The 288,358-nt window shown below is 38.4% G+C and overlaps 10 protein-coding genes and 1 non-coding gene across 19 annotated transcripts; 6 read left to right on the top strand and 5 right to left on the bottom strand.

The window, feature by feature from the left end:
- Positions 1-23,113: 23,113 nt before the first annotated feature.
- Positions 23,114-58,224, bottom strand: efnb1 (ephrin-B1). Its single transcript, XM_065293504.2, has 5 exons — positions 57,137-58,224; positions 42,566-42,843; positions 27,694-27,786; positions 27,196-27,333; positions 23,114-25,329 (listed from the first exon to the last, which is right to left on the bottom strand). The coding sequence occupies exons 1-5, from the start codon at positions 57,253-57,255 to the stop codon at positions 24,944-24,946; spliced, it is 1,014 nt and encodes a 337-aa protein (XP_065149576.2). The 5' UTR covers positions 57,256-58,224; the 3' UTR covers positions 23,114-24,943.
- Positions 58,225-103,763: 45,539 nt separating this feature from the next.
- On the top strand, positions 103,764-108,118 carry nalf2 (NALCN channel auxiliary factor 2). The gene is made up of 3 exons (XM_065293505.2): positions 103,764-104,918; positions 105,194-105,365; positions 106,009-108,118. The coding sequence occupies exons 1-3, from the start codon at positions 104,193-104,195 to the stop codon at positions 106,314-106,316; spliced, it is 1,206 nt and encodes a 401-aa protein (XP_065149577.1). The 5' UTR covers positions 103,764-104,192; the 3' UTR covers positions 106,317-108,118.
- Positions 108,119-111,920: 3,802 nt separating this feature from the next.
- Positions 111,921-185,549, top strand: eda (ectodysplasin A). 3 transcript variants are annotated; one of them, XM_065266935.2, is made up of 8 exons: positions 111,921-112,334; positions 172,191-172,251; positions 179,065-179,097; positions 179,376-179,561; positions 179,855-179,889; positions 182,396-182,447; positions 183,019-183,140; positions 183,286-185,549. In XM_065266935.2, exons 1-8 carry the CDS (start codon positions 112,023-112,025, stop codon positions 183,544-183,546), a joined length of 1,062 nt encoding a protein of 353 aa, XP_065123007.1. In that variant the 5' UTR covers positions 111,921-112,022; the 3' UTR covers positions 183,547-185,549. The 3 variants fall into 3 exon arrangements, with proteins under 3 accessions (XP_065123007.1, XP_065123006.1, XP_065123005.1); XM_065266934.2 differs by having other exon boundaries at positions 183,010-183,134; XM_065266933.2 differs by having other exon boundaries at positions 183,010-183,140.
- A 2,090-nt stretch (positions 185,550-187,639) lies between these two features.
- trnap-agg (transfer RNA proline (anticodon AGG)) lies at positions 187,640-187,711 on the bottom strand. Its single transcript has one exon. It is a non-coding gene; the product is annotated as a tRNA-Pro (tRNA).
- Positions 187,712-188,606: 895 nt separating this feature from the next.
- Positions 188,607-206,558, top strand: wnt11f2 (wnt 11, family member 2). Its single transcript, XM_065293611.2, has 5 exons — positions 188,607-188,777; positions 189,066-189,301; positions 204,419-204,696; positions 204,890-205,182; positions 205,791-206,558. Exons 1-5 carry the CDS (start codon positions 188,698-188,700, stop codon positions 205,963-205,965), a joined length of 1,062 nt encoding a protein of 353 aa, XP_065149683.2. The 5' UTR covers positions 188,607-188,697; the 3' UTR covers positions 205,966-206,558.
- Positions 206,559-211,694: 5,136 nt separating this feature from the next.
- igbp1 (immunoglobulin (CD79A) binding protein 1) lies at positions 211,695-216,801 on the top strand. The gene is made up of 6 exons (XM_065293510.2): positions 211,695-211,950; positions 212,762-213,073; positions 213,975-214,170; positions 214,270-214,346; positions 214,483-214,592; positions 216,024-216,801. Exons 1-6 carry the CDS (start codon positions 211,736-211,738, stop codon positions 216,170-216,172), a joined length of 1,059 nt encoding a protein of 352 aa, XP_065149582.2. The 5' UTR covers positions 211,695-211,735; the 3' UTR covers positions 216,173-216,801.
- A 154-nt stretch (positions 216,802-216,955) lies between these two features.
- Positions 216,956-221,226, bottom strand: LOC135748718 (uncharacterized). 2 transcript variants are annotated; one of them, XM_065266990.2, is made up of 10 exons: positions 221,097-221,226; positions 220,866-220,968; positions 220,307-220,474; positions 220,018-220,090; positions 219,697-219,752; positions 219,071-219,124; positions 218,769-218,831; positions 218,260-218,313; positions 217,519-217,666; positions 216,956-217,342 (listed from the first exon to the last, which is right to left on the bottom strand). In XM_065266990.2, the coding sequence occupies exons 1-10, from the start codon at positions 221,164-221,166 to the stop codon at positions 217,268-217,270; spliced, it is 864 nt and encodes a 287-aa protein (XP_065123062.1). In that variant the 5' UTR covers positions 221,167-221,226; the 3' UTR covers positions 216,956-217,267. The 2 variants fall into 2 exon arrangements, with proteins under 2 accessions (XP_065123062.1, XP_065123061.1); XM_065266989.2 differs by having other exon boundaries at positions 216,956-217,666.
- Positions 221,227-223,704: 2,478 nt separating this feature from the next.
- Positions 223,705-246,782, bottom strand: taf1 (TAF1 RNA polymerase II, TATA box binding protein (TBP)-associated factor). 4 transcript variants are annotated; one of them, XM_065267206.2, is made up of 41 exons: positions 246,493-246,782; positions 245,920-246,034; positions 245,709-245,832; positions 245,472-245,588; positions 245,259-245,384; positions 244,568-244,809; positions 244,232-244,453; positions 243,870-244,151; positions 243,489-243,678; positions 243,265-243,372; positions 242,984-243,151; positions 242,450-242,577; positions 242,251-242,358; positions 241,665-241,838; positions 241,401-241,574; positions 241,014-241,118; positions 240,668-240,868; positions 238,837-238,978; positions 237,572-237,702; positions 237,215-237,295; positions 235,707-235,856; positions 235,478-235,597; positions 235,148-235,323; positions 234,835-235,061; positions 234,534-234,741; positions 233,842-234,007; positions 233,524-233,735; positions 230,816-230,924; positions 230,632-230,730; positions 230,379-230,556; positions 230,182-230,249; positions 229,983-230,105; positions 229,807-229,899; positions 229,639-229,723; positions 229,486-229,553; positions 229,285-229,401; positions 228,865-228,969; positions 225,475-225,573; positions 225,007-225,211; positions 224,788-224,935; positions 223,705-224,102 (listed from the first exon to the last, which is right to left on the bottom strand). In XM_065267206.2, the coding sequence occupies exons 2-41, from the start codon at positions 246,031-246,033 to the stop codon at positions 223,865-223,867; spliced, it is 5,931 nt and encodes a 1,976-aa protein (XP_065123278.1). In that variant the 5' UTR covers position 246,034; positions 246,493-246,782; the 3' UTR covers positions 223,705-223,864. The 4 variants fall into 4 exon arrangements, with proteins under 4 accessions (XP_065123278.1, XP_073670752.1, XP_073670753.1 ...); XM_073814651.1 differs by lacking the exon at positions 225,475-225,573; XM_073814652.1 differs by lacking the exon at positions 228,865-228,969.
- Positions 246,783-247,957: 1,175 nt separating this feature from the next.
- rhogc (ras homolog gene family, member Gc) lies at positions 247,958-250,430 on the bottom strand. Its single transcript, XM_065267204.2, has 2 exons — positions 250,104-250,430; positions 247,958-249,784 (listed from the first exon to the last, which is right to left on the bottom strand). The coding sequence occupies exon 2, from the start codon at positions 249,759-249,761 to the stop codon at positions 249,186-249,188; it is 576 nt and encodes a 191-aa protein (XP_065123276.1). The 5' UTR covers positions 249,762-249,784; positions 250,104-250,430; the 3' UTR covers positions 247,958-249,185.
- An 832-nt stretch (positions 250,431-251,262) lies between these two features.
- Positions 251,263-261,810, top strand: micu2 (mitochondrial calcium uptake 2). Of its 2 annotated transcripts, XM_065266949.2 has the most exons (13): positions 251,263-251,561; positions 252,138-252,279; positions 252,682-252,726; positions 252,832-252,863; positions 253,110-253,185; positions 255,084-255,131; positions 255,550-255,632; positions 256,154-256,207; positions 256,289-256,374; positions 257,935-258,106; positions 258,942-259,050; positions 260,017-260,174; positions 260,717-261,810. In XM_065266949.2, exons 1-13 carry the CDS (start codon positions 251,364-251,366, stop codon positions 260,816-260,818), a joined length of 1,305 nt encoding a protein of 434 aa, XP_065123021.1. In that variant the 5' UTR covers positions 251,263-251,363; the 3' UTR covers positions 260,819-261,810. The 2 variants fall into 2 exon arrangements, with proteins under 2 accessions (XP_065123021.1, XP_065123022.1); XM_065266950.2 differs by lacking the exon at positions 252,682-252,726 and having other exon boundaries at positions 251,268-251,561.
- A 230-nt stretch (positions 261,811-262,040) lies between these two features.
- Positions 262,041-283,618, top strand: nova1 (NOVA alternative splicing regulator 1). 2 transcript variants are annotated; one of them, XM_065293519.2, is made up of 4 exons: positions 262,041-262,748; positions 270,314-270,457; positions 276,175-276,341; positions 277,065-283,618. In XM_065293519.2, the coding sequence occupies exons 1-4, from the start codon at positions 262,592-262,594 to the stop codon at positions 278,082-278,084; spliced, it is 1,488 nt and encodes a 495-aa protein (XP_065149591.1). In that variant the 5' UTR covers positions 262,041-262,591; the 3' UTR covers positions 278,085-283,618. The 2 variants fall into 2 exon arrangements, with proteins under 2 accessions (XP_065149591.1, XP_065149592.1); XM_065293520.2 differs by lacking the exon at positions 262,041-262,748 and adding an exon at positions 265,023-265,639.
- The last annotated feature ends 4,740 nt before the right edge of the window (positions 283,619-288,358 follow it).

The raw sequence follows: 288,358 nt of genomic DNA, 5'->3' as shown, positions 1-288,358 counted from the left end.
ATAACATACAGTCAATGCACACATTCAGCATGCTTAGTGTGATTGATTTAATTGGTTATTAGTGGAGCTTGTAAAGCGGAACATCACTACTGCTGTTAATAATAAAAAGTTACTGTGTGTAACTGCACTATTTGTGTCACGGACTTTTAGCATGAATGATACATCAAAACGTCAGTCTTATTGAGGATGAGTCTGCTATTACTTTTCTGACCGATCAGCCTTTTTTTGCCTGTTGGATGAAAAACAGATGAAAAATCCAGCAGACTGAAATTTGAAAATGGTCCCACACATATTTAAGCATTGACTTGGCAGTAAAGAAACTACTTGGTAACTACATAGCAACCATCTAGAACCACCATGCAACTAGTTAGCATCACCCCAACAACTACCCAGAACAGTGTTTGGCCTTGGTCCAAGTGTACAGAAGCAAACTCCAACATCCTGCAGGCAAGTTTTGTAAAGACAAGCGCCACTCCCATTTCTCTCGTTTTTTTTTTTTACATAATTGCTCATGTTGGTTTTGTTCACAATTATTCTCAGTGCCGCTTCTGTCGTGATGTGGCATGACAGTTACAGTTGCATTAGTTCGCACAATAAAGGCAGTCAGCTCGAACGCATTTAAAACAGAAATATTTATGCGCCTGATCGAAAACTTGTTTGTACATTGCGGTCGCAGTGATGATGATTTATCGTCCATGTTGGCAGTTGTTCTACTCAGGTTAAGGGATAGAAAAAAACACTCCTCAGATTACATGTTGAAACAGGAACAACCAGAAAAATATTTCACAGACACAGTTTTATGTTAAAGGTGTTTCTGGTTTTTACTTACTGAGACTAGACTATGCTCCGGGGCTTTGGATATAAACGTGTCTGTGTGTGTTAAGTACAGAAGGAAAAGAAAATGTCCTCTGGGCATTTTTAGAAAAACTGATGGGAACTTTTGTGTGCGCACAGAAAAAAAATTACTTGGTGAAACACTTAGTAACTTTGCTAATGAGCAACTAAGCATTTCAGTTAGCGGTTTTTGAAATATGACTTCTGAATGTCTCCTCAGCTCAGGACTCTCAGCTGCTGGGAGTTCAGAGGTTTTGCATTTGTACAGTGACCTAAAAATGTTCAGTTGAATTAAAATAATATCTCAGCATGCGTGTGTTTGCTGGTGACTTTGTGTCACGCACAATACCACAGTCTATCTGTTCTTACTGAATGTCTTGTGTTCACAATAGTATTGCATATGCACTTTTGTGTATATGTAGCAATCATATGTTTTATATATATATATATATATATATATATATATATATTTAAATACACTGTAAGAAAAATGCTGTTGTGTTGCGTGCAAGTTTAATCAAATTGGTTATGCAAGTCAATTAAACCTACTATTTGAAGTTTTGACTAGTATTTAGTTGCCATAACTTGTAATTATTTAACTTAATTTGTTAAGTACAACACAAACTTATGTTGATATGATTGTTTTTTACAATACAGTGTATGTACAGTAAGTACATGTTGACTTACATATTGTTTAAATTACCTGGAATTCAATCACATGAAATATCTAAATCATAAGGTGGCATAAATATTTGATGTTGTTAGACGTTGGAACACATTTATTAGTGTAATCACCACATCCTCACAGTAAAAAATTCAACCCCTTTTAGGAGACTTAAATTTAAGTGATGCCTTCTATTGTATCAGTGGGGTCCCAAATTTACAACATAAATAAAAAACACTTTTTCAAACCATAAACTTAATTACTGATTTAAAAGAAAATGCATTTTAAACTGTTACAAATTGTTAAAATGACAAAAGTTAAAATGACAAAAAATATTGTAAGAAGTTGCTTGAGTAGAAACAAGGTTACAAATTAATAAAAAAAAAACATTTTTTATTGTGTGGTGTTTAGCTAAGCATTAACATAGTCGAGCATGAATATGTTTGTGCTGATCTTGCTGAATTCTCACAAGATTAATTAAACCTGTGAATGTGTGCATATGGCTTTGTTGTTCCTGTACAGTCAAAATGTCGAAATTATCCCCAGCTAAATTGGGTTTTTCCCTCGAGAGATAAAGGTTGAAGGTCTAAATTACATCTTAATATTTAAAAGTGCTTAAAGTTATTGGTAAAGTTTGTGTGTAACTAGCTTATAGCAATAGACATAAATATCCCAAACAAAGCTTTTAAAAGGCCATGGGCAAATTTTTTATGCACTTTTGCATAAACACTCCCCCATCTCACATGTGACACTGGTTGGACAAATAATATAAGGTGTATTCCAAGGTTTGCCGCTTTCAATCATGGAAGAAGCTGAAGATGGAGCCGTCAAGCCGGACACATGCTGCTTGCCGTAGTGACGTGTGTGCCGCGTTTACTTTTTTTTTTAATCGCGAATGAAGTGAATTAGATGGTGAATTTGATAAAAACAAACATTTTAATAAAAAGTTACAACCAGAAACATTTTATATCAAATATTTTAATTGCTGCTTATACTGTATGCCCGAAAAAACTTGAAACAAGCCTATATTATTAACATACCAATAGAGTTTCTTATTTTAATTTTAATTTTATTACACAACACAATATAATACATGTATGCATATTAACGTGTTTTACCTGTAAGAAAAACATGAATTTATAATGTAATTTAGTGGAACTGAAGGTTGAAACGCATGTGATCGTTGTCAACAGTGAGGCGACCAATCACGAAGAGCACATAACTCCGTGCAGCCGGCTACTCTCGAAATGCTCTCACGTTACTTTAAAACCCTACGTCACAGTCATATGCCTGCAGCGCCAGCTCAAGTCAGACAAAATTACTAACCGGCATGCACTGCTTCAAGTCAGGTGCTGATCGGTCTGCGCGGCGCCACATGAAGTCAAACACACCTATTGTCCCACCCCAAACTCTTGCCATTGGTTAAGCTAGTGTTGTTGTGTGGAGATGGCTGGCACTTCAATACAAATCAAGCAGTGAGATAGGGTTTACATTTTTGAAGAAACAATCTACCTATACAGTACACTGTAAAAAGTTAATTCAACTTAAAAATATTAGTTGGCACAACGTGTTTTTATTTAACTAATATTTTTAAGTTAAACTGACTTTGAATTTTTAAGGCAACCAGGTTTTTTAAGGTAAACTTACTTTTTAATATCTTTTTTTTACAGTAGACGGCAATGGATTAATCATCTCTGCATAATAACATGGGATAGAAGTAATTTGGCAACGTAAAGTTACATACTTCAGCTTTTGCATGCATATGTGTGCAGTCATTAAAACTTGGCTATTTATGTATATTGTCTTAAGCTAATACATGCGCCTTCGCTCACACAATGGCTTTTTCTCTTCCAAGTAATAACAAGCCATTTTTAATTCTGTAGAAAATTTAAAGTGAACCAAATTAAACAAGGGTATGTTTTTTCGACATTGATTTGTTGGGAAAATCCCTTTTCCGTTTTCCAATGTGATGTGTGTGTGATATCAGTAGTGTCATGCCTTCTACTAATGTGAGTTCTGGTAAAGTCATCACAGCTGATACATGATATCACTTAATCTCAGCCACATGTGTGTGTGTGTGTGTGTGTGCGTGTGTGTGTGTGTGTCACCCTCCATAAACTCAAGTCTAACTTGTGTACGTGTATACCATTCATGTGTGTGAATGTACCAAAGAGATTTATTAAATTGTTCTTCCTTCTGTCTAAGCCTTAAATGCTCTTCTGTGGCATTTCTGCTTTAGATTCCCATGCAGAGTGGAAAGATCTAATGAAGATACTGTCCAAGTATAAGACGGACCTGTGGATTAAACTTGACCACTTCAAATATCCTCACTTAAAAAAAAACCTCATAAATCGGAAAAGTCATGTTTTGCTTTTAAATTAGTGATTTCAACAAGCTTGAGGGTTAGGTTTGGAGTAGGGTATCATTATTTTAGTATGAAAACATAATGTCTGTGTGAGAGATCCTGACTAATATAGCTTTAAGAGGCAGCGTATGTGTTTGTACAGCTTCTGCAGCAGCATAAAATTGGTTTTACCCAAGCATACGGTGAGCATAGTGATAAAAAATGAAGATGTGGATGGAAAAGATGAAAAAAGAAATGGGTTAAACTATAAATCAATCTCCACATTTCAAACTCTCTCCCTTTCTGTCTTCCTTTCCATTCAAAAACGTAATCTTTTCTTTCTCTTTTGAAGCCTGTGAAGTCTGGACATCATCCATGCACCCATGCCTTACATGTGTTCCCTTTTGGTTCTGATCTCTCATATGTGTGTGTTTGTGCGTGCATATGTTTGTAATTCATAAGGTCAGAGGGTAGCCCATAAATTCGCAGTGTGACTTTGAAAGTGGATTATGGCAGACTAGTTAAACCACTGTGAACTATAAAACAGAACAACTTATTCGTTTTAAAATTCCACACATTGAACTTTAGCAGATAGCCTACAGAAGATGATGTTTTAATGATCAGCTTTTCACAATGTGAACTATTTCAAGAATCATCATTAGATAGAAATAATCACAGATGTATCTTGACGTGTGTTATTGGCCTTTGTTTCAATCATTATTCATTTTTATTATTATTATTATTATTATTGATTATTATATTAACAAGAGTCTGAAAGGAGCAACATAAAAAAATGCCAATAAAAATCAGCCAGCAGGTCCACAGTCAGGCCATGGTCAGATTCAAGAACACTGAGGTGATTTTAATCATTGCCTGCCTTGAGGAGGCGGGGCTTTGGAAATGAGGCGTGTCTGGTTCAGAAGCTAAGTCTAATAGAAATTGTATATCGCTTGTAGCACATTTAATGAGAAAGTTTGGTGACTTTTGTGAAGGAGAAAAGTAGGGAAGAGCAGGGGCGAAAGTACCATTTTTCAGAAAAACTTAATTTTTAAAGATATTGTTATAGACAGAGATATATTTCTGCTGTGGTCAATAACTCACAAGTGTAGTCTATCAATGCCAGGTGGAATTTTGAAAAAAAAAAAAACATAAGGGGCCCTATCTTGCACCCAGCGCAATTGACTTTGTCAGTGACGCATGTATCATTCGTATTTTGCACCGGCGCACAGCAGGTTTTTCCCTCCACAGACGCACGTCGGCAAACTAGGTAATGAACTTGCGCCCTCTAGGTGGTTCAGTGCAAAAAAGGAGGCGTGTTGCGGCGCAAACCATCCCTGATGCTATTTTGCAGTTTCAAAAAACAATTGCGCCACTGACTTTAGACTAGTTTTTTTTGGTCAGTGGCGCAATCAGTTTGCGCATGGTTCATTATGCTATTTTAAGGGCGCATGCTTGACCATAATGTATAGCGTGCACAACGCGCACACACTTTGCTTATCTAATCTACACAGATGCAACAATTATTTTTCCAAATCATAAATTGTTACAATAAAAAATATTAACACATGAGATAAGGGTTCATGCAAATAACGATTAAAATATTTTCATAAGAAACCTTAATGTATATGAACTTGATTTGTAAGTGTACTTTGGGTTTGGACCTTGCTTGCGTTTCTTGGGTCCGATTTCAAAGCCCCCAAACCCTTTCAGCGGTGAGGGTGGACGCAGCGATGTCCTCTGCTGGCGTCAGGTCCTGAAGCAGATCCACCCGATTTATGCTGGCAAGTTTGCGATTCCCCGGTCTCCTGACATCATTGCAGTGCTTGGCGCAACGATATGCCAGCTGATGAGACTGTGGCTATTTCCTCTCACGCCTGTTTAACCTACGCTGATTTGGGCGGGTTTCTCCTATCCCCATACAAAACAACTTCTCTGTCTTTGACTGCTCTTACAAGAACGTCGGTCATCGGCTGTGAACCGCTCCTGGCGTGCGCCTGGTAAATCCGTCATAATAATAGCAACCCGCCATGGAACTTGCGCACTTGCGTTTAAAGGGAATGTTGGATAGCGTTCTGATTGGTTTATTTGACGTTACGCCCAAACCACACCTATGAATAATGAACCTACTTCAGACCAACCCCTTATTGATTTGCGCCTGGTGCAAGAGTTATTTCTCCCGCCGGGAAAATAGCAACAGCGCCCAAGATCCGCCCACAAAGTCACTTGCGCATTGCGCTTTGCACTTGCGTTTCAGATCATTAAAATAGGGCCCAAGAAGTGTATTGTTACTTTCGACCCCACCTTCAGGGACGTAAGTAACACACAGGTGGGTGTAAAATAAAACAACAAAACAAGATAGATTTTTGTGTTACACATGTTTTTATTAAATATACATGACTATGACCTCGTTAATATATAAAGGCAAACATATTTTGTCATTTATCTTTGTAAAAAAATATAAAATTACATTTTCATTTTAAATTTCAGTTTTATCAAATATTTCAAAAACAACCAACAGTACAAACTTAAATTGTTGAGAATAAAACATGTTCTTACAGCTTGAACACTATGAAAATGAAATTAAATCAAATTAGAATAATATCAATTTTCAACATAATACAACAGTATTAACAGTGTTACTTTTGTCCCGACATGAATCACCTCACATTTAAACATGATTTACTTTTATTTTGAAAAACTCTGAGAAGTCAAACTTCAGGATGTGTTAGGTCACTAAATAACCTGTAGATTGATCAGTACTGTAAAACATTAAACGAAAAACACATCGCGTTATACAAAAAAAAAATGACCGCTTTAGGAATTTACATAGAATGGTTGAAAACGGTGAGTAAATAACGCAATATTTGTCATGTCTATCAAGGGTTTGTGTGCTAAAGATGCTGTCATAGTTTGGGATGCAAATGTTATCAGGGCTTGGTGAAAATCGCTTTGTTACTTTTGTCCCGCGTTACTTTTGCCCTGGTTTTCGCCTACTGAAAAATGAAAAAAAAAAACATATTTTTCTTAATCATGCCTTCAAATGTTTTCTCCATGTGTACTGTATCTCTGTTTGCTTGCTCTTGTCTAAGTGTGTATAGCAGTACTCAACCTTAGCCGGTTCAGGAACCAAGCTGACAAACATATTTTAAAAGGCCCTCTAAACATGCTGTAAATGTTGGGTGTTTGGTTTCATGGTGTTGCTTTGAATTCAGTCCTTTAAATTGTTACATTACACCACCGCAATGCAGACACATAAACTTTCCCACCATTTAACGTGAAAACAAATATCAAGATCTCAATCCTTGCTGACAAGTAGTTAAAAAAAAGAAAATCTGTATGGATTGAGTTTATGTTGTCTACTATCTTTTCCATTACAAATGTATATTTTGTGCTTCTGCACAGAAATAAATCAATTATCGCATATGAATAACATTTACGTTTAGGAACAGTTTGCACAAGCTTTAAATCAATCACAACGATGTGTTTCCTTTCAAAGTTATACTTAGGATGCCATACCTGTATAGCAACTAAAAACACACACACGCATACACTGCTGTAGCAAAAAGGTTTGCTCTCCTGTGGTGTTCAAGGACAGTTTAATTACAGATGTCACTGTGATAAAATGCTCTGATGTCACTTTTTTATGCCTGTTTGTCAACAAAATATTTATTCCTCTCTGCTCTCAGCAGGAATTTTGTTCCTCAAAGACTGTTTATCTTACCAGGGTTCCAGAATCTCCATTCCGCAGTACTCACTGTTCAATGACTCATTTTTTTGTTTGTAAATCATCATTTCCAGATCATTTTTTGGTGGGCAAAAATAAATATAACTGATTTAGACCAGACGAGACAAGAGATTTATTTATATGAGAGGTAGTTTAGGGTCAGTGATTTTATATAAACCTCGACTGTGTCAGCTACACAGAAAATAAACCCTGCTCTTTGGACAACAGCTGCCCATAGGAAAGGACAGATGGAGGGGAAATAGAAGGTGCTTGTGATTGATGCAAAAGGATGAAACACAACTGACATTTCATTCTTACAGCCATTCAGCCTGTATGTGTGTGCGACGCGTGTGTGTATAATACTGTATGTTCATGGTCTAAACGTCAACATTTAAAATATGGGGCTGTGTTGCAGAAACATCCTAACTTATTATCCTGTTCTATCCTAGTTTTATCTTTGGATGTCAGATCTTAGCTTAGAACTTAAGATAACAGAAAATAGCAAAGTTAGTTATTTGAAAATGAATCAAAAACAATGTAACATTTGTGGCATGAAAAATAACTAAATGTAGCAAATTTGTGACCTTGACAATGTTACAATGTTTTTATAGAAAAGAATGCCAAGATAGCACAGATCAGCAGGTTTTCACAAACCTGTGGAGTTTATTCCAGCTTGAGTGCATGTGATCATTAAAATAAAATAAGATAGATACACTCAAAACACACAAAAACCTAAATTTCTTAAATGTATTATCACATTTTTTTAATGTAAACTTTTGATATAATTTGCAATGACAAAAATGGTGAATTGCATTAGAAAATGCTAAATTTAGACATTTTGTGTACTCTTGACCTCTACTGTACATGTAGATGCAAAAACCAAGGAAGTTCTTTTCTATTCGTATGTAAATAAAATGTCACAACTATCAGTATCAGAGCCATCCGATTCATGATTTTACATTTCCTTTGGTGTGTTAAGTGTTTATTAGTACATGTTAACGATATGCAAAAACTACATACCCCGTGGTAAACGGTGACGCAAGCTATCGTCTCCAACATAAATCTCTTTTCTTGGACTACAACAAACACACAGATTGTAGGCAACAGTTTACTGGTGATGTAAACAAGACCGTCATTATTATAATTCCTCCCGCTTGGACTCAGCCTGTAAGTTAACTCCTGTTATGCATTGTGACCGAATATTTTAAACATGGTTAGGAGCACCACATTTCCGGCTGACGTCAGAGGTATTCATGCCAATCATTACGTACAGGTTAGCTGGCCATTTAGCGCTTTTCAAATCGATGAGTTTTGTGCAAAATCAGGAAGTTTGTTTCAGTAAGATAGCGAAATCTGGAGCTACAAAAATGTAGGTATGTGAAAAATATAGTTTTTTTTAAGCATAAACCACGCAAACACATTGTATTATACCAAATACACAAAATAACGTTGTTTTTTTAGCAATGAAATAGATGCCCTTTAAGGTCTCAAACAACACACAATCAATGCATGTCTCTCTCTCTCTCTCTCTCTCTCTCTCTCTCTCTCTCTCTCTCTCTCTCTCTCTCTCTCTCTCTCTCTCTCTCTCTCTCTCTCTCTCTCTCTCTCTCTCTCTTTCTCTCTTCCTTTTTTCTAGCACTTTTCACACGCAGATATGGAAAATACACAAAAAATGTGTCCTGGATTTGTCCGGGGATCATTTGCTCGAGGGGTCATTTGTCCTTTCCCAGAGATATTTGGTCCTTATCAACAGTTTTAGCAGTAGCAGAACTGACAACCCATAACCCAAATGTATATACTGAAAGCCCTAATGCTGTTTGTACTCAAAAAGTCAAACAATCATGACTTAAATTTGACTTTTTGGATCCATAACTTAGCTGTCTGTTTGTTTGTTTGTTTATTTACCTTAAAGGTCCTGTTCTTTCTGTGTTTTTGAAGCTTAGAGTGTGTTTACACTGCGCAATATAACATGTGTTCATGTTTCACGTGTAAAAAAACACAGTATTTTTCACACAAATTACATATCTCTATGTCCCTGTTTTCACTCTCGGAAAAATGGGCTGATGTCTTCCTTGTTCTATTAAGTAGCATCCAGCAAGCTAAAAGGCACAGCATCTTTTCCATTTGCATGTAGTGCAAAGTGAAAAGGCAGTAGCAAGCCGTGTTAAGCCATCTAAGTATAATATCATATTTAAAGCAGTATTATATCTGGCTGAGAATCTTTTCCCATGCATTATAAACATACAATAGACAACACACTCTAAAAGAAAAAAGCACCTCAGTAGTGGCTCCATTAGGGCCATAAAAGAGGCGGTCTGTGGGGAACACAGAAGGGTATCTAATTATGAACCAGCATCTACTCAGCATCTAGGAGCAGCCATAACCTCTCAGGCTGTTAAACTGAGAGAAAGCTGGAGAGAATAAAAATAGAGACAAAAGAAGGATGAGAGAAAGTGCCCTGGAAAATGTAATTTATTATGATATATTCCAGGTGTTTCTTCATTTTTCTGTTCCTTTCTTTGATTAAAATGATTTAAACAAACCGCTTCATTGGGAACATTGTATTTAATTTGTATGTTTTCAATTACGTCCTCAATTTCACTTTACATCCTGTTTGTCTTCTGTTATGTATATTACTTCAGCTGTGGAAAGCAGCCCTTTATTGACAGATGACAGCTTGTCTGGTATGGAAAACAGTAGTGTAAGTTGTTCTGTGCCATAGACATTCTATCCTGTTGGATAAAATAACAGAAATAAACATGTTTTTACAAAATTAATTTTCTTCATGGAAGCTTTCATCCAGTTAATGTTTCACCCTGTTAGGCATCTTGTTAATGTTCTTGCTTCTGGGTGAATAAGCTTGTTATAATTGCAAAAACTAAGCTATAATAACAAAACTTAAGTGCCCAAGCTTGACCACAGTGAATTTCTATTATACCCTTTTATTGACATGCTTCTCCAAATTACAGCCATAATTGTTCTTTTTCTAAATTTGCAAAGCATGAATAGTGCTGTATAAAAGAAATGGCCCACCATTTTCTGTAACAAAACGACTATTATTTTTCTCTTTTGCGCTTGTTCTCTACAGTATCTCTCTCAAAATGGCAGCCCAAACATCTGCCATTTAAAACCCTGCAGTGATAGCACACAAATAAAGCCAAGGGAAAATGTTCACGGAGGACTCAGTTCATGTACTTGTCCGGACTTATTAAAGTAATCAGTTATCGTAAGTCTGTTATGATTATGCAAGCAAAATTATGATTTGTACATAATGAGAATTTGTTGATTGTGTGTTGAATTGAAATGCCATGTGTTTCCTGTAAGGCTTTAGCGGTATGGAGTCACAGCGTGAGTTCTCTGTATTGTTGGAGGACATGTTAAAGATTCAGATCAAAGTGGGAGAGCTGTGGTGAAACATGTACTGAGTCTAAATTACAAGAAACAAAAGGATAAACGGATCAATTCGGGGTTTCTAAACAGACGCTCTTAACATGTGAGCAACATTATGTGGCAGACAGCATCTTTCTCATGAGCATCGCTTTTTTATTGTAGTGATTTAGAGCCCATGCACGGAGCTACCATTTGTCCTTTTAACAATTAAAAATCCTCTTAAAGATCAACTATGGTCCGATTCACAATTTAAAATTTCCTTTGGTGTGTAAGTGTGTATTAGTACATGTTAACGATATGCAAAGGGTACAAACCCCAAAATAAACAATGACGCGAGTTATCATCTCCAACGTAAATCTCTTTTCTTGGACTTCAACAAACAAATGGATTGTAGGCAACAGTTTACTTCCTGGGATTGGTGGTGTAGACAAGACCGACATTATCATAATTCCTCCCGCTTTGACTCATTGCCTGTAAGTTAAGTCATGTTAGCATTGCATTGTGAGCGAATCTTTCAAACATGGTAAGGAGCATCACCGTACCGGCTAACGAGGTATTCAGGCCAATCACAACGTACAAATTAGCTGGCCAATCAGGGACACAGAGCATTTCAAATTGATGAGTTTTGTACAAAATCAGTGCGTTTCAGGAAGACAGGGAAATCTGGAGCTACAAAAATGTGCGGTATGTGGAAAATAATGTGTTTTTTTAACCATAAACCACGCAAACACATTGTATAATACCAAAAACACAAAATAACGTTTTTTTTTTAGCAATGAAATAGGTGCACCTTAAAGGTCTGATGAGCCTGCTGCAATGTGAATATACAATAGTTTTTACCTCAAACAGATTTGTGTCTCAGCCGTGTCTGAAGACAAATAGGGCCTGACACTGGATCTATTGCCAAATTTCCAGTAGTCTCTAAAAATGTTATTCCTTGTGATTAAGGGCAATATATTCCTGTGCTTGATTGCAAAACACAGTTCAAATTGTTAAAATGTAATGGATACGCTATCACAATCTTGGTTTGGAAAATGTAATTTTAAATAATTAAAGTAAATTAAAGTAATTTTGTGATTGCGTAATAAAGGTATATTTTACAGTATAATACACATAATGGTTGTATATTTTTAGAAACAAGACCCAAAAAGATCAACACAGTGGCAATTTGTAACTATTTTACAAGGTGGCTAATTCATATCAGTTTATGTGATCTCATTCATACATTATATTTTGCCCAAGTGACACAAGGTTTAAGGGTGAGACTGGGGTTGGAGCTTCATTCCTACTATTTTCTAATACAAATTATGACCCTTCCCTTCGGGTCCTAATCATGCTGTCGGGGGTTATTAGCATGCTGCCTATACATTATGCCTTACTTATTACGCATAGGGACTGTTTCCCGGACAGGGCTTATCGTACACTAGACTAAAATGCATCTTAACATATATCAGTGCAATTGTTTTGTCCCAAGATGCACATTAGTTTTTTTATTTTTGTAAGGTATGTTTGTAAAAACTACTTAAATGTCCTGATATATCTAAGGCCTAGTCCTGGAATAATCTAAACCCTGTCTGGGAAACGTGTTATTGCAGCTTTATTTTTTTTACTTCTTCTGGTGAGATGTTACAAATAATATTGGTTAATCACACTATACAGTCTATGTGAGATATGTTTAGGCCCTAAAATGTGCCAACTAAATTTGTGTTCAGAACTGAAGCTTTCAATGTATCACATTTAACCGTGGTATCACCGGTGCATCCATAGCATTGTTTTATTGTGCTCCAGCAGCTCCTCTGGTATAGACACATTTCAACAGCGGACCAATATAAGAACCAGAACATGTCCCCTCTAACCCAATATGGTCTATTAGTGATACCTAAAAGTTACAGGCCAAACGGCAGTAGAGTTAATGTCACAGCACCCTGACCTCTTATTAACTTTATTAGCAGTCATTCCAGAGCTACAACTTCTTACGACCTCCCATAACGGTCGTGAGCGTTCAGGATTGTGCTCAAACATCATCTGCAGGACAGATGATGTGTACTTGAGTCAGACACTGAAATAACACACTGGCCAAGTTAGCATTGGCTAAATTGCCTTATCCTAAAACACGAATTTAATATGCTTGGCACATGCTAATGCTATTTGTCTGCACAGATAGGACTAGCACACATGTACCATTCATCATTTTAATTATGATTAATATTCTAATATCCTGGAGTGCTAAATGAGAGCTCCTCGGTGCAGAGTTTCTGCTTTAAATACGTTTCACTAGTTTGCCAATTAAAATAATGCATGGGAAAGAGGAAATAATGGTGGCTTGTTGCCCTCAAGGAACTGAAACCAAAACTTACTTTGATAAAGAAGCATCAGTGGGAATCTATAGATGTTTAGTGCCTTTACTGTACAACATGTCATGTACGACAAACATCAACTGCCACAAATGTTTACTGTAATGCTATTTTAAGTATTTAAATGTTAGTATAACTTGGCATATAAACAGGTTTAAAATAGTTAAAACATGGTAGTATGCATATTCTTTTGCTTGGGCAGTGTATGCAAGAGAAAACCTATTAACAGTGGTTGCTTTGGCAAGGAAAAAATGTTAATTTCATATATCATCATTACATTTATATTTTCCTGGCAGAGGCTTTCTTGCCAGAAACATTGAAGAAAGGCCAAATATTGCGATGATTTCATCAGCCTGTAGGAATGGATGAAAATGAAAGACTAAACCATGACGTGCCGATGGGAACTCATCCAGTATGATCATTGGGCTATCCGTGCGTGGATTAAATGAAAGTGTCGGGTTTAGCTTTGTCAACTTCTTGAATTGTCTGTTGTATACAACTTCCATGAAAAGAAAAGCAGTGTTTTTCCATCACTCATGTGACTTTTGTGTGCTTACAGGTTGTGTGATAATTTCACAAATAAAGAAGAATCACTATACATTTATTGTTACTTGACTGTATTTTTTTTAGATATTGAGTAAAGGATAAAATATTTGACGTTTTGGCTTGTAAGTACTTCTGACTTTGCTATGACATCAGTTTTCTGTTTACTTTTTCTTTTATCTGCACTGATGCAGAGATAGAGAGTTTGTTTAAGTCAGAACAGTTCTCAGTCTTAACCTATTCCAGAAAAACAAGAAATATGAGAATTTTACACACACATACACAAGCACACAAATTATGCAACGGCAAGCAATGCAAATTTTATGAATATACTATCGGGTGTTTATAAACAAGATGAGCCATTTTGCTGAAACATTCACGGTTTGATTCACAGTGATTCAGTTGGGCACGCCCAGCCTGGCAGTCTGTGTCCACAGAGAATATGTGTGTGTGGCGCCCAGACATAACTGTGAGTTAGTTTATACAGTCGTATAAATAATGTTAGCTAACTTTCGACACACACCTCATCAAAACTTTAAACATGCACGGTCTGCTACGATGACCTTATAAGATGAGCTTGGTTGTCAGCACGCTGCCCGAGTCTTGAGAAACTCTGGCCCTGCAAGTGCTTTTAATAACAGCATTAACATAAATTGGCCGGTGACTGGTGACTTTTATTTTTTGTTTTGCTAAGTAGTTCCTCGTTTGTTGCAGATTTGTCAAATAGCTTTCACAGATAATAGCATTTTTCTTGGTTCATGAATTCAACTGTTTAACGCCACTATATCAGAAATGAAAGCTAACTGACATCAGTTCATTGGCCTTTACAAATTTAAAGAAGTTCACTTCATAACATGGCCATCACAATAAAAGCCTGACCCTTAAAGCACCTCTCTGGGAGTGAAGAAAACATTCATTTGGAATGGGGTTTGGTCGCATTTTACAATCCTCAATAAATTAGGGTTTCAGTGACAATTGCGCAGCTCTTTCCAATAAATTACATCTGGTTGATTTATAAGAATGTCCTCATCTTGGTTGTTTTTAAGACTCTTGCACCATACACTACAAACAGTTTTCAAATCACTCGATATTTGCCCTAAACCTAAAAACAGATGAAATCCTAATTTGTACTTTTTTAAAGGATAGTTTACTGAAACACAAAAAATCTGTCTTTAGTTACTGTTGTTGTTTTCTGTGTATGTGTTGTTGTTTTTTTTATCTTGGTGAAACACAAGAATACATTTTAAGGATGTTTGATGCTGTTTTTCCCTCATTAATTGATAGTAAGTGGAACTTCTGTGTGTGTGTGTGTGTGTGTGTGTGTGTGTGTGTGTGTGTGTGTGTGTGTGTGTGTGTGTGTGTGTGTGTGCGAGAGAGAGAGAGAGAGAGAGAGAGAGAATGCATAGATGGGGACAAAGTTCCTTTTGAGGACATTTAAGGAGGTGTTTCATCTCATTTTGTATTCCTTTTGTTTTAAGTGAACTATCAATTGAACATACTGTGACATCGTGTGCCAGGGTTTTTTGGAGGATAAGTCTTGATTTAGTTTCAAGTTTGTTTGCCACCATTATAAAATGCAGTCAGTGTAACGTCAATTCTGCCAAAGCTTCGTCTGCCAGGCTCAGAATAAATTAGAAGTCATGAAATTTTGGCCTTTTATTTTTGGATTAGAAATGTTAATATTTATGGATTCTTGTCAAACCGTCTTATTATCAGACATACTTTTTTCCAGTCCCTCTAAAGCCCCGGATACACTGCAGGGTTTTTGCACTCCTTTAAGATCATTACCTTATCACACTGTGCAACATGGCTTGTTTAAACTTGGGTACGAAAAGCATGTAGACTGTACGATGATGACACCTATTGGCTTCAACGGCTGCGATACGCGTTAGCGCAACGTCCCCACCATGCCCATCTTTTCTCCATTTTTCCCAATCCGATAAACGGCACTCTTCCTTCTCTGCAGAATGCAATAAATCTGCTCAACAAATCACAGTGCACCATTCCACGCATTGTAAACAACAATGGCGGCGCATTGAATACACACTGAATCCTAGTTTTCCTCATCTACTTTGTACTTCGTGATCAACAAACAAACAAAATAATATTTTGATGGCATTGATAAACCTGTGGTGGGTTTTTTTTGTGGCGGGGAAGAAAAGTAAGCCATCAAAATCTAATAATTTACAAGAGAGGCACTCAAGAGATGGAAAAATGCCGGCTGTTGCTTGTTCTTACACGTCATCATCAGCTTCTGTCATGCTAACACATTGAGCTCAGATCTTATGAAACATTTTCCATTATTTTACTCAAAGTCAATGAAAATCGAGCAGGACCAAAACATTTTACAGTTGACTGCTGTCAAAAAAGGTCAGCGATGACATCCCAGGGATGACAGCAGCAATAACAGTGTTCTTAATATGACAAAGTAAGTGTTTTGATAAATGCAATTTTTTTATCAGTGTATACCACTAGTCAACTAAATGAATATAAAATGGCAAAGATGAATGCACATTTAAATATTGATTCAATAGATTTATACCATTTTGAAAAAAAATAACTTTTAAAATTTTATTAAATCTTTGAAAATCTAATTTTGGATTTGAATTTTTAATGCTATTTTAATCTAAAGATGCTATGTGAAAGTTTGTAATAATAGTGGTTTTCATCTTGTCACTTTTTTTGGTACAGAAAACACAATTTTACAGAAATTAGTCAAAATGGATTTATTGTGTTTTGGAACCAAACTCTTTAAATACTGGTATGCAGGTCATAGCAGCAAACACACTGTGCGTTGATCAGGCTGAATGTCAGAAAAGTATCGTAGGATATCTTTGGTCACAAGACCGGGAAAACGGCTATCTTTGAACCTCTGTACAACATCACGATCACAGAAATCAGCACGATTGTTCCATGATGGCAATCTTTCATCTGGGACAGCCAAAAATCGTGCAGTGGGCTTAAAATCCCAGGCTTAAGAGTATGGTAGTCCCAACGGTTGTTAGATCCATTGCAATATTTACACAGTTATTAGCCTGAGGATTCCCTTGACTCAAACACACGTGCACACACTCTAAAGAGAGGTCCATGTGCTCTTTCGTGTTGTTGAAGATCGTTGTTAAAGATTATATGTATGTGTTAGATAGAGAAGAGCAGGCAGTGTGTATGCGCTCTGGGATGTGTGTAAGTCTCTGTGAGCATGTGGTGTGGTATTTAGGTCACATTTCCAGCAGGCTGGTTTTCCAGTGTCAGACGGAATTCTATGAGCTTTGGATGAGCGTTACAGTCTCAGCGTGAGGAACTAAAGCAGGTTCCTCAGTTTCACTATCATGCAACTTTATCATAAATACATTAAGATTTAATGGGCAGAAGAACCGGCTGCTCCAAATTAACCTCTACGTTTAGTCCCTTGTCCTTTATACTACAGACAGCCTATTCTGAAACTGAAAATATGGTGCACATATACACTGAAATAAATAAACAATGGATTTACTTATAAAATAAAAATATAGTGCATAATTTTTGCATCCATTTTTTAAGCAAGTATTACATGAAGTTTTAAGCAATTTATGCAACTGCTTATTTTTTTCTGTTATTATTTTTAAGTAAATCCCGGGTATTGTTTTTTTACATTGTACAAATGTTACCCTGCATACACGTATTGGCCTTTTCTGTGTTCTCCAGACAATTTACTGTGTATGTACAATTCATACTGATTTCAGCATGTTTTTGACTGACATGTTTGTGTGTTCCTTTTACAATAGTTACACCCACACAAGTTAACCACTTTCTTTGAGACGTAAATACAAATTCTTTCAAAAATGGGGCTTACATAATTTATTGCTACCAAAACGGAAAAAGTCACATATCCCATGCATGCACACAATTGGAACAAAATCCCACAACTGGAATCGGTTTTCACTCAAATCATTAAAATCCCATTTTTTAAGAACATTAAACTGTCAAAAAGTGCAACTCAAGTACTGCTTCTGTTTCTTCTGTCTTATGTTACTAACATGTGTATTTAACCAGAATACTGATTTGTTTGCCTGATAAATAAGGTAAAAAATATTTATACCATTTATAACATTATTTATACTTTCCGAAACCTCAAAATACTCAGGTAGATTGTAAAACAGACGAGAGAAACAGAGAGAACTTCTACTCTACTGACATAGACAAATGAGAGGACATGAATGAAACCACCCAGATCCCCCCCCCCCTTGGATCAGTGGGAATTAAAGTGAGTTAAGGGTTCGAAAGAGCAGAGAGACAGAGAGAGAAAGAGACTTCTGCTTCTCCTGCTGGGACCGCTGTTAAAAGTGTCCTACGCTGAGATGTGAGTGAAGGAAACAGTGATTTAGATGAGGAAAGAGTTGTTTCTACAGAGCTCATTAAAAAATAATTAACAATTAAATACAAAGTAAGAAAGCAAATAGAGGAAGAGAGTGAAATAACTGTATAATACGTATGTTTCCATCTGTCTCTCTCTCACTCTCTATGCATTCATCTCTCGCTCGCTTGCTCTTTTACAAGGTGGCAAATGTTCTCGTTTAATATTAATGTTATTCCCTGACTGCAGCTCTTTTAGCTCATACAGTGACACATGGAGCTCTCCTCACAAGTCTACACAAATCCATTTGAACGAGCCAGCCTAAACCAACCCTGTGTTAGAAAAAATCGTCAAAAATGTTCCCAAGCTGTCACTGGGGAAGTACCCTTTAAAATGGTGCATCAGATATGTACACATTTGGTACCAATAATGAGCACTCTTTGTACATTTTTGAAAAGGCAGTGCACCAGTGACAGTTACAGGGATCATTTTTTTATAGTGTATGAAGAGTAAATACGGTATATGCATTTTGGAGAGAGACAGAATGTGTAGCAAGGATTACTTAACTATTGTTGGTGACATAATTGTAGTAAATATGTGGTAAAAAATTACTTTGAATGCACTGCAAGTCGCTTTGGATAAAAAAATGTTTATAAAAAAAAAATATATATATTTTTTTTTTTTTTTCAAAAGTTTTTGAGCACAGTAACAAGTACGAACTTTCTGTTTCTGAAAATGGACACAATTTCTCATAGTAATAATAAGGGTGATCTGCTGGCAACTGCAAGGAGCACAAGCGTTTCAGATTTATAAAACCATGCTTTCACCAGTAACTGTGCAAAATTCCCTTTATAAATCCCAGACAGTGGATGAAAGCGTGTACATGCATCCCCACTTCATCTCCTCACCAAAACAACCACAAATTGAGCGTAAACATCTAGGTTTACTATGCATACTGTCATCTGCATATCATTTCAATATGCATATTTCCATCCACATGATTGTAGAAAACAAGGAAAATATCGAAAACCTAAAATCTCCCAAAACCATACTTTTCGTGAAATTACAGTGTTTTAATTTTTTTATTAAAACACTGGGTTTGTCAAAGTTGATATTCTGCTTTAAAAAATGGCCAAACACTTGCACATTTTTACAAATTTAATACATTTTCAAAGTGAAGCTCAGAGATAAATAAATTATTTTTGGCGGTTTTTTGATGGTGGAGAATTGAGTTATGTATGTCATTAGAACGAGCGCATCTGAGGGTGTTAGTGCATTGAAGCATTATATGTACCTTAGTACGTTAAAACTGCAATATTAAGACCAAATTCAGTACATATTTTATGAAGAATGTGCAACTGTGTGCAGAGAAGTAAAAGAGCCCAGAACATAAACACAAAAGTGTTTGCATTAAGTGTTTTCCCATAATAAAAACAATGCATTACACAGCATAGCCGTAAATCATTAAGAGAGTGATATTACAAGACAAAACTCAGACAAGCAATTGAGATGTAAGTGTTATCCCCATATAAAATCGAATTATAAGAAAATGCTTAACATTGTAAAAAAATCATTGGTTCAACTTAAAAAAGTAAGTTACCTGGTTGCCTTAAAATTTTTATTTAAGTGAACACAACTTTTTTGAGTCAACTAATATTTTCAAGTCAAATCAACCTTAAAATTATAAAGCAACCAGGTAACTTACTTTTTTAAGTTGAACCAACAAATCATTTTTTACCACTATAAAATGTCCTAGTGCATCACATTATGTTTCATCATCTTATGCTGGGAACACACCAAAATATTTTTTACAACTCATAGAATTAAAAAATGTGATAGACCACAAACATGAGGATAAAAAATCCTAGATTTAACCGTTTTGCTCCTATAGTGTGTGGTGAGCAATAATGTGTGAAAGACAGCACACCACACACGAAAGATTTTCAATCAGAGTCTCGACTGTGAACACAGGAAATCTCGCAAAGTCTTGCGAGACTTCAGAATAAGCATGGCGGACGATATGCAGAAAGAAATTTCAATGATAGTGTTTGGAATGATTTTCACAGGATTCTGATCGTAAATATTAAACATGTGCACAATTCGTGATCGGGGCGGCTCCTACGTTCTTCCGATCAGGTTCGGACACGCTTAACACACCTCACACCAAGAGAAAATCTGATAAGATATTCTGTAGAACCATCAAGATAATCAGAACACACCTAGGATTGTCGGAAGGGAGGATATTGGCCCAAAATCAGCCTGATTATCTTTTGGTGTGTACCCAGCAATACAGGTTATAAAGTTCATTGTAGATGTAGACACTATGGTATTTCTGTCATTTAGCTAAAAAAAACTGACACACAAGCCAGTAAAACCAGTAAAAGTATGTATGCATGGTCTAAAGTGCCCATGCGGTGCACACGCCTAGTTTACTTTTATAAATCCCAATATGTGCACACGCACATTTTAATGCCCATTTTGTACATACGCACAATCTTTACATGGGGCCCCAATTCAGTAGTCTTGAGTCTGATTGGATTACTGATGAGACAAGAGATTTTAGGTCCCGGACTTGATTCTTTTTCCATCAACCATTGAATCATCAAACACATGATAATGCAAAATCAATCTTTCACAAATTTGCGTATCATTCTTTCCTTTCGCTGGTTTCAATTATTTCAACTTATCTGTAATGTTACCCGTTTAACTCCCTCCTCCTCTTTCCTCTAAATTCTTTCTGCCTCCCTCTGGGTGCTGTAATAGCGGCAAACAGAAGCTCGCGGAGCCCACGGCATTTACCCAGAATGCACCGAGGGTGAGTGGGCAGTAAATCTAATATCAGTCTTGTGCAGATTGATCACCTGTCACATGACTTGCTTAATGCTCTCTAAGTCTATCGTTCTCTCAAACAAAAGTCTAAGGGTTTTTAAACATTAGTAAATACAGTAAACTGTGTGTCATCCCTAAACACAATTATGTCCCTGCTGTTGACCCGCTATTTAATGATCATCTGTAAGATTTGAGCAGCAGAACCACTCAACCCCATCTGATATGTGGACAATGTTGTATTGCAGTGATTAGCACAGGGCTTTGGATGCATTTCTGTTTTCTGTGGCTATACAGCAATTATAGTTTTGGCAAAGGCCTTTTAATGGCGCCATACTCTTAAAGGGACAGTTCACCAAAAAATGAAAAATGACTTTATTGAAAGCCAAGGTCCACATCTTATCTTACTATTTTGAAAAAAAAAAGAAGATTTCTGGAATGATATTAAGGTTTGACAGAATTTCCATCTTTGAGGTAAACTATCCCTAAAAAACACATGTGAACCATAAAAACATCTAAAACATTAAACTCCATAAATGAGAACTATGATTGAAATGTGTTATGCACCATTCCTCAGACTTTGTGGAAAACATGACACATATCTTCCACATACAGAGATGAGACAGAAACGTGCATTTTCTTTTACAGAGTCCAGCCACATCTGATTCACTAAAACTTTAATGTGCTGAATTCAAAGCGAGTGTTTGTGTGCGAGTGTTGAAGGACAGATACCCTGGAGAATTATGAAATATTTGTGACACTCAAAGCGTCACTCGCAGAGACAGCTTGTTGTGTTTGAAATAACAGCACAGCTTGCGTATTCATTCGTATTCAGGGAGGAAATATTGACATATAACACAAATACATTAGACAGAAACCCACTCAGCATTCAGGAAGAAACGAGAAGAGCAGCTTCCATAGGAAAAACTTTATTTATCCTTTTAAAATGCTTTCTGAGGGTTGAGACTTGGCTTAAGTGTCATATATCGGGGAACTCTGAGGACACTGTGTGAATTCTACACAAATGCTGTTACCGGGGGGCATCAGCACTGCCAACACATACAACAAAACTTAATAATACTGAACAAAATCTGCAACAAAATCTTAGTAAATGAAAATTATAACAATAGTAATGTAATCGACTGAATAACAATAAAAAACAGCGACAGAGGGAGGAAACGTTGTGCTGTAAAAAGCTGAACAGTTTTTTGTGGAAGTTGCGGTTGGCCCACGGCCTCGCCAATGCACTGTATCCTCTGTCGTGAACAAGTCCATATTGTGAAAGAGTGGATGAACTGTGTATGATGGGGATGGATCAAGGCCATGGAAAAGGTTTTCTCATTAGATTTGTCTCTCTCATAATATTGTGATAATCCTTAAAAGGTCAAGAGTCGCCACCAATCCGTCTCTGTGCCTGAGGGGAGGAGTGCGAGACAGTGTGTGCGTGTGCGCATTTGTGTTTAAATACGTTCTCGAATAAGTCAACCTCATTGGGTGAAATGTTATTAACAGATGTCAGAAAGATCCATTGCTAAAAACTTAGCGCACAACACCTCAGGTGTCTGACCACAGAATTAGAGCATAATCAACTTTAATCTAACAAACAAGGTGGTTAAAGATTTTTCAGACTCTATCGTACAAGCAAATCAGTCAAGCTGCCAAACAGTTGTGTGCCGTCAACTAAATGTGGGCTAAGCTACCGAACATTATTCCCTCCAGCCGAACGCAGTCAGTCACTCAAAATGATCACGCTACCACTGTTGTGTAAAACTACAGGCACAGCAATTCACAGAAGATGCTGTCGTAATTAGCTTGGAGGGAAAACCGCTGTTATTGCTAAATCTGGAGTAAACATTTTCAAACAGTTTCAAGGCCAGTCCACCCCTGCGTTTCGAAAGGAAAAACAAAGTCGGGAATTTCTGCTAAGTGCTCTTCCAATGTAAATGATAAAGAGCTGATCTGTCGCTAACATCTGTTCAGGCGCACACACATGCACACTTTACACGAGCTGTTGCTGGTTTAGGTCTGTTCTTGTACCCTGCTGGTGCTTATAATGTGTGTGTGTGTGTGTGTGTGTGTGTGTTTGGAGGCATCTCTCTCCTCTTTTTCTTTTCCATGAACCATGACATGTAATATTTGACCTGGTTCTATCACAGCATTTGTAAAAACCAAACAAAGCAAAAATATCGTCCTTCCCTTGTGTAATAGGGAGGACAAAGTGTGTCTGTATGTGCGGGACTTAAATGTGTGGGATTTTTTGCTGCTGCTTTAGGGATGACCTTTTAAAACCGTCCTACTGGGACATCTAAGTCTCCTTAATGAGAAACCAAGCAAACAAATCAAATGAAAAAAAAAGAAACGAAAAACCACTGAAACATTTTACTTACAAAATATCTTTTTCCAAAAAAGACTGCTATTTACAAAAGTTTTGCAATTTTAAAAAAATCCTAATTATATTTTTAATAACAGGGTATCTAATAAAATTGAACTTTATATTCAACAATTTTTCCCAACATACATTATTTACATAATCTTGGGTCTAAATAATAGAGGGGAGAAAACAACAGCGATAAATCGAAATATTATTACAAAAAAATGAGAAAGCAACAGAGGAACGTTGGCTTTCTCCGATTGGCTGCGCTGGAGGCCAGATGCAAATGCATCTAATTTTAAATTAGCATAGGTGTAAACACACCTGCCGCCACTGTTTACTGTTTATCATTTCACGTGCGGTCTGTATAAAAATAGATCTAGCGCTAGATTCTCCGTGACGGTTCGGTGGGCTTGTTTTCATTCTCGGATTTGTGGTTTTTGATTATTTTTTGAAAATAAGTGTGTTTGTATGCTAATAAGGATCATTTATGTGCATATCTGAGAGAAAGGAGAAATGAAGGCATATTTTTGATGTATCTTGTATGTTTATGAATATTTGGCTTCTGTGTGGGACTCTACACACACGCTGTCATACTGTTAAGAGTCCACGTCTACATCCCGATAGCGTGACATGAATTATACACAAAAAACACATGTTAGTGGACTAAATTATGCAAAGAAAATACGTTAACATGTTTTATGTCTGAAAATAGGTCATAGGCTCACGGTGTAGAGGCAAAAAAAATTTCTGACTTACAAAAAAAAAAAAAAATTATGACAAAATACAAATATTATTCTGCACTTCACGCATCACTGACAATACACAGCAAATGTCTACTTGTATTTTGCTGAGAGAAAGTGAGAATTTCAACTGAAATAATTCTCGAACCAACGCGATCCATCTAGCAAAGCATTCTGGGAGTTCTGTAAAGACTGACACAGATTTTCACCTGCTTACAATTTCCTTATGTCAATCTTTATGCACCAAGAGGCTGTTCGCTGTACTTGACCCGTGAACACCAATGTGTGTTTGGGAGCGTACGTGTTGTTTAATTGCCTCAAATGGATGGGCATCTAGAGAGACAGAAGCAAATGAGTTTAACAGTCTTTAACAGAAACACCGTTTGAACGCTGAGAGAATCGGCTGATACTGAAGAAAACACTGTGTGGGATATGAAAAATAGACAAAAAATAAGCAAGGAGTTAAGGTACAAAACCATGCGAACAGACAAATGAGAGCTTCCTGCATTGTAATGATGATCTAGTGTCCCTCTGTGATTGGTTAAAGGCTCTTCTTCAGCACTGAAGTCTATGCCTGAGTGCCACACATTGTGGGGTTCTCTTCTGTTTCGCATACACACACACACATACACATACACACAGTGTAGTGTTCAGTTAAAGGAAATTCGAGAGGCGTATTATCCACAGTCTTTCCTCAGTCCTCTTTTCCTTTTCTCCGTTCTCTGACATGTAGCAAACAGGGTTGGCTAGTGATAAAAAGATTCAGGATACCTTAGAAAAACATGTTCTTATTGCGGTTACTTCTCTCCCTTTTCCCTCAGACTTTGTAGTAGATATTGGCTGGGCTCTGGGGAGGCATTTCCTGAACAATGTAGACGGGGTGCCCATAGTCTCCGCTCACTTTTTCATAGTGTGGACAGTAGTTATTCTCTGTTGTCCGCAGGGGGATGATGATGTCACTCGGTTCTGAGCCAGACTGGGTGGCTCCTTTGGGCGTGGCCAGAGTGCTGAGTGACAGGGAAGTCCCGCCCCTGGGCTGCGAGTGCTTGCGGGTTCTCTTGCGAAGCTTGAGGAGCAGGACGATGAGGATGATGATGATGAGGAGAAAGATGACACAGCCCGCTCCAATTGCGGCGAAGAGAGCGGGTTTAGAGCCGAAAATGCCCTCCACTGAACCCGAAGTGTTTTCTTGGTTTCTCGTGTCTGCGAGAAAGAACGAAAGACAGACATGTTGTGAACACCGTAATTACTGCTTTTCTTCGCTGCATCCTTCTCTTCTTATCTTTAACCGGTAAGAGCAACACATTAGATAACCTTAAACACGCTCCAATTAACAGTGTTTAGAGTTGCTCTGTGTTGTCTGAGGCAAAGATAACTGACTATAGTACACTAGATAGAAACAAACCTCTTTGTTTGTTAACATTGGCACTGGGCTACTATTAAAGTAAATAAAACTTGCTATCGGCAGAATGAGTTTATTGTTGCACTGCCAGCTCAACCGGCTACCGAATTAAGCCGTTGTAGTTCTAAATGCACATTATGCATCCACAGAAACATTTTTGCCTGACAATAAAATCTGCAATGTCAAAGTATATTTACCAGTGGTATAGGCTAAATTACACAGGCCCAGATTGAAATTATCCTGTCAAACTGCCGTCCAGCAACGTATAACGATTTATGGACAATTTTGTGTGGTAGTATTGGATGATAGTCAAACGCGTAGACGTACTTTGGTGACATAAACACATTATTTAAGCAAGTTCAAATGCTAGCCAGTGGCTGTAACGTAACACATGGTTAGGTTAAATTGTTAGTACGGTAATCTGACCGCCAATGTGTGTTTTCTGTGATTCAAATCAAAGAACGTCAGACTAAAATAAAACATATGGCCTAACTTTGTGGAAAAATATTATCAATAGTTATCTCCATACAAAATTTTTATTCAGAAAGTGATGTGGTGAGACAAAAGCGAAATATTTATCTGATCAAAACTCCTATAAGAGGATGACAATCAATGTGTATTATTAGATTTTTTTTTGACAGACTAGCTGATGTTTAATAATGCACAACTGACCTGCACTGTTTGCCATCATGGCCCAGCGACGTAAGAAATAAACAGCTGCATACTGTAATACCATTGTAATATTTTTGTAAAAACAATTTGCTTCGTAAATTGTTTCTGTGGCATGCCTGACAAAAAGCTTGTATAAAACTTCATAAAGCAGATGGTTCAGACTCGAAATTTTGATTGGATTAGCCACCTTGGAGGCGGTTGTAAAATTACTGTAAACGCTCACCTGTGACCGGATATTATATATTGATGCGGCAAATAGCTATGTCGCTTGGCAACAGCAAACAAGCAACGATATTGCTCGTCTTAAGATCCGTTTATTCCGATAATTATTAATAATAAATGTAACTGTTTATGGAGCATTGTCGTCTTTTATCATAGCGCGGTTGCCGTTTTCTAAAAGCAATAAGCTACTGCAGTTCATGTGCGGTAATTTTATCATGACTGTTCTTAAAGTGCCTTAAACCACCTTACTGTGGTACAATCACTGTAACGAATGACCTCTTATGGCTTATTGCTTTATATTGGATCCTGGAGTGTAATATTTCTTCTCCGAGCAGAACGATGTGACCTCGAGCTGACGCAGTGTGTGTGTGTCTCTCTGTTCTTCTGTTTTTCTTAATGATCGGGAAAAGCATCCCTCTCTCTTCTTCTGTCTTTTTCTCCCTCTCTCTCCTAATGAAGTTTAGACCTCCCGTAGGTTAATGGCTGCTAGGACGTGATAAAGACATGCTACATTAACTTCTGCCTCTCTCGCTGTCTCTCGCTCGCTTGCACAAACTCAGCCGCCTGAGGGAGGCAGTAGCTCTGCATTGCTGTATTTCATCCGCTCAAGTTTCCTGGTGAAACGCTGCTGTTTGATAATCGTGGTAAATCTTTACTGATCCACACAGCTGATCGCAGAGCACTTTGCCCTTTGTCGTAAACATTTAAGGACATTTACAGGAAAACACCACAATGCTGATCCCAGTACACACAGGTGATTTTGTTTTCTGTACCTTTGCCGGGCAAACCATTCTCCTCTATTTCTCGATCTCTGTCTCTCTTGCGGGAGGGGCTCGTTGTGGGGTCCTTGATCTCATTGTCCTGGTTTCGGTCTGGGAGGTCCGTCAAATCTGGATCTGGTGCATTTGGATCTGAGAACATAATAAAACACACATCACAAATTAAGACAAGAAAAAAAAAACATGTCAGCGAGTTCGTAAAAACATGAATAGTAAGTGCATATGTTTAAAGTATTCATATTTTTTCAGATCTGATAACTTCATCTTTCTGAGTAAAATAGCAAGTTAAAGTCCAATGAGTAGTGTGTGTATGTGTGTCTGTGTATACGTGTGTGAATGTTATGAGGTAATGTAACTTGGATAATGTTTAACCTCAATGTAATTGGCTGTTAATGAGTCAGCTGACTCGATCATTAACTAAATTGGGCTTAAATGACTTTACCTTTGGACGTACTGGAGATAAAGAGTGAGTGTATAGGGTGTGTTACTCACCTTGGCCCACTTTCATGATGATCTTCATGGATCTCGTGCTACAAACCCCACCTTCTCTGTTTTCCAAACCTTCCTGTGTTCCATTAGACGTGGCTGGAGAGAGAGAGAAAGAGAGAGAGAGAGCATTGTGATTGTCTGGTTGAATTAGGTTTAGATTTATAGGACTTTTGATTGGACTTCTTGCTGCACAACCAAAGCAGGAAAAGGAAACCCTAATTTACCTCTATAAATCACACGCACACAACACACAAGCACATGCAAACACACATATATACACACACGCACAGAGTCTTTGGCAGGGGAAATGCTGATTTCAGCCCTAAATCACATGTACTTACATTGCAACCCAATATTACCTTAGCAACATCTAAAAGCAAACTTACATTTGTGCATGTGTGTGTCTGTTTGTGTGTGTGTGTCTCTCTCAGGATATGGACAAGATGAAAAAGCTCCAGTGTATTCTCCTGTTACTAGTCCCTGTGATAGTAATCTGATCCCATGGGAATGCACAAACACACACACAGGGCTACGCAGTAAGAGAAGCCATGTGTATGAATTTTCTCTTCTGCTTCTTCTTCTCGTGTAGGCCCTGAAGCCGACCGAATAACTGTACCGAGGGCCATATCGCTTTTCTGCCGTGTGTCTGAGACAGAGGAAAGTGTGAGAAAGTGAACTACCTCTGAATAGGAGACGCATATAACACTAAACGCGCAAACACACACCACCATTATGAGGTTAAATAAACCGATATTGTCACAGCAGGTGATTCACCTTCATTCAATTTAACTCCCAATTACACCCACACAAGTCCTATACACACACAGACACACACATTATTAGCTCCCATCAGTTTGTGCTCATTACGAGGTGCGAGTGAGAAGTGCTGAGAGTGCATACGTGTAAGTGCACAACTAATGAGGTCGTCTTTATAAGTGCAGAAAAAGTTGAGTAAGATAAGAAAATATGCTTATTCCTAGAAAACACAAATACGCACGCTCATTCACATCCATCACAGCATTTTAGGATTTGACACTTCAAACGTTTTTATGAAAATGTTTTCAAGAAATGTTTCAAAAGTTTTGTGTGACTGAGAGTCATAACAAATACAGCAAAAACATAGGACAAAATCATAATCACGATTATTTAACACGGTTATTCTTTGAAAACATGGATTTATTAACCTTTTTATCTAGTAAGTGTTACAACAGGCAGCACGTGTCGAAACAGTGGTGCCTTCGAAGTGCCTTAAAAAATGCAGCACGCATATTTATATTTTAATTGCACAATAATTGTTTTACCTTGATTATTTTGTTTTTGTAATTGTTTGAATTAGAAATTTTTTAAATAAAAACCGATTATTTGCACAGCCCTACAAGAACATTTACATTTCTGAACAACCAACCTCAATTTCGAAATGCAATGAGAAGCTACGGTAGCTGCCACAGGACAAACATGTCATCGACTGAGACAACGTAGGGACAAAACGCGCTCTGTAGTGCAGTTCGTACATTTAGGGCTACTGTAAAAACATGACAGCGACTTCCATATAAGGAGACCTGTGGTGTATGTAAATAAAAACATCTAATTCTAAGGTAATAAAAACAATAAAGTTCATTATGTAAGGTCTTTATACACCACTGATAATATAGTTAGGTATATTATATTGCATTTCTGTCAAGAGATCCTTTAAAAAGTTACATATTGCACCTTTAATGCGCGTTTCTGTTTTGGCATTTACATTAGCAACATAAAAGTCATGAGTTCGTTCCTAACACACATACTGATAAAATGTCTACAATAAATGGACTCTAAATAAAAGTGTCTGCCAAATGCATAAACGTAAATGAAAACATGATGGTTTCCTTCCATATAGTTGTATAACTTACTTTACAAAGTTCCTTATATTTGAAAAAAAAAAAAACTAGAAGTTTTTATACTTAATTTCTATTAACCCATACAAGTATTGGTTTTTTACGAAAGTTTAGTGGCACTATGTATCTGTGCTCAAAAAGAGACTCTAGTGAGAGGTCCAGGACAGGGTGCTTGTGAATGGCCCTTTGTGGGCGTGTATGGGGGAGGGGTGATGTGTGTGGTTGCTAGGAGCCGCTATGATGTCATGCAGATTGAGATGTATGGCAGTAGGCAGAATGCCAGTCTCCTTACGGCAGCACCATGCCAACCTGTCACCGTGCCAACCACAGAATAGCATCACACAGCATGGCCTTAAAGAAACACACACACACACACACACACACACACACACACACACACACACACACACACACACACACACACACACACACACACACACACAGGCATGCACACACCTTTCAGGCTCCTGCACACAGGACACAATCTAAACAACAGCTCACACTCCAGGCTAAACACAACACACATTCCAGACAGGCAGGGTAATCCCGCCTGTGTACTGTTAGCAATGGGATGGATTTGCTTTAAAGCATTTTTGCGGCCACATTCTGTTGTCACTACATCATTGCTGGATTTCAACTGGTCAGAATATTTTAGTCTTAATAGGTTCCTGCCCCTGTGTACTAAAAACATGACAGTCTCAACTTTATGGAAATCCAGCTGCTGTGCGGATGGATTCGAACTCTACATTTAGTATTCTTGTTGAACAAAAAAAAATTACGAGAGTACATCACTGGGAACAAATCGGATTTTTCTAAAAGAATAGCTTTTAAATACACAAACACACACACGACGGCCACGCAAGTTGAGATTTGACAGACTTGGATTAAAAAAAGGTGTTAACACACATGTTATGAAAAAACATGCAGAAGCTTGGGGATTTACCATCTGGAAAGCTTGTGTGTGTGTGTGTGCGTGCGTGTGTGTGTGTGTGTGTGTGTGTGTGTGTGTGTGTGTGTGTGTAAGAGAAAAACAAAGAAATTAAGTGTTGTCACAATAAATACTGTTGTCCCTGTTTGCATGTCCTATTGTCAGTGTTTTTTATTTTAGTTTTAGTTTATGTATCAGTGTCTGTTTGTAGCTGTACACTTATTCTTCAGACACCATGGGTCTATCCATTGCCTGCTTTATTTTTATCAATCATACACAGAGACACACACACAATGAATGTAAATAAAAAAATAGGCAGTACAAATATGTGCAGTTACAAATTTGTGTACATGTCATTTGCTGAAATTTTATTTTGTGTATTTAATGCTTTATATCGGCCACTGTGTTATCTAAATCAGTTATTTTTCATTGTCGCGGAGAATAGAAAAGAAAATGCTGTATAACTATATTATCGTCCAAACCTTTTGCTATTGACTATTATTTAGTAGACATCAGTCAAATTAGGCACATGTCCAACAGAGAAATGTGTGGCATGCCCTCATCCACAAAACTAAACAGGTGTAACAACAATATGTGCATTATGTGGTGGACTGTTAGCTGCTGAAAACATAAACTTTTTTTACTACGCTTTTAAATACACAATCATTTTACAGAATTTGTTGAGCCCATACAGTTCATAAAATGATTTAAAAATGTCTGTTTACTTTTATTACACTGCTCGTCGGAATGCTTGCTTCTGATTGGCCAAATGTCACATCATTAGCAGGTCTGTTAAAGAATGCACACCCAAGGTTGTAATGTGTCATGACACGAAGCGGCTGTGTATTATTACACCGCAGGTCCAATAATTGAAGACGGGCCGTTGAATTATTCAAAAATACTGCACACCCAAGGTGGTAATGTTTATACCACGGGTGTGCATTATTTTCAAATAATTCAAAGGACCGGAGTAAATTATTCCTCTTATACCCAGGTTACCACAAACATTGCTCTGGTGCCTATTTTTAAGACATAAAAAGGTCAGGTGTGCGGTTTACAGAAAAATAAATCAACACACATGGAACATTTCTCAGCCAATCAGAATAAAGCAATTAACAGGCCTGTGGTATAATTTCAAATAATTTAAAGGGCGTATTCAATTATTCCGCTTATACCACGGTTACCACAAACATTGCTCTGGTGCCTATTTTAAGACATTTGACAGATTAGGTGTGCGTTTTACAGAAACATAATCAACATCCGTGGAATATTTATCAACCAATCAGAATAAAGCATTCAACAGGTCCATGGTATAATCCCAGATAACAACCGCTTAAAAACTAATAACACATGGTAACCGGGATGCTGCAAATCATTTTGACAGGTACAATTTAATATTACATAAAAAATTATTTTAATAACATTTATGACATTTTATTTACAAATGATTAAACCAAATTGTGTGCTCGAGTCATGACATTTAAGCGTCTTCTCTTATCTTAAAACTGAAAGTAAATGGGTTTTCCTCGTGGAAGGTCTGCATTCATTAAAAAACAATATCTAATATTCTTCAGGTGAGGTAAATAGCCATGTAAAGCAAGATAATGTACAGGCAGCCAGTTGTTATCATGAAAAAAGCCCCTTCAGTGTGATACAAGACTTTAGGAGCTTATTTCTGCGATAACAACCAGCTGCCTATAAATTATATCTTACTTGTCAAATAAGCAATGTAGTGTATATTAGACTGAACAGCTCTATTTTAAAAAAGCACTGAATATACAGCAATAAAGTACCTGCCTTAAAATATATAGCTGCTGACCAGATTTTGTTCCACATTTTAAAAATGATAAACCCAACCACCACAACGTGTCCCAACTAAGCAAAACGTTCTCACACGACGAGAGAATCCAAACCACAATGAAAAGACTTAAAATGTTCATGACCACAGCATTGGAGTGAAAACGAATATTATTTTAGATGTCAGATTTTACATAACAGTCAGCAGATCCCAGTGCTGTTTCTATTGAATCTCTGACTGATGAATTACTGAAACAAAGAGCAGAGATCTGAACAACAGCTCTGAGGACGTATGATCTGACTCCTATACAGTAGCTACTAAACATTTTCAATCTTTTTGTGTTTGTGTATGAGATTTGGGTCAGTGTTCGTTCTAAATGCAGTCGACATAACACAGAGCCACTGACAGGTCATTCCCGCATACACACAGACATGTACACAACTCATCAGATCAGACACAGCTAGATTAGACCTTCTTTTGCTTTCAAAAGCTCATCCAATCAGAGCGCTACATTGGTTCAGCAGTCACATAATGGCCGACCTTTAAATCCGCAGGACGGGCAGCTCAATGGGATGTGTGTGTGTGTGTGTTGTGGAAGAAAATTAAAATGCAATAACCATCCAACCTCACCAGCTTTGTTTCTCTTCGACATCCACGTACAAACAGAAGAGCTGAACGTGAATGCAGAAGAACAGATCTGGCGCCTCTGCCAGCAGGTTTAGAGCGACTGTGTTTGTTTGAATGAGTACATAATAATGGGGAATGTGTGTGTGCGTTTTAGGGGTCATTATTTCTTATCAAAAAACAAAGCTTATATTGTTCCAGTAGAAAATCCTTCAGAATGAATCAACACACTCGTGAGGTTTCACGAAGGAAGGAATGAAACTAGAGGAGAAACTAGAGATTTCGCTTTCTCTCTTTCTCTGCATGGATCACTGGACCGATGGAATTCAACACTTCTATCATGAAACCATTTCTTTCTTCCTTTCCTTAATTCCATTTTCTTGTCCTTCCCTTATTCTTTATTACCCTTTCTTTCTTATTTGGACCACCTTTAATTCCTTCTTTTTTCTTCCCTTTTTGTTTTGTTTTCTTTTACTTTACTTTTCCACCTTCCTCATTCTCCTGTCTCATTTCATTCTTTCTTTCTTTCTCCATCTGACCTAAACGCTACCACCCATTCACTCAAATTACCTGTAAGTGAACAAAATGACCAGCACATACTGTTAGTGATCGCAGATGCATATCTGTGTTCTTGCAAATTAGACCATTTTAAAACAACAGCACAAGCCATTATGCTTATTATATTCGGACCATATAAAAAGCCTTTCTGGGTAAAGCGTTCCTGCAATTAATGAAGCAGAGGGGAAAGTTCAGATGGATTTGGTGAACGGATGGAGTCAGCAGCACTGTGTGTGTGTGTGTCCCAACGGCAGTAATCCAGATCTCCCATAATTCAACCTGTACAGGAGCACGTTTCATTCGGGTTCAGCGGTTGCTGACCTTCAAGACCCGGTCGCCCTTGTCACATATTTAACCTGTGCGTGTTAGCAAGAGGCCGCGCACAATGGGAATGTAATTAACTGTCAATTAGTCTCTGTTCTCGTGTAGCTCACACCCTCGCCATCTCTAGCCCAGACAAACACTCATTACGTGCATTAGCTCCATGGGAAGTGCGTGGCCCATCATGCATCACTGACCTTCGTCGCCCATTGGGACGATCTCTACAGCAACGGTGACCATTACTACAGCAACAGCATCCATACGCATGTTGATCATCTTAAGACAGAATGGCATCATGCACACACACGCACGCACAGATATCTTGTTCGGTTTGGTGCACCTGGTGCTCCACGTCCCATAAGACAGAGAAAGATGATCTCTGTGGTTTATATTGCTTTCTTTCTCTCGCACACAGGTTTACGCCTCGAAGGGCAGAAAAAGTTGTTTAGCTGACTATGTCTTTTTGTACGAGTACTTTCCAAGGAGGGCAGATGTACCACAAACCCTACACTGAAATTACAGACAAAGTTTGACTGTAAAGCACAACAGATATGGGGTTTTTTCTGTAATTGTGCAGAGAGTTTGCGATAGGTGTGTTCACAGCAATTTATTGTTCGGTTGAGCCCATTCTGTTATCTGTTATAGCCCTGTAAACTTCAAACATTAACCCATACTGTATACAAAGTCATATCATAATAATTTCTGAAAAAATTCCAGTTGGAATTTTAGGATAAGGCAAGTAATTGCTCAACATACATAGTTAACATACCGCAACTTGGTACACTAAAGTTCCTTCCCAGTCCAAAGAGTATTTATCGAAACCAAACATTGTAAACTTTCGCAACTGTATGATATCAGACGGACGAATACGTAACCGTCTACGTTTACACGTCAATGACGCCTATCTGCTGTTGAGAAACTTGGCCCATGCAGTCACAGTGCGTCAAACGGTCATACAGAGGATGTAGCATAGATAGTATTATTTTTAACACCATCTGTATTTTATTTAAACAAGGTCCCTGATCATTTCCGTCTTATATTTCAGCGTAAACTACTTTGTGATCCTGTCACAAGGTTATACGCAATTTGAAGAGTCTGTTATTGAAGGATGAGGCAGTTAAAAACTATATTGCACTCGAGAGCAAAACTGGCGAGCACGAAAGTGCAGCAAAGCCCTGTATCTCATTTCACATGCGAAGAGGATGTTTGCACAGAAGTCTTAACATGTCACTGCGTGTAATTCAGAGAGTGAAATAGAGGGTGGAAATGGTCGTAAAAACTAAGTTTTCCGACAAAAGAGACTTGCATTTAAGTGGACCTTGGGGAAAAACTCCTTTTAGTATACAAAATAGACCTTAAGTATTAATAGGGATTTTGTTGTTTAAGGGTTATTTAAGGATTTTATTTATTAAAATATTTGATATGAATTTAAGTGACTAGCTGCCAATGTAAAAATATATATATAGTAAACACTAAACATTACTGTAACAGACTAAAACTAAATAATTGTTACATTACTTAATTAAGCACTAGTCTAACTTTATACTTACGATATACTTTAATCCTACTTTAAACTTGCAATAGAGGGTTAAAGATGCCAGAAAGCTAGAGATTGCTGAATATTGAATTGGTATTCAATAGGAGTTTACAATGGAAGCCAAATTCCTCTCATGTTACAAAGCAGCTAAAATCAACCATTTGCTTTTCGTTTTTTATGCATGTTAGAGGGTAAAACCCACACACAGCTCGATGTGATATTTGACCTCTCTCGCCCCAGAGCGACCACAGCGAAATGAAGCCCCTCATTTTCATACTTTGGCTGTGGCCTGAGAGACAGTTATGGTGAGAGGTTACACAAAGACGCACACAACACAACACACACACACACACACACACACACACACACACACACACACACACACACACACACACATACACACTCTCTCATAATTTCGGTGCAGCGGTTTGGTCAGAATTACTTCAAAGTTGGTCTGTCTGAAATCAGAATCATATGTTGCTGACACAGCCTTACACAAAAATACACAGGGAACCAAATGCAAACTCGTACACACACACACAACACTCACACGAAAGAAAAGCTGACCCGAAACAACCTTTAATTTATCTCCTTAATCCTCCGAACATCTCAGAAACCATTAGAGCCTTTCAGGCAGCCTCACACATCTACTCATCTGGTCATTAGGTCCATTTCATGCAGCGATAATCACAAAATCTTCTGACTGCTCGCCATTTTTTTGCTTTTCACCCCCCCCCCCATTCTCTTTCCATCATATTTAGCGCTCCCTCAACTGTATGACGGTACTGTTTCCATTGTCATGCTTTTCAAATCAAACCCTCACACACATGCGTACACACACACACACACACACACACACACGTCGTCTTTGACAATTTGGTATCTTTCACCAAAATTATTTTGTGGAGGCAAAACTTTGATGAATGAGAAAATGGACGTCAAACAATGCTAATGCTTTTCATCTGTGGTTTGTAAATTGATAGAAAATGAATAAAATGTGGGGGCAGTCAAAGATGATCTCTGTCAGAATACATTTTGAGGTTAGGTCTTAGTAGCGCTTCTAAAAAGTTAACCCACATTTAAGGGACTATAGCTAACTGGAATCCACAACAAATCTGCAGCTTTTAATAAACACCCACAAAAATAAAGAAGATGATCAGTCATGATCAGACAGCATCTTTCTGAAACACAAACTGGAATTAAATCAGGCCATAAAAAGAGCTGGGAGAATTCTCTGAATATCTTGCCACAGTTAGAAACCAAGACAGAATCTGACCAAGCAGACTTAGTAACCCCACTTCAGCCAGACAGGAATCTCCGACGAACATAAAAGGGCGGTTTCCTGGACAGGGATTGGACTAGTCCTAGACTAAAATAAATGTAAGAGTTGTCCAAACTGAAAACAACTTGCACCGACATATCTTAAAATACATTAGTGCCCTTTGTTTTGCCTCAAAATTCACACAAGCAAGCAAAGTAAGGCATGTTTGTTAAGCCTAGATTATATTTCATACTTAAACTAAGGCCTAGTCCTGGTTAAAGCAAATCCCTGTCCGGGAACCACCACATATAGTTAAACCTGTGGAACAATATAAATGTGAAAATACGTTTTATTTATCCCCATAAGTAATTATAACTTACAATAAATATACATCAAAAGTGAAATTCTTTTACAATAAAAAGCAAAAGTGTATAAGCCTATAAAACATGTTTTCTACACTCTCAAAAATGCTAAACAAAAGTTAAATTTAACCCATGGTTAGGTACAAAAGGGACAAACCCAACCGTTGTGTTATGAATTAACCTATGCTTGGTCAATGTAAAAAATTCTTTCTAAACATATTATAAATCTTAGAAATGTATTGCTGAAACATGCCACAAAGACTGTCAACTATGTAGTACTGAATTAAACAGTTTTCACCATTTCTAAGTTCAAGATTATTAGGCGGGCCTAAAATAGTGGGTCGATGATGCACTTGAGCCACCGCCCATGACACAGTCGCGAGCATCCATTCAGGTTGTAGCTGTATTTAAAAGTCGAATGAGATGATCGCTTTCCCGCGAGACAGGATTTGAAAATCCTTCCTGTTTTTCCAAGATTTTGATCTTTGACTTATTTTGTGTTTTTTATAATTCAAATTGGTCTGGGTGATTGTTAATAGGACATTTTTCTGTGGTGTCACAAACTCAGAACACATTTAGTATTGGAATTTACAGGGACTTTTAAATATGCTTGGGTTAAATATTGACATTTTCTAGGTTAGAGTGAAACAATATTGTCTTCTTCTACAAATTCTTCTTCTTGAAAGATTCATTTTTGATGTGCTTATGGTGACAAGAAACAGAAAAAGTGTGGGGCTCTCATATGTATAAAGAACAGAAATGTGGACAAAGATGGTGGGGATTAGGCATGGGCCGATATGAGATTTTGGCAGTATGATAACCTTAAAGCAACACTATGTAGTTTTTTTACCTTTAAATAATGTCTCTAAAATTATTTCAGTGATAGAACAACTTTTAACTGGACAAATTGTACTGTTGCTGCAACCTGAGCAGCCTCCTAGCTGCTACAAGCACACTCTGAAAGTGGCGGTGGAGGGTAGGAAGCACAGCCCCGCCCCTCCCCCTGCCTGCAGAAGAGTGTCTGATACCAGGCACTGTTGCGCTTTTCAACCACATGGGGGAGCTGTAAGTCATTTTTACATGGAAACTACATAGTGTTGCTTTAAGCGAAAATACCACGGTTTCACAGTAGGGCTGTGTATCGCCAACAATTCCCGATACGATACGTATTCCGATACAAGGGTCCCGATACGATGCGCATCACGATACAAGATTATTTTGAATTACATTTTTGTTCAGAATTTAGTAACATCATTATTATTATTTTTATCATTATGTGTTTATTGTACATTGAATAAGCAGTGTTGTAACAGTTGTGTTTTTGCCATTCATTTATTAGCTATTAGAAATATTTAAAATCCCAGAGTTAGTACTTAACTTATGTTTTTTTAAAAGCAGTTTTACAAAGATGGTGCCTTACTCTTGTCTCTCATTATTTTACATCTATGAATATATCTATAAACATGCAGTCAGACTTAATACTATTTAATAGAAATCAGATTATTAATGTGACAGTTATAGTTTGAAGTAGCTCTGTATCTCTTCTCTAGACATACACTTTTCACATGCAAATCTTTGTCGTGTTTCTTCTCAAATCCGTTAGTACTGTTTTATAAGAGCATGGCTAATAAAGCCCTTTGCAGTAGTATAGGCTAAGATATCTACGCTTTCATACTGAACTCATTGACTTTAATGCGCGCGCGAGAGAGAGAGAGAGCGCGCGAGTACGCGGCTCACAATGCAGACACGTGCGCCATCGAAAGTGAAAGTATACCTCGCCACCTTTAACTCTACGTACTCCACGGGACACATGCGTCCTTTCCATATGGATCACGGATCAACAGCAATTCATCACGTTACTTTCAAAAGTACATCCGAATCGATACGGATCGTCATATCGATATTTTGAACACAGCACTATTTCACAGTATTGCAGTTTTGCCATTGCAACACTAAAATGTGTTATTTTCAAACGTATACAAACAACTTTTTAACTGGAGAGGGGTCACAATAAATTTTATTTTTAAGCAACATTCAACATATGTGCTGGGTGAAAATAAAGCCTTTAAATTATAATTTTTTTTATTAAAAATATATATTTTTGTAATATATATTAAATGTAAATGATTTAATTAATTTTGTGTAAACCCAGCTCATACCTTGCAAACGATACTACAGAAATGTTAGTGGTTTTGAAACCTTGACTCTTTAAAACCTTGGTATACCTTGAAAACGGTAACCAGCCCATGCCTAGTGGGGATTATCAGTAACATCTCTGAGAGAAGTGAGGGACTGGACACACCGCAGGTCAAACCTCACCCACACGAGCACAACAGAAACGTGTGTCAGCAGCATTTCCACCAACCGCCGTGCCATGGCTCAGTGGAAGAAAGTGAACATGTATGGCTCGGAGGCTGGGACAGAGCTGCATGAGCAGACTCGGCCTAGTTCAAAGGACTTCTGCAGACAGACTGGAGACCATTTGACACATAGTTACATGGATAAAGCTGAGGAGATTTCAGTGGTTGGATTGGCCTCTGGAGCCACTGCTCTGAACCTCTGTAGCAACTACAGATTGAATTCAGAATCATGGGACGAACAGATCATTTATTTAAATTAAATGTTGGAGTTGTAACCTACGCTAAAGGTAACCTGTAACCTGACTCACTGTTATTATTGTCTTGCACTATGAACGCCATGATTTAAGACAGGGTGTCAATTAAAAGGCTGTTAAACCCTTCCATTTTGCTGCACTTGTTGGGGACTTTTGTAATATACGTGCATGTCAAGAGGAATTAAAAATTGCATTAAAGTTTCATTATGTTATTTTTTTATAATTAATTGCACTAAATTAAAATGTTAAGTTGACAGCCTTGGTAAATTGACAAGTAATTTGAAAATGCAGATGAAGTGGGGGGTGAAGAGGAATCTGGCGAACGGGACAAAAATCAAACAGCGTTGCACTTTTTAAAATATAATGCATTCAAGAGGTGATTTGGGTGCGACGTGAGTGGCATATATAATGTTTGGTAAGCTTCAAAATATAAATAAATATAGCCAGCAGCGTCACTGAAATCATCACAACCACAACGTTCAGAGGATACAGGAAAGTCAGAAAGAAAACACTCGACACCGCACGGAAGGAGGCAAATATAGTGACAGGAAAAACAGCAGATTCCGGTGGATAGGAAAAATGCACCTAGATTGATGGTGTAGCAACTGAATAAGCGTTTTCCAGTTTGACAGACAGGCTAAAGGTGGGTGGGCGGAGCAACGCATCATGATTTGTCAGTATCAGAGCCTGTGTGACAGCAGCAACAACGCAGCTGCACCAGCAGCATCATCATCACATTGTTTCATGTTTGCTGAACTGCAACTCTATACAAAAAATATCTGGGTTACCACATCTAAAATATTTTTAAGTAACAGCCATTAATTATAATTGTTGTTGGATTTGGCTGTAAAGAATTATTACTAATCTGAATATCGAGACATCTAATTTACATAAGGAGGTCTGTCACATTTACACCCAGATGGTGATTAATCTACATGGAGTGGAACCCAAACCCTAAAATACGGCAATAAACCGCATAAGTCGTCTGGATTCAGTCCGATTTACTGAGTAGAAAGTTTTTGTGCCTGTGACAGTGCCTGTAACTTGCATCAAGCCATACAGACGTCTTTTATCAAACAACGACTGAGTAGTTTACTTCATTCTGGTCCTACATTGCAAAAGACTGTGATTATAAAAGTGTACATTTTATTTTCGATGCCTCTACTGCGAGTCCAGCGAGTGATTTGTGGCAAACATATGCTCAGCATCAAGACCCCTCGCAGTACAATTTCTGGGAAAAAGTAAACAATGTAAAACTTGTTGGTTCGGCCACCAAAACAAAAAGGGCACAGCAGATGCAGTGTGTAAAACGGGCCTACCGAGGTTGGCAGATGTATGTATCTGTTTTGCAATCAGCAGCAATAATCAAAAAGTCTTGTGTTAAACGTACAACAAAAAAGTCATGTTTTATTTTTTAAAACACTTTAAATTAACAAAGAGGTTGTAATGCTAACAAAAATGTCATGTGTTATATAAATAAAACATGTCATAACTTTCCCCGCAAACCACACTCAGAAAAAGCCAGTTAAACTAAGGTAGAAATCTCCGCATGGTGCCTTTTTTGCTTGTATTTTAACTTGGGGAATTTGAGAGGGTAATTAGTTCAATATGCTTTTGTTGAAACGTCTGTGTGTTTGTGTGTGTTTTATAAAGATTCTAGTTAGTGGTCAGTTTAGACGACTGGAAACATCTTGCTTACATTTAACGCACACACACAAGAGGGAGGTTTATATTAAACTGCATCTATACTGATGCCAAACTACAATCAGTTCAGGAACTCTCTGTATGTAAACAATGTAAACTCGCAACGATGCGACATACAAAAAGCGCACAGACGTGAACGGGCCACGTAGGAACACTGTTCAAGGAGGTTTTTGCTAAGGAGTGTATAGATGCGTGTGAAACGGTCACACTCTATAATCTCTCGATGAGTTATTAACTGGGTTGAACAATGAGAACAAGATGACCAGACACCAAAAACCAGTGGACCCAAAACTCACACATCTCAGCAAAATGATTTTTAACCAGATTCATCTTGTGTACCAGAGCGAGATAAATGAACGTGTTGCTAGGGAGTCTGTGTGTGTGTGTGTGTGTGTGTGTGTGTGTGTGTGTTTGTGGTTTTTACTGGATCTAATAGCAGCCCCACTGGTTGCTGGGAGTGTAGTGGTGATGGGTCAGTAGAGGTGAAGTGGATTATGGGACATGTCTGGGCGTCATGGCCAAAAGACCGAAAGCTCAGTGAGGCAAGACAACCAATGACACATGCCTGACTGAAACTGTCCTCTATCTCCTCTATCTCCTCTCTCTCTCTCTCTCCTTTGGGAATGAGTTTAAAATGAAAAATAATAAAGAAATAAAGGAGCTGCTCACAGTGAGAGATCGAGTAAGGCAGACGGGGAGAATGTGTTACATTTACCATGCTGTTCCCTGCTGTCTGTATCTCATTTTTAAATGTTTTGTTGTAGAGCTTCTTTATTTTATCTTTGTATTTGTATTTATCGGTGCATTATTACAATAAACAAGCAAAAATGTTTAGACAAAAAGAAGAAATACTATGTAAGATGAGCTTAGTACATTATAGGCCTTTAAATGCCTTCGAGTTAAATGCTCATAATGTTACCTACCTAGAGTAGCAATAAAACAAGTATTATTTTGAGAAATGTACCAATAATCTAAATAGATTCTGCTTGTTGCTACTTTTTGTTTCAGGGATATCAATCTTTCTCAATAAGAAACTCTTTCACATAAATTTGACACTTTACAGAAATATTACCATTTTATGCACACATTGGTAGATTTCATTAAAAGGTTATTTAGTATGAACGCTAAGCAATTTTCCACAAAGGGAGCGTCGGCTATTCCCTGCAATGTAGCGATTCCAGATTAATTCATCCTTGTGGGGCGTTTGGTCCCAACACATACATACAGAAAGTCTAGCTAATCTAAAAAGAGACATTCATTCACCGATTCACACAAAGAGGCTGGAGTTACTTACAGGTGATGTAATAGTTTTGGAAACGCTTGAACTCAAGTCCCATGTAGTTTGGACTGAACTCCTGGAACTTGATGGTGAATTTGATGTCTTTCTCTGGCTTGTTGCACGTCACCAGGACATTCGGGTCCAGTATAGTGCTGCAGGACTCCGCCTGCTCTTTTCTCACCAAGTAGAGTTTATAAAACTCATACGGCCGCCCCATGTCTCCTTTGGGGCAGATAATGTCCAGTTTATCCCCAATCTCTGGGTAGATCACCAAGCCCTTCCCAGACACAAACCTGCAACACAAAGCATGCAAAGTTAAAATAAATCACACACACACACGCATTTCTGAGTCTGACTGATGGTAAAATCTGCATCTCTCTGGAGCTCACGCTCATGAGCTGAAAAACTTGGGTTCAAACACCCCCCCATGCTGCCAAAACTCTCCGCAAACCACTCCAGGGGGACTATCGCCATTCCATTTTCCTCTTAATAACATATTTCAAAATAAAAAACTATTCCAAATAAAGTAAGAGACTGAAGGAAGAGAAGGCACAGAAATGTGCCGCATGGTGAGATCTGCTGACTTTGATTCATTGGACAGGGAAAGGAAAGCATCTCACTTCGTTTATTAAAGTTTATAATTTATTGCTCATGTGATAATCAACACACACATACAGGAAATGTCTGATTCAGTGTCTGTAGGCGTCAGTAAGGGGATATAATTGCAGCACACATTTCACTGCTAACCGCACACATGACACACACACACAAGAACAAATGCAAACACGCTGACTTCTCCTAAAACTTCAAATACAAATGCATACACACACATTAAAAATGCACACACTGAATTAAACAGTAAACAGACACACAAGCCTGATAAAATTTAAATAAAAATAAAAAACGCATAAATGCGCCGTTTTCCTAATATATCTGGTTCAGATCCAACTCAAATATATGTCATTCTTATGTTGTGATGGTGCTTGCTGTAGCCTGTTTATTGCTTTAATGCATTTAGAACCACACAAAATGTCTTCACAGATGAATAAGCAACAAAAACTTTTACGCCCGTCTGTTGTACAAAACATGATGCTTGTGTAATCATATGTGTGAGGTGTATACAGTATTGAGAAGTATCTGTATTGAGAATTACTATACGGTGATTTAACGCCATTGAAAAGCACAGTTAGCCAAACAATGACAATGGACAGATGTACTTACAGAAACTGAACATACGGAAACTGACAACATACGGTTTACATACTCCTATTTTTACAATTATAAAGTGTTCCTTAAAAAAACAAAGCATGATCCGACCGTAACCTGATGTGACCTAATTTAGTCAGGTTGATTTGGTTCAATTCAAATATTAGTGTTTAAAATAAATGAAAATGGTAAATAATTAAAAGTTATTAAATTAAATTAAAACATAATTTTTTTACTTTCATAAAAATCAGATGTTAAAACATTTTGCGCATTTTTCACCTAATAAAAATTTGTAATGTAAGAGGAGAAGAAATGCATTAAAAAAACTAAAAAACAAATCAAATGACAAACAAACCGAAGCAAACAGTAACCGGCATCTAAAGAATTCAGGAAGGTCACAAAACATCTTCACTTGTCAGTGTCCCAGACAATGAGTAAATATTAGAGCTTAATGACTTCAGGCCGATCTCACAGCGCTTCATGAAAGCCGATGCGGAGCGTTCACACACAGACTCGAGAGCGCCCGTGTTTGCCCGTGAGAGAATGAGACATTTGCATGACTGAAGCGATTCTGCAGGGTTAAACTCTTTGTGTGACATTTGCCATCCACGTCTGCGGCCTCTTCTGTTTCTGTCTGTCCTTCCTTTATCCCTCTGTTTTTAGATCTCTCTTTTCATCCCTCTCTTTTCCTCATCAATGAAGATGTCAAACTCGTGCCCTTCCTCTGATGGCTGCCTACGACCGAACAAATCAGAAACAGAGCCAGAAACCGGGCGAGAAGAAGGAAGAATCTGACCTTCTCAACTCTGAACAAAAGACTTCATCACTTCCTGTCAAATCAGCAGCTGCTGCAAAACTGGGAATCTCAGAAGTGGGACCTGAGAAGAGTTGTTTGTGTGTGCGTGTGTGTGTGTGTGTGTGTGTGTGTGTTTGGTTGGCAGCCCAGAAAGAGGATTAATAATAGGTAGCCCACTCTCTTAAATACACAAACATACACACTGCTGATTTTGAGATCTAACCCACCACATAACATAAAGGAATTTAGTTAACTCTACAGGAACTTAAGAGGTTTATGTCTGTGTGTGAAGGGATTCTGGTAATATGTTGTGTGTGTGTTGTACAGGTCAGACAAACATGGTTGAACTCTCGTAAGCTATTCAAATAATTGCAAATAATTATACACCTTTAGTTGCGTCCTTTGTGTAACAATTTGTATTTTTAAAATAGTTTATTTAAATTTATAGGTGATTAACAACCATTATGTAGGCTTAACAAATAAGTAGTTCAAGTACACTCAAATATAATATATGAAAAATTTGTTAAAAAAAAACATCATTTTTCTTTTTGAATGCACATTTAAGAAAGAAGTATGTTATTTAGGTGCCACTAGTTTTACAAATGAAATAAAAAGTTTTTAAGTTTCTCTAACAGTCAACCATTGGGCGGACAAAATCCTGCCCCGAACTTAAAGACTGAATCAGATGTGTCAGCCTGGTTGGGTTGCATGAACACAGCCACAATGTTTACACTTTTAGGCAAATCTTTTAAATTTCCAGTTATTATGCAAGGTTTCGCTGCATAATAAAGTGTGATTGAAAACATATTTTAAAATAAAAAATGATTAGCTTCGGCTAATGATCTGTTAAACTTTACATGTCATAATGCTCATTAATGTTAATAATGAAAGTTACTAGCAAGTGTTTCGTGACTTCATGTTATCAGACCTAATTAAGGGAACACTGTCTGAATTTGAGTCACTTTGGCATCATTTCCTGCTTAAAACCTGAATTCATTCAGTATCACATGGAGTGGAGGAGATGTCTTAACTCTAATTGTAAATGTAATTATTCACACACACACACACACACACACACACACACACACACACACACACACACACACACACACACACACACGCACACACTTCAGTTTCTGTGCACTGTGTGACACACACACAAACAATAAGAGGCCTCCTCGCTTTTTTTTAAACAAGTGAACACGGGATTAGACCAGGACTGAATGGTACCAATTAAATACTGAATACGGCAGCCATGCAAATCAGCCTCATTCACGAGAGCGAGAGAGAAACGGAGAGTGACACAGACACCTTTTACACATAAGCGTCTACATTCTGAGAGGGTCTGTAATCACATCTTGCCCTTAGTCTAACATCACCCAATATACGGACAATATCATCTTTTATATATAAATATATCTATATAAAAGACAGGAAAGTGTTATTTTGGTAAGAAACAAATCCTTGTGAGACCAAATGGTAAATGCAGTCACCTATCTCTCTCTTACTCGATGGACACACACACACTTAATGTGGAGACGCCGGGTGTATGTATAGAGTGTGTTGGTCATGTGATTGTCCACTCTCAAGGCAGAGCTCCTACAAGTGGCTCTTTGTCTATGAAAGAGAGAGAGAGAGCGAGAGAGCAACAGCTTACACATATCCCACTCACAATAACAACTGCACACAAACTCACACACTCAAAAAACACACAGAGCCTTGGGCATCTTGTTGAGAATCAGAGATGTGAGTGAATAGATTGTAGAGATGAGGAATCTCCATAGCAGAAACCCCCCACCAGCACCCACACAAATTCTCACACACACACTTACACTACCTAAATTAAGACATACTATACATTTTCCTTGTATTTAACTTTTTTTATTGTTTAACTGCCTTGGACTAATCCAAACTAGACTTATTCCCATCAACTTTTTTCTTTGAAGTTTTCTCTTTAAGAATGTCCCAAACAACTGTCATATTTAGCTAACGTCTAATCATAATTTTAGACAAATGACTCCCCTAACTATAGATATACATTACACACAAACCCACTTAGATCCCTACCCTGCTTACATTAACAGAAATGTGCCTTCTATGGTCCATAATAATATATCCTGCATAAAACACTTACTGGAACATGTGGGCTCATTCTTCCATGTCCCATTTGACAGAAAAAAATTTAGTCTACGGGCAAAAGTGCAGCAGATTTTTATCACAGTCAGCCTTGGTGGGATGTGATGGCTCTCCATCACAAAAATACAGGAGGACATTCTTTAATTTGATTTGTTTCCTGTGCTATTCTTTTTCAATGATATTCTTTTCACCAGTTCAAAGAAAAGCTAAAGGTCAGAATATACAGTTCCCCGTTGAATCCAAGATCCGCATATACAGCATGTGAACAGAACGAGTTCATAAAAGTTTTGCATTTCTTTGTTCAACAGTCATAATATTTTCATGTAAGACCGGTGCTGGTGGTTCGAATGGAAATCGCTGGGGATCACGCAAACAGAATATCAGTATTTAGGTTACGATATAATACATTTTACAGTGCATTCCTTTTGGTTGTGTTAGCAATACTCTTGGTGACTGACTGGTTCATTTTTTAATTAAATTTGGTATGAGGCTATTATGACATCTGAGTTTCACATTGTGCTTAACTGTAGTACGGACAGACATCTTACATTTGTTCCGCTCTGACATAATAACTTCAGCCATCAGGATTTTCTTAACTTCAAAGTCACATGAGACAAAAAAATGGCAAAAGCTTTTGTGGTTTTAAATATAAAAGATTTTACAATTTAACAAAATTTAGTTTTCATTTTGTTAGCAAAAAACTAAACACCTTGCAACAATAACACAAACATATTCGTATTGGCAGCAATTTTATAGGGGAGACCCGGGGTGAAATTAACTTGGGGCGAAAGTAACTGCATTTATTTTTTTTGAGCCCTTACTACATTTGCTTTCCAAACTATGACACCATGTTCAGCACGCAACCCTTGACGGAGCTGCCAGATATCAAAGATAACGAAGTTCCTGTCAGGACGATTGTCCCGCTGCTAATACTGTTGGATTATTTTGAGAATTTATAGTATGCTCATTTAATTTAATTTATTTTTCATTCTGTTCATACTCACTGTTGCTTTAGAATGTTTTATTCTCAACCATTCAAGTTGTTACTGTTGGGCTTTTAAAATTTTAATGAATCTGAAATTTTAAATTAAAATTTATTTTTTAGCAAAGATAAAGTCCAAAATATGTTTGCATTTACATACTAACAAGGTCATAGTCATATTTAAAAAAAAACAAGAGTAACACGAAAAATCTATCTTTTACTTTTGTGTTACTTTTGTCCTAGCTGACAGTGCAGAAATTAACAATGTGCAACTTATGTTCAACGTAACATTATACTGAAGTCGTTCTACAATTGACCAAAATACCGCCTGATATTGATAGATCACACTTGTGAGTTATTAATCACATCAAAAATATATCTCTGTCTAAAACATTATGTAACACTTTACTTGAAGGGGTGTTCATAAGACTGACATGACACCTTCATAATCATCACATGACACGTATCATAAACATGAAGGAGATTTTATGCATGTTTATGACAACTGTCATTAAGTGTCATTTGTTCAATATGTGATTTTTAATGAAAAGATGACATTGTTTGAGATGTCTTTGTTATGACATCTTGACATAAACAATACATCCTAACTTGTCATATATCTGTCATAAACATGACATAGCAGAATAATTACCAAACTTAAGAAACTACCTAGCTTAATGGGTTAGCATTACATTAAACTGTCATTTAAATGTCATTAAGTGTTAATACTTTGTCAAATAGTTTTATAACCACATCATAAATTTTTCTTGACCTTACAGTGGTACAAATTGAACTTAAAATGTCAATAGGTTTTAATACTACGTCAAATAATTTGTAAGTCAAATTATATTTGTATCACTGTAGTTGAGGTCAAGAAAAATATTCATGACGCTGTTATAAAACTATTTGACAGAGTATTAAAACTTAATGACATTTTAATGACAAATTTAATTTGTATCACTGGTGGTTATAAAGTTATAATGTATTGGTTAATGTCAAGTTGTCATAACAAAGACATCACAAACGATGTCATCTTTGCATTAAAAATGACATAATTTAATAAATGACATTTAATGAAGTGCATAAAATCTCCTTTATGTTCATGAAATGTGTCTTGTCTTGATTATGAAGGTGTCATGTCAGTCTTATTAACACCCCTTCAAGTAAAGTGTTACCAAACATTATCTGAAAAATATGATTTTCTGAAAAATTGTACTTTTGCCCGCCGCTCTCCCCTAGTATGGCAATACTGTCAATACTTCCCAATACTGCTCAGTGCTGGTCAAAATCTAACTACAAGTGACACTACAACTCTACATTTACATTAAAATTATATGCTATTACATCTTGAAATCCTTGTTTTTTGTGCCAGTAAATAATCTTGCTTAAGTTGCTTATGTAAATTACAGGCAATTGTGTATTTAGTCTTAATGCAAAACGTATAGCCATCTTAAGAAAGCTTAAATGTAGCTACCTGCTATTTGTTACTAACCTACAGATTAGCAAACTACATTTTCAAATGGGTTGTTGGGTGTTGCTTTAGGTTTAATGCCATCAAATGGGTGTATAAAATGTTTGACACTTTTTAGCGTGGGTGAAAAACACCTCAAGCCAATTATTAGATTTCTCTATAGAAATACTAATGCCATAATAATTCATATATAATAGTATTTACTTTAGTTATTAATGACTAACACCGAGACTCGCCCCCTGTGCTCCAAACATAATGATATTGGGCATGGTAACTGTTGGTATGACAGACAGCATGTATTGCTTTTAACTGACACTTACATATAGTCAAATTTACTTCTCTCTCTTTCTCTCTCTCTCTCTCTCTCTCTCTCTCACACACACACACACACAAACACACACACACACACACACACACGTAAACAGACATTAAAACAGTTAAAAATCCCGATATTATGCTGTGTGTCTAATTGTGGTATCATGGAGAAGCTCTGGTGGAATTTATACCTTTCATCTCACTTTGACAAACACAATACTCCTGACATTGAGTGGGAGAGCAAGTGTCTGTGTGTGTGACAGTTAATGTAAATGTAGAAACACTTTCTGTGTGTTTTCTTTTTCTCAGACGCTCACATTACACAGCAATTAAAGCCACTGAACACACACACACATATACATATACGTACACAAACAAGTTATACTTGGCTGACAGCTCAGTCTGAAATGCCTGGAAGAAAATAGCAAAAGAAATCACACACACACACACACACACACACACACACACACACACACACATATATTAAGAAAAGGATGCGATTGTACAAATAGCAACATCAACGTACAGGTAGTTATCTATTACCACATCAATGACATATGATTATACCAATACGAAACATAATACAAGAGACAGAAAGAAGGGGAAATAAAGACAAAGAAACACAAGAAAGAGAGACTCTTGGGAATCTAAACAAATAGGGGAACAATGACAAAAGTGTCATTAGAAACTAGACATCTCTGTCATCACACTTGTGTGTGTGTTTCAGCTTGTCCGTCATGGTAATGTGGACTAGAATGAGTGTACAAACACTATGGCATCATTTTGCACATTAAAGTGCACACACACACACACATTTGTTTTTATAACAAAAACCATTTAAGTTTTTATAAGCCTTTAAAACCGTGTGAATAATCTCAAAAGTAAGTTTTTCTTACATTTCACACTTAGTGAGGCCATTTTATAAACGTTGGCCTTCACAAGTATAGCCAAACTTGAACACACACACTCGGGGTCTCTCGATGTAGACATCTTTTAAAAAACAGCAACTGAAATACACACACACTTTTCTCTTGTTTTGTTAGCTACCCTTGTGTGTGTGGGAGAGAGAGAGTTGAGTGTGTTTTCGGCATTGTTTTATAATTAGATTTTCCATTTGTTCTGTCCAGCTGCAGGCAGAGATCACCGTCTCACCAATAATGGCTCTAAACTCCTTCTCCCCTCCATTTTAAATAATAATGAGACTTTAAAATGGCTGATTCAGACATATTCCTAAAAGCGGCTTTCCACAGTTCCCAGATCGGTAAACAGGCTTTCAGCTTCATCTATCTGTGGGCGTCCCGAGTCTCATATTTGGGTGTTTTCAAGCAAACCAAAGATCAGTGAGGAGAATTTGATCTCCCGGTGTTTGCTGAGGAGCAGGTCTCCTAATGGCAGGTACCCTAAGCAGCTTAAATCCGCTCCGTGATGGATCTGTTCGCAGGTCAGTTAAACTTAATAAAGGTTATTGGGACTTGGTGCTGCATGCGGAGATGGCTGAGCTTAGATCAGCTGGAGATGAAAGCAGGCTGGAGACTTCAGCTTCTCTGATGCTTTATGGCAGCATTTAGCTGACTGAAAGCGTGACCATTTCGCCGGACGCGCGAGCGCGCACACACGGGCAAGGAATGATGGGTTTAGTGAGTGCGATGGTCTGATCTGTCGACTGGAAAGTGGATAAAAAGGATGGGGCAGCTTTGAACTCTAAAAGGCTGTGACTGATGGCCCACTGTATATGTGTGTGTGTGTGTGTATCTGTGTGTATACTGAGCTGAATCCGAGCAGGGTCTCGGTCACTTGACTCGCAATGCTTCCCTTTGTCTCTTTATGGCAGCATAAATGTGTTAAGTATATGTATTTACCCACAACCCCTCCGTGTGTACTGTTGTGCGCAGTCAATGCAGAAGCAAACAAGAGAGTGTGAGTGCGCACACACAGAGGTGCAAGAAACAACGAATCGCAAACCTCTCCTTACAGTGAATGCTAAGGTTTCCACCTCGCACCTGTGTGTTTCTTGTATTTATGACAGGCCCGAATATACAAAGTCACTTTGCAGGGAAGGCTGCAGCTGTTAGCTGCAAAGTAAAGCAAGTGTGTGTGTGTGTGTGTGTGTGTGTGTTGTTATGGAGAGACAGATTATGGTCATGACTATGAGATACATACATTTGAAGATGCAGTGCATCTTTTCTTTAAATAAAGAAAAATGGTAAAACTAATGTTTCACCATCTTGGATTTTTTTCACATTTTCAAGTCTAGCTAGACAACTTAAGGGGGGCTTAAGCAGAATCGGAGTAAGTCGAATGTTATAGGATAACATTGCTATAGGGGCTTTTATCCTACAATGATTTTGAGAAGTTCTTATCTCAGTTTAGAAAATCTTGTCAAAGCGTTACAATCTTCAGGTATTACCACATTTGAATGATAAAGGGGTTCAAATACAAATCCATGCATTGATTTCCATACATTAATATCCATCCGAGGTAGTGAAAAAAGTAGTACTGGTTATATTCATATTACATGCTACAGTGATGTTATCAGTTAATCCCAAGGCGTCATCTTAAGTCACTAAAATCCCCTAAAAAACCTGTCTGTTTACATACACACACACACTTACTATATAAACTAGGACACACACACACCACAGACTTTTGCTGTTATTGTATGAAGTTAATTATATAGACTAAAATGTGCTTTACTGAAATAAAAACATGATTTACTTTATTTATAAATCATTTTGACCTTTAAGGAAATCCACCGGATGTCCCCAAGGGGAGGTTTTGTCAGATCTAACTAACTTCTGGTGACAGTTTTGTTCCCGAAGTCCAGCTAAGTAAACCCACACACCCCGACACAGACATACAACAGCTGCCACTGCTTCTCTTCTGTTGTGTGCTCCAGCAGACCCTACAACTACAAACATTACAGTCCTTAAAACAACACGAGCGGCGGGTTCGGAGCGCGTCTGTGCGTGTGAGAGTGGTTTAAGGAGGCTGTGAGAGCCTAGTGGTCATGCACGGTCAGGGACAGACAATGTACGTTTGTTACTCGAGCGCCGTTGCTAATGAAGTACTCCCAGTGCGCACGCACACGCGGACGTACGATAAAAATTAAGTTTCACGCACAGTTATATTGCCTGTGCTGATGTGTGTGTGTCTCTCAGAAATATGGTTTTAAGTTGCAAACCGAAATCCCCGTTAAAATTCATGTACGTTATTGGAAACTTTGAGGATATAACTTTAACAAAGCTGAACCCGACTCACGCACACACACACACTGACAAACACACACAACACCATGAAATGTTATCAACGACAGAACAAAAGCCACTTCACACACACTTCAGACAGAAACAGGTCTGTTGTGGAAATGCTGGCTGAGACCGAGGGAAATGTATGTGTGTGTGTCTGCATGAGTCCTCTCTTGCTGTTCAACATATTGAAACTCTGACAGAGTTAATCTCCTCACTGTCAACTCCTATTATAACACTACTGATCATGACACATATACACACACACACTAAATCATGCATGCACAAACACACACACACACACACACACACACATTTAGGCGTACACACTTGTAAAAGCACACACAGCAACAAGATTGAGAGAAACAAGACTAAAATAATAATTTACATTGTCATGGATGGCTAAATATGCAAATGCATACGTTTTAAACTGCACCCCAAGTCTCACGTGCATCTGTTAATCGCTATTGAAATTTTGATCGCCAGTTGAGACTGACATGATCCCCTTACAGGTCAAAGGTCATTCACATCTTTTCATGTTATAATCGGAACGGATACATTCTTCAGATCCAAACAACTGCTTGCAGGCCTGGTGCGTACCGACAATTACAATCGCTTTCAGAAATGTCTTTTATTTATGAACCAGGCGGCATGTGCTTGCAACAGGTTGGAGCCATAGTGTTCACAGGAACGAAGGTTTGAGTCAGGCCTGTGTCATGTCCCGATTTCCAACATTGAAACTTTTTTTTACTTTAAAACAAAACTAGAATGCCCTTAATAAAAATAATAAAAGCATTCTACATTAATTAAAATGTCTTTTTAAAAACCTTAAAGTTCCCCCCAATAAAACACTCCCATATTTACAACACTACTGCTAGATTCCTAATCTCGCTCTGTCTCTCTCTCACACACACACATAAATAGCGGTCTAAGCAAACTTTCAGAAAGTAAAAAATAACTGTGTATTTATGAAGGCCCTTAACAGGCAGTTAGCTTTAGATTTTTCCATTCTTAAAGACCACTCATGAGCTACGCAGGAAACTGCTCCTTGCAGGCGAAAATATGCATGTAAAGTTGCTGATTAAGACTAATTGTGTACTACACAGTGTTGAGCAAATGAACGAACGCGTACGCTTGAAAACGCAGTCAATCTCACACACGAAAACATAAGCAAGGTACTTCAGTAGCATTTTTTAGCTAATGAGAGACAGATTTCCAATTAGCTCCTCATCTACTTTCGAACCACTGGAATATGGCCAAAACACACACACGCATGCATACTTATATCACGGTTTCCGTTTGTTCTTAAAAAATCCAAAGAAATTGAAATAATTTGCAGTCATCCATCACAAAATAGTTTTGAACCAACTAGCGTCTATTCTTGATAAGCCAGCGACTGCCAAGAACTTAAATGAATAATAACCAACAAAAAAATTTGATGACACAACTACAGTCTTTTCTCTTTTGTTTGTCTGTGTTTCGGCTCAATTGGGTGTATAGTCTGTGACACATGAAGGTTGTATGATATAACCAGAAATCTCTGTTTAAATGTGATAATTGTCCCAAACATTAGCTGTACTCTATTCGCCTGTCTCTCTATTCCCACTAGACGATACTTCTCATTTCTTCCCTCAAGGCAAAGGAAGGGTGGGGAGGGGTGTCGTTTTTAACATTTTTCTCAGTCCGAATTATAGCTGTGAACCATGCAGATAGGAAAAGAATTGTATATTTGAAACCAGCAATAAGTCTGTGCGCAAATGCGTGTCTGTGTAGTTGCGTCTAAAAGTAATTAAATTTACATAATTGTGTCAACACAGAATAAATCAATAAAGCTCTTGTTCCACCAAATGCTTTTTCCAGAGAAAACGCAGCAGTGGCTTAAGTGTTCGGTAAACTTTATGTTTCTCTGATATAAATATCAGAGTCTAAAGGGGTGGAGAACACAACCAGAGATTTTCTAATTTTACAGTCCTTTAATTATATTTCGCATTCAGTCTGAGAAGTCTCAGACCTAAACACAAATGGCACATTCTTACGGGTACGAGAGCTCTGCGTATGTCTGTGTGTGTGATGGCCTCACTGCCGAGAGTCTGGTAAGAGGTTTAAAGAGTGACTTAGTGGTGGATGCTCCCATATGTCCACTGCAGAGCGTGTGTTTGCCCGAGACCCATATGTCATTGTGAGAGTACTCAGGATAAGCTTTGACTTCAACAATCAATTTAGATGCATCACTGTGATTTCAGTGTAGTGTGGTGTTTTAAAAAGATGATGTGGTATGGCGTGTCCGAGATAAGAGTCTGATCCTTTCTAGAACTCAAAAACACAAATTCAGATACTCTCCTAAATTCTTGGGCATGCGGTGTACTGTGAGGGTAGATAAGAGTGACTGAGCACCACACAAATACACACACACACACACACACACACACACACACACACTCGCGCACAGGTGCATACACACACACACGCACTCTGTGGAAAAGGGTAAATAAACATCAAGTACCTAAAAAAAACATGCACCAACTGTGGTTAAACAACACAGGATGGTTTTAGCATTTGCTCTGCCGTGGAGTTCACATCTCCTTATTTAATGAGAAAAACAATTCGCATGCAACTAAATGGTTCAGAGGGGCTCCACTGAAAATTTTCATTAGTGCAAAAAAGCGAGAGTCCCACACAAACCCCTCTTAATCAGTGCTGTTTTCATTTCATTCTCTGAAATGAATTTAGCTGCAAAACAAAGAAAAAAAAATGAATACGTATAATGTGAACTTCAAAATGTTTCCATTTTAAACCAATAAGATAGTAAAAAGTGATAAAATCTTTTTTTATTCTGTCTGAATTCACTTTTTATAACTTTTTAAAACAAATACTAACATACATAAAAATACTTAAATTAGTATCATTCTACTCTTTTAAATATCTATGCGCTAATGTTTATTACCTGATTGATTATGGTTATTTTATAATGTTGTGTTTGTTTATTCTCTTTACATTATTATACATGTTATTAACATTTTATTAAATTGTTACCAATTTTAATAGCTTACTATGCTATACTTTAAGAGTTGGTTGTAAATTGTAATGGCCTTGTCTACTAAAATGGTGTTTTTCAGTTTACGCCTGATATATAAATGTAAAAAAAAACCGTTCATTTGTAATTTATGATGCAGTTGTATTTTTTAATGTACAATGTTTTCACGTCTCTCCCCGGGTTCTCAAATGCTCAAGTTTTTTGTTCATCTTTTACAAGCCTTTTTGAGACTCTTAATTAAAATATTCCCCCGACTTCAGCCCAGATGAGAAACACATGTGCACTATTCCTGTCCCCCCTGTTCACGCGCATAACTCAGCGGCTGTGTACCTCACTCAGATGCCTACCTAGACTGCGTGTTTGCTCCAAATCCTATCATGTTCAAAATGCTACAGATGCCCAAATCCTGTCAAGGTAGGCAGCTCGATAGGTTTTAATTTAAAGGCAAAATTCTACACACAAGCAAAGCTAAAACAAGTTGTTTGTCAACTAGCATGCTAATTTAATTGCACTTTTAAACTTTATTTGCCATTTACTTTTTTTAGTACAAACCTTAGCCAAAAGGTAGGCTAACATAATAGCCACTTTTGAATGCAAAACCCAAGCGACAAACTTTTCTTATTATTCGGTAGAGTCGCGCTTCGGTGGCGTCTCGAGCCATTATTCAGGTTAAGTAAACATGTTGGACGTTCCCTTGAACGTTTTATGAGCAGCAATCAGGGGAATTTTATGAGCGTCTAGGAAACCCCTGCTTAAAAACCTATTAACTCTCTCTCTCTCCCTGCACTGGCGCGCTATGACACGACTCTGATTTGATCAATATGACACTCGCCACCGGACCGCCGAGATTTAGGCAGAATGGTAGCGGACAACAGTTCACCTCTCCTGGGAGAAGAAGAGAAAATCTGCACGCCGAGAGGAGAGGACAATAGGGCGAGTTGCGTGATAGCGTTTACAAACCCACGAGAAACAACAGCAGATCTTTGGCTTTTTAAATTTGTGTCTGATGTAAAGGGCCCGTATTAAGGCCACTGCGAAACTATTTATCCTAAATTACGATACTTTGCACCAACATTTAATGAAGTTGTACTTGAATGTAACTGTTCTCGATTCACAACTCAACAAGGTATTTTATGAGTTGTTAGTGGACTATGACAGCTGTTTTTTATATCCCCGAGAGCGCGCACTTGCACGGTCACTTCGGGCTCGAACCTAACGGGAGGTTCATGCCATCTTATCAGGGTGCAACAGTAACGGAGCTTTTAACTGCATTGTTGATGTTTTCAAACTATACGGCTGCTGTGGAAAAAAAACTTGGGCTACCAATATTCATAATCTGCCACTACATACTCCACGATATTTCAAATCGATAAGAATATCGAAACGCGCACAAGCACTTACTTAGAATTTTGGGAATTCCACACGACAGACTCCAGTGATTTGGCTGCGGGTAACGCGTATCTGCACATGACTGTCACAATCCACAGATAATATTTCCACGAGCCGTCACTTCCAGCCATCTTACACGGTACACGGAGAGACACAAGCCCGCAAGAAGATAAGATCCTTTCGATCGACTGTACTCCGGGTTTATGAACCACATTCAACAGAATGGCGTGTCGGTCAGGCGTCCTGGCTGTGGAGCTCCATGTAAACTTCCAAATCCAAATTTTCTAGTGCTGCCTGAAGGAAGAAGGTGTCGCACAATGTTGCACGACGGCTTCTGGGCCAACGTGTCTCTGTTACCGAAATCGCTGCTACCTTGCACTCAAGTAGACGGCAACGCGTGTCGGTTTTGTTGTTTTCATCTATTATTTAAGTTTCTAACGCTGACCTTATAAAGGTCAAATCACGCCTGATAGATTGTGAGTGACGTGCAGCCAGGTATACGGATCTTTCCCTGCTTACGACCGTCAATCCCACGTTGGGTTGCACAGATCCGGTCCTGATCATGTGTCAGATTTAAAATTAGACTCCTTACGCGTTCGATCCCAGTTCATAGATATGTACTTAAATCCAAACTATAGTTTCTGATGCCTAACAGTTTTTGTCCGCAATTTATCGACCTATATCCATGTTCAAAGTGTTCAAGAACAAAGCCTAACTTTCAGTCACAGGACTACCAAAATATCTGTCCAATGCCATTTGCGTGTTCGTCGATAAAAGCACATAAAACGAAAATTCCGAATGTTGCAGGTACTTTTATTGTTCGAGTTGGCTGGAGATATTTTCCAAGGCGTTTCAATGCATGCTTCCCTTTGATAGACGGGATATCAGCTACTGTCCGCTCCCGGTAGCAGTGCCAAAAGGAGCAAACGATTCCATTCCGAGAATATAAACAGATGGGAAACTCCAGCAGTTCGGTGCTTTTTCAGGAAGTTAATGGAGCGTCTTCCAGTGTTGGATCTTGTTTGGAGTTATTCAGCGCTCAACCGTGTGTCCGGTGCTTCCACAGTCAGTCCCGTACACCGTACATAGCGCAGTGGCTCGCGATCCATCACCTCCACTCCCACCGAGCTAGAAAACCCCGCCCAGTGCGAAAACGGACCAATCGCCGTGCGTATTAAATGTGACGTCTCAACATGGTGCTCCTTTCCACACAGACGCACGGCCAGTTTCGGAAAAGTTGAGCTGTGAAACTACTGTATTTACACAAAATGTATAGTGTAAAGATAGTTATTCTTTAAAAGATGAGCAGTTTTAGAAAAAAAACACCTGCTTGGATTAACTCCCATCAGCCATTTGTAAATAAACTATGATGTACTTTAAATTTTGTCCAATGAATCGCACCGAGAGTTTATAAATGTTTATTTCATATGTTTATAGTTTATGTTGTGTTTTCGTCACGTCTTGTTTATATATCTGCCCAAAATTTTATTTTAAGTGTCTTGAAAGCATCATTTTAAAACCATGGTCTGTTTTAAATTAGTTTCGATTCATAAAGCCTCACGATTTACAGCTGAAAATACGAGCCTTCACAGTACGTTTAATAACAGATTTAAGATCATTATCCCAAAGACATCCAAGAGAGTGACACTAATGATATTTGATGGTCAAACAAAGATAACGCTTATCCTTTCAGTAGTCAATACTGCCCCCTATCGGTTGATAAAAATCAGCCCACGCCGTCTCAAAATAATTTTCTTTTTTACAATATAGTATAAACTATACAATAAATGATTTTGCAACATACTTACAAACAATTAATTACTAAATTTAATTATTTAAGTTCCACATCTGTTTTGCCAATTTAGTCTGTAAAGTTTATCATTCATTTGTATTTAATTTGTACTCCTTTCTGATTAAGATGTGATTCTGAGTGACATATGGTACTGTGTCACTCTACAATACCACCAGTGTGCGTGCGTGTGTGTGTGTGTGTGGTTCTTCAGAAAGCCATATGTCTTAAGGAGGTTCAGTTCTCCTGCATGTGTTTAGATAACATGAGTGTGTTTTAGCTTTTCTCTTTACTGAGCTCTCGTGTGTGAAATGTTAATTCATTTTTTAAATCGGGTCTGAAAGCCAAGCACACATTTAGAAATGATGTATGTGGAGTCATGTGATCTGTTTAAAGAACTCATCAGCTCGGGCAGGAAGTCAGACAGATTTGAGTTCACTGCGGCCTGAATGCAGAAGTGAATTATTGGACACGTGCTTTTATGTGTTTTTACGCTTGGGGAATGCCAGTCTGGCTCCAGTTTTGTGTGTTATGTGTGCATGTCCTCTTACACAAGCACAAATATCTGACCTTTTCTTATTACAACAGTACTGGGCACTAAATATAGCTCTCCACGTCAACCTGAGTATTACTAAGAAATTTCAGCCATTTTCCTCATTTCTTTCTCCGTCTATGTTTGGTTTATGTATGTCTATGTTTATCTGAGATGATCTTAAGTTCAGTAGCATTTAGCTGAAATAAAAAAAAAAGATTTGTTGCAACAGGCTCAGAAGAGCACACACACACACACACACACACACACACACATCCCCATGCTGCAATTACTGGAGTTCATTTGTCAGCAGCCCCTCACTATTATGTCCACACTTCGAACTTGCATTTGTACCATTGCTACAATACAGTAACATGTGTTTGACTTGTTTATCTTTCATTGCGCTGAATATTTCATGATCATTTAGATTACAATGTGTTATATATGACATCACATGCCACATAAACACAGATGTTTTGTAGTCAAGTCATTTCATGAGGACCTTTTACTGCCATTCATTACTGTTAAGTTCATTTAAGTTCCTAGAAAAAAATACATCTGTATTCCATTTTTCAAGCTAAATATAAATGTTACCCCAGAGAACACAGCCCAGGGTGTGTAGTACATACATACATACATACATACAGTAAATGTTTATGCATTCTGTGTGCCACGTATGTGTCCTTTAATGTCTACGCACATTTTTTACCAGACAAAAAGAATGCAGGTGGTTATAAAGATAGAAAGTAGATTGGATAGTGAGTATGGTTTAACACAACTTGACCCTCATGACCTCATCATTTTGTGTGTTAGTTCACATATATATTATAAATGTTTCCATATATTTATATTTGTATGTACATGAAAGTAGATGTGTTTTTGCATGTGTGTGTGTGTGTGTGTCTGAGGGCTTTATTGCGTAATGTTGAATCTGGGTTTCATCCAAATACAGTAGATTAACTAAACAATGTTTTGAAATACTTTTACTTAGGTAGGTGTGTGTGTGTGATGGGGAGGTGGAGTGGATGTAATGGAGGAACTCAGGAGGGTGTTGATAGAATATTCAGGCAGATAATAGACCAATTTCACACACACACACCACCCCTGCATACACACTTCTCTTTCTCCCACACTCAGTCAGTGGGGAATCATGAATGACAATCCAACGGTGCCCCACCCAAAAGCCCCCGATAGGCCCAGCTCAGCACACACTCGGCAGAACACAGCAATCACAAAAAAACATTTGCACTGAGCAAAAAGAGTCACACTCCTACACTTCCACATACAACAGAGTTTAAAAAAGCACTTGTAAACATTGCACAGGCTAAAATGGAGACACCTACGCACAAATGTACCCCAGCACAGTGTGCCAGTCTTCTATGGGCATGTGTATCCGGGAATGTGGCCATAAGCAGATGATCTGGTTGTCACGGTGAGCAGTGGGCTTGGAAAACTTCAGTGTGTCAGTATGTGTGAATAAGAGAGTGTGTGTGTGTGCGTGCGTGTCTGAACCGGTAAACTTGGCGTGAAATTGTGGTGGCGACTGTGACGGATCTTCATTTCCACCCTGACAGTGGTGCTTACACACACACATTACTTCCTTTGTTCCTATACACCAGGTTGAAGAGAGAGAAAGAGAGAGAGAGAATGAGAGATTGTGTGTGTGTGTGTGTTTGCGTGTGTATGCGTGCGTGTGCGTGTGTGCGCTCGTACCGGTTTGGCTACACTTTTAACCGTAAAAAAACTGATTGTGAGGGCAATCTTGTAATGTGGTTAGATATTAAAAGGCTTGTGTATATTTTTACCAAATCGTGTTCTACTTTAAATTTAATTAAAATGTCAACAGGTTTGTGTGATGATTAAGTTAGTGGTAGAGGATTAAATTTATCAGTGTACGTCTAAAGTAAAATAAGCGTAATAACAAAATTGCATGTGTGCTTATATCAACTACTACATAAAAGGCATGTTAAATGCCTTTAATGATTGTTTAAGCAACCTATTATGTTGGCAAATGGATCCAGTATTGATTTTACGTCATTGTACGGGTGTCCATGTCTCAGGTTTGATCGTCTTTCCTGACTCTTAAATAATGTATTTCTAATGGACTCCACACTGCACTTATATACTCCATTTAACATGACAGGATTACGATCAATCACTGATCAATAACCTTTAACCTCTGTGCAGGTTGCTCTTTAACCACAGTTCTGAATAGTCTCTGAGTTGGTCTGTGAGTTGAGTTTCACATCTCAACAGGAAGATTTTTGCTGAATTGGGTCATGGCTAAACTCACATGCAACCCTTCCAGTCATTGTTTTGCTTGAGTTATAGCATAATTTGCTTTATTTATGGTTTCCTTGTAAATGTTGTTGGTGAAAAAGTGCTTTAAACAGCAGGATTTAATGAATAAGGGGATGAGTGAAAGGTCAAATGTATGTGATGACAAAGATATTTCCTCGGAGAAAGTCAAGAAAATTAACCGAAATATGATGAGAGTGAATGTAAGAGAGTAAATCGAGATTTGAAATGAACACAAACTAGTTAAAGTGAAATGAGGTTATAAAAACATATGAAAATTTAACTGGTTAGATAAAGAAAAGTATACACTCTAAAAAATGCTGGGTTATTTTCCACCCAGCATTGGGTCAAAAAGCCTGTTGGGTTGTAGTTTAACCTATGCTGAGTTTTCTGGGTTAATTTAACCCGAGCGCTTGGCTTGTCCTATTTTGACCCAACACTGGGTTGAAAATAACCAAGTGTTGAGGTAATAAATGAGGAAATAAAAACATATGAAAATTTAATTAATTAAAAAAGAAAAGTACACTCAAAAAATGCTGGGTTATTTTCAACCCATCAAAAAGCCTGTTGGGTTGTAATTTAACCTATGCTGAGTTTTCTGGGTTAATTTAACCCTATTTGACCCAACACTGGGTTGAAAATAACCAAGTATTGAGTGTAAGCATGATATCGTACGTATTTTAAAAAGTTGTCTAATTCGTACAAAGTAAATCATACACAAACATACGACTTTTACAAAAAACACCCCTAACAGCAACATCACAGGGGTGAAAGCAAATCATAGAAAATCATACAAAGTGAATGAACGATTAAATGAACATAAATTAACGATTATTAGAAGAAGAAAAAACACTAATGAAGCCCAAACCCCAACATCAAGGGGTGAAAGCCAATCGTTCAAAATGGTACAAAGTGAATCATACAAAAATGTACGATTATTAGAAGAAATAAACAACAATAAGCCTCTAACCCCAACATCACAGTGTGAAAGCCAATCATAGAAAATCATACAAAGTGAATGAACAATTAAATGAACATAAATAAACGATTTTTAGAAGGAAAAAAAAAACAATAATGAAGCCCAAACCCCAACATCAAGGGGTGAAAGCCAATCGTTCAAAATGGTACAAAGTGAATCATACAAAAATGTACGATTATTAGATGGAAAAAAACCTATAACAAACCCCTAACCCCAAAATCACAGGGGCGAAAGCAAATCGTACAAAGTGAATCATACAAAAACGTATGAGAGAAAAAAAACTATAATGAAGCCCCAACCCTAACCCCAACATCACAGGGATAAAAGCAAACAGTACGAATGTGGTTGTACAAATTAATACTAATTAAAAATACACTCTAAAAAACAAACGGTGCTATATAGCACCAAAACAGTTGCTTTGGATCGTAACGATAGAAGAACCATTTTTAGTGCCATATAGCACCGGTGAAGAACCAGTGAAGCACCAGTGAAGCACCTGTGTAGAACCATATAGTGCTATGTAGAACCATATGTGGTGCTATATGGCCCCTATATGGTTCTACACTGGTGCTTCACTGGTGCTTCACTGGTGCTTCACTGGTTCTTCACCGGTGCTATATGGCACTAAAATGGTTCTTCTATCGTTACGATCCAAAGCAATTGTTTTGGTGCTATATAGCACCGTTTGTTTTTTTAGAGTGTATGTGTGAATTGCCATGAGATTGCATTAGAAATGTACATAAAAATACTCTTGAGCAAGTTATACTTTTTAAACTCATTTTAAATATTCTTCAATTATATTAATATTCAATCTGACCATCATAAAGCTTTCTTTACAGGTCAAATCTTTGTACAAACAGTTGGTAGGCTAATATAAATGTTTCATATACAAATATAATGTGAATAGTCAGCTGTGTCCACAGAGCTATAAAGTAGGAACTATAATATTTAAATGAATTTTACAATGTCGTAAATATTAACCAATCAAGAATGCCGCATCTGATAAAAAGGAGATATAGGGTTACTTTTCAAATGTATGTTATCATTCAGTTGGTCTGATTGGTATGTATAAATGCGTTTCACTGTTTACTTAAGCTGCCTCCGCAGATATCTACTTTCCTGTAGAGAAATAACAGAATGGATGAATGTGTTTCGTGCTTAATGAGAGTAGATGATGAAATGCTCTACATTGATCATTATAAATCTATTAGTTCTGCCTTCTAAAAGCCCACTGAAGCGCAGACTGACTGAACCGAGCATGAATAAACAAATGAATTCATATAAGCACACACACAAGACAGAGTGGAAAACTGCTATCAACACACAATTATCCAGAATTCCTTTGTAATTTCATATATTTCTTTCTCTCTCTCCGTTTCTCTATTTGTTCTCTCTAGTAGATCATAAATCTATTGTATCTGTTCATAAATGTGTCATTTTTAAAGATGGTCACAAGCAACAAACATTAGATTGGATGTCTACGTTGTAAATGTGTGTTTCAACACATCTCGATACTCTGGCAGCGAGATGTCCGGTCACAGATCAGAATCAGTTGAAGTGTCTCCCGTTTTGCCTCTTTTTCTCTATTCTTATGTGTCTGTGGTGTTGCCTGCAGCTATAGCCTGTGATAGGCCTAGATAAGATATTATCATGAAAGAATTTGATGTTATTGCGTGTGTGTATGTGTCTTAGGAGTTCAGAAAGAGCCATCTGACTTACATCATGCTCTCTTTTCACATTATAGACAACTGTGATGTTTTATGCGTGTGCTGTGCAGTGGTTTAACTTCACACTAGAGGGAATTTCACTGTGTGAAAGAATATATTTCAGTGTGTATATGTGTGTTTGTGTGAATGATTTAATGAGCATGTCTGTGTGTGTACAAACGAGTACATGTGTGTGTGTATGTGTCTCTTCTGTAACTTGAGCTGTAACGACTGTCCTGTTTCTTTAGCACCTGTCATTCATTTCTGACCTCACCATACCGGCCGTGAACTCCTCAAATGGTTTTGCGTGTGTGTTACGTGAGTGTGTGCGTGCAAATTTAAGGGAAATGAGACGGTGGCCAAACTCCCACGTACATAAAAACATTAACATCACTCAACTTTATACAGTCGTGTTTTGAAAATCTAGCACTCATCGAAAGATTCGATGTTAGAAATAAACTCAGCATCTCTCTTTCAGCGAAACTTTTTTTTTAAAGTCCGTAATAATATTGAGAATTTAAACATTTAAGTACAAAAATAGTCAATACCATATTTAGGAATGTCTAGGCTTTTCTGACCACACAGACGTTGGCATCACTGAACGTATTTTGATCAACGAATTTCTACTCAATAGAGCTCCCAAGATTTTTTTAAGTGCTCCAAATGGTATTGTGTCTGAGATTTCTGCTCTAACAAGGCTGAAATACAATACAAGCCAATTATGTTCACAAGCTTAAAGGTGCCAAGCAAGTAAAGGACCCTGTCGTTCATTAACCCCACTCCGTTCATAATGTGTGTGTGTGTGTGTGTGTGTGTGTGCCTGTATGTATTCATTAGTGTGTGCAGTTAAGCGTATCTAAGTGGCACAGTGTGTAAGTAAATGGAGCCGAACAACCCCTCAGCTGTGGATTTAGGGGTGTGTTTGTGTGAGCATTTATGTTTTTTGTGACAAAAGGCCGGATAAAGTTGTTAGCCTTTATGTCCTAGTCTCTGTTATTTTGCCAGAGAAATTCATGCCTGTCTGCGAAGATGAGCGGCACCACTAAGAGCAATTTTTATCATTTTTAATACAATGATAAGATTTTTAAGACTGTGTGTATTTCTCTTGTTCTTCAGAAAAGAAGAGACAGATGTCAGTGATTGATCCCGCCCCCTCCTACTGGCCCGCCTCTTCCCCTCCCTATCAAAGGCATGGGAGTGCCACAGTACACATCGATCATTCTGAGTGACAGGTAGGAGTGTGTGTGACATTGTGGGAACATGTATGGTGTGTGTTAGTGTGTGTTCAAACACAAGAATTCCTCTGTCCAGATAAAGACACTTTATCTACTGCTGTCTGCCTGGTCAGACATTATTTACTACTGCCCATCCCCACACACACTCCCTCCTTTTTAAGAGGACAAAATAGCCGTTCTCTCTTTTTTAAGTACTGTCCGTTTTTCTTTCTTTATCACATGTGTATCTATCAATCTTGTCGGTCTCTAAAGCCTGCATTTAAATCAACGCTTATTCGCTCATCCGGCACTTTCTTATCAAAGTACAATGAACAGATGTAGTGCTTTGTTAAGACTTCATCAATACTTAATCAGTAACAAACCCGATTACACGTGAACTCATAATAGTAATGCTCTTAACAATAAAAATATGTTTATACTATGCAGTAGCACTCCAAACACCCATATAGTTTCGTACCACTTGACTGACAGACAAAACGAAACAAAATGGGTGAGTCTCACATATTATGTTAATACAGTGCATTAGAATCTAACAATGGTTTGAAGAGTATTAAGCGGTATATAAATACAATTGAATTTAATTGAAGAGATCTTGAAGCAAACTTATATTGTCGTAGTAAAAGTTAATAATGTATGATGGCATGGATTTGATTAAAAAATTTGGTTTAGGATTTGAAATAGTCGAATTAACCTTGGATTTATTAAGGTAGTCAAATAACTTTATAAGATTGCAAGCATAAATACCTACTTTATTGAATTTATGCAAAATGGCTAATAAAAAAGCTAAGTATAATTTCCCATACACTTATTATATATATCAGGGCTCAACATAAAGGACTTCCCGGTGGCCCGGCCAATGCTTCACCCTCAGTCACTAAACTATATTTTCATCAATTTATATTATTTAACATTTTGTAAGCAGACATTTACTTGGGTAAAACACGACGAAAGAAACGATGCAATTGTTTGCACTGTTTGCTGTCAGTTTACAGGTAAAGCAGATAAGTCCTGAGCCTTTTTTTAGTTGGAAATGTCTGTTGTATATGTATACAATTATATTTGACTTTTAAAAATTATGTTTTTTAAATACGTGACACTGACACTTTTTATTGGGGCCAGTATAAAAAATTGTTATTTGCGTTGAGCCCTGTACATACATAATAATTTTAGGTGGCAAATCTGAGTACGATACAAAAGCAGAAATAAAGATAAGTTAAAAGATAGTAAAATCTATTCTTTAAAATTACAATAATGTTTTTTTTCTTTAAACAGAAAAGTTCCCAAAAGAATCACCCATAAATGAGTGAAAATCACTTTGAAGTCTTGCTAGCTTTGAATAAAGTTCCCAGCAACTGCTGGAAGAGGTTAACTAACTGCTTCAGGCAACCGGCGCTGTTAACACTCAACTTTGAGCCGTGCCAGTTAGCAATATAAAAATGCCATTTCTCATAGATATGCTTAAAATGTTTTGTTGTCAATGTTTCGACTTCATAGCTTTCATCTTCCCACTTGTGATATGCTAAATTCTGTGCTTGGGCGAATCCGAGGTCATAAGGTGGGTATTTATATCCATCCAATCAATGGTAGTCGAAGGTTAAAGGAACGCAGCAATCTGATTGGTTTCCTTCCTGTGAAAAAGCCCTCATGGGTGCCAAATTTCCTTCAGAATGATTCATTATGATGTTTTTAACCCAGAATAGAGTCATAAGTGCGATGCGCAAGTTCAGATGTGATATTTTTAGACTATTGTTTCATTTGTAAAGTACATATTAATGTGTATTGTATTCCGATTTGTAATGTTGCTATGAGTTAAAAAAATGTAGCACTGCAACAGTTCACGTTGAGTTATATTCTTGTTGTAGCTTTATTGGGTAGTGTATAACAACAGCTGTCTTGTTTAAACCTTTGCTGGCTTCATTTCATTCTTATCCTCCCACTTAAGTACAGTGAGTTTATCATCTTTTCCTCTTTGATTTTATAATGCGATTATTAAATCAGAATAATTAATGCGGGGCGGTGCATGTGGGAGGATGGATTGAAGTTTGAGTTATTAAATCCAGAATATACTTCCGATGAGGTCAAATACACAGTGTCATGCCTCACCAGTCACCAAGGACAGAGATGGGGGGAGGAAGGAGGATGTGCAAAGGTGGATCACTGAAATAGAAGGAGGACACCAGAGAAAAGGGAGTGAGAGGGAATGTTACGGACCCGGTCATGACCTGCGATATCTCACTGAACATCACTATATGACACACTTACAGTTTAAGTGGGTACGTTTAATTAATCACAGTCTCCATCCAGTTACAAAAAAGCAATGAAGAATGACAATCGATAATAGATGATGATTCTCTATGAGAGATCATCTATACAGATTTGCATGAGGTGCTTGCCAACCTGTTCACATGCGCAGTAGCTGAAACAACCTTGAGAAAGTGTGTTTTTAGCTCAATTTGAAACTAAAGTTATGGTACAGTTATTGTTAAGTTTTAATTAATGATTTAGTGAAAAAGTGTTTTATTGTAATTTTCGGGATATCTGTCTTTCCCCATTCAAGTAGATATAGGAATTTAGTCATGCATGACTGAAATAACTGCCTGGAGGGATTGCAAACATGGCCGCCTACTTGCGCATCTTCCCTGAAGGGACTTTGATAAATTGACATGCGACAATATCTCTTAAGGAGATCTGTGTTGGTATGAATGTAGGGACCAATCCTTACACACTTGAAAGTATGTACTTTTTTTATCAGCATACACTTTTTAAAATTACTCCTCATGTTGGCTTCTCTAAACTAGTGTGTATGAGAGAGAAGACAGAGTGAATAGAGATAGTAAAGCATAATGATGTGGCAGCACTAAGCTGTTTCTCTCATTACACTGACTGACATTTGAATGCAAATCTGGATTAAGCTGTTAAAATATCTGAGAGTGACTGATGACTTCATCTAAACTTCATCTGTGTGTGCCTGACAGATTAATAACAATTCATTGTTTCTTAATTGAGAATACATCTGGGCTGTAGGGCACTTTATGTATTCATTTATTTATTTAAGGGTGTTTTGTTTAAAAAAATTCAAAGTTTTAAATTTTGTTTTCAATGCATTTGGTAAAATTGTTATTGTTACCCTGTTTTTCAAATCCAGGCTTAAGTCTCATCTTAATAGGATATTAGAAGCTTTAAAGTTTGATTTCATTCATTGATTTCACTTTAGTTTCATAGTTTAATGACCTTATTCAATTAATTTTAAAGGGGACATTTCACGAGACTTTTTAAGATGTAAAATAAATCTTTGGTGTCTCCAGAGTACGTATGTGAAGTTTAAGCTTAAAATGCCATATAGATAATTTATTATAACATGTTAAAATTACCACTTTGTAGGTGTAAGCAAAAATGTGCAGTTTTGGGTGTGTTCTTTTAAATGCAAATGAGCTGATCTCTGCAATAAATGGCAGTGTTGTGGCTGGATATTGTAGATTAAGGGGTGGTATTATCCCCTTCTGACATCACAGGGGGAGATCTATTTTTTTCACATGCTTGCACAAAATGGTTTACCAAAACTACTGGGTTGATCTTTTTCACATTTTTTAGGTTGACAGAAGCACTGGGGACCCAATTATAGCACTTAAGCATGAAAAAAAGTCAGATTTTCATGATATGTTCCCTTTAAAGATATCGGTATCTCTTTACAAAAAGGTTGCGTTTGTTAACATTATTAAATTAACTAATCGAGCAATCAAGTCTTTTTGGTATTTATTAATGTTTTTAATGTATGTTAATGTCAATACAGTTATTGATCTAAGTTCATGGCCCCTTAGGTAAATTTTTATTATTAAAATCTATAAGTAAATGCTGAAAATAACATGAACTAAGATTAATAAATGCTGTACTGCAGATTGTTCATTGTTAGTTTACATTAGCTAATGCATACAAACCGGTATTTCTGAATGGCCTGAGGGCAAGATCAGGCATATTTAAAACGAAAGTATTTGATGAATGTATAATACATGCTGAAAGAATTTGGATTTCATAATCTCAGTTTTGACGGAGGTGCTGTTTAGCGGGTTTTTGCATCTGAGCTCCTCAAATACAACCTTATTGTGAAGTGTACAAGATATCAAGGCTATATTTTTAGAGAGTGTTTTGTGTTGAAAACATTTTTAGAGAGTGTTTTATGTTGAAAACAGTAAATCACAAAAAAATGGGTCTTACTAAGCATGCATACGCACAAATATTCAATAAGCATGCACTGTAAAAAAAAACTTTGCTGCCTTATATTTCTTCGTTAAATCAACTCAGATTTACAAGTCAGGTCAACAGAAATTAGTTGTCACAACTTGTAAAATATAGTTGGGAAAAGTCAACTTAAATTTATAAGTTATAACAACTCACCTGTAGTTATAACAACTCATCTCTAGTCAAGATAAATAGTAAGTTGAAATGACTTGTAAATCCGAGTTTTTACAGTGTGCGTGTGCACAAATTTGTTCGTAAAATGTTACTTCGGGTGTTTTAACATCATTAAACAAAAACTTTCATACTAAAATTTAAACGTAAGAACAACTTAGACCACATGAACGCAATAATCATGAACAAGTAAACAAATATATAAACTATAGATATATATTATAGGTTTCTTTTTCCTTGTTCATGATTATTGCTCACATGTGGTCTAAGTTGTTCTTATGTTTTTGCATACATTTAAAATAAATTTTAGTATTACAATTTTTGTTGATTCATGATTTGTAAGTTAAAACGTATGTATGCACATCTTACGAAAAAATGTGTGCGTACGCAGGCTTAGTGAATGAGACCAAATGACTTTTGGTTTCACGTGCAGGGTGACAAGTTTTATTTACAAGACAAAGGAAAGAATCAGTCATGTAAAATGTTTTAAACAATGTATATTTTTATGTTACTTTAACAAATTAAGTTATGCAATTTCAACTTGTTTTTATAAGTTATGTCAAATCAACACAAGTCAAAACTTAAAATAGTAGGTTGGATTGACTTGGACAAAACCAAGTTGTTTTAACTTCATTCTGCATTTTTGTGACATATGTGTGACACAGCTAATAGCTAGCAACCAACAGAAACAGAGGAAGAAATAAAACATCCTGAGGTCAGAATTCTGCTTTCTTGACTTGGTGTGTGTAATTGTCTCTCTAAAAGTATGTGGGTTTGTGTAAGGGTCATTAGGGGTTTGTGTTATTAAGGTCTCGCAGAGGAAGGACAATGTCCAGACATCCAAATATAGCCTTGAAGGTCATTGAAAAGGTTAGCTAAAATAAAGACACACTAAAAATCTTGTGTGCTTGTAGGTGCGCATATGTGTTTTTTCAGGTGTGTGTATCAGTTTAGAGAAGCCTACAGTTACAGTAGTCAAAATCTCAAATGATATGGTTTAATCATGCTCACTCTTAAGTGTTTACCACTAATTGAGTCCAGCAGGTTCTGGCTCCTCAGATTCTCGGCTGTGCTGAGCTGTCACTTGGCTGCTAAGTGAAAACGTATGACCCTCATTATGCCATTATGTCATTATATCATTATGCACTGATTTAAAATCAGAACACAAATGCACATTGAAAAAACCATACCGAGGTCATCTCGCAGCTGAACTTCAAAAATATCTTGTAACTTCAATCTGCTTATTGCTCCGACCGGGGCAAGTGTGGGTATTTGCATGTGTGGTAGGAGATGTGGGAGTAATTAAGATAATGTCAAGCTTCTGAAAATATATTTAAGTTGAACGTGTCATTTTAGTTTTCCTTGTAATGTCATTTACGCGGTTAACTACAAACATTCCAGATGTGTGTGTGGACAGGCAAGTGACAGGTTTACTCTGTTTACAGCTATCTTTATCAAAACACATTCCACTTTTTCACCCTGCTGTGTCAAAGACAACAGCTCTATACAAACTGCACCTGTCTGACTTATCTTACTCAGAGTAGGGTCTCACCTGTCCATGACCTGACTACTAAATCACACACACAGACACACACACACACACACATAGGGCACTAAATCAACATACCTTCATAAATATGTAACCATTATACACACACACACACATACCATTATGTATACACAGTTGCAAAGTGACCCATAATATGAGTTTAAACGCATCAGACATTTTCGACTCATCTCCAGCTGCGCGTTTCCTCGCAAACGCTGGCATGCACACGTGGTACATTTGAACGTTCTGACAGGTGTCTATAAACATTGACTATTTGTGGCTTTGGAGCATGTCTGAAATGTCTCTTCTCCACTTTTGGAGTGTTTTGCTGTTGCCTGTCACTGGGAATTGATTTCAGACCATTAAAATGGCAAATAAATAAATCATAATTAAACTTAAACAAATATTAAAAGGCAGCATCACTGACTGGCAACCAATTGATTCACAAAGTTTTTCAGTTAAATTTAATCATTGTCTTGACACAAAAGCTAAGATGGCATCAATTCAAATATATAGTAAGTGTTAGAGGTAAAATAAAAAAATAGGGCAAAGATGATTTCTTAAGTTGTTAATATAAATTAAATTCAAATGTATTCCTATATAACGTTTTTCACAATTTTGCATTATTGCAAATCAGCTTAATATAAATTATATTAATTCAAAACCTTGTATCTACTTTGTTGCTTTACGAGAGGACAATTTTGACATATTCTGTGTAAACTCCGCTAACATTCTGTGAAAAATAACCTTGGTATCTTGGTAATACTGACTAAGATTGAAATCAGTTATTGAAATTAAACTTTGATGGTCATAATTTAGTTATAATTAAAGTTACAGTTTATTTACAGTTTATTTCAAGAAGGCCTTTGGTACGGTAAATCATAGAATTCTTAAATCTAAATTATTAGGTTTTAACTTTTCTCTGCATACTTTAAGATGGATTGAATCTTATTTTTTAGGTCGCACACAGTATGTTGGTATACAGTGTTATAAGTCAGCCCCTCTAAGTATATATACTGGTGTTCCACAAGGATCTATTTTGGGTTCTTTATTATTTACGTTGTATATAAATGATCTTCCATCGGTCTGTCCTAACATTAACATTCAAATGTATGCGGACGACACTATACATGGAAGTAGTGTGTCACATGTTGCAAATGAACTTACAGAATACCTGGTTCATGTCATAGCTTGGTTAGAACAATGCTGTTTACAGTTAAACATCTCTAAAACAGTGAGTATGTTCTTTACCAAAACCAATAGTTTAAGTTTGGTGCCAGATGTTTTTGTATCAGGGAAAAAAATGCAAGTTGTATCTGAATATAAGTATCTCATTTTTTGATTGATTCCAAACTTTCTTCCAAACTGGAATCATTGTATAAACAATCACAAATTTTTTTAGATAAGAAATCAGTTCAGTATCATCATTGCTTACAGTTTTTTTCGATTGCTAAACGACAGTGGGCACAACTGAAGTCACATGTGCAAAACTCTAACTACAGTCTGCACAGCAGCAGTTCATGTGGACCAAACTCTAGTTCATTTTTCATTGCTTGAACACAGTTTTCAAAACTCTACACACTTATCCCATGACTTTAACCACAACCTGCACAACACTGTGGATTTACAGCACTTTGTTCAAATGCTAACACACTGCTGTCAAAACTGTGAACCACACATTCAAAACAGAATTCATTTCAGCCTTGTGCCTTTCAAACACTGCTGATTGCAATTTCATATCAATATAATTCCAATTCCAATTTCATATATATATTTCATATATATAAAATATTACCTTTCATATAAATATTATGTATATATGTAGAGCTCAGAAAACTAATTTTGGAAATGGAACAAGGAAGACGGGTTCGTGGAGGGAGAAGGGTGGCATGTAGTGGCCTGATGCTAGAGAGGCAGGATTAGCCCCTCAATTATTTGTTTGAATTACAGTATGTACTTTTAGTTTCTACCTTTTTTCTCATTACTGTAATTCCATAAATTACTCCAGACTACTGAAGCAAACTGCAAATTTTCATTTACCTTAAAGAATTATGATGTTCTAAAAAATAATAATAAATCATGTGATAAATCAATAAATAAATCATTCTTTGAAGAAAACATTACTTGGTGTGACATCACTGAAATTGTTAAAACTGTAAAGATATAAAGTTAGTATTTTGTGTATTGGTGTTTGATGTTAGTGTTTTTCCTCTCAGTGTGTTGTGAGTGACAGTGTGTGTTATCTCAGTGAGGGTTGTGTTTAGTGTTTGGCTGCACTGAGCTGTTTTGAGTCATGTGTTAAGAGTTGCGCTCAGGTGACTTTTGGTAGTGCAGATTGTAGTTAGAGTTTTGCACATGTAGCTCCAGTTGTGCTCACTGTCGTTTAGCAATCGAAAAAAACTGTAATATTGCAAAAATACAATTTACTAAGCTGTGATAATTTGATTAACTATGTACATATTTGGCTATTGTTTAAGACTATACATAGCCTGAACTCGCCATTAAAACAGTTTGTTAACTTCTTACACCCTGAAGCTATTTTGGGGATTTTCGCCTGGATTTGGCCTACCCAATTTCAAAAGCATCCCATACCCACATGCTGAGGTTTACATACAAAAGTTTGGTATCATTTTACAGGTAACCCTTTGAAATTACATAAAACACTGTTGAAAGTGCTAAACATGGTTGTATGTGTTGTCAGTCCTCTAATAAACACAAAAATAAATAGGCGCTTTTTGATGTTTTTTTTCTAAAGTTTTATTTGAAAGTATATAACTCTGGCCCTGGGTATCTCAGGTCCCTGCAGACAGTTTTGTTTGATTCCAGAAATTGTCAGCTTACAGAAGAAAAAGGAATTTTTTCTCTATCATAATCTATGCAAAAGTTATTTTACTCCAACTGATGGAAGGAATAATACGCTTTTTGTATACAATTTCTGCCTAAAAACATTTGAAGTGCTCCCATAACCACATACAGTGGAATAAATGCAATTTCTTTATATCATTTTGCAGAAAACCCTTTGAAGTTACACAAAAAACTGCTGTTTGTGACAAATTTTGTTATTTATGTTGTTTTTCATATGATGAAACACCAAATTTTCTTTTTTTCTGTTGTAAATACTGTATTTGATAGTGTATAACTCTGGTTCTGGGTGCTCTAGCAGACTGCAGACAGTTCTGGTTGTTACCAGCAGCAGACAGTAAACATATAAAAAAAGAATGAACTCTTTAGCATGTCGCATTCAAAAGATATTCTTATTTTACTGAAGGGTGCGAAAATACATTTTTCATATAAATATTAATTTTTTGTTTTGCACATATAATAAATAGCAAGGGATTATATATGCACACAACCAAAGAAAATGCTGTGAATGGACTCATTGTTTAGAGTAGGACCTAAAATAAAAGATGATGTATCATTTGTGGCTATCTGTGCTATCTGAGGCAGTCCACACTCAAGTTTCCCATATGTTTACAAAAGACCATTTTTTACCTTATTATTCATTCGATGATTGTTGGATATGTGTTGATAATAGAACAGAAATAACACTGTAGCCTTATTCCTGAGAGTGAGAGCTTTCATTTGATATAAGACTTGCCCATGTTTGTTATATTTGACAAATATGAAATATGTGAATATTAAATCATATAATAAATTGTCGGGGGGGTGATAGTGTAAATTAAGTGTAAATAACTTTCTTACAGTAAAAGATATGTCAAAGTGATGCATATCTGCAGAAAGTAGAGACTCTAAGCTTTCAAAAAGTATCTCATTTGTGTTACTGGGGTCCATGACGGAGCATCAAAGATTAAAAGAATATTTTATATTAAGTCAAAATACGAAATTCTGGACCCGGGACAGGGTCCTCAGGGTTGAAGAGGTTAATATTAGAACAACTTCTTTACGATCTACAAGGGGTGGGGAAAGAGGGGACTGTATTATCCCTCTAAAAAAATCTAAATTCAGTCAGTCTCTATTTTCAATTAAAGCTGCAAGGGAATGGAATTCCATCCCAACAACAATTGGAAATAAACATACTCTTGGTTCTTTTCAGTTTCATCTTAAAAACTTGTTATTGACAAATCAGCACTGTCGACATTAGTCTTATACTTTTGACAAATTTGACGTCTTGGTACAAAGTGTTTTTAGTCTTGTGTGCCTTTTCCTGTTGCCATTTTATTTAATTTTTTTCTCTCTCTGTTTATCTCTCTTATTCTTGTTAATATTATTATTTTCTTTTTTCTCTTATGTGTATATGTGTAATTATGCTATGTTTTTCGTTTAAGGTGACTTTTTAATATTCTGTCAGGGGGCTACAGATGAAAAATAGCCCTTTGGGCTAATTCTGGCACATTTAAAATAATGTTTATTAATGTGCATTGTCCCTGTTAAACAAATAAACTAAACTAAACTTAACTAAATTTAGTTATAAGATATAATTAAATAAAGACTGTGAGACTTTGTTCTGGATATCACAGACAGGAAAACACATTTTTAGGCCTAATTACAAAGTATGGTAACACTTTACAATAAAGTTCATTAGTTAACATTAGTTAATGTATTAATGTTAATCTTTGTTAATGTTAGTTATTGGAAATAAAGCTTTTAATTGTTTGTTCATGTTAGTTCACAGTGCATTAACTAATGTTAAGATTTTAATAAAGTATTAGTAATTGTTGAAATTAACATTAACAAAGATTAATAAATGCTGTATAATAAGTGCAGTTCATTATTAGTTTATTTTTACTAATGTAGTTTACTAATGTTAACTGATGAACCTTATTGTAAAGTTTAACCGAAAGGATATATTTGTAGGTATATGACATCATTACATAAAATAACAAAACTATAAGACAAAAAAAACATATACTTTACAATGTCTCATATAGACCACAACACTTACTTTAAAGCAGACATATCATGAAAATCTAACTTTTTCCATCTTTAAGTGCTATAATTAGGTCCCCAGTGCTTTTATCAACCTAGATAATGTGAAAAAGATCAACCCAGTAACTTAGTTTTCGTAAACCATTTTCTGCAAGAAATGAAAAATAGGTCATTGAAATTTGGCTCCCGCTGTGATGTCACAAGGGGATAATACCGCCCCTTAAGCCCGATTTATAGTCGTGCGTAAGCTCTACGTCGTAGCTACGCCGTAGGTTATCCGTAGCCTGTGCGTAGCTCTGCGTAGTCTGACGTGCACCTCGCAAAATTTTTAACAGCACGTCAATTCTATGCAGACTGCAATCACTGCTGTGATTGGTTCACCAGAAGCCCTCCCGTCAGGTAAAAAACTGCGTCATTGGTAGTTCCGCTTGGGACTATGAAAACAAATATGGGCCAAGTTGAGGAGTGATTTAACTCAAACTGCAACAAAAGTCGCTGTTTATTTATTTCCATCATTGCCTGTCTTCTCAAATCATACACAACAAGTTGCTGTTTCTTCTTCGTTTGTGGTTTAATTTTCCAATCTTCTTCATTGACGGTGGCGCTGCTACTGTGGTTACACGCGTGGATACCTCCTACCAGCGATCTGCGCGTGTGTTTGCACATCAATGCGGATGACGACGCAAAAGTATAATTGAAAACCGAAGCGGAACCTATGCCGTCGTGGCAATGCCATAAGACCTACGCACAACTTTAACGAGCCCTTTAATCGGCACTATCCGACCACAGCACTGCCATTTAGTGCAGAGATCAGCTCATTTGCATTTTAAAGGACACACCCAAAAATGGCGCATTTTTGCTCACACCTACAAAGTGGCAATTTTAACATGTTATAATAAATTATCTATGTATTGTATTTTGAGTTAAAACTTCACATACATACTCTGGGGACACCAAAGATTTATTTTACATCTTAAAAAAGTCTTGTGAAACGTCCCCTTTAAACACATCATGCTACACAGCTAATTATGACATCAGATTACTAAATGTGACAACCAAGCAGCATATTATCACGTTTTTCTCCAAATACACCTTTTTAAGAAAGGCGTCAACGTGATGTTCTCTGACAACTGACTTCATTATTATGCGCAAACCCCCGACAAAGCATCCATCAATTAAACAGGACCAAACCCCCATCCATCCTCTGGTCCCACCCCCCTACTGAGATCTCCCAGCATGCTGTCTGAGAAACATTCTTTCTTTTCATTCCTTATATTATCAATGACCTCTTCTTCTATTTGTTCCTTAAGCTTTTGCAATCGCCAAGTTCCCTTTTTCACATGAAGAGGCTGCATGCTAACTCAGCGTTATGCGCTTTATGAGAGGTTAAATCACAGAAAGTTAAATCCCACTGAGACAGACTGACTTTGTGTTTGGCTTATTGAGATGTCAAGAAGGCCATGACAGTGATCAGGGCATGTGTTATGGGACGGTATTTTATAACCCCCACACCGAATAGAGATGGTTTGTTTCTCGTTTCCTGCTCCTCTCAGCTCTTAAGCACATTTCAGCTGCCATTCGTAAGTGGTGCTTTCTCATCTTTTTATTTATCTACATTAGTGTCTGTCACGAGACTTTATTTTCGAGTTATTACCATAGCACTCACATTAATCATATGATTTATATGTGCATGATTTAAATAATGCATTAAAAAGTTTCTCTCATGAAACCATAATGATCTTATCTTAGGCTTGTTTTTCTGCCGAGTTAATTTAATGTTGCAGTGTCACATACCACACAACTACACACACATGCACACACACTGACTCTCTTCCAAACTTCGAATAGAAGGATTACAATGTAAACCTGGCAGAGGATGAGAGAACAACCTGGCTCTGCATGCATGCGTGTGTGTGTGTGTGTGTGTGTGTGTGTGTGTGTGTGTGTGTGTGTGTGTGTGTGTGTGTGTGTGTGTGTGTGTGTGTGTGTGTGTGTGTGTGTGTGTGTGTGTGTGTGTGTTCCTGGTAATTATCACGTTGTGGGGACCAATTGTCCTCACAAAGATAGGAATACCAGTGTTTTTGTGACCTTGTGGGGACATTTTGATGTCCCCATGAGGAAACAAGCTTATAAATCAAACAGAATGATGTTTAATGAAAATGTGAAGTAGCAGAATGGTTTCTGTGATGGTTGGGGTTAGGGAATGGGGTAGGTAAGGGGAATAGAATATACAGTTTGTATGGTATAAAATGCATTACGTCTATGGAATGTCCCCACAAAACATGGAAACCAGAATGTGTGTGCGTGTGTGTGCGTGTGTGTGCGTGTGTGTGCATGTGTGTGCATGTGTGTGTTAAGGAGTGATGATGGGGTGGAGGAGTGATATCAGTGAGGAGGAGACCCAACCTCTCGCAACATGACTTTCAAGAGGAGAAGAAACACAGAGTGATATACACCTTGCTGGGTCTGGGGTCAGTGTGTGAGTTTAGATTCACTCTCATCACTGGAATGATAAACTGACTGCAATATTCCACTTGTCCTAGTGGAGAAGAGAGAAGGAGGAGTAAAGCAAAAGAGGATAGCAGAACTTTGATGATCTGTTTGCAGTAAATCAGTCTGGGAAGCAATTAATTATTATTCATTTAATCTAATGCACACACACACACACACACACACACACACACACACACACACACACACACACATTTTGGTTTCCATGTTTTGTGGGGACATTCCATAAGCGTAATGCATTTCATACCGTACAAACTGTATTCTATTCCTCTTACATCACAGAAACTCTTCTCCTACTTCACATTTTCAAGAAACATCATTTTGTTTGATTTATAAGCTTGTTTCCTCATGGGGACCTCAAAATGTCCCCACAAGGTCACAAAAATAGTGGTATTCCTATCTTTGGTGGGACAATTGGTCCACACACACACACAAACACACACCCCTCTATCTGGCTCTGAGTTGTTTAGGTTGGACGTTTTCTGCATTTTTGAATCTCTGATGTAATGTAAGAACTTAAATAAACTGTGATGGCTAAGATCTTATGCGGTGGAGGTGCGTGCGTAAAAGTAGATTCGGGGCAAATTTCACTGAAAAAAAACCTTGTGGACACCGGAATTAATTTTCTTAAAATTAAATTAACATTAATTAACATTAATTAACAAAAGAAAACTTGATTCAGTCATGTTGAACTGGTGCACATAATAGAATTATATAGATCGAACAATAAAAAAAAGAAAAATTAAGAAAACTTAATTCAATCATGTGCAACTAGTGCTTTTTGTCAGTGAGAGTGAACGTCTGTCTGTGTGTAAAGCGTTACTGATTAACTGACCTCACGTATACATGAAAGCATGTGATTACGATACGGTAAAACAAACAAACATACACATGCACGATCTCGCATCGCTGTGGTTGTTTGCGCTGATAGTCTTTTGTGTTGTGGGATGATGAGAGTGTTTAACATCAGAGATGTTAAATAAATAAATAATCATAAACATCCAAACGAACATCTGAAAACTAGGGACGAAATAAATGTCTCCTGACAATAATCAGTGAGCTGTTTTCCAAATCTGGGACAAATCTTTGTTCCTTCCATAACAGAAAATCACAGCAAAATGTGTGCCTTATTAGTTTTTCCACTTTTAACGCAATTCCTTTGCATTATAATTTGTCTATCTAACAGCACCGAATTGAAATACAGTGGGAGCACATATGCTGACAATTTAGTGGCACATTGCTTGAATATGGTGTTTTCCAGCCTGTGATTTCCTGATCATCCTATTTTCTCTTTTAGTCTGTCTTTCAAAGGCACAGGTTCAGTTCATCCTGTTGATGTAGCATTGGGCAGACAGCAATGGTTCAGCACAGCAGGTGGATTAGTGGTTGATCTGTGTCTTGCATTTGTTTACATTTATCGTTTTTATCCAAAGCGACTTACAGTGCATTCAAAAAGGGCAGCTATTATAAGACGGGCTAATTCTTCTGATACTAACTACTCAGGAATTTTCCAACAAGCTAACAGGACACATTGGCATGTGAAGTATAACTAGCGCACATCTGAGGTCAAAATTCGTTTGAATCCAAAGATTTTTTTAGCTGAAAAACAGACATGTTTTTCTGTCTGAACCATGACTGTTGTTGGCAGACTAAATCAATTCTCATGCAGTTCAGGTTCCCTTTCTGTTTACTTTAAAAACATATTTATATATATACATAATTCATGAAGATCTGCAGATCTGTTGGCTGAAGAGAGCTTTTTGTAACCTGTATATGGTAATACTTGTTAATTTGATCACTGATTGTTTCTTATTCAATTTCCCGAATCCCATTCATTTCAGTAGATTATGATATAACTTGCCAGCTAGAACGACAGAGAAAGTTATCGATAGGGATAAAACAAGACAAAACATTTTCAGTGAAAGCTTTTGAAGGAAAACATTTTAGGTTTTGTGAAAAGGCTGGTAAATATAGTTGCTCTGTTAGATTGAAGCAAATGAGAGTTTGGATAGATCAGAGTCTTACTGCTGACTCCAGATGACCTGCAACACGTATACAGTACGTACAAGTATGTATATAATTTCATTCTTTAATCTGTTTGACATCTGTATGTCTGCCATGATTTGTTTGGACGAATATGAATGTTCACACAGGCAGACAGAAGTAGATATATGGAGAAGCAGTTCATTTTTATGTGATCTTAAATTGCCTGTGTAGTGGTTTTGACTTAACAGTCTTACCATATAAGACAAAACACGATCTTTGAAAGATAAGCCTTTTATTGGAATCTGCTGCATTACTAAATGTCTATCATATGTCGGCTACAATTGGCTTAAACGTACATATATAAGACATTGATGAGGTAATGTAAAGGTCTGGTCAGGATGCTTTTGTATTACATTTCACTATTAACATTCTTGTAAAACATTCTTATAAATTTGTGTTTCGCATACATCACTACTATATTTCCACTATTGCAACCTTATTTTTCAGCTGCTGTGATGTTGTTGGTTATGATGGCTATTGGTTAACTTAACCAAATGGATAACATTATCCAGTGCACTTTATTCAGCCTGCCGCCATTTTGATTCCAAACTGAGGCTGTGAAGAATGGATGTCCAGGGCATGCGGTTAACCCTCAAGCCCCTATTTTCCTGTATATGTTAGAGTTCTGTTGGGGTAAAAATGACCCCAGAAATGAAAAGAATGATTACAAAAAATCTAAATTTTTAATGATACAAATAATTTTTTATTTTTTTACTTCCCATCTATACATTAATGCTGTGTTTTGGGAGATATGAAGTACTTTTGTACCTGTTTACCACTAAATTCCTCAACTACACCATTAGCTTGCCTGTAAAGTAACATTTAAAAAAAAATGCACATAAATTATTATCTAAATTTGATTTAAATTGTTTTTAGATATTGATCTAGATGTAATGTGTTAAATATGGCCATCTGGTGTTTAGAAAAAACATAAAATAATTACAGTTATCGAAATAAATCATTTGAGGCCCAAAGAGACCCATTCATCTCACTGGATGTGGCCAGCTGCTCACATCACTACTTTAATGACGCATTTTGTGAATTAATGTATATATAAACATTAGAAAGGACATTAAAAATAAATATTTTTTCAAATAGAATTGTTTGTAGTTTTTTATGCATTTTGAAATGTCTGATTTAACAAAATACCACAGAAATTTGACTGAATGTAAGTGTGTCCCCACAAAGATAGGAATACCAGTATTTTTGTGACTACGTGGGGACATTTTGAGGTCCCCATAAGGGAAACAAGCTTATAAATCAAACAGAATAATGTTTCTTGAAAATCTAAGGTAGCAGAGTTTTCTGTGATGGTTGGGGTTAGGGTTAGGGTTTGGGGAAGGGAATAGAATATACAGTTTGTACAATATAAAAACCATTGTGTCTATGGAATGTCCCCACAAAACATGGAAACCAGAATGTGTGTGTGTGAGAGAGAGAGTAAGTGAGTGAGAGAGTGTGTGTATGTGTGAGAGAGAGAGAAAGAGAGAGAAAGAGAGAGAGAGAGAGAGAAAGAGAGAGAGAGAGAGAGAGAGAGAGAGAGAGAGAGAGAGAGAGAGAGTTGGAGTCATGAGCTCATCCAAATGCAAATGTGCCTGTGTGAGATTGTTGATTTTTTAAAGACATGATCAAAGACAAGAAAGATTGGGCAGTAAAATTATCTTTTTTCTCTTTTCCTTCTGTCTCTCTTCACGCTCTGTTACAAATCAAAGCTTATTTCAACTGATAACTGTTTGAAAAAAAAAAACAGCGCACATTACATTACATATATACTGTATGTACATATGGTGATGGTTAGATGGTATTTCTTTACATTGATAAGGCCAGAATCAAGCTGGTTCATTGGACGCACGTGCATTGTTGTGGTTGCACATCTTGATGTATCTTAACTTCCGGTCTCTGTTTGTTTAATGGTCTTACTAGTGACTTAACTAAACACTATAATGTATGGCAGAATAGCACTTTTGGGAGTACTTCAACTTGGCGCAGTAAAAAGTCACCCCTGAAAAATCTGCTCCCCTTCTCCCTCTCATAATAAGAGGGAGAGTTTTACTTACTGAGTCGAAGTACTCCCAAAAGTGCTATTCCGCCATACATTATAGTTACCCTTTTTAACCCGCTTTGAAAAGCGCCACGTTTTATTTTGTAGAATTTGTAGCCTCTGGTTCTGACATATTTTCTAAGCTGTACATGTATGAGTTGAGTCTAAACAGTTACGTGGAATGAAGTTGCATATGTGCAGCAGCGCAGGCGAGATCTGCTTTCAGTTTTTCGCCAAACCATGGATAAGCAAATGTACACGGTATGATACTTGTGCATGTTCATGTCGTGGTAAACCACCATACCGGTATACCGGTGTTAAGACATATAACTGTGTAGAAGTACTTTATTTGTTAAAATTTTTATCTTTTTCAGAAGCCAGTAGAGCCCACTAATTTACATCTTTGTTTTGCATTTGTGGCTGTTTTTTGCCAAATTGTATAACATACCTTTGTGTGTTTGTGCGTGTCTGTTTGTTTGTGTGTGTGATTGAGCATGTCTTTTTTATATTGCATGCGTGCTCTAGTACTATGCCTTCTTTTCTGTGTTGTAATGTTCAGATTTATTCTGGATGCATTGATTTTCTTTTTTGACAAATAAAAAAATATATATAAAATAAAAATGTTTACACATCTTTAGAACTATCGAACTATCAAGCCCAATTTTTATATGAATACTGACAGATAGTCTAGAAAAGTCATAAAATCTTATTCCACTGAGATGAAGGGAACCATGTTTTTCTACAAAAGAAAAGTGTCTTGGGGGTAAGATTGACCCCAAGGGACTTATAAGGGTTAAACATATTGTTTTGCATCATATTGTTGTGTTGCACATATGGGGCTTTACCTTTAATTGTACTTGTACAACAAACTATCAAGTAAAAGTTTGTTTTCATGTCAATCACACATTATTAAGTCAATGTTCATGTGAAAAAACATAACAGAGAAAATATTTTTGGGACATACTCTTATGTTCTGTGAGAACTGGTATACTTAGTTGTTGTCATAAAATATTTTTTGTAGCACGATATTGGTGTTTTAAAGAAAATTATAAATTTAACATGAGAAATTAGCGATTAGCCAACAGACTAATATTCAAACGGATATTATGTAAGCAATGCACTATTCTCATGTTCCTTTTTCATTTTAACAATCGACACATTTTCTGAGGTTCTTTGTCCTGTGAAAATTTGTACAAATAAAATTTCTGTGTTTTGATGGCTGAATGACCAGCATCCTGATACAAAACAATACGTTTAAAGCACACGCTCTGGACATCCATCCCTCGCAACCTCGATTTGAAATCAATATGAAAACAACATGTATAATCTGTCACAGGACCCACTACAATATTTTTTTAAATATGGGGAAACACACATTTGTTTTTTGTTTTTTATTAGAATATAAGTGTTATAACATGATATGGTATATCACATGGGTCCTCAACCGGGGCCCAGGTTCTGCCGCGGAACTGCAGGGGGTCCAAAAATGTAAAACATATGTACAGATCCTTGCAATCAATGTTCCCTGTAAGTTGCGCACATGCATGGCCGCGTAGGCTTGTTGAAGGTCACTCGTGCAGTGCAATTTTAGCCTGCGGACAAAAACTAAATATCTGAAGACAAGGCACTGAGAAAGCAGTAGTAGCGACAGAAACGTTACCTCTGCATCATAAAAACAGGTCAATCATACAGGTATATTTGTCTTTCTTTCAGAATGTAATTTTGACAATTGTTTTTTTTTATAAAACAGTTAGTTCCAGTCCTTGATTCTGTCAATATTTGTGCTTTACTCCACTTTCCGTTGTGCCTAATATGATAAAGTAGCCTCTGGTACCTTATTGTTCTGTTTTAGTAATTTAATATCAGGGGTCCCTGCTCCATGCCTCTCTCATCTAAAGGGGTCCTTGCTCCAAAAAACTTTCAAAACCCCCTGGCATATCATTCAAATAGTTGCTAGTAATTAATTTGACTGTTTTTTTGTGTCATTCAGCACAACTGCCGAACAGCTTTACACAACCCACCTTATCTAACTGTGCGACCCACAAATGGGTCCTCCTGACCCACAATTTGAAAACCTCTGACACAGGGAATGGCACTGTTAGCAAATTATAATGATTTTAAAAAACAACTTTATCATTGGGAAACAATTAATGATGAACTTGACTTTCAGTGTGTCTAGCTAGTGCATGCTGTTTTGTCATAGCTAGAGTGGGGATGGTTGCAACCATAGACTGAAAAAAATATGGACATAGTGTCCGTGACGTCACCCACAGGTTTGTGAAGAGCTTTTTTGAGGTCAATAGTTGGTGGGGCTTGCCATCGCCATCTTGGCAGCGTATCACTGCGCAATCACTCGCGGATAACCGGAAATGGGTAAAGAGGCAGGTCTATAGACCAAAATCACTTTTTGTACCAGGCTGTAAACATAATATTTTTTACTGTGAAAATGGGCATTTTAACATGGGAGCTATGGGAATTGACTCCTTTTTGAATTTCAGTTTAAGTCATTTTCATGCTGGTTTCATCAGAGAGATCGGAAGGTTGCCACTCAGTTGCAACAAGTTGCTGAAATAAAAAATAAAAACATTAAGTTAATAAAAGTTTGTTGCATTGCACATTGCTCCTTCTTTCAGTCTCATGCTGATTTACATTAACTTAAATGATTACTCCACTTTCTTAAAAAAAAATCCTGATAATTTCCCCATGTCATCCAAAATGTTGATGTCTTTCTTTGTTCAGTCGAGAAGACATTGGGCCCTATTTTAACGATCTGAAACGCAAGTGCGAAGCGCAAAGCGCAAGTGAGTTTGTGGACGGATCTTGTGCGCTGTTGCTATTTTCCCGGCGGGAGAAATAACTCTTGCGCCACACGCAAATCAATAAGGGGTTGGTCTGAAGTAGGTTCATTATTCATAGGTGTGGTTTGGGCGTAACGTCAAATAAACCAATCAGAACGTCATCCAACATTCCCTTTAAACGCAAGTGCGCAAGTTCCATGGCGGGTTGATATTATTATGACAGACTTACCAGGCGCACGCCAGGAGCGGTTCACAGCCGAGGAGACCGACGTTCTTGTAAGAGCAGTCAAAGACAGAGAAGTTGTTTTGTATGGGGATAGGAGAAACTCGCCCAAATCAGCGTCGGTTAAACAGGCGTGGGAGGAAATAGCCACAATTGTCTCATCAGCTGGCATCCCCAGGACGTTGCGCAGCAAGCGCTACAATGATGTCAGGAGACGGGGGAATCCCAAGCTTGCCAGCATAAATCGGCCACGCCGGGTAACGGGAGGTGGATCTGCCTCTACACAGACGCCAGCAGAGGACATCGCTGCGTCCACCCTCACCGCTGAAAGCCAAGAAACGCAAGCAGTCCAACCCCAAAGTACTCTTACAAATCAAGTTCACATACATTAAGGTTTCTTATGAAAACATTTTAATTATTATTTTCATAAAATAAACATAAAACAGCCACACAATAAACTTATGAAAATATTTTAATCGTTATTTGCATGATAATTTTTTAACGCAGCCACACAAAATAAATAAAAACTGTCACCACAATGCTCACCACAATGATTTTCCTTATCTCATGTGTTAATATTTTTTATTGTAACAATTTATGATTTGCAAAAATAACTGTTGCATCTGTGTAGATTAGATGCAAAGTGTGTGCGCGCTGTGCACGCCATACATTATGGTCAAGCATGCGCCCTTAAAATAGCATAATGAACAACGCGCAACGCGCCACTGACTTTAGATTAGTTTTTTCTAGTCAGTGGCGCAATTGTTTTTTGAAACTGCAAAATAGATTCAGGGATGGTTTGCGCCGGAACACACCTCTTTTTTTGCGCTGAACCGCCCAGGGAGCGCAAGTTCATTCCCTGGTTTGCCGACGTGCGTCTGTGGAGGGAAAAACCCGCTTTGCGCCGGTGCAAAATACGAATGATACATGCGTCACTGACAAATTCAATTGCGCTGGGTGCAAGCAAGGGCCCATTATGTTTTTTGAAGAAAACATTCCAGGATTCTCAATTTCTCAATTTAATAGACTTTATTGGACCTCACCAGTTTACAGATTCAATGCAGTTTAAAATTACACTTTCAACGCATGTAATACCATGTTTTACCATGTTATATTCATTTAGTTGACTAGTGGTATACACTGATTAAAAAAATAAACATTATGGCATTAATCAAAACACTTACGTTGTCATATTAAGAACACTGTCATTGCTGCTGTCATCCTTTGGACGTTGTTGCTGAACTTTTTTGATAGCGATCAGCAGTAAAATGTTTTGGTCCTGCTTGATTTTCTCACTCTCCTGAGTTCCTTTCACGTAAATTATTTGATTTTGATGGCTTACGTTTCTTCCATGTCACAGAAAACCACCACAAGTTTACCAATTCCAACAAAAGTACACAAAGTACAAAGTAGATGAGTTGAGTGGTGTTTTTTTTTGCATTCTGCAGAGATGGAGGACAGGCGGAACCTCTTTTTTTTAATGGCGTTTACCACGTTTTGGAACCAAACTTTTTAAATGTATAATAATACAAACAAGGGCTGTCAAAAGATTAATCGCGATTGATTGCATACAAAATAAATCTTTGTGTTTACATAATATATTATGTGGGCACTGTGTGTAATTATTTTGTATATATAAATACACACACATGGATGCATGCATTTTAGAAACATTTACATGTGTATATATATTTATTTAGATTTTGATATAATTTATATTATATATTATTATGATTTTTTTTCTTAAATGTATACATGTGTGTGTGTTCGTATATACATAATAATTACACACAACACACACAAATATATTATGCAAACACAAACTTTTATTTTATATGGATGTGATTAATCGTGATTAATCTTTTGACAGCCATACTACAAACCTTTTGAATAAAATAATTTGTTAGATATGTTTTCAGAACACGACTTTTATTGTAAATGTAAATGTAAATGTAAATGGACTGCATTTATATAGCGCTTTTAATAGACCTACAGTATGGCCATCCAAAGCGCTTTACAATTAGCCTCACATTCACCCATTCACTCACACATTCATACACCGACGGCGGTGTCAGCCATGCAAGGCGCCAGCCAGCTCGTCGGGAGCAGCTGGGGTTAGGTGTCTTTCTCAAGGACACCTCGACACTTAGTCCAGTGGATAAAAAATGAAAGCTGATTAGTGCCATTTTATGTACTTTGCACATTTTGACTCAAGGGTTGGGTCTGGTTGCAACATCTGACTTTTCCCATTTCAACAAATATTTAATAAGGATATGTCTTACACTGTAAAATCCATGGCATATACATTTAAAAACTGCAATAGTTTTACTCAAACATTAATTTTACAATAAAATTAAGTAAAAGGTAAAATATTTTTAAAAGTATGGTTTTGTAAAATAATTAAAAATAATGACATACACTTAAAAATAATTCATTGGATTAACTCAATTAAATTGTGGGCAGGATTTCCATCCAATATGAATGTGTACCCCTAACTCATAAAAAACTGCTTTACACAATTAAAATATATTGAGTTTGTACAACTCAATTTAAAGTAGATGGCAGTACTCAATTAAGTGTAGTTGCCTCAACTCAATTTAGTGTAGTCTAAATGACTCCATTTAGTGTAGTTTCAATAACTCAATTTATTGTAGTTTAAATAACTCAGTGTAGTGTAGTCTGAATAACTTAATTCAGTTATTTTATATAAAACGTCTTTATATCATACTAATTAGCATGAGCACATATTAGCATGCTAATAATAATAACATATGATACTTTGGAGGAGCATGTGAGAAGAGACTGATCTCCAAACAGGCATTAACACAGTTAATTCTCATTGAGAGAAATACGTCACATCCACTCTTCTGCACGATGGTAACCAAACAATTTGAAAAATATAACACAATCGCTTCTTAATCAATAAGATAAATGAACATTTAACACAATTCAGTCTTTCTCTTTACCAAAAAAAGCATAAAATATCACTTAATTTCAAATTTAAAATTACTTTCCAAAAACAGATCCACAGCACAGATAGTAATACCAACAAAAATCATTAATGTTGTCCCAACATAAAATGATTAACCCTAACCCTAACTGAACATGATAAAATTAGGTTGAAATAAAAACAATGGTATTATTTTTCCCATTACCCAAACTCAAACTAATTGTGTTAAAGCAATAAAAAAGAAATCAATAAATTATAGTACATATTCATTTTGTGTTAGACTAATTTAATATATACAATTTTTGCTCTCAATGAGGTATTTTAAATTAATTGAGAACAATTTTAATGTGTCATTTCTAAGAAGGGCTTGAATCATTAAATGAAAAAGTGCCCCTGTATTGTTTTACAGTTTTTATTGCAAAGTTGTTTACTGTACATGTTTTCTGTATTTTTACAGTATTTTTACCATGTGCGTTATCATTACCAAACAGTTTTTGTAAGTTTAATATAGTAATACTTTTGTTTGGTCTAGTTTGAGAATCTGAAAGAAATGCCAAAAAATCCCATGAATAAGGTATCGCCTTGAATGTGTTATTTATTCTATTGCTTCACTCAGAAATCCATCACATTTTTGTGGTAAAATTGATTGCGAATAGTGTTTCATGTGCACTTTAATATTGAGCATACAATATCTGAAAATTGTTTTGCACTCATATTGCAATGATATACAAAATCTAATCTTGTCATTTTTGTGGTTTCTGCTCAGATGCTAAAGAGCAAATAATGTTATACATTTGTGTAATTAAACTGCACTACAACAAAGCTGTAATTCTGATTACTGATGACTCTCTTCTCATCTTTCAGCCTTTCTGAAAAACTCTATATTAAAGCGAGTGTGACCGAACGTCTGCTTGTGCGTAGTGTATCAATGTGAGCCTTGCTTATATTTCCTGTCGGCATGACCACTATGTCATGCTTTCTTATGAACTGTTTAGCAAAGGTAACGTCAGCCTGGGAAATAAATGCAAATTTCTGATTGCACAAGATTGATTTCAGGGTTTTGGGAAAAGAAAAGAATGGATAGGTTTTCCTCTCTTTTTACAGTTAAGTGGCTCTTATACAAGAGTAGCGTGCAATCTGAATATCTCATGTAACCACACACACAGTGCTTTCTAAATGCTCTCGCTTCGTCGTTGCTCTCGGAGCCTGCTGATGAAATTATATTTCAGACCTTCATTAAGAGAGTCGGTATGAAATAGATCATTTAGAAGGAAAACACATTTCTGGACATTTCATTCATCTGGTGGTTTTGGTTGGTTCTTTCATCAAAGGCGTATACACACTTTAATTCTTCATGTCTCATAGTCATTACCCAGAAAGCATTTATGTGTGTGAGAGTGTGTGTGTGTGTGTGTACCTTTATTCCTCTGTTCAAATTAAGAGGATACAGCTGCTCCTTGAGATTTCGCAAACATCCCAAAACCAATCTTTCTGTTTCGCCTCCTTCTCAAGAGTGTGAATTACAAACAGCTGCATGCGGTACAGCAAGACATTTTCTGTATGTGTGTGTGTGTGTGTTTTTGTGTGTGTGTGTTCATGTTGCCTGACCCCTTAATTTCCTGCGTCTGTGTTAAAGTTCCTGCCGATTGTTCCTTGGGATTGGAATCAGAGACACAACCCAGCGGCCAACCACTTCCGTGAAAGCATCACACACCCTTCTTCTGTCTCTTTACTGTAACTTCAAATGACAGAGAGATTGTTTTGGTTTTTTTTGTACTGGTGTACTTCATAAATAGCCAAAAAAACAAGATGCCATTTATTGATTTAAATTAATTTCACACTTGAGTAAACAGAACATCCTGAAAAAAACACATAACAAGGTCTTTAATCAACTAACCGCATTATATATCAGACAATATTGCTTTTGTAGCCACAGATCGTTCCTCTTCATTGTGCTTTGTGTATGCGTGTGGGTGTCGCCAAGCCGTACTTGAACTTGTCTCGACTGTTTGCTTTGGAAATTAAATGATATTTCTCACAGCATACCCATTCTCACTTGCGTACATGTGCTGCTGTCACCAACCGTATTCCTCCCCTGGATCTCTTCCATCCAGCAGGGACTTGACAGCGCTGGGAATTGCAGGCCAGATCTTTGAGTGTGGGTTTGTAACAGGGCTCAGCCCATCCTAGTTTTGGCTCCCAGTACTTTTGGCATTGGTTTGCTGGCTGATCCCTGCTAACAAGTTTGGCCGTATTCTCTGCTGAAATGCTTGGCCGTTGCATTAGCGCTGATTTAATTCAAGATATCCCATGGATGCTAGTCTATTGGTGTACCTGGTGAAACCTTGTTCAGGATGAATCAAATTACATGATTAGTCGTTTTCATGCAACCTTTTGCTGTGAAATGGATTTGGACTAGTTCATTTTTGGCAGTGACGTGTGAAGTGACAATTTTGATCTTATTTACTTTTACTGTAATTCGTTTCTGCAGTCATGATGCACTCAACTGGTTGAAATCTGTTTTACGGTTATATGGATTACTAGAACTTGTGGACCACAACTTGCAATCTACACAATATGGGATGTTGTTGTAGATTATTATGCATACATGAAATCTTCTAAAATCAGTTGGGGGTATTACTCAGCTTACAAAAAACTAAAAGCGGTCAACTACTGTAAAAAAATGCTGGGTTATTTTTAGGGCCGGGACTTTAACGCATTAATTAAGCTTAATTAATTACACAAAAAATAACGCGTTAGTCATTTTTTACGCATTTTAATCACACTTTTTTTTGCACAACGGAAAGTTTCTCACTGGATGAGTTTCGCGGAACGATTATACTGGAGCACCAACTAGCGTTCATGACTTCAGACAACAACAAACCACAGTGAACATGAACGAAGAAGCTGATGAGACCGCTTTGGATGGCCCGTGGATGGGAAATTGTGTTATAAAAAACAAACGGATGGATCGTCGATAAGAGGATGGTTGTGTGCATTGCAAGCTATGCAACAAGGAATTTACATATCACCGCAGCATATCGAGCCTCAAGTATCATCTCAATGTAAAACATATAGCAGCTAGCGTGGACGTAAGCACGACTCCGAATACAAGGACTTGGTTGAACAAAAATGATTATTATTATAATTAAAAATAAACAATATTTTGTTGCTTAAGCTTATGTATTCAGCCATTATTCAATGGTTTACTAATAATCCATGTGAAAAAAATAACTTTCAAATATTTATATGAGATTAAAATGTGATTAATTTATTTTTAATCGAGTCCCGGCCCTAGTTATTTTATAATACAGCTTTGGGTCAAAAAGGGTCAAGCCCAGACGAAATTGTTTATATCTGACACAACAATGGGTTAAAACAACCCAACATTTTGGGTTAAAACAACCCAGCAACCCCTTTTTACCCATTGCTGGGTCGAAATGAATCCAGCAATTCTAGAGTTTGTTGCAACCCAGTCTCAGTTGCGTATAAATAGCACGAAGTGTGAAAATCGTGCAATACATATGCCAAATTCCAATTTGGCGTGCATATGACACGGCAGTCCTCCCCATTCACTTAAACGTCACATCTTTTTTGTCGTTTTATCTATTGGTTTCTCTCATTTTTTGCAATTTTTTACCATCGTCTCTTGGGTTTAGGGTTAGAACAACTTTTGGTTACATAAAAATGACATTCAAACCCCAATTCTAACCCCAACTCCAAGCGACCATGGCTCAAAAATAAACAAAAACATAGAGAAACCTGCATAATCTCCTTAAGCCAATCTCAAATTTAACCCTATAAACCCAAGCGAAAATGGTTTAAAAAATAGAGAAACAAATAAATAAAACAAAAAAGTTTGTGTCGTTTCAGGGAATGACGTATCATATGCACGCCAAATTGGAATTTTGTGTATGCATTGCTCGCTTTTCACACTTTGTGCTATTTATGCGCATCTACATGAGAATGGGTGGGTTTATTGATAGCCATAAGTATGATTTTTCCAATGATGTTTAATTAGAAGATCTTACAGTACAAACAAGCCATTATTTACATAGTCTGCAATGTCGGTTTAGACATTAATAGACTAACCCTTAGTATTTAACAAGATACTACCCATTCCTGAGAGCAGGTTGCATTACTGTGAAAGCCTACTAGAGTTAAGCATCCCCCTTCTACTACTTTTGTCATGCAAAATAAACAGTTAAAAAGGGTCAAAAGGGGGCTTTCTGGGGTCTTTTATGTCACTGGTACTTCTCCACCCTCTAATGCTAAACTATAGACCGAATCTTTAATGGCACAGTTAGGGCTGATTCTGCACATGCTGAGAACACGAGATGAAAAAGCATTGCCTTCAATGTCTTTGGACTAATAAATACTGACAAAGATGAAGAGAAATAGAAAGATGTGAGAGGGTCCTCTACAGACAGGATGTTTGGGTTTTTTAAAGTGCTCAGCGTGTGCTATTATTTGTGGCCTACCTCTCTTGTTGTCTGTGGTTGATTAAGAGAAGAGATTTTATGACAGAACGCGTTCGCCTTTGCAGGGAGACGCTTCATTTCACAAACCGCAGAGAGACCACTGAAGTACACTTCTATAAACATGCCTAAAATCAGACGAGAATTAAGATCATTGTTTGTTCTGGACGGCGAATACACAGCGCCAGCAATGAGAACGGAAGAGTGAGAGTTCCTTTCTGTGATCTGAATTTTCACCATATAAGTATGAGCTCGGTGATTTATTGAGAAAAACATCATCCGCGTGCGTCAACAATCTTAAAATGCAGGAAAAATGCGCCTGTGAAAATATCAAGGACACGACAGTATAATATATCAATCATAGCACAGCACTGTGAAGCGCTTGCTTTGCGCTGTATAATTTAGAAAGTCTATATTTTTAAAGCAAGCTCATTACGGAGGATTTATGCCCCAATGAACAGGTCGGAGAGCTTTATTTAGCTGGATGAAACCCCATCTGCACCGGTTTTATTGCGTCACATCACTTCGCTCGGTTGCTGCGGAGACAAAAGTGTGTGTGTGTTACCGTTATTATAGAGATCTGCTGTGGGCCCGACTCTTTAACTCCGACCAAAAAGCCTCACCCTTTAGTTGAGAACACTGTCATCTTCTCTTTCCCTGTCACAGCCATCAGCATCAGTAAAAGCCAAAACACTTGATGAGTAAATTGGATGTTTTGACCAGAATCGGGGGATTTTGGCTTCACTGCATTTATGCGTCCCAAGTAAGCGACTGTTTCCTGAATCCTCCTCTAATTCCATCGTTGACTTTTCAGTTATAGCTACACAATTCTTGATCTTATGAGAAAATGAGAGAGAGTTAACAGAGCAAAGAAACACAAAGAGAGACACTGGATCTTAGTAACATAATGAGAAATGCAGAAGAACTGTCACACTCGCGTACACTGAAGGACAGAGTGAGATAAAGAGAAAGAGAGAGAGATGCATAGGAATGTGTGTCTGATTGACACAGAGAGTAAGACGAAATGAAAAAGAGAAAGAAACAGACAGAAAGATTTCCTGAGCTTACGCTCGAGTGTAAAGTGCTTTGATATTGGATCTGTCACAAAGTATTTATTTTACATAGCCTATATGTGTGTGTGTGTGAGAGAGAGAAAGAGTCTTGACTGTAGAATTGAATGCACTGCATGAGAAGTCAGGCTTTAATGTTGATCTAGACACACTTTTGCTTTTCGCTTGAAGAAGGGTTGGGGAAATTGGCTTATTATTAGTGCTGGGCAAAGATTAATCGCGATTAATCGCATACAAAATAAAAGTGATTTTTGGCATAATATATGAGTATGTGCTGTGTGTAATTATTATGTATAAATAAATACACACACATTCATGTATGTATTTAAGAAACATTTACATGTTTATATATATTTATTGATATTTTTATATATTCTATATTAAAAATAAATGTAAAAAAATTATATATAAGTAAAACAATTCTGAAATGAATATATGAATGTGTGTGTGGTTAAATATACACAATAATTAGACACAGTACACGCACATATATTATGCAAAAAATCACTTTTATTTTGTATGCGATTAATCGCGATTAATCTTTGCCCAGCACTACTTTATTAATAATTCATGAATTAGAATTGATTGTAAATTGGTAAATTAATTTACATAGCAAAGGATTTTTTACTTTATTGCAACAATTTTTTACTTGAAATTCAATAGTCAAACTAAAAAAAACTGTCAAAACAATTAATGGAACTAATAAAAGTGTTTTAGATATATAGAGCAAAAAATATATAATGTTAATCAATATAGTCAAAATATTTATCCAGTAAATCAGACCATTTTGGGAAATAGGTGTTCATTGATAATGGTCCTATATTATTAATTAATTAATTAATAATATCTAAGGTTTTCCAGAAATATCCCTTATGTTGTGTGTATAACAACATGTTTATAACTCAAAATCAAATCTCTTAAAATTCATACACTGTAAAAAAAAAATGCAGCATTTAAAACAACTTGTTTAAAAGGGGACATACTAGGAAAATCTGACTTTTTGTGTTTAAAAGAAAACATCACCGTTTAGACGAATTAATACATGCCTATCTTTTTTCAATGCGTACACTAAATCTTTGTACAGCGCATCATGAATGTGTTAGCAGTTAGCCTAGCACCCTTCATTCCTTAGGATCCAAACAGGGAAGAATTTAGAAGCCACCAAACACTTTCATGTTTTTAAAGATGGTTACATGAGTAGTTACACGAGTAAGTATGGTGGAACAAAATAAAACGTGGTGATTTTTTTAAGCGGAACTATTGTTTGGTGGAAGAGTACTTTGACCTTGGCGTGCAATAACATCATCACTCCTGACTACTCCCCCTCTTGCATAAACTTCCATTAATATTACTGTGCCCGAGGTCGAAGTCCTGCAAACTAAGTGCTCTTCCGCCATGCATTGGCTTTTAAATTCATTCCTGTTTGGATCCTAAGGAATGAATGGTGCTAGGCAAAATGCTAACACATTCATGACACGCTGTACAAAGATTAAAGTGCATGCATTGATAAAGACAGGTATGTATTAATTAATCTAAGTCGAGGTAAGAACATAATCAAATATTGAAAAACTGTGGTATTTTCCTTTAAGTGCTATAATTGGGTCCCCAGTGCTTCTATCAACCTAGAAAATGTGCAAAAGATTAATCCAGTAACTTAGTTTTGGTAAACCATTCTCTGCAAGCATGTGAAAAAATTGTTCATTGAAATTTGGATGCCCTTAAAAATAATACCGAAATAATGTGTATGAAACATGAAAATAATACCGCCCCTTAATGTTCACCATCCAACCACGGCACTGCTTTTTATGCAGAGAGACAAATAATTGACAGCACAATTGAGTTTCAATTTCAACAAACCACCATCATTGTGATCAGTGTGTGAATTTCATCAGCTTATTTGCATTTTAAGGGACCCCAAAACGGCACATTTTTGCTCAGGCCTACAAAATGGCAATTTTAAAATGCTATAATAAATTACCGATTTTTTGAGCTAAAACTTCACATACGTTCTCTGGGGACAACCAAGATTTATTTTACATCTTTAAAAAAAAAAATGGTGAAAGGGCCCGATTTAACTTTTGATAAGTTGACAACTTATTGTTTAACTTAATTTGTTAAGTAAAGTAACATAAAAAAGATATGTTTATTTGATATCATTTTTACAGTGTACTGAAATGTATTAACATAAAACAATTGTCAGAACTACAGAAACTGCACTGCAAAAAACTAAATAAGTTAAAATATAGTCCCTTGCTAGGGCTGTACCCTTTCAAAAAGTATACCTTTGCACCTCACATGAATTCATTTTAGTACAGACTATGGTAAGAGTGCTTATTAGTACCTCAAAGGCATTGGTACCAAATTTATACATTTATATCTGTACATAAATGGTACATATTGGGACCTTTTTAAAGGTAATGCCCCAGTAACGGCTTTGGACCATTTTTTTCTGTGTGTTTTTTTAGTTTTGACCTTAATTCATATTGAACTGCAGTAATATATTGAACTTAAATTGGTATTTCAATTCACTAGAAGAGTCAGATTCTCTGCCTTTCTAGCACACAAACACACAATAATTGTTTTCATGTCACACCAGTCTATCATCTCTCTCCTTTTCAACAGAGAGGCATCATGGGATTTACAGTCTTTTTGGGTTTTGGCAATGTTGTGTCTCTGAGGTTGGTCCTGTCATTACATTCTGAAGATCAAACTGATACGATACATACAGAGACATACCAACTCTCTCATTCTTGCTTAAAACAGCACTGTGTTCTTTTATCAACACGTTTCATATTACAATGTCTTTTTGTCCTCCCACTCCCCTCTCTCTTTCTCTTTCTTTTATCTTTTCTTTCCATTCTCGGGAACTCATTGCAAAATATTATGGCAAGAATCAACTCAAATTCCCATTAAAATAAATCCCAGCATACCTCAATGAATATTGCATATTTACTTAGCTATTTAAATGAGGGCATAGAGTTTGTTTTCATATAAAGCTAATTATAATAAATACTGTTGATCCTTTTCCAAAACGTTGCATTTTCATACATTTCAAAAACATATATAGACTTCCAAATGAGCATGGTACACTTTTGTCTTTAAATTTTACCTATGCACACACATGCATACATGCACATACATGCACACACATGCAAACATGCAGCTTTGTGCTCTATAAAGCCAAGACACAAATACTGAAGACAAACATTAAGTCGATTAGCCGTGAGTGTGAAAGAGAGAGTGTGTGTGTCTACATCTGTACAAACAGAAGGTGTTAAAAATTGACCTAGCAGGATGGCAACCGCTTACGATGAATCCATCAGCACTGAGGGGTCAAAGGGAAAGACACGTGATTAAGGATAAATCGGTGCGTGTGGGTTAACCAAGACTGTCTCTGTGGCCTGCTCAGAACACACACATATACACATTTACTTATTCAGACCAATGTTTTCCATGATATTCCATGATCAAGCTTTCTTGGATTATGGATTATATTAACGAAAGATTAACTGAACTGATTAACTCGTGTGCGCGCGCGTGTGTGTGTGTGTGTGTGTGTGTGTGTGTGTGTGTGTGTGTGTGTGTGTGTGTGTGTGTGTGTGTGTGTGTGTGTGTGTGTGTGTGTGTGTGTGTGTGTGTGTGTACCTGGTAATTATCACGTTGTGGGGACCAATTGTCCCCATAAAGATAGGAATACCAGTGTTTTTGTGACCTTGTGGGGACATTTTGATGTCCCCATGAGGAAACATGCTTATAAATCAAACAGAATGATGTTTATTGAGAGTGTGAAGTATCAGAAAGTTTTGTGTGATGGTTGGGGTTAGGGATTGGGGTAGGTAAGGGGAATAGAATATACAGTTTGTATAGTATAAAATGCATTACGTCTATGGAATGTCCCCACAAAACATGGAAACCAGAATGTGTGTGTGTGTGTGTGTGTGTGTGTGTGTGTGTGTGTGTGTGTGTGTGTGTGTGTGTGAGAGAGAGAGAGAGAGAGAGAGAGAGAGAGAGAGAGAGAGAGAGAGAGATGACTTGTAACAGATGAGTCGTAGGGGTCAGGTGGTTGACTGGTTAGCATGGCCCCATGTTGGTGGGTGCTGTATACTACGCCATTCTATGATCAAAAAGCTTCTTTCTAGATCAAGACCTAATCAATACTAAGTTATAGTTTATTTAAAGTAATTGATTTGACATCACAGCTCAAAAAGTCACAATTCACTTGAGACATTTGTGGTCATGTGATGTCATTAGCAAATCACCGCCAACGTGATTTACCTGCAGCTCCAGAATGATGAGTCATATGACATTTGCAGCTAAGATGTCAAAAGATATAAAAACCAAACTTTCCAGAACTTTCCCCCGCTGCTCACGATGGCAGCATTCAAGTCGTGTACTTTCAAGGTGGCACTACTTAAGATGAAAGGGAATGCAAACAGATAGATTTCTCTAGGCAGAGAGACTGAAATGATTTGCTGATCATTTTCTTGGAGCTGTATTGATGGTAGTGCGGTTTCACACATACACACATTTACAGTGCAAATGCTTCACCTCAACTCCTCTTTGCCCTGACACTAATGTAACTTGGCAGGGAAGACGATGTTTCTGTCACCGGGGAAGGTGTACGAGGAATTAGACCACACATTCAGATACACGCTCACATGGACCGACTGTAATATGATTGTGAGTCAGTGTTTGTATAGCTGAGCGGATACTTGCTTTTCAAACATCGTCTCAGAGCAGCGCTCCCTCTGAGAATGTTTATGAGGACAGAAAAGCACAGAAACCACTGACATTCATTTATTCAAACACACACATGTTAATATGTGTTAATAGGAAATATCATTAACCTAATAACATGAATGTCAGGGTTAGTGTGTAGTTAGTCTATAATAACACAAGTCCCCATTTAAATGAAAAAGCATTCAAGGAGTTATGGAAAAAGATGTGTAATCTTTTTTTAGTACAGTTATGGTTAATTTAAGATTAAAGGACGAATGGAATGAAACTGGCTGGTATCAGACTGAAAGGAAAACAGTGACAGCCCATCACTCAACCCCATCTGTGATTCATTGTGTGAGGTCTTATGGTTTGGGCATGTGGGACTGCTACTGGTCCTGCTTACTTGTCTTCTTGGATAATATAACTCTCTGTGGCAGCAGATGGCTGGATTCCTATCACTTAAAACAGTCAGAAGCAACCATAGATCCTCAATGTGTCCGTATATGGTCAAAATGTTCATGACTTTATACTTGTCCACGACAAAAGATGTTAGGATATTATTTGCTACATATGTACAATTATAATAGTATTACCATACCCTAAAAAGCATTCTGTCTGAATAGTCACACTAAATGCCAAGTGCAAGAGAAGTTCGTGAAAGAACAGCAGAGGTAAAATGGGGGACTGTTACACGGATATCTACTTTGTCAGTCACATAATAATGCATTTATACCAAAGTAAAAAAATTACATTTACTGCAGGTGATACTTTTTAAAGAAATTGAGAGGAAACGTTTAAAAGCCCAAAACTATTTTGCCTTATTAAAGTTCAGTTTCAGTTCACACATTGGTTGTGGTAATAGACTATTTATGTGTCTGTGATAAAAAATTTATTTCAAATGAACACAATAATTGTAATTGTAGCTTCATAATACTTTACACAGCTATATATATATACAAATCCCCTTTAATTTTACAACAGATATTTAAGTAGACAGACTTTTGCCCAAGAGATAAATATCACATATTTTTTATGGTAATTAAAATATTAATATTCAGCATGGAGACAAACATAAATTTATATTTATAATTGTTAAATGGAAACCAGAAGGGAAAGTCACAAAAATAACAAAGTCTGGTTACATAACAGGGAAAAAAAACAGAGCAATTTGCCTTGAGCTGCAATGTCTTATCACTTTAGCCTGAATTACAAAATTACCCTGAATAATGTTCTTTAATAACAGTATACTTTAAAGTAAAAACCAATTTTTAACGCATCACATTATTGGCTATAAAACACAGATTTATTTTAAATCATCTGCTTTAAAGGGATAGTTCACTTTAAAATGAAAATTCAGTCATCATTTACTCATCCTCATGTTGTTCTTAACCTGTATGAATTTCTTTTTTTTTTATGAACACAAATAAAGATATTTTGAGAAATGATGGGTAAACACACAGCAGATAGTGACCATTGACTTCCATAGTAGGGAAAAAAATATTTTGGAAGTATTGTGATAAATGATGAAGAAAATATTTTGATAAATGATGGTAAGCACACAGTTGACGGTACCCATTAAATTCCATCATATTTTTTATTCCTACTATGGAAGTCAATGGTCACTATCTGCTGTGTGTTTACCATCATTGCTCAGAATATCTTCTTTTGTGTTCATCAGAAAAAAGAAATTCATACAGGTCTAGAACAACATGAGGATAAGTAAATGATGACAGAATTTTCATTTTAAAGTGAACTGTCCCTTTAAATTTAATACTCAAGCATGCAGCAGGTGTTAATCACAGCCATCCCTAAAATTCATTGGACCAAGGACCAAATTTTTATTGGGGCGCCAACTCCCCCCAGCACACTGTGTAGGCTAAACTATAAAGGGCCTTGGTGGGCCCCATCATCACAGGGCCCAGAACAATGTTGCAGGCAGCCTCCCCTTGATGACGGCCCTAGTGTTAACTGAGAAAGTGTTAACAGGGCAGCCTGAGATCAATTCTGGCTAGAAGAGACCTTAATACTTTTAAAAGAGACTGTTTAACTAAAGAGCTATGACTTATGTCTGTTTTTGGAACAGATTTGTGGTTTCTATGGCTCCTTATAAAGCAGTGGGTTGTATTTCTGAGAATTCCGAAACACAGAATCAATCAGCACATTTCATTACACACACATTCCAGAGAGGCACGCAAACACAGATTCTGCTGCCCTCTTCTGTAAGTGAGTCAAACTGCAGCCTTTTATCTCTCGATGGCGCATACTTTAAAAACACTGTTTATAGGACTAAATCACTTTAATACTTTTACTTTTTGAGGACGATGCTCATAGATGCAGATAGAATTGTGTGTTTCTGATAAAGCCTTGTGTGGTTTTGTAAACCTCAGCACATTCCCTACTTGACCCTCTATCTATCAAAGGTCAGATGTCAAGGATCGTGATGATGAGTTACTCAAGGGTGGGGTGACCTTACATAAGCTTCAAACCCCTATTCAAAGGCATGTTAACAGTAAAGTGTTCGCAATTACAATTCATAATATAAATTTAAATCATTATAGCAGGATGTTTTTTTTTTACTGTATAATTCTTTCGTCCTATTCTCTTGCCTCTTAAAAATTAGGCAGGCATAAGTGGCTATGTGTAACTAACAATCTCTGTGTCTGTCTGTCTGTTTGTTAGTCATGTGTGCATTTCATTTGATCCTTTTATCTCATCTTTGAAGTTTGACTTATGCCCTCTCAACTGTGACCCTTGATGTGTAATGCTGCAGAGAGGTCGAGTAATTCATTCACAAAATTACCAGCTCATATGCGCACACTCACACAGAGAAGAACCAGAGACATGATTTCTGATGCCTAAATATAGTTTGAACAAATTGAACAAAAAGTTTGATAAAATCAAAATATCTCTCAAAGTCAGTTTATAAAGTGCTAGGGGATAGATAAAATAAGCTTGCTAATTGTTTTATTAAAAAAGCATTGTAAATCTCTGCATTTTGTCAAATAGAGACCATATATGTTTTTTAATTTTATCTATATATTCATGAATATATTATACATTTTGGGGAGGTTTCCCGGCAGGGATTAGACTTGTCCTAGACGAAAATAAATGTAAGAGCTGTCCAAACTGTAAAACAACTTGCACTGACATTCTTTAAAAAAAAATACATCAGTGCCCTTTGTTTTGCAAAAAAAGTAATGTTTTAAGTAAGGCATGTTTGTTTAAACTAGTTATATTTCATTAATAAACTAAGGCCTAATCGCTGTCCGGGAAACCACCCCATTTAGCTTAATTCACTAAAAAGTTAAATGTCAAATCAGTGTATATATGTCAAGTACATTTGTATAGAAACGGTTCCTGTAAATGGATATTAAGGAACTATGACACGTCAGCCTCTTTGACCTATTTTACCTGACATCACCCTACAACTCATGTAAACATATCCGTGACACTGACAACAGAACAATGAGCAAATTGGTTTCAGGGGAACCCAGTCATCACGCTCATACAAAAGCACTCAAAACACGTTTGAGGAGTATAGTAACTTTTATACGCCCTGCAGGACTTGCAAACACTCTTCAGTTTATTTAAAACCAGTAAAAGGTCTGGGACAGATCCCAGCCCGGAAACTCACCTAGTCCCCCAAGGCTTATTTTAGAGCGGGATCAAAAATCCAGATGATAAATCCCACCCCTTCCTCTCAACACTTTACAGAGGCCCTCAGAGCTACTGCTGCCAAGTTTTCACAGAGGTTTCTTTATAGGACTGTGCTGCCATCTAGCGGTAGTTAGTTAAAGTGTCTCATTCGTCAAAATACAAGTTTGATGTGGTGCTTTACTTGCCAACATTGATTCTAGCTGTGGATCCTAACCTTTTTGACTTCAAGGCCCTCCCAATTATCCACAGCATTTGAAGGCATTTTTAATGAAAAATTCTAGAGCTTGACATTATAAGATATACGTGTGTAAATAGTAAAACACATATCTTCTTTTTTGTTGTTTTAGCTTATTTGGTTGTAGCTTATATTGTTTTTTGTCATATTTTAAATAATTTTAAGTAATCTTGACCTAACTCAATGACTACATGTCTATGTATGTTTTTAGGGTAACCAATAATATAATAATAATATGCGTGTTTCTATACATGTGCTCCCCAGACAGTTAATTTCACGCACATAACAGAAATAAACAATAAAAATAACGTGAAGAATAGAATAAAATCTGCCCAATTGTAGGCGTTGCGCCTTTAAATATGCCGAGGACCAACGGGGGCCTTGATGTCAAATAGTTTTAGATGTATTGCTCTAAAGCTATAACCGGGAACTATGTGCCTGAGCAAGGTAGGAGCACGGTGTGATTGCTCGCAGAGGGTGTCTCGCTGTTGAATGGCTAGCGCATAGGTGAATGAAGCTTCAATGGAGGATGCAAGGATGCGCGCGACGGCGCACGCGCCACACCCCCGCCTTCAATTAAAACATCTCAGGGTACGTCTGAGCGCGAGCGAAGATGGCGACAGAGTGAAGGAGACCACGGGAAGATGACAAGCCATCTACAGACAAACAGATACCGCTCTTCAACCCGCCGCCCCGGAGATGCCCGCAAATGAGTGAGATTCGCTCGCGTGCGATGTGTTGTCAAGGAGATGCGGGGTAGCTGATAGCGAGTCTCGCGGCATGTGCTTTATCATGCACTGTCTCCGTAATTCAGACGCAGGTGTTTTTGGTACCGATTTATTCTGAACATCAGGTGAAAGAGATGCTTCGAGCCATCATGTAACCGTCGGGGTGGGCAATAAATTTGCGGAGGAGACCCGCCCGTGTGAGCTCGCGCCTTTGTCTCCCCCTCTAAAATATGGTCACGGGCGCCCGGCGGTGTGGAAGGAAACTTGACGCCGAGGTCGAAATCTGCTGCCTGACCGAACCGAACGACAAACCGTGCGCGGAGCCTGAGAAGGTGCAGAGATGGCGCATGAGCCTCGCGTCGCTGCTCTTTTTCACCGCGCTCCTGTCCGATCACCTCTGGCTCTGCGCGGGAGGCAAGCCGCGTTCGCGAGACCGGACTCACCGGCGAACGTGGAGCAACGCGAGTCACGACGCCCAGACGGGCCTGCGCGATGAGGACTGCGGGGTTCTTCTGAGCAACCTGACGGAAAACCGACCGGAGTGCGTGGACGCTGACGCGCGTCGCCGCGAGCCTCTGGAGTCCGCATGCTCTACGCTTTACCGGCAGAAAAACAGCTCGGTGAGCTCCTTTTATTCAGTGCCGGTGCCCACGGTGTCGCCGCACGCGGTTTTAGAGTACTTCCGGAACTTTAGCTTGTCGTTTTGCGACGTGCTAACAATAGCGGACCTGCTTGAGAGCATGGCCAGCCCGAATGGACTAAACTGCAGCCTAGCCAATGTCATTCGTGACCTGTTCAGCGGTGGGCCGGAGGACGGGGATGTGTGCAGCGCTTGTGTTCACGAGTACGTGCTGCTCGATCAACACGCTCAGGAAAAATATGAAGAGTTTGACATCCTCTCGCGCAAATACATAGCGGATGACTACTCTGTGCGCGCCCAAGCGCACCTGTGCCAGGTGAGAGGCAGAGTGCGCCACCACATCAGCTTGGCATCCGGGCTCCTCTTTCTCTGTCACGAGGGCAATACGATGTGTTACTTGTTGTGTATACAGTTCTTATTTAGTTACCATCTACAATTAGTACAATAAGCATTACATTAGCAGCACAAAGGTTGTGGGTTCGATTCCCAACGAACACGCATTCTCTTAAAGTGCGCACCTTTAGGTCGCTTAGGATTAAAGGGTCTGCCATATGCATAAACGTAATGTTCCTGCTTTTGTGTATGTTGCAGGCTGTGTATAAAGCCTGGCTTTGTGCGGAATTTTTTCCAGTTCCCCAGCGGCAGTGCGAAAGGTGGCTCCCGTGCAAGCGCTACTGTGGTGAGGTCACAGCAAGCTGCCCCTTCATCCTACCCGACAATGACCGTCTGCTGTATGCCGGCCTGCCCAGCTTTCTCTGTGCAGGTAAACATCAATAACACAGGTAACACGGCAAAGGTTATTAGATGATCAGCAGAAGCTTTTAACCATGTGTTGATTTGTGTGCCCTTGGATGAACATGTTAGGTGGCAAGGGCACAATGGTGGTCACCTTTTCTGAGATTTAAACCTAGAATCTTTTAGTTGCCATCCGAAACTTTTCAACACTACAGCAACCCTTACTCTGTAATGGCAGCTTCTGTTAAAGCTTTAAGAAACCACATGTGTTGCATCCAAGCAATCCACAACAGCTGTGATTGGTACGCTCTGTAACCAGAGATCCTTCACCGGGAAAATAGCACAGCAAATTCTCTTTCCTGTTGCCTTGATTGGTTAAACGGTTGTAGATAGCTATAATATCGTCTTCTCCTGCAGTAATGAATAATTCAAACTGAATTTAACAAAAACATAATGGCAGTCCAATCATCAACATAGCTTCTTTGCTGCTGCTTTGCTCCTCTAGCGTAACGGGCCCTTTGGCTGTGTAATGATACGGGACATGGATACAGCACACAGGTTTGATGTTCAACCACAACAGACGGAATTGTGGAGCCACGAGTAATGTTAATGATAATTCACAGGTAGCTAGCTACATAGTTAACCTCTCGTTTCTCTTTTTTCTTCATCAGGGTTGCAAGAGGAGTATCTGGCCAGTCAGGGTCCACAGTGCTGTGATGTACGATGGAACGGGTGCGACTCGGCCGTAGGAGCTGCATGCGCCCTGACACGCTTCCCAGGCTCGTTTTCTTTGCATAGGAGGTTGTCTTCGGGAGCAGTGTCGTATACAAATCGTCTTCACGGCAGTAAATTAAAACTGTGTGTGCTTGTTCTCTTCTTATTACACACTGTTATCTCCATAACAACCTTGCAACATTGCAACACCGGCTCCTTGGAGAACATAGTACCTCTAGAAGAAGTCCCTGTCAGAGAGGAGTGAGGGACTGTATCGGCTCCCTCTTTGTTGGAAGACGCACATGACGCAAAAGTGTTTTTGTCTACTGTTCATGAGATGACGCTTGCCAAATGCCTGAAAAACGCAGGAAGTCTGCTGAAGTTTGTCAGTGCTTGTCTTCGAGAGTTCGAACATCTGGCCTGATCAGAGCATGTGTGTGTATCTGTGCGTGCGCACGTCGGTGTGTTTGTTTGTTTGATCAAAGAGTGTGTTTCTTACGTTCCTCGGTGGATTGTTTGTTTTATTAGGACTAATCCCATATGTTAAAACCAAGCTTAAGAATGACAATCTTGTTTTCTTTTAGACAATGTTCTCGGGAACAAAAGTGAATGTAGGAAGACTGTATGGACACTGTATGAGTGACATTGTTACATTTCTCCTCTAATAAAAACCAACACTGAGGCATTTTTCATATTAAGTTTCGTTTTTTTCCCCACTGTGCCTGCATTTTGTATACTTTTCTGTGTTTGCGTGCATACCTGGGCACTTTGCGTCCTCCTGACTAGATATTTCATTTGGATGCATGTTAAAAGGGATTGCTAAACGTAAACACTCTGAACATTTTTTCAACCACAACGTGTTCCTTTATACTGCTTTTGACATTATTGTTTACTGTTTCATGCTCGTTTGATGTGTCGTTAACCATCCCCGTTTCTCCGTCTCCTAAGGCTTCCACACACTGCTGTAGCCAACACCTATTAACGCCTTTCATACTTGCTCATGAATTTAATGTTGGTCTTGATGTTTTGAGGCTGTTAAAGGGGCTTTGGTAGTTGCCATTTAGCAGATGCTTTTCTTCCAAAACAACTTACAGTGCTTTAATTGGAAAAATATTGTGGGAAAACTTCGGAAACGTTACAAATTCACTCCATGTGCTATGTCACGGTTCTACAAACTCTCCAATAAACAACATGAAAACAAGTAAAATAATTACATCACTTCACGGGGTGACTTTGGGCACTTTAATAATGGTTACAGAAGTGCTTTCATATGAAATACTTCATAGCCGTTGTCTGTTTATGTATTTGACAAATGATTTCATCCAAAGCTACTTGCAGCGCATACTTTTTATTAAATGTGTTCCTTAGGAATTGATCCCATGATCTTGGCATTGGGATCTATCAGAGCTACAGGAACGGCTGTTTTATAGATGCATTGTATACTATTACTAAATGTTTTATATTTTTCTTATTAAATTTAAAGTTTCAAGGTCATGAACACTCTTCTGGTTCAGTTTGGGCCTACAGCAATAACAAAAAACACCAAACAATGGGGTCAACAGACTGACTGTGCCTTCGTCATTATCATCAGACTATATTTTATCAGAGAACGTAAACCTTCAGCCTTGGTAATGTCAAAACATTTTGCTTTAATAGAAAAATAATTAACCAGCATACTATTGTGTCAACCAACATCTCAAATAGTTTCCTCTGTATGCGTGTTTGTGAAACCATCTCTGAAGTTTCTCTGTCATCAAGTCAGCTGGACTTAATCCATTTGTTAAAAACAGTCTGGCACTCATTTTGGTGTCCTCCTCGGTTTTGTTTCTAGGCAGTGTGTCGAAGCCTGAGAGATAAAGTGTGTGAATCACTGAGGCTGATATCATGCTGCTTGATGCTGTAGGAGAGCTGATGATTTTTTTTTTCAAGACTCTCCAAGATCTGAACTCCCATCCTGATGTTCTGCATGAGAGCACTAACCCGAGTCTCTCCGATTCTGATGCCATTTCTCAATGTATAGACTTTGAGTTTGTATTGTGGGAACTCAATAAACCATCTATAATGTTTTATCTCTGTTAAATTTCATTTTGTTAGTGAATATTTGTATGGGTGTGCGTTCTCCCTTCTTGGTGACAGGCCTCCAGGACTTTATGGTAGTACAGAGTTTTGGCCAGTAGGAGTCAGTGTTTTTTCGTAGTGAGTGGGGATTTGTATTTTGCTTTTTGTAGGCTGATCAAAACCATTTCTAACAGGGTCTTCCCTTAGATATGTATATCGGTAGTTTATTCTGTAAATAGTGCATTGAAAAAATAATAATTAAATAAAAACAGTCAAAAGCTGCTAATAAACAGTGACACAGGGATGACTATGAAACCATTTCATAAGTTTATCTTTGACTTTTATCTTTATTACAATATAATTTAGTTTTACACATATTCAGCTCATTGAAATAAAGCAATGATATTTTAACACTGTCTCAATGTTTGGGATGTTTATGGTCACTGTGTTTGTATTTGTTATTGTCATTCAATTTACTATTAAACTTAAAATTTCCTGTTAAAGACCTAAAACATTCAGATTGCAGAGATGCATTTGCGTGCGTGCGAGTGTACCTGTTTATCATCACGTTGTGTGAACCAAATATCCCCACAAAGATTTGAAAACCCATAAATTTTTGACCTTATTTTGAGGTCCCCAGGAGGAAATAAGCTTGTTGATATTTCTTGAAAATCTGAAGTAGGAAAATGTTTTCTGTGAGGGCTGGGGTTAGGAAAAGGGAATAGAATATACAGTTTGTACGGTATAATAACCATTACATCTATGGAATGTCCCCACAAAACATGGAAACGTGTGTGTGTGTGTGTGTGTGTGTGTGTGTGCGTGTGTGTGTGTGTGTGTGTGTGTGTGTGTGTGTGTACCTGGTAATTATCACGTTGTGGGGACCAATTGTCCCCATAAAGATAGGAATACCAGTGTTTTTGTGACCTCGTGGGGACATTTTGATGTCCCCATGAGGAAACAAGCTTATAAATGAAACAGAATGATGTTTCTTGAAAATGTCAAGTAGCAGAAAGTTTTCTGTGATGGTTGGGGTTAGGGAATGGGGTAGGTAAGGGGAATAGAATATACAGTTTGTATGGTATAAAATGCATTACGTCTATGGAATGTCCCCACAAAACATGGAAACCAGAATGTGTGTGTGTGTGTGTGTGTGTGTGTGTGTGTGTGTGTGTGTGTGTGTGTGTGTGTGTGTGTGTGTGTGTGTGTGTGTGTGTGTGTGTGTGTGTGTGTGTGTGTGTGTGTGTGTGTGTGAGTGTGTATATAATTGCTGTTTTCTTAAACTCTTAGCACTGTGATTCCAGCCTCTCTTGGCTCAATATGAGCTGGATTCTATGTTAAGTTAATTTGTATAATTTAATTTAAAGTGCCGGAGGGCCTCAGACCCATACCTGCATATTCATTGCAGCATTTTAGCCAAGTACATTTGTGTGTGCATGCTTGTGTGTGTGTTTTGGGAGGGTTGAACTCTTGTAATGATTTTTATTACATTATTTTGAAATGTCTGAACTGTCAGAGGACATTGTCTGAGTGGGAGAGACCTAGACTGTGCGAGTATGTGGCACTGAATCGATTCAGCAGCACCATAGCTTTGAATATTTAAGTGATTTAAGATTAAAGAGTCTGGAGCAGAATAAAAGCAGCTCAGATTTAATATAAACCCATATTAAAGAGGCTCAGCTTTATGAGGTCACAGATGATCTGCAGTACACAGTCCACAGCTGTGAGCAGAGTGAGAAGCGAGGGAGAGAAAGAGAGAGAGGTACTGTCAGATACGGAGGGCTACAGAGAAGTTCTGATGGCAGCATCCATCAGTCTTTTCCTTTTGAGTTTGACAGTCCACAGCAGTTATGATGACTGTTTGTTATGCTGCACCAGCTTTACAATCCTTTTAAATTTAAAGATAGCACCCCGCTGAACTGTTGCTTTTTTAAATCGCCCGTATGCCCTGCCACTTTCTTCCCATTTCTTTCTAAGCAACTCTAAAAACTGTATGTATACCCCATTATCTCCCATGCACAGTCAAAAAAATATGTAGATTCGATGGATTGGGGTTAGTAAAATTAGGTGTGTGAATGCAAGTGTGTGTTCTGCCTGCAATGTGGTTTCCAAGGCCTGAGATGCTGCTAGGGCTTCAGTTTTCTTGTGACCCTGTAGAGGACAAGTGCATGTGGAGAATAAATGGATGTTTTATATGTGTGTGTAAGCCTCACTGGCATTATGATCACAATTTGCTACGTTTAAAGGGAACATTTCATGAAAAGCTGACTTTTTCCATGTTTAAGTGCTATAAGTGGGTCCCCAGTGCTTATATCAACCTAGAAAATGTGAAGGAAAAAAACGGTAACTTAGTGAAAAAATAAGTAAATTAAATTTGGCTCCCCTTGTGATGTCAGAAGGGGATCTTATTATAATAATATCGCCCCTTAATCTGCATTATCCAACCACGGCACTGCCATTTCGTGCAGTGAGAGAGAGAGAAAATAATTGACAGCACAATTGAGTTTCAATTTCAACAAACCACCATTTTGGCAATTAATGATTATTTTGATCAGCTCATTTGTATTTAAAAAGACACACCCAAAAACGTCACATTTTTGCTATACATGCTATAATAACTTATCTATATGGTATTTTGAGCTAAAACTTCACATAGGTACTCTGGGGCCACCAAAGATTTATTTTACATCTTTAAAAAAGTCTTATGAAATGTCCCCTTTAAGGACATGCCAATTGTCCCTGCAAGTGAAAATACAAAATAAACATATTATGACAAAAAAATTAAAATGATGAAATATTTCAGTGAGCATTCGGGGTAAAGTCATCTATGTTATTAGCTAAAAACAATAGTGTCGATAGAAAGCCCTCGTAATTACAGAATCACCAACATCTGTCTGGTGCATGTGTGTTAGTATAAGTAAGAGAAAGATTACCCAGATATTATGTGTTTCCCCATTAGTTGTTTCCATATAAACCTGTTAGTCATCTCATCACAGCACATAGCAGAAGTCTTGTGCCATGGTAATAAATTGGACTGTATCATGGAGTTAAATTAATATGGCATGTGCTTTGGTACTTGACAGTATGATAAATGTGTATAGTCGGTGTGCATATACGTGTAAAATGTTAAGTAAAGCAGTGCATGCTCACGTGTGTTTGTGTGCATGTGTGCGAGTGTCTTATTTGATGTTCTTGCTTGATTGGCAGACTTGTCCTGCTTTTAACACTCTGCTGTTATTCCCAACACATGCCACAATTACACTACCATTCCTCTATTCTAACACTTTAAAGATGTGGAACTTCACACACTTTCTCTCCTCTCTGTAACTCTCACTGACTAATGCACAAACATGTGGCTAAGAAAAGAAAGAAAGAAAGAAGTTGAATACAAGTTCAATACTGCACACAAACACATTTAATAAGGTCTAACAATGCTATTTTAGATAGCCTACTTAACAGAGACGTCAAGAATAAAGCCAGCACCAACCTGTTTGTACATTTTTAAGGGGTTACGAAATGGTAAATATTTTGTAACTGGCAGTGAAAGTGACGCCTAGTTTTACTGTTAAAATGATTTGCGGTTTTTTGGCAGTTAAAGTCAATAAACAAGATAATCACTAAAATATTCAAATATGCTATAACATTTTGTTAAACAAATAAATATAATAAAATGAGGATTTGTGTCTATGCTGCCTCGCGCTCAGGTCACTTTTGCGCCGTACGATTTTCAATGAGATGACGTCGCACCGTCAACCAATCAGCTGCTAGGGGTCGGTCTATGCAACTGGCCGCAGTAGGTTATCAGTCTGGATCTTCGCAGTCCGAGGTCAGGAAGCCAGATGAACCCACATACAAGCGGGCATCCGAACCCAACATTCGCTGAGAGGACACGGAAGTTGGGTATGCAGAAGCAATGCTGACTGACCTGCACGCAGCCATGGTACCGAAGCGCGAGCCGGTGAAGATAGAGGACCGCGAGCGCACGCAAGCAGCGTGCGAGTGCCACAGTCAATGCAACAACTGCAAGATCTTCCTGAGTTTATTCATCATCTCGCTCTCCCTGCATCTCATCACGCTCTTCTGCTACCTGGACCTGCGCTCGGAGCTCAAACGCGAAATATCCCAGAAAAACAAAGATGATGTGCCATCCACCGTCCCGCACCATGAAGCTACAGAGCCTGTGCTCTGGTTACCGGACACCGACCACCCAACAATAAGCGATCAGGTAAACAGACTTATCTGTTTTTCTACAAAGAGAGGAAGTAATGATAAATAAACATAAACGTCTACCATGCTCTCTTCTGTGAAAGTTTGCATTAACATATGTTACAGTATAAGCTAGATCATTTCAGATACGAATCTTTATTGTCTTTCCAGACTGTTTGTGTTTGTTTGTTTGTTTGTTGGTTCGTTGGCCACCCTGTGTTCTCCAAAGTGGTAGTGTGCGCCGACATTAAGTCTCAATGACCTTTAAGACTGAGAGATGTAACTGTTAAATGATAAATTTGTCAGTTTTAAGTTGATGACAATGTAAATAACACTGTCTGCATGCAGAGCATTGCGCTACGTTCGCAAAGGTCGTGGGTTCGATTCCTTGGTAACACATATGGGCGTAATGAACTGTAAGTCGCTTTGGATAAAATCCTCTTGCAAAAGCATAAATGTAGTTAAACTGTAGTAGCCCTATACGACTTTAAGCATAGGCCTATACAAATTGGAAGACTTTCTTACGTTTCCAATTTAGCACTGCATGGACAAATCTGGTTTTAGGGGTTGTATTTCCCATCGCATGGGTTTGAACCTGCAACCGGTTGGTTCCTAGCGCAGGTCTTTAACCAAAGACAACCACCACCTACCGCCTTCAACTCATTTTGGTATAGAATCGCGTTATAAGCACAAAGGTCACGGGTTTGACTCCCAGTGCACACTTACAAGCGTCTGCCAAATGCCTGAATGTAAATGTAGCGCCTGGTTCGTGAGGGCACTTAAAACTCTTGGTCAGATGCGCGTTTAAATCACTTCTCGGTGAATTATCAAAAAAGCCCGCGCGTAACCCCGTTTCTCGTAACTGTGAATCGTTCACCTGCAGGCGACATTTGTTCTGTTTAAACAACATCTGTCCTTTTTACGAGCTCTCTTCATCAGACGCACGTTTACTGTCAGGCAGCACAGGTCGCTGTTTATTTAGCCTGCGCTGCGGTTTGGCCCGGACTAGTGTTTGATTCTTTTGGAAAAGATCCAAGCAACGTTTCTTGATGTTCACCCCGCGGCCAGGATCCACAAACCACAGCTCAGGGATGCGTTTAATTACACATCAATGGAAGTAAATGGCTTTGTGAAAGTAGAGTTGCGCGGATCGATTTCAAACGTTAAATAAATTAATAAATCTAAGGTACGTCTACTTACTGCCTGTTTAGAAATCAATAAGAAGATGCTAAAAATCACTTTGGGTAGAATGCATGACACCTAGCAGCCTATATCTGCCCGTATCTCTAGCTTCCTCGTTCTGCTTGGTCACGGTTTTTTTGCTGTTGTACAAATAAAACTTTAGGTACTGTCATTTAAAAGTAATAAATCACTGTACACTCTTAAAAAATAAAGGTGCTTCATGATGCCATGGAAAAAATTGGTTCCAGAAAGAACCTTCAACATCAAAAATAGTATTTTGTAGTGAAAAAGGTTCTTCAGATTATATAAAGGTATGAAAGAAATGGTTCACTTACCAAAAATGGCATCACCGTGTAGAACCTTTTAAGTGTCATACTTTTTAAAGGCCCACTGAAGTGCCTTGAAACATGCAGCATTGTTTGACGTGGTGATGTCATTTGAACTGAAACAGGAAGTCCTTGCGGAAAATAACCAATAGCAATTCGCTTATTGCCCAGTCCAGCAAAAACGCATTTGCCATTTTGAGATTGCCACAGTTGTATGAAAACAGTCGAATGGAGTCCTGATCTAGATATGAAACACTTATTACAGAAAAAATATTTAACATTTATGTGTCATTCATGTTTGTGTGTATGCCGTGGTGTCTGTCTTCTCATCAGTGCTGTTTATAATGTTGAGGCTGTCCAAACGTTTGTGAAGTTTACTCTTCTCCACACGTTTTTTTTTGGCACAGATTCGCACAAACAGTCCACTCTGTGCTATCGTGCTGAACCGGAGCACCCGCTTTGTGTGTGCGCTGTAGCGGCTCACCTGACACTGATGCGATATCATATCAGACTTCATTCACCCCAATGGAAAGCATATTTACACTCTCTGAATCATTTCTTATCTGCTACATAACTGATTCTCACACATAAGAAGTAAGTGTATTAATAAGTGTCTCAGCTCAGGCGCTTGTGATTTAAGGTGGAGGTTCCGTGCAATGTAGGGGGGGCGAACATTTCAGTAGCTAGAGAGCATTTGATTGGACAGGAAATTTGCTGAATGTTATAAAATAAAACAAAACTTTTTAACGCACATGCCAAACTGTATGTTTTGAATGCTTAAATCTATTGTATGCGAATTTTGTCAACATTTTGAATCATACTAGTTTATGCTTAAGCCTAACATACTTTTACTAAAAGGAAAAAGTTACATTTAGATTTCAAGGGGACATTAAGAGTGTAGTGCTGTCGGAGCCGATGGTGTAGTGGGCAGTGCTCCGATATGTGGTGCTTTCGCACTTTTGGCAACCCGAGTTCAATTCCCGGCTCGTGGTCATTTGCCGAATTCGATCCAGTACCCCTCTCTCCTCCCTGTACTTTCCTGTCTGCTCCTCGATTACTTTCAAAATAAAGGCAAAATGGCCAAAAAAAAAGAGTGCAGTGCTTCTGTATGAGGAGGATGCCCATAAGGTTAAAGGTGACATAGAATGATTGAACGGGGTATTTATCCTTGTTCTGTGATGTGACATGTAGAAATTATTATTTTTTTGGGTCTGTAATGCCTTAGAAGCTTCCTAAAAACCTCTCTCAGATAGCTCTATTAGGGTGGGGGATTTTAAACAAGTGGTTTTGCACCTATTTGGCTCCCCCTACTGGCTTAACTTGCAATCTCATTACTGATTGGCTGACTTTGTTGCCACTCAAAAAATGTAGCCAATTATTTTAAAGTGGAGGGGCAGTGAGAAGCCTGTGATGTCATAAGCATCAGTTTTTCAGATTGGGCCGTTTTCTGGCTGACATTTCTAAAAGAGGAATTTCTATGAGACTGAGATGTTTAGCATGTCTAGCACTTTTTGTATGTTCGTGAATGCGGGTAGACTACCATTATTCAACAAAGACAAGGTAAAAAATGGTTTTTCATTCTCTGTCCCCTTTAAGCCAGCAGTAATTGACCTTTTTTCGATTGTGCCATGCATGTTCCTTGATCAACATCCCTGGGCGTTCTAGAACAACATTCCTTTAAACTAGTTAGAGTTTATGGGCATGGTTAAGTTTACGGTTCGTACAATTTGATTATCAATATTTGATTTACTTCTTTTAGTTGTAGTTAGTGGTTAGGACTTGGGTTAATGTTTAGACTGTGTTTGTATAACAGGAATGACGTTCCAGGATAAAGAAAAAAAGAAAATCCATAACCATGTCCTACCTGTCAAAATCATGGTCACTTTATTTTGAAAGCGTGTGGATGTTTGCATTTATAATTGTAATTTATAGTCTGATCAGTAAGGATTCTCTAAGCACAGACGAGGTACTTGTAACATAGGATTTACAACTACTGTGGGTTAAGAGACATACCTTAAAGACTGAAGTATACTGCCGTTTTTACACATACATGAGGGTCCTTTAAGAAGTGTTTAAAGAGACCCTATTTTCCTTTTCAAGATTTTACCTTTCTTTTGGTGTGCAAATGTGTGTTAGTAGGGATGTCACGGTACCAAAAATCTAGTAGTCGGTACCAATACCACAAAAAGTACACGGTACTCGGTACCTAAGTCGGTACCACAGTGTGTAAAAAAAGAACAATTATACTTTAATATTTTTTTTATTAAAACATTTCAACATTATAGAAAACTTTTAAGAGCTTCTGTTTAGGTTGTCTATGTTAATGTTTGTTGACTTTTCTCCTGACTCTCTTGGTGTACATCCTTCTCTGGCTGATACTGTTAAAAAGAGAGAGAATAAGAAATACATTTTATTTATTTAACATACTGTCTGACAATGACTAATAAATCAGCTAAAGCTACAGGTGCTAAGGTGCACTTATAGACACACGCACGTAGGGCTGCACGATTCAAGCTAAAATGTGAATCCCGATTTTTTCCATGGGAATTGAGATCCCGATTCTCTCACCCGATTCTCTTTATATTAACAAAAACATTTATTATGCACGTAACTAAAAAATGTGCTACAGGACTTTCAGTTATAATAACGTTTCTTAAAAGTCTCTTTTTCTTATTTTAGACCCCTTAAAATTTAGAGTAATTTAACATTTGTTAGCTGTTAAATTGCACCTGTGCTTTTTGTACTATCAAACTGGCCAACCTTAAAACACTAACGCTAAACCTTTAAAAGACTAAAAGATCAACATTTTGAGGCATCAGAGAGAAACGCAGACATGTAACAATGTTCCCCTCGTGCGAAAAACCATTTCTAATGGGGAACGCACAGAGGCCGTTTCTCAATGTAAAGGCTGCAGCCTCTCTGGAGGTCGCATTTCTAAACTGCGCATCATAAAGACTGTCTAATTTCAGAATATTAACAATTAACGTTATAAAGATGACTAATATTTTTAGTTAATAATAAATTGTTGAAGTATGTTAATGACTTGCGAATGTAATGCTCCGTTAACTCAAATGAACCAGGCTTGATGACGTATACAGCCTGCATGCAACCTCCTGAGATTGCAGCCTTCCGATTTAGAAACGTCCGGAGCCTGAGGTAAATAATTTCCTTGCCTTTTTTCGAAACCAATGTTGTTGCATCTTCACTTTCTCCGTTGCCACCAGGATTTTCCAAAATGACACTCGTTTATCCTCTCTTTTTTGTGAAAATTGCCGCTCCAGATCCACCAAGTAAACGACTGTGTTTAGGTCTGCCGCTTTGTTATACGTCACGCGAGTGACAGCGGAACGCCGCAAATGAGATGAGAGAGAAGAGAGAAACGATCGGGTCTGATTGGTGAATGAATAGGGTTTGGTTTTACCCTGTATGAGTGTGTGTTAGCAAGTTTGACTGATATTCTTGGATTGTAATGTAAATACGTGAACACTTGAACGCAGAATCTGAATACAAGGAAATACTGTATATGCAAGTGAATCGCCGTCATTTAAAATGAAGATCGCCTATATGTATGAATCGAGATCGTGATTCTTTTTCGATTAATCGTGCAGCCCTACACGCACGTGCACATACACATACTCTGAATGCAAGCATTAGTTTAATATCACTCACATTGTTGCAGGATGAAAAAGTTATTAAAAACCCTTAACATTTTAATACTTCATCCAGTGACATTAGGCTACATTTTGCTGACAGGATGACTAAATTGTGATGCATGGTCGCCCATTTATAGATAGTTTATAAAGTTGCAAATGCAGCGTCATTAACAAATAACTGACTTACACAAAACATTAACATCTAGCATAAAGTTAGCTGGTTACACGGGATTAATGCCAGCTGCCTCAAACAAACATAATATAGGGTCTGGGTTTCAGTATAAAATTAAAGTTTTACAGTTTGTATGTAATGTTAATGTGAATTAAAACTTACCTTGAATTCTTTAAAGAGATCGGGGTGTCTGTCTTTCAAGAGCTTTGCCAAATTCTATGTTTGATAGCGACAAACTACTTTAGAGAGATTCCCGTGCGCTCGTAAGAGGCATTCTTCCTCTTCTTTAACTCTTGTGGAGCGTCAAATACACACGCCCGTATATGCTGCCCACATCAGTCCCGGAAGAGTATTGCAGCCTCGGTACCTCCGGTACCAGAGAAAGCAGGTCCCATCATGTTTAAAAAAAATGTTGGTATCGACTTGGTACCAAAGTATCGGTTCTCGTGACATCCCTATGTGTTAGTACATGTTAGTGATCCACAAAGTTACAAATTCAAGTTATCGTCTCCAACGTAAATCTCTTTTCTACAACAAAACACAAGGATTGTAAGCAACAGTTTACTTCCTGGGATTGGTGATGTAGACAAGACTGACATTCTAATAATTCCTCCTGCTTCGGACTCAGCCTGTAAATTAACTCCTTTTAGCATTGCATTGTGAGCGAATCTTTCAAACATGGTAAGGGGCGTCACATTTCCCATTTCACAGTTGACGTCAGAGGAATTCAGGCCAATCACAACTTACAGATTAGCTGGCCAATCAGGGACACAGCGCTTTTCAAATCTTTGAGTTTTGTACAAAATCAGTGAGTTTCAGAAAGATATGAATATGTGGAGCTACAAAAATGTACGGTATGTGGAAAATAATGTGTTTTTTGAACCATAAATCACGTGAACACATTGTATTATACCAAATACACAAAATACTGTTGTTTTTTAGCAATGAAATTGGTGCCCATTAAGTAGTGTATAGAAACACTTGTTTTCGTTTCTAAGATCACAAATTCAGACACGGTTTTATGTTTTACCATCCTTACTTTACCTGGCAAAGTTGATCGATCAGCTTGGTCATGTGCATTTTCTGCATCAGATTCGGGCTCGTATTGATAAGGTAGTACAGATGGTATTATCTCCTGTTGGGAGCTGATCTTCCAAATATGGTAAGGAGCTTTACATTTCCGGCACACTCTTAAGGTATTCGGGCAATCACAAAGCACCGGATAGCTGGCCAATCGGACCACACAGCACTTTTCAAAATGATGAGCTTTGAAGAAATCAATGCGTTTCAGAAAGGCAGAGCATAAAGGAGCAACAATAATGTTCGGTATGTGGAAAATATGTGTTTTTTTAAAACCATAAACCACGTGAACGCATTGCATTACACAAAATAAGGTTCTTTTTAGCAATAGGGACTCTTTAAGACTTTCCGAGAAGGTTTTATCTTGCAAACTGTCTAGAAGCTAAATTACAACACACAGTCACTATTCTTATTAAAACAGTACCACTAAAATATAAAAAAATGTCAATTGTTAAGCAAATAGTTTACCTGCTGACAGTGTATAAATTGAACTTACATTGAATCATACCTGGGTTTGCTGACATTCAGAACTTAATTATTTCAGTTAGATTAATGATTAAAACCATTTGAGGGTCAGTGGGGGAGAAACACTCCAGTTATGTGGATATTGTGATGTGCTTTGTTCAACAGAGCCATCTAAAACTTTGCAGATCCTTTTCAGCACCCGATCAAATATATTTGGATGACGCATTTGCATGTGTATGGGGGTGTGTCTGTGCGCATAAGCGTGTTCGTGAGTACTGCGTTGACGCATGTCAAATCTTTAGAAAGCGTGTATCCATGACAACTGTGATTGATGGAGGAAGGCGTGAGTGTGGTTAAAAATGACATGCAGACAAACCACACAGAGAGAGAGAGAATGTGTGTGCGCACAACATGACCACTCTGCTGTCATTTGAAAACTGCTGGTCGTACAGTTTTCCTAAGCAAACAGAAATGGTTTGCATTTTGTGGAACAAGAGGTTTTGGTTTTTCGCATAGCTGACAATTTTGCTCTTCTTTATGAAACGAAAGTTCTTAATACTTGTGCATTGTATCATACATACATCATACATTATTATTACAGTTTACCTTCATATATGTCTAATTACAGTTGCTGTGTATTGTATAAATATAACAAAATACTTTTACTGTATAATGTTCCAAGGAAGTTTATACCTGTATACTGATGTAGATCAGACTTTTCCTTTATAAGTGTATGTGTGCGTGTGTAAGTGAGAGAGCATGGGAAAGAGAAAGGGAATATTTTCCTCATCAACATCTTCTCTTCCTCTTTTTTGTCTCTCGGGCATTATGGCACATGGCCAAATCGCAGTGTGAGCTCTTTAATGCACATACACACAATTCCTTATTAAGCTTTGTAGGTATGGGATTCCACCTCGACAGGATATTACATTAATGGATGGAGTCAGCCACACTCTAATTACTCTCTATTCAACTATTTACCGCTGTAACTAATACACACGCACGTTTCTCACATACACCCGAGCCCTCGGCCCGTGTTAGCCCGAGTCCTTTGTTCTTTGAGTTAGCAGTGAGGAGTTAGCAGTAAGGAATTTGCTTGTTGATCAGCATCTTAGATCTGATATAGTGTTAGCCATATATCCCAGAGCACCGCTCTGTCTGACTGATTGCAAAAGTGTGTGTATGTGTGTGTGTGTGCTAATGAGGGATCTAAGAGTGGGTTAACCTCAGCCAAACAGGTGTTAGAGAGCTGTGCGCTGTAGAAACTGAATGTTTGCATGACTTTAATGGCTTTGCTTTAAACAGCTGGATCTATTTAAGTAGTCCCAGACAACAGCCATCACACAGATGTGTGTGTACGTTTGGGAACCAAAGCTTTAAAATTACACATTACAGCGACTGGATAGATAGAGAGACTGATGGATGCAGCTTGGGATGCTGATGCCATTGACCACTGTGCACTTGACCTTGACACACAAGCCCTGGCATCTCAAAGAGAACTGAAAATGGTGTCTTGAAAAATCCTCGAAAGTCTTGTTTGTTAGCAAGTGAACATTCACAGCAGTATTTTTTCTGCCATTAATTGCACCTATGAATTAAACATTTTGGCCTTCCTGTCAGTAAATGAAAGAACTAAAAGTTTCCTTGTGCTCTTACATTGGTTGTGACTAGACTAGAGAGGGTGTATAAACTACACTGCTGTCCCTAAATAACCCAGTGTGTGCATCTGCTGGTGTATGCGCGCTTCTGTCGGATTGTGTTTGCATGTCAGTATGTTTGTATGTTTGACATGGTACATATAACACCCACCCATTATTCTAGTCCTGCGTGGCATTTGTAAGGAATGCTTTGTCTTTCTGGTTGTGGTGTGTGCGTCTGTATCTGTTAATATTGTATCTTTTCTCTTGTAGTGGTTTAAGCTTCACTGTGGTTTGCGTTTCCTGATGTTTTCCATCCTTGTTTTGAAAAGTGCAAGAAAGTGTGTGTGTCTTTACAAAGGAATGGAATTCCCTCTGGCCAAAAGTTTCTTCGCCCTGGGGTTTGTCTGTGACCGAGCTATGATCTGTCATTGTGAGCCAAGAGGTCAAAAGGTCACATGTGAGTGCGTGTGTTTAAAGTTTAGGACAAGGCTTCCTGTGATCACACACACACCGTGGTTTCAAAACCTGACATTCCCGATGAAATAGCTGCTCGGAAAACAAAGGCAGTTCAGATGTTTCGATCTGATTTGTTTTACTATAAAAGTGGTTAATGTGTCATTTGATTTATTAATGATGTTAAGCATGTTAAATTAATTTGAGCATAGCTGGGTAAATATTTGATCATTTGGAAACAGATTGTTCCTGGGTGGCATTGAGGGAAACCTCAATCTGTTTGCCGAAGAAGAAAAAAGAAGGAACGTCATGAGAAAGAAAGATAAGTGAAGGCTCGACTAAACAGGACAATCGATCTCGGTGTCCGTGATATGTGAACCTCCCTGTGGTTTGTGATGAGAGCAGAGGCTTGTGTTGTTTTTGGAGTCATTACCAGCATATTCTTGATGGTCCTTTGAGAATCGTATGAAATGTTGCTCTCAATAATGTAATCCATATGTAATAACATGCTCATAATCTAAACCTGCACTAATCTGTGTGTATAGACGTGCACATCTGTATGGAGTGTGTGTGTAAAGACTACACGCACCCTTTGCAGATCATAAGGCTGGAAATAAGAGTGATGATGGTGACATTTGTAGACCTCTCGCACACACATACTCACATGTGCTTTATCAGAGATATGGTTGAGTTTTATGATCTTGTGTCCTTTAGAGTTGAGGCAGTAACAATAAGCTTCATAATTTCACAGGTATCTCATTGCAAGTAATAACTATGCAATTGAATATTTGTAGATGTTGGTGACATTTAACTAATTCAGAAAAACTGGTTCTGATGCCTAAGCTGTCCTTTTATTGGACTTCATTGGCCGCTTTGCACTTTGTACTGAAAACATTTCTTTAGGGCAATCCAATCAAAAGTGGACAGTGCTACGTGTAAGTTGGGTCTAAACTGTTTTGTCACTTTGGACAGAAGTGAAGTAGCCTATACACTTTGGGCCTCCTTACATGGAAGTCCCACAGTGTTTCTACAGTAGCCCTAAACAGACAAACCATTTTACAGAGCGCACTTGTCTCTATTTTGTCTCAGATGACATGTTTGTCCTATGGCAGCTACCGTAGCTTCTCATTGCGTTTTGAAATTGAGGTTGGTTGCAGTTCACAATCTCACTTATAGATGGCGTTAAAAAACCCACATTACACCTTTAGGTACATTGTTCAAATATCTGTACTTTGTACTTTATTAATTTGAAAAACATACTTTACTACATTATAAAGCATAATATCATACTTTTTACTTCACTACATTTTAATATTTTAAAAAATTTTTAAAAACATAAATACGAGTTCTTATTTTACATTTAATACTTAAATACATTTAAAAGCTAGTACTTTTCCTTAAGTAAAACTTCTACTTAGATTTTAATGTTATTAGGTATTAAATGCAACTTAATGAAATGTAGTGGAATAAAAATATGATACTATGCTTTAGAAGTATACATTTTCCAAAGAAAAACACTCTGATCCTGTATAAATACTTGTAAAATGTACTTGAGTAAAAATACTTAAAGGTGCCATAGAATAAAAAACTGTATTTACCTGAGCTTTGTACATGGTAATGACATATCGGCTGCGTCTGAAAACTCAAGGCAGTGACTTGTTGCCTCGCTGCCTCATGAGCCAATGACTTCGGAGGCATGAAAGGCAGCTCTGAGAAAGGCTTTCGGACACACTTCAAAGGCAGCGTGTATGAAATATAAACAGAGAGCGCCTTTGTGATAACTAATCACATATTTGAAAACTACAATACTAATTCTCGCTAGAAATGCAATTAAAAGGTGTAAAAAGTGCAATTAAATCTGTGCTCCAGTCGCTTCCTTGGCCGCCATTTTATTTTTACGAACTCGACCCGGCTCGACCAATTACATTCTCATTGTACGCTCATCAATAGAATTGTGGGACAGGACAATGGAGGTATCTCAGGAGACAGGAAGTAAACCTAACATTAGGGATGCACCGAAATGAAAATTCTTGGCCGAAACCGAAAACCGAAAATGAGGAAACCAAGGCCGAAAAACCAAAACCGAAACACCGAAATAAATTATGCCAATTATTAGTACAAATGCATTTATGGCCATCACTGTGTACTAACTTTACTAGGGGTGTGTGACAGATCACAAAACTCACGGTTCAGATCACATTACAGTTTTTGAGGCACGGATCGGATTATTTTTCAGATCAGCAAAAAGGGGGTGGGGAAAATCTAATAACAAATAAAGAAATTACAGACATTTATAAAAAAGAACAAAGCTGCACATTAATAAGGGCTTACATTAGCAATTAGGGACAGAAATCGAATTAAATGAGTCATAACACTGTCTTTATTGTTTAAATTAAATATATTATTATTTTTAGAGCTATTTGTCTCTTTGTTAGACTTAAGTAGGTTAATTGAGGTTACTGTCTCTTTAAATAAGCAGAGACTGGTTTATGACTGTAATCTATACATACACTTAAGACATAAACAAATGTTTTTATTAGAAAAAGAATACTTTGGAGATAATTTTGTTTATATGTGCCCTGTCAATAACAGAAAGATTTTACGTTCGCTTGTTTGCGTCTTACTCGTGTGTGCACTATTGAGGGCACTTAAACGTGCGCGCACACAGAGAACGAAGGCGAATCCCAAACAGCGCAGCATAAAAACGTTACGTTGTTTTTCATTGCTTTATTCGGCACATGTATGTTAATGGACTATACAGTATGAGACACATTTGCGCGACTCTCTCTAAAGTATACACATCAAGAGTTTTGATCTTTGAAGGGCGTACTCACTGTGATGATCACGTCTGGACCGGACACAACCGCAGGTGCTTCTGTGCGTACTTTAGCGTCTTTTTGCGGTTAAATACATCCACGCCGCATACATGTTGCTTCAGACAAGCACGTGCAGGTCGCGGTTTCTGTTTGCGTCATCACAACATTTCGTATAAATTTTCGGCCATAATAGGTAATAAACCCTGCCTCCCCATGTTATTCAATGGGACTTGAGACCAACTAAAAAATGTAATTACACTTCAATTATCTTTTTTCCGAAGCTGGTTTCTGTCATTTACTGTAGTTTTTATCACGCTGATGTACATTCAAATGTTTGTTTTTAAAATAGGTTTGTGTTTAGTTAGTTATTTAATGATATAAAAAGGGTGGTGTCACGTCATGATTGACTGCTGTGATATCGTGTGATATCTGCATTCTGCGAGAGTGAGGGCGGGGTCTTGATTTCGCACCTTCACTTCCTGCTCAATACAGCGCATGACTGGTCCCGAAATCGCTACTGCGCAGACTCAAGACCCAAGATGTCAGCGCTAGGGCTGTCACTTTTGTGAAAAAATCATTTTCGATTTTTAATATATAAGTGTTCATTGAATCGATTGTAAAATCGATTTTCCATGTCTAAAAAAGACGTTTCCATTTTCAACGCCAAATAACAGACAAATGTAAAGAGAGCGCCTGAAACGCACAAGTCAGCATTATTTCTTATTCATTGTCATTACTGTAAGTTTCGTGCAGAATAAAAAACAGCAACAGTAGTGCAACATTCTCTAAAAAAATATGCAGAGTGGACTGCTGCCATAAATGAAAAACATTACTGCGGGCTTCAACCGGCTGCTTTTATGATTTAGGCAATTCAAAAATTATTTGAAACAATGATTCGATCCATTTCAAACAACTGTTCAAAAATGAAACTTTAAATAGACTTACTTGAAGTTGAGAACATGCTGTGTATTTTTTATTAAATGTAACCGACACTTAGGCGGCACTAGGCAGGCATAATGAAATGCGCAAAAAGAATAGGGCCATTACAAATTATTGGTCAGGAAAACAAGTCGATCAACATTTTAGGGGTCAAGAGCAGCGCGCTTTTCATTCACTATATGTCCATCTGTTGAGAAGACGCACTCTGACCGCACTGATGTCCCAGGGAAACTCGGGTACTTCGTTGCCAGCTGCGTATTTCGTACTGCCAATCTTCCATCACAAAAGCGGGTTGCTGTCAGCTCGCAAGGGTGGCTCCTTGTCATAACTCATCATCTCCTGTAAGATCACAATTACGACCCTCTCTCGTGTTGCACAGGTTTATTGACGTTGTCCTCCATTTTCTTTGCAAAACACTAGATGCAGCGATTGAAAGCGTGAAACTATAGGTGCGTAAAATTGCTGGGTATTTTCTGTCTAGCTTTCGCACACCTACTGCACTTTCGGAATTCTTTATTTTCTTTTTCTGCTTGTTTGTGAGTTTTGTTACATCTATATTTTTAACTGTTTAATTCTTTTAAAATTAATAGTGTACATATTTGTTTAAAATCGATTGCCTATTTTCGTTTTCGAAACTTTTTTTGGTTGGTCCGATCGATTGTGCAATCGATTTTCGAACGAAAAGTGACAGCCCTAGTCAGCGCCATATCGGGACACTGGCGGCTTCACTTTTCACCAATGGAAGAGAGCGAACAGGCGTCGTCCATCTTTTTTTACAGTCTATGTTCCTGCCTAGGAAAGCTGCCACAGAAGGCAGCAATTTAGAGTTGTCGGACGCAGCCATCGTGAGCCTTAAACGCGTTTGTATCCTCATTTTTATGTAAACCTTGTGCACACAAAAGACTGCTGGAAAACAGGTCAATCTCAACATAATTTCACAATCATAACATGACTTCACAGTCGAGATGTTCGCCCCAACATTAAATGACAAATTAAATTAGTTACAAAGTTGTTAAAATGCTAAAAACAAAGATGTGACGACTGAGTTAGCGCTACATGCTAATTAGTGCTATATGGTAGCGTTTAGGCTGAAGTTCTACTATTGACTTTACAGTTATGTTTTGAAGGTCCATATTGAAAAAAAGGCATACTTACCACTCAGAAACGGCCATTAACAATCTCCAAACAATTAGTTGTTCCTCAAAATCTGTATTTTCGTCTGATACAGGCTCAAACACATAAGGTATGTTTACTAAACGCAACCAGAAAATTTAGGGGCACACACCAAAAATCAACATGCTAACCAAAAACTGTATTACTAATAAATACTTTAATGACAGATGCAGAAAGTACAATGTGCCGTTTCAAATTCAGTGTCACATCACAAAAAAAGGTCAGATTTACTGGTCGCACATGTGCGACTGGATGTACAATTCAGTGGCACTCTCTCAAATTTGGCAAAACGCGACCAATCGGGGGCAGTCTGGAGCCCTGTAGACTGTATTTTACATTGTCACTTAAGCTTTTGGACTGGATCTGTTACTTATTTACAGGAATGAATACTGGTATGCTTCGCAACGCCATTCAGGACTTTGAAGTGACGCACTCGGTGACGTAACATTCATACTCATGGTTGATCTGAAATAAGCGCAAATAGCATTAGCATAACAATCTGCCCCAAACAATAAGCTTGCATCCCTGTAATACACATTTGCGAATACTTGCAAAATGTCGCTACATCATCATGTAAATGATGACAACAGAAAGACGATATACACAAGGCTGAAATGCGGAGGACTCGTCACAAAATAGTTGTTAAAGACTAAACTTATCAGCTTTTTGTGAAATGTGAATAATCTGTATGTGGGCTAATTGTACAAATAAGATTATTTTAAGACTCTAATGGATCAGACTGCCTTTACCATAGTGTAAACAGTTGAGGATATCTCAATATTTATTCTACTACAGTATGTTTAAGATTTGTGGACTAAAACTATACATGGATGTTATTGAACACCTGGCATTGATGAGCAGCACGAGCCTGTCTGGATTTATGATTGACGTGTTTTATAATCCTCTTATTAAGTCTGACATCACATACCACTGCTTTCAGGTCCAAATGCCCAGATGCCTAAAGTTAACAACAAACTTATGCATTCACAGTGTGCAGACTACAGCAGATTCACGTCCCCAACCTTTATCTCCATACTATAATCCAAGAAGGTCAGACAGTGACTCATCTTGGTTAATGTTTAAATATTGGTGTCTGGGATGCCGTGAGCCTCAAGAATGTACACTGCGAGTTTATAAAAGCTTCGCTTAAATGCATGATATGAAAAAATCGCTCATGAACGGCTGTTGAGATTGTAGTCTCATTCGAAATGAGTAGAAGCTTGGACCAATAAAGAGTATACTTGCTGTAGCCTAATTTTCCACAGTTATTGATCATACTGTGATTATCCTCACTGTTTACTAACAATACTCACAATACTTGCTGTGACCAGCCTTACTGTACATCCTAGCTTAAAACTAACTGTTATATTATTCACTATACTTGCTGTAATCAGCCTCACTGTGATTACAATTAGTTGTCTTAAAGGTGCCATAGAATGTAAAACTGTATTTACCAAGGCATAGATAAATAATAAGTGCTCCGTACATGGTAATTACATAACACCGACTGTGATGTCACAGTCGAGATTTACGCCCCAAAATTAAATTAGACATTAAATTAATTGCAACGTTGTTAAAATGCTAAAAACAAAGTTGTGACTGCTGAGTTAGCGCAACATGCTATTTAATGCTATTTGCTAGTGTTTATGCTAAAGTTCTACTTTTGACTTAACGTTATGCAGGTCCGTACTGAAAAAACACAAACTTACCACTCAGAAACGTCCATTAACAATCTCCAAACAATTAGTTCCTCAAAATCCTATAGAGGCTCAAACATATAAGGGGCTCTATTTTAACGATCTGAAACGCAAGTGCGAAGCGCAACGCGCAAGTGAGTTTGTGGGCGGATCTTGGGCGCTGTTGCTATTTTCCCGGCGTGAGAAATAACTCTTGCGCCGGGCGCAAATCAATAAGGGGTTGGTCTGAAGTAGGTTCATTATTCATAGGTGTGGTTTGGGCGTAACGTCAAATAAACCAATCAGAACGCTAGCCAACATTCCCTTTAAACGCAAGGGCGCAAGTTCCATGGCGGGTTGCTATTATTATGACAGATTTACCAGGCGCACGCCAGGAGCGGTTCACAGCCGAGGAGACCGACGTCCTTGTACGGGGGAATCCCACGCTTGCCAGCATAAATCGGGCACGCCGTGTAACGGGAGGTGGATCTGCCTCAGGACTTGACGCCAGCAGAGGACATCGCTGCGTCCACCCTCACCGCTGAAAGGGTTTGGGGGCTTTGAAATCGGACCCAAGAAACGCAAGCAAGGTCCAACCCCAAAGTACTCTTACAAATCAAGTTCATATACATTAAGGTTTCTTATGAAAACATTTTAACTATTATTTACATAAAATAAACGTAATACAGCCACACAACAAAGTTATGAAAATATTTTAATCGTTATTTGCATGAGAATAAATAAAAACTATCACCACAATGCTCACCACTATGATTCCCCTTATCTCGTGTATTAATATTTTTAAGTGTAACAATTTATGATTTGCAAAAATAACTGTTGCATCTGTGTAGATTAGATAAGCAAAGTGTATGCGCGTTGTGCACGCTATACATTATGGTCAAGCATGCGCCCTTAAAATAGCATAATGAACCACGCGCAACGCGCCACTGACTTTAGACTAGTTTTTTTTGGTTAGTAGCGCAATTGTTTTTTGAAACTGCAAAATAGCATAAGAGATGGTTTGCGCCGCAACACGCCTCCTTTTTGCGCTGAACCGCCCAGGGAGCGCAAGTTCATTCCCTAGTTTGCTGACGTGCATCTGTGGAGGGAAAAACCCCGCTGTGCGCCGGCGCAAAATACGAATGATACATGCGTCACTGACAAAGTCAATTGCGCTGGGTGCAAGATAGGGCCCAAGGTCTGTTTACTAATGTGAGCTACTAACATGAGCCGCAGAGCAATCAGAGCAGAGCGCAATATTTTTATTCATTACTAGGGCTGCACGATGTGAGGAAAAGTTGCGATGTGCGGTGACATTGTTTAATGTTGCGATGACGATGTGAGTTGCGATAAATATTTTATATTTTTTCATGTTTTAGGGGCCATTCACATGTCGCACCTAAAAACGCGTGGAAAACGCTAGACACGTAGGTTATTGTCACATGACCTGCACGCTGCACTTGTGTCATTCTGAAAAGTTAAAATGTTTTTGAACAGCCTGGAAAAAACAAGCGCGTCGCACCGCGTGCGAGTCGCGACCGCGGCGCTTCCAGAGCGCACATACTGCCCGACTACATGTGAAATAATGAACTTGAGCGCACAATAGACGCAATATGTGAATGAATATGCGTTGAACGTCTGCGTACACGTACGAGTCAAATAAACTATGCTTTGCAAGGCTGTGTATTCAACTATACACCAGACTTTACTGTGATCATCCTCACTGATTACTAACTGTGATAGTACTCAACATATGCTCACTGTGATCATCCACACTAAAAATGATGAAGAGTGTTCTATAATTAGCATGCGTTTTTAAGTGAGAAATCTGGTGTAAGGAAGGTGTGCGGTCAACTAAACATCACTAAAATAACTAATGAAAACAAACTACCTGTCCATTTTAGTATATTGTAGGAAAATTGTGAGATTGTAAATCTAATGGTTGACCCCTTTCTAAAAAAGCCCAGGATATTTTAAGAGGGGCCTCACTTGAATAATCATGAATCTGTTCTTTTGAACTGTATGCTGTTTTACATATGGTCACATTTGAGTGAATTTGACAGTAATGATACGATCCTGACTATGGGTGGATGCCTCTTTATGATTATATTACTGATTTATGACCATTTATACAATCTTTCATGTTCTTCTGGCTAAACCGATGCCCTGCATCATATATCTAGCTAGACTCCGGAAATTAATGTGAATTTGGGTATGTAAGGATGTATCTGTGCTGTGTGCATATGGAAGGCATATGAAATCATCTGTTATTAAAAGAGCGGTTGACATTAAAATGAAAGTTGTGGTGAAGGAATCATGAAACGATGATTTATCAATGGAGAAGTCCACAAACTGTTCCATGGGAATCAAACCTACAGTCTTCACTTGGCTAGCAACATGCTTTAGTAGTTGTTTACATGAACTGGCAAATCATTCTCTCAATTATGAGAAAACCTCATTTATGGCAATCAAAAGTACATTAAGAGAAAATTCTTTCTTTTCTCTCCCTCCTTCTTTCTCCCCTTTCTTCATTCCTCCTATCTTAGCTGTATGTTAATTTGAATGCCTGTCAAGCTGTTGAGCAGATGTCTCTCTCTCTCTCTCTCTTTCTCTCTCTCTCTCTCTCTGTCTTTCACTACCCTTGCCTCTCTATCTCTTGTTCTCTCTGTTTCATGTGGTTTGTGGTTTGTCCTAAATTGGAATTGTTTTAAAGCCACAACACAGAGCCCTTTACACCAGGCAAAGCAGAAAGGGGGGAACAAAGTCAGCGAGTGAGAGAATAAATCAAGGGAGCAGGTGGAGAAGAGTATGTGCCAAATTGCAGACAGGTGCGGCCCAGCCTCGACACCAAGCATTCAACCGAATCGCCATACACGTTCTGTTCTCACACATAAAATACGAACCACATAATCACGGGACTCCTTTTTGACCACCTGACAAGCCCATAGTGACATCATCTACCCATTAAGGTCAAGGGTCAGGGCAGCCACTGTACGATTGGGTCGGGAATGTCTGCTATTTGTTGAGGCTTTACACGGTTTCAAACTGTTTGCCGTCCTTCTGTATGATTGGTTCATGTTGTGATGCCTGTTGGCATTTTGCTTTCAAGTCTGATGTCTTAAAAAAATATATCATATATATATATATATATAAAACTTTAAAGCTTTATGAAGGTTTTATCCCCCAGGTCTCCTGTGTCTCAAGAGAAAAGAATGTTTTCTCTTTTTTTAAGGTGTTTTAATGAAGCCATTAAAGGTTGGCATTAAAACAAAACCTATTGTAAAGGTAGTGCAGAAACTCCATCATTGAACAAGATGTTGAACACGTTCCAAGCACATGTGTGCACGCTCTTATGTGCGATTGTATGCGCACAGTTCCCTTTAAAGGCACTAAATCACAAAAAAAGCCAGACTGATGATGGTGTGAAGCTGCGAGTGATCAAGAATGCCAAAGCTGGTGTTTGTGTGTGTGTCAGTGAGTGTTTGAACCAGAAATCATCTGGCAAGTCTCACAGATGATGAACAAAATAACCTCAAATAAAGTTACATTCACTTTCTCTGCCGCTGGCATGTGTGTGTCATTACAGACTTTTGGCTCTTTGGCTGACTTTGTGGAATTAGAAATAAAAGTCATGTCGCTGCGGATTTACCAGTTATCAGATTTATGCCTTAGCTGGTGATCTGTCTTAAGTTGCACTCTACACGCCTGCTGAAACGAAAAATGATGCACATTGCTTTTGGCACAAATTTTGTAGACAAGTTTGTTCTGGTACCTCATTTGCATAATTCCCGGCACACTTATGTAATTTATGTGTAAATAAGCAGCGTTAGGTCTTAAAAGAACTTTAGATTATAGATGTAACCCTTGTGTTGAACCCTATGGTTAAATTTTGATGGGGACCTGTAATAAAAGTTTGATGTATCCGACTGACAGGAGGAGTAAAATCAAAGGTATTTGAGCAGCAGTGATAGAAGTAAATAAACACATGTTTGTGACACATGTTATCTTTGTTCTGACCGTCGCAAATGGAAATACCTATGACGCAGTTGTTTTACCTGACGGGAGGGGTTCTAGTGGACCAATCACAGCGTTTGTGGTCCACGTGGAACTGACGCTCTGTTAATAAAGGTGCACGTCAGGCTACGGATAACCTGCAGCGTAGCTACGGCGTAGACCTTACGCACAACTATAAATTGGACTTTACGGTTACAAGTAATAAGGTGACCAGAGGCCAGGTGCACCAGCTGTGCGTAAGTTACAATGTAGTCTAGTTTCGACGTAAATGGATACAAAGTTACAACTAACGCACTACTAAATGTTTTTGCGTTGCGCTATTAAACTTAATTTAAACATAACTATACGTTGTAACTAGATATTTACGGAAGCCTCTGTTCATGAATAACGGTCGAAATAGGATGTCAGCCAGATAAGATCACATCGATGAGCTCGTAATTGATCATGAAGAGCCACAAGTTGGTCAACGAGTTTTACAAGACAGACATCATCCGTTGGATATTTATGATGATGTCAACATATATACTCATTTGCGCTTTAAAAGAGAGGGAATAATGCGGATAACGGACTTGATAGCGTCTGATATTCAGCATGAGACAGACTCTCTTTGCTGTCGCCTTGTGATTTTTTGCAAATGATGAGTTTAATTTGCTTTCAAGAACTGTTTTGTTTTCTTTGTGTCCATCTTCTTTCTTTTCTCCTCCCTGTGTAGAATAGATATTTTCAATTAAAAGTGTAATGTTTTGAGATGCTTTATAGGTGCAGTTTGTAACTTTTATAAGGATCTTTTGACAGAAATGCAATATAAAAATACAGACCTATATTTTCAGTGGTGTATAAAGATCTTTCATAATGAACCGTTATGTTTTTATTACCTTAGAAGAGATGTTTTTATCTACATACACCGAGGGTCCCCTTACACGGAAGTCGCCATTTTGTGCCGCCATGTTTCTACAGAACCCCTTAACGGACAAACTTTTTTTATGAAGTTGTCTCCGAAGATGACATGTTTGTCTGGTGGCTAGCGTAGCTTCTCTATGCATTTCGGTGAACGGTGGACTGAAACGTTGGTTGAAATTTATAACCTCACCACTAGATGCTGCTAAAATGTACACACTGCACTTTTAACGTCTTTTTTAACTTTCAGTTTAGGCCAGGCAAGAATGAGTTTGAAATTACGTGCTGTTCAGACTATTTCCTGTTTACCTATTAGAAGGCTTGTTATTGGGTTAAGAAAAATAGACGTCATTCTATTCGACAACACATTACTTTACGGAGAGCTTATTACCTACTAGCAACGTTCTGCCTTAAGAGCAAATGGTGCAACAGAATAATATACAGAGTTGGTTATAAACTAGCTAGTTAGGGCTGGGCAAAAAATATTTATTTTTCGATTAATAATTTTTTCCCCTAGCCTGGTCCCACCAGACTCTCGTATTCATTTCATTTGTACAGAGAGTCCGGCCACGCTCCATTGCAAAGCGTTACTTCCGTTAAGGAGGGTCCTCTGTTGAAGTTTAAAACTATTGGATCTCCCCAGAGTCAATCAGGATCTGCCATAAGCGATCGCTAACGTGTGGTTGTGACGTATATCATGCGCCGAAACCGTCCGGAAACAACAAGTACGAATAATCAGACCAACCAAACTTAGCAAACCTGGTTCTTGCTCCGGCTTTAACTTCTGTATATTCGGCAGTTTTGCAACAACGGACCGAATAGCTTTTCTCACGTCTTTCTCCACTGCCATTACTGAACTACAACTCAAACTGACGCACGACCTCAACGTCATCGTTCATAGCCACCCCCCTCTGTTCGCTGATTGGACCTGCAGATTTTTGCAGGAGAAAACGAAACTCTATACAGCAGTCCAGACGTAGTACTGAAGCGAAATGAAAATTAAGCGGAATCACGTAGGAGGGCGGAGCCAGGCTATTTTTCCCCATGGTTGATTCAAAATTGATTCTCACAGGCCACAAATAAAGTTTTTCCGATTTTATTTCTGCAAACATTGAACGTAAGATTAACGTTAATCTAATAACTAGTCCTCTCCACTAGATGTCACCCTTTTTTTTGCCTTAAGCGATGTAACCAAGGAGCGAGAGGCCAGCCTGTCATTCGTTCATTCAGTCTATATTATAATATAACATAATATTCTATATAATCTATATTCATTGAGTTGAATCGAGAATCGAGTATAAAAATCGAGTCGAGAATTGGAATCGAAAATCGGATCGACCATCGAATCGATCTGATGGCTTGTGAATTGAAATCGAATCGATCTGGAACATCTGAATTGATACCAAGCCCTACTAGCTAGTCCTCTAGTTTGGACTTTACGTTCCAGTTTAAGTAAGAACTTACGAACGGCTGGTGCAACCCTACCCAGGAGAATCCAAAATCCGTTTAAGGAAAATGTATTATGCCACATAGTAATAACCTGGAGCTAGCACTGCTTAAACCATGCTCACGCCACTTTACCTTACTCACTACTAAATGTTATGGTCGCCATTTTAACGTTGTGACCCCGCCTATAGAAACTTCCATCCCATGAACAGGTCTATCGGTAAGTAATGTTCACACAAAATTTTTACACAGGCCACACATAATACTCAAATACAGTCTTTTATCCATAAACAAGACATCAAAAATCACATAATATACATTTGTTCACAAACGCAATATGAATTTGTCCAAAGATGTCAGTAGAAACCCTCTAATGCTTCTAACTAGCAGGTATCTCTGTAAAACATATATCAATACATTTCTTAAACTGAATTACTTCATTTCGGCATTATTTATAAACTCATAAATTACCTTTTGTAAAATGTTATCAGAATATAGCACAAAACAAGTACAAGTAATACACACAGCAACCCAACTTTCACCCAACCCCAACGTAATCAATGTAAATGCATGTGCATATGTGCATCATAATCTAAATGGTCACGGAGTATCTTCGTGACAATCGTGTATAAATTTAAAAGACCTCATCAGTGTGTATGCATTGGGATTTCAGTGTTACACAAAGGTTAATTTTCTCTAGTTGTGGTGACTCACGCAACAAACACGGCACAGAAACAGGAAAAATATGTAGCAAGGGATGAATACGGAGAAAAAGAAAAAAATGAGAGAAGGATAGGGAAGAACAAAAATAGGCAAATGTTTGTTTGATGAGCCAAGCCTTTTGTTTGAAGCTGTCATGGTTTGCATACAACACAACACACACGCTCAGACGTGTAATCTTTGAAAAATATGTGCGGGGCTCTGTGATCTCTCGCAAACATATTTCCCGTCTTAAATTCTGAGTAAATATTTGTGATGTTTGCGAATGACTCTGTGTGTGCGCAGTCCAAGCCGCAAGATTTGTTACTGACAACTGTGAGTGTAGTTTGTTAGAAGAGTTGTATTGGAAGCGAATGTGGCTATAGCTGAGTGCTCCGAAGAGCAAAGTTTAAATCACATGAATCAGGATCCTGAACTGTTGGAGCACACTGTGCATGTGCGGGGCATGTGGATTCATTTGTGTGTAACGCTGTTGCGTGCACTCACTCAAGACTCATCAACTAAGTCAGTGTGAGAGTTTGGGGTCAGTTACAGTAACTGTCATTTGTTTCTATAGAGTTAGTGCTGCGTTGTCACTTTGTTTTGTTAATTTATTTGTTTGGGGGGTTTTTTTCGCTTTGTAAATTTAAACAATTTGTTTTCTGTCATGTATTGAACATTGTTGCAACTTCTGCTGATGGCGTTTGGATTGAACAACTGCTAGTCTTGCCTAGCCAAGCCTTCAAACTGATGGCAAAAGGCCTGGACTACATAGCGGCTTTCATTTGCAAACAACCGCCCCAAGAGCCTTTCTTACTGACGTCTAAAACAACCAATCACAGTTCAGCTTTGTTTCTACGTGGGCTGTTGAAGCATGTGACACACACTTCTCCTGGAAATTATGTAAAATTCAACCAATCAGCTCCCGAGGTTGTAAATCAGAAATGGTGTGTACACTCTAAAAATACCTAGGTTATTTTTGACCCATGTTGGGTAAATATTGGACAAAACACATGCTGGCTGGGTCAAAAATAACCCAAACCCAGCCATTTTAAGAGCGCAGGTTTGGGCAGTGGTAAAGACTTACTTCACATTGGGACACTGTTCACTTAATTTCCTGTGACGTGGCTGCTCAAGTGCGTTGTGATAATTCACAGCTGTTATTCATCAACAACTGGCAAACCAACATCTCCTTAATTTAATTTTTTAAACACTTGTTAAAAGTGTAATATAAAAACACTTTCTGCATATATCTGTAATGCTGGTGCATTAAGCAGTCAAACGCAGAGGATCCAAGTGCAGTATATTTAATAAATGTAAATTCAAACAAACAGGTACAAAACATAATCCAAAAACAGGCACGAGTGAACAGAAAGAACAGAGCATTACACTAACATATAGTAACAATCACCGACATCAGACAAGGCAAACACTGGGGTTAAATACAGAGGGAAATGAGAAACACCTGGGGGAACAATCAGCACACAGACCAATGAAACAAAAGAACTACAAAACATGGCAGACACAGACAGAACTTCAAAATAAGAGGCAACACAGGGGAAACACAGAACAGGATCATAACATAGCCCCCCCCCTAAGAGCGGCTTCCAGACGCTCGCCGAGAGTCCACAATAAAGTCCAGGTTCATGAAACCAGCCAGGGCGGAGCCGCGGGCGGAGGCTGGAGCCAGGGCGGAGCCGGCAGAGCAGGGAGCCAGGGCGGAGCCGGCAGAGCAGGGAGCCAGGGCGGAGCCGGCAGAGCAGGGAGCCAGGGCGGAGCCGGCAGAGCAGGGAGCCAGGGCGGAGCCGGCAGAGCAGGGAGCCAGGGCGGAGCCGGCAGAGCAGGGAGCCAGGGCGGAGCCGGCAGAGCAGGGAGCCAGGGCGGAGCCGGCAGAGCAGGGAGCCAGGGCGGAGAAGGCAGTGCAGGAGCCCAGGGAGGAGCCGGCAGAGCAGGAGCCCAGGGAGGAGCCAGAGGCCAGAGAGGGAGTGGATACCAGGGTGGTGCTGGTGGTACTCGGGGCCAGTGGTGCCAGGCAGAGAGTTCATCAAGCTCGGGGACAGCCATCTTGAGACCGCCACAGAGTTCAAAACTGGCCATTTCAGACGGGACAGACAGTTCAGAGTGAACCATGAGTGGATGTTCAGGAGACTCACGCTTGTGAGTTTGAGTGATGTCCTGTGGAGCAGATGTGCAAAAAACAGACCACACACAGCACAATGCCAGAGCAACCATAGATGATTCATAGAGCTTATCAAGTTCATAAAATGCAGAAGACTTGGCTAGTTCAAGTGGTACAGACAGTCTGATTATTTCTGAGGTCTCAAACAGTTCCACAGAATCACTAATTATTAAAGAATCACTCAGAAATGCCTCACTTAAAAATGGCTCACACCAAGATGATTCACTCGGCTCTGATGATTCACTCGGCTCTGATGATTCACTCGGCTCTGATGATTCACTCGGCTCTGATGATTCACTCGGCTCTGATGATTCACTCGGCTCTGATGATTCACTCGGCTCTGATGATTCACTCGGCTCTGATGATTCACTCGGCTCTGATGATTCACTCGGCTCTGATGATTCACTCGGCTCTGCTTCGTTCGAGGAAATGAGCGATCCAGAGATCCTGGCCGCTCGGACGGTCATCAGCTGGGTTTCTGCCAAACTGGAGATCAAGCAGCCAACCCGGGTCCTCACGGGATGAACCGGATCACCTAACGAATCGTGCACAGGCTCAAGCACGACGGAAGTCATCTCGTGGACTGGCTCGGGAGCAGGCATACTAAGGACAGGACTGGACAGAGTTACCGCAGAGCATTCAGGCATCCGTGGCTGATCTGGCTCCTCAGCCCACGGAGCCTGATGCCTACTGCCTCCCCCCAAAAAATATTTAGGAGCGGCGTCCACCTCTACCCTACTCACGGTACGAGAGGACCCGCTCAACAGCAATGCCAAGTTTACAAACTCAGTGAAGGACCCCACTTCACGGCCATAGGGCATCAAATAATGTAAATTGTCCTCTAGTCCATGGCGGAAAATGTCCTTTAAAGCTACCTCTCCAAAATCCACCTGGTTACACAGGCTTAGAAAAATGTCTACATACTCTTCAATGGAGCTGTCTTCCTGGTGCAAACGAAACAATATCTCTGCTGGATCCATAGTGGTCGGTGATTCTGTAATGCTGGTGCATTAAGCAGTCAAACGCAGAGGATCCAAGTGCAGTATATTTAATAAATGTAAATTCAAACAAACAGGTACAAAACATAATCCAAAAACAGGCACGAGTGAACAGAAAGAACAGAGCATTACACTAACATATAGTAACAATCACCGACATCAGACAAGGCAAACACTGGGGTTAAATACAGAGGGAAATGAGAAACACCTGGGGGAACAATCAGCACACAGACCAATGAAACAAAAGAACTACAAAACATGGCAGACACAGACAGAACTTCAAAATAAGAGGCAACACAGGGGAAACACAGAACAGGATCATAACAATATCGGTGCATAAATTTGGAGGATTATTACATTTAAATATTAAGTAGATTGTGGTCCCTTCCTGTCTAGCAATTTCTCTGTCAGGGTGAGGTGGATGATGAAGGTGAGATGAATGATACTTTAATAATATAGATAAACAACAGTAGGAAAAACATCAACTAACAATAAACAATGATCGACAAGGTGAGTAAGACAAACAAGAGTATATATAGGTGACTGATTACAATAGCTGGCAGGTGTGCTGATGATGATCAGGTGAGGAAGAGTGAGGGATCATGGGTAATCCAAAAGTCCAAAAGGTGAATGCAGGGGAGTAACAAGAGGGCAGAGGGAATGGGTTTGTGACAGTCTGTTTATTTTAAAACTAAACCAACATTTGTCTTTTCAAAATTCTGTCACGTTTCATTTCATTCACGTTTCAAGTTTATCTTGTTGGCTCGTGTTGGAGAGCTTTAGAAATAGTCACATGATTTCCGGTAAAGGGGAAAAGGAACCATCCACTGTTTTTTGTTTTTCATTATGGAAATTTTTAAGGGAACAAACGTTCCAGGGCAGTGGAAGTATTTTGCGATAGAGACATCACTTAAAATGGCCAACTCCCTGATCAGTGCCCAGACTACTAAACAAGGAAGAGATTACGACCAGGGTTTCCGCGGGGTTGTAAAAAGTAGTAAAAGGTAGTAAATTAAATTATGCCAAATTAAGGCCAGTAAAAAGTAGTAAAAAGTAGTAAGCGTCATCTGACGAGGTAGTAAATTTTCGATTGTAATGTTATGATGCCTGGAAATTAGTTCAAATCACCTGCATATCTGGGCAAATAATCAAAGATCTTTCATCTCTGGGATGTGATCAAAGCCTGAAGTGGAGCCAAATCACGTTCCTCTCTCCGCTGTAAGCGTTCTGTAATCAATACGGACCGGATCCACTCCGGGTTTTCTGACTGTATCACGTTAAGCTGAGGTAAAACTTTTTCAGCTAGCATGGTCAAACTTATAATTCAGGAAGGCTCCGATGTTTTGAAGATCGATAAAGGTGTAAAAGACGATTGACTTGGCTTAGCGAAATGATGAAGATTGGCAAGCCTTTCAGTTCGTGGGATAAGAAAACCAAACAGGTAATTGCGTGTCTTTGCACAGTATGACTAACGTAAGGGGTCCTGTATTTTGGGGGTAAATGATTTCTCACGTTACTGATCATCCGCGGCACGCTTTTACATGCTATGCTGATATAGCCAGTGGCTGGTACAACGGGTTTGTTTAACTCGTGGGTAAACTTCATGTGGCGCCACAACAACCAAAAGGCAGATGACATCCAAATCCTGTGAGAGCGATTGACGAGGAATCATAAGTGCTCTCGCGGGACTTTGATGTCATCCACCTGTCGGTTCTTGCAGTTGCATTTGCGTGTGGTCACAAAAACGTAACATTTGTACATATATTTAAGCACAGCAGATTAAAAACAGGTGATTTTAAGCCATTCAAACACAAACAACAGTGCGTCCGCAGTTTCTGTGTCAGAAGAGTATGCAAGCCGCGCATTCGATTCTCATTGAGCATGTGTTGTACGTATTTTTGCCGCTTTATTGGCCTTAAATAACACACATGCCTCAAAAATCCCGTCTTTGCAAATATCTTCATATAAACACGACCATTTAGGTCTTAGGAGAAAGTAAACAGCAGAAACATTGCGCATAAACTAGCAGATCAGCGCTGCCTCTATTGTAACATAATATTTTGTTGAGAAATGTACAGTCATTCAATTAACAACATTCACGATGGTTACAGACATCCTGTGCGAATTCTACACGAGTTTGACTCGAGTTACTCGTTCAGGGTTTATATTCATACATAACGTTACTGTATTAGAGCTGTGACTGTAAACTGTTGTGTGAACAGAACACACCCTGGATTATTTGTTTATGTTTACTGAATAATATGATATTAAAAAGTTGTATTTGTTCACATTAGTAAATGCATTATATAAACAAACAATGAAAAATATAGAGTATATAAGCATTAATTAATTCTTGTTTATGTCATTACAGTAATTGACGGTGGTTCATGGTGCATTCACTAATGTTAACAGTTTCAACTTTGATTAAAAAATTATTAGTAAATGCTAAAATAAATACATTTACAATTAATAAATAATTAATAAAAGATTCATTAAAGGTGGTGATATTCATGTTTCCCTTTCAATACGGTTCACTTCGCATTGCGTCAGTTTGCTGACGCTATGGGGGAAACTCCTGTTTACTCCGTGATTGAAGCCTATTGGTTAACGTCTGTAGAAAATACAGACCAATGACGTTTGAGCCCGCGCGGGGGCGTGGCACACGTCCCTATATAAGCCGGTGAAATACGTCAAGAGCTCATTACTTTTCTCCTTCAGCGCGAACCTTCTCGCTGCTCCGAAGAAGAAGCCCTTACTCGCCGTCGATCCAAGCACTGCAGCGGACTACAACACACCAGCGTGTTCCCCTGCCGCTTTCCGGTGAGCCTACAAGAGTATCTAAAAGAGCAGAAGCGCGTTGAGATAATGTCGCTTCGGCATTGCGGCTCCTGCCGAGCCCCTTTGCCCGTGGAGGATTTCCACAAAGAGTGCGTCATCTGTCTGGGTCCTGCCCACGCCGAGGCCGTACTCACTGAGGCGGGCTGCGCCCACTGCGAGCTCCTTCCTATCGCGGTGCTGCGCTCCCGCCTCGATATCTTTAAACGGAAGGCTTCCCGTGCTCTCCCGCCTAAACAGCAGCGGAGCCGTGAAGCTGGAAGACACCCTGAGACCGAGTCCACGCCGGCTCATCCCCCGCGTGCTCTGTCTCCCCGCCGTCATCCTGTCACCTTCGCCCGTGAGGACTTACGCCCCCTGCCGAGTGCTAGCGGCATGGTTTCCTTTGGGTCCGGTGACAACTTGGAGATGATGTCATCCTCTGAGGAGTTGGAGGATTGGGCGGCTTCGGATGACGACGCCCACGCAGCCGCCGCCGATGAACCTACCGAGTCGCGTCCTCACGACTCTGAGCTCATCCGCATCTTGACGCAAGCTACGGCGGAGCTCAATATCAAGTGGTCGCCGCCGTCAGAGCCTCAACTCAGCCGGTTGGACGAGTGGTTTCTGCAGCCCGGGCGCCGTCAATCATCCCGCCAACGGCAGGCGCCGTTTTTCCCTGAGGTTCACCAGGAGCTCACCAAATCCTGGCGTGCTCCCCACTCCACCCGAGCTCAGAGCGCCGTCTCCCACGTCCTCTCCGTAGTGGACGGCGCCGACGAACACGGCTACTCTAAGATGCCGCCGCTCGAGGAAACTGTCGCCGCCCATCTCTGCCCGTCTTCAGCCGGCGGATGGAGGGCTAAGTTGAACCATCCGTCGAAGCCCTGTCGCCTGACATCGACCCTGGCGTCGAAATCCTACGCCGCCGACGGACACGCTGCATCCGCTCTCCATACGATGGCGGTACTGCAGGTATACCAGGCAAAACTCCTCCGTGACATGGACGAGTCAGGTCCGGACCCATCGACCTTTCAAAACCTGCGCAGCGCGACTGATCTGGCCCTTCGCGCCACTAAAGTCGCCACTCAGGCTGTAGGAAGAGCCATGGCCAGCCTGGTTGTTCTGGAGAGACATCTGTGGCTGAACTTGACGGAAATCAAGGACACGGACCGGGTTGCCCTTCTTGACTCGCCCGTGTCACCGTCGGGGCTCTTCGGCTCCGCTGTGGAGGGGTTCACCCAGCGCTTCACTGAGGCACAGAAATCGTCGCAGGCTATGCGGCATTTTCTACCGAAACGATCTGCCTCAGCGTCTGAGACCGGCCGCCCAAAACCGCCGCCAACTCAACGCCCTAAGCCAGCACCAGCTCAGCCCCAGCCGAGAGCTGAACCGGAGGTCAAGCGCCAGCGTCCTGCACGACCGGCTGGCCCGCCTCGACGCCGCGGTCCCCGTCCTAGGATTACGCTGGACCCGACGCCGGCACCGCCTCCCTGAAGAGAGTCTGAGGAGGAAAAGAGGCTCTGGTCCCGCTTCGGCCGGCCCGCCCTCGAAAGTTCTGCGTGTTTCAGTCCCCTCGGGCGCTGGACACACCCTCGCTGTAACAGCGAAACACAAATTTTTACCTTTTCACAAAAAGAGCAAATTTCCTCCTCTGTACACACAAACACACACACACGGCTTAACGTCCATAAGCATATCGACGCTCGCCGTCAAATTTCACGTTTGGCAATCCACCCCCGGTATGCCGGGCTGGATTCTAAACGTAATCCAACACGGTTATTCACTTCAATTCGCCCGGAGACCACCCCGGTTTCGCGGCGTTCTCTACACCACTGTCCCAGACGATCGTATACAGATCCTCAGGGAAGAGGTGCGTTCTTTATTACTAAAAGACGCGATAGAGACGGTCCCGGCGGATCAAAGCGAATCAGGCTTTTACAGTCGTTATTTTCTCGTTCCAAAGAAAGACGGCGGCCTCAGACCGATATTGGATCTACGCGTTTTGAATCGCGCTCTTGCCAAACGGCCGTTCAAAATGCTTACAGCCAGACGAATCATGGCGTTAATTCGACCGGGCGATTGGTTCATATCAGTGGATCTGAAAGACGCTTACTTTCACATTCCGATAGCGCCACGTCACAGGCCGTTCCTAAGATTCGCGTTCGACGGGACAGCATACCAGTACAAAGTTCTGCCCTTCGGATTATCTCTGGCACCACGCACATTTACCAAATGTGCGGATGCGGCTCTCGCCCCTCTCAGACAGAGCGGCATCCGCATATTGAATTACCTCGACGATTGGCTTATTCTGGCACAGTCAGAGAGGGAAATTACTGCGCACAAGACCGTTGTACTCCAGCATTTGGAGAATTTGGGGTTCAAAATCAACCTCCAGAAGAGTTTGCTCACCCCCACGCAGCGAATCACGTTCTTAGGCACGACGCTCGACTCATTAAAGATGCGGGCATGGCTTACACAGGAACGCGCGCTCACGGTCAGACGCGAGGCGGCATCGTTCAAAGCGGGTTCACATCTCCCTCTCAAACGATTCCAGAAAATGCTGGGTCTGATGGCAGCAGCATCCCCACTAATACCGTTGGGAATGCTGTTCATGAGGCCGCTTCAGTTTTGGTTGAAAGCGAAAGTTCCGCCCCGTGCTTGGTTGTCGGGCCGCTTATTAATCAAAATCACGTACAGCTGCGTGAAAGCGCTTTCGATATGGACATCCCCTCACCTTTTCCTCTCGGGCACGGAGCTCGGCTCCGTGAGCAGGAGGAAAGTGGTGACTACGGATGCGTCTGCGACGGGTTGGGGCGCTCACTGCGACGGCGAGCTCGCCTTCGGTGCGTGGAACAACCAGTTGTCTCAGCTACATATCAACCACCTCGAGATGTGGGCGGTTATCTTAGCGCTACGACACTTTCGACCGAAACTCCAACATCAACACGTTCTAGTGCGGTCGGACAGTATGACGGTGGTTTCGTTCATAAACCACCAAGGAGGGCTGAGATCTCGCTCCCTATCCAGGCTGGCGAAACGGCTTTTATTATGGGCTCACGCGAACGTACGTTCGTTAAAAGCGACTCACGTACCGGGTGTAGCCAATACGGGTGCAGACATTCTCTCGCGCAACGGTCCGCCGCCGGGAGAATGGAGACTGCATCCTCAGACGGTCGAGAGAATATGGACCGTCTTCGGCCGGGCGGAGATCGATCTGTTTGCATCAGACGAGAACGCGCATTGCCCGATCTTCTTCTCGAGACATCACGATGCCCTGTCGCAAGCATGGCCGGCGTGTCTTCTGTATGCTTTCCCTCCGGTGGCCCTGTTACCACAGGTCCTTCAGAGGATAAGAGAGACGAAATGCGCGATAATTCTGGTCGCTCCGTTTTGGCACAATCAACCGTGGCTCCCCGACCTATGGCAGCTGAAAACATCAGCACCATGGCCAGTACCGCTGAGGAAAGACCTCCTATCTCAGGCGAGAGGGACGATATGGCATCCACAGCCGGAGCTATGGAATCTACACGTTTGGTCTCTGAACGGCAACCTTCACGCCTTTCAGGACGAGTGTTAAATACTCTAACTGAAGCTAGGGCCCCATCTACCAGGCGCCTTTACGCTCAAAAGTGGTCTATTTTTTCTGATTGGTGCACGACGAAAGACTTAAACCCAAACACCTGTGAAGTGGAGCATATTCTCTCCTTTCTGCAGGAAATGCTGGACAGCGGTCGCGCGCCCTCGACGCTTAAAGTGTATGTGGCGGCGATAACGGCGAATCACGCCCTTATCGCCGGTCGCACCGTGGGAAAACATGATCTAATCATTAAATTCCTCAGAGGCGCTCGCAGACTACACCCACCGCGACCTAACACGGTCCCGTCTTGGGATCTGTCCACGGTCCTGAAAGCGCTGCGCGGTCCCCCTTTCGAGCCCCTCGAGCAGGCTGACCTGCGCGCTCTCTCGTTTAAAACCGCTCTCCTCCTGGCGTTGGCATCGGTTAAACGAGTGGGCGATTTACACGCGTTTTCAATTGACCCGTCGTGTCTGGAATTCGGTCCTAACGATAGCAAAGTGATCCTTAGACCGAGAGCGGGATACATTCCTAAAGTTTTGACCACGCCATTTAGAGTTCAGGTGGTTTCACTTCTCGCCCTTCCAACGGCGGACGGCGAACAAACCCCGAACACGCTCTGCCCCGTCAGAGCGTTAAGAATATACACGGACCGTTCTGCCTCATACCGCAAGTCAGATCAGCTGTTCGTAAGCTTCGCACAACATTCCTTAGGTATGCCGCTCACTAAACAGAGGCTATCTAAATGGATCGTCGAAGCCATTGCTTTGGCTTACGCCTCCCTGAATGAACATTGTCCAGTTGGTTTAAAAGCTCACTCCACGAGGGGTATGGCTTCATCTTGGGCTTGGTCTACGGGGATTTCTATCGTTGACATTTGTAACGCGGCCGGCTGGTCCTCGCCGTCTACGTTTGTCAGATTTTATAGCCTGGATGTCCCTGCCTTACAAGCACAGGTCTTATCGGCTTAATGATTCACGCGATTGCGTTTCTGTATGCCTTCACGGTGCGTTGCTAGCTCACCGTCATGGCTACCTATTAATAAATCATGCACAGCTCGCGGCGCGCTCAGGGAACCCGCCGTCTCGTGCTCTATTGTATATGCATCATGGTGCGTTTAGAAACTTCACTGTATGCGTATTACTGTCTCATATATGGTGCTTACACTTGCGTTCGCTAGAGCTATGTATATGCTGGGTTAGGGCCACATGCAGTGTCTCTCCGGTAAGGGCACCTCAGTCCGTTGTGTATGCACGGCGGGATGGGATTACGTTCCCCCATAGCGTCAGCAAACTGACGCAATGCGAAGTGAACCGTATTGAAAGGGAACGCTTAGGTTACTCATGTAACCCCGGTTCCCTGAAATAACGGGAACGAAGCATTGCGTCGCTGGCCGTGCTACAAACGTCTACGCAGCGAGTGTTATTCGGCTGCGCGCTTCAGTCGAATAATAATGAGCTCTTGACGTATTTCACCGGCTTATATAGGGACGTGTGCCACGCCCCCGCGCGGGCTCAAACGTCATTGGTCTGTATTTTCTACAGACGTTAACCAATAGGCTTCAATCACGGAGTAAACAGGAGTTTCCCCCATAGCGTCAGCAAACTGACGCAATGCTTCGTTCCCGTTATTTCAGGGAACCGGGGTTACATGAGTAACCTAAGCGTTTCTTTTTATATAGTGAGTTATTTAGCTGTTTCGCCTTAATCTGAAATGCCTTGCAAACTACAGCTACCTATATGCCACATGAGACTTCAATATGGAATTTATGGCAAAAAAATCTCCCCTTAAAATGCTATTGGTCTCGCCTACATAAAGTGTTAGGTAAAGGAATATGACTTGGCCTGAAAAATATTTCAGTCAGAAGAATTTTTTCACTTTAATTCTTTTTTTGTATGTTATATATGTCAAAATCTGTGTAAATAATAGAAAGGTCGCTGATTAACACTTGTAATTCAGTGTCGTGATGGTTTTAAAAAATATTCTGAAGGTAGTAAAAAAGGTAGTAAAAAGTAGTAAATTTAACTTAAGGATTTCTGTATAAACCCTGACGACGCAGCCCATTATTTTGTGCCATATTCATCAGATGTCCAGCCAACGGTTTGTGCAGGTCGCGACGTCTTAAAGGGATACTTCACCGATTTAGCATTCAGCTTTGTATCTGTAGAAACCCGGCAGTATTACTGAATGACCATGTTTCCCTCCATCATTTCCCCCTGAGAGGAGAGATATCTGCATTTTGGTTCTGCAAAAAAGTCCTCCGATGATGCAAAAATCGTCATATTACATCATCGGAGGACTTTTTTGCAGAACCAAAATGCAGATATCTCTCCTCTCAGGGGGAAATGAGGGAGGGAAACATGGTCATTCAGTAATACTGCCGGGTTTCTACAGATACAAAGCTGAATGCTAAATCGGTGAAGTATCCCTTTAACAACGTGGTAACAGATTTTGTTCAAATTGAAAAAATGATTTGATAGACAATTTATTTAAAAAAAAGTCCATGCATGTGGTTTTATGAAGGTAGCTGTCATGGTAGTTGTGGTTCAGTTATTTTTGCCAATTAAAAATCTAATAAATTATTTGTTGTAATCTTTCTTGTGATGAACCTAATGCTCCGTTTACAACAACCGCGGTAGAGGCGGCAAGCGCGAGTGATGTCAATGTTAAGTAAATGTGAAGACGCGTTGATGCGCGTCTGGAGGTCCCGCGGCGCGAATGAGGCGTTTAGCGTGGCGCAGAATGGCACGCGCGAATGGTGCTTTTTGTTCATTTTGCGTTTGTCGCGAAATTGCGGCTGACGCCCGAGTTAAAAAGTTTGAACTTTGGCGGATTTTTACGCCGTGTTAACCAATCGGGAGCCTGCTTGCTGCTGTGGCGGCAGCCCCACCCGGAGTCACTCATTCAGCATGAAGGCTTGATATTGTCCGTGAGCAGTCACCCGGAGCTATACGACACAAGTTCTTATTCTATAGAGACAGAAATAAAAAGGACCTCGCTTGGAAGAGTGTCAGTGAGGACATTGGACAACCTGGTAAGTTGTAATACACATTTCACTTTTAAGTCACCGTCTTTGGTTTTCCCCTATAGTTAGGTGACAAAATACAAACCAGTAACTCTCTCGATAAATGCAAAATCATCATCAGCCATCCGTGCAAACAGACAACCGCACAGCACTTGCCCTTCCCACAAGAAGCGGATTTTGCCTCTGACGCGCATCAAATGAATGCATTCAAACCGTTCAAGCGGCAAATTAGCGTGATTTTGACGCCTGAACGTGGTTGGTGTAAATGCAGCATTAAAGGATATTTAAAATAACTCCAGTCATATTAGGGTGAAAAATTCATACACCTAGAATGGTATTAGGGTGGGTAAATTATGAGAGAAATTTCATTGTTTGTAAAATATTTCTATAACAATCTTAACTCATGCCAGGCTTTTTTTTAAGTTGCCCGCCAGCATTTTAGTGATTTTCACAAAATTTTCACAAAATGCCTTCCAGGAAAATTTTCTTCTATAAATATACAATATATTTAAAACGAAATAACAGATCCTCTGCTTTTAAACCAAAAACAAACAAAACAGAAATAAAAGTTTTTGTTCTATCTTCATTTGTTCTCTTTTTATCACCCCTCAAATGTGGATAGGTTTCTTAAATAGACCAAATTTTGAGAAAAAAGCTGAAATAATTGCATTTTTGTAAAGACTTTTGTCAGAGATCAGATTCAAGACTATGAGCAAAACATACACTGTGTACAGACGGTTTTATTGGACGCATGTGCGGTGACGCGACCACGCTTCTGGTCAGAATTTTATTTCTTGTTACTGTTTGTTTAATGGTCTGACTAGTTGCTAAACTGAACTCTTGAACAAATACCTCATCAAAAAACAAACAAATGTTTTAGTTTCCTAGGTAATCTACGTGTTGTTTATCTGCTTATTATATAAATCTTTTAAATAAATATTAAAGTAGTTTATTTAAGTAGTAAGTACTTTGGTGTTATTTATTCTTAGCTGAGTTTACTGTAAGTTACATGCTTTCCACGAAAGCTGCTTGTTTATGTTGTTACTGCTGAAATAATGTTGTAGAATTAATTGATGCTTCGGTTTTTTATAAATTGGATAAGAGCGCCCCCATGTGGATAATAGTGGAATTACAAATTACTGTAAAAACACGTCAGGAGAGTATCATTTGCAGGGAAATTCTCTTATTTGATGAGATAACTCGTCAATGGAGGGGAAAAAGTTCATGTTAAATCAAAAAGAACATTTTGTACATACATGCTTTTATATACACTTATGTCATTTTTGTTTTTGAACCTTTACAAATATTAGCAGGATAACTTTGAATTTGCACCAGCAAAGCAAATCCTTACTGCTAAGTCCTGGTGTCTGTGACAGTGTGTCGGGTCTGTAATACATTGCGTCCATGACCATATATTGTGGCGTGTGTTATTGATTCAGCAACAGAAACAGAGCGTATGCCCAGAGAGGTTTAGATGGGGCTTGAGGGTGAAGACTACCAGATGACAGAATTGACTTTTTTGAGCCGTCACAGATTTTCTCCATCGCTATCTGCAGCTGTTCGCCTTTTTGCTGTATTTTCTTCATCAGCTGCTATTAATTCCTCCGAACACTCAAGAGCCTTCAGACAAACGGGAACGCCTCACTTTACAAACCGCTCATGGCACCAGACACACGACCCTAGCAGTGCGTTTTTGTGTGTGCGAGAGAAAGGAAATCAAGCCCAGGGTCTGGTTTTAGTTAAGAGGGCAAATAGTTGTGTCCAAGCACATACAAACTTTCATGCGCTGACTTACAGGTTTTTACAGTTGTCACTTTGCTACAGTGATGACAGGCAGAAATAAATTGAACGTTCTTCAAGAAATAGTTTCAAGTTTAATAGGATGAAATGGGGTGGTGACTACTCAGATACACACACGCTCTTTTACATTTTAGCAGAACTAATGTGCCAAGACAGATCACCAGAATATTACCAATATTGTTTCAGGGATGGAAATTAGAACCAATAAATCTGAATTTGATAACATTGCTGTTGATCCTTTCAAACGTTGCTTGATTCACATTTGATTATTGTGCATTTGACAGGCGCTTTCATCCAAAGCACCTTACAGTGCATGCAAGGAATACATTTGATCATTTTTGTGGTCCCTGAATATTTTACTTCGGATCCTGCCGTTGCTAGCGCCAAACTCTGCCAGTTGTGTTACAGGAACATCGAGGGCATTACTTTAGGCATACCGTCTTTATTCTGGAAATGATAATGATCCAATGTTTTACTGTGTTCACACACCAGGACACTCCTTTGAGAATCCCTATACTCACTTGAATGTCATGACTTAATCTGATTGTAGCTTCTGGCACACATTTTGAACACATTTGGCAGTGTTTAAGGTAGGGTGTAACAGTTTTTAGATGTTGCTTAAGTTTAGTGGAGGTCTCAGAGGTTTTTATTACTAGCTCTGTATATCAGAAGAAGCAGTGATGACAGCTTCTTCAAGGCTTTCGGTCCAAAATATAAGGTGAATATAAGGTATGACCATTTGAGACCAAATTTTCAACCAGTCAACACAATTGTAAATCAATGCAATAAGATTTAAAGGAGAGCACAGCCATTTCTAATTACTTTAATCTGGAAAGCCTCATATTTAACAGGTGCCACACAAAATATGAACAGCTATATGGACAAAATTATTGTGCTGTCATCGGCCAAAAGGCTTTAAAACCATGCAAGCAGTCAGTATGATTTGTGCAAATCCTCTGAAATTTTTTAAAACTTATAAAATTGCAGACACATGAAGAACAAATTGTGCAAAAAAACACTTTGGTTTTGATGTCTGTTGTTTAATTTGTGTGAAATTTAAAAATCGTCGTATAGCTTTAGCAATCATCATCACAAAGGCAATCTGACAATAGTGATGAAAGTTTACATAAATCTTTAAAGACGAATTTTACCCAAAATTGATCCCTAAAATGTGTCACAGACAGCTAAATAATGCTTTATATTTATATCTGAAGACTTCTGAGATGAAAGCACTGACCATTAGTCAAAGCCTTCAAAAATTCTGATGTCCCGAGACTCATTCCACTTTCCAACGACAAGTTTGAATAAATTGTACAAGATTATTCGGACCATTTATTTTTCTTATGGAATGTAAAAGTAAAATTTAGTTGTTCATCAATTCTATTGTACTTAACTCTTTCACCGCCAGCGTTTTAAAAAAAAGTTGCCAGCCAGCGCCAGCTTTTTTCATGATTTTCACCAAAGTTTAATGCCTTCCAGAAAATGTTCTTCTTTAAATATATAAACATACAATATACCAAATGAAAGAACAGACCCTCTGCTTTCAAAAAAAAAAAAAAAACGTTTCATCCCACCTTCAGTGGTTCTTTTGTAATCAACTTTTGAATATGGGTAGGTTTCTGCAAAAACACCACATTTTGAGCAAAAAGCAGAAATAATTCCATTTTTGTGACGGACTTTTCATAGAGATCCCATTCAGAGCGATCTTTAAAACAGACACAGACATGCAGCCACTTGCCATAGGGCAATACTTCCGGGTTTAAAAAGTTGCGGAACTGGTGGGTAATAGCGGTATTGCGGAAAGACGGAAAATCTCGTCATTGGCGGGGAAGCGTTTTCTCTTAATTGACGAGATATCTCCTCAATGGCGGTGAAAGAGTTAATAACAACAACATTAGCAGGACAACATAAAAGCTCTGCTCAGTGTGTTTTTTTAGATAGGAACTTATTCATGTATTACTTATTTATGGATATTATAATCACTATTTTCTATCATGTTTGTTATAGTGAACATTGCTTCAAGTACACAGTAACAATCTTTGTGTTGGGTTTTCTTGTGTTCAGAACCCTGCTTGTGTTGTTTGTGAATGTAAATGCTCTGGGTGAGTGACTGTTTATTTATTTCCAACAATATCAGTGGAACCCAAAGCTTCTGTCTTGTAGTGTTTGTGTAATTTTTTAGTTGGAGAAACAGCGGTTCTGTTAGTTTGTTGATGTAGTCAACATCTGTGACTAACATTACATCTTTAAGACAGATCTTTCCTTTTTCTCTCCCTCTCTCTGTCTTTATCTCTCCTCTCTTGCAATATTTTAGTCTATTTTAAAAAACCATAAAGATTTTGTGTGTTGTGCATTTTTATGGACAGTTAAACACATTTCCTTTTGAGTAATGATCTCCTCCAAAGTTCTGCTCAGGAGATTCACATTCAGTCACCACAGTGCTGTGAGCTGATAATATCTCACTAATAACTTTTGAGTCATGTTATCACCACTATGTGCATAACACATTTATACTTACTGCAATCTAAAAATAGCTGTGTTATTTTTGACCCATAATGGGTAAATATTGGATAGAACGCATGCAGGGTTAAAAAATGACCCTATCTTGGGTTGATGCTATGCAACCATGAGGTATAATAATAACCGAGCAATTGGGTTAAATCAACCCAGCATTGGGTCAATTCTAACCCAGTGGTGTGTTCTGTTTACAGTTCTTACCAATTGCTTACACACGTTTTCAAAACTAAGTCTCCTTTTTTCAAAACTCTACACACAATTCTCAAAACTGCACACACAAAATGCAAAATAGCACATATCTCCTTCAAAATGCAACACTGCATTCAAAATGCCACAAACACGTGTCAAAATGAAGCATTTGCATCAAATGGCAAACACTTCTTTCAAAATAATACATTTTTGGATATACCATGTAAACACTGCTGTTCTAAATCTAAAGCTCTTTGGTCTTTCATGGGCTTATATCTACATTTCAATACAATGTTCTACAGTGAAAGTAATCTGCCGAGAGGGGTAAAAAGTACACCGGAGACGCCAATGCAATGTAGAAACAGAAAATATTTATTAGTCCAAATATTACTGTTGTATACATTAGCATACAACAAAACTATAAACATGTAAACCAAAAGTATATTCTTTACAGTAGAATACAGTAAATTGTGTGTGGGGTCCTGTTCCAGGAATTGGCAGGGGGGTGCAGATTGACAAAACAGTGACCTTTGACCTATTTATAGGCATATCTATACTACTGTAAAGTAAAGCAGTGATTGGTTAGTGATCAGTAAAGCATTTAGTGTTTGCACATGTGAGGAGTGTGTCTGGGTGACCTGGTGAATAACTGTAGCATTTTGATTGGTTGTGTTTGGAAAAGGAAAGCAAGTGACTTCCTCATAGATCTTTGTGTTTTAGGTAAAGAGAATTGTGTGTAGTGTTTTGAAAAAAGTGTTTTATGCAATTGAAAACTGAGTCAAAGGCTGAGAAATAGCTTATGGTTTTGAAGATTTGGCATGTAGTTTTGCACTTTGAGTGAGAGGTTTTGTAAATCGTGTGACATGAAAAGATTTTGTGTGTAACCAATCGTAAAAAACTGTAAAATAAAAAGTTTAGAGTGTGGCTGAAATGGTTGAAGATGAATGTTTTTCCCAGGTTTAATTTTATTATTTGCATGAATTATGATAATGCATTTTTTTCTCATTGGATATAGTATAAAATACAAAGCAATAATAGATGAAAAGATAGAGGGAAATGAATCCAACACTAACATCAGTATCAAAGCAGGATCACATGCTTTGATCAGTTTCAACACTGAAAACTCCAGATTCAAGTGATTTTTGTTTCCCTTATTGTTCTTTTAGATTTGTCTCAAAGTTAGATCATAGTTGGAATTTGAATTATGTATAAAACATTATAGTGAAGGAGAACCAGTAAGAGGTGTTGAGATGAGTGGTAAGGAGAGGAGAACACAATAAAAGTGTTGAAAGGAGGAATGAACAGAGGAGAGGTTTGGAGAAGAAAGTTAAGGAAAGAAGAGTGCAGTTAAGGTGTTGAAGGGAGGAGGGAAGAACAAAGTTAAGAGGAGGTGACATGAGGATACAGGAGAAGAGAAGAAAATAGAAGGTTCTGTTGATGAAGAGGCCAGTTAGAGTTTATCATGCTTTGCATCTTGTGTGTCTGTGTATCGCATCCAGAGTTGGTCCCAGATGGGCTCCAGCTGTATGAGCACAAAATCCCAAATCCAGCTGTCAGTGTGTGCGTGCGTGCATGCGTGTGTGACACTGGTCTCCAACTGGAGAACCTCACCACTTATGAGGTGAGAACATGATGTGTCCACTGTCACATGAGGTCTGCTATCCTTGTGTGTATGTGTGTGCGTGTGTGTGTGTTTGTGTGTGCTCTACAAACCATTCAGCCATTTTAACTACCATCACAGTTCTAGGATTAATCACACTCCAGCCATATGATGGACTAGTATATGTGTGCTCACTGAATTACTTTATAGATTGACCAAACATGAGTCCACATTTTAAAACCAAACACAACCCTGACCTGCCAGTCACTATTTTGTATGTGTTCAGAAAATATAAGTGCGGCCAGATAACATTGAATTTCTGATGTACTCTTTAGCCAAAGCAAGCAGAACTCTAATCAGATTGCAACAGTAACAGGATCCCTCCTCTGAGGGAGTGACATCATCATTAACTGTTGTGAAGCTCTCTCACTTTCATTTGCCTATCTTACACAAAACTTCCTACAATTTCTATATACGTTACTCAAACTCTACTAGAGCGTTTCCCTTGAATCTTTTTAGAACTTTAGTGTCATCTAAACATTTGTTTCACCTTAAAGGGATAGTTCGGCCAAAAATGATATTAAACCCATGATTTACTCACCCCCAAGGTGTCCGAGTTGCATATGTCCATTGTTTTTCAGACAAACACATTTTTTTTAGATATTTTAGAAAATGTTTTAGATCTTTCAGTTAATTAAATGTGAAGTTACGGGGTCCACGTCCTTCAGGTCCAAAAAATGTGCATCCATCCTTCACAAAATAAATCCAAACGGCTCCAGGATGATAAACAAAGGTCTTCTGAGGGTAATCCGCGCGGTGATGTTGTAGAAATATCCATATTTAAAACTTTATTAACGAAAATAACTACCTTCCGGTAGCGCCGCCATCTTAGACTCCTCTGTATTCAGGAGAGAGTATCAGCGTAGTGTACGCATTTTTCTTAGTGACGTATGACAAAGTCGAGGGCGGGGGAACAGAGCAGCAGAGAAATCTCCGTAAGCTGCGTAAAACTCTAGTCTTGAATGCGGACACGACTAAGATGGCGGCATTACCAGAAGCGAGTTATTTTCGTTTATAAAGTTTTAAATGTGGATATTTCTACAACAAAATGCGCGGATTACCCTCAGAAGGCCTTTGTTTATCATCGTGGAGCCGTTTGGATTTATTTTGTGAAGGATGGATGCACATTTTTTGGATTTCAAGGACGTGGACCCCATTACTTCACATTTAATTAACTGAAAGATCTAAAACATTTTCTAAAATAACTGAAAATGTGTTTGTCTGAAAAATGATGGACATAAGCATCTCAGACGTCTTCAGGGTGAGTAAATCATGGGTTTAATATCATTTTTTGGCCGAACGATCCCTTTAATGCATCCTACATGGAAAAACTACGGTTTATTTCCTACGGTAAATACTACTTGCAGTGTTGAGGATTACGCATTACAAGTAACTTGCATTACATAATGATATTAATTTTCTGAAGTAACGAGTAAAGAAACGCATTCATTTATAAATGTACACATTAATATTTCAGTTACTTTTTTAAAAAGTAATGCAAGTTACTTTTCACTTTAATTAATTTGATATAAAAAATGTACTGAATTAAACTGAACTTATAGCACGGGTCTGTTGAATGCTTTATTCTGATTGGCTGAGAAATGTTCCATGGGTGTTGATTATTTTTCTGTAAACCGCACCTAGCCTGTCAAATGTTTTAAAAATAGGCACCAGAGCGATGTTTGTGGTAACCGTGGTATAAGAGGAATAATTGACTCTGGTCCTTTGAATTATACGAAATTTTTTCTTCTAATTCAACAGCCCATAATCAATTATTCCTTACATATTAACGTAGAATTACGCGCACTGTGCGTCGTTGCAGAGCAGGAACATTTTAAGTCAGAAACGGTGCTGGCAGGCCAGAGATTTTTGCAAATGTCCCCACAAAGATACGGAAACCAGTAAATTTTGAGCTTGTGGGGACATTTGTGAGGTCCCCATGAGGAAACAAGCTTATAAATCAAACAAAATTATGTTTATGGAATATCTAAGGTAGCAGAAAGTTTTATGTGATGGTTGGGGTTAGGGGAAGGGAATAGAAAACAGTATGTACGGTATAAAATGCATTACGTCTATGGAATGTCCCCACAAAACATGGAAACCAGAATGTGTGTGTCTGCGTGTGTGTTTATGTGTATATAACAATTTCAAACTGCTGAACATTTCACATTATTAAATGGTAAAACAACTGATATATTTTAAAATGAAAACCAAAAACATTTTGCTCTTTCTGGTTGTCTCACTTATGTCTGCATATCTCCATGGCTCACATGTAGTGATAAAATACACCTGTGTTTACTTTACTAAGACATCTGTGTGGACTCAAAGGGGATTTTATTCATCCACTTAAAGTCACAAGGGACAAGTTGATTAAAAGTCATTTTCGGGGTCATCTTTTTACACTGAAATGTCATTTTGTGTTTGTCCTTGGAGAGAACAGCAGGAACACATCTCGGATTTCACATTTTATGGGGGTTAAAATTTAATTTGTTTTATTTTTATTATAAAAGTCTTGGCTTAAATGACTGCAAATTACTATCTGATGATAGTAATAATGTTCACTTTCACTCTATTTATTGTAAACCGGTCAAAGAGGCTGTCCCTCTGGAGACATGAGGAATAAATGCCTTGCACTAGAGTACAGTTGTGATAAAGCTCGATGTGATCTCAGAAAATTTCCTGGAATACATCTTTTGAGTTTTTCAGATAGAAAAAACTCACTGACTGCAAAAGCCAGTGTGTTTAAACTACCATTGCCCCGGATAGATTGTAACCAAAGCCCATGTCTTTAGATCCATGCCCTGATGGAACTAGCTTTCTTTTTGACCTGATAACTAGTTTCTGCCTGGTCTGAATAAGCCATCAGCTTTTCTTAACTGGTCCAAACAGCTAATCATACCAGCTGAAGATGGGCAGACATGGTTGATAATGGTCAATCAGCTAATGGCCTGCTTAAACCAGCAAGAAATGAGCTATCAAGTTCCAAAAAGCTGAAAAATGATCTGATGACATTGCGATGTAAATTTAACACCTTTACACTATAGCCCTTTTCACACAGATATGCCGTAAGATACACGGGACAGGCATCCTGGAATTTTCCGGGACAGTTTGATATTTTATTCATTCACACTGACATGATTACCCGGTCCTGGAAAGACACGTGACCTGTTGAAAGTCCCGCCTTCTCTTCTATGCAGCGTCTAAAGTTTGCATATTTTTTATTATTTCTCTCTCCAGAAACAACTTGCGTGCATTTTTGTTTATAATAAGACTACAAAGGAGCGTGTGAACGCACAGTTCTATTCTGGTGAATGATCTCAGCTTCTGAGTGGATATTTGACAAGTTCCCTGATTTCTGCTTTGATACAGTTTTCAGACATTTCTCATCGTGATTGTTTATATGCATTTAAAACCCGCATTTTGAGCTGCTGAACGATATATCTTGTTAGGATGACACGCGGGTATTTTCGTTTATTATAGCTCAAATGAGCACTTGACGTCACGCGATATTCTTTTATGCTGCTGAATGATCTCCGTTTCAACGCAGTAAATGACAAGCTAACTTACCTGATATCTGCTTCAGTCCAGTTTGCTGACATTTCTCGTAGTGAATGTTGTAAATCCCTCATTTTAAAGAGTTGAACCAACTTCATGTTTCCTTATCACGCGCGTCCTCACTTCGGCACGTGCGTCATTGTTTATGCGTCTCATTTATCATTTCCTGATAACTGCTTCAATCTAGTTTGCACCATTTCTCGTGGTGAATGTTTATATGCATGTTATGTCTCGTTGTAAGGAGCTTAACCATAACTTGTGTTGTGACGATGACGCGCGCGTCCTCACTTTGACACGCCCATTAAGGCATTCTTGCGGCTTTCTGTTCACACAGAGGGTTACCCGCATATCTTACTAGGTCCTCTTTCCGGCAACGATCCCAGAAGATTAACGGAACGAGTTTTTGTTTACATAGATGCTTGTCTGGCAATTTTACGGGTATTTTCTGGGACCAGAGGTCTGTGTGAATGGGGTTTAAGTGTGTTTGTATCTCAAGAGCAGGGGTTCTCAACCGTTTCAGGCCCCCCAAAGACAATTCATGACATGAAACAATCTCAAACTTAGAATACGAATTAAACAAAACATTAAATTATACAATGTAGAGCTGTTGGTTGGTAGCATTTTTCAGAGGTTTAATTACACAGAATTTATGACAAAAAAAATGTATTTTATAAAATGACATAACACTTGGGGCCCCCTTGAGAACAAGTGCTCTGGTATCCCTCAGTTGGAGGGTAATATGATGTCAGCTCAGCTTTTTTGGTTCAGGAAGGCTACATTCGTTAACTACAGTAACAACAGCTAAGCCAGTGTGTTCAAAGCTGAGCCAGGTATCCAGCTATATGATTGAGTCTGTATGCCTTATTTCATCATAAGGGCATACAATTTGAATCTCTGTTGCTGGTATGTATTCTGCCGCTTCAGCTGTGCATCCTTAAAGGAATAGTCCATTTTCTTAAAAGAAAAATCCAGATAATTTACTCACCACCATGTCATCCAAAATGTTGATGTCTTTCTTTGTTCAGTTGAGAAAGAATTATGTTTTTTGAGGAAAACATTGCAGGATTTTTCTCATTTGACTTTAATAGAGCCCAACATTTAATATTTAACTCAACACTTAACAGTTTTTTTCAACGGAGTTTCAAAGGACTCTAAATGATCCCAAACGAGGCATAAGGGTCTTATCTTGTGAAACGATTGTCATTTTTGACAAGAAAAAGAAAAAATATGCACTTTTAAACCACAACTTCTTGTCTAGGTCTTTTCCTGCATTACATAACGTAAATGCGTAGTGACGTAGAGAGGTCACGTGTTACATATATAAAACGCACATTTGCGGACCATTTTAAACAATAAATTGACACAAAGACATTAATTCGTATCATTCGACATACAACAACGTCGGAACGGTCCTCTTTTTCAACACTTGTAAACACAGGGGCGTAGTTTCGCGTTCGTCCTCTGTGACCTCTTGACGTCATGACGTATTGCGTGGGGTCATGTTGGCGCATCACGACCAGATCTAGAAGAGAAGTTGTGGTTTAGAAGTGTATATTTTTTATTTTTATTTTCAAAACTGACAATCCTTTTGCTAGATAAGACCCTTATGCCTCGTTTGGGATCGTTTATAGTCCTTTGAAACTCTTGAAAAACTGTTAAGTGTTGAGTTAAGTATTAAATGTTGGGCTCTATTAAAGTCCATTAAAATGAGAAAAATCCTGCAATGTTTTCCTCAAAAAACATAATTCTTTCTTGATTGAACAAAGAAAGACAAGAACATTTTGGATGACATGGTGCTGAGTAAATTATCTGGATTTTTTTTTTTTAAGAAAATTGACTATTCCTTTAACTTTGTATATTATAACTGTGTTAATCAAACATATTTAAAATTAACTGCATGTGAAAAAGCTGAAACCAGAGCACTTTTCACAAATCTCAATGTGAGGATCAAATGGAACTCATTTTTGCACCATTTATGACAATTTAAAATTAATTCATGAGTCTTGCAATTGATATGCACACTTTTCCTTTTCCCAACTTCTCATCCCCATCATAAGCTGTTTCTGTATGCTGTTTAATCACAGCCTCTCTATTGATACAGTGCTAAACACAGACTGCAAATGCCAAGCAACACAGTTATTTACATAAAATATTCGCTGACCTGACTTCTTTCCTGGACGGCTAGTAAAAATGAGTAATCGTGAACGCCCTTTAGCTCCCGGTGACCATTATTGTAGTATAATGCGTTTCTCATTGCTGCTTGCTTCTGAATAAAATGACTTTCAAAGAGCATATGACATTTAATTGTGTTCCTTTCAATCAACTGCCACACCTAACGCCCGTTGATGACAGAACGCAATACTGACCTAGCTAAAACAATCTGAAAAGGAGGGGTGGACCATGAAACTAAACTTAAAGGGATAGTTCACCCAAAAATGAAAATTCTTTCATCATTTACTCTCATGTTGTTACAAAACTGTATAAATGTCTTTGTTCTGATGAACACAAAGAAAGATATTTTGAGAAATGTTTTGTGGAAGTGAATGGGGTCCATGAATTGTTTGGTTACAAACATTTCTCAAAATATCTTCCTTTGTGTTAATCAGAACAAAGACATTTATACAGGTTTGTAAAAACATGAGAGAAAGTAAATGATGACAGAATTTTAATTTTTTGGTGAACTATCCCTTTAAAAGTCACATTTTATAGACCCAAAACACAACAAACACAATCTCTCAGTGTAAAAAAACTGAGCATCCCATAAAAAAAATGAGACTGCAGAAATCATTTAGGAATAACCATATATTATCATGAGTTCTTATCTAAAGCAGGTTAAAAGGGTGCATGTGTGCGTGCATAGATATCTACTTAAAGGAATATTCCATTTTCCTAAAAGAAAAATCCAGATAATTTACTCAACACCATGTTGATGTCTTTCTTTGTTCAGTCGAGAAGAAATTATGTTTTTTGAGGAAAACATTGCAGGATTTTTCTCATTTTAATGGACTTTAATAGACACCAACAATTAACACTTAACTCAACACGTAACAGTTTTTTTTTCAACAGAGTTTCAAATGACTATAAACGATCCCAAACGAGGCATAAGCGTCTTATCTATCAAAACGATTGTCATTTTTGACAATAAAAATAACAAATATACACTTTTAAAGCACAACTTCTCATCTAGATCCGGTCCAGCGCGACCTAACGTAAATGCGTAGTGACGTTGGGGCGTTACGTGTTACATATATAAAACGCACATTTGCAGACCATTGTAAACAATAAACTGACACAAAGACATTAATTACTATCAGTTGACATACAACAACGTAGGAACGGTCCTCTTTCAACACACTTGTAAACACTGGGGCAGAGTTTTGCGTTCGTCTTCTGTGACCTCTTGACGTCATGACGTATTGCGTGGGTTCACGCTGGCACAACACGACCGGATCTAAACGAGAAGTTGTGGTTTAAAAGTCTATATTTAGGGGTCAAGCCCCGAAGGGGCGTAGAACCCTATTGTTATTGTTAGTTTTCTTATTATTATTATTATTATTATTATTATTATTATTATTATTTTTCTTCCTCGTTGTTATTTTTATTGTTAAAAATGACAATCGTTTTGCTAGATAAGACCCTTATGCCTCGTTTGGGATCGTTTATAGTCCTTTGAAACTCCGTTGAAAAAAACTGTTACGTGTTGATTTAAGTGTTAATTGTTGGTGTCTATTAATGTCCATTAAAATGAGAAAAATCCTGCAATGTTTTCCTCAAAAAACATAATTTCTTCTCCACTGAACAAAGAAAGACATCAACATTTTGGATGACATGAGTAAATTATCTGGATTTTTCTTTTAAGAAAATTGAATATTCCTTTAACTATATTTTGGGGACAAATTGGTACCAAAAAGTGAGCAAACCCTGAGCATAACCTCCCATTAATTTGTATAAATGTTAATAAAATAAAATAATAATAAATATAAAATAATATATTAAATCAAGTTTTATCAATTGTATTAATGCATAAAGTTTTTTGTTAGGGTTAAGTTTGGGTTAGGTTATAGTAACCTTGTGTGACCGTTCTTCACAGTCTAGACCTTGCAACATGACTCCAGTGTGAAACGCAGACAGCACCTTTCCTGCCACAAAACAATGTACCTCTTTCAAACTCAATGAACACCGAGCTTTTCCCATAGAAAAAAGCTACAAATGAGATTGCCAAATCAATTGTTTTTTCTAGACTGCAAAGAGATTCAAGAGAGATCAAATTGAGATCTTTTTTCTCCTGAAAAAGATTCCGGTAATTTCAAATGTGTCTTCTCAGTTTCAGAAGAGATCCAATTCTGGTCCGATTTCTCACGAGTCCACAGTCAAAAAGATGTAATTATCCAAGTTATTCTATACCTAGTAATATTATATATCTGGTTTTGCAGTAAGCACACCAAAAAATGTCTTTATATTGTCTTAATGAGCTATGAAAGAGACTTAATGAAGAATTCCTTTTCTTTTTGTGTAGCATCAGAGTAGGTCTTTATATGTAAATCTTGTGAAAGATGCACTATGGGATTTATTTCTATGCATACTGAACTCCAAATGCACCAGAAGAGAAAAGTTTGAAGTGAGTCTTTCTTTAGACCACCCACAACCTGATTGGTCAAAGGTTTCATCAAGCTAAAATTGCTGCTTTTTCATCTCAATTAGCAAGCATTCGTGTGTGAATGTTGCTACAAGCATGAAGAAATGTACAATGTCATGTTTTATGTACGATCAGTTTGTCAGGACAGATACACTCACACCCTCAAACACACACATGTGCACACTTATTTATAGCAGGACTATGCTCTCTATTAGGTGTAATTCATTTCTGTTTGAAATGTATGACATAGCGTGTTGAAGAAGTTGTGTGTGTGTGTGGTCTGAACTAACAGTAGCATCTATTCCACTCGTATTTATTTTGACATTTTCCATTCTTTCTGCCCGTCAGCTTGAGAAAAACGACCGTTTTAATCAGACTGACCACACACACATACTCGCAACACAAACAAAGTCAAACATAACACATCAGAAGAAAGTGCATGGCAATACACAGAACCTTCTGTTCACGTCGAGTTTGTTTTTCTGAAACACTAGGGGCAATCAATTGAAATTTTCCTTCTTTGATCTCCACGTACAAATGCATAAGAAAACGCCATGCCAAATGTCCTCCGTAACATAGTGAAATATCATGACAACTAATTTGTGAGGACATTATACTGGCCTTCAATAAGCTCATAAATTGGCCAAATCTTATGTTTTACTGTAAATTTAATGATGTGCACATGTTTCTGCGAGGGTTGGGTTTAGGGGATATAAAGTTAGCCTGATATGGAATCAAAGGAGGTCTGGGAAATGACCTCAGTAATACACTCTTAAAAAAAAAAAGTTCAAATGGTTCCCCAAACTGATGCAACAAATGAATCATTTTGGTTGTCCAAGAACCTGCAGTCAACAGTTCTTGAAAAAAAATTTTTTTTTAATATAGTATGCAAAACATTTTTTATTGTTAAAAAAATATTAAAAAATGATTTTATGTACCTTGATGTTGTTCTAAACATTTACTCTGCTAAATATAAAAGAAGATATTTTGATAAAAGATTGTATGCACACATCAGTTGACGGTACCTTTTGAGTTTTTATTTCTTTTGTGTTCAACAGAATAAAGAAACATAAACAGGTTTAGAACAATTTAATGGTGAGTAAATGATGACAGAATTTTCATTTTGGAGTGAACTATCCCTTTAAGGCTAAAAGTTAAAGTTTGGGAGGAGCATGTTCATGTAATCAGTCCAATCACAAGCAAGAATAGGTGTGTGTAAGAAGCAACTTATCTCTGTACCACAGCAGTTCCTCCACCTCCCCATCTCCACCTTAAAGAGCTCATATTGAACTGTCCCTGGTTTAGTCACCATTGTTTAAAAATGACCTTTATCCCCTTCTTTGTATTTGGTCTTCTTTTTATCCTAATTGTAAAAGATCGGAAGTGTGCAGAAATATTTTCTTACACTCATAGAAACACAAACGCCCTTAGCCAGAACATTATGTCCAAAGGTTGGGACATCTTCTGGCAGGAACACGGGCCTGCCAACAGTTTCCTATTTCAGACAAACTGTGAATTGACACAGGAAGATGTTTGTAGGTCTTAAAGTGTCATCTTACTGATAAATACATGCACACACACTTTTTATCACTCTCATTGTGACACACGAATTCACATCACACCCATTGTGCTGCTAAGATTTATTTTCTGTAGCTTAAAGGGATAGTTTGGCCAAAAATGAAAATTGTGTCACTCCTTACTTTTGTTACAAATCTGTATACATTTCTTTGTTCTTGCTTTGTTTTCTTTGTCTGATGATGCTCCATTGCCTTTCATAATATTCTTTTTTCCAACTATGGATGAATGGGGCTTCTGATTGGTTTAGTTACAAACATTTCTCAAAAGATCTTCCTTTGCATTCATCAGAACAAAGAAATCTATACAGGTTTCAGGGTTTCCTGCAGAAAATTTGTTAGTTAAGGTGGTAGGATTGGGTGGGTGGGCAGGACCGGGGGCGTGGCAATAAAAGGGGCGGGGCTTACCTGTCATGATGAAAATTCAAATATTTTTTATTTATTTAAAACACTAAAATAAAACTTAATTTTGAGGAAGCTATGACAGAAAATGAACACATACTAGATAATTAATGAATGAAATGTTTTTAACAGATACCTCTAACAGGAATAGCTGCGTGCACAAACTGAAGCAGATGTTGTTGAACGTCTGGCGAACGATGATACATAGCGCAAAAATTTTTAAAAACTGATTATTTCCCACTATTAATTACATTATCTTAAAGGAGTGTAACTACTGTAGCTTGTAAATAATGCACATAAATAACGTGAGCAAGATCGCTAAACAATTATATCTTATCAACAGGTACGTGAAACGTCTCGGTTACGTATGTAACCCTCGTTCCCTGAAGGAGGGAACGGAGACGTCACGTCGTGACCGACGAATTGGGAACTCGCTTAGAGAGACCAATCTGCTTCGAATACTACTAAAACGCCAATGAACTTGGCATTGAGATATTTGCATAATGCTGGCGCCGCCCCGCCAGGTGCGTATATAAGCCACAGGTGCAAATATGGAAATTAGCTTCTTTTTCGCTGAGAAAGCCGGAAAGTGTGACCGGCCGATAAACAGCAGGGAGCAGCCCTGTGGCGACGGGACGTGACGTCTCCGTTCCCTCCTTCAGGGAACGAGGGTTACATACGTAACCGAGACGTTCCCTTTCAGTCGGTCACTACGACGTCACGTCGTGACCGACGAATTGGGAATCCCTACCAAAACGCCACTGAGGGCTGACCTCTTCCAGTGTCTGCGTAAAGCCCTCCGGTTCCACTTAAGGATAAGGAGAATTAGGTTTTAAGGCAGAAGGCCGGGCACTAGATGTTCCTTTAACCCCACAGTAGTGCTAGCGACTGGGAAGCGCCCTATCTGAGCGGTATAGGGACGCTGCGGAAGCCACCGCCCTGTTAAGGGCTATTGGTGGGCGAAAGTCAACCGTAGTTGAGGTAAAAATGACAGCCGTGGCTGTGTAAGCAAAGCAGTGCTCTGCTGAGGGAAACGTGGGCTAGTAGGATTAACCCCACGGAAAAATTCTCACAAAGGAACCCGGTGGGACGCAATGTGGATGCCCGAGCCAAACACAGGTTCGCGAAGATGCAGCTAGTGAGAGGCTGGCAGCGGATGCTCCGCAACATCAGGCTGCCAAGGCAGCGGAGGAAGGCAAAACAAATTATTACGCGTTTTTGCCTTGGTGGCCTTCCATACTGAGCTCAGTTTGGAGCAGCAGTCGGAGGCTGCAAGCCGACCTGCGAGCCTGTTCTCTGTGCTTCCCCTAACGAGGAAAGGGCACGAGAGGAGACAGGCTCGACACGAACACTAAAATCTAATGAACGTATTAGGTGTCGCCCAACCAGCAGCTCTGCAGATGTCTGTTAGCGAGGAACCACGAGCGAATGCCCAAAATGAGGCAACACTTCTAGTAGAGTGAGCTCTCAAATTAAATGGACAAGGAATGCCCTGCAGATTATAAGCAAGGGCGATAGTATCAACTATCCAATGAGACATCCTCTGCTTAGTGACAGCTTTCCCTCTCTGCTGACCACCATAACAAACAAAGAGCTGATCTGAGGTCCTAAGGCTTTGTGTGCGATCCACGTAGATGCGTAACGTTCGTACGGGGCATAATAAAGCCATGGTTGGGTCTGCCCTCCTCCGGGGGGCAGCGCTTGCAAGCTCACCACCTTATCTCTGAAGGGAGTGGTGGGAACTTTGGGCACGTAGCCTGGTCTGGGTCTCAGTGAGACAGCAGGACCAAACTGAAGGCACGAATCGTCAACAGAGAATGCATGTAAATTCCTTACTCTCTTCACGGAGACCAATGCTAGCAGGGTCAGAGTTTTCATTGACAAAAACTTCAGACTCGCAGACTGCAAAGGCTCGAACGCGGAACCTGTAGTAGGGCTTCAGCACCATGGACAGGTCTCAGGAGGAATAGAGGGAGGGCGCGAGGGGTTTAGCCTGCGAGCGCCTCTTAAAATCTAATAACCAAATCATGCTGCCAACTGATCTGCCGTTAATAAGCGAGTGATGAGCAGAAATAGCGGCGATATCAACTTTAATGGTGGAGGGTGACAGCCTACCATCTAACCTATGTTGAGGATATATAAAAGCACAATGTTAAGCATTCTCTGGGGTCCTCGCGTTGCGAAGAGCACCAGGTGACGAAAAGGGTTTCATTTAAGCGCGTAAGCCCGTCATGTGGACGGTGCTCGTACCGCGTCGATGGTGTTAGATACCGCTAGCGATAAATCACCTAAACCTTGCGCGCACTCAACGACCATACATGGAGATCCCACAGGTCGGGGCGCGGGTGCCATAATGTGCCCCTTCCTAAAGAAAGAAAGTCCTTCCTAGGGGAATTCGCCAGGGAGGGGCTGTCGCGAGGAGCGTTAACTCTGAAAACCAATTCCTGGTCGTCCAGTATGGGGCGACTAACGAAAGGCTCTCCTCGTCCTGCCTGACTTTGCACAGTGTCTGTGCAATTAAGCTCACTGGAGTGAATGCGTATTTTCGCGTCCCCCGCGGCCAGCTGTGTGCCAACGCATCCACGCCGAGGCTGCCCTCGGTTAGTGAATAAAATCCGGCGACAGTGGGTATCGTCCGGCGACGCAAACAGATATATCTGCGCACGACCAAACTTCTTCCAAATTAGCTGGACCGTCTGGGGGTGGAGTCGCCATTCACCGGGGCGCGCAGCTCGAGAAAGCGCGTCTGCCGCTGTATTGAGCGAACCCGGGATGTAAATGGCACGAAGGGACCTCAGATGCTTCTGACTCCAAAGGAGGAGATGACGAGCGAGATGCGACAGGTGACGAGAGCGCAAAAACCGCCTTAACGGTAAATAACGCAACAGTCGCAATGTTGTCGGTGTCGGCTAATACATCCTTCCCTCGCATCTCCATAGCGGAGCGTACAAGTCCCAGATATACAGCGCACCGCTCGCGGCAGTTGGGGTGCTATGCACACCCCTGAGACTGCAAGCCCGTCATACGTGGCTGCTCATCCCGTGCTGGGGGCATTGTATGTGCTACAGAATGCCAGGAGACCCGACTCAGGGGCATATCTTGCTATCGGAAATGCTGGGTCTGCCACGGGGTAAAATTGAAATGACACGCAGGTGTAATGGTTACACAGTGTATGCCGTTGCGCCACACTCTCCTCGAGACTCGATCGTAAAACCAATGCTGAAGCGGTCTCATATGAAGCAGCTCGAGCAGTGTCACAGCCGCAGCATGCTGCCATATGTCCAAGAGCTTCTGAAATTGTTTCAGAGGGACCGCGTACTTCCCTCGAATTAAACCGAGGCAAGTCAGAACTGACTGGTTGCGCGCTCTTGTAAAACACGCCAATAAATCGATCGAGTCTATTTCCAAAAAGGATCCTCTGCACGGGGCAAAGTTGCTCTTTTCCCAGCTGACCTGATGACTTAAACGAGCGAGATGCTGAAGCATTAAATCTCTGTGTTCGCGCACGTCTGCCGAGAACGAGCCATTATAGTTGACGTCAATATAAGCAGAATACGAACAACGCTCTCTCTCTCTGATATTTTAATGCCATGACTAGCACTTTCATGGAGACACGGGGAGAGAGAGACAGCTCGAATGGTGTACTTAGTATTAGTATGTCCACTCCATGAACGCAGAGCGAAAAACGGTCTAAGGCGAGGGGAGATGGACACATAAAGTACACGTCTACAGGTCTATGCTGCAAACCGATCTGAATATTGAAATACGAGCCTCGGCGTGTCATCCTAAAGGATCACACTTGTAGAGCCGGTGCGTAAATAAATCGGTCGTAATCCACCGCGTATTTTGGGTACTATGAGATAAAGGCTGGAAAAACCCTATCATCATTCTCGGTAAGAGGGACCGGCTCGAAACGTCCTTCGCCAGCAGGACATCGACTTTTGCACGCAGTACATGTGCATCGGACGCTTTCACTATAGTGAAACGAATGCCCGAGAATTTGGGGGAGTGCCGGTAATTGTATTACGTAACCGAGGCGGATAGTGCGTAAAACCCAACGAGACGGGCTGGGAACTGAAGCGAAGCATCCCGGAACCGTACGAGGAGAATTAACGACACTACCGAAGTACCCGCGGTGGGGCAGCGAAGCGAGACAGGTGATACTGCCGGTGCGTCTGCTGTGACAGCATAAACATCTACAGTATGTGTGTGTGAGACACTGACCTGAGCCCGCTGAGGGTGACGGTCGTCTGGTCTCCTCTGCGGAGAGCGCAGACTCCGATGAGGGTGCTGGTGGTCCGGTCTGCTCAGTGGAGAGCTCGGAATCCTCAGGACACCCGCTGGCGATAGAGGAGAGGTAGAGTGAGCAGGTGTACGCCCACGGCTCTCTCGATCCTCCGGAGACCTGGAGAGGAAAGAGGAATGCACTCTTATGTGTGGTTAAGTGGGTACCGGCTGGACAGCCGGTGGAACATATGCAAACCAAGGATTTTCCACCCGACCCTCTACCGGGGGAAGGAGCGAATCACTGTCTCCTGAAGAGTGATCCTCTGCCACTCCGGGTCGCCCGTCTCTGGCCACTTAAACTCCCGATTTTCACGGGAAGCGGCTAAGCGGGCGGGGCGAGCTGCTGACGACCGGTTCCCCTGCGCTGCCGAGATGGGGTCCGAGGAGGGGAACGGAGGTGGCCGCCGCAGAACGCGGACGGCGAGAGGCAGACTGAGGAGCCGGCGTTGGTGGACCAGGGCAGCTCTCATCCGCCGGGGCACGACCTAGGAGATCGCCTCAGTCTGCGCAGCGGAGCTGTACGACTCCCCGGGCTCGCCGAAGAGGCCGGTCTGTGAGACAGGAGCATTCATGAAGTTGTTCCGTCATATAAGCCAGACATAGCCAAGGGTGGCGATCTTGAACACTGTGGTGGACATCGCACGACTGAAGGTCGCGGCTTCCCTCGTATATCTCTAAAGCCTCGTTTGGTGAACCTGCAGTACGTTAATGCGTGCAGGGCTGAAGCCGCGTCTCCGCATGCCTGATGGGCAGCGCCCGTAACCGGACGACTGTCTATACAAACACGGGAGGGAAGGGTTGGGTGGTCCCTCCAGGAACGCAGCTGCATCGCAACCCCCCGCTCAACTGAAGGGATCCCCCCTTAGCGGCTCCGTTAGTGAGGGAGATGAGGGGTGAAGCTGAACGGCCGAGACGGCCGCAAATCACGTCAGCTCTTCGTGCCGTCGGGAAAGGCAGGCACAGGAGGTGAGGACCGTAGAGGCCCGGACAGCTCCGAAGTACCAATCATGTGGGCGGGACGGTTCGGGCGGAGAGGGATTAACCCCTCCAACTCTACCGTTTCCGCCGCTCGAGCGGGCACGGCCGCCATCTCCGGGACGACTCCGCCTCGGAGGGAAAAAATGGGCACCCCTCTGATGCTGCAGAAGTGACGGGACCAGAAGGAGGTCCAATGGATTCGGCAGAATCGCAGAACACGACTCTGCAGTCTCCACCGGAGCCTCAACCGGCTGAGGATGAGAAGGCCGGTAGGTGAAGGACGCATCCTCCGTCCTACTCAGCATAGTGATGCGAAGAGCGTCCTGCGAGCGCTTGACAGCCGCACCATGGCGGCGTTCAGCACTGCAAAGGCGCGGACGTCGTTCCCGTAGAAACGACAGTCGTCTCCGCAATCCAAGAGGGTTATGCTCTCACAGAGAGAGCAAGAGCTTTCCACGAACGCAGCCTCGGAGTGCTCGATGCCATAGCACGAAGACAGCGCTCGTGACCGTCACTGGAATCCCTGTACTTCTCGCATCCAAGATCGCACGGAGGAAAAGCTATCCTGAAAAGGACGCTGATCTCCGAATATACGAGAGAGTGGCTGTCTTTAAAAAGACACAGAGCTCTCACGTATCACTCTTTAGGGAAATCACTCTTTAGGTGCTCAGCTGATGATGCGCACAGGGAGAGGCAACGCACACACTAAACTCAAAACAAAAAATATGCAGAGCAGTGGAATACTGCGAGCGTCCGCTGTGTCAGTACTGCTTGTCAATCAACTTCAGCAACCGTTCCCAGAAGAGCAGAGAGTAGCTTCTCAGTAGCAGATAATGCCGGCTTTCGAAGCGAAAAAAGCTAATTTCCATATTTGCACCTGTGGCTTATATACGCACCTGGCGGGGCGGCGCCAGCATTATGCAAATATCTCAATGCCAAGTTCATTGGCGTTTTAGTAGTATTCGAAGCAGATTGGTCTCTCTAAGCGAGTTCCCAATTCGTCGGTCACGACGTGACGTCGTAGTGACCGACTGAAAGGGAACCTAGCAAAACCACCAACTATAGTTCACTGTGTGAAGCGCGTCCGTGCTATTCTTCGAGATGTTTTATCAACTGGCTAGTTATCCTCCAGATAGTGATGGTCCGGACAACGTCTTTCTCATTTCGGCCGTGTGTTGCGCGTGCCTGCTCGCGGTGTGAAGCGCCTCCATGCTATTCTCCGAGATTCACTTGACAATATTTTTTTTTTGACGACCTAGTTAAGGCGGCAGGGTTTCCCAGCTTAGGCGGGCCGCCCGAACTGCAAAATGCAGTGGGTTTGTAACAACATGAGTGTGAGTAAATGATGACAGAATTTTTTATTTTTGGGTGAACTCTCCCTTTAATTGGTAATATTCTGTTAGCAGCGCAAATGTTGTGGGTGCCCAGGAGCACATGTATGCTTTGGATAAGAGTGTCTGCCAACTCAAAAAAATGCTTAAAGACATCTTTCAAAATACATACGGTATGGGTAAATGATCACCATAACATGAATTTCAACTCTTTTTTTCCAACCGCTGCATGACCTTGCTAACTCTGCTGTATGTGTGTCATTGAATTTAAACTATTCTCCCTTAAACAATCACAAAAGAATAAGGAGAACCGTTGAGGATGACAATGTCAGTCTAGATGTAGTAGCACAATTCTTGTGTGAAACAAAGCAGGTCTTACTCACACAAATAGAGAGACATTTGCTACTGCTGCTCTCTCTCTCCCTCTCTCCCTCTCTCCCTCTCTCCCTCTCTCTCTCTCTCTCTCTCTCTCTCTCTCTCTCTCTCTCTCTCTCTCTCTCTCTCTCTCTCTCTCTCTCTCTCTCTCTCTCTCTCTCTCTCTCTCTCTCTCTCTCTCTCTCTCTCTCTCTCTCTCTCTCTCTCTCGCTGGCTGACCCCATCCATTTACAGACCCCATCCCATCAGGTATTAAAATACAAAATTGTTTTGTGGTCAGATCACTCAAACCACATTAAGAGGCAGTCAAAAACGTATGCATGTGTAGTATATATGCTAATCTGTTCTGTACAACAGCGACTACTTACCTGTCAATCAACTATGTGCTAAAAATGTGTTTAAACTTTGCTATTATGCGTGTCTTTAAACAGAAAATATTGTAGGGGTTAACATGCACAAAACCCTGTAAAAGATATTCAGTGTCTGATATCAAGGAACAGTAATGCAGATCATGTGCAACTCATGTTATATCTTTAATGAGCTTCAGCCTAACCTCTGTCTCTAATTAGACTTTGCTAAAAATCTTTTGTTTCTCCGCACAAGATTTAAACTACCGTGGGTTTTCTTGGGCATGGTGTTATTGTAATTACATGTTTTCGGATATGGTACCCTAATAATACAGTTATTGGACTGTGGTGGTTTCTAAAGGAACTTTGAGCACCTTGCATGGTATATGTTATTAGTGTCATGTTACTACTGTATTAAAATTGTGTGTACTTTAGTGTGTGTGTGTGTGTGTGTGTGTGTGTGTGTGTGTGTGTGTGTGTGTGTGTGTGTGTGTGTGTGTGTGTGTGTGTGTGTGTGTGTGTGTGTGTTAGGCTTACAGCAATATCGCCCTGTTTTCAATGATTTTCCATGTGTTCATGCGTGTGTTTATCTTAGGTTAAGACAGGGGTACAATTATTTCCTTATATATAATTCCTTAAGTTCAAGCAAGACTTTGTGCGTGTATGTGTGTGTTTGTGTGCTTGATCATTCCAAAGGAATTTCTTACTGTTGTAAATCCACAGGGTTTCTCAATCTACACACACACACACACACACACACACAGACAGTCTCGCCATTTTTTTCATTATGTTCAGAGCGTTGTCTTTCAGCAGAGGTGTAGTGTATGTGTAGTTTTGGTTTACATGATGACATTTACTTTATGAAGAATTGGTTTCATTGATCACGTCTTTGCTTTGATTTAACCTAGAGTGCAAATGTAAAATCCTTTGAAATGGCTCCATGAATTCATTGTATTTTTCAGCACTGTATTAAAAAAAAATCATCTCTTCATCCTCACAGGGCAGATGGAAGGATCATATGCAAGAGCTGGAAACAGTCATTCATCGCACCAAACGTTCAGGTAAAAAAAACCTTTGTACGTGTGTTGGTATTCATGCAATTTGGAGCTTATATTAAGACAGTGTGTTGTTACGTGTGTGTATACATGTGTAAGTATAAGGTCTGTGAGATTGCCAGCATTTTTCTTTGATGTGGTTTAAAGTTCAGAGCAAGATGCATTTCCTTCATTTAATCATTCTCTCTCTCTCTCTCTCTCTCTCTCTCTCTCATCTCTCTCTCTTTCACTCTCTCTCTCGTTCATTCCTTAGATCTTACTCATTATCGGTTGATGCTGTGCTCACCAGTAGTTTATATGTGAAATCTTTCTCTTTTTTCCATTGTAGTAGCTTATAACAAACCAATATTGCATCTCTCTCACTCGTTCTCGTGCTGCTTTGGTTACCTACTCCTCTTTCCGTGGCCGTGATTGGCTCCAGTTGGCAGATGTTTGATTGGCAGGTGGTTTTGGCTTTGATTACGGCTGTGCAGTGACTGGCTCAGATCGGAGCTTCTACTGTTTCAGCTTTTGCACCTGTGTGTGTGATGTGCCAAACTAAATACTGATACAACATAGATAACTCACACGCATAGTACACAAACACTGTTCAAATATTCAGTCTAACACATTCACATGTTTTTGATTACCGGTGCTGAAGCCGATATGTAGCAGAGTGTCAGATGACTGATATTCTGCAGATATACTTGTGTGTATGGGGGATACAGTCAGATTATGAACATTATGACTTATTGCATCAGTTTTGTATCTTCCTGAAAAGATTTGTTTTTGCAAAATGACAAACAGACGGCGTTTTGCACATCTGCTTCCTAAATAAATAAATAAATGTATATAAAATCTTGATTTGAACAGAAATTCTTATAGGACTCTTGTTTTGAGACAAATGAGATTCAAAATAACTTTTAATCTTTATAATTTGTCCACAATTATATTAAAAAATTTAATTACCGTAAATGAGATTTATTTTTGAGGTTATTTTGAGCCTTTGCATAACCCAGTGGTTCTCAAACTAGGGGCCATGGCACCCTGAGATGGTGCCAGGGGGGCCCCAGTTTTATAAAATACATGAATTTATCATACATTCTGTGTAATAAAACTTCAGAAAAATCAGAGTACTAACCAACAGCAATACATTTTATAATTAAATATGTTTTGTTTAATTCAAATTTTAAGTTATGGAATGTTTTATTTCATACATTTTGTTTGGGGGGGCATGAAGGGATGCACTGTACACGGGGGCCACATGCCGAAAAAAAATTGAGAACCACTGGCATAACCTATAATGCATATTTAATATTTGGATGATAGTATATGATTAAAAGTTAAAGTGCATTATGACTGAGTTTATTTCCAATAGATCATTTGGATCAGATCTTTGTGATCTGTGTTGAGAAATTGTAATGTGAACACCTGAACAGATTTCCAAATCCCATTAAGAAGTCCTTTTTTTGTGATTTTACTACATAAAATCATGCTCCATAATGTAAAGAACAGTCTGAGAAAATGTAACCTTGATATTTTTAATATTGACTAAGGCCATGTTAATGTGAAATAATTGGATTATGACACTGAATTTCACAGGCAGGGTCAGATATATTTAGAGAGAGTTAACTAACTGTTAATCCACAGCTTTATTGATTAAAAAATCTAAATTGTATCAAATTATAACCGATAAAAAAACCTCTGTTACACAATCACCTCAGATAAAAATCGCCATTTGCCTTGGCTAGCAGTTGATCCGTTCCACTGGGAAGGCCAAGAGTATCCGTCCCACCAACTAATCGATGATATTAACCTGGTTGGATGTTATCAGAGGGTCGGCGAGGAATTGAGTCACTGATGCTGTTAGCATTCCACCTCCGGGATACGTGGTCGCGTGCAACGGCTCTCTTTGATTCTCCGGCAACTACGTAAATGGTGCTCAGGCCTCAAAATCGGCTAATGGGCCTAAGAGAATATCTGGCAGGAACCACCGTGAACCAACAACATTAATGCTGCCAGTGCTGTAAATGTCTACACACACAAATAGGTTTGTTGAATCGCATCCGGACATGCACACTGCTAGCACCAGAAGGAAGATCTGTTACAGAGATCTGACTATGCATAAAACAGACCTGTTTAATGGACTTCCAAATCCCTCCAGTGAGAGAGGTTAGACGTTAATCGAATACAACATCAGACTCAAATGTCTAAGGTAAATGAGTTTGTGAGCTGAACCATAAACCGATAAAGTGTCATGAAAACAGAGCTGGACAGTTGCGTGAACACCCATGCGTCTGATTTGATTGGTCCCTTTGAGGTTGTGTACATTAAGAAGCGATCAAACATTGAACCCAGAGGTTTAAGTTTAGGGATCTGCCCTTAAGCTACTCAAGCATTAAAATCTAATCATGTCTTTCCGCAGACATCGGATGCTTTTGAAGAATCCGTCTGAAGATTTCTTTTTCAAATTAGTTCGTATGCTATCTTTGTGAAGACACTCATAGATGTAATCCAATCCCTACTCCTTTACAATTACCCTAACCATAACCCAATTCAAACCCAAGTCTTAGGCCTTTAAAGGGGTGCAAGAAAGTAAGGACCGTCTTTGTCCTCACTCCAAAAGTTTTACAAACAAATGGATTTTCAAAAACACATTCAGGTGTGATGTAGATGAATACAGAAAACAAGGCTTGTAATATGCTGAGCAGTAAATCTCTGTGTTTGATTCGGATCCAGACAGCAGCACAGATCAAGCCCTGATAAATCCCTAAACATAATGTTATTGATATTGCATACGTACCAGTGTGTGTATTTAAAACTATAGGCCATATTTATTTATCATATTGAACACACAGCATGCATTATAACTAGGGCTGGGTATCGATTCAGATGTTCCAGATCGATTCGATTTCGGATCACAAGCTTTCGGTTCGATTTTCGATTCCGGTTCTCGGGTTGGTTTTTATACTTAATTTTCGATTCAACTCAATGAATATAGATTTAATACAAATACTATATTAATAAAAGTGAAGAGCAGTTTACAAGTGGGTAATTAATAAAAAGAAGTTAAAAGCCACAACACTAACGTTGTCGTCTTGCTTACAAAATCTAAAATGCTTCCAAACCTCTGACTTTATATGTGAAGGTGGCATCAACGTCGATGAAGCACCTGAAACACTATTTTAAGCACTGAATGAATGAATGACAGGCTCGCCTCTCGCTGCCTTGGTAACATCACGCAAGGCAAAAAAGAGGGTGACATCTAGTGAAGAAGACTAGTAATTAGATTAATATTAATCTTATTTTCAATGTTTGCGGAAATAAATATGAAAGAAATAAATCGATTCTGAATCGACCACGTTTAGAAAAACGATTAATCGCAAAATCGATTTTTTAAATTATAATATTTATTATAATTATAATAAATATATAGTAGTTCTAAAAGGCTTAATACAAACAATTATCATTTTGAACACACACACAACATATATTATAATTCGCATTGTAGTTGTTTTAAAAGGCTTAATACAAAAAATTAATCATTTTGAACACACACACACAACATACATTATAACTCGCATTGTTGTTGTTTTAAAAGGCTTAATACAAAAAAGTGAATGACATTTTCATGGAAAATGACTATATTAGGATGTATTAATGTGTGAGTTACTCCATCTAGTGTCAATCTGTGTGTGCAAAACCAGTCCAAAACCGCATTTCACTGCATATTAGTGATTTAAAGTGATTTTTTTAGTGATTTTTTATAATGTCCATTTATAGTGGTTCTCAAACTGGGGGGCAGACGGCCACGAGATGGTGCCAGGGGGGCCCACTTTTATGACAATTTAAAATACATAAATTTTTCATAATTTCTGTCTAATTAAACCTCAGAAAAAAATAAGGAAACTACTAACCAACAGCACTACATTGTATAATTTAATATGTTCTGTTTAATTCAAATTAAGGGCCACTGATCTATAATATATGCAGGAGGTTAAAGTGTTAAGAAGACATGGGTAGCAACAGATGTTTTAAACCCTGTGTTATGTTGCAGATCCTTTTAATGTTACTGAAAAATCTATTATGTACTTGTGAGTTTTTATGGATTATAAACTTTGCATTTGTGCATGTTTGATATGATATGCAAATTTAATAAGATATTTATTCAATAATAAGCCATTTTATAGGAATTGTTGCACTCCATATTGTCTCTTTTTCTAATTCCCAGATTCACGGGTCAGAACATTTACACATGAACTTACACAAACTCAAACACTTTGTTGCTTTTGGCTTCATAAACATGCACTTGTGAATGTACAGATGGTGGTCGGCGCGTATGTGAGTGCAGCTGGATGTTTGGTGTGAAATATGGTTCCAATAATGGCTGTCTTTGATGCTAATTTGTTCCATTCATTAAAGACTTTTAACACTCGTTCTTTTTTCCCATTTAAAACAAACACAGGCATACCACTGTCAAGTAACTCCCTCGAAATTCTTTAAACGTACATGGTTTTCATGTAGGCCAACACGCACACATGCAGACAGTTAAAAGCAGTTATTTCAGCAGTTAAAAGCTCTCATTACTGCGCTTATCACATTCTTAAGCTTTGATTGTTTGACATGTTGTTTGGCTCAATCACGTCAGCCTTAACATATGAAATAAAAATTCAGCTTCAATATGAATGAAAAATTTGGCCGGGGATCTGAGCACTCGAGGTTCACCGTCACCAGCAGAGGGAGTTTTGTCAAACAAAACCTGTGATAATCACTTCAAGAAAACCACTTGATGTGATTCTGTTCTTCAGTTTGGGATTTATTTGATACATGATCGGCTCAGGTTAGGCTCATGTGGTTAAAATACAAATATTTTGTAAATCAAGTTTTGTAAAGCATTGTTTTGTAAACATTTTTGATTTTGGCATTTTATGAAAAGTGGTTCAGATTGTGTAAATATTAAAAAGGTTTTGATGTACACTGTGAGAAAATAAAATGATGCCTTTCTCAGTGGTTCTCAAACTGGGGGCCTGTGCCAGGTGGACCCAGTTTTATGACATTTTATAAAATAAATTAAGTTTATCATAAATTCTATGTAATTAAACCTTAGGAAAATAAGGCTTCTAACCAACAACACTACACTGTATAATTTAACATGTTTTGTTGAAATAAAATTATAAGTTGTAGAATGTTTTATGCCAAAAATATTCTTTGCACAGGGAACAAAGGGATGCAACGTACACAGTGTGGGGGGGTTTCGCACACCGAAAAAATTGAGAACCACTGCCCTACCTCCACTGTGGTGGTACCCTTTTTACACCTTCATATTTGTAGTACATGCGAAGTACATATTGGTAGCAAAAAGTGCATATTAGTACCTCAAAGGTAAATGTATGTACATATCTGTACCTAAATGGGACAAATTAGGGCCTTTGTGACCATTTTTGTCTGACAGTGTTCAAACAATAACAGTTTATCTGGTGGCCTTAATGTTTGTTTAGCATATTAAGAAGGAAATATTGTACTGATAGTGTTATTTTTTTATTTACATTTAGTTTATTTCTATTTATCTGCTTACAGATCTTAAAGTTTTATGCAAAGCTGCTTTGCTACAATGCAAATTACCAAAAATAAATAAATAAAGTAATTTTATGTTTACTATTGTAAATTTATATTTATTTATTTATTGTAATTTCCTTTAGAAAATCTGCAACTTTTATATACCCATATATTCATAGTCATAAAGTAACTTGATGTTTCTCATCATATTGTAATTGGTAACAGTAACCCCCCGCCCCAGAAAACACAATTAGATGGTATACAAACACTAAAATGGCACAACTGTTTAGTGAATTCACCCTTGAATGTTGTATAAAGATAATGTAGAGCTCTGCAGACAGAGACTAAAGACAGGTGGAGGATATGTTTTACACGCCTGTTGTTCATTTTATTTGTTATGCTTATTTGATTTTATGTTTGCGTATGTTGTAATGTAAATCAGCTCTTGTGATGTCTACCCAACAAAAACCTCTCTCTTTCTCCCTCCCTCTTTTTACTTTGTTGTTTTGATGAAAAGTGAGGAGAAAAAATTTAGGATTTTAGGGAAAAGATTAAAAACAGCAAGTTCTTTTTTCAAATTTAATATAATTTCCTTTTAGATAAAAATAATATCGCGTGCAAAGCCCACCAGACAACACAAAAGCAGCAAGTCATTTACAAATGAGTTGAAGTAGTTTTATTGTGAAAGGAAAGGAACCTCAGAATATTGGCCAACATAAGCACAGAGTGACCTCAGGCTTTGGGAACACACTTGTATGTTTTTCTCAGTGTTTAGACTGCTCTTTAATCCATACAACTGTTGATTTTGTCCAACATGGTTATTATGGATTTGCTTAATTTGATACACATGCGCGCACACACACAAACAGGTTTTTAGTAGATATGTTTTGATTCGCAAATCACCATGTGATTCTTCAGTTGTGTTATATCCAGCTTGTTGTTCAAAACCAACATGTATTTAATATGAAGCTACATGCATATACATAATTGTGTATGGCGAAACACTCAGGGAGTTTGTTTCGGTTAAAAGACTAGTGTTCATTTTTTTGGTTCTTCTAGGGTTTCAACGTTTTGGAACGTTGTACTTTTCTTCTCGCTTGCAAAAACCTTGGATGCTTCCTGACAGATTGTCTCTTTAAATGAAATATCTGCTTTTCTGGAAATGGAACCAAAAGTTTAGAATAAACATTTCCCTGAATTGTGACAGACTATCAGTTGAGAATGTGTAATGATACATTTCTAATTGGTTTTTTCTTGTCTCCTGCTGCTTATTCTCTATTTCAGAATCTAATGGAAAAAAGAAAGAGCGAAAAAAGGGTAATGTTTTTCCACATTATTCTATTGCGTATGCTTCTTCTCTATTCATGCTAATAAATATTGAGTGACAGTTTGCAAGTGTTTTGTTTCAAGTAAAACTGATTGTTTTGTGTACAGTGTTTACAAAGCACATGAAAAGTAACAGAAAATTATATATATTAAATATATATACATTTAATTTATCTTAATTTTGTATTGCCATATTAACACAGTAATAGAAGATTGTGTTGTGTTTACATTTTAATAGTTTTCTCTTTTGTATTGTTTCTCTCTTTTAGGCAAGAAAGGACCCCCTGGCACTCCAGGACCTCCAGGTCCACCTGGTCCACAAGGCCCTCCTGGTATACCAGGGATACCGGGGATCCCAGGGAGTAATGCAATGGGACCATCAGGCCCACCGGGCCCTCCTGGACCCGCAGGGCCACCTGGACTACAAGGTCCACCTGGGCCACAGGGACCTTCAGGTTAACCTTTACACACAATCAAACCAAGCTAGCTAGCTAACTAACTATACCTAGTAAGGATGGACTATAAAGTTACTGAGTTCACAATCCTGCTTTATATCTATAATGTCATGAGGCAGGACACAAAGTCAGGAGGCAATTACAGAAAATTCAATTATATTTTTAAGTGTATTATGTTTACAAGAAAAGTTAGGTAAATGCTTTTGTTTTAAATGACAAGCATGTGGGAAAGGATAGTCAGCTTATGAAAAGTCTTTTTCTTGAATTTTTCTTGTTTTGTTCTGTATCAACAGGTGGTGCAGAGAGAAGCAAATACAGAGATTCACAGGTATTGTGTCTCCTCCATTGCATTGATCATTTTTCTGATTGACAGTAACTTTGGCTTTCTGTTTAAATTAAAGGAATAGTCTACCCTTTTGTCGTATTAAACTATGTTATTACCTCAACTTAGACGAATTAATACATACCTATCTTTTTTCAATGCGTGCAATGTACACCGCGTCGTGAATGTGTTAGCATTTAGCCTAGACCCATTCATTCCTATGGTACCAAACAGGAAAGTCACCAAGCACTTCCGTGTTTTCCCTATTTAAAGACTGTTACATGAGGAGTTATACCAGTAAGTATGGTGCCACAAAATAAAACTTTTTTTGGTACCATAGGCAGGGCCGGCCCTGGCCAATTTGCTGCCCTAGGCAAGATTTCACCTGGTGCCCTTTAGAATCACAGAATCACAATTGTGTTCCAATCATTTTGTTCATAACTTACACAGAAACAAACTGCACAGCTTTGTCTTGTTTTTCTTTATTTTGAAAATATTTTGGAAACACACACAAACACACAAACACATACACACAATACCCTGTTACTCAGGCATTTGATCTTGACATTGTTAAAATCTTGTCTTTTTTACATGTTTTAACACTGTACATTTAACTTAAAATATTTAATTGTGTACAAGAAAACAGCTCTTATTAATGAATTATTAGTAGCATGTTGTAGTGTCTCGGGAGATTGTGCTCATTGTTAAATAGCGTTGTGGCTATTGCACTGGAGCGGCAGTTTAAAATATAAACCCAGAATTCAGCGAACGTCAAGAACAAGAGAAAAACAATAAGGCCAAGATGCGGGATTTAAATTACGTTACACGGACCATGTATAAATTTCAATGTTTCTGGACAGAAATACCAACTTTGTCTGGTATTAATAAGCTGCACATTGGAGTGCTGGCTGCTCCCCGCGGTGCTGAAGACGCGTGATGGCACATATACACAGATATCTACGTGCAATCTATTGGAAAGTGGAGGAGTCATTAGTTGGGTTAGTAAAATAACGAAATTACAGCTTTTAAATAGAAGAAAACAAGTTTTTTTGTAAAGAGATATATTTTTTTCAGATGAGTTAGTTGGGTTAGTAAAATAATGAAATTATAGATTTAAGTACAAAATAGTATTTATATAAAGAGAAATATTGAAATAAAATTGCAAAACTCTTCTTAAGAGGAAGTAATAAAGTAAAATAACGAATAATAATTATATAATAACGAATAATAGTTTCCAATAGGTTGCACGTAAATATCTGTGCTGCCACCAGTACTCCGTCCGAGCGCGTCTTCAGCACCGCGGCCAGCACTCCAATGCGCAGCTTATTAATACCAAACAAAGTGAACAAGTTGGTATTTCTGTGCAGAAACATTGAAATTTAAACATGGTCTGTGTAACATTATGTAAATTCCGCGTCTCTGTCTGATTGTTGTTTCCGTTTTCTTGTTCTTGACGTTGAATTCTGGGTTTATATTTTAAACTGCCGCTTCAGTGCAGTATAGCCACAGAGCTATTTAACAAGCACGATCTTCCGAGATACCATGCTACTAATAATTCATTATTAACTGCTGTTTTCTTGTGCAAAATATTTATATAATAAAATATATAAATATTTATAGTTAAATGTTTATATACATATATTAAAAAAATAATAATTTGGGCGCACGGACGCCCCAAGGGGTCGGCGGCGCCCTTAGCATTTGCCTATTCCGCCTATGCCCAGGGCCGGCCCTGACCATAGGAATGAATGGGGCTAGGCTAAATGCTAACACATTCACAACGCGCTGTACAGTGCACGCATTGAAAAAAGATAGGTATGTATTAATTCGTCTAGGTTGAGGTAATAACATAGTTTAATATGGCAAAAGGGTAGACTATTCCTTTAATATATCAGTCACAGAGGACAATTTGATCATTCATTTATTAACTCATTCCACGCCAGCCTTTTTTAAAAAAGTTGCCCCCAGGATTTTTCACAAAACGTCTTTCAGGAATTTTTTTCTATAAATATATAAACATACAAATATTTCAAATTAAAGAACAGACCCTCTAGTTTCAAACATACGGGATGAAAATTTTCATCCTATCTTTATTTGTTCTCTTTTTATAACCTCTTAAATATGGGTAGGTTTCTTAAAAAAATACCACATTTTGAGCAAAAAGCTGAAATAATTGCATTTTTTTAAGGAATTTTGTAGAGATCAGATTCAGAATGATTATCAAAACTTCAAAACAAAATGTGAAAAATTAGTTTTTGCTTTGTTTTTTATAAATTGGGTAAGAACGCCATCTAGTGGATAATAGCAAAATCTCAGATTACCGTAAAAACTCATCAGGAATGCATCATTGGCAAGAAAAATTTTTCTATTTTAATTGACAAGATAACTCGTCAATGGCGGGGAAAGAGTTTAGAATCCAGTAGCTTCAGCTGTGTACAAATGTTTGTAAAAATAGGTGTGTGCATATAAAGAACATCTTTTTTGAATATGTGCACATAATGTTTTTCTGCAGCCTGCTGTGGTGCATCTTCAGGGTCAAGAGACCACAATCCAGGTGAAAGAAGGTAAGAGTTAAATAATGATCTTTTGAATAGGCACAACCACGCATGCGTGAGAATTTATATTTATATTTTGTGTGCGTATGTATCAGATAAAGTATGTGTTGATTCATAAAATATACAATTTATGTGTTATATTTGAGCCAGTCTGGGAAATCTAGACTAAAGTCTCATATTCTAATTATGTCAAAATTCTAATCAAAATTTGATTTACCTCATTGAATTCATATTAATATATATATATATGTGTGTGTGTGTGTGTGTATATATATGTATATATATGTGTATATATATATATATATATATAAACATATATACATGTATACATATATATCATAGAATAATCTTTCATTATGTAGGATGAATAAATGTACTTAACAGTAAATCACAAAAAGACTTTAGATGTTGTTTCACAGGCAGTGTCACATATTTTATAATAAAACTTATTTAGGGGATAGAAAATACTTTATTATTGTGTATAATGATGGAAGGAGGTGTGCATGTGTCTGTTTGTGTGTCGATGGTACCATAACAGATGATTGAGTATTTACTGATGTCTGTTTGTGAGATTTGTCAGAAGGTGTGCTGAGGAATTGGAGAATGATCTCAATTCATCAGAGAGTGTTTAAAATGCACTCGCGCTCTGGAGAGTTGGAGGTCCTTCTTGATGGAACATACTTTATATATAGTCAGGTAGAAGTGAGTACAGTCCCTGGACTAACTCTGATCCTTATACACACATATACAATCTACATTTTCTACAACATTATATTTTTTAAATTTTAACAAGATTAGACATTAATAGCTACTACTCTCTGTCTCTCTCTATTTCTCTGTTCAATAGGTATATTACCTGAACTTTACAGACATAGCAAGTTACGAGGTGATGGTAGATAAGACTCCATTCTTGCGCTGCACGCGGAGTATTGAGACCGGCCAGCGCAAATTCAACACCTGCTACACTGCGGGTGTCTGTTTATTGCGAGCACGGCAGAGGATCTCCATCCGCATGGTGTACGAAGACACCTCCATCTCCATGAGCAACCACACAACCTTTCTTGGCAGCATCCGACTAGGGGACGCCCCAGCTACAGGACACACTTGAGCCAATCATCTCACAGATGGACACAGATCTCGTTAGATGTGCACGAGCCAACGTGCTCACAGACCACACCCACTGAATTATCTGAGCCAGTATGTCTCATTAGCCCCAAGGACATGCCCAGTCAAGAGCAATTTTTGATCTAATGGGCTCTTCTACATTTTCACCAAGCAAATAATCTTTAGAGAAACTCCAGCACTCCCTATAGGATTGGCTTTATCACCACTGACCAGCATTCACCACAAGGTCAAACTCTCTCATTGCACTGAAGTTTATTGCCAGTCCTCACACATTAAAGACACAACATCACCCCAGGCATGAAATCAATCTGTGTGCTTACAAATTGAATCAACAGACATGGGGAATAAACAGGATGAAGTGTGATTCAGTAGTTCAAGGAAAGCCACAGATCATGTTTTTGGATTTTTTCTGCCTTTATCCTTCATGGAGTAGATGTAAAATCAATGCCAAAGACACAAACTGCACCTGCTATAAGTGTGTCTGTAGCTACTGAGAGCTGACGGATCAAAATGAACAGTTTTCTGCTTTTAAAACACCGGCAGCAACCTACTCCAAACAGACATTCACAAAAAAAGCATAACAAACACAAATAGCCAATGAGCATGGGTACTGTTCTGTTCAAATTAGCACTGATAAAGGCAATGCATATGAAACATAGAATCTTCATTTATCTCAGATTTTCCATGCACACGAACAAACAGTCTGTTTTCAACTTGAAGTACTGAAATTCTGAACATGCTAGCAATATGTAACATTCTGTAATCTGGTTCTATTGTGGTTCTTGCTCATAAATTGTTGGAAGAACCGAGTGTGTGTGTCACAGTGTGTGTGTGTGTGTGTGTGTGTGTGTGTGTGTGTGTAGCCTATCTGATGACTGTAGTTCAGGAACGTGCATACTTTATAATCATTTAATGCCCCCTAAAACTAGATTCATCTCTGAATACAAAATACCACATGTGTCCTGCAGGGGTCAGCATTGCTCCTGTATATTAAATGTAGCACTGAGAAGTTTGGTTGTTCGGGACACCATACTATCACACCACTCTTACTATTGGTGTAGTATGTATATTGTGTGCAAGGAATTAAGTTTTTGTATGCATAGAGTATCTGGGTAATCTAATATATTTGGCATAATACTATGTGGAATAGTCCTGTACATTTCACAATGCAAAGTTCCACACATCTACAGTGAGACGGATGAACTGGAATCAATATCACACACAGTTTTTAATAGCTCTTTCGTTGCATGTAATAATGCATTGCGTAATGCGTCCCATTTCACATAGTTTTTTTTAAATAGTGGAAAGTATTCATTATATACTGCAAAGTATACAGTAAGCTAGTATTCCATTCTGAACATAGTCTTTGTCTTTCCCTTTTGCACACAAATACAAGCATAGGTTAACTCAATTACCAGCCTCGTAGTTCAAGATCGAATGGGTTTTTGAAAAGAACAGAATAATGTGAGTGTAGTTTAGTTAATATAAATTCACAAAAAAATTATAGGTTATTTTTGACCCAGCATTGGGTGAAAAGGGGTGAACCTGCTGGCTTTGTTTTTTAACTAATTGTTGGAAATTTTCAGGGTTAATTAACCCAACAGCTAGGTTGGTCTTATAACCCAGCATTTTAAGAGTACAGAGTGAGAAACAAGCGGCTTAAAAAAGAACCATGGGAATTATCTGGAGTTTAAGGAGTGCTGGTAATCTGCCCTTAGGTTCTCACTGTATGCCCCCTCATCCCTACGTGGAAATGTAGACAACATGCAGGATCAGAACAGGAGAAGGTCTGAATATGACTGCATTCTAACAAATTTGTTGTTTAAATATTTTCTACTCTTAAACATCAGATCCGACCGACTGTTTGTTTTAGTTTTTGTATTTGGTGTGTGTCTTTTAGATATGTGTGCCTTTTGTAGGTAAATGATTTGTATACTGTTAGTAGTCATGTTTTACTGAAGATAATGTATATTTGTAAACTATACAGGGACTGTACATATGTACATAAGATCTTTTTTTGTACATTTTTATGTCACATTAAATTGTTTTTGAAAGCTTGTTTTTAAAGAGTGATTTTATTCTCAAATATTTTTTCCTATGCGGTGTGTAGTGCCACCTAGTGTCATTGAAAATCTTGTAAATATTAAATATGAGTCTATTTGTTGTTTGTATGCAGAGATGATTTTGACCTTTTTGAGTTGAGTCCCTTCAGAAGTTCTGGTGTCCATTAGAGTTAAAGGCTTTCAATAATTCAGTTTAATTCAAATTTTACACTAAAACAAGATATATGTGTTAATTTCTCTTCCATATTGTGTGTAAACATCAGAAAGTCTTTTCAGACTGTGTGTATTCAGTGTTAAGCAGTCTACAGGGTGGCGTAATGGCTAATAACGCCTTCGAATGGCATTCTTTCAAAAACATGAAGATTTCATCACCTCTGTTTCCACATTCTGTCTTACAGTCTATCTATGCACACAAATGCAAAAGACAGGATACACTCTTGGTGCTAAGCTTTTGTTTAAATCCCAGGACAATTAAGTCAAAGAAGTAAGAATTAAAGGGTCTTCAAGCCCCCTGACAGCTTCAAACAGGTGAACTCCTATTACAGAACAGTTTCAAGGTGAGACCTTCTGAAATTCACACCTAGGGACATTGAAACAACGGTCAGTGTCAATACATTTCAGAATCATTTGTGTTTCTGTTATCCTGAATAGAGATGTGATCTTACAGTTAATAATAATAATAATATATATATATAAATAATAATAATACATATATCTCACATTAAAGCTTAGGCCCCATTGCTCCCCATGTATGCCATGTGAGGTCCAAAATGTCAAAAGAAATTAGCTTTCATTTTAGTAGGTGTCTATACAACTAAACTACAACCAAAATTTTGGGGAAAAAATACCTCCTTCATATAACGTGGTATCGTTATAACAATTTACCACACTTATTTTTATTGTTTTAATATTATCTACAAAATAAGTGTTACAGTATAGCTGTGATAGTGTTTCGACAATGCAAGTATCAGTTGTGTTTGTATTGCATTGTAATTCAGGTCCCAATCCAGGTCAACTAAAGGTCAAATGAAATTAAAAACTTGCAGTTTACATCTTGCAGTCTCTCTTTTAATGTTCATGAGCATTCCAATATCCGACAAACTGAAATACACATTTTATTTACAAATTATTTTTAATTTTCTATATTGTATAGGCCTACATTTATCTGTATATTATAAATACACATTACAATTTACTTTTGACGCCAAAAGCTTGCGTGTAATTCTTTCACTATCATGACCTCACTTTTTTGTAAACTATGAATAATCATATCAAACCATAATTACAACACTATTTTCACCTCATTGGTTTGGTTTTTATTGAAATAGTACCAGCACACAATGCTCCTGCTCCCTGTTGATTACACCTCCGATTATGGCAGGATTTGTTGATCGGATTAGGAGCCCCGCGGGCATTTCATTATTCTAGATCCATTAAAGAAAAGAAACTGGTTTGTTTGATCTTAATCCTGACTAATTCATGCACATCAATTAAAATTCCAGTTGAAAGTTTCGACCACTGATGGCCCATTTGCTAGATCAATAACCAAACGATTCACGAAGCTGGCATGTCCCGACACTTTAAGGCAGACTGTATGCAAGGAGGAACGGAATCAAAGAGAAGCGTTTGTCGCCTTTCCGTGGATTGAAAGAGTTCCCGCATGTAAAGGTGAGGGTTATGTTATTTCTGATTGTCTCAGAGCAAGCATGGCTGCTCTGGGACCTGTGAACTTTCACACCTATGTGATGATCAGACTAGAGTGATTAACACCGGCGGGACTGTCGCAGAGCGCTATTGTTTCGATTAAACGTGCGTCAAGTAGCGTCGCGACCGCCACTGAAGCAATTTCAGCTAACGTTTAACTGAATAAACAACTGGCGGCTGATTTTAAAAACAGATTTAAAGTATAGTACAGACGTGGGCGTATTTGTTTTAATTGTATAATTGCTATATTATATATAGTAAAATATCAGAAAATACTTAACTTTTTTTTTTTTGAAAAACGGAAAAGTAGGGCTCGTCCGGGATTTGAACCCGGGACCTCTCGCACCCTAAGCGAGAATCATACCCCTAGACCAACGAGCCGCCTCGTGGCAAGTTAGCGAAAGCACACATATTTTACTGTCACTGTTTGGCATGTTCTGCGATAATTTTTTGTAAACATTAAAATAAAATATGATTTTGATTTTAAGTAGTCAAAAAATAAATAAGAGCACTAAACTGTGTATTTTCCATAAACATTATGCAAATTATCTTATTTAGATTTGGACTAAGACTAGAAATGTGAACACGCTTTTATAGAACAGTGAATGATTGTGTTTGTCTTGTAACCGTGATTACCTACCGCTGGTTTAAGATGTTTGCTCTTGTAAGGCTTGAGAAACGAGAAATCCGGCTTATCTGTGGGGAAAAGCCGAATCAACCCGATTTTAATGTAAATGAACGAGTTGTTGATCCCGTTTTGACAGAAGTCTTCAAAAGACTAAAGCCCAACTGTTTCCTTGGGGAAGGCGCACACCCTGAAAAGCGGAGATCTACAGAGGCTACTACATTTTACACTTAACTTTTACAAATTAAAACACTGCTTGTTCACTAGATGATACAAGGAACAATAAACCTTTAAACTGTTCATAAAAAGTATTACTTAAAAAACCATGTTGCACTATTGATTGAACCTACATAACAACAAATCATAGGTGTATAATAAACTTTAATGAACTAAAAATAATTTAGCTGCAACGTTTTTATTATGTTGTTTAAGTTAACTGACATGGTAATACAATTACTTTTATTTGTTATGACCAACAATGCAGTATAAAATTGCTAACGATTTCGTGTTCCCCTATGCGTGACCTCTCTCGGCCGCGCGCTTCTTCAATCTTGAATATTGTTACCGCCCACATTTGAGGGGCGGGTCGAGCCCCATAAGCTGCGCTATGAAAGAAAGAGAGAGAGAGAGCTTCACTTCAACATAATCACAACTCAGTGTGGATGACTGACTAATCGGCGTGTATCACAGCTACTGTGAAAGACATATAACAGAACTTCACTAGGATTTCTAAACGGCAGCAATGACAGGATACAGGATTTTTCTTCTATTTATCGCGACTTCTTTGAGTGTGATATATCCATGCACAGGAATATCGTGGCTGTGAGTATTTATTTACTTAACAACATTACCTGGCACGTTTTAATATGACATGCGAACACTTAACGAAAATTAAGCAAGGTTTAACTATAGTTTCATTGGTTTTATTTGTAGTAAAACCACACTGAAGACAAATGTACCATGGTCTAACTGAGCTTATACTTATACTGCATGGTTATTTTTCTAAGCGAACATTTCAATTGATTTGGATACCAAAAAGTTGAGTTAAATGTATATTTCAGCTCCACGCATAATTTATTGGTGGTAAATATGTGTTGTTGGCTGTTGCAGCGGTTTAACGTTGAACGGGAGCTCGGTCGGATGGAATCAGACGCATCACTGTAAACTGCTGGACGGGCTCGTGCCAGATCAGATGCAGCTCTGTAAACGGAACCTGGAGCTCATGCACAGCATAGTGCACGCGGCGAAACTCACCAAGAGCGCGTGCCAGAGCACGTTTAGCGACATGCGCTGGAACTGCTCTTCTATCGTGAACGCGCCTCATTTCACCCCGGACCTTGCTAAAGGTGAATAAAATATTTTGGGCAGCTTTTGGTACATCATGTGTACGTTTTCCTACTGCAGTCAAGCCAGCCGCCACTCCGAAAAAGACGGTCAAACTAGCCCCCCGTTTTTTTTCTGTGTGCACATAAATGAGACATTACGGTAAATGCACGAGAGGAATGATTTCAAAATAAAAGTTTCTCACTAAATCTGCTGATATTTCTGTTGCATTATGTGTCTGTTATAAGGCATTGCTAGGGTATTATGGTTGGTTGCTAGGCTGTTTCTCTTGCATTCTGTGTGGTTGCTAGGGTTCTATAAGTGGTTGCTAGGCTGTTTCTGTTGCATTCTGTTTGGTTGTTAGGCTGTTTATGTTGCATTATGTGTCTGTTTTAAGTAATTGCTAGGGTATTATGGGTGGTTGCTAGGCTGTTTCTCTTGCATTCTGTGTGGTTGCTAGGGTTCTATAAATGGTTGCTAGGCTGTTTCTGTTGCATTATGTGTCTGTTTTAAGTAATTGCTAGGGTATTATGGGTGGTTGCTAGGCTGTTTCTCTTGCATTCTGTGTGGTTGCTAGGGTTCTATAAGTGGTTGCTAGGCTGTTTCTGTTGCATTCTGTTTGGTTGTTAGGCTGTTTATGTTGCATTATGTGTCTGTTTTAAGTAATTGCTAGGGTATTATGGGTGGTTGCTAGGCTGTTTCTCTTGCATTCTGTGTGGTTGCTAGGGTTCTATAAGTGGTTGCTAGGCTGTTTCTGTTGCATTCTGTTTGGATGCTAGGCTGTTTCTGTTGCATTCTGTTTGGTTGCTAGGCTGATTCTGTTGCATTCTGTGTCTGTTTAAAGTCATTGCTAGGGTATTATGAGTGGTTGCGAGGCGGTCTCTCTTGCATTCTGTGTGGTTGCTAGGCTGTTACTAGGGTTGTATGCGTTGTTGCTAGGTTGTTTTTGTTGCATTCTGGTTACTTGCTATGGTATTGCTAGGGCTTTTTAAGTGGTTGCTAGGGTATAGCTTTGGTTTTGTATGCGATTGCTAGACTGTTGCTAGGGTATATGGGTGGTTGCTAGTCTGTTTCTCTTGCATTCTGTGTCTGTTTAAATCGTTGCTAGGGTATTATTGGTGGCTGCTAGGCTGTTTATCTTGCATTCTGTGTGGTTGCTAGGCTGTTACTAGGGTTTTATGCGTGGTTGCTAGGTTGTTTTTGTTGCATTCTGGTTGCTTGCTATGCTATTGCTAGGGCTTTTAAAGTGGTGCTAGGGTATATCTTTGGTTTTCTATGTGATTGCTAGATTGTTGCTAGGGTATATGGGTGGATGCTAGGCTGTTTCTGTTGCATTCTGTTTGGTTGCTAGGCTGTTTCTGTTGCATTCTGTGTCTGTTTTAAGTCATTGCTAGGGTATTATGGGTGGTTTCTAGGTTGTTTCTCTTGCATTCTGTGTGGTTGCTAGGCTGTTGCTAGGGTTTTATGCGTGGTTGCTAGGTTGTTTTTGTTGCATTCTGGTTGCTTGCTATGCTATTGCTAAGGCTTTTTAAGTGGTTACTAGGGTATAGCTCTGTTTTTCTATGTGATTGCTAGACTGTTGCTAGGGTATATGGGTGGTTGCTAGTCTTTTTCTTTTGCATTCTGTGTCTGTTTAAGTCGTTGCTAGGGTATTATTGGTGGCTGCTAGGCTGTTTCTATTGCATTCTGTGTCTGTTAAAAGTCATTGCTAGGGTATTATGGGTGGTTGCTAGGCTGTTTCTCTTGCATTCTGTGTGGTTGCTAGGCTGTTTCTATTGCATTCTGGGTCTGTTTTAATTCATTGCTAGGGTATTATGGGTGGTTGCTAGGCTATTTCTGTTGCATTATGTGTCTGTTTAAGTCGTTGCTAGGGTATTATGGTTGGTTGCTATGATGTTTATGTTGCATTCTGTGTCTGTTTTAAATCATTGCTAGGGTATTGTGGGTGGTTGCTAGGCTATTTCTATTGCATTCTAAGTCGTTGCTAGGGTATTGTGGGTGGTTGCTAGGTTGTTTCTATTGTATTCTGTGTCTGTTTTAAATCGTAGCTAGGGATTTATGGGTGGTTGCTAGGCTGTTTTTGTTGCATTCTGGGTCTGTTTTAATTCATTGCTAGGGTATTATGGGTGGTTGCTAGGCTATTTCTATTGCATTATGTGTGGTTGCTACGCTGTTACTAAGGTTTTTTAAATGGTAGCTATAGTATAGCTTTGGTTTTCTCTGTGATTGCTAGACTGTTGCTAAGCTATATGGGTGGTTGCTAGGTTGTTGTTCTGGCATTCTTTGTGGTTGCTCGGGAATTATGGCGGTTGCTAGGCTGTTGCTCTGGGGTTCTGTGTTGTTGCTAAGTTGTTGTTGTGGAATTCTGGTTGGTTGCTATGCTATTGCTCTTGTTTTCTGGGTAATTGCTAGACTGTTGATAGGGTTTTATTGGTTATTGCTAGGCTGTTGTTGAGATATTATGGTGGATGACTATGAAGTTGCTAGCATATTAAGGGTGGTTGTTAGGCTGTTGCTGTGACATTCTATGTGATTGCTGGGCTGTTGCTAGGCTACGGTATTTAAATTGGTTGCTAGGATATTGTTATATTTTCTTGGTGATTGCGAAGTTGACCTTTGCTAGGGTATTTTAGGTGGTTTATAAAATTGCTAGGCTGTTCAGGGTAGTTAACACAGAACTGTTATGCGTATAATAGAGAGTCAGTGAGTGAATGATAGGTAGTTGCTACAGCATTATGGGTGGCTGTTAGTGTTACTAGTTGCTGGGTTTTTCAGGGGATTGACAGAGCATTGCTATATAGTTGATATGGTATTTAAATGAGAAGGTTCTAAAATATCCAACACATGCTGTATTTTTATATATTTAGTTAGATGTTAAAGGAACTACCTGTTTCCAAAGAATCATTCCATCTCTGAAAGATGGTACACCATCTCAGGTTGTCACTCATGCAGTATCATCACAGTCTGATATGCTGTTTTTAAAATAGACACCTCTAAGATGTCCTATACACTCTGTATTTTCTATACATTTAGTTAGATATTAAAAGAAAACTACCTGTTTGCACAGAATGATTTTACCTCAGAGTGACAGTATACCATCCAAGGGTGTCACTTACACCGTATCAGGCCAATCTGATATGGAGTTTGTAAAATATAGCTCTCCAAAATAACCCAAATACACGTTTATTTTTATAAGATCAAATAGGTGCTTAAAGGAAACTACCTGTTTGCACAGAATGATTTTACCCCAGAGTGACAGTATACCATCTGAGAGTGTCACTTACACCGTATCAGGCCAATCTGATATGCACTTTGTAAAATATAGCTCTCCAAAATAACCCAAATACACGTTTATTTTTATAAGATCAAATAGGTGCTTAAAGGAAACTACCTGTTTGCACAGAATGATTTTACCTCAGAGTGACAGTATACCATCGGAGGGTGTCACTTACACCGTATCAGGCCAATCTGATATGGAGTTTGTAAAATATAGCTCTCCAAAATAACCCAAATACACGTTTATTTTTATAAGATCAAATAGGTGCTTAAAGGAAACTACCTGTTTGCACAGAATGATTTTACCCCAGAGTGACAGTATACCATCGGAGGGTGTCACTTACACCATATCAGGCCAATCTGATATGGAGTTTGTAAAATATAGCTCTCCAAAATAACCTAAATACATGTTTATTTCTATAAAATCAAATAGATGTTTAAAGGAAACTACCTGTTTGCACAAAATAATTTCACTTCAGAGTGACAGTATACCAACTCAATGTGTCACTCACACCGTATCAGGCCAATCTGATATGGAGTTTGTAAAATACAGCTCTCCAAAATAACTTAAATACATGTTTATTTCTATAAGAACAAATACCTGTTTAAAGGAAACTACCTGTTTGCACAGAATAATTTCACTTCAGAGTGACAGTATACCACCTCAAGGTGTCACTCACAAAATATCAGGCCAATCTGATATGGAGTTTATAAATTACAGCTCCCCAAAATATCATAAATACTTGATTGTTTCTATAAGATAAAATAGGTGCTTAAAGGAAACTACCTGTTTGCACAGAATGATTTTACCTCAGAGTGACAGTATACCACCTCAATGTGTCACTCACAACATATCAGGCCAATCTGATATGGAGTTTGTAAAATACAGTTCTCCAAAATACCCCAAATACACGTTTATTTTTATAAGATCAAATAGGTGCTTAAAGGAAACTACCTGTTTGCACAGAATGATTTTACCCCAGAGTGACAGTATACCATCTGAGGGTGTCACTTACACCGTATCAGGCCAATCTGATATGGAGTTTGTAAAATATAGCTCTCCAAAATAACCTAAATACATGTTTATTTTTATAAAATCAAATAGATGTTTAAAGTAAACTACCTGTTTGCACAAAATAATTTCACTTCAGAGTGACAGTATACCAACTCAATGTGTCACTCACACTGTATCAGGCCAATCTGATATGGAGTTTGTAAAATACAGCTCTCCAAAATAACCTAAATACATGTTTATTTCTATAAGAACAAATACCTGTTTAAGGGAAACTACCTGTTTGCACAGAATAATTTCACTTCAGAGTGACAGTATCCCACCTCAAGGTGTCACTCACAAAATATCAGGCCAATCTGATATGGAGTTTATAAATTACAGCTCTCCAAAATATCATAAATACTTGATTGTTTCTATAAGATAAAATAGGTGCTTAAAGGAAACTACCTGTTTGCACAGAATTATTTTACCTCAGAGTGACGTTATACCACCACAATGTGTCACTCACAACATATCAGGCCAATCTGATATGGAGTTTGTAAAATACAGTTCTCCAAAATAACCCAAATACACGTTTATTTTTATAAGATCACATAGGTGCTTAAAGGAAACTACCTGTTTGCACAGAATGATTTTACCCCAGAGTGACAGTATACCATCTGAGGGTGTCACTTACACCGTATCAGGCCAATCTGATATGGAGTTTGTAAAATATAGCTCTCCAAAATAACCTAAATACATGTTTATTTCTATAAAATCAAATAGATGTTTAAAGTAAACTACCTGTTTGCACAAAATAATTTCACTTCAGAGTGACAGTATACCAACTCAATGTGTCACTCACACCGTATCAGGCCAATCTGATATGGAGTTTGTAAAATACAGCTCTCCAAAATAACCTAAATACATGTTTATTTCTATAAGAACAAATACCTGTTTAAAGGAAACTACCTGTTTGCACAGAATAATTTCACTTCAGAGTGGCAGTATCCCACCTCAAGGTGTCACTCACAAAATATCAGGCCAATCTGATATGGAGTTTATAAATTACAGCTCTCCAAAATATCATAAATACTTGATTGTTTCTATAAGATAAAATAGGTGCTTAAAGGAAACTACCTGTTTGCACAGAATGATTTTACCTCAGAGTGACAGTATACCACCTCAATGTGTCAATCACATTGTATCAGGTCAATCTGATATGGAGTTTGTAAAATACAGTTCTCCAAAATAACCCAAATACACGTTTATTTTTATAAGATCAAATAGGTGCTTAAAGGAAACTACCTGTTTGCACAGAATGATTTTACCTCAGAGTGACAGTATACCATCGGAGGGTGTCACTCACACCGTATCAGGCCAATCTGATATAGAGTTTGTAAAATATAGCTCTCCAAAATAACCTAAATACATGTTTATTTCTATAAGAACAAATGCCTGTTTAAAGGAAACTACCTGTTTGCACAGAATAATTTCAGTTCAGAGTGACAGTATACCACCTCAAGGTGTCACTCACAAAATATCAGGCCAATCTGATATGGAGTTTGTAAAATACAGCTCTCCAAAATAACCTAAATACTTGATTGTTTCTATAAGATAAAATAGGTGCTTAAAGGAAACTACCTGTTTGCACAGAATGATTTCACTTCAGAGTGACAGTATACCACCTTAATGTGTCACTCACACCGTATCAGGCCAATCTGATATGGAGTTTGTAAGATACAGCTCTCCAAAATAACCTAAATACATGTTTATTTTTAAAAGATCAAATAGGTGCTTAAAGGAAACTACCTGTTTGCACAGAATGATTTTACCCCAGAGTGACAGTATACCATCTGAGGGTGTCACTTACACTGTATCAGGCCAATCTGATATGGAGTTTGTAAAATATAGCTCTCCGAAATAACCTAAATACATGTTTATTTTTAAAAGATCAAATACCTGTTTAAAGAAACTACCTGTTTGCACAGAATAATTTCACTTCAGAGTGACAGTATACCACCTCAAGGTGTCACTCACAAAAATCAGGCCAATCTGATATGGAGTTTATAAATTACAGCTCTCCAAAATATCATAAATACTTCATTGTTTCTATAGATAAAATAGGTGCTTAAAGGAAACTACCTGTTTGCACAGAATGATTTCACTTCAGAGTGACAGTATAACACCTCAAGGTGTTACTCACAACATATCAGGCCAATCTGATATGGAGTTTGTAAATTACAGCTCTCCAAAATAGCATGATACTCAATTATTTCTATAAGATCAAATAGATGCTTAAAGAAAACTACCTGTTTGCACGGAATAATTTCACTTCAGAGGGACAGTATCCCATCTCAGGGTATCACTCACAACATATCAGGACAATCTGATATGGAGTTTGTAAAATACAGCTGTTCAAAAGAATTTAAATACACATTGTATTTTAAAAACTCTGCATCAGATTGACTTGATATTGTGTGAGTGACACCTTGAGGTGGTATACTGTCATTCTGAAGTGAAATTATTCTCTGCAAACAGGTAGTTTCCTTTAAAAATCTATTTGATCTTATAGAAATAAACATGTATTTAGGTTATTTTGGAGAGCTGTATTTTACTAACTCCATATCAGATTGTCTTGATATTGTGTGAGTGACACCTTGAGGTGATATACTGTCACTCTAAAGTGAAATTATTATGTGCAAACAGGTAGTTTCCTTTAAGCATCTATTTGATCTTATAGAAATAATTGAATATTATGCTATTTTGGAGAGCTATATTTTACAAACTCCATATCAGATTGGCCTGATACGGTGTGAGTGACACCCTCAGATGGTATACTGTCACTCTGAGGTAAAATCATTCTGTGCAAACAGGTAGTTTCCATTAGGCACCTTTTTGATCTTATAGAAATAAACATGTATTTAGGTTATTTTGGAGAGCTGTATTTTACAAACTCTATATCAGATTGGCCTGATACAGTGTAAGTGACACCCTCAGATGGTATACTGTCACTCTGAGGTAAAATCATTCTGTGCAAACAGGTAGTTTCCTTTAAGCACCTATTTGATCTTATAGAAATAATCAAGTATTTATGATATTTTGGAGAGCTGTATTTTACAAACTCTATATCAGATTGTCCTGATATGTTGTGACTGATACCCTGAGATGGGATACTGTCCCTCTGAAGTGAAATTATTCTGTGCAAACAGGTATTTCCTATAAGCACCTATTTGATCTCATAGAAATAAACATGTATTTAGGTTATTTTGGAGAGCTGTATTTTACAAACTTTATATCAGATTGGCCTGATACAGTGTGAGTGACACATTGAGGTGGTATACTGTCACTCTGAAGTGAAATTATTTTATGCAAACTGGTAGTTTCCTTTAAACAGGTATTTGATCTTATAGAAATAAACGTGTATTTAGGTTATTTTGGAGAGCTATATTTTATAAAGTGCATATCAGATTGGCCTGATACGGTGTAAGTGACACCCTCAGATGGTATACTGTCACTCTGAGGTAAAATCATTCTGTGCAAACAGGTAGTTTCCTTTAAGCACCTATTTGATCTTATAGAAATAATCAAGTATTTATGATATTTTGGAGAGCTGTATTTTACAAACTCTATATCAGATTGTCCTGATATGTTGTGACTGATACCCTGAGATGGGATACTGTCCCTCTGAAGTGAAATTATTTTATGCAAACTGGTAGTTTCTTTTAAACAGGTATTTGATCTTATAGAAATAAACGTGTATTTAGATTATTTTGGAGAGCTATATTTTATAAAGTGCATATCAGATTGGCCTGATACGGTGTAAGTGACACCCTCAGATGGTATACTGTCACTCTGAGGTAAAATCATTCTGTGCAAACAGGTAGTTTCCTTTAAGCACCTATATGATCTCAGAGAAATAAACATGTATTTAGGTTATTTTGGAGAGCTATATTTTACAAACTCTATATCAGATTGGCCTGATACAGTGTAAGTGACACCCTCAGATGGTATACTGTCACTCTGAGGTAAAATCATTCTGTGCAAACAGGTAGTTTCCATTAGGCACCTATTTGATCTTATAGAAACAATCAAGTATTTATGATATTTTGGATAGCTGTATTTTACAAACCCCATATCGGATTGGCCTGATACGGTGTGAGTGACACATTAAGGTGGTATACTGTCACTCTGAAGTGAAATTATTTTGTGCAAACAGGTAGTTTCCTTTAAACAGGTATTTAATCTAGGGCTGCACGATTCGGAGAAAAAATCTAATTGGGATTTTTCTGATCAAAATTGCGATTCGCGATTTAAAGTGTGATTCATTTGTATATAATAAAAGAGCTACATCCAGGTTTGTTGTGGTGGTTTTAATAGCACCAAAGAAAGATGCTGTGCTACTGTTTATTTAAAACCTCTTAAACATTGTGCCAAGTTGTCTGCAGGACTTTGCTCTTCTGCAGACCAACTTTTTTTTAATCTAAGAACATTAAAATACAATTTAATAAGTTTTATTTAAAATAACATATAGGCCAACGTATTTTGGCTGTCACTACAACAATGCTTCTGACAAGCAAATGTTTAGTTTTTTCTTTTAATCATAAGACTATACTCATCTTGTTTTACTTTTCAGGCATCTGTCATAAATGTAAATATATTAGTTATTAGAATCTATGATTTAACATAAGCAAAAAATACAAATAAAACACTGCACATTCCTCACTGTAGGATTTTAAATGTGGAGCTGCAGAAGCTTGTTCAGTAAAGAGTAAGGAGTGATTTTAATTTTTGGTGTGTAATAAACATTTCTGACACAGAAAGCACCAGGTTACTGTCTGTCATTTTAAGACCCAAGACAGCTTTAAAACTGCTCTGCTTTAATATACTGATAAACATTATACATAAAGTATAATGTACCTCTTTCGTCTGCTGTGTTCCGGGCTTTAATGAAACCTGCTTATAGTCTGATGAGGCGCTTGTCATTGTTTGCGATGCATGACGAGAAACGGACGTATATAGACATCTTTCTTTAAGCCCAACATTACACAAAAGGGAAATGTTTTCGCGCATTTCTGTCCTTTCATTTGCAGGTTAATGAGTTATAATGGGTTTTTAAAATGACTGAATCCAAAATCTGCCAACTTCATGACATTCCGCGTTGTGCAGTTAATTCCATTTGTATGCATTTCGCGATGCTGTCCGTGTTTTCCGCATCGCGGAAATCATATGGCCGTACACTTTGTTGAGGAGTTGAACTGCTGCTCGCGCAATGGTGTTATCTGACGTGTTGTCAGCACATCAGTGTTAATGCCCTCTATTGGTTTAAACTGCATCAAACGTAAAATGTCAAAACGTAACTGTCAAAAACTGCGTACTAGATGATTGTTATATTTGATAGTTTTGAATCGAAATAATCGCAGCTCTTGCGATTCGAAAATCGCATCCATTCACATCGCGATTTCGGTTTTAAAACGATTAATCGTGCAGCCCTAATTTGATCTTATAGAAATAAACGTGTATTTAGGTTATTTTGGAGAGCTGTATTTTACAAACTCCATATCAGATTGGCCTGATACGGTGTGAGTGACACATTAAGGTGGTATACTGTCACTCTGAGGTAAAATCATTCTGTGCAAACAGGTAGTTTCCATTAGGCACCTATTTGATCTTATAGAAACAATCAAGTATTTATGATATTTTGGAGAGCTGTATTTTACAAACTCCATATCAGATTGGCCTGATACGGTGTGAGTGACACCCTCAGATGGTATACTGTCACTCTGAGGTAAAATCATTCTGTGCAAACAGGTAGTTTCCATTAGGCACCTATTTGATCTTATAGAAACAATCAAGTATTTATGATATTTTGGAGAGCTATATTTTACAAACTCCATATCAGATTGGCCTGATACGGTGTGAGTGACATATTGAGGTGGTATACTGTCACTCTGAAGTGAAATTATTTTGTGCAAACAGGTAGTTTCCTTTAAACATCTATTTGATCTTATAAAAATAAACGTGTATTTGGGTTTTTTGGAGAGCTATATTTTACAAACTCTATATCAGATTGGCCTGATACAATGTAAGTGACACATTGAGGTGGTATACTGTCACTCTGAGGTAAAATAATTCTGTGCAAACAGGTAGTTTCCTTTAAGCACCTCTTTTATCTTATAGAAACAATCAAGTATTTATGCTATTTTGGAGAGCTGTATTTTACAAACTCTATATCAGATTGGCCTGATACAGTGTGAGTGACACAATGAGGTGGTATACTGTCACTCTGAAGTGAAATTATTCTGTGCAAACAGGTAGTTTCCTTTAAACATCTATTTGATCTTATAAAAATAAATGTGTATTTGGGTTATTTTGGAGAGCTATATTTTACAAACTCCATATCAGATTGGCCTGATACGGTGTGAGTGACATATTGAGGTGGTATACTGTCACTCTGAGGTAAAATAATTCTGTGCAAACAGGTAGTTTCCTTTAAGCACCTCTTTTATCTTATAGAAACAATCAAGTATTTATGCTATTTTGGGAGCTGTATTTTACAAACTCTATATCAGATTGGCCTGATACAGTGTGAGTGACACAATGAGGTGGTATACTGTCACTCTGAAGTGAAATTATTCTGTGCAAACAGGTAGTTTCCTTTAAACATCTATTTGATCTTATAAAAATAAATGTGTATTTGGGTTATTTTGGAGAGCTATATTTTACAAACTCCATATCAGATTGGCCTGATACGGTGTGAGTGACATATTGAGGTGGTATACTGTCACTCTGAAGTGAAATTATTTTGTGCAAACAGATAGTTTCCTTTAAACATCTATTTGATTTAATAGAAATAAACATGTATTTAGGTTATTTCAGAGAGCTGTATTTTACAAACTCCATATCAGATTGGCCTGATATGTTGTGAGTGACACCTTGGGGTGGTACACTGTCACTCTGAAGTAAAATCATTCTGTGCAAACAGGTAGTTTCCTTTGCACATGTATTTGATCTTATAGAAATAAACATGTATTTGATCTTATAGAAATAAATATGTATTTAGGTTATGTTGGAGAGCTGTATTTTACAAACTCCATATCAGATTGGTCTGATATGTTGTCTGTGACACCTTGAGGTAGGATACTGTCACTCTGAAGTGAAATTATTCTGTGCAAATTATTGACTTGATATTGTGTGAGTGACACATTGAGGTGGGATACTGTCACTCTGAGGTGAAATTATTCTGCGCAAACAGGTGGTTTCCCTTTAACATCTAACTGAATGTATAGGACATTTTCGAACTCTCTATTTTAAAAACAGCATATCAGACTGTGATGATACTGCAGGGGTGACAACCTGAGATGTTGTACTATCATTCAGAAGTAGAATGATTCTGTGGAAACAGGTAGTTTTCTTTTAATATCTAACTGAATGTATAGAAAATACAGAGTGTATAGGACATCTTAGAGGTGTCTATTTTAAAAACAGCATATCAGACTGTGTTGATACTGCATGAGTGACAACCTGAGATGGTGTACCATCATTCAGAGATGGAATGATTCTTTGGAAACATGTAGTTCCTTTAACATCTAACTAAATATATAAAAATACAGCATGTGTTGGATATTTTAGAGCCTTCTCATTTAAATACCCTATCAACTATATAGCAATGCTCTGTCAATCCCCTGAACAACCCAGCATCTAGTAACACTAACAGCCACCCATAATGCTGAATCAACTACCAATCATTCACTCACTGACTCTCTATTATATGCATAACAGTTCTGTGTTAACTACCCTGAACAGCCTAGCAATTTAATAAACCACCTAAAATACCCTAGCAAAGGCCTATCAATCATTTAGAAAGACACAGCCTCAACGTCGCAATCACCAAGAAAACATAATATCCTAGCAACCAATTTAAATACCGTAGCCTAGCAACAGCCCAGCAATCACATAGAATGTCACAGCAACAGCCTAACAACCACCCTTAATATGCTAGCAACTTTATAGTAATCCACCATAATATCTCAACAACAGCCTAGCAATAACCAATAAAACCCTATCAACAGTCTAGCAATCACCCAGAAAACAAGAGCAATAGCATAGCAACCAACCAGAATTCCACAACAACAACCTAGAAACCAGAAAGAATGCCAGAACAGCAGCCTATACAACCCATATAGCCTAACAACAGTCTAGCAATCACAGAGAAAACCATTTTAAAAAACCTTAGTAACAGCCTAGCAACCACACATAATGCAATAGAAATAGCCTAGCAAACAACCACAATACCCTAGCGATGATTTAAAAGAGACACAGAATGCAACAGAAACAGCCTAGCAACCACCCATAAATCCCTAGCTACGATTTAAAACAGACACAGAATGCAATAGAAACAGCCTAGCAACCACCTATAATACCCTAGCAATGACTTTAAACTGACACAGAATGCAATAGAAACAGCCTAGCAACCACCCACAATACCCTAGCAACGACTTAGAATGCAATAGAAATAGCCTAGCAATGATTTAAAATAGACACAGAATGTAACAGAAACATCATAGCAACCACCCATAATACCCTAGCAACGGCTTAAACAGACACATAATGCAACAGAATAGCCTAGCAACCACCCATAATACCCTAGCAATGAATTAAAACAGACCCAGAATGCAATAGAAACAGCCTAGCAACCATGCAAAATGCAACAGATAAAGCCCTGCAACCACCCATAATACCCTAGCAATGACTTTTAACAGACACAGAATGCAATAGAAACAGCCTAGCAGCCACCAATAATACCCTAGCAATGACTTAAACAGACACAGAATGCAACAGAAACAGACTAGCAACCACCCATATACCCTAGCAACAGTCTAGCAATCATATAGAAAACCAAAGCTATACCCTAGCAACCACTTAAAAAGCCCTAACAATAGCACAGCATCAACCAGAATGCAACAAAAACAACCTAGCAACCACGCATAAAACCCTAGTAACAGCCTAGCAACCACACAGAATGCAAGAGAAACAACCTAGCAACCACCCATAATACCCTAGCAACAATTTAAAGAACCCTAGCAACAGCCTAGCAACCACACAGAATGCAAGAGAGACCGCCTAGCAACCACCCATAATACCCTAGCAATGACTTAAAACAGACACAGAATGCAACAGAAAAAGCCTAGCAACCAAACAGAATGCTACAGAAACAGCCTAGCAACCACCCATAATACCCTAGCAATGACTTAAAACAGACACATAATGCAACAGAAACAGCCTAGCAACCACTTATAGAACCCTAGCAACCACACAGAATGCAAGAGAAACCGCCTAGCAACCACCCATAATACCCTAGCAATGACTCAAAACAGACACATAATGCAACAGAAACAGCCTAGCAACCACTTATAGAACCCTAGCAACCACACAGAATGCAATAGAAACAGCCTAGCAACCACCCATAATACCCTAGCAACAGTCTAGCAATCGCATAGAAAACCAAAGCTATACCCTAGCAACCACTTAAAAAGCCCTAACAATAGCACAGCATCAACCAGAATGCAACAATAACAACCTAGCAACCACGCATAAAACCCTAGTAACAGCCTAGCAACCACACAGAATGCAAGAGAAGCAACCTAGCAACCACCCATAATACCCTAGCAACAACTTAAAGAACCTTAGCAACAGCCTAACAACCACACAGAATGCAAGAGAGACCACCTAGCAACCACCCATAACACCCTAGCAATGACTTAAAACAGACACAGAATGCAACAGAAACAGCCTAGCAACCAAACAGAATGCAACAGAAACACCCTAGCAACCACTTATAGAACCCTAGCAACCACACAGAATGCAAGAGAAACAGCCTAGCAACCACCCATAATACCCTAGCAATTACTTAAAACAGACACATAATGCAACAAAAACAGCCTAGCAACCATTTATAGAACCCTAGCAACCACACAGAATGCAAGAGAAACAGCCTAGCAACCACCCATAATACCCTAGCAATTACTTAAAACAGACACATAATGCAACATAAACAGCCTAACAACCAAACAGAATGCAACAGAAACAGCCTAGCAACCACTTATAGAACCCTAGCAACCAAACAGAATGCAACAGAAACACCCTAGCAACCACTTATAGAACCCTAGCAACCACACAGAATGCAAGAGAAACAGCCTAGCAACCACCCATAATACCCTAGCAATTACTTAAAACAGACACATAATGCAACAAAAACAGCCTAGCAACCATTTATAGAACCCTAGCAACCACACAGAATGCAAGAGAAACAGCCTAGCAACCACCCATAATACCCTAGCAATGACTTAAAAGAGACACATAATTCAACAGAAATATCAGCAGATTAAGTGAGAAACTTTTATTTTGAAATCATTCCTCTCGTGCGTTTACCGTAATGTCTCATTTATGTGCACACAGAAAAAAAACGGGGGGCTAGTTTGACCGTCTTTTTCGGAGTGGCGGCTGGCTTGACCGCAGTGTTTTCCTGCTGGGCATACCATGTCATGTAATAGCCAAATAGTAAAAAATATTTCACTGACAGCCAGGATGATGCTCAGTGTGCTTTTAAAAAATGTAGCTAATAATAAAAGATGCTCCCATTAAAATTGAGCTTTGTTGTACATACCACATTTGCATGTGTGCATTATATTTGCTATCTGGTACACGGTTCTCTAGAAATTTGTGAAAAACCCAATGGGACAGGCTCTCACAAATTTAAAAGTATTAAATTGCAGAGCATAGACAGAAAATAGAAGGATATACGTTTGCAGACATTAAAAATGATTGTTGCCAATGGTTCCAAAGGTGTTTTAACAGTGTCATGTCTATGCAGGGACCCGTGAGACAGCATTTGTATTTTCTCTGGCCGCTGCAGTGGTCAGTCATGTCATTGCACGCGCCTGTGCATCCGGAGAACTTCCAAGCTGTTCCTGCGCACCAGCACCCTCAGAGCAGGCGGCCCCGGACTTTAGATGGGGTGGCTGTGGAGATAATGTTCGCTATGGTCTGCAGATGGGTTCAGCTTTCTCAGACGCGCCCATGAGGAATCGCCGCTCTGGACCACAGGCGTTTAGACTCATGCAGCTACACAACAATGCTGTGGGAAGACAGGTAACTTCACATCTGAACAACTCACTATTTATCTATTTATCTCCTTCCCTTCCGTTAATACTACATTTCTTACTTTCTGTCATCATTTTATTAATTCTATTTTAATTGCGTTATAGTTAACAACAAGTACTATTAATATTTCATTCATTTGAGAAGTTTTGGTTGTTAACGGTTTGTTCTTGGTTTTGTTTAGGCACTTATGGATTCTTTAGAGATGAAGTGCAAATGCCATGGTGTTTCTGGGTCTTGCTCTGTAAAGACCTGCTGGAAGGGCCTTCAGGACATCAGCTCCATCTCCGCCGACCTCAAATCGAAATATCTGTCGGCCACAAAGGTCATTCCACGTCAGATAGGCACCCGTCGACAGCTGGTTCCACGGGAGATGGAGGTGAGGCCGGTAGGAGAGAATGAACTTGTCTACCTGGTCAGCTCATCTGATTACTGCGCACAAAGCGCCAAGCAGGGGTCATTTGGAACCATAGACAGGTGAGATATACATGATCATTAAAGATATTAACTAATGAGCTTCTCAGTCACTATTGTGAACGAGGGATTATCACTTATCAGACAGATGAGACAAACATTCAAAGAAAATATTGAGAGGCTAATGAATGGAACTAGTTAAAGTCGAAATGAAATTAAAATGGAAAAACTGTAATTTTTAGGGAATATTGTGGTTATTTCTACAAATGACTTATCTGTGAGCTTTATTATTATTTTTTTAATTAATGTGCCCTCATAATCTTCATTCAAAAATGCAAATCATCTCAAAACGATCTCTCTTTACTTCCGGTCATATGGTACGGCAGGTGGGTGGGGTTCGGGAAAAGATTGCAGTGGTTAGCGATTAGCAACATGACCCAACTTTAAACGATCCAATCAATTCCCAATGGACGAATTCAAGTCCCGCCCTACTTTTTTTCATTTCAGAAGCCTTTTCACTCAGTTATACGTCACCATTGGGGAAAATAAAAATTTCGCTACTTCGTTTTTTTAAACATTTTCATACTGATTCTCAGGCAAGCATTCACGCACATGGTATAATGCAAACACTGATCCTAAATCAGATCCTAACCTCTCTGTTCTCTCTGCAGGCAGTGTAATAAGACCGGGATAGGCAGCGATAGCTGTGGGCTCATGTGCTGTGGACGGGGATACAATGCCTACACAGAGGTGCTGGTGGAACGTTGTCAGTGTAAATATCACTGGTGCTGTTACGTCTCCTGCAAAACCTGCAACCGTACTGTTGAGAGATATGTCTGCAAGTGACGCACCACATAACAATCACGAGAGAAAAACGGTGCATTGGTCTCTCAACATTTATATGCTCTTTTTAAGAGTAGAGCGAGTGGATAATCCTCTCTTGAGTGCAGTTTGGATGCCATGAGAGTGAAGAAAGAAGAGCTGGAGTGAAGGAATAAGGAATAGTGAAGATTTTTCCATTGACTGATACATCTGAAAGAGTAAATGAATTGCTGTAAAACAAAGAACCCTGTGGTGAGGCCCTGAAGGCACCCCACAGAAAACCTGAGTGATAAGTAGTGGCAAAAACTCATCGGCTCTGGCACAGAGAAAAACTGTGGGGGAAGGGTTGAACTGCTGGGAAAGTCTCAATTTACCTCAATAATACATTTCTAGTCTTTTTAATCTTTTGGTCAGATAGCTATTTATTCCTGTTTGGATAACATAAATGCAGAAATGGACGGAAATCAATGAGTTTGATACTGAAAAAATTCTCCGCACTCGGTTTGAAGAGTTCACGACACTTTGACTAGCAAAAAGAAATATATCTTATATTTGTGTAATCCATTATTCTGGTGTATTCACAATAACATTGCAAGGATTTCTTTGTACATTGTAGATTTTCTGTAAAAATAAGAAATTTGTATTTATTTTATTAAAAAAAATATTTAATGAGAGAGACTGTAATTTCTTGAATTCCTTCAAACTCATTCGGCAGAATTGGAAAATTTGCAGTCAGTCAAGCAGTGAAGCACTCAATCTGTTAAACATCCGAATCACCGTTTTATAGCAGTTCTGTGTGTATGTAAATGCGAGCATGTTTTCTCTGATCCTTCATCAACATTCTTCCACATCAAAGACATTTTCAGGATATCAGTGCTATAGAGAGATTAAAACACAGATAGTAAGCATTCAATGGCAGCTACAGGAGAAACAGACAGAGAGGTAACCTGTTCTGCAGTTCCTTCTGTCCTTTGATTTGCCTGATTTTTATCTCAGCATTGTTACAAAAAGACAAAGACACACAGACATCTGGGCACTTGCGGTCTCTGGGGGGTTAAGCTTTGGTTAACAGCTAATCCTTTATTCTTGTTTATTAAAGATGCTTGCAGAAATAAAAACTACAGTTAGTTATTAACTATTAACTACTGGCAGGAATATTGAGTGATGTTTCTGAATCAGGGTTGCCAAGTCTGCATTTTTCATGTAGAAAACATTGCTACGGGTTGTTTTTTCCACACGTTGAATGTGGCGGCTTTTGACTGCTCACTCGAGGGTCGCAAATTAAAAATATGTGTTCTAAGTTTTATGTGTGTTGCTTGTGATTTTAAAATATGTGTTGTGTCATGTGAATCACGTGCATCACGTGTTTTGTCAAAATAAGTGCCTGCTGCGCATGCGTCAAAACCGTTTATGATAAAAGCGACACTCACGTTCCCAAAATACAGGCAAGACACTCCCTTAACAGTAAACTCTGATTACGCATGAGATTATGCGAGTATCAGGCAAACGTGAGCGTTTCTTTCATCGCGTCTGCATCATGCACTTATTTTGACAAGACACGTGATGCACATAGGATCACTCGATGTGCAGAACACATATTTTGAAATTATGAACCACACACATGACGGGCTACATACATGTTGTGACAAACTTTGCATGGAGCGCCCTCAAAAAAAGAAGTCACTGGCTGCCACTGGAATGTAGTAGGATTTTGTTCATCTTAGTTTTGAAAACAGACTGTATTTATGATTGCTATACAGTGGTGTTTCAAGAAGAAATTTTGTGTAATTTATCTTGTATTTTGCGTATGCAAGTCACATAGTTTAAATTGATGTGTTTTAATGGCCGGGTTTGGTTATGCAGACTTGGCAACCCTGTCTGAAATATTCGAAGGTATTTTTCTATTATATCACTTTTTAAGGTTTTCATACATTGGAAACTAAAGACTGTGGAGCATGTGTTTGAGATGGTTTTGATATTTAATAGATCTGTGATAAGGTTAGATTATTATATTAACCATTCTGGAACTAATTCATGTTTCTCAAGAATACATAGAAAGTTCCTATTTCAGACAAAAAAATATTTCTCCCTCTTTAGGGATGAGATTATATTCTCTCTCTCTTTATGTTGACTGTGCACCAGGTGTGATCTCTATGGAATGCAGTCTTCTCCCGTGTATTGTTTACTAAAAGTATAACACCACACACTCACACAATGAGTATTTACACACACAGTTTGAGGAAGAGTTTATTAGTGCTTAGCTGTTTGCTGAGTTACTGTTTGTGGAAACAGATGCAGGACAATCCCATCAATCTCTGCTGAAAAGCTCATTCAAACCTATAACACACACAATTTTGTTTCATATCACTGCAGTTCATTGATATATAGTTTCTATATTTTGACCCCTATAAACATCTTTTACATTTAAGATAAGAGGACACTCTTGGACTTATGGTTAGATAATCGGGGTTGTAAACCGGTTTGAGTGTCATGGTCAACAGGTTCTAAATAAGGTGTCCATTTGCTCCCCGGGCACTGCAGGAATGACTGCCCACTGCTCTGGATGTGTGTTTGGTTTCACGACTGGCAGTCCCACCGGGATGGGTTAAATGCAGAGGTTATTTTGAGTATAAAAATACTTGACAATCACGTCAGCTTCACTTTATTAGACATTTAGTCAATTTTCTATATGCTTTTGTCTTTGTGGGGAGCTTTGAAGGGGATGCTATGTTCCCACTGGTTTTTCTTTCTGTAGATGTTTCCAATTCTCAAACTATGCTTTGACTGTGTGTGTGGCACCTGTCGGCTTTGCCCCCCATTCTGTTGGTGCTGCAATGAGCAAGCAAAGAGCACAAAAGGTGCATAGCTGGACACACACGCACACTTACTCAGAATAGATCTCCAAATATGTGAAGAATCAACAGCCTGTCACAAAAATAGCAGTTGAAAACCTCCTAACATTTGCATGTGATGCAACAATGCAGAAATCATATATGTCAATCAATTCCTCTTGGTGGTCTTTGGTATTAATTTGGACATGGTCTGTTAATGCTGACTGTTATTCATTAGGTTGACGATTGAACGATGATACATGTTTCAAGGGTAGAGATCAGGGTTAAAGGTTATGACTGGGTTAGTTTTAGTCCTCAACTATGAGGGGAATTTTCTTTTCCATAGACAAAATAACCTCACTGCCCATTAATGTCAAGTAAAAAGCATTTAAAATGTTTAGGATCTCACACCTGCTGAAAGGCCTACACAATGAAACTTAGAAAGACAATCTGTGTGGTTAAGCGTTAAGGTTGGATCAGGATCAACAGATTGAATAAACACACCCTCACCTGAGACTAGAGAGAGATCTCGTCTATCACTGTAACAGCAGTGTGACTTTGTTTCTCAACAGCTGATCATGCCAGAGGTTCAGTGATACAACACCATGGGAAACTGAGTGGAGTTTCTGCCGACCTCTGGGAGGATATCTTTTCCCTTAACAAAGGCTTATAGTCTTTTGAGATAAAGCAGCCCTGGACTGTGATACTTTACAAAATTTATTTTTTTACAAGTGTATAAGTGATTCCGTTAAACACACCCAGACTCTTTCACTGTTGGGGCAAAATCATTAGTATCAGAAACACATGCTAAGTTTCTCTTATACACTTACACATGCAAACAACACAGCACAAACTAACGCATACAGTAGCTAAGACCATACCGAGAAAAATGGCTCCTGAATGTTAATGTCACATAACTGTGCTGACGTGACAACTGTTTTAAAATCAAAACATTTCCTCCTTCGTTTCTTGGATTGAAAATGTAAATATTTTACAAAGAAATAGACTATGCATTCGGCAGTCCTGAGTGCAAATTCTTCTACAAGAGGTTTTTGAAGCTCACTTGGTAAAGCATTCTGTTGTGGGTTCGATTTCCCTGATAGAAATGTATGACTTAAATGTATGGTAAGTTACTTTGGATAAAAGTATTCGGCAGATGCATTAATTTACATGTAAATTGTCCTTATAAATAAAAGAATAAATACAAATTTTACCACCCCTTGCGAAAATTAATCATGGTTTTATTGTGGTGAAAGTGTAGTAACCATGTTTTGTGTGTGTATTGTTTGCCGTGGTTTTACTACACAAACCATAGTTTAACTATGGTTTTTAAAAACCATGGTTTTTAAAACCATGATTATGTTGTGGTTATCATGGTTTCACTACAGTTACCATGTTTAAAAAAAAAAAACATGGTAAGGGACAGACAATGCAGTGTGAGAAAGGGTTTAATAAAAACGGTAAATAGCACTAAAAGTGGTTCACTGGCTCGTAATCATAGGGGAACCATTTTAAGTGCCATAAAGCACATATGTAGTACCTGTGTAGAACCATGTTGTGCTATATAGAACCATATCTGGTGCTATAGTGGTGCTATATCACCCCTGGATGGTTCTTCATAGGTGCTTTATAGGTGCTATTTTTTGTGTATTTTTTTAGTGTAGTTTGTGCTTAATTATTGTCAAATAATATCATACTTTACATACCATATAATCCAGGCACTGAATGAATCTTGTTTACTAGACCTAAAAGTAGGTATTGACCTCGAAATAAAAAATACCTTGAATAATTAACCTGTCAAAAACACAGTTCATGTCCGTATTTTACTTAAACATCTAAAGAATTAAAATAAAATATATTATGCACAATGAACTTATGGCTTGTTTTCAGAACCATTTTGAATTTTTTGTATTGTGATATTATTTTACAACAATTAACCACAAACTACACTGTTCGTAATCATAGGGAAACCATTTTAGTGCTATGTAGCACCTATAAAGCACCTATGAAGAACCATCCAGGGGTGATATAGCACCACTATATGGTTCTATATAGCACAATATGGTTCTACACAGGTACTGCATAGGTGCTTTATGGCACTTAAAATGGTTCCCATATGATTACAAGCCAGTGAACCACTTTTAGCACCGTTTGTTTTTAGACTCCCTTTCCCAAACTGCATTGTATGTCCCTTACGAAAATTAACCATGGTTTTACTACAGTTAAAACAAAACCAAAAAACATGATAACAGTAGTAAAACCATGGTAATCAATATTTGATTGAATTTTATTTATTCTTTTATTTATAAGGACAATTTACATTTTCATGTACATTTATGCAATTGAAAAATGTAGGCATGATTTTCTTATCAAGAAGCAAAGAAACACTGTTAATATGTCCTGACATTACACTGTTGACTCTAAATAAAGCAATACAATTCAGTTAATATGTCCAGGTAAATTTACTTCATACCTTGAATCATTAAAAAAGATTAGGCATGCATACCTGAGATTTAAACCCAGTTAAATTTTTTCTTACTTCAGTGCATTTAAATGTATGTATTTGACAGATACTCTTATACAAAGCTACTTCAAGGAATACATTTTATTACTATGCATTCTCCCTGGGAATCTATGTTGGTGCTTTTGTTTAATAATAATAAAAAAAAAATCTCCCTTGGAATCAAACCCTTTGTAGTACTGACAAAATGCTCTTAAAGTCGAGCTACAGGAACAACTTACAGCTGTGTGATTTAAACAAACTAACATTCAGATTCAAAGCCATAGGATTATAATGTATCACTAAAGTTAAAATGCATACATTGTCTTGTTGTCTGACGGTAGCGCATAATCTACTGCCATCTGGCGCGCAACAGCGGCACTGCACAACGACAACCGACTGGAAACAAAAAATAAACAGGAAGAGACGGAAGCCGCATTGGATCACAACAACGCTTTGAGAAATGGCGGCTGCTGAAGACCCTAACCGTATACAAACGTCCAGTGATTCAAATGCCCCGAAACTGTCAGATTTGCTGGACCGGGGATGGAAGCTGTATGAAGAAGTGAACAGCACGAATGAGCCGGGCAATTCAAACGCGGTGCAGGTGAAAGTGAAGCGGGGCATCATGCAGCTGGAGGAGGCGACCAAGATGGTCAGTCAGCTGGGCCTGTTCAGGTTAGACAGAGCACTCAAGATAAAGTGTATTTATATAAACTCGTGTCATAAAGGGGGCTTTTGTCTAGTCGTCAGCATTGTAACTTAGATGTCGTTCAGTAACACTGACTGTGGCCTTTGGTAATGTAATCGTGTAACTGTTATGTGGATAAAGTCTGATGAGTCATAGTTGAACCTGCAAACGTCCTGCAGCAACTAAATCTGTTTCATTAATCCGCAGTATGAGCAAATTTCTCTTTTTGTCACACCATCGTTTTTGAGATCTTCCTATGAACTATGTTGTAGCGCCACCCCCACAGTGTTTGTTTACTTACCTGTTTTTACGGAACAAGATGTCCCCAAAAGTTTCCTAAACCTTATATGTCTTCAAGCACACCTGAAGATGTCTTTTGTCATCAAAGTGGTCTTTCTTTGGCAGATAGCTTAATTTGCCAACTAAATCTGAGAAGATAATTGAGTCATATCGTAAATACATTTTCACAGTTGGTGGTACAGTAGGATAGTAAATATTATTACTGTACAACTGTTTGAATCTGAGTTAAGGAAACATTTCCCACGTGATGTATTACTATACCTAAGTATTTACTATAGTAATATGCAATAAAATGAAGCTTAAAATGTAAAAAGTAATTTTCTTCATCTTATAATCAAGAATATATTCTAGTCGGTACCATACAAGCATTATATTCACCTTTGTGCTGAATAAAAGCACAACAGCAGGTTTTAGATTTTTTTATTTTTCATAAATGACCACTGTAAAAACCAAAAGGCCTCGCAAAAGCACCTCATTGATTTCATTGTTTTCTTGTAGTCGTAATGAGGCTCTGGAGGAAATCAGCACCACTGATCTGAAGTACCTGCTGTTGCCGGCTTTACTGGGAGCTCTCACCATGAAACAGGTGTACAACAGCAAGCGTCTGGAGCATGTGCAGGCGGCTCGCGTCTACTTCATGGACTTTCTGCAGCGATGTAGGAACTATGATGTGTGTAGTTTTCAGCTGCCCAAAACCACTGAGAGTAAAGAGGATACTCCCACCGAAGAGCAGACAAATAATGCCCCCGTGCCAATGTCACAGCTAGACCTCATCACCATGGCAACACAAAGACAAGCCAAAATCCAGAGGTAAGTTGGGCTGCTATGACTTATTGAGTATTGGGTGACATGGGTATATATGTATCCATCAGGCATTCATTGTCTTTGGGCATGCCAGTGAAATTTTAATTTTTACATTTAAGGGTCAGTGACAAAAACTGTTTGGCAAGATGAGAAATTCAAAAATCTTTTTTTTTTTAAACTTGAATGCAGCAGGTATATTTCAAAGCACATATAGTATTTATGTTGATTTTATTACATTTGCACCATTTTTATGAAAGTTAAGACTGAATAAACCTGAAAATGTCAAATTGCACCAAAGATTGAGAAATATGAAATATTTTATCCACCTTGATGGCATGTAAGCGTATTTAACTAAATAAATTAAAATAATAATTTTAATTACTAAATGGACATTTTTATGCATTTTTGTAATATTTGTCCGGACATATGCTGAAAACAGCTCTGTTTTCTAAATAATCTTTGACAAATGATGTTAAAATGTACGTTAAAAAATTACACTAAACTAGATGATTATATTTTATTCCAAATTTAAAAAAAATACTAGTTCGTGTCAATTGACACAGACCGGTTACACCACATTGTATTTTTTCAATTATCCCCCAAATATTCTTTCAAAATGAAATAAAACCAGATATTTTAGGCTTGGTCCTCAAAAAAGAGAATGTATGCAAGTAATCTGCAAATGTATTTAGAAATGTTAACCCTTCTACATTAAATGAACCATACGGACACAAAATAATTAACGTCACGTCATTGACCCTATAAAAAAATTATTTAAATTAATCATTTAACATGGCAACAATAAGTGTAGTTTACAAAGCTATGTTTACATTTAGGAATACATGATATATGCCATTAATATTTGTAATATTATCTCTAATGTTTGTGTAATGTCATTTGTTTTCAGGTTCAACCAGCGTAAAGAGACCGAAGCCAAACTGGGTGAGATCAGAGGGCTGGTTGAATCAGGGTCAGCCGATGAAGAGGTAGTGAGAGATTTTTACCTTCTGCACGTGCGCAAATGGGTCACACTGGCACTTGAGGAGATCGAGTCCATTGACCAGGAAATAGAGATACTGAAACGTATGGAGCTCTTTAAGCAGGTAATTGATCGTGGGTCTTACGTATCTTAATGTCACTAGAAGATGAGCATACGTTATGTCAGGGCTTAATGTAATAATTCTTTCTTTGTTTTTCTTTAGAGCGCACCACAGCCATCTCCACCCAGAAGACCACCCATGAAGCCTTTTATCCTGACTAAGGATGCTGTGCAGGCAAAGTATGATTATCTATTTTGTCATCTGCATATTTAGAGTAAATTTGTTATTAAAAATCTTTTTTTTACATCCTTAAACTTTATGGCACTATTGCTGTTTTTTTGTGTGTGATGTTATTGTTTTTTCTGTGTATTGCAGAGTGTTTGGTGCTGGGTATCCCAGCCTTGCTACTATGACAGTGGATGATTGGTATGAACAGCATAAACTAAAGGGATGCTTACCTGATCAGGGCATACCTCGCAGAGCAGGTACATACCCACATTTACTGAATCGTGTGCTTTTGGATAAAATAATACATTTTATCGTAATCTTAATAGTAATTTTTTGTAGATTTCAACTTCCTTAAATCCCCTTTTTAATCTCCCTAATTCTTTTTTACACCCATTAGCACTGTTATTTATTATGTGTTAATTATAAAGTGGTAGTGCAGTGACAGATATGTGATCCAGCCAGGGCTCCAGACTAACTTTTTTCACTAGGAGCACTGTGGCCCCCGACTGAAAATTTTAGGGGCGCAACCAAAAAATTTAGGGGCACACACTGTAAATCAATATGCTTACCAAATATTCACATTTCTACTAATTTCCACTGTATTACTAAATGATGTTTTATTAACAAGGTTCGGGAGGAGCACAATCGGATAATTAACTAATCAATCTCATTTGGTAATCAGCCAAACACTACATATACAGACATCCTACCTACCTCAGTCTTGAGATTGTTTTCCGATATCCCTCCACCACCCCAACTCGCCACTCTAATCTGTTCTATCCCAGTTTGGGATGGGGGAGTTCTCCGGGTTCGGGCCATACCCCGGATTCGGAGTTCGAGCTTCACTCCAGAACCTGAGCCCTCCCACAGGACAGCACGCCAAAATATGCTTACTTTTGCAATCAGAATAGATGTAAGGGCGAACTCGTGAATAAATACTTTAATGGTAGATGCAGAAAGTACAATGTGCTGTTTTAAATTCAGTGTCACATCACAAAAAAAGGTCAAATTTACTGGTCGCACATGTGCGTCTGGATGTAAAATTCAGCAGCACACTCTCAAATGGCAGTCTCGAGCCCTGGATCCAGCCCAGCTAAAGTCGTTTTTTGTGATTTACTGTACAAGACAGTAGTGCTGAAAATTTAATGATTAATTTTTTTGTATATTTTTTCTGTATTTTCTGTTTGTATCTTAATAAAATAGATTGAAAAATAAATATGGATGAACATTAAAATTCCAAAACAACAAGTCTGGTGGTGGTGGCCTAAGACTTTTGCACAGTACTATATATATATATATATATATATATATATATATATATATATATATATATATATATATATATATATATATATATATATATATATATATATATATAGGTCATGTCAAAGATTGAAACCAATGAGTAAAATTAAACTTTTATGCTCCTAATCTCATTATTAGTTATTGAGATTTTAGCCTGGATTTCATAGAAAGGGGCACATGTTCAACATTAGATGATATTTATTTTATTACATTTATATAATAATATATTTATTTGTATATTGTGAACTTCCCTGTAGGATTTTAAAACTGAGCATTTTATACAAAAAAATCTCTTTATGAGACTAACCCGTTTCAGCAAGGACTAAACATTTATCACCTAGTAATTTTTAGCATTGCATCAAAATGATGTGTCTTTCTCACAGTGGATGGTGATCCCGAAGAGGACGAGAGAGCGGAGAGAGAAAGAAAGGAGGAGAATGATGATGAAGAAGCACTGCAAAAGGCACGCGACTGGGATGACTGGAAGGACACACATAGAAGAGGATATGGCAACCGCAAGAACATGGGCTGATATGAACGTGGCACGCCTCGCTTCAGTTCCTCGAAATAAACCTCTCCCAATGCACTCAATATGTGACTCATCAGGTAGAGGTGCTGTAGTGTCAAGGTTTTTCCTAAACCGAGATTATTTGATGTTCTTTTAAATGTATCTGTATCATTCTTGAAACATGGTGAGCTGTAATGAAACAAAGAAAGGTTTCTTTGCATCTCTTTAAGTGTTTGCCTTGACGTGGATGTTGTTTCAAAGACAACATTTCTGCTGTAAATATATCCCAGTACTTTTGGATTTATACCGTCCAGTACTGCTATTTGTTAGTGTCAAATTCAGCCGAACTTTATGCAGTTTGAGTTGGAGTTACGTTAGATATCATTTAACTAAGCAGATACTGTTAAGCCTCAGCTGAACCTCTTCCAGGAAAAATGAGATCAGTAAGAACAACTAGAAGCATAATGAGCACCGGATCCTGAAACTGCTTAACAGAGCTCAGAATGGCTGAAGAAACTGTGTGGAAACAAATATTGGAGACTGCCTTTTTATTCTTAAAGTTATTTATTACATTATCTTTGGAAAAAACTTTGTATAAAGATCCTAAGGAAATGTATCTGTCTCTGTTACATAAAAGAATCGCAAAAGTATGATGCAGTTGTTCAAGTCTTTCTTAATTTTTTCATATGAAGTGTTTTATTACAAATAATCAACATACCAATCTAGCTGGTTTGAGAAAGGAAAATTTTAGGATTTTTTTTTGGAGACTCTCCAAATGTTAATGCCAAATCTAATCTAATGTGCACCATTCAGAAGTCAATTCCTTAATTGAAGTTGACTTTAAATCGTATTAATGGGATACAGAACTCTCATTATAATTTGAATTTTCTAGAAAACAGAATAAAAGTTTTTAAGAATGTATTTAATTTTTATGGGTGATTTAAAGACATGTTTCCAGACCAATTAAAGGATATTCATGTAATATTCAAGAACATTTTTAGTTTATTTTCACTTTAACTTTTGTTGCGTGTATTTCAAAAATGTATAATTTGATATAACACACAATTGAGAATACTCCTTGGTTTTTAATCACAAAATCATTTTAACAGCTAGTCAAGTCTAGTACTTTAGATTTACTTGGGGTCGTGGAAATCCACCACGAGAGTTTCCACGATCAAAAGAATAATCCGGAATCTGATAAAGAGACAGAAACAGAAATGACATAAGCTTTTACAGAAGACCTTTGATCATCTGCCATAAGATTCAGTGCTGAACATTAACAGAACAGTGTTGTACTGCTCCATAAACACTTCAGGATAAAAACTGCTACATTTTGAAATGGATATTTTTGGTACAAATGTGTTACATACCACATCCTCATATTGATATGAAGGGGCAGCTTGTCTGTAATCATTACGGTGAACTGGAGAAGGACCTCTGTTCTCATAGGGGTTTTGGCTGGGTGAATAATCTCTAGCATAAGGGTTGTTAACCGTCTCACCAAGACCCGCTATGTAGCTAAAATCACACAAAAATACAATCACAAAACGTAACTGTTACAAAGCAAATCATTCCCAAGAAAGGTATTGTATGGTATAACTTACAAAGTTCAGAATTGGACAACATGTTGCACACAACATGAATCTGATATCATCTATTTATTAGATGGTTAAGGGAAAACACCACTGTTTTTCAATATTTTACTATGTTTTTACCTCAACTTAGATGAATTAATATGTCTATCTATTTTCAGTGCGTGCACTTTTAATCTTTGTACAGCGCTTCTTGAATGTGTTAGCATTTAGCCTAGCCCCATTCATTCCTATGGCTCCAAACCAAATTTTTATTTTGTGCCACCATACTTACTCATGTTACAGTCTTTAAATAGGGAAAACATGGAAGTGTTTGGTGGCTTCTAAATTCTTCCCTGTTTGGATCCTTAGGAATGCATGGGGCTAGGCTAAATGCTAACACATTCACAACAGCTGTACAAAGATCAAAGTGCACGCATTGAAAAAAGATAGGGATGTATTAATTAGTCTAAGTTGAGGTAAGAACATTGTAAAATATTGAAAAACGGTGGTGTTTTCCTTTAAGAGAGAACTTATTACCTGAAGGGTTTAGCAGGACCCCCGATAGGAGGATCACGTGTCCCACCAGATATACTGTGGATATCAAGACAACAGAACCACATGATCCAAGAAAAATTTCAATCTTAAAAAACATTTTTTCTGTTAACATTTTATATAGCATTGCTAAGATTTGCTAAAGGCTTTGTGTCCAGCGTAAATGGAGAACAACAAAGATTCCAGTTGTCATCACAATTCTCTATAGGTTGATATTTATTGATACAGTTTACAAAGACAATGTCTGTAACATTGCGCACACCTCTTTACACTGTAAATGTAGTTTACTGCATTTTATTTTGAAGTTCAATCAAATTGGCTTCAAAAGTCCTTTCAGTTTTCTATTTTAAGTTCTAACCAATAGTAAGTTCCTGTATCAGATTTTTTTTAAAATAGTGATTTTGAAAACATTTAAACGTGTAAAAAGCCAATTTATTGTACTTCAAATTTTAGGCAGCAAAAATGTTTTGTACAGTGTTGTACTGCTCACATACTTGTATGGTCCATGGGGTCTTCCATCAGTTGTTCTATTAGGATATTGCAAACTATTGGATGAGCTGAAGAGTGATACAGATACCCAAGTATTAAAATACGTGATAGTATTGCCAACAAATACAATTACTTTCCAACAGTATTCTGCATTATTTAATACCAACAGTTTTTGTTATTGTGTACTAAGTAGCCTAAAAAGTAAATTTTCACATAGCAGGTATAATTTCTAATAACAGTTAGCTTGTTTAAATGGCAAACAATATATTATAAATTCAATTGTTTTGAGCATAGCATTATTAATTACCTGTAGGGCTGTGCAGGAGCTTCTATTGGGGGATCACGCATACCAATGGACATACTGTGGATGACATTAAGAGAACCACATATATTTATATTTTTGAACAATATAAAGATCATACTTAAAAGATCTGAACAAATATATATATATATATATATATATATATATATATATATATATATATATATATATATACAGTACTGTGCAAAAGTCCTAGGCCACCATGCCACAATTAGATTTGTTGTTTTTGCAATGTTATAGAGATCATATATAATAGAATAGTTTCTTTAATAAAATACATCCAGAAAATATAGGAAATGTGTATATAGTATTAAAAACTAAATTGATGTGTCAAGTTTTTGGTATAAACTCCCCTTCCACTTGAGCAATAACAGGAAACTGCAGGATCTCTTTAAACCTAAATAAAATTAAATCCTAATTTTTAACTTAAATGAGTCTTTTTACTTCATTCTGCTCAAAAACGCTCAAGATGTGTTTAGTGCCAAGAGAGGTAACACTAAACACAATGATGCCTAAAGATGACATTTAGTCTTGAAAATAAATTTTTTTGTACATATTTCCTGTATTTTCTGTTTGTATCTTATGTGCTTTCCAAAAAATCAAACGCTCACCTGCTGCCACGGTTGGGCATGGTTTGCATGGGAACATTGTTAGGGGCAGGTCGAGTCTTTGGAAGCAAGATTAAAAGTCAGAAATAAAATGATGGCATCATTCGTTACAGACTAATCCAACTTCACATTAATGCATTAAAAAAAATGTGTTTCTTTGTTTCTAAATAAAGACACAGTGATTTTTATGGCTACTTCATGTCATGCTATGGTTTGTCAAGTGATGCTTTGTTCAGATTCATGTTTGTGCTTATAAGCATGGCAGCGTTTCATTGATATTAATAATTATTTTCACACACAAAACACATTTACATGTTGACTTACATTCAGATCAGATGCGAATGTAATTCCAGGAAATAAATCCTCCTCTTTGGGTGAAACTGTGTTGACTTTATTTCTAAACACGTCCATGTGGACAAAGAAAGACAGCGGGTTACAAAATGGTTATAACACACAATGACTTTAGTGCATTTTAAACTGTAAAATTTATAATCATTTATTTTACTTTCTCTCATAAATTGTGAGATAAAGAATCTTGCTCACACGCCTATGTAAATAGACATTATCACAATAAAAATGCATTTAACTACAATAAAAAAAACATAATCCTCACTCTTTGTTGTTCTTTGTTTTTGATGGCAGCATGATCAAGAAAACAATAGTCCCCACAAGCACAGCAAGCGTGACACCAGGCAGAGATGCCACCAAGGCAAAGGTCACAATTGTCCATCTCTGGGAACAGTCTTCATCAATGTAAAACTCACCTTTTCGGTTATTGCACCTAATGTTAAATTATAGAAAAAAACTGAAGGTTTTGTATCACAGAAAATTTCTGTATTTTTTTGTGCCCGTTATTTTATGGGTGCCGGAATTTTAGAGTTTTTTTTAATGGATTTTTTACAGTGCAGAGATAAACTGTAATTAAAAACAAGCTTTAAACTACATTGTAAATACGATTCTTAAGAGTACTTAAGCTGACTCAACAGGGCATTAGGAAGAATTCAGATTTTTCTTTTTAAATATATTAAAAATAAAATAAATCAATTTAAACAACTATTCGTGAATAGTTATCAATTTTACCATTTACACAATAGTTTTATAAATTTAACATTTTTATAAACATTTGATTGATGGAGCTGTGGACATACCCAAGACAAAAAAAGTCTAATTACCGACAATATGGTTCTCCTTCAAAACAGGCACATTTACTAACGTCTAGATTACAGGTCCAAGCGCTCAAACATTGGCCAAAGTCAGGTACATTAGAACACACAGCTGAAGAAAACACAAACTACAGTAAGAGCTTAAAGTATTGATCAACACATATAGTTGATGTTTAATGATTAAATCAATTGATCAGAAACTCAATAGTAAGTGTTGTCATCAACATCACACAAACTTACGTTCTAATGTCTGTCCAGTCACCTTATTAGTAACAAATAAGATGAAACACACAAATATTAAGGCCTTCATGTTTTAGCTCCTGCACTCCTCCGGCACACCTGATCAAAGTCACTTGCAAATAGGTACTTTGCACCAGACTATGGTATTTATGGTGTGGTATACACACCCAACCACGTGTAAATCTATGATTATTTGGGTAGTTGACAAATGTACAAGTACATATTGTGACCCTGTGTGAACTCTCATACATCTTATATTATTATTTAAAAGATATTAAAAATAAGTGTCTATACATACTTTTAATATTATTTTATTTTCATTCATATAGCATATACATAAACTATACAAAATAAATTAAATGCAACAGAAATCTTAAGAGCTAAAGTTACAAATAAGTTATTCAGTACTTATACTCAAAATCTGCAATTCATTAAAGATAACTTAAACGGAATATAATTTTTTGTCAAGTGAAAATATTTTTTTTTTTAAATAACAACTCATTTTGTTTAGTGACTTATACTTGAATGTATTTCACCATCTGTACTGTCACTTTGTGTGAAACTGTTTAAAATATATAAAGTATTTATGGTTTGAAAAATGAAACGCAAGGATATGTGTTCTTAAAATTGTAAGGACTTCTTTTTTTACTTTTATTGCTTTGAAATTTTGCATTTTTGTTATTCTGGAACTTTTTGAACCTATATCACTTATATTAAAAACAGGGGCTGAGCCATGGATTGTTCATGGAATGTCACAAAAACATCATTATACAAACAAACAATAGTTTAAAAAAGTATTTTAGGTGCCCAAAAACAATGATACATAATTAACTACATTAACATTTTGCAAAAAAAATTTAAAAATAAAAAAATGAATTGCAGATATGACAGTCTAATGTCCAAATGTTTTTTAAAAAAAACTAATGTTTTCAACTCTGCTTTCTTGATTTTCTGTATATAAATTATGTGTAACACCTTGACTCTCTATATAAAAATGTGAAATATATGTCTTCATAAAAACTTAAAATGGATAAAAACATCTGAGAGGAAATCATATAACTAACTCAGTGTTTTGTTCATCACATTTGTTGTAAATTAAAAAGCAACAGAATGTTTTTCAACCAGTTTTTTTTAGCAACAAAGCTTGTTGTGAATCACAAAATATCCAATTTTGGATATTAATCTTGCAGGCAGCTGATCAACTATCAAAAGTGATACATATGAACTAATATACACGTATTAGTGGCAATAAAAACAAAAGGTATTTCCTGTCACGTTTATTGATCATTTGTATCCAGTTGATTTTTGCTCTTTAAAATGACAAGAGAACGTTTCACGTTTGATTTGAATGGTTTTACGTTTCATTGATTTGAATGTCTTAAGTAATATCTGATGAAAATCAAAATTTGAAGAGATTTCAAGAGCTCCAATTGGATGAAGCATGCAGATAATTTTTACTACAGTTAAACTTTTATTATTTCTTATTTACTTCTATTCTCAGCAAATGCTCTAACTTGTGTTTCTATAACAAATGGCTTTTCACATTACATCTGCTATAGCAACCAAGGTGGAAGGGCCGTAGAGAGTAAATATTTACAATGTGACTATCCTAATCACCCACTTTATAATTTAGGCCATATATTTCTAACTTCCAAATTGCATTACTCATCATCACTGGGCCATAACACCAGTGACAATAACACCAATGACAAATTTTAATGAAAGGCAAAATGGTGACCTCAAAAGTAGCATGATGGGTTATACTAAAATCTATATACAGTACATAATACCCGTAAACACATTTATATATAAAAAAAACTGGTGTTGGCTGTTTCATATGTGGTTGTATTTTAAATCAGTGTTGACAGACGTACACATAAAATGGCTATTATGTACTTTAATGTTTTTTTTATAAACAAATGTAATACTTTTTTTAAATTCAGTTTCAATCAATTTATCAAATATTGATTACCATATAGATAGCAGAAATAAAATTTTTTAAAATAATGTCTGATGCTTTTAAATCTTGGTGTGACACTGTAAGTGCTGATGTTACCAAACACAAGACACTGTTTTTTATAGCATATGTGACCAAACCTGTGAAATAAATTTTTTTTGTGATTTACGGTTTTCTACATAAAATCAAAGATTGTGCTCTTGTGCTCAAATACTGAAATCAAACTTTGATGTTGCTAATTTTGTAAACTACACATTATGTAGACTCAATTGTTGGGTGATTGTGATTCAGGGTCAGCTACTTTTACACTATTAATCAACATTTTGGTTTTACTAGATTATGTAAAAAGCATGCCTACAAAAATCTCAATTAGCATGACATGAAGAAAACTGGATGTGCATGTATAATAGAAATCTGTAGCACTTTAATATTAAGTTAATTAAATCTCAAACATCTGAACTACACATTTATACACAGTAGTGCAACCTTAAAGTAACAGGCTGTTTAAATCTTAAACTAATCATGGAGTTTTGCTTTATTACAAGACTAAAGGTGTTCATGAAATAAATAATAATAATTTCAAAGTATGATCCAATATAGATGTAATACACCCCAGGGTTTAGAAGGAACAAAACCCACAATGCTCAGGGATCAGATAAACTGCATTTATTTGTGACATTCATTACAGAACCTGTTTGAGACCCTCAAACATGCTCAAGCACATATATAAAAATAACATGTAAAACAACCGTCAGAACAATACAAAATATACAATTATTTACAACACCAACACAGTTTGATATGAAAATAATTAGTTGTCCGAATCCATGTCACTGTCTCCTCCAACAGATCTGAATTCTTCACTGTCTTCCTCATCCTCGCTGAGCTGCGCCTGTGTAAGAACACTAGGTCCTCTCCTCTGCTCATCCTCCTCTTCCTCCTCTTCTTCTTCACTTATCCCGTACCCTTCTTCTCCATCCTGTTCTCCTATCCCGGGGCTGGACGCCGGTCTTTGCATTTGGCTGTCTCCATCATCATAGCTGCCATAGCTGTAAACCACATAGCGTGAGAGTGAATGTAAAGTAAGACAATATGAGAAATGGCCACTTGAGAAGAATAATCTAATGCTTAACATGGTGACTGTAGAAAATATAGAGCCACTTTCAATTTCTCAAAGACCTTGTCTACTTTACCAAAGTTGTAAGAACTATGAGCAAGTAAAAAAACCAAAATATATTGATCCAGTATCACATTGTTAGAGTTGAAAGACTTTTATTTTAATCTATTTCTGCTGTTAACTCTTTCCCCACCAGCGTTAAAAAAAAAATTGCCAGCCAGTGCCAACTTTTTTTTGATTTTTACAAAAGTTTTATGCCTTCCAGAAAATGTATAAACATACAATATATCAAAGGAAAGAACAGACCCTATTGCTTTTAAACAAAACAAAACAAAAAACTACCTTCATTTGTTCTCTTTATCACTTAAAATAAAAATTTTTGAGGGAAAAAGCTGAAATAATTGCGTTTTTGTGAAGGACTTTTGATAGAGATCAGATTCAGAGTGATCTTCAAAACATACACAGATTTTAATTAGTATGACCTAAGGGAATAATAGCAAAAATACAGATTACCGGAAAAACTCGTCATTGGCAGGGAAGTGTTTTCTCGTCAATGGCAGGGAAAGAGTTAATAGACCTATACGATATGTTGCATTTAAGTATGTTTTTAAGCAGACCTGACGTTGCTGTCTTCCATGTGCGTTTCTTCAGGCCCCTCCCCCTCATATGACATCATACTTTCTTCCTGTTCTAGTCCAATCCGGGTGCTCTCCTGAAGACCCAGTTCAACATCACTGTCACTGCCACTCTCCGACAGTTGAATGGCTACAAAAGAAGGTAGAGTGAATCCATGTTACATAAACAGCTGACACGCATGCACACACACACACACTTACAGGAGAATGGATTGTCTCCCTCTTCATCACTGGCATCATCTGCATCTGACATCAACAGATCCTGGTAAAGAACGCTGGCCTGTGCTGGCCGGCTGGAGCCTTCATCGTCATCATCCTCTTCATCCCCATGCATATGTCTCTGTGGCCGTATGAGGAGCTCATCATCATCTTCTTCATCCTCATCATCCAAATCGCCGTCTTCTGCCTGAAAACATACAAAACTCATTCTCAGTTTTTTGCGCATGCATGTTTATAGGTTTGACAATGATTGCAAGGCCCAACTTATTTAAAAATGTCTTCATAAATAAAGCAAAACACTATGACTGAAATGTCATTATTCAAAAGGCTAATAAATCAACCGAATTATGTTAAGCTGGCCAGCGTTTGGTTCTGTGAGGAGTAGATTACACTACGGGTAGGGTATAGTAAATATCTGAATATGAAAACCACTGCGTCTGTGTATAATACCGGAGCAGGTGTTTTAGGCTTCCTATCATCATCTTCCTCAAATCCTTCAATGTCTACATCAGACTCCTCTTCACCCAGCCTGCCTCTGCCATGACGACCCTAAGACACATACATATTTAAATTTAGTTAAAAACAGTGTGTCAACAGTGTCATGGTAGGACAGCACCAATTAAGAGACTAAGGCATGAAGCATGGATGAATGGATGGATGAAGGGGGGTGCTAGATATATCGGTTGCGATAATATCGTAATTTTTGTTTTTACAATGCGCAAAAAATATTATCAAGTATACTGCTAGCTTTAAAATGAAAACAGCATTTAATTCCTACAAATTTACAGGGTCCTATCATACACCAGTCTTTTGCTAGTTTCAACCCTGCGCAATTATCATTTTCACATTTAGTGCCACGTTGTTTAAATGTAGTTCTAAACGTAGCTTCGGGAGGAGCCTAAAGATTCAGTCATGTCAATCATCATCATCATCATCATCATCATCATCATCATGGGCGTATCTAAGGCAGCCTTCAGGCCTCCGCATCCAGCTGCAATCTTTTCCGGCATCCCTCCTCCTCCCCATCTCCTCCTTTACGCTCTCTTTCTTCCTCTTTGCAGTACTGTTGCAGGGGGTTGAACTTGGGGCTTGAGCCCCAGCCTCAGGTTCGCTCTCTCTGAAGGTTCAGAGCTCAGGTACAGAGCTCCCTTCGAGGACAGCAAGCCAAGTTCTTTTATCATTAATAATTAAGACCTAAGTGCGCAGGCGAACTAGTGAAAAAGCAAATGCATTAGCGCATTATTTTGCACCCATGGGCGTTCTGGTCTAAAAACGAGGTGTGTTCAGGCACATTGTTGGCGTGTTGCTATTTTGAGGTAACTAAAATAGACTACACCATTGACCAACTAAAACCTGTTCTAAAGTCAATGGCGCAATATTGTTTTTGTTATTTGATAAGCGTATTAGTAAAATGCGCCTACAAATGGGACGACAATGCGTGTTTGCTTTTCGCAGACATGGATGCGCAGCAGAACACAAATGTTTTTAAATATGAAAAATTAAAGGATTAAAATGTAAAAGATTATTATTGAGTGTCTTGGACATGAAAGAGGGCCGATTACGAGATGTTAGATGACGTAAAAAGCTGCTTCACCTGTCCTGTAGCCTGGTAAATAATTTGCTTATATTGCATTTATTTTGAAAAAATGCAATCCATAGTTTTAAAATAATCAGTTTAGTTTTTTAGTTTGCAAATTCCCCATCTAAATAGGGAATCGGCATGGCACCAGTGCAACTGGCTTTTAAAGGGGATGAGAGATAAGACTCTCATTGGTTATTGCATGGATTAAGAACCACTGCTTTAGCAGATTGCGCTCTGTCATCTCTGCGTTGCCGGCAGGGCACTTGTGCGGATGCACACACAGAAGGCAGCGACAGGTAAAGAGAAGTTACTATCGCAGTGATTCTAAACTGTTGGTCCTCGGCCCCTTAGTGATCCTTGGAGCGCCATCTGGTGGGTGGGCACGTAGGCAGTGGTAGTCTATGAACAAATGATTTGTAGCTCATTTATGTTTAAATATCGCAACAGCAATCACTTCACATCAGATAGAATGTGTTCATTTAGATGCAGTAACACTATGTTATGGGTGTCGCAAACAGCACGTCTGCGTTGCGCCACATTTTAAAGTCCGACACACTGGCAGCATGAAGCTAAATCCTCAACCCTAGATCAGTTTTAAAAGCACACAAGGTATCCCCTACTTCAGCACCACTTTTTGCATTCTGCACCATTTTTTGTGGCTCAGGGTTCGTCCCTTCCAGTTTTTGAGATGCAAGATATCCTACTTTGAGTTGTTTGGCTTAGAAGTTACTTGAGAAGTTATTTAGTGGTTTTCTGACAAATTCTGCTCAAATGGACTAAGATGCATTTTCATATACTGCGTCTGTACAAGTACAAATAATTTTTTTATAAAGCACCCATTTCATTGCTAAAAACAATGTTATTTGTTTATTTGGTATAATACAATGTGTTCCCATGGTTTATGGTTAAAAACACATATTTCCACATACCATACATTTTTGTAGCTCCAGTTTTAACTTTCTTTCTGAAACATGGATTTGAAAAGGTCCGTGTCCCTGATTGGCCAGCTAATCTGTACGTTGTGATTGGCCTGAATACCTCTGACGTCAGCCAGAAATGTGATGCTCCTTACCATGTTAGAAAGATGTGCAGACAATGCAATGCTAACAGGAGTGAACTTATACGCTAAGTCCGAAGCGGGAGGAATTATGATAATGTCGGTCTTGTCTACTTTACCAATCCCAGGAAGTAAACTGTAGCCTACAATCCGTGTGTTTGTTGTAATCCAAGAAACTAGATTTACATTGGAGACGATAACTCGCGTCATCGTTTACTTTGGGGTTTGTACCTTTTGCATATCGTGAATGTACGAATACACAACAACACACGGAAATATTTAATTGTGAATCGGACCATTGGTGCTCTTTAAAACAGTGGCTCAAAAAATGAACAGCCCACTACAGTTTGGCCTTTTATCATCATTTCTACATGTAGCCTATTGTGACCATTTCAGTCTAGTGTCTGTTGACTTTCAACCGCAAACCTCAGGAGTGACAAAGTCACCCAACACAACAGAAATGTACAAGGCATGAAAGGACATGTGAAAGATGTGATTAAAAATTAAGGTTATTCTTAATAAATATCCACTTTCTAATAGTTCCTTAAAAAAGTTTTTTCATTTTTATTTTATTTAACATTATCATTGTGTTGTTAAAAAACTTTAATTTTAATTTTCAGTAAATAAATATTATTTTTTAATTAGGAATTTGGCAGAAATGTTGTTTTTTGGTAGTTATGAATATGAAAACATTTGTCTGTATATTCTACCTTAAAAAATTATCTCCTCAAAAGTACTGTCCTTAAGTACTATTGAACATAAAGTCTAAACTCCAAGCCTAAAAGTCCACCTTCACATATTTCAATTTAAATATTTCCAATGTTGCACGTTGTGAATGTGTTAGCATTTAGCCTAGCCCCATTCATTCCTTAGGATCCAAACAGGGATGAGTTCAGAAGCCACCAAATCCACTTAAAAAAAATTTTGTTTTGTTTTGTGCCACCATACTTACTTGTGTAACTACTCATATACCAGTCTAAATAGGGAAAGTGTTTGGTGGCTTCTAAATTCATCCATACATCACTATAGATCAGTAATAAATAATTTTATGCTAAACTTCACTGACATCTAATACAAATAGTGAGCATACAAGGATAACAAGCACTCAGTACAACAGATAGATGGCAAGATTAATGTATGACATATTTAAAGGGCTCAAATCAACAGAGATGAATGAAGAGATAGAGCAAGTTAGGAGTACCTGCCCCCCTCTTTTCTCAGGGGTGGGAGGGATTAGCGTAGCCTCGGCTAACAGACTAGAATCTCCCTGCAAACTCACAGACACACTGCTCTCACACACATCAGGCTAAGAAAGAAAAGAGAGAAAGATGGAGAGAAAGTAAGAAAGAATGAACAAGCCCCAGACACAGCAAGACAAATAGGTAGCAATAAAGGAAAAAGGAACAGGGAGGAAATATGAGTTAGGCAGCTAAACATTAGATTAAACATCAGGAATATGAAAGGAGAGAGAAAAGGAAAGAGAGCAAGAGAAAGAGCGAGATGCATGCCTTCTGCTCTATTTCTGGCCAGGATTATGCTGACATGCTTAATATCTACCACTATTAAAACACACTATGATATCCCTCAAGAGCACATCTACATCTGTGTGGAGTGTGCGCACCTGTGGCGTGTACGGTCCAGGGGTCAAAGGATCTAAGCACTCAAGATCTGCGGCGTCCAGAGCAGCTTCCTTAGCAGTAGAGATATCCTTCTCCAGTTGAGTCAGGTGTTCATCATACTAACACATCAAAAGCAGGTAGAGACATACATTAAAAAATGTAAAACACGCATTGACCGGCGAAAAACTGGATAACACACACACCTCCGCTAACGTCTGCTTGCAGACGTTTACAATTTCCAGAGCTGTTTTGGTATATGGGCTGTCAGGGCCTGAATGTTAAAACGGCACAAGTGAATAAATGGTCAATAAATGATGAGATAAACATGATCACTTAAATATTAATTTGTTTCTTACCATTGTAATTGACACTGTTGGTGTGAATGAGGCTGACATCGAAAAGAAAGACATCCCGGTTCTGATACTTGTGCTTTGAGATGTTCTGCACACAAACACATTCACATTTAGATATTGTTTATTAAAGCACAAGATCCTTGCTCTCACACACAGACAAATCTTCCTGACCTTGCGGAGGGTGTCCAGGTCCATAGGATTGATTATGACCTTATAGTAATCTGGAACAAACTTCTTATTAACAGGATGATGAAAGGGCCAGGACTACAGAAAAAGAGAGGGATTAACTTTTATTTCAAGATACTTTAGGAAGCCGTAAATACAACAGATATATGGTCATCACTCACATCGGGGACAGCCATCATCTTCTGAGTTACAATGTTGTCCAGGATGAAGGAGAATGCAACCTGATCATCATCATCCAGAAGAGGATTAATAGCTTTCTCCAAACGAACTAATCGCTCCTCTTTCTGCAAAGTCATTGAGATAATGATTAGCCCTGGTTTAAAATCTCTGCAAGTGTTCTAGTAAAAGATTTATATCTACCTCTTTCAGTTTCTCATCACAAAGGGTCAGCATCATCTGAGCGACAAGGGTTAAAGGATGTTTTACACCTGGAAATACACAAACAAACAGATCATCAAAACATCTTGACTCGATATGTGCAAGTATATTGCATTAGAAAAAAGACACATACACCTTGAATAAACTTTTAAAGTGTCAGTCAAATGCAAATGAAGTACCATTGTACGTAGAACTGTTTTTGAAGATAAGTTCGACACTCTCCCTGAATTCTTCTCGTGACGGGTACATGCGTTTACGAACGTTTTCACGTAACGTCTGCAGATCCATCGGCCGTGTGATTATCTTATAATAATCCTTAACCACCTTGCCATTCACAGGAGTATGAAAGGGGTAGGTCTGTAAAACAAACATAAAAATAAGATTGTGTCTTTACGTCTAAAGCATGACTAACTGTAGGGGAGCGTTTCTTACATTAGGAAGGTCTCTCATGTCATTAATGATGCTCTCCAGGACTGAGGAGAGCGTGACCATTGGGTCAGTCCTTCGGCGATGGATTGACTTATGAGGACGCTGAGGAGCAGACAGCGTAACGGTTGATCAATGCAACAATACGATCACTTTAACAAGGCCTAGAGAGACAACTAAACACTCTTACATTGAGGTAATCACAGTGCACGGTTGTCCCCACACGTCTTTTCTTTTTGGGAGGAAGCTGCTGCTTGGGGAACTTCAGAACCAGAGATTTTCTCCGTACCTCATCAGCGCTGAGAAAAAAATTTATGGATTAGACACGTTTTGTAAAATACTTTATAAGTAGTCTTAGTTGTATATATACACACATATGTACTTTTTAATGTATGTGTTACACAAATCAAGACCATTTAAAAACTAAATGATGTGAACAAACTTTATGTTGGCTTGAGAAAGGGTGCTAGGGTGCTCAACAGTGCTTGCTATGGACCTGGCTTAATACCATAAAAATCCCAAGAGAATGTCTCTATGACATTGTGCTGCAAAGATATACATCTGGGCATTTTATAATGGCAGTCTATGGGATCGGTTGCTAGGGTCCCCAAAATGCTTGCTTAGGGGCATGGCTTAATAACTCTCAGATGATCCTGAGAGACTGATTGAATGGCTGAGTAAAATTAGCCCAACACCTTGTCTCTACGACACTGTAATGCGAAGATATCCCATCTGGAACTTTTTTATTCCCTTATATGGGCATGTCCCTGCCCCATTATAACTCAATAGGAAATACAATGTATACCCCAGGGGTACAATGTATACCTCAATGTGATTTATGTTCTTACAGAGTCTACCACCCTCTTCAAACGTTGTAACCCACATGTTTCTACAAAATCCTCGAGCGAAGCTATAACCTGTCAAAGTTCGAAGCAATGTTAAGTCAATAGGATTTTTCTGGTGGTTTTTTTGCTCCCTTTTCAGAAATCCTGCACCCAATCACTTATAAAAGTCATATCACACCATTCCTCAATAAACCGGATGATTTTAGCACTTATTCATGGGTCTATGTCAAACGGTGCGGGACGTGTTACAGGACAAAATTTATCCCTGAATATCCCTGAGCAATAATAATAGTGATGCTCTGCATAAACGCAAGCACAACTAATAAGTTTAAGTGCAACAACAGTATGTTGGCATTCTTAAGCAAAAATAATTAGCTAATGAAGACCAAAAAAAATTATGTAAACCTGTCAGCCACAACACGTAGAATATACTTTCCCATACGTTTTTTTTAGGGGTGTCACGAATCTCCAAATCCTCGATTTGATTTGATTCTCGATTTTTACATATTTTTTTGAAAGACAAAAATGATATGCCATTATTTATTATTATTATAGTTTAACATTAACATGCACATTGCACAACTCGCATGTGGGCTTCACTTAACGCGAAAGCTTGTAGAGAGAGGATTCCTTCTTGCACGCACATGGACTTAATGTGCGAATCTTGTACTGCTAGCGTCTGAAATAAATCCAGCATCATAAGCAGCGGCGCTTCTTTCCGTCTCGCGTGCATGCGCTCTCACATCTGTCCGAAGTCTAAACATAAACTAAAGTAGTAATCTTTATGTATTTGTTCAGTTTTATGTGTTTTATGCGAGCTGAGGCAAACTATCGCTTTTGTTTAAAATATGACCCGCTGCATCTTTGCGCCTTCCTCACTCTCGCGCACGTGTAGAGAGCTGCACTCTGTCCAAAGTCAGATCACTAGTAATCCTGTTTATGATATGCATTTCAAGGAGCTGTAGCAATACATCCCCCGTATTTAAAATATGATTGCGTTCCGCTGGACCGATGTTTTTAAAGGCATCTTTGAGAGTTTTTTTCCCTCGCTTGGCAAGCTGACCGGACGTGACGTGGCAGCATCGACAATCTCATTTTTTAATTCAAAGTTGTGACCTAATTTCGATTAAAAATCGAAATCGTGACACCCTTAAAGCTATGGTCTACGATTTCAAAGATTGTTCATTATTAATAACCTCGTTTAGATGCTGGTTATGGTTCTACAGTAAAATCCTAACAATATGAAGAGAAAAAAGAATTAAAAAAATCCATTCAGTCTATTGGGTGTATGGTAGCAGATAAGTTGACCAATGTAAACTGTCCGGCCGGACAGCTTACATTGGTTAACTGCTCTCATCCAATCCCTGCTACATTTGAAAATCCACCTCGTGCTCGCGTCTCCACCCCATCGCACCCCAACCCCGCCCCTCTCCTGCCTGCGACATGAAATTTGTGTCAGTGTATGTTAGCTAGCGAAGCAGCAACATCTCACTAATGGAAAAAAAACTAAACGACAGCAGCAAGCAGCCCCTGCTTGTTCCTACAGTAAAGGTTGGAAGAAAAAGGAAGTCTGTTGAAGAAAGAGCAGAGGTTAAAAAAATTTGAAAAACGCCGGACTCTAAGTAGAATCAATATAGGGTCCGCCATTGATCGTTGGAGGAAGCTTCAGGGAGATTTGGGGCTGAAAACCGACGCTGACACGGCAGACTTTTTGTTGAACAGGTACGCATTTATTTATACTTTTATTGTGTGAGGTGTTACATAAATATCTTTTTATAAGTCTGACAACATGCTGCCGGTCGGCATTGGAATGTTAGCCGTTTAGCATCGCGTATCACGGGTCAAAATAATTATATTTACAAAGATTGTGTGAGGTGTTACATAAATATAGTATTATCAATCTTTTTTAAAACTTTCTAACCGTCTCAGGCTTTCTCGACCGATTTTCAACATCGTAGACTACAGCTTTAATATTTATTTCAATTTTAATCAAAAAACAAGATTAAAGTCAATAAAGTATATTTTTTAAATGGACATGTTATTTTTGTAGTACCTCTCAATGAGCTGCTTTCCAAGCACGATCTTAGTGCCTTCCACTTTAATAAGCTCTTCATTGTCATTGTGGATCACCGTCTTCTCCAACTCCTCTTCCTGCTCCTCCGTCATGGCCACTGGATTTGAGGGTGGGGCATTGGTTTGGTAGTACAGCGGGCAAAACTTATTGGTTCTCATATGGCCAATCGCACCACATGCTCCACATTTCAGCTGGAGACAAGAGAAACATTAGCTCTTAGTCTGTGCAGGCATATATCAGAAAGATTTTTTTCACATCAAGGCAAACAGGTTGAGAAAAGATCCGGCTTTTTGGTACCTTCAGGTCTGGTCGCTCTTTGGCCTTCTTGGTCTTTTTCTCAGGTGGCCCTTTAAATCGGTCCTTCTCTTGGTTTCGCTTGAGACGCCGTAGTTGCTCCTGGATTCTTCGCCGTTCTTTTCTCATCTCCTCCCTGTGCTGCTCATCTAACAGCGCAAACTTACGACTGCACGGCACATGTAATACGCAGACAGACAGGTTCATGGCGACACAAACAAAAACAACAAAAACACCATTTAGAATGACTGGAAATGTATACAAACAAGCTAGGGATGGGCCGATAAACCGATCGATGATGCTTGCTATGCTTCTCAATGAATTACGGTGAAATGCCGCTACATCCAAAAAGCCAGAGGGCGCTCTTGTGCAGAAACTCAATATGGGCCGCAGAAGAAGTTCCATTACAAACGCAACTCCAGGAGATGGTTTAGGCATATATTTCATGATAATAAAGAATATGTATAATGATTATGTGATGCTTTTTCAAATGCATGTTTTAAACAACTCAAACTAACAGCGATTTCAGATTGATAAAGACTTACTACTGATCAAAAGACATAGTACGTGAAATAGCTGTGCATATTATTATTATTCGATTATTCTACAGGTATTATTAGTGTGTATCCGCATTTATTGTCCCATCCCTAAGACAAGACAAACACCCAATATGCACCACAAACAAAAACACTTACATGAAATCTTCATCTTTTGTGTTACGTATGCGTAAATAAGCGTCAATGACGGCAGGTTTGCGTACGGTCTCGCAGCGCACATACTCTTTGCCGTCTTCATCACGAAAAGTGCGATAAATTTTCAGCCTTCGCCCTGTTGCTGAAGAGTTCAAGCTAGTGACAGAGGAAGCGTCATCGTCTTTGTGAGAGCTGGTGGAGAGGGCGCTCGCTGCAACACACATACACATAGTGCTATTAAATTCACAGCTGAGGTATAGATATAGGTTTATATAAATAAACTCTCACACACACACAAACATACATCCTTTGCGTCGTTCCTTTCGTCCCCTCTCTCTATCGTTATCTTCTCCCATCAGCATCCGCTGCAGTTCTTTTCTCTCCTGTTCCTCTCGTTCTCTGCTCAGCTGAGAGCTGGTCTTCTTATTCTGCAGCATGTTCTCAATGTTCTTGCCCATCTCCTCAAAATCACTGTCCTCTGCGGAGCTGCTGTCTGTGTCTGTGGACAAAACCTCAGTGGACTCCAGCACCCTAAAACACAGAAATACAAGTGCGGTGTAAACTTGAGTTTAAACCTGATGTTTAAAATACTCCACTGGGTTCTCTGAGGTTCTCACTTGTTCTGCAGGTCGAAAATCCTCTGGCACTCCTCCTTATAACGTTCTTGATGCTCTGCTACAGAGAACCGTGAACCACGAGCAAATTTACTCATAGGCCCCTCACCTGAACGAGCCTGTTCAGTAGACATGGTTCTTACAACGTCGATAACTTCCCATCGGGAAAGTTTCTTTATCTAAATACAAGTAAAGATATAACAGATTAGAAAACAAACAAACATTTTTAAATCATTAGTATCCAAACAAGTTCCCTTCTGGTTCAGCAATTAGCTGCAAAAAAATAAACAAATCTTTGATTGGATAATTGTACAAGGGAACTATCAGAATCACCTCTTCCTCAGGAACCCCAAACTTTCGGAGCAACTGTTTGGCATTTTTGAGTGACAGACGTCGCAGATCCGCATCAGTCCCTGTTACGGTCTTCTTGACTGGTTGTGGCTCTCGATCATCCTAAAAAAAAAAATCAACACACACACACTGTGTGATTGCAAAAGCATGACTGTGTATTTAAAACTGTTTAAAAGGCAGAAGCAATGCTAAGGGGTCATGAGGCACGTACCTTCTGCTGTGTTGGTTTATTAGGAATCTTAACATATGAAAATCCCTCTCCACAGCCAGTGGGATCAGCAACCCCTGTGACCTCGAGAAGACACTTGCCCTTCATGGCTGCAATAAAAGCACGGGTTGTGTTCCATGGAGCAGTTCGAACCTGAACACACAAAGACCAGAACAATGAAAGCAGACTCTTTACTACCAAAATAATCAAAAGCATTATGACCATTTAGAGCAGGGGTTCTCAACCTTATTTCAATTGAAGGACTCCCTATTGACCACTTCAAAAGGCCCTCCACTCATAATTTATAATCAATAAAATATACTAAAGCTAGGCATAACAACACAGATTGTATTTTAATTACAAAAATAACCACCACTATGAAATATAAGCTTATTTAAAGTCACAATGAAATTGAAATGGAAAAAAATAATTTGTTTTGGAATATTGTGGTTTCATTTATTGTGTATTTATTTATTTTTTAATAAATTAATTATCAGTGAGCTTCATTATTTTTTAAAAATTAATGTGCCCGTTTTTAATTAAAAGCCTCAAATCACCTCTCCTCAAAACAGTCTCCCTTCACTTTGATTCATATGGTATGGCAGGTTGGTCCGGGAAAAGTTTGCAGTGATTAACAAATAGCAACATCACCAAACTTTAAACAATCCAATCAGTTCTTGATGGATGAATTCAAGTCGAGCCCTACCTTTTTTCATTTCAGAAGCCGTTTTACTCGGATATACGTCACCACGGGTAACATAAAAGGACAATCACTACTTCCATTTCATGGCGACTTTAAATGTTTGTTTTGTCTTTTTCTGAATCATTTTAGATCATCTTGAGAACCCCCTTAAAAGTTTATTGAGGCCCCCTGAAACACTGATTTATTTTGTTGTTTGCACCATAATACTTAATTCTGTGTATTGGAACCTGTTGTACACAAAAACGTGGACAATTACACTGCTTCATGTTCAAAGAAAAATATTTGGTTATTATATTTATTGGTTCTTCCTAACCTCAAATAGCTGGAAGAAATCTGAAAAAAGACAAACCAAAGCTCGGGTCTTATGCCCCATTCAGACGACAAGCAGTAGCAGAGCGACGCGATCTCATTCATTTCAATGGAAACCTGGCGACTTCCGGCGACACGAGCGAACGTGACCCTTGGCGACAGAATGTAGGCGCGATTAGCGACGGAGTCGCGCGACAAAAGTTGAGAAAAGTTTAACTTTATGCAAATTAGCAGCGAGTTTCACGAGCGACTACCAATGGGAGTGAAGTAAGTGGAGCATGATTTGTTGTTTACAACATGGGGTCACGTCACACTACTACGCAACCAGAAGTGGGAACGCCCACAAGCGACATCAACCACCAGCGGCAGGCGATGAGCAGCGATAACATCGCTGGCTGTCTGAATGCGGCTTTAGGAGGCTAAAGGTTTAAAAAGTGTCTTAAACATTGTGGTATGCATGATGCCCCTGAAAACTATTTTAAAATGTTAAACCTCTGACCTCATCATCAATTTTCATCTGGAACTCTTCCTCATTCTCTTCCTCAGGTGCAAAGAATGACTTCTCACCATACCCAGCATCCTGCAAGAAAGCCAGAAATATATTAGAAAAACTTTCTTTTCAACGATATGCCAGCTTCTAAGGCTATATTCATGGCAAGAACAAAAAGTCTAATTATATAAAGTAAGACTAGAAAAGATGTTTAAAATTAATTTAATTTAAAAATATTAGAACCATTTTTGGATTAACTTCATTAGAAATCTTTTCAAAAAGTATTAACAGAATAGAAAAGGTTTTCATAGTGACAGGTTATTCAATCTAGTAGAAAGGTATTTAAGGGTGTGGATCAATGTATACCTTTAGTCTCTGTTCTGCCACCAACATACTGTAGTATGCACAGCACTGCTCTGGTGAGACCATTGCTCTGATCTCCTCTTCCGTGGGAAGCCGAAAATCTGGCTTCAAGACCCACCAGTTAGAGTCCATGCCTGAAAGAATGATCATAAGAATTACAGAACTGGAAGAATACACCATGATTAGCGTAATTGGATCTTTAAAGGAAAACACCACCGTTTTTCAATATTTTACTAAGTTCTTACCTCAGCTTGGACAAATTAATACATACCTATCTTTTTTCAATGCATGCACTTTATCTTTTTACATCACGTTGTGAATGTGTTAGCATTTAGCCTAGCCCCATTCATTCCTTAGGATCCAAACAAGGATGAAATTAGAAGCCACTAAACACTTACATGATTTCCTTATTTAAAGACTGTTACATGAGTAGTTACACGAGTAAGTATGGTGGCACAAAACAAAACGTGGCGATTTTTTAAGCAGATAAAAAAATGAGGACTATATTGTATTGCGTAAGATCAAAGTGCTGCAAACTAAGTGCTCTTCCGCCATCCAATATAGTTCTCATTTTTTATTACGTTTTATTTCGTGCCATCATACTTACTCGTGTAACTACTCATGTAACAGTCTTAAAATAGGGAAAACATGAATGTTATTGGTAGCTTCTTAATTCATCCCTGTTTGGATCCTAAGGAATGAATGGGGCTAGGCTAAATGCTAACACATTCACGACACACTGTAGAAAGGTTAAGTTCACGCATTGAAAAAAAAGATAGGTATGTGTTAATTTGTCTAAGAGTGTAAGAACATAGTAAAATATTGAATAATGGTGATGTTTTCCTTTAAGAAAATATCACTGATTTACCCATTGTAGGGAAAAATATAACTTATTTGTAAGCACCATTTCTTGAAGAGTTAATCAAAGCAATCATTTTCATATTTCACGTTGCATCATTCATTTTAGCTTAGCCGTTAAGAAAAAGTATGAATTAACAGACTCCTTAAGTGTTCTTTTGGGCAATTTTCTATAAGGAACAATGATGTGTTTGAAGATACTTCTGTAACACAATTTCTGCTCTACCTTTCCTGTACCAGAATCTGTCCTGTCTGCTTCTGCCACCTGCCTGACAAAACACACACAGAGGAACTGAAAACACTTTCTCCTGTACTCTCCCTCCCTAGGCAATCCATCATCCCAACCACAAAAAAACAGATGCTGAAATTTGATTGCAGGACTGTGTGTTATAAACAGGATGCAAGTTCACCTGTGCGTTTGAAGTCAGCACAGAGTTTTAAGCGTTTGCGGATGCTGCTCTCGGAATGAGAGGGAAACGCCTTCTTAATGTCCTCCATACGAATTCGCCGAGGACGATCTTTACTCTTCCAGAACAGGCGATAGATGAACACCTGAAGACAGGGCAAATAAATAAATGTACCAATAAAAAAATGGGATAAGAGAGACAATGCAAAATTCTGTACTGCCCTACGAAGGCAATAGACCATACCTCGCTAGACTGTGGAACTGAGAAAAATGACTTTTTAGTTTTGACTTTATAGTGACCTTTAGTTGGCAGTTATTTTCTTCATGACAACTTATTTTTAATACTGGAGGTCTTAAAGGTATCAAAAATATCAATAACTAATTTTCAACCAAAAACACTGCCTTTGGCCTTGGTAGCGCAGTATAGGTGTATAGTAGGTACATTATAGGTGTAACGCAAGGGTCAGTGTTGGGACCAGTTATCATTTCTTAAATACTCGGCACAAACAGCTTAAGATCTCACTTATACCAAGTGATTGAGTAATTGTGCTCCTGCCTAATTTATCAGCCCTGGCTATCTGGTTCGTTCAGTAGTTAAAAGACAAAAACTCCCCCAACTACTCCATCCAGACTTAAACCTGTCGTTATAACCCATCGTTTCGAAGTGTAAATTAAAGGTGCAGTGTATAAATTTAAGCGGCATCTAGTGGTGAGGTTGCGAATTGCAACCAACGGCTTAATCCACTGCTCACCCCTCGCTTTTTGAAACACATAGAGGCTGTTTACACTTGGCATTAACATGCGTTTTCGTCGATCGGATCACAAGTGGACGAAGTTAATGCCAGGTGTAAACGGTGTTCAAAACGTTTTGAACGCATCCACTTTCAACCACATCCAGAGGTAGTCGAAACTACTTTCGATCGGATCGCTTTGGAGCTGCGGAACGCAATGTGGTTGAATGTGTTCGAACAGCCACACGCGACCGCCTTCTCTCTGCCCATTTTTCTAATCTGAGGTAAATCTAATTTGATCTTATTTGAGGTAAACACAAATTTAACGGTTTTTTTGGACTTCTGGCGTGAACATACGGTGAATAGCGCTATTTTTAACCTTTCATTGCTAAAACTACTGCGGGTGTTCTCCGTAGTTTCGTTTTGAAAGCGTGAAAGTTGCGCGATCCTATTTCATCAATTGCGCTGAAAATTCAGAGAATTCTCTAACATATACACGTACAAAACTCTGTGCAGCATGTTTACTTGCTAAACAAGCAGTGGACTCCGACATAATATTGGTTTGCGTCCATATAAACTCATAATTACTCCCGCTCGCGTTTAAAATGACAGCAGAGAGACTCGCCCACCGTCTCACGGACCGTCCCCTCACAGTATTCAGGACAGAAGCGGTCGAAAGTGGACAAAAGAGACGGATTTAAATACCAGGTGTAAACGTAATGTGTCTCTCTCGTCCACTTGTGATCCGATCGATGAAAACACATCTTAATACCAAGTGTAAACAGCCCCATAGATAAAATTACGGTAGCCGCCACACAACAAACATGTCATCGTCGGAGACAACGAAGTAAAAAAATGTGTCCGTTAAGAGCTTCTGTAGAAAATGGTGGCACAAAATGGCGACTTCCATGTAAGGGGACCCTCAGTGTATGTAATTAAAAAAGTATCGTTCTAAGTTGATAAACAATAAATGGTTAATTATGAAAGGTCTTTATACACCCCTGATAATGTAGTTTTGTATATTATTTTGCATTTCTGTCAAGAGATACTTCTAAAAATTACACACTGCACCTTTAATACCTTAAGGAAGGGTACTGGTATTACCTGGAGAAAGTCTCGGATGTGAGTGTTGGCTCGTTTAGAGTTGGGCCCTGGCACCTCATAGAGAGGACATTCCTGCCCCACAACAAATATGTCCACAAGCTCTCGAATGAAATAGCCCTGCCGCGTTCGGATAATCAGGAAATCCGTCTCGGGCATCTTATGTAGGTAGATGGGCACTCTGAATAAGTTATTTTCAAAAGCCTGCAACACAGACAACACTAATTAATTACAAAAAAAATCACCTGAGCATGATCACAAGATATTAAAGAGTTTGTAATTAGAGATACATAGCTGGTAAGAAGAGTAAAGAAGGTGTTACAGCAACCGATAGATTTGCTGTGATTACCTGCAGTACTTGTCCAGGGTGCAAAGATCCCAAAAAAGGTGATGTGTGACAATAAACTGTCTCTCCATATTTACAGTCAGGTGCTCCAGGATCTTTACCTGGTTTCTACACACATAAACATAGGCATTACATCATCTTCTGCATCAAATAATCAATAAGTATTATGTTAAATGAACTTTTTTTAGGTGAACAATCCCTTTAATCAAGAGCATACCAATGGGTTGAAACACAGACAAAGACCCCATAATTCAAACAGTACTCCACACAATGATATGATTTTCTAAATCTAGTTTATAACATTATCACCTGAAATTTTTAAAGAATATAAGAATTCACTAGATATGATAGCTCAGCATTGAATTTGTTTGTGCATTTCTTATGACTTACTCTTTTGTAATAGTTCTTGATTTTGGTCGCCATGCCAACTTGCATGAAAAGTGGGGGGTACTCCTCACTATATTCGGCTAAAATCAGGTCTCCGTCTTTCCCTGTCAGATCCTGTGCTGTGCGCATGAAGAACATGTCCCCCCCGCCTGAGGCCTGGCGCTCCTGCTCTCGAATCTGAAGATTTTTTAAACATAAGAGTAATTTTTTTAAAAAGATTATTATAGTATGACATTCAGAAATTAACATTTTAATGCATTAGTATACCTTAGCCTTCTTCTTAATGTGTTTGAGTAGGGGTTGGACTGGGTGCGGGCCAGGCTGGGAAAGAGCTCCAAATGAGTACTTCTTTAGGGAGGGTCGATGGAATAAGCGTAGTTTCATGGGTCCCATGTGAGTGGGGAAAAATGGCTGTCTCAACTCAACAGCAGGTATGGAGTGCTAAAAGAGAGAAAATGAGACAGTTTACAAAAAATGTACCCACACTTTTCAGAAACTAACTGTAATTTTCAGTCACTGCAAGCAAAAGTGGCCCAAATGTGACTTTTTTGCCCAAATGTGACCCATATCAGATTTTCTTATGACTGGCTTAACAGCACAAATTAGTTTTTTTCAAATCAGACCACTTTCATATGTGGTCCTGCATCAGATACCTATCTGTCGTCACATCTTTTGCGCATAAGGGTCACTTCAGGGCGTCTACGGTTCACACATGAGTGATGGCCGTCACATTTAAATGATATTGTAAACAGCCCAAAAAAAATCTGAACCAAGCATGAAGACCTGCAGTATGAAATAAGCCTTATTCATTCTATGACAACAATGATGTTTATGCACTGTAGGTGTCCCCTACCTGGATGATATTTCCTCCAAAGGTGCCCCTGAGCCCCTGCTGTTTGGGATAGTAGAACTCATCATTGGACAAATTCCAGGGATCTTTAATCTCTGGCTGGGACATATTCTAAAGCAGAGACAGAAAGAGTACATACATCACATCTTTCCGTTTCCACATCTCTGGCTTTCGGTTTTTCTCCTTTCTCTCTTTCTCTCACCTGTTGAGGTTCGTCTTTAATAACACCCGTCTTTCCAAGCAGAATGCGACTTTTTTTCAGTGCTGTCTCTTTCTTGTTCTCTTTGGAGGGTGAATGAGAGGCTCGCTCCTCTTTTTCATCTGGGATTTCTACCGACGCAGATTAATATCAAATTTTAGAATCATTCGTTAGTGTAAAAGAGGAATGGGAGGTTCCCCAGGGCTCTGTTAATGGACCTTTACACTTTTTAAGATAGATACAAAATAATTACACTTAATGCTTGCTTGTGTCATTTCTGCACCACTAGCATGACTAAACTCAATTTAGGCAAAATTATTTTCAACCAGGTTTCCCAAAAGACTTGTCCCATTGGATGGATAAACGGGTAGTTCCACCCCAAATAGGCCTAGATGTCACAATGTTTACATAAACAGGGAATCAATACACAAATTACTTAAACTTGTTACCATAAGTAAATTAATAATAATTTACTCCTAAAGGATAGAGAAGGGAATACCCCATGTTTAAGCAGTTAGGAACGGTTAAATACTATACCGAGTATGATGTTCTCATCATTAGGGTCAAGGGTGAGGATGGGTGGAGAAGGTAGACGGTCCATGTTCTGGTCATCCCAGATAATGTTGTCCTCCCAACGTCCATACACAAGCTCCTCATTATCAATTGGAAATATGGAGAACCATGGGGTGTCATCCTCATGAGACACTGTAAGAGGATACACAATCTCAATTGAGTTTCCCCTTATTTCTGCATATTATACAGACAGAATCTGCTACAGTTTTAACCCTGAACACTGACAAATTAACAAGGGGTAGTACCTTGATGATCATGGTTATGCTTGTCTCGTTTAGAGCCTGTTATGGATGGAGTTTTGACTAGAGGGGGAGGGGTCGGTGGCAATAGCTGAGAATTACTGCGACTTAGACCTAGAACACACGCACACACATTTTATTTAGACCAGAAAGGCATCTCACTGTGAATACTTTAGTGTGTGCATGTGTGACGCTGTGTTTTTGGCTGCATTGCGGCTGCGTTCTCTCACCCTGTTGAGCATTGTATGCATTGGCATTACGGGTCATACTAGTTGGCAGCCACCCAGCCAGGCTGGCACGCTGGGTCTTAGTGCCCTTGTTCTTCACATCCTCTCCATTCCAGATGATGTCATCCTCCCACTGCAGCTGGGTCACCATTAAAAACAACTCATCCCGTATCTGTTTGTCCTCATCTCCATCCTAACAAAAATGCACACATTAACATGTTATTTATGGGGACCTAAATCATACTAGATCATAAACGGTTATCCACAAGAGAGAACTTATAATTTTGTGTATTTTTTTCTTTTCAGTGCAGTGGGCACCTTTGAAGAACATGATGTAGATTTAAAGTGAAAGCCTAAAAGTCTCTATAAGAAAATCTAACAGACCTCAGCATGTGATTCTTGTAGTTCCTGCTCACTGACAGGTTCAGACGCTGGTGTGTTTGTTGTAGTTTTTGTCGCTGCATCAATATTGTCCTGCTGTTGCTCTTCTTTGAGTTTAAAACCATAATGGAAGCTACTCCCATCCTCCGGGATGCCAAGCATGTCATACCAAAGCTGTGCTGGACCGTATCGCCACTCCGCCATCTTTGGCCTCACCTCGGACACTTTATCACCTTCACCAGACGCCTGCGAAAACTTAGACTCCACTGGAGCCATCATAGTGATCTAAAGAGAAAATAAACACATTCAAAAATAAAGTTCTGTCCATCGTTCAAACTAACTGTAGATTTTTTTGCTAGGATTACCTCATCATCAGACAGACACTGCTCTGGTGGGGGAGGAGGTGCATATTCATAATCCCACCCTGATTTTCTCTTAGCCCCTCCGTCAGGTGCGTTTGATTCGTTGTCACCTGTGGCCGTGTCCGTCTGCGGTTCTTTCTGCTTACGTTTGCGCTTCCTGCGCGCACTTCGCCACACAGATGGCATGTTTTTACCCGGACCAAACAATCGCAAGAATCGCAAAACCTGGTAATCAGAAACATTAACATGAAATGCTGGAGTAAACCTAGTAGTGGACTGCAAAAAGGTTCAGACGTGTTATAAATAAAACTCTAAATAGATTTGATGTGTTTCAGTCACCCTTCCAGGTCGGAACTCAGGGAAGAGTTCTGTGACTCCAGGCAGAGCTTTAGCAGCATCTTTCTGCATGATGCCTGCAAGAGGGAGAGTGAGACATCCTGTCTGTCCTCCTGTCCCTGAACCCTGAGATGGTCGATCACTCTCGCTCTCACTGTCTGATGAACTGCTGAAATCAACTTTATCACCCACAGATGATGGAACGATAATAGAAGGCAGGATGATACCGTCAGCTTCCTCACTTACTGCAGAAACAAATACAGAGAGAAGACATGAGACAATAAATCAGAATAATTTCATATAAAAATACCTCTGGGTAATAACAGATGTTGATTATCATTCACAGAACGATTCATCACAAGTAAAACAATAGCATTAAAGGGATAGTTCACCAAAATTCTATCATGATTTACTCAACCTCAAGTTGATCCAAAACCTGTACAAATTCCTTTGTTCTGCTAAACACCGGTTAAAATATTTTGAAAAATGTTAATAAGTAAACGGATCAGGGGCACCATTCACTTCAATAGTATTATTTGATCCTACTATGGAAGTCAATGGTGCCCCAGATCTGCTTGGTTACAACATTCTTAAAAATATCTCCATTTGTATTCAGCATAAATAAATAAATGTTTGGAATAACGTGAGGGTCAGTATTTGTTTTTATTTTTGGGTCAACAATGGTCGTATTTACCAACACTGCTGTTCTGAGCAGGCGTTTCCTCTTTCTTGGCAGGGATTGACAGGATAGGAGGAGGGGGAGGCGGCATGAGTTTGGCATCAACATCTTCACAATCAGCATCATAGTCATCTTCTTCATCTACACCCCAAAACACACACCCATAAGTTAGTAAGTGTCTCTATATGTCAGTGTTTTCAAAACAATCATCATCATCACTTTTTATACCTGTCCTTCGTCCTGGCTGAAGGTTACCCATAGCCTGCCTGTATTTGCGGGTTTCATCCTCTGCAACTTCACTGATATCGGAGTAATCAACGGCATCATCTGTGCTCCTTACCCATCCTGCAATGTACACACAGTGCACATTGTTAAGTCTGAATGTCCAAATCTGAGCTCTCAAACATTTATAATCATGGATAAGGAGTGGTTTTCCCAAATAATAACACAGAAACAAAAACAGACCTTCTGCATCAGTATTGCTCTGGTCTTGCTCTTGGTCAGCTGTGTCCTCTTCACTGGCTGTAATCTCTGTAATGAGTGAACCCAAACCCAGAGAGCCCAGACCAGCCAGGTGCTTCTTTGACTCCTGAGGAAAAGAACAAACAGTTGACAAGCATATGTACAATACACAGTTCATTTTTATCTTTAGCTTGTCTTTCTCAATCTGTCTTACCGTATCAAGCACACTATCGCCCTCCAGCTGTCCATTTTCATTGATGTTGCCAAACAGAAATCCTGTCAGATGGAAAGGACGGTCTTGATCCTCATCGCTATCAGAATCTGACATTCTAAACATACAAATAAGATATTAAAGTACCACAAATACACCACGTGCATCCATAAACCAACCAAAGTTACTGACACTGTCAGATACTGCATGCAAGTATGCAACCCTTGTCCAAAGCAACGTCCAGTTACAGTATGAGAACAACTTGAGGCGAAATCTCAGAGTACATCTTTAAATGCTACAACAAACCACCCTTACTTAAGTAGTAAACATCAGAGTATATAAACATAAAATGGGTATGAGATGTTATAACTGCAAAAGTACGTCATTACAGCATAGTTTTTTATACAGAAGTTAATGGAATATAGTGTTTCCTCACATTAAACAGTACAGAAGAAGAAGACAGAGCTGGTAATAATTACACTGTCTTTACACACATTTCTTTCTCTATACGCTTATCTGCATAAACCCTTTTAGACATTGTTATGAATTCAGCACAATCATTTTTAAAGCGCGTACCTGTCCTGCGCTGCTGTTATCCGCCCAGAAGGCCACAGGATCCTCGGGCTCGAGTGAGCTACTGCCCGATAGAGGAGCTTTCTGACTCGGACCGATAAGGTGTAAGCGGCTAACGCGTAGCGGCCATGCGAATGTGCCGATTTAGATCGTGTTCAAGAAAGCGATACTTAACGGTAATAGACGAATGAAAACAAGTCTAAATGTTTTGCAAATATATTAAATTTTCTGCAGGCGCGGGCAGAAGCATCTCTGTGTGTGTTTGTGTGTGTGTTTATTGTGAGCGTGCGCGGATCGGCTCCGGTTTGTTTCCTTTTAGGGCGCCTATTCCACCACCTACTGGAATGGAGTATAAAGCAATGATGTTAAAGGGATAGTTCACCCCCCAAAAAATCTGTCATCATTTAATTAATTTACTCACCCTGTTGTTGTTCCAAACATGTATAAATGACTTTGTTATGCTGAACACAAATTAAGATATTTTGAAAAATGAAAATCAGTGGCACCATTGACATCAATAGTATTGTTTTTCTACTATGGAAGTCAATTGTGCCCTGATCTGCTTTGTTTCTGATACTCTTTCTGTATTTCGGTTACTGTTGATCTTGACAACATTTTCAGCCAGTAGCCTATCTTTTAGCATTCAGTATAATTTGTCTTTCTCTCATAATTAGAACTGCAATTCCTTGACTGGACCCCTCAAATCTTTCTCAACATTCCCCACATTAAAGTCTGTGTCATTTCCTAACTCTATTAGAAAATATTCGCTCTATTTCTATTTGGGTAACTTCTGTACACTCTTAACTATTAACTTAAATAAATGTATCCAAAGTAAAAACCAAAATGCCTGAAGGGTCGAAAACTGGCTTTTTCTAACATTTTTAATCAAGAAACACAAACTTCATTCAAAAACACTAAATAAACCAGTTTATTTATGGTATTCAGTGTTAATATAATTTATTTTAAATATGTACCACCATGGTAGTTTTATTCTCATATAATTAAATAGTATTTTATGGTGTAAGAGCATTGCTTTAGCAGTGTTAAAAGGTTGTGGGTTTTCTCCCAGGGAACACACATACTAATAAAATGCAAAGCACTGTAAGTCACTTCAAAATGAAACGTCTGCCAAATGCATAAATGTAAATATCACAGGAGCGTATTTTTATCGCTTGGTATATAACAACACCAGAGCATTTCTTTGTCAGAACACCCTGTCTGAAAGTAAACATTAAACATCCGGGCCAAAACATTAGATCATTACTCTAAGAACAATGCCTTAACACAAACACACATACACAGCTGACAGTTTTGTTTATCTATGAAAGCATTGTAAAGAATGTAAGAGAGATGCAGCTGTTGTATCTTTCTCCCACTTGTTCCCTCCTTTTCTCTCCCTTACATTTCTTACGTAGATAACATGCATATTAATCTGATAATAAGAATAAAGATCAGGAATCAAACACTCTTGACTTTAAAATGGTTTATTTTGTCATGCAAGTGGAGGTATATATATATTTTTAAAAATAATGACAATTTCAAGGAGTAATAAAAACAGCTTTAATAAAAAACAATTCAAGCCATTTTGGTGTATTGTTAGTGTCCCAAAAACAAAACAGCTGAAAAGCAGCCTTTGGCTAAAAGAAAAACACTGTTATTATACAAAATGTAGACATTCAATATATAAAATGCAAATGTGGACCCAAATGAAGCCTTAACCAAAACTATCCTTCCTTACATAAGGCATAGGACAGATGTTTTTTCCCTCCATAAGTTCTTAACAGGACACTTCATTGAATGGATCTTGTAAAAAATAAAATACAAATATTAGTGTGGCACTTTAAATTTAATAACGGGGTTTCGAAATCTGAGGATTCAGGCAAAACCATTTAAATACAGATCTTCATTTCTTTATCAAGAGTGTCGAAACAGCATGATATACCTTCATTTTTGTCTCTGAAAGGAGGCAGGTGAGCTGTGAACTAATGTAGCCCTTTCCAGCATTAAAATGTCAGCTGGCACCAAAGTAGCACCCTATATAAAATTATCTGAGGAGTTTGTGAGATGTAAAAGGAGGAGCAAAGCTCAGGCTAAGCCTTTAAAGGCACAACGAGATTATGCAGCACTTCTGATTCAAGTCAAGCAACCCTATAGAGATCAGAGATCATTAACAGGCCACAATATAGTAAAACATGGCATAGTTAGCACAGATGGTCCAATTTGTCAGTATAGTTGTGCTAAAAGAAAAACAGTACCTTTATAGATTTTAATAAGGCCACCAGGCACATCACACTGGGTTCATACTTTTGTGCATGAAATATCCTCTGAGCATTTCCTAAAAATCTTTTTGTCATCTGTATAGGCTGGAGTTTTAAGGCATTATGGAAAGGCAGAGGTCAATGACGCCAAACAAATCCACTACACTGCCCCTACCTGCCTGACTTTACATTTCAACACTTCAGTCATGTAGTTATGTCTTCGGTGATATGTATAAAGTTTAAACACAAATACACAAACAAACAGTCTCTCTCAATAACGGTCTGTGCACCTATCGCTATCTGTAGTGTAGAGATCCAAACAAAAGTGGTAGCAACCCACACTTGCAGAGTCAAATCAACAAGATCACATTACTAACTTACATTCCACCCTTCATAAAAACTCACTAACTCTCTCAAACACACATACACGTCCTGTAGTTATAAAAGCACACATTTCTTATTGTGCTTCTTGGCATTGGGGTAGAGAACAGCCTTGACTGCTTCATTGAAGACTTCTCTAACTCCATCCTGCAGAAGAGCTGAGCATTCCAGATATCGAACCGCACCGATGCTGCGAGCTAGCGCGCTGCCCTGCTGGGGAGTCGTTGGACTCATGCCCTGCTCCTTTAGCTTCTCTAGGGTCTCCTTGTCCGTTCGGAGGTCTTTCTTAGTGCCCACCAACAGCACAGGAATGCCCGGACAGTGGTGGCACACCTCTGGGTGCCATTTATGCCTGACGTTGGCATGAGAAGAAGGACTGGCCACTGAGAAACAGATGATAAACACGTGCGTTTGTGGGTAAGAGAGGGTTCGCAGACGGTCGTACTCCTCCTGACCGGCGGTGTCCCACAGATTAAGGCTTACGGCACGTCCGTCCACGCAGGTCTGAGTGCTGTAGTTGTCAAATACGGTAGGAATGTATTCATCTGGGAAGGCATTGGTGGTGTAGGAGATCAAAAGGCAGGTCTTTCCTACTGCGCCATCACCAACCACAACACACTTTATGGTCTGCATTTTGCTGCCTGGCACAGGGGTCCCTAAGGGAGAGAAAAAGACTCCTTAACCAATTGAACAACATGATGTTAAATCTTTGCAGATACCTTAAACAGTCAAGGCATATCAGCAGTTCTAGGCAGGCAATTGTACAGTTTGTACACGGATAAATCAACTGCATATCAGTTATTGTATTATATTAATTCGCACCAAGCCACAAAGACTAAACAATGTAAAAAAGCTGTGTCCAGCTAATACGTTAGCAGCTCGTTACGCCGGCCATTATAGAATACAATAAGACAGCATGGCATAACTTAATCTTTACACATTCTGTCAAAAGTGTATTCAAAAAGTGAAACTCACTGTGTTTGGGTGGTCTGAGAAACTAGACGACTGTTTGCTTTTGGCTGCTCAAGTTTTCATCATCATCGCAGCGGCAGAGGAGCTTTGCTAACCAACTAGCGGATGAGACTCACGTTAATCAGTTATTAAACATAGCAAACAACTTTAAAGGCACTTAACTACGCGTAACGAATGTAAAAAAGCCCGAACACGCATACGAATCTCAAAACAACGTCCAAATGAACATAATTTAAGGTAATTAAAACAAATTCTTGAAGGCGAATCGCACTCCCTTTCTCTCACTGGCTCATTCTTCAACTACGGGCAAAGGACGACATTGAGGAGCACGCCCATGTCGCAAAGGACTGTGGGAAATGTAGGGTAGATTCAGCAACACTACATTATAGGCTTTGTCCTTCACTTTATATTCATGGGTAACATTTTAAAGCACATATAAAACGGACCACATCACACCAAGTGATATCACACCATATGTTTTACATTGTGAACAGACCGATGGAGCTAAACAAATTCTATTTGCATATTTTGTTTACAGTTATTACAGCATTTCGATTAAATATAAAAATAATATTTTGGAGAAACAGATATTGTACAGCTGACAAAACAATTAAAATGTAGATTTACAAAGACTAAAATACAAACAAAAATTATAATAAAAAAGTATATGCAAAATAATTACTGTTTCCAGTTTAAATGTGAGCAGTCCTACCACACAAGTAAACTGTGTTTATCTGCTCATAAGCAACTGTTTCAAAATGTGGACTCTGTAACTCTTTTTCTTTGTAATCTCCCCCTAGATTATCACATATAGTCATAAATTTCAAGTTAAGTTTTTTTACTGTCCCGTATGACACACGTCACATAGAACATTTTACTTTTGTAGTCTTGACCACATTCGTCAAGACTAATTTCATGGATATTTTCATAAGTAGTAGTATTTAGTTTTTTCTTCTTTGGCTGAACTGTAAAAGAATCTCAAAAAAGGATAATTACACTAACTACTAAAAAGCAAGACATCGATACCGTTCAACAAGTTTGCCTACTTCTGCTTACTGCTTTGCACCTAATATTACATTACACGCCAGAACAAAGAGACAAATCTAATTGCTCAAATTATAATAAGCCATATGCCGTGTACTGTGTACAGCATGGGTTGGTCAGCAGTGTAAACACGATGTCAAGCTGATGGAGGCGCTGTATCACCGCTTTTATCACTAGGACACCATTATCGACCAAAGACAGATACAAACTTCGCGTAGAATGATGGCGACTTGGGCCAGGTTAGGTGCTAGTTTCCGGAGTATCATAAGAAATGTGTCGTTTAACAGAAATGTATGGTACGGCGGTACTATCGGAGCTGGCGCGTTGGGCTATATTTTAGCCAGTGGATTTATTCGCTACAAGTATCAACCGCAATGCAAGTTTTGGCCCTACATCGTGTACGCGGAGGACGCTAAGGTAAAACAGACAACTTTTCAGTCACTTCCAAGTCATGTCTCAATGTTGTCCAATGAGTTGAATTCGCCTTCCTGACCTTCAATTAGTTTGTTTGCTCGTTATAGTAGTATTTATTCGTTTTATCTACTTATTTATTTGCTATGTGTATTATAGTGAGACAGGGTGATTATACATATTTTAGGTTTACCTCTGTTTGTTGATTCCTGCTGTATAGAGACTAAAACAGCGTAAATGTCATTATGTCATTAAAATATATTAATGTACACATGCGAGAAAGTTATAACATTGTTGCCATCACATTGTAGGTGGGGCTATAGTGTAACAGTGAACTGAAGTTATTTGCTATGTGTCAGCAAGGTTATGTAGGCTACTTAACTTAACACAATATGTTTATCTAATTTTGGCAACAATATACAGGGTGATGAAGTAAGTTTAGGATACAGTTAACCATCATTTCAGCATTATGAAAGCTCACTATTGTACAAGCTTATGTTTAGGTCTTGATAGTCTGGATTGGTAGTTTCTGGTACACAGTTCATGATAGCAAGTTGTTGTCTTTCTCTTCGTTTTTGTAAGTCTAAGGAAGCGGAGACCTCTGGGCCACCTCTGTCAACCAGACGTCTGCGATTTAACCAGTTTGCCTCCGTGTTCTATGAACAAGAGCCATATATGACACCCAGAGACTTCCTCCATTCAGTCTTGATGGAAAAGGTCGACCGTAAGTAATTGGAGACACACACATTCACCCACATGGACAAATTGTATATAGCAAATGTATACAATAGTAATGCAAGTAATATGTCACTTAGATTGAATAGTTATAAACACATTCCTGTTCTAATAAACAATACAGACTCTGTATTGTCTGTTAGAACAGGAATGTGTTTACAATTTCACACACAGTGCCTTAATCCTATAGCTGTTTTACTCCTTAGTATTAAGGCACGGTGTATCTTATCTGATCACAGCAAGCATTAGCAGCAGAACAGTTATATTAAATATTTAGTTGGTAATTTTGCTATTAGGACACTTGAACCGGTACACAAATTCGCCCACTGCCTTGCTTACACGCTTACTTTCACATATTTCTGTCTTGACTGAAATGTTTTGACTATTTCAGCAATCACCTCTGCATGTTACAACTTGCATTCACTACAAGCATACAGTACGTCTGTAATGTGTTCCACAATCTCTCCAAACACCATTACAAACCAAGATTGTTTTTGTGCTGCAAAATATTATAACCAAAATCTATGGTCTTTTTTTACAGGCAAACTACACAAAAAGATACTAACCAAATCAGTAAGTAATCTTTATAAGCTTAGATAAGTTACTATGATGATTAGTTACTGAAAGTTACTAAGATGAAAGAAACATCAGGCACATCAGGAGATTCCTGAGATCTAAATGAGAATTGATATATAAAGAACTATGTGAACATGTATGATGTTTTGTGCAGGAATCTCTCTGTTAATACAATCAAACCCAGCAAGTATGTTGGTCTTTGTTAATTTATTCTTCCTCATAATCTGATTGGTCCCTTGACAGGATGTGGAGGAGATGATGAAGGTTGCTTCCAAGGCTGTGGCAGGAAATAACCTATTCAGAGGAATCGGAGACAAAGGTAAATGTTAAGCAAACAAATTTCTCACATATGTCACCTGCCTTAATAAAGTTCTTGCGCCTGTGTGTACCAGTACCAGCTCCCTTTTTATGAGGAAGCAGTGCCGCTGCTAGCCATTTTGGTGCCCTAAGCATAATTCCTTTTTAATGCCCCCCACCCCGACCCTGACAAAAAATTTTTTTTGTTTTTGCCAGATAAATTTTTTATTACCAAACATATAACATAATAGCAGAAAGTAAAATCTTCACAGCTTTAGCCAACACACATTAGGCTACACATTTGAAAGTGCAAACTTTTATAGAATAGCAAAATAGAAAAAAATTACCAAACTTAAATTATCAAAATAATCCAGACATGTTTTTCCCAAGTACAATGTCACTTTAAATAAATTACATTAAATAAACATCAATAAGTAAACAAGAATACTCAATATTCTTAAATAAAACAATGATTCAGAGAACTAAGTGTCACAGTAATGGTTGCCTTATATCATAATGACGTTTTATATTTATATATATTTAACAGTCAGGAATTGTTAGCCTAGCATGTGCACTGACTGCTAACATTAACTTTTACTGAGAAAGTCTTAACCACCGTCACGTCAAAATAAACCACAAAATAAACTACTGCTCAATATCTAAAGAAACGTAGTAAAAACAGCTGCCGTCAGTTATTTGTAAAATGCATATGCATAGATAATGTTTTACAGTAAAATCTCAATTTAGCTTGCACTGAGATTATAAATTATAACAATAATTTATAATTTTTTTTCATTAGGCTATTATTTTTGGTGCCCTCTCAGCACGTGGTGCCCCACGCACAGCGCGTGATGCGCGTTATGGGAGCGGCGGGGCTGTGAGGAAGTGCCGTGGATAGAAAACATAATATTAAAGGGGACATTTCACAAGACTTTTTTAAGATGTCAAATAAATCTTTGGTGTCCCCAGAGTACATATGTGAAGTTTTAGCTCAAAATACCATATAAATACTTATTATATATCATGGTTAAATTGCCACTTTGTAGGTGTGAGCAAAAATGTGCCATTTTGGTTGTGTCTTTTTAAATGCAAATGAGCTGATCTAAATGGCAGTGTCGTGGTTGGATAGTGCAGATTAAGGGGTTGTATTATCCCCTTCTGACATCACAAGAGGAGCCAAATTTCAATGACCTATTTTTTCACATGCTTGCAGAGAATGGTTTACCGAAACTACGTTACTGGGTGGATCTTTTTTTACATTTTCTATGTTGATAAAACCACTGGGGCCATTATAGCACTTAAACATAAAAAGTCAGATTTTAATGATATGTTCTCTTTAAAAACAAATTATTGGCAATACTGAGTCTCAATCAGCTTCTTTAGCTCTCGCATTTATGAATCAGTATATCGTGCACACAGGTTCGAGCACTAAGGACCCTAGCTCACTTATTTTCCTCTGACGTGACTGCTTAATGTATTTATCAACAACAACCGGCAAAACCAACATCTCTCTGACTTAATTTTTAAACACTTGTCAAAGTATATTATGAAAAACACTTTTATTATTCTCTTACATATCTGTGCATATATTTGGAGGAATATTACATTTAATATTAAGTAGATTGTCCTTCCCGTCTGGCAATGTGTGTTTATATTAAAACCAAAACAAAACGAACCATGGATGCTCCCTGGATTTTGCGTTGCATTGTGGGAATTTTTAGGGAAAGAACGTTCCAGTGCACTGAAAGGACAGCGCTTCAAATGGCTGGCTCCCTGATCAGTGCCCTGACTACTGAACAAGGGACCTGATTGAGACACAGCCTGAGATTAGCATACGTATTACATAATATTTCATGTGTGTGTTAGAGAGAGTAACCGAGCTTGATGTTAATTATTTTCTTGTCTCAACTGTTATTTCAGGGCTAATCTCTTACACAGAATACCTGTTTCTCTTAACTATTCTTACAAGTAAGTATTTACTTCTAACTTTTTTCCAAGCTCTTATTTACAATAAAACACAGCTATTTCCGCTGTACACAAAACTATTTTATCAGTGGAAGGCTTTTAGGGATTTTCCTGCATGAAAATTGCATTGATACCTAACAACATCCTTTAGCCATTACTTTACTCACGATAGAGCACATCCTCTCGTACCTTATTTCTCATTAAAAACAGATCTGATAAACAAACTGTTAAGTAGAGGTAGTTTCAGTCTTGAAATGCATTGATCTGTATCCTTGTTTTACATTTTTACTAATCTGCAGGCAAAGCCACATATTTTGCATTGTGTACATGTGCATGCAGAGTTTTTTTCTAAATGTTAGTTACCACAATAGGCCTATTAATTTTACACGATTGTATCAATTTAAATGCATTGTGATTCCAGAACCTGAAACAGGATTTCATATTGCTTTCAAAATGCTTGATATTGATGGTAATGAGCATGTGGACAGGAAGGAATTTCAGAAGGTATGGCATGTATTTTACACCGATTGTAAAATTATGTAATATTGCATAATGTAATTAATAATGTTTTTATTGAAATATATGTGGAAATTGTTGTTAAAAATACTGTAAATGCAACTACTTTGTGTAAATGTGTAGAATTATTTTAAGAATGCAGAAATGTGAAAATGGACATCTTTTCTAACTTTAGAGTTTCAGATGGTATGATATTTTAACCAATAGGTGATCATTAGAGTATGTATGTTTGTCGATAAAGCTTATGTCTCTGTTATTGCTGGCATGAGATGACACAGGTGTGCAGAAGGTATGTGGGCATGGTTAATGTATGGTAGGTGCATGGTAGGAGCATCAGAAAATATAGGGAATATATACAGTACAGAAAGTACTTTTATAAAGGGTTTTTAGAGCAAATAATCCATTCTAAAAAAAAGACACTTACATGGGAGATCTGAATGATCAGGGCCAGTAACATACATGACTTTATCTTCAGCAGCAATCTTGTAACTTCATTGTTTTTTCTGAAGCTCAAGAAAATAATCGGACCAAGGAAAGCGTTTCTAAAGAAAGATGTGGCAGAGGTGGGTGTTTGAGTTTAGTTGCATTAAATATTTAGGCAGACTGTCATTGGTATTACCTCAGCATTGTGAATTAATCTACAGGTTGCTGATGAGGTCGATACCACACTACAGGTGTTTTTCTTTGGGAAAAATGGCTTAAGAAAACTGCACTACAGTGATTTCTGCAGGTAAACAATTTTCCCTGCAAGGAACACAGCATTTGGTCATTTTATCATTGTGTTTAGGTACCTTTGTAAATTTATAATGGTCTTTGTAGCATTATTTGGAATGAAGTTGTGAATTGATGCAGTTTCTGTTTCATAGTTGTATCATTTTAAACTGAATTGAAATTGTAACATTTTGGCTTAACTTGATGTTTTCATTTTGAAAGAACATGATGCAGAACTTGAACCTGAACTCTTCATGCAGTTTACTTATTTTAAACATTCAACTTGATTTTTTAAAATTTAGGCCGGATATTTTCAGTTCTCAGCATGCTTTCCATGGGACTGAATAATGAGAGCAAAAATAGAAATTAAAGGCGGAGTGCACAATGTTTGAAAAACGCTTTGGAAAAGGAGACGGGCCGACTACCAAAACACACTTGTAGCCAATTAGCAGTAAGGAAAGTGTCTACTAACAGACATCCTTGCCGGGTTGCGTATGTGTGGGGCGGGTCTTTTAAAAAGAAGGTCCAGATTCTATTGGGGTAGGGGTGTGTTTGTTTAGGTGATTTCAAATATCAACATTGGCTTTCAAACATTGATTGTGCACTCCGCCTTTAAGTAATATTTTATGCCTTTTTCAATACAGATGAAATAAGGAGGAGACATATTAATTTTAAATGTTCTGTTGTGTTGGACAAGAGGACATATAATGAGAATCTGACTTTTTTACCAGTCCCCAGTGCTTCTATCAACCTAGAAAATGTGAAAAAGATCAACCCCAGTAACTTAGTTTTGATAAACCATTTTCTGAAAGCTTGTGAAAAAAATAGGCCATTGAAATCTATCTCTCTTTGTGATGTCAGAAGGGGATAATACCGCCCCTAATCTGCACTATCCAACCACGGCACTGCATTTAGTGCAGAGATCAGCTCATTTGCATTTAAAAGGACACACCCAAAAATGGCTCATTTTGGCTTACACCTACAAAGCGGAAATTTTATGCTATAATAAATTATCTACATGGTATTTTTAAGCTAGAACTTCACATCCGTACTCCGGGGACACCAACGATTTACTTTAAATCCTGTGAAATGTCCCCTTTAAAAGAGTTTGTGTTATGTTGGTTTGTTAAGGGGGTTACCATTGTGCTGAAGAGCATTTTGCTTAGGTGGCGAACAGACTGACTGAAGATATTTTTAATTTTGCTTGACCTGAATGCATGTTGGTTAATGCCATGGTCAGCTTTTGATTCTGTCAGTGTGCATTGTTTGAAAAAGTTAGATAAATGTAAATGTTTATTATAAAGAACGTACTTATGAGGAGTTGAGATGTGTTAGGTCATAACAACAAACATGTTTGTTTTTGTAGACAGAAAGTGGTAGAATACAATTACAAATATTTTAGACTTTAGATTTAAGGTAAAGAAATATAGACTTGAAATAAACTGTTTATGAAACTGTGTTTAAAGGAAGTGAACGTTGCTCATTAAATACCAAGTAATAGGACACTACTGACAGTACTGTATTTGTGTGGCTTGGAAATATGTGTTGCTGTTTAAGGATTTGTTATTGTTTTGTATAGTTTCATGGAAGACTTGCAGGCAGAGGTGCAAGAAATGGAGTTCCTACAGTTTTCTAAAGGGATGAAGACCATGAGGCGGGAGGACTTTGCTGAATGGCTGCTTCATTACACAAATGAAGAAGACAATGAGGCTTACTGGGAAAACATGAGGAAGAGGATCCCGACTGGACAGGTACCAAGTTGTAAAGCTAACAGACTTAATTATTAATCATATTGTCAAAGTTAAAGGGGCGGTTTCCCGGACCAGGATTAGCTTAATCCAGGACTAGGCCTTAGTTTAATTAGGAAATATAACTAGTTTTAACAAACATGCCTTACTAAAAACATTCCCTGTGTGCATTTTGAGGTAAAACAAAGGGCACTGATGTATTTTAAGATATGTCAGTGCAACTTATTTTCAGTTTGGAGAGCTCTTAAAAGTGTTTAAGTCTAGGACTAGTCTAATCCCTGTCCGGGAAACCGCCCCAAAAGGTTTAAACTGACAGAGGTTGAGCTTAGTTGAGTATTTTTTTCTTTTTGAGATGATAGAAGTTATCGATGTTCCACTTTGCCTACACAGATTATTAATTGGAATGGTTATTAATTTTGATGGCAAGACTGTGTAAATATTTGAGGTGTTGTTAATGTGTTAGTTATAAACTCCAAAGTATTCAAAAAGTTAAATTTTTCACACCTTTTTACAATTTACATAAAAAGACTTCAATTGGTAACACTTAAAATATTTAAGCATTTTCTCACAAGTGAAAATTAAGGTTGAAAAAACTTTAAGACGTTACCAATCAAAGTCATTTTTTAAGTTTATCCAACTTTTACTTTTTAAACTGTATCACAGGATTGTGATACCATGCATACATTGCACACCATGCATTGAAAGGTCATTGAAGTGGCTTCTGTCAGATTTTTGTTTCTGTTTATTTAGATGCATTTTATATATTCTGTGGCTGTATGATCATTTCTTTGGTAACTTTTAAAAATTGTAAAATGTATTTTGTTTTTTTTCTTGTCAGAGCATTACCTTTGAGGAATTTAAGGAATTCTGTCTCTTTACTTACCATATGGAGGACTTTGTCTTCTCAATCAAAATGATGAGTGATGCCAACAAGCCAATAGGAATGGGTAAGATTGATTTGGGTGACAGTGGGCCTCATTTATCAATTTAACATCGAAAACAACCGCAGATCCATGCACAAATATCATCTTACGACTAGGTTTACTTATTATTTAAGAAACATTCACATGCCACCAATCTCATTGTGCAAATAATCGAACGTTAATGAATGTGGCGGATGAAAACTCTTGTAACTTGAATATTTCGCCCATTTCAATGAAGCCTCGGCCCTAGAGTTAATACCGGTGATAAAGAAACATAACGAAATAAAGAAACATAACCTGGCCAAGAAGAGGAACTTCTCCATGTACTTTGACCTTTCAAGTTTAAATGAAATGGCTTGAAAAGCAAAATAAACGTCTGAAGAATGCAGTTTGAAGACAGATCACTAAAGTGAATTTGATCTTAAACCAAAAACTAAGTATTTAATGTAAGAAAATTATGTAACACTTAACTATACTTCACTAAACAATTTTTGTAGTAAACAAATTTACTACACAGTTCACTATACTCAAACTTAATATAAGAGCTGTCTAGTATAGTAATTTTTGTAATATAATATTCTGCATAGATGCATTAAGATATATAAAAAAGTAAATGACTACCATACTGGTTATGTGAATTTCGTTACAGGGTTTTGCATTTAACTGTGTAGGTAGAAGCAGTAGTAAGTTACTGATAAATCATAAAAATACGTTTTTATTTCTCTTAAGACAGACTATAAAAACAAACTCTCTACACAAGGTCAAACCTGGTGTGAAATTTAAAAGTAGCCACCGCTCGCGTCCATATAAAATTGGCACGTTTTGCGTGGAAATGATATTCACCTAGTTTTCTGTCGTATGCTTGTTTCATTAATGAGGCCCAATATGTAATACCCATAATGTCAAAAAAGGTTGTTCTGAAAATGTTTATGATAGGACATTTCCAAAGTCATGTTCAACATAACATTTTCTCCCTCTCTTGCACCATAGCTCAGTTCAAACGAGCAGTGAAGATAGCAACAGGTCATGACCTTTCAGAGAATGTTTTGGACACAGTGTTTAAGATCTTTGACCTAGATGGGGACAACTGTCTGAGCCATAAAGAGTTCCTCTGTGTGATGAAAGACAGAGTACTTCGTGGGCTAAGGGTGAGAAATCGTTTTGCCTGTGATAATTCATTTCCATAATTATATTTTTGTTTTGTCTGTTCATTTACATTGGCTATTATTAATTGAGTGAAAATTTTATTAATGTTATTATTAAAAGGATAGTTCACCCAAAAATGAAAATTCATTTACTCATCCTTATGTTGTTCTAAACCTGTATGAGTTCCTTTATTCTGATGAACACAAAAGAAGATATTTTGATTAAGGCAACCACACAGTTCCCATTGACTTCAATAGTAGGAAAAACAAATACAATGGAAGCCGATAGGTATATCAACTTTGTGCTCACCATCATTTATCAAAATGTCTTCTTTTGGGTTCAACAGAATAAAGACTCTCATAGAGGATAAGAACAACATGAGGGTGAATAAATTGACAAAATTTTCATTATGGGGCAAACTTTCTTTTTAATACAGTAATATAACCAAATGCTATAATAATAGTTTTATAATAATAGTTTTTAATTTTGCTGATTGCCCGTGACAGTAACAAGTAAACATAGAAGGCACATGTTTGTTCCATAGAATCAATCCCAAAGTGACATTTCCGGCTACTGGAAATGTGTGAAAAGAGAGACACTGCAAGGAGCTAAAGAGGCACTCTCGGGATCACGAAGCCCTGTCTAAAAGGAAGAGGTCTGCCTGGGATTATGAAATTCAAGAGAAGATTAATACACACCTACATGCAAGAGTTTGTTGTACTGACGCTTACAAATATATTTTGCTTATTGTTTACATGGGTCCAAAATATATTGCTAATGAAGTAATATTGTTATTGGCCCAATGCATTATATAGTCTCAATTGTGAATAAAATTAATATATAGGTTATCTGAAATGTAAAAAAAAAAACAAGTCGTGTCACTGCCTGCCAAGTCTGTGACATTATATTTAGCTTCAGTTATTTTGTGAAATTAAATTTCAGCCCTGTGCACTCCAACAAAATAGCACTGTCGGTTTTGGTCTTGTGAGTTGGACATAAGAAACACTTTTTTATTTTGTCTTTATTTGTAATATTGGTGTGGTGTTGTTTACTTTGAACCTTTTTTATTCTTAATGATGTGAAGCTTTGCTGTTATAAGAGGTTATAACGTTATCCTGTGGATACTCTGGATATGCAGTACAGATTTAATTAATGAATTCAATTATCACGCCATAAATCTATAGCACCTTTATGCTTTAGTCACTTTGAGGTGGTTTCCTGGACAGGGTTTTAATAAACATGGTTTTACAAACATAATTTACAAAAACTGCCCCTTTATGATTTAGTGACTTTTGGATTTTAACTATAAGCCATATTGTATAGGCTGTAAGTGGTAAAATGAGGAACTTCATTGTCATAAAGCTTATTGAGTGTCGTTCAGATGTGGAACTGCATCAGTTAAAATCTTGTTTGCCTCCTTCAAATCGAACACTCCTATTGAGTTCTTGTTATTTATGAAGAAAATATAAAACCATTTTGTTTCTTTATTTTGATTGTTGGTTTGTAGCCTATTTGGTTTGTGGGAATTTTCCGTGTGATATCACAGAATAGTTTTGAATTGCTATGTCTTGAAAGAAACTGTAGTCATTTCTATCAGTTCTTTAAAAATTGTGAATAAATTTTTTTTTTTACTTTTAACTTGGCACCTTGTTATTTCTTCTCAATATTTTGCACAGTAACATTTTGCATTGACCAATAAACACTATAAATAGAAATGGACAGTTTTTGGAGCGTCTGAAACTTCGTGCCGTTCATCGTTGAAAACTCTTTGGAGGATGCGGCCCGTGACGTCAGGATGGCTCTCGCGCTCTAGCTCACAATTGGTCCAGCGATGCTGCGCGAGAAACCTGTCATCCAAGCAACCAACGCGCGCTGCCCAAGAGTCGCGCATCTTAAACAAAATCTTTTCATCTTCACTTCAAAATAAACGGACCGATACTACAACAACATATTCCGCGCCTAAACTGAGACCGAAACGAAGCAAGCGAACCCGTATTGTTTTAAACACCGTTTCCTCCGCGCGTGGCTTTTGGTTTGTTTATATTTTCGTAGTTTGTCAGCTTAAGCAATCCGAAATCTTTTTGGAGAGGGCGCTGCGCGCGAGAGTGTGCGCGTGAATGTGAGCTTTTGCTTAATACACAGAGACATCTCAAGTGTCGGTTTCGCGCTAATGAATAGACTTCACTGAATGGAATTTTATATTTAGAGCTTTCGTACGCCGCTTCTCCCAACGGGCAATAGTGGACGGCGAAGCAGAAACGGACACGCGAAGCGAGCTCGCGGCATGGCAGTTTGTGACATCTAGAAACATAAGGGACGAGACGCTTGTCGGTTTTAATCCCAACCGGAATTGGCGACTTATGGTCTTTCTAACGGTTTTAGGTGAGGTATCGCGGTGAACACTCCAGCCGGTGACAAAATGATGGCCGGCGGGGCAGTTCAGCAGAACGGGATATTCTCCGTTCCTCAGCACATTTTACAGTCGCCACACATGGACTCGGATCCCTGTGATTCCCGAAAAAGACCGCTGGAAACACCGACCGAGGCGAGCAGTACCAAGCGCACTAACACCGGAGGTAAGATCGACACTTCACGCACGGGGGTACAGTCAGCGCGGGCCTGCTGCTCAAAAATAAGTAACGGAAAGCGACACATTACAGTTATGTTTACCGTAGCCTTGTTTTGGACATGCATATTTAAAATAAACTATAATTATGGGTTTAAAAGGAAAAGCATGGGGCAGCTTTACTTTTTATTTGGCAAAGTGGTTAGATAATAAAACCGTTGGCTGAAATAAAAGCACAGCAACTGTATATCTGTTCTGATATTCAATTAATAGGACACGTTGTTAAACCCGCCGCATCTGTCCAGCCTGACCCTGTCTGACCCTATGGGGTGACGCTCAGTGTGCTGCTGGTAACTCCTCTGGGAATGAAGTTAAATTGAGCATAAAATGAATGAAGAAGAGAAAGCGCACATGCGGCTTTGGTTTAATCCCTATTCACATGCAGAAACAGACTCCAACAAATGATTGGAAACAAATGATTGGATCCTTTTCCATGGCACCATGTGGGGCTCTTAATAAATAACAAAAAAAGGGGTTTGATTTGATTGCACACGAAGCTACTGTCATGTCTTAAATGTACGCCTGTAATTGTAAATGGTTACATTTTGTGGACGAACTACAGGTTTCGTGAATCTGTAAGATCTGAGCCATATTGCCTTTATTTATAATAGTCTGAGTCATTAGTCTTTAAATAATAACTCATGAGAAGGTCACATGATAAAGTTTTAAATCTCTTCTGAACTATTGAAGCATGTGCATTTGGAAATGCTGGACGGAAGCGAATAGAAAGTTGTGTACATTTCTGGCAGTTTGCTGATCATGATCCGTGGGACAGCAGCTTGGAGAGCCGTGCAGCTGTCCAGCGAGTGTCTGGATCAAAATCACCCTGCGATATTTGAGAAGAGTGGGGAAAGCACTCTATAAATTACTCTATAACTTTATAGTTTACAGTGTTGAGAGCTTGACCTGAAGTCTTGTAACTTTAAGGTGAAGAATGAATAATTTTTTATTTTACGTATATAAATTGTGATTCTTGTGACTGAGATAACTGTCTGCTTTATATATGACAAATTATACCGTTATATGTGTATTGAATCCCTTTGATATATATTTCACTTTGATTCTGGAATAATAGTCATGAGATAATAATAAATTATGAATGCAATTGTGCAAATTATTCCATTATTAAGGATTGCAAAACATTAATTAAATGATAAATGAATACAAGTAAAATATGCTATCATTCAGTTTAACAACTATTTATGAAAGCTTGCCAATGCATCAGTCTTTTTTATGTAGTCAGGAAGTTAGTTAGCTCTTTGTTCAGTGACAGTTTGGCTCATCATTCATTCTATCGCTCCACCTATCTGGCTTTGTTAATTAAAACATAATCCTATCAATGAACATCCCCTTCCCCCTACATGACCTTTGACCTGAAGAGAGTGAAGAAGAGGATGGTCGAAATCTTTCTTTACGCCCCCTCTTCTGTAAACAACCATTGATTACTGATGCTAATTTCACCAGTACACATGCGGTGGCTTTGTGCGCGCGTGCGCACGGCCTTTTACCAAACGCAATTGAAATGTTATGTTAATGTTGCTAATGGAGGTTTTGGCAGAGCTATTTATGTTGGCGTGGTTTTGTGTGGTTCAGTGTTGGATCAAAAGGTCTGAGTTAGAGAGAGGGAGAGAAAGCAAGAGAAAGAAGGACACAGGTGCCCTTGCAGTGTGTGGTGACGTGAGTTGACTGTGAATTGGGCAGGTGGTGGGAAGAGGAGGGGCTATAGAGAGAGAGAGGACTCATGTATTCTAGAATGTCCAGTGGATGTGTTGAACGTGATTGGTTTGCTTGAACAGAAGCATCTTTCTGCATGCTGCATCAGAGACACCCAGCAGGGTACGTCAATGTATAGATATGTAGGATTCATCAACATCAGATGAAAAAAGCTCATATGCAAATGAAGTACGACCCTGGGACCAGTCTTATAAACCCTCCCCCACGTTCAGATCCGTGCAATGGTCGTGTATGGCGTTGTAGGATTTATAGGCAGTAATTTATTTGGCCGTCCCCTTGGCGCTCTGCGGCAGATCCTTTCTGCCATTTTCGAAAATTTCTCTCTCGCTGTGTTTCCAACATGGCCGTCCAAGAAACCCACCGCCTCCCCGTTTTCACTCTATACCTCCTCTTCGCTCACGCAAGGTCACTCCCTCGCACTTTCTTTTACTCTTTCTCTCTCATTTCCTCTTTCTCTCTCCCACAGCCTCCCTCCATCCCACCTTTTCATATTTCACCTAAACGTGAGCGAGTCGCTACGTCTTTTATAGTGCTGCGTCAAAGTGGGGGGGTGCGACAAGGAAGAAAGCCTTGGTGTGTATGTGTGTGTGTGTGACGCCGGGGAGGGGTGCGGGGTGATTGGACACGCTAGGTGCCTCTCTGTAGAATGCAGCACAGGGCTGGAGCTCTCGCTGAATATGGATGAGAAGGAAAGCAGAGGGTGATGCAGTAGGAAGATTCCCCCCGTCAGTCCGCCTCTGCCTGAACAATACAAGCCTCTCCGCTTTACACACACATACACTCTCATACATACATTCACACACACACACACACACACACGCATCTCACACACACAGCAATTGCATTACCATCACACACAATCAGAGAAAGAGAGAGAGGGATATATAGAGAGAGAGAGACGGGGGCTGACTGCGGGTATGGAGGGGAGGATGCGCTGACGTTGTCCCCCTCTCGGATACGAACCTGGGGAAAAAGGTTGACTGGCCACATTCCTTGACGGCGACCGAGCTCCTATGATCAGCCTGCAGTCAGGCATCGCTCCCTGGTACAGACTCTCAGCGTCCATGGCTATCTGAACCCCACCTCCAGCACAGTACAGCAGAATGGGTAAGAGATTCGGTCCCCTTTTGTTGACTTGTTGAATGTGAGAGAGGTGCGTGCCGACGAGTTGACCGTTTTTCTTTTCGCTCTCCATTCTTTCACCCTTTCTTCTCCTGTCCTCTGTTGGCGTCCGTTCATTCATTCAGTTGCGAGGAGAGGCTTGGTTGTCCTTGCAGTGTGCCTAGGACAGGCCCTCCTTTTCACATGCAGAGTGTGTGTCTTGCTTGGGGGTGGGAGGTTTAACAATGCAATGCCTCTTGACCCAATCCCTCTGTGTGTTTGCATGACACTCTCATTACACTGTATGTGCCATGGGTATGTGTGTGATCGTAGGTTCGAGCCCTAACCGTCTGGCTATGATTGCGGCTGTGCAAGTATGGCTCGCTGGCAAACAGCAGCAACAGATTGTATTATTTACTCAGAGTCTCACTGCTGAAAACCTGTTACGCCAGCTTTCCTTACATCATTGCCGCAAGCAGAGAGAACGTGAGTAAAAGGCATGGGAGAGGAGCGGTCCCAGAGCACCATTCTCAAGTCAATGCTGCATAAGAATGCGCATTTGGTTTGCTTTTTAACAACAGGTAAGCGACAGCAGCCCATCTGATTGGCTCGTTCCGCCATCACAATGTCATCTCGAAGTCGTCGTAGAAACAATTGTGATGGCGAGCCATAATGGAGAGAGTGAAGTTTTCGCTCATTGCCGGCCAAGGTCACACAGTCCCCATGCAGTCGCCGCTCTGTGAAACGGCTGTCAGCGTGTATGGCGGGAATCTGAGATTCCCATAATTGGCCATAGACTTTGTGATGTGACACAGTTCAGGGATTAAGAGAGCCTTGATTGCCTTTTCATTTGTGTTGTATAAATGCGCTTACACTTTCCTTATCTCTCTACGCACCCCTCCGGCTGCGCTCTCAAAAACCTCCATCATGGATTCCTGAGCGTGTGTCCACTGCGTCCTGTCCTCTTCCTCCGTTTACTGCAAACTGTCCCCATTAAACCATCTCTCGAACAGTGTCTGCATTCATTCCATTCACACTCGCACCCTCCCCTTTAACAGAACAGTCATTGATAAGATCAGGATCTTCCCAGCTGTGTATACATGTGTGTGTGTGTGTTTGCTCAGCTAGCTGATTGACTAGATTCCTATCATTACCTGTCAGTCGTGTGTGGCAAAAAGCATAGAGTCGGGTGAGGCAATGATGTAATGCGTATCCCACTGCGCACCTGGAGCGCTGCAGAGGACAGGTACAGATTGAAGCGCTCCTCACGGCTCCATACTGATCATCGCCATGTCTGCTACCCTCTCTCAAGGGCCCCATGAAGAGTAGCGGTGGTTATCGTTTCCTTTCGGCCCTCGCGTATTCGTACGAGCGCTTGTGTATGACGTCTTTACGAGATTAAGCATTTGTCGGACGTTGCGTGTGTTTTATCAGGAAACCATGAGGTCAGTCCCAGTGCAGAGAATAATAAATCGTTCACCCTTTGACATTTGCACTTATTCATTTAACAAATGATTTTCTTTAGAGTGACTGAGCACAGAGCAGAGCCAGTCAGTTTGAAAGCGAGAAAAAGAGAGGGATGAACAAAAGAATACCATCGGTGCAGATAAGGTTTTTTAGATCTATATAACAGAGTGAGGAATACAGTTTAATTCTACCATTCCCACAGTCATTCGGTTTTTATTTTAGGAATGTGTGGAAATGTTAAGAATTTAGTCCCTCAGTGTTTTTCTCGAATTGTCTTTTCAATTGAAATTCTGCTCGTGTATCTATCTATCTGCACGTTCAGCTGCGTATAAGTGACTTAAACTGTGTATAAGCTTCTTTCTTTCTTTTATCTTTCTTATTTTTTTCTTTCTTTCTTGCATGCCTATTTTGTCTTCCTGTTTGGTCTCATTATGCATTACAACTGAAGCTTATGTTTGCTTTGATCTTAGTGCCATCCACTAACTGGCCCTCTCTCTCCTGCCGGCAGTTCAGTTTCTCAGGATTTCCCATGATATTAATGAGATTATATCCTTATATGATGGTTGATTACATATTGACCTGTCTGGTCTTCAAGCGATTTCCAACGTGTTGTGTTTCACTGTTGTTCCACTGAAATAACCCACCAGCCGTAATGTACGGGGGAAATTGGTGTAAGGTTAGCTTAACTCATCGCCGTGTAATGTGACGGACTTTACTGTGATTTGGAACGTATCAAGTGTTTCCAAAAGAGAGTCAATCAGAGTTGCTTAGAGACCATAATATTTTCACCTTTTCCCTGCACCCCTCCCATCTCTTCATTCTCTCTTGTTCTTTCCCCCTTTACTAGTACTACCCTCTAAAAGTATTTCCTTCATGTACGATATTCTTAATTTGTATCTAATTGTTTACATCCCATGTTTAAATATCAGCTTCTTTCTATATATCTTTGCTTTTTATTTATTGTTAGTATTTTTGCTGATATCCTGCAGTCTCTATCTCTCGTTGTGTCTCTGTCTCTCTCTTCTCCTCTCTGCAGTGGTACAGGGTCAGCTGCTGGAGATTGGGGGCATTTGTGTCTGCGAAACCCATCTTATCTTTCGGATTTACCGCCGTCTCTGAAAGACACTGATTTAATATACAAACACACAATTCACATTCGTAACCATTCATCCTTGCGAATTCATACTTTCACACAATATAATAATGCAGTAAGAACGAAAAAAAAATTAAACCACAATCTTAAAAAGACTCAGGGTTTCTAATATCACTTGACTAAATCATGTTAATGAACATATTAATGCAGTATACATTTTGAACAAGCCAACAACTTTGTACTTTAGCTCTTTACTTCAAATTGCTTTGTTGTTGTCTTCAATTGCAAGTCACTTTGAATGAAAGTGAATGAGATCCTAAACAAATAAATGAACAGTAGTGATTAGTTTGATAAAATAGTAATTTAGTGTACTGAAACATTGTTACTGTTATGTTCCAATGGACTCATATGTTGTGGCCATGTGTTGTATTTGAAAAGTCTAATATTGAAGTGGGAAAGGGAAGCCTCTCATCCTCTTGGGAACCTCTGACTGACTTATGCGGTGTTGGCTGGGTTCTTCAGGACAAATCTGAGGATTTAGCATCCATATGTTCCTGCCCAAACAGCCTTCCAAGCAATTACCCACAAGCCATTGCCTCGGCACAGCGAAGCGCTACAGGCTGCCTAAATACCACCCGTTCCACATGCTTTTTAAACCTGAACTTCTGCGTCTAATACTGTACCATCATGCCAAAGATCCGACTGGTTTGTCATACGGCCGACCCTTTCTGTGTGTGAGAGAGAGAGAAACTCAGATGGTGGAGAAGATAGTGAAGGACACAAAACGTAAAGATAGTTTGGTTAAATTTAGACCTCTACCAATCCAAAGCAGGTCACTTTATCTCTGCATGTGGAGAAAGTGGGACAGAGGCAGAATCGCTAGGAACTCATCAGGGAGAGAGTGAAAAAAAGAGCAAAACGAACAAAAGAAGCAGGCGGTACTCTTATCATGTTTATTTTGTATGTTGCCTCATAATGAGGAATTGTAGTAAGGGGCTGTGATGTTATATGATGGTAGCCTCTGCTTGACTTTATGAAAACCTATATAACCTAACTACAATTAGAACTAGGCATGGGCCGGTTACCGGTTTCAAGGTATACCGAGGTTTAAAACAGTCAAGGTTTCAAAATCACTAAAATGTTCTGTCATACCGTCTCCAAATTATGAGCTTTGTTTATACAAAATCCATGAAATCATTAAGTCACGTGATTGATTGATGTTTACATTTAATATACATTATGAAAATATATATTTTTTGAAAGCTTATTATAATTTAAATTATAATAATTTTTACCTGGCATTTTAAAATATACAGCAACACCGTGAAACTGTGGTACCGCCAGAATCTTATACCACCCAGTGCCTTGATAGTCAAATCCTCTGAATTAAGCAAAATGACTACAAAATGCAGATTAATTACAACAAAAATAATATTTTTAAACCCTCTGAATATAGCTGACATGTAAATACAATTTTTTGATCAGGCTCTTATGTTTGGGTTCAGAAATTTCATTTTAATGGCAATGAAAAGGTAATTAGTCAGAAATGGAAATGCCTTATTTTCACAAATGTGACTTTTCATTGGTATTGAACACTTTTGCTCCAGAACCCTCCACACAAAAAACCTTTTTAAACTTTTAAACTTATAATTAATATCATCTTTTTTGACTAGTGAGAAGTCGCAATAAATTATAAAAATAAAGTTAAAATAACTTAAGCTAATATGACTTTATTTTTATAATTTATAGCAACTTCTCACTAGTCGGGAAAGTTCAAATAAATTGTACACTCGTTCATGCAATTCTTCTGTGTACTTAGAGGACTTTAATGATTCATGTTGTGTTTAACAGATTCTGCCAACAAACTGGTATTTGTGCCGAGATCATTTGGTCAATATAATTTTTGATGGCGGTTGTGTTTAGCTGCTCTTGCAGCTGAGGTCTTCATTTATAAGAAATTATTATTGTTACTTCAATTGTAAAATGTTGTTAATTTTATTTTAAATTCTAAACAGTGTATGTTGAACTACAGTACAAACAATGGATAACTTATTAATATATATAACAGAGATTTGTAAAGAGGTTTTAATGGTGTGTTTGTGTTTGGTGTGTGTGTGCAGAGGAGGGTGAATATTTCCTGAAGGTGTTGATTCCCAGCTACGCTGCTGGTTCAATCATCGGTAAAGGGGGGCAGACCATCGTCCAGCTTCAGAAAGAGACTGGAGCCACCATCAAACTATCCAAATCTAAAGACTTCTACCCAGGTATCATGCATATGACAACACTCACATTTAAAACATCTCTGATTAAAGATATTGTGACAGTAACCCAGACAGGGCTTATCCAAGTCCAAGACCAAAATGCATGTTTGAACTGCCTTAATTTAAAAACATCTTGCACTCACATAGGGCTGTTAATTATTAATTAGTTATGGGGGTAAATAATGTGTTTTTGTGTGCACGCGACTGCGTGTATCTAAAGCAGTGCATGGAAATCCGCATCTCAAGGCTTCAGACAGAACACAAATGCTACCTGAGCATGGGTTTTAAAAATGATCTTGTATTCTGGTGCCCTTTAATTAAACAATTTCTATTACAGCCTAAAAGTTAACCTTGGCGTGTCATAGAAGTACATTGGAGCGAATGTGGTACAAATAAGAAATGGAGTTTAAATTATATGGACTCAGAATGATCCAAGGGGAATGGATTTGAGGACGCAGCAGTGTTGAAATCAAGGCTGTAGCTGAGACGCGAAACTGAGTTTAATTTATTAGGACATTCCTCAAGTGAAATAGATTTCACTGACGGCGCTCTGACAAGTGTACATATGCGCTAAATTAGAGAGAAAGTTAATGGGTCCAATATCATTGGTCTTAATAAGTGTGGGTCTTTAAAATATAATAAACATAACTTAAAATCACACCATTTTTTATAGTGTATGCAGTATTATTTTACATTTGATTACTTTATTCAATTTATGTACTTTAAATCACAGACCAACTTAAAAAAAATAAAACATGAAAAGCACTGTTTATTTTATTCAGTTTGTGGGTTATATCTCTATTTACATGCAAATATTTATGTGCGATAAAATGCGATTAATTAGATTTATTAGATTAAATATTTTAATTGCTTGACAGCCCTAATCTTAACGTATATCAGTGGCACTGTTTTGTCTCAAGATGCACACCAGTATTGTTTGGTTGTAAGGTTTGTTTATAAAAACTAAGAACTAGTAATCTAAACCCTGTCCGGGAAACAGCCCCATTAAGTTTTAATGACTAACATCTCATAGCTTTGTACTTAGTGTTTGGTTTATTATAAATAAAACACTCCTCTATATCTCATGTATTCATACTTTGTTATTCGATCTTGTTATAAATCCTCACAGTTAAATCATTTAGTTTTCTGTGCAGCAGATGTCACAGTTAATGGTGCCATGCATTACTCTCATTCACATTAAAGACTTAAAAAATAAAGGTTCAGCAGTTTTTTAAAGGAAGCAATCACGCGGGTTCTTGGTACGGTTGAAATTAAAAATATTCTCCGTTCTCAGATGGTAGATTCTTTAGATCTGCATTCTTTGTATATTATCTTTAAGCTCCAGCACACAGGTTTTCTAATATAAAAACAAAAATAAAAAGTTCTTTGGAGCTTTTAACCACACTTTTTTGTTTCTAATTAGAGGGTTTGTTTTTAATTTAAAGGAATGCATGTTTAATTTGTTTTAAGTAAATGCATAATTCCCGCTAATAAACATTGATTTTCCACATAAGTACATATTTTGCGCATTGAAATCTGTCTGCAAAGAAACTCTTTAGAGAGTAATCAGCTTGTAAGAGTTCTGAATAGTACACTGAGAGCTTTGCTGCATGTGCCGTATATGAGTCTGTTTACAGATGTTGGCCTGTCTGTGTCATTGACTATAGTATCTGTTTTACCACGTGTGCCGTTAAAAACCTGCTTTATGTCTGAGAAAAAAATAAAGTCGGTAGAGAATGACAGTGGAGAATGTGTCCATAGGGAGAGGAGGAAGTGTGTGAGAAAGAGAAGACGACTGCGTGTGTGCATGTGTTGCAGCTGTGAAGCATGAAGCTAAATATTGTCAACATTATTTGTCTGTGAATATCTGTTTTCATTTATTTTACACACACACACCGTTACATCCCTCTTTTAAATTAAATGTGAAAGAGACGCAATGTAAAGCAAGGACACGTACAAATCTGAATGCCAAGCATAACTTACATTTTATCGTAAAGCTAACAAAAATTAAATGAATATGTGTGGGAACATTTAAAAAAATATAAAAAAGCACTCAAACAATACCTGAACCCTATCAAAAGGAACTGAAATTTACAAACTAAAAAAGGAAAATAGCAAAAAAGAAATAAAGCTTGTTTGCTGTTTTTCACCTCTTTCCTGTTTCATTTTGCCAGCTTTTTTATAATTAATCATTTGTTGAGATGCAGTTGCTTAAGGGTGGACCTAAAGAAACAAAATCAAACAAATTATGCGAGCCCAAAGTCATGACATCACATAGAGGAAGAAATGCACTCGAAGCACAGACCGTATCACCTTATCACTGAACGTATCTTGAGACCAACTGTTTAGTCTTTCACCCTTATTTTAACACACACACACACACACACACAGTCTCTCTCTCTCTCTCTCTCTCTCTCTCTCTCTCTCTCTCTCTTGCAGTCTCACCTGTCGTCAACCCACTGTATGTACAACAATTTGATCATATCTCAGCCTCGACCTGTTTATTTTTTTTTGGTTATACCAACAGCATAACGTCATAGTACCACTCAATACAATTCGCAGCACATCAAACTAAACAATGCGATGCTGATCTGGCACAAACAAACACCAGCACATCCTAAATCATTCTTCTCTCTGATATAATAGCAGCTTCTCTTCCAGACCTCATTTGTCTTATGAGATGCTGAAAGGGAAACATTTAAACTCTCTCTGGCTCCCAAGAGAGCTATAAAAAGAATTCGCCTAACGCCGAGTGGCTTTACTTCAGCCAAGGTGTCCTTTACCACACACACACTCACTGAAGCCCATCACACTAGGAAATGTAAATTACATTTTTTGTTTTAATTCATTTAATTGCAAACTCTTTCCATAACCTTCTGAGACATAAAAAAGACTGAAATTAACAAGCACACCTATTCTTTCATGTGTTTTATCTGTAAATATTTCATCTAAGCTTTTTAACATGTTTAAAAGAAAATGTCAAAACTAAGGAAGAGTTTGTGTCCCACACACTCTCGAAAAAATGCTGTACTTTGGCATATGTGCTGTGATTTAGATAAGAACAGATGTGCGATACTCAATCCGGTGGTTAAAAAAATAACATCACAGCCGAGGAACAAACACTCGGTCGAGTATGCATGTGTGTTGCAGCACATGCACAACTATCCCTCCGTACCGTTGCCCAGAAACAAACACACAGCAACAACCTACATACTCTACATCTCTCTCTCTCTCTTTTTCTCTCTCTCTAAATGAAACTGAAGATCATGACAGTATATTTAGGACACTGAATGATAATTTCCACCACAAGACTGAACAAATCCCAGTCTGAATTCATGTCGACACAATACGCAGAAGATTGTGTAACAATACTTGCTATAGATTTCATCTCTCCGGCCGTAGAGAATTCGTTACAGCCCGGTCAAAACTCTGCGGTTCTCTAACACTTACAGCAAGATTCTGGACAGGTCGAGTGCTTTAAGGCAGTGAGATGCCAGAGATTAGTAGTGTGTGTGTGTGTGTGTCTTGAACATTTGTGCGGCAGGTCCCGCAGGAGCGATCGGGTTAGTTTAGATTTTGATGCATACATGAATTACACCATGCTGACAGAAGTTCATTCCTCTTTATACCTTGTTGCATTCATAATTAATGAAGAAAGTGCTTGTTTAAAATGTTTTTAAGTGATTTTATGACATCCTGAAATACAATAAATCTCAATAATGGATATGTCATAGTGCCTTATATTTCGTGTAATGAGAATTGTTTTAGAATTACTCCACTTTCTTAAAAAAAATCAGGAAGAAAATTTTCTTACCCCCATATTATCCAAAATGTTTATGTCTTCCTTTGTTCAATTAAGAAGAAAAATTTTGCGACCATTTTAAATAAATATAACACAAGGACATTAATTAATATCATTCCACATACAACAACGTCAGAACGGTCCTCTTCTCCACACTTGTAAACACTGGGCGGTAGTTTCACATAGGTCATGGATGACCTTTCGATGTGATGACGCATTACGTGAGGTCGCGCTGGTGCATTACACGGCTTGTGCAAAACGAGAAGTTGTGGTTTAAAAATACATATTTTTAATTTTTCTTGCTGAAAATGACGATCGTTTTGCTAGATTAGACCCTTATGCCTCCATTGGGATCATTTAGAGCCATTTAAAGCTGCTTTGAAACTGCAATTTTAAATTGCATTTAAACTGCACTGCAAAAAAATGACATTCTTACTTACTATTTTTGTCTTGTTTTCAGTAGAGAATCTAAAAATTCTTAAATCAAGATGTTTTTTCTTGATGAGCAAGTATAGTCTTTAGACAAAAATTTACAATTTAAGTAAATTTGTGCTTAAAACAAGCAAAAAATATCTGCCAATGGGGTGAGAAGTTTTTGCTTAAATTAAGTGTTTGAGAAAAAATAAAACTTATTTTAAGATTTATTTTCTCACCCCATTGACAGATATTTTTGCTTGTTTTTTAGCAGAGATTCACTTTGTATATTTTTTTGTCCATAAACTAGACTTATTTTCTTAGATCATTTTGCTTATCAAGAAAAACATCTTAATTTAACAGGGTTCCCACGGGTCCTTGAAATCCTTGAAAGTTTGTGAATCTGGGGAAAAAAATCAATTTTGAAATTATACGTACATAGATACAGGTCATTAAAAGTGCTTTAATCTATTTTAGACAAGAAGTTTACTGGAAAAAAATCCATATTATTCCCTGTGTGGTATAGGATAATATCATAAAAATTCTAGACTTTTTAAGCACACGTGCTAAACTGTTCACTTTAAATGCTTATATCTTCTGTATGGATATGTTATTTCATACCAAAATGCTTTTTTGCATAGTTTGTTTGACACATGAAAATGCTGCGTATCCCTTGCCATACTTCCTGCGTCCCTGTAACGCCGTCTTTGGCAATATTTCAGATAGGGATATACTTCCGCGTCACCCTGTCTTTGTCGTGAAGCCTTACCATTGGTTGAATTTGATATACACATTCAGACACACTTACCCCTGGACGCGTCCCCAAAGTGTCACCGCAGTGACTCAGTGCGAGTTCCAGTGAAAGGGAACTATAACAATGTATCTTAAAATGTAACACAATGTAACCTTGCTCTCACTTGCAGTGTGTCCCCACAATTAGTCCTTGAATTTGAGGTTATTGGACCTGGAAAGTCCTTGAAAGGTCCTTGAATTTGAAGTTAACTAAGGTGTGGGAACCCTGTTTAAGAATTTTTACATATTTCTTCTAAAACAAGACAAAAACACTAAGAATGTCGTTTTTGTAGTGTGTAAAGTGTTGGGGTCCAATGAAGTCTATTAAATTGACAAAAATCATGGAATGTTTTTCTTAAAAAACTTAATTTCTTCTCGACTGAACAAACAAAGACATAAACATTTTAGAAGACATGAGGTAGAGTAAATTATTGGAATTTTTTAAGACAGTGGAGTAATCCTTTAATAAATGCCTCCTTAAAAACTATATTTCTGAATGGCCTCAGGGCAGGATTAAGCGGATTTTACACAAAAGTATTTGATGAACGTATAGTATGTGTAGAGCATTTAGTTACAATAATTATCTCATTTTTGACAGAGACGTTAATCGGCTGTTTCATCTGAACCTTTAATATGTCAGCCTTTTGTTTTTCACATGCAAACTCTGCATACTGATATGTGTTTTTATATTTGTGACTTTGTGTTTGTTTAGGTACGACAGAGCGTGTTTGTTTGATTCAGGGTACGGTGGAAGCACTAAATGGAGTCCATAACTTCATCGCGGAAAAAGTTCGTGAAATGCCTCAGAGCAGTCAAAAGACTGAACCGGTCAGCATTCTCCAGCCACAGACCACTGTAAACCCAGATCGTGTTAAACAGGTTTGTTTTGTGAGGCTGCCGTACCACTACAACACAAACTCCACAACAAACCCCAACACAACTTAGTATTCATGAGAATTAGTTAGTAAAATGTGTTGCACAAGCAACTTTTAAGTTATGATACATGCATAAATATGAGTCCATGAACCCCAGCTTAGTCTAATAATGTTCTATTATTTGGTTATAAAATGACATTCCAGACAAGGACAGCTATCTGACAGTGATGAGCAACACTGCTAAATAAGCACCGCTAAACACTTCAGGCGAATGTACCAGCCCAGTAGAGGTAGAGCACAGGGCAGGCTGGTGGTTGTCCCCAAGGGAAGAGAGACTGAGAGGGGCAGCAAAGTGAGAGAGCCGTGGGTTATTTTTACCTGCTTGATACTGGCAGAATGAGAAAGAGAGAGTGAGTGAGTGAGAGAGCAGCTGCAATGTAAGACCAGGGATCAACAAATGGCAGAAATAAGCACTGACTTAAGAGATAGACCTCCTTACACAGTCACACACATGCTGGTATACAAACTTAAACACATCCAAGCATGCAGGGTTAGATATTGTAAACGTTAAAGCAGCCAAGCACATTCTTATACATTATTAGAAGGTAAACATCCACAGATGCATCTTAGATTATATAGCAGTGTCTATTTTTGGGGCTGTGTGCAGTCTTATGCATGTTATGCATGTAATTCCTCAATCAAAATGACACTCCCCCCTCCTCCACAGGCTAAACTGATCGTGCCCAACAGCACTGCAGGACTCATCATCGGTAAGGGTGGGGCTACAGTTAAGGCTGTGATGGAGCAATCGGGAGCCTGGGTACAGCTTTCTCAGAAGCCCGAGGGCATCAATCTGCAGGAGCGCGTCGTGACGGTGAGCGGGGAACCGGAGCAGAACCGAAAGGCTGTGGAGATCATTGTTCAGAAGATCCAGGAGGACCCACAGAGCAGTAGCTGTCTCAATATCAGTTATTCCAACATCACCGGCCCAGTGGCCAACTCCAACCCTACCGGATCCCCCTTCGCCAACTCTACGGAGGTCTTGCCCAACGCCGCTGCGGCGGCCACAGCCTCGACGCTCCTCGGCCAAGCGGGCCTTGCAGGCATGGGAGGGTTTCCTACGGCTATGTCTAGTCTTTCCGGTAATGATCTGCTTGCCATTACGTCGGCCCTGAACACTTTAGCCAGTTATGGCTACAACACCAATACGTTGGGGCTGGGTCTCAACCCGGCCGCGGCATCTGGAGTGCTTGCTGCCGTTGCAGCTAGTGCCAATCCTGCAGCTGCGGCTGCAGCCAACCTGCTTGCCACATATGCCAGCGAAGCCTCTGGAGGAGGCGGTCATCCCGCAGCTCCTAGCTTAGGGGGCTTCTCACTCGGCTCTCTAGCGGCTGCCACAGGAGCATCTAACGGTTACCTGAATCCTTCATCCCCACTGGTGGCATCATCTCTGCTAGGCACAGAGAAGCTGGCAGAAGGTGGAAAGGAAGTGGTTGAGATCGCCGTGCCAGAAAACTTGGTCGGTGCCATTTTGGGAAAAGGTGGCAAGACTCTGGTGGAGTATCAGGAGCTGACAGGGGCACGAATTCAGATCTCCAAAAAAGGCGAGTTCATTCCAGGCACACGCAATCGCAAAGTTACCATCACGGGGTCACCAGCGGCGACGCAAGCCGCTCAGTATCTCATCAGCCAGCGAATCACGTACGAGCAAGGTGTCCGTGCCACCAATCCTCAGAAGGTGGGCTAGTGATGGACAGGAGCGGGGAGGGGAACAACAAAAATGGGAACCGAAGAAAAAAAGAGAGAATTAAAAAGATGACTGGAAGAATGAGAAAGAGAGAAAGAATGGAACGGGTCGGGGCTTAAAACACGTCCAAATATTTCAAAACAAAATAAGGACAACAACAAAACCAACGAAAAAGATCTGATGCGGAACTGTGAATTGATAACCTGTTTGGGGCGAAATGTGATATTTTGTGACTGAAATTCTGCTGTATTTTTAAAAGTGTTCGGTTATGTAGGTCTGAATACTGTGCCCTGGGGCACTCAGAGGAGGAGGAGCTTAAACCTCACTTCCTCTCATAGCCGGGGTCTTTTGGATTTAATTTTCAGTTTTTTGCTTCCACTGCAGAACCCTCACAGTTTAGTTCAAGACCTGATCCACACCCTGAGCAAGGAGATAGGAGTTCAAAGTGCTCCCTCTTTTGATTGTTTTATTAATAGTAAATCCAATCTCCACAACTATACCGTAGGCCTAAAAATGAAAAGGCCATCTTGATGGCTCGCATACTTTGAAGATAGTTCTGAAACATTATATTAACTCCCTTATTATTTTCAACCAAGGCTTAATCTGAAACACCTGCTCACGTTACTGGATCTCTGTGATTATTCTTCATTATGGTCGATTCACACATATGTTCACATTCAGTCTCTTTTAGATTTACTCAAACCTGTGATTCCAGGTTGACCTGAATGTATAAAGACTTCCTGATATTGTTGGGCTTTTTATATGTACATATAGTATCAAACTGAGATGCTGTTGAGAGCAAACCTAAACTTCAGCCGCAGACACAGACAGACGGCATACGTCAAAAGTCACATACTTACCATTCGAGAACAGGAATGTAAAACATACATCACATGCATTTACATGAATACATACAAACTTACTTGCAAGTGCAGTTTAGTCACAGGATCCCACTTTGGTGCTATAAGAAAACGCATACGATTTTAAGAGATTTTGATTTGAGAAATTATGCGTGGGTTTGTTAAAGCCTTTGTTAATTATTAGGGGGCATTTTACCCATGATGAGGCTAACAATAAGTGGATATTCAAAAGATCCCGCCAGAGCAGAGACAAAACAGTACACTTAAAAAAAAATGTCTGTTTTGCCTCGGTAACTTTTATCTCTCACTACGGAAAACCTTCGGACACGCTACCAAGGAACTGAAGAATCCTGAACTTGAAAAATAATTGGACCTGTTTAGACAGATGTACCTCTTAACTCCTCCTCTTCCTCTGATTGGAGGAGCCAGGCAATGTCTGTGCCTGTTTTGTTTTGAAAGGAGCTCAGGTTGTCATACCTCATGTTCGAGAAAGGAGAAAGATTTCCAGTTTGTATGCAGTGCAGCAAAGTCTTGGGTGCATTACGAGTGCCACCTCGTTCATGTCGCGGTTGAACCCTGTTTGCGTCAGGCTGGCAGCAGAGGTGCAGTTGAGGTAGTGAACGAGAGACTGAAATGACACACAGCTTTTGTAACCTGTTCGAACTCATTCGAAGGCCAGAGGACGCTACTCGAATGACTGTCTACCTTCAGCCTTCTACTGTAAAGCAGCGTTACTGCAAGGCAAACTCTTGCAGATTAACCGATCTTACATCTGCTTCCTTCGAGAAACCAAACGTCTAACAGCATCGAGACTGCAGGCCGTTCCCTTTGCCCGATGTCTCTAAGGCATTGCTGGAGAGTTTCATTTGCCCTCCACCTTTTCGACTGATCAACAGTTGCACAGAAAGCGGTGATAGTTAATCATTACTTAATTCCACTGCATCAAAGTGTTTGCTGCTAACAGCGTTTTCGGTCTTGCCAGCAATTGTCTCTTGCATGGGGAGTGAGCGGGAGGTCCCGTACAAAGAGCGAGCGATCGTCTCTGAACCACACTGTGAATCCAGCGGCCTGACGCCATCGCAACTATGGAATGTACTGTACATATTTCACACCATCGAGGGCGCGTCCATTATGACACAGCGTGACGGAACAAAGCAATGAAACCGAGCGAGCACAAGACCGGCCCCTCCGTAGGAACGTCTACCTGTAGTTTACCTGGCTCTTTCGCAAAACCGGAGGTCGCTGAGGGTCAGATTCCCCCGCAGCGTCCGGGCCTGTCATCAATTAGCAGATCTCCATTTGAACCCTGAACTTCTATATATAACAACAACACCGCACAGCCCAATCTACTGCTGACCTACATACACACTCTAAAAGACATTCATCATCTCCCTCCAACTACCAGCCCTCTTATCTGCTCTGTGAGGGGCGAGCGAAAACGTAGAAAAAGGAGGGGAGAGAGAGAAAGAGAGAGATCGAGATTAAGAGGGGGAGAGAGTAACCTATTTCTATCCATTGCATAATTACGGGGAATATTATCACTAATGGCATTTCCCGTCTCTCCTCATTGCTGTTTTTAAATGCCATTTAAAGTTTAACACACACAATTTTTAATTATTAACTGTACCAGCCATAGGATATCAGGTTCTCAAAGTAATAGCTATTCAATACTCTTCGGAGATCAAACTATGTACCTGATTTCAGAAGCACAAGCACTGCAGTGCAACAATATGAGGGTAACATGATTATTAACTAAGGGTGACGGACTAATTTATATTTGGAAAAACGCAATTATATATGCTGAAAATAAGCTTGACATTTCGAGATATATACGTTCACGACATTAGGGTCAAGTGTCTCTCGCTCTCCAGTCTCTTGTTCTCTCTCTATCTTAGCACTACCTCTTTTCTCTTTCTGTCGTCTTTGACCCCTTATGTCTTTCTCTCCCACTTTTGTCTTTTCTGCTCTTCCAGCATTTCGCATCGAGCCTCTTTCTCCTCTCACTTTCTTCCTCTCCAGGCTGCTGGTCGCCACGGATGTGTCGCGCGTGCGCGGAGGTCCGTGTGTCCCTGCAGGGGCCGATGGGTATTCTGCCCTGCGTGGTGAACACCGTACCTCTGGACTGACGCGCCACATAATCTAACATTAATACACTTTCTCCCTTGCCTGAAAATGACTCTACCTTAACTTAGCTAGGACAGGGAATCTGTGCGGAGAGAACATAGAGGTGCGTAAACCCGGAACTCTGGGTAAAAAACAAAACATATAAAACACAAAACAACAAGGGAGATGGATGTGATAGCCGCACCTCAATGGCAAACGATTGCTTCGTTTGTGCTCTATGTTCTCTCTCCTCTCTCTGAGAACTATCTAAAACTCATCTCTGCATTTTCCTTCATTTTTTTAAAAATGAAACTGTGGAATCCGTCGCGTCTCATGTTCTTCGTGTATTTTGATGTAGTTCCTCTAGTTTGTGGTCTAAATGCAGTCTTGCGCTGTTGGTTTCGGTGTGTGATTATCCGTTATACTCGTGTGGATGATGAAAGTGCCAATCAAGCCTGGTTACGATTAGCTTTGCGATTTGTTTGTGCATTAGAGTTGCTCTCTTTGGAGTGCCAGTGTCCATATCTACGTCACTGATAATTTTAGATCGACTTAAAATGTAAAGAACTATTGGAAGCAATATTGTAGCATGTTGTCAAGTTTTGTGTTTTGTTATGTCTGTTGTATGAGCCTTTGGATTTACTACAAATTTTGAATGAATAGGTTTACATGTACTTTTTTGTAATACCGTAAGTTTAAAAAAAAATAAAATATGAAAAAATGCTGCTATTTGATAAGTGAAATATACAGAAATATTTTAGTTGAAAAAAAACTATGTCTGGTCTTTTGATTAGGATTGTGCTCGTTTTCGACAGGGGTATAAACGAGGTGTATCGATATAAATTACATAGACGCAGTAATAATAGTCAACCTGTGCCAAACTAGACCATCACAGCTTCTCAACGTGTAGGTGTGTGATGAAACGTTAGATATCAATAACTTATTTAGAAGCATTGAACAAGTGCCAATCAATCAGTATCTTTTAGTTCCAATGAAAAGATAATCAACGATTGAAAAGAATTGTTGTTTTTACCCCATAGCTGCGTAGACTAAGAGAAGCATTGTTTTATGCATCCATATGGTTTTGATACACTCAGTAGAAGCATCCTGTGCATTCGTTTAACCTGTGGCTTCCGCACTGCTTTTACGTCATATTGTCCCTGTAGGTCGGCATGGAGTAGGCATACATATGTTATACACATGTTATTAAGCACTCATAACACAGCCATTTATGAAAGTGTGTTTTGTGGATTTAGGTGTTATCTTTTTGCACGTCTCTATTGCATGATATCCAAGTGAATTATTGAGGGGTGGGAAATCAAAACTAACAGACGAACATTTAAAAAAAAGAATAATAATAATAATAATAAAAAAAAAGAAGTAACCGTTCTGTGTCCTATGTCGCTCTGAGACACGGTTCTGCATGTGTCACAAACGGAGCACTCTTTCTTTTGTCACTACATTCTTTTTATTTTTCTCTGGTTTTTACTGCATATGTTTCTCTCGGTCAGATGGGTGTGGCCTTATAAACGCCAATACACATAGGCCTAAGAACTGCAGCGTAACCATGGGAACTGGAGTCAATCAGGAATTTATGAAAAAGCGAAAGGATTCCAGTTTACGGCAAAGCGAGACATCTCTCGGTCTCTGATTTCAAGGGAAAACACCCATGCATGGAAATGTCGTTTAATTTCGAATTTGGGCTACGGTCACGTTTGTTCACATGAAGAACTGCATTCATTGGTTTCAGACTTCTCTAGTTTCTCAGCTTGATTCTCCTAACCCCACATGTAATTTATGAATGTATTTACATTTGCATAAACTGAAACAAAATGTTATTTCAATGTTAAATGTCTTAGGTGTGACGTTTACGGCGGAGGTTGTAAAGTTCATGTAATTCAATCATATCTGTCAGTGTTAGGAAGGCCCAGAGCCACATTAGCACCCAAAATTCATTTCTCTCCTCCTGTCTGCTGATGTATCAAATGCACTTTACTGAGCATTAGGTCCCATCACAAACACACACACACACAGTGTAACCTTCTACTGGATGCAAAACTGAACCAAGCAACCTGTTTTTAACATGGAAAACTTTGACAGATATATTGTTGTTTTTCCTGTTGTTGTGTTTTTATTCTTTTCATTCTTTGGTGTTTGTAAATGAGTTGTAATTTTTTAAAGTGTGTTTTATTTTTGTATTTTTGTTCATTTCGGGGAGGAGAGGTCAGAAGGAGAGTGTATGATGTGTGTCCTGCATTCCACTGTCTCTCCTATAACATTCCCTTGAGTGTGTGTGTGTGTGTGCGTGTGTGTGCGTGTGTATGGGTGCGTGCATGTGTGAGAGACAGAGAGATTGAGTGAGTGTCAATGTGAGTGAGTTAATGAGAAAGTTTGCATGGGTTTGTGTTTGTGAGTGTAGGTACATGCAGACACTATTGTTACCATTGTAATTGCCAACTGTGTGAAGCTGAACTGCTTTGAAAGTGAAAGGTGTTATTTTTGATTTTCAAAACTGTACGTTCTGTTCAGTTTAGAGGAATGGAAAATAAATTGCAGAAACCTCTGAAAAAGTTTTGGTGTTCTTCATTCATTAAAGCAGCTTTTCCCAAACCTTTCTGTCTCACGTACCGCCACAGCCCCATTAGTAGGGCTCAAGCACTCAACAAAAATATATTACTATTCACAATATTTAATGATTTCATTTTTACTGTGTTCTGTATAAAATCATACTGTGAAAATATAAACTTCATATCTTTAATATTGACTGAGTAAGGTTAATGAAATCAAACTTTAAAGCTCAACATCTCAAAATAGATTGAGACTTTCACTTGGATCTCTCAGATAGTGTTGCATATTGTAATATTAAAAATATTATCTAAAAATATAAACTCACCAAGTAGTACACACACACACACACACACATATATATACAGTACTGTGCAAAAGTCTTGCCACCATTAGATTTGTTGTTTTTGCAATAGTATGGTGATATATAATTTTCTCAGTCTCTTTATTAGAATACAACCAGAATATATAGGAAAGTTGTATGTAGTATTGAAACCAGTATAAAAGTATAAGCTGAAGTGTCAAGTATTTAGGGTAAACTCCCCTTACACTTGAGCAATAGCCGGCAACTGCAGGATCTCTTAAATCTAAATGAAATTAAATCCTAATTTCTAATTCTAATCGAATGACTTCAGGACTTCAGTCTCCTCAAAAAAGATCAAGATGTGTTTCGTGCCAAGAGAGGTCACATTAAATACTGACTGATGCCTGAAGAAAACATTTAGTTCTGAAAATGTCTTTGCTTTTAATTTTGCGTACATATTTGTATTTTCTGTTTGTATCTTAAAAACAGTGCAAAATAAATATGGATGGACATTAAAACTTTGCTAAAACCACAAAGCTGGTGGTGGTGGCCTAAGACTTTTGCACAGTACTGTATAAATATATATATATATATGTGTGTGTGTGTGTGTGTGTGTGTGTTCAGTTTGTTTCATTTAAAAGAACTGAAGATTGTTTTTGTTTATAGATTTAACGTTAAACACTTTACAATAAGGTTGTATTTGTTAACATTAGTAAATGCATTAGCTAACATGAACTAACAATGAACAATACCTCTACAGCATTTTTTATCTTAGTTCATGTTATATTCAGAATTTACTAATGTTTTATTAAAATGAAAATGTGTAATTGTTAGCATTAGTTAATGCACCATGAATTAACATGAATAACTGTTGGCATTATCGAACATTAACAAAGATTAGTAAATGCTGAAAAACCCTATTGATCATTGTTGGGTCATTCTACGGAAATGTCAATTTTTCTGTCCCTAGCCTTTACAGAAATATTACACTTGAAACACCCTTCAGGGTTACAATTTTTTTATATTTTAAAATGAAACAATATGTTATTTGAACAATTACACCTTCTTGAGCCATCAATGTAGCAATATTTGATTTTTTAATTAGATTAATTAATTAATTAGAATTCCAAGCACCACAGAAGTGCTTGCCCCCACAGTCAGGTACAGAGGGAAAATGCTTTATTTTGAGATCATTAACAGTGTTTACTTCCATTTAAAATACAATAATGTGTCCATAACTATCAAAAATATATAATGATAATTACATTAAAAGACAAAATGCTAAATAAATATTATAAAATATATAATGGAAGTAGTGGTCCCCTGGAGTTGTGTCACTGCTCTTATTTTTAAATCAAAATCACACTGATGACATCACTTGACTTCCTTCTTTCAATTTCCTGGAGATCTATGAAGAGACACCCATATAAGTCCACTGTCTCTTTTCAGTTATGGGAAATCTTCTCATTTATCACATGATTTCATATGAAGCTTTTAGTTTAAGTCAGGGGTATGACCTCCCTTATTGTTTGCTAATTACAAAAAACTAAAATACAAATGGATAAAACTACTTAATTTAGTGAATGTACAATGACTGACAACATGTGTTTTGATACTTTGCAGCAGAAATTTAGTAAAATGCAGTTTTCATGAAAATTGTCACTGGTGTTACTGTCACTGGTGTTACCTTTCTTATGGGAAACAGTGAAGATTAGTAACACCAGTGACTGATGATTTGTTGTGTCACCGGTTTAACTGTGTTTTTTTTTCTTTCACATTAAATAAAATCTTTCACATGTGACATGATGATCATTTTTAATTAATTGAATTCTGCTACACTTAAGAATGAAGCTTTAAAGCTGAAAAAATAAACACCTTTTAATATTGCTAAAGAAGTAAGGTGACAAAAAAAGGTCTATGCAGTCTTGAAGTACATGCACACAAAAAATAAAAAATCATTAAGCTGTCATTTATGTGTACTTATAAAGTCAAAGAGTAATCTAATAATGTGGTCTAAGTTTAAATGTTAGAAAAAGAAATACATTTTAAGACATCTTGCCATGCCAAAGGTGGACGTTTCTGTAGAATGACCCTGTTAGTTTATGTTAGCTAAGTATTACAATTTTGACAATAAAAACAAGAAGTGTAGAAGAAATCAAATCAGTGTGTAATGAATCACAAAATTAAGATTTTAGATCATTTGAGTGTTATGCATTACATTTCAGACATCATGTTTGTGGTGTGGCAACTGAATGCCATATTAAGTCAATGTTTATTTAAATCTGACACAACATCTGTCTGTGATAGCCGGTGGAAACACATTTTGAAGCCCTCTTTCAGCTCTCTCTCTCTCATACACACACACACACACACACACACACACCGAGGTGATTGTGTGGTGATGCTGTGTGAAAGTGGTATGGTCCTGCAGTGCTGCAGTTTGATGACATGGTTGAAGTGCCATTATGATGAATGGCAAGATCAGTATGAATCATAACGTCTGCCTGTGACGCTCTTAGGTTTCTTAAAGCCATAAAGCATGTGCATATTTGAGATGCACAAGCAATAAGACATACCTAAACAACATTTGTGTAACAATTTGATCATTTACACAAATTATAGCTAAGACGAAAGTGCACGGGTGCGTTTCTTGAATTAAGAAGACGAGTAGTAGATCATTTGTATGTTAGAAGAGCATTTTAAAATGTCTTTGGTACTGCTGAGCTGAAGTGGACTACCTGGTTGCCTTGGATACCTCTTGGAGCCATACCTCAATTGTCCTGTTGCCTCTCTAACAAAACCCTCCTCTATTACACACACACATACACTTCTGCCACACTATGACACTTTCTTCAGTTTTCAAATAGCAAAAATAATAAAAGGATCTTAAACATCATATAATCATGTAGAGATATCCATATGGTCCAACAAATAGGTGATCAGTGATCACTTTGTCTTGCCTCCGCAGTTGCCATGGCAGTGAGACTGCTGTAAACTGCAGTTTTGTATAGATGTTCATACGCGCTATGTTTACTTGATTATGCATGTGAGCAACAAATCAAGAGAATGTTTCCCAGAATGCCATTCTAGACTTCATTATGAAGAGTCCTGTGTCAGTATGACTTCACAGACGATAGTCACATATTGACATAGACTGAGAGACTCTACTGATTTATATTTAGTACCTAAACAATAGCCCTTATGTAAATACAGTACATTAATATACTGTAATAATAATAAACACTTGCTTTTGTTTTTATTCATTTACATATTTAGTTTTAAATAATTATCAATATTTGTTGTAACACACCGGTATCATCCAGTGAGACTGCATGCGTTAATTCAGTAATAGTCGGATGACTAAAATTAATCTAGTGGCCCTAAGGAACGAACTCTGTGGGTCATAAAATCAATTGTTTTTTCTGTTGGTGTTTAGTAGTAACACGTTTCATTATAACAGACCCAAGGGCTCATTTTCACCACACAAAGCTCATGACAACCTAATAAGCCCAATATATGATCAGAATAAATGAACAGAGGGCTTCTTTCACTTCTTGAATTTAGTCTCTCTGTGTCATCCAGACTTTTAAAACATTAGGAATTTATTACATTTGTTACATGCTTTTAGAAATTTTTCTTTACATTACTTTCTTTGTACATTTTTTTTAACATTCTTTACATTTTTTGGAATGCATTTTGTGTCCAGCTGCAGAAATGTCCACTGGTTGGTAACTTAATATTAATTGTAGGAATTCCTTATCTTTACATGCCTTGTTTAATACAGCACACAGTGTCTTTACGGGTCCCACAGGAGACGAGTACATCATTTTTGTGCACATCATTAAAAGCATGTCCATCTCACACGATAAATCAGGCATCTGTTGTCTGTAGCAAAGGGGCTTAATAGAGAGTGTAATGTTTCTTCGATATTATTTTTTTAATTTGTTGATATCTGAACACCTGTTCTAATAAAGCATGGCTAATTGATGTTGTGTTATGCTGTTGATGCGTTTTCTGAAATATAAATGTGATTCTTCAGTTTCTATGTGGAGGTACTGAATAACCTTACACATGCTTTTCGGAAATGGGCGATAACAACAAATAATCATGGCATATTTTGATTTCAGAACCATCTGGTACTCTCTGGTCTCTCTCTCTCTCTCTCTCTCTCTCTCTCTCTCTCTCTCTCTATTTTCCTGCTATATCACTCTTACTCTTCCATCAGAAGTGCTGTGTGCATTGTGGAAGCTTGTAAATTTACAACTGGACCACATTTTATGTGCTTACTCAGACACAAATAAAGAAGGCTCACTGTGGATTATCGCCAGCTTTATATACAGATAAGACATGGTTATTGACAGTGGTACATTAAATCTTTTTTTCACACCCCAGGCTGATCATGTCACACAATATTTCACATCGCACACACCCTTCTTCAGTAC

This window comes from Paramisgurnus dabryanus, chromosome 5, assembly GCF_030506205.2.
Source record: "Paramisgurnus dabryanus chromosome 5, PD_genome_1.1, whole genome shotgun sequence".
NCBI classification, from domain to species: domain Eukaryota; kingdom Metazoa; phylum Chordata; class Actinopteri; order Cypriniformes; family Cobitidae; genus Paramisgurnus; species Paramisgurnus dabryanus.
The sequence above is the reverse complement of the archived record's forward strand: the minus strand, read 5'-3'. Positions and strand labels throughout refer to the sequence as shown.

Excerpts from the sequence above, each read along its gene's own strand:
- efnb1 (XM_065293504.2), bottom strand. The coding sequence starts at position 57,255 with ATGGCTGGAAGTGACGGCTCGTGGAAATATTATCTGTGGATTGTGACA. Across the intron at positions 27,787-42,565 it reads CCAAAACTATTACATCACCT|CCACGTCTAATGGAACACAG; the intron begins GTAAGTAACTCC and ends CTCTCTCTCCAG. Across the intron at positions 25,330-27,195 it reads GAATGGTTTGCCCGGCAAAG|ACACGAGAAACCAAGAAAAC; the intron begins GTACAGAAAACA and ends TCTTTCTCGCAG.
- nalf2 (XM_065293505.2), top strand. The coding sequence starts at position 104,193 with ATGGTCACGGGCGCCCGGCGGTGTGGAAGGAAACTTGACGCCGAGGTC. Across the intron at positions 104,919-105,193 it reads CCCAAGCGCACCTGTGCCAG|GCTGTGTATAAAGCCTGGCT; the intron begins GTGAGAGGCAGA and ends TGTATGTTGCAG. Across the intron at positions 105,366-106,008 it reads GCCCAGCTTTCTCTGTGCAG|GGTTGCAAGAGGAGTATCTG; the intron begins GTAAACATCAAT and ends TTTCTTCATCAG.
- eda (XM_065266933.2), top strand. The coding sequence starts at position 112,023 with ATGCTGACTGACCTGCACGCAGCCATGGTACCGAAGCGCGAGCCGGTG. Across the intron at positions 112,335-172,190 it reads ACCCAACAATAAGCGATCAG|GGCAGATGGAAGGATCATAT; the intron begins GTAAACAGACTT and ends TCATCCTCACAG. Across the intron at positions 179,890-182,395 it reads GCAAATACAGAGATTCACAG|CCTGCTGTGGTGCATCTTCA; the intron begins GTATTGTGTCTC and ends GTTTTTCTGCAG.
- wnt11f2 (XM_065293611.2), top strand. The coding sequence starts at position 188,698 with ATGACAGGATACAGGATTTTTCTTCTATTTATCGCGACTTCTTTGAGT. Across the intron at positions 189,302-204,418 it reads CACCCCGGACCTTGCTAAAG|GGACCCGTGAGACAGCATTT; the intron begins GTGAATAAAATA and ends ATGTCTATGCAG. Across the intron at positions 204,697-204,889 it reads ACAATGCTGTGGGAAGACAG|GCACTTATGGATTCTTTAGA; the intron begins GTAACTTCACAT and ends GGTTTTGTTTAG.
- igbp1 (XM_065293510.2), top strand. The coding sequence starts at position 211,736 with ATGGCGGCTGCTGAAGACCCTAACCGTATACAAACGTCCAGTGATTCA. Across the intron at positions 211,951-212,761 it reads AGTCAGCTGGGCCTGTTCAG|TCGTAATGAGGCTCTGGAGG; the intron begins GTTAGACAGAGC and ends GTTTTCTTGTAG. Across the intron at positions 214,171-214,269 it reads GTATGGAGCTCTTTAAGCAG|AGCGCACCACAGCCATCTCC; the intron begins GTAATTGATCGT and ends GTTTTTCTTTAG.
- LOC135748718 (XM_065266989.2), bottom strand. The coding sequence starts at position 221,166 with ATGAAGGCCTTAATATTTGTGTGTTTCATCTTATTTGTTACTAATAAG. Across the intron at positions 218,832-219,070 it reads GCTCCTGCACAGCCCTACAG|CTCATCCAATAGTTTGCAAT; the intron begins GTAATTAATAAT and ends ATCACTCTTCAG. Across the intron at positions 217,667-218,259 it reads GGTCCTGCTAAACCCTTCAG|CTACATAGCGGGTCTTGGTG; the intron begins GTAATAAGTTCT and ends GTGTGATTTTAG.
- taf1 (XM_065267206.2), bottom strand. The coding sequence starts at position 246,033 with ATGTCAGATTCTGATAGCGATGAGGATCAAGACCGTCCTTTCCATCTG. Across the intron at positions 244,454-244,567 it reads CTGAGTTCCGACCTGGAAGG|GTTTTGCGATTCTTGCGATT; the intron begins GTGACTGAAACA and ends TCTGATTACCAG. Across the intron at positions 225,212-225,474 it reads AGCCTAAAACACCTGCTCCG|GCAGAAGACGGCGATTTGGA; the intron begins GTATTATACACA and ends GTATGTTTTCAG.
- rhogc (XM_065267204.2), bottom strand. The coding sequence starts at position 249,761 with ATGCAGACCATAAAGTGTGTTGTGGTTGGTGATGGCGCAGTAGGAAAG.
- micu2 (XM_065266949.2), top strand. The coding sequence starts at position 251,364 with ATGATGGCGACTTGGGCCAGGTTAGGTGCTAGTTTCCGGAGTATCATA. Across the intron at positions 253,186-255,083 it reads CAGAGGAATCGGAGACAAAG|GGCTAATCTCTTACACAGAA; the intron begins GTAAATGTTAAG and ends CTGTTATTTCAG. Across the intron at positions 260,175-260,716 it reads GAGTACTTCGTGGGCTAAGG|AATCAATCCCAAAGTGACAT; the intron begins GTGAGAAATCGT and ends TTTGTTCCATAG.
- nova1 (XM_065293519.2), top strand. The coding sequence starts at position 262,592 with ATGATGGCCGGCGGGGCAGTTCAGCAGAACGGGATATTCTCCGTTCCT. Across the intron at positions 262,749-270,313 it reads CAAGCGCACTAACACCGGAG|AGGAGGGTGAATATTTCCTG; the intron begins GTAAGATCGACA and ends GTGTGTGTGCAG. Across the intron at positions 270,458-276,174 it reads ATCTAAAGACTTCTACCCAG|GTACGACAGAGCGTGTTTGT; the intron begins GTATCATGCATA and ends GTGTTTGTTTAG.